At 47.9% G+C, this 252,016-nt stretch overlaps 1 protein-coding gene across 27 annotated transcripts; it reads right to left on the bottom strand.

Moving 5' to 3' along the window:
• Positions 1 to 79,712: 79,712 nt before the first annotated feature.
• On the bottom strand, positions 79,713 to 225,406 carry gyg2 (glycogenin 2). Of its 27 annotated transcripts, none has more exons than XM_085999629.1 (22): positions 225,133 to 225,399; positions 195,443 to 195,543; positions 181,390 to 181,534; positions 178,005 to 178,179; positions 176,164 to 176,326; positions 168,063 to 168,189; positions 161,414 to 161,636; positions 152,270 to 152,386; positions 135,848 to 135,961; positions 121,383 to 121,469; positions 119,390 to 119,434; positions 112,405 to 112,497; positions 107,509 to 107,553; positions 101,552 to 101,644; positions 98,901 to 98,945; positions 94,423 to 94,515; positions 92,051 to 92,143; positions 89,785 to 89,829; positions 86,323 to 86,415; positions 83,881 to 83,925; positions 83,244 to 83,288; positions 79,713 to 80,085 (listed from the first exon to the last, which is right to left on the bottom strand). In XM_085999629.1, the coding sequence occupies exons 2-22, from the start codon at positions 195,468 to 195,470 to the stop codon at positions 79,924 to 79,926; spliced, it is 2,076 nt and encodes a 691-aa protein (XP_085855755.1). In that variant the 5' UTR covers positions 195,471 to 195,543; positions 225,133 to 225,399; the 3' UTR covers positions 79,713 to 79,923. The 27 variants fall into 27 exon arrangements, with proteins under 27 accessions (XP_085855755.1, XP_085855748.1, XP_085855750.1 ...); XM_085999622.1 differs by having other exon boundaries at positions 121,377 to 121,469; positions 225,133 to 225,398; XM_085999624.1 differs by having other exon boundaries at positions 86,329 to 86,415; positions 121,377 to 121,469; positions 225,133 to 225,398.
• Between the last annotated feature and the right edge of the window lie 26,610 nt (positions 225,407 to 252,016).

The raw sequence follows: 252,016 nt of genomic DNA, 5'->3' as shown, positions 1-252,016 counted from the left end.
CCACCCCTGTATAAAAGGCCCTAGCAGGCTTCTGTAGTTTCAGTTTCCAGATTGTCTCCATTCAGTAAAGACTTGTTATAATCAACTCCTGCAGTCCGTGTCTCAATTATACACGGACATAATACTGGCGACGAGTAAGAAACGAACTTACCTGCAACTCGGCAGCACCTCAGACGATGTTATTGAAGGTCGAAGCCAGAAGAAAGAAAAAAAAAGTAATCCAAGGAAACTCGAGAAACGGGCGTCGACCGTGGGCAACCACCCTCCAAATCATCGAATTGAAAAGTGCAGGAGAGACTGTCAATAGCCAGGCTTGATTCTCCAGTCTGTGGTTTCCCAGCTAATCGAGCTGGTGGCAGGTAGTGCACTGATTCTTCCTGGGCTGCGGCGGGCTAGAGCTCGATCGGGTGGCTCTGCAACGGGGCCGGGCAGCGAGTCGGGAAGCAAAGAGAGAGAGAGAGGGTGGAGCACACAGGGCGCGGCCGGTGCTTCGAAGCCGGGCAGTGTTCGGACCTAAGAAGAGGGAGGGAAGTGTCCCAGAGGGTCCGCTCCATGACGGGAACGTTTCTTCAATTAACGGAGCAAATATTGAAGCGTGATAGAAAAATAAAAATACCGCAGAGAGCAGCGGCAGTGGCGGGAAAGCGCGGGAGGCGCCATCTTAACTCGGCGGGGAAGAAGGAAAAGCGCGGGAGGCGCCATTTTGATCCATCGGTGACGGAGGCAAAGCGCGGGAGGCGCCATTTTAGATTTTCAAGATGCCAAAGACTGGCGATATCACTGCCTTCGATAATGCAATAGAAGACTGGACCACGTATGTGGAAAGAGTCGAGGTATATTGCGAGGCAAACGAAATAGCCGATGAGAAAAAGGCATCGGTATTGCTAAATTTAATGGGCGCAAGAACGTACGGCCTATTGCGGGACCTGATTACTCAGGCCAAACCAAAGGCGAAGAGTTTTAACGAAATTGTTGCTATCCTACAGGAACACCTAAATCCTACACCGCTGCTGATAGCAGAAAGATTTAAATTCCACAGGAGAAATCAGCATAAAAATGAGAGCAATGCTGATTACCTTACGGAACTATGCAAGCTATCAAAGCACTGCCAGTTCGGAGCAGGACTGGCAGATACCTTACGGGACAAATTTGTCTGTGGACTCCTGAGTGATGGAACCCAGAAGAGGTTACTCTCAGAGAAAGAGCTGACGCTAGATAAGGCTTTCAGCGTGGCAGTATCGTACGAAGCAGCAGCAAGGGGAGCTGCGGAAATACAACAAAAGCCACAGGAATACGGCACCCACGAAATGACACGGGGATTTGCAAAATGTTATCGCTGCGGCAGAACAAACCATGACCAGAAGGACTGCTGGTCCAAGGACAAAATATGCAGGCAATGCGGAAAGATGGGACACATTGCACGAGTTTGCAGGTCTGGGAAAAAGACCAACGACAACAAAAAGGCTACTAAGGAACCGTACAGGAAAGTACAAAAGATGACGGACAGTAGTTCCGAAGACCAGATGAGCGATAGTGAATCCGGGAACAAGAGTCTAAGCTGTCTCAAACTTCACAACGTAATCGCAAAAGAGGATCACCGAATCATTTGGGTCACCCTCACGATAGCAGGGTCCCAAGTCAAAATGGAATTGGATACAGGATCAGCTCTAACCGTCATGAATCGACGAGACTACGAGCGGCTATTCTCACACATACCCTTGAGAGAGACATCCATTGTCTTGAGGACGTATACGGGGCAAAAAGTATACCCCAGAGGAAAAATAAGGGTGCCTGTCGAATACAACGGCAAGAAAATACGGAAATTGTATCTCTACATTCTGCAAGATGGTGGACCACCGTTATTAGGACGTGAATGGATCAGAAAGATAAGTTTAGACTGGCACTCCATTCAGGCACTGACGGTGGCTGGTAAAAAGGATGACGACGTCACTCCTGGACAATTGTCAACAATCTTAGCTGACGCCAAAGAGGTATTTCAACAAGAACTGGGCACTCTTAAAGGCGTAACTGCCTCGATAAAAATAGAGGAGAATGCAATTCCCAAGTTTTTCAAAGCAAGACCGGTACCATATGCAATTCACCCAGCCGTCGAGGCAGAGCTGGAGAATCTGGAGAATGCAGGCGTGTTATCTAAGGAAGACTGGAGCGAGTGGGCGACACCCATCGTTCCTGTCATGAAGAAAACGTTAAACAATAAGTCTGAGGAGCCAAGGAAGGTTCGCATCTGTGGGGACATCAAGGTGACGGTGAACCCAGTCCTTCACACAGTACAATATCCTCTTCCAAGGATAGAAGATATCTTCGCCTCACTATCTGGAGGGAAGCGTTTTACAAAAATTGACCTAGCACAAGCATATTTGCAGATGGAGGTTGAAGAATCCTCTAGGAAGTATCTCACGATAAACACTCACAAAGGTCTTTACCAGTATAATCGACTGGTATTCGGAGTAGCATCAGCTCCGGCGATATGGCAAAGAGCGATGGAACAAGTCCTGCAAGGGATTCCGGGGACTCAGTGTTACTTGGACGACATCCTAGTGGCAGGTGAAGATGACAGTGAACACCTTGCCAACCTAGAGCAGGTGCTCACTAGACAACGTGAACATGGGCTACGAGCCAATCGCCCCAAGTGCGAGTTTTTTAAGAAACAGATATCGTATTGTGGCCACGTGATTAGTGAAGAGGGGTTGCATAAGTCCCCTGACAAAATTGAAGCGGTAGTTAAGGCTCCAGTGCCTGAAAATGTGTCGCAACTGAGGTCATTCCTCGGATTGGTGAATTACTACCATAAGTTTTAGCCGAATTTGTCCACAATTCTGCATCCACTGAACGCCCTACTACGAACGGGGGTAGCATGGAAATGGAGCGATGAATGTAAGCGGGCCTTTCAGAAGAGTAAGGACCTAATCACTTCAAGAGGAGTATTGGCTCACTACAACCCATCACTACCGATAAGACTGGCGTGTGATGCGTCTCCCTACGGCATTGGGGCGGTACGGTCACATAAATTCCTTGATGGTTCAGAGAGGCCGATAGCTTTTGCGTCACGCTCGTTAACTTCAGCCGAGCGTAACTACGCCCAGATTGACAGAGAGGCCCTCAGCCTGGTGTGGGGGGTGAAGAAGTTCAATCACTACCTGCACGGTCAGAAATTTACTCTACTAACTGGTCATCAACCTCTCGTCTCCATTTTCAACCCTCAGAAGGGCGTACCGATAATGACGGCACAACGGCTGCAGAGGTGGTCCCTTTTCCTAGGGGCACACCAATATGACATCGAGTACAAAGGAACTAAACAGCATGGGAATGCTGATGGATTGTCGCGCCTACCGTTGCCGACGGTGGAAGAAGAACTGGCAGTGGATCCAGTGGAGTTATTCCACTCGACTATAGTCGAATGTCTCCCTGTGACGAATGCAAACATAGAAAAGGAAACACGAAATGACCCGACACTCTCCTGGGTCTATGATTTAACGGTGAAGGGATGGCCAGCACATGGCGAACCACTGCTGCCAGCATTCTCGCCGAGAAGAGAACAGCTGTCAGTGTGCAGAGGAACCTTGATGTGTGGATCCAGAGTAGTAATTCCACCCAAATTGAAGGATAGAGTGCTCAATGAGCTTCATGAGGGTCATCTGGGAGGGGTAAAAATGGAGAACTTAGCCAGAGCGTTTGTGTGGTGGCCGGGAATCGATAGAGAAATCGAAGAGATGACCAAGAGCTGTACCGGATGCCAGAAGGTCCAAAACGCCCCACCACAAGCTCCTCTACATCCATGGGAGTGGCCCTCATCTCCATGGCAAAGGGTGCACATTGATTTTGCTGGTCCCTTTATGGACTCGATGTTTTTAATTGCGGTGGATGCACATTCAAAGTGGCCAGAGGTAATAAAAATGTCCTCAACCACCACAGAAAAAACTATCAGTCTTACGAACCATATTCGCCAGGAATGGGCTGCCTGAACAGATTTGCTCTGACAATGGACCACAGTTTGTGTCTGAAGAGTTCCGGAGGTTCTTAAAGAACAATGGTGTTAAGCATTACACATCTGCCCCATATCATCCAGCCACTAATGGATTGGCCGAGAGGTTTGTCCAAACATTCAAGAAGGCTATCAAGGCAATGTGTAATGAAGATATACCCCTCCAACACAAGGTGGACAACTTCTTGTTTGCCTACCGGAATGCGACACATGCGGTTACCAACCAAACTCCAGCCATGATGTTCTTCAATCGAAGACTACGATGCCGCTTGGATTTGGTTAAGCCAAACGTCAGAAGAGATGTGGAGAACAGGCAGTTTCAGAATATGAATGAAAGGCCGACCAGGAGTTTTAAGATAGGTCAACCAGTTTTGGCCCGTGATGCGCTATCAATTACTCATAAAAGACTGAGAGTTAAGAGAGTAACTAAAGGCTTTTATTAACAAAAGAATGAAGGTCTGCCTCGAGTGGTCGACCGGTCCAGAATACAAAGGGGCTGGGGAGCAGTCACCTTTATACTAGGACTTGTGGGAGGAGTCAGCCGAGGCATGTCCAGGCATGTACACAGTGGAATACAAACAGTGGTTTACCACATTCACCCCTTGTTTAAAATTGAGTCCGGCGGGGTGAAGTGTATTAAAAGTTAGTGTATTGGAGTCTCTCCGGAGGTCTTGTCTGCCGCTGTGATCGGCGTGGCGACGGCAGGGGTAGTGGAGCTTCCGGCGTCGAGTCCCGCGTAGGCTGTGGCACAGGCGTGTCGTCCTCGTAGATGTCGAGCGGGTCGCTGGGCCCAGGCCTGCCGTCTGCTGGGGCTGGATATTGGATCGTGGGGGGTGGTGGTAGTGAGTAGTGGGTTACTGCGGCCCCCGAGGGTGCAAGGTCTCTTATGGAGACTGTGTCCTCCCGCCCGTCCGGGTATGCAATGTAAGCATACTGGGGGTTGGCGTGGAGGAGGTCGACCCTCTCGACCAGGGGGTCCGTTTTATGGGTCCTCACGTGCCTTCTCAGTAGGACCGGCCCTGGGGACGTCAGCCATGGCAGTAGCGATGTCCCCGATGTGGACTTCCTTGGGAAGACAAACATTTTCTCATGAGGGGTGGCGTTAGAGGCAGTGCAGAGCAGTGACCGAATAGAGTGGAGTGCATCGGGGAGCACATCCTGCCAGCGGGAGGTTGGAAGGCCCCTAGACTTTAAGGCTAGCAGGGCGGCCTTCCAAACTGTCGCATTTTCTCTTTCCACCTGTCCGTTCCCCCGGGGGTTGTAACTGGTGGTCCTGCTTGTGGCAATACCCCTAGTTAGCAGGTACTGACGGAGTTCGTCGCTCATAAACGATGAGCCCCGGTCGCTATGGATATAGCTGGGGAAACCGAACAGGGTGAAGAGGTCGTTCAGACATTTAATGACCGTGGCACTGGTCATGTCCGGGCAGGGGATGGCGAACGGGAAACGGGAGTACTCATCAATAATATTGAGGAAGTACACCTTGCGGTCGGAGGAGGGGAGAGGCCCTTTAAAATCAATGCTCAGGCGCTCGAAGGGGCGAGTGGCTTTTATCAGGTGGGCCCTGTCTGGTCTATAAAAGTGCGGTTTGCACTCAGCGCAGACTTGGCAGTTCCTGGTCATGGTCCTGACCTCCTCAATAGAGTAAGGCAGGTTGCGGGCCTTGATGAAGTGGAAGAACCTGGTGACCCCCGGGTGGCAGAGGTCATTGTGGAGGGCCCGCAGTCTATCGATCTGCGCGCTGGCGCAGGTGCCACGCGATAGCGCATCCGGGGGTTCATTGAGCTTCCCGGGCCGGTACAAGATCTCATAATTGTAGGTGGAAAGTTCGATTCTCCACCTCAAGATCTTGTCATTTTTGATTTTGCCCCTCTGCTTGTTGTTAAACATGAAAGCAACTGAACGTTGGTCAGTGAGCAGGGTAAATCGTTTTCCGGCCAGGTAGTGCCTCCAATGACGCACAGCCTCCACAATCGCCTGGGCCTCCTTCTCAACAGCGGAGTGTCTGGTCTCCGGGCCTTGGAGGGTTCGTGAAAAGAAGGCCACGGGTCTCCCCGCCTGATTGAGGGTAGTGGCCAGGGCAAAGTCGGACGCATCGCTTTCCACCTGGAAGGGGATGGATTCGTCCACTGCGTGCATGATGGCTTTGGCAATGTCTTCCTTGATACGGTGGAAGGCTAAGCGGGCCTCTGCCGTCAAGGGAAAAGAGGTGGACTTGATCAGCGGATGGGCCTTGTCCGCATAGTAGGGGACCCACTGGGCATAATAGGAGAAAAACCCTAGGCACCTCTTCAGGGCCTTGAGGCAGTGGGGCAGTGGGAGTTCCATAAGGGGACGCATCCAGTCGGGGTCGGGGCCGATGACTCCGTGTTCCACAACACAGCCAAGGATGGTGAGGCGGTTTGTGCGGAATATGCACTTCTCCTTGTTATATGTCAGGTTCAGGAGTTGGGCGGTGCGGAGGAATTTTTCGAGGTTTGCGTCATGGTCCTGCAAGTCACGGCCGCAGATGGTCACATTGTCCAGATATGGGAAAGTGGCCTGCAACGCATTTTGATCTACCATCCGGTCCATCTCCCTTTGGAAGACGGAGACCCCGTTGGTGACGCCAAAGGGAACCCTAAGGAAGTGATAGAGGCGGCCGTTTGCCTCAAAGGCAGTATACTGGCGGTCCTCAGGGCGGATAGGGAGCTGGTGGTACGCTGATTTCAGGTCAATGGTCGAGAAGACGCGGTACTGCGCGATCTGGTTGACCATATCAGCTATGCGGGGGAGTGGGTAGGCGTCCAGCAGGGTGTAGCGATTTATTGTCTGGCTGTAGTCGATGACCAGGCGCTGCTTCTCGCCGGTCTTAACGACCACAACCTGGGCTCGCCAGGGGCTGGTGCTGCCCTCAATAATCCCTTCCTTCAGGAGCCGCTCCACTTCGGTTTTAATGAAAACCCTGTCCCCGGCACTGTATCGCCTGCTCTTTGTGGCGATGGGCTTACAGTCGGGGTTAAGGTTAGCAAACAGTGGGGGGGGGATGACTCTGAGTGTGGAGAGGTTGCACCTGGTGCGCGGCGGGCAATTTGGGAGCTGCTGGCTGCGGACTGTGAGTGGGGGTAGGGGTCCACCGTACGCCATCGTAACACTTTTAAGGTGGCACTGAAAATCTAACCCCAGCAGGACGGCAGCGCAGAGGTCGGGCAGGACCAGAAGTTTAAAATGATCGTACACGGTCCCGTCTACTACGAGTGTCACTACGCAGTAGCCGCCGATGTCCGCCGACTGGGACTCGGAGGCCATAGAAATCCGCTGGTGCGCAGGCAGGACTGGGAGAGAGCAACGCCGCACCGTGTCGGGGTGGATGAAGCTCTCCGTGCTCCCAGAGTCAAAAAGGCAGATTGTATCGTGGCCATTTACCTTAATGTCCATTGTGGAGCTGGCCAGCTGGTGCGGTCTCGCTTGGTCCAGTGTAACGGATGCCAGCGTAGGGGTCGGTGTGTCGCTGCGGGTATCAGATGAGGCAGTGTTGGGGGCCTGCTGCGTTCCGGCTGTCGTCCAAGATGGCGGCGTCCATGATCCCCATGTGGCTGGAGGCGTCCAAAATGGCTGCTGTACCGGTGGTTCGCACATGGCCGGGGAGGCCCAAGATGGCGGCCCGCATGGCCCACACGCGGCGCTGCTGGGGTTCGGGGTGGCTTTGGCCCTGCAGACGTTAGCGTAGTGTCCCTTCTTCCCGCAGCCCGAGCAGATCGCGTTTTTCGCCGGGCAGCGCGCTCTGGGGTGTTTTGCCTGGCCACAGAAGTAGCATTTCTGGCCTTGGGGCACTGCTGTCTGGCCTTGGGACACTGCTGCGGTAGTTGGGCCGTTGCTGGGGTGTGGCTGGGGTGGCACGGCGCTATGAGGCGGTCCTACCATGTCCCAGGCTGTCATTCCCCGCGGCGTCCACGGTGCAGAGGAGTAGGCATCCATGCCCCGGTAGGCTGCATCCAATGATAGTGCGAGTTCAGAGGCCTTGTTGAGGTCGAGGTCACTCTGCTCCAACAGTCGCTGTCGGGTGTAATTGGATCTGTGGCCCGCTACAAAAGTGTCCCGGATAAGTTCCTCTGTGTACACGGCGGCCTTTACATCCTTACAACCACAGGCCCGGCCTGAAGGTATTCCACGGTCGATTCCCCAGGTTGTTGTTTACGACTCTCCAGAAGGTGCCTGGCGTACACTTCGTTCACTGGGCGCGTGTACTGGCCCTTGAGGAGCTTGATAGCATCCGCGTACGAGGTCGCGTCTTGGATGACCGAGTACACTCGGTGGTTCACTTTGGAGGTCAGGACATCCAGTTTGTCCTCGTCCGATTTGATTGCTGCGGAGGCGGTCAGGAATTTTTCGAAACACTTAAGCCAGTGAGTAAACTTGGTGGACGAGTCCGCCTCCCGATGATCTAAGTCCAGGCATGCTGGTGTGAGGATCTTCTCCATTATAAAAATTTTGTTAATAAAATTGATGCGCTATCAATTACTCATAAAAGACTGAGAGTTAAGAGAGTAACTAAAGGCTTTTATTAACAAAAGAATGAAGGTCTGCCTCGAGTGGTCGACCGGTCCAGAATACAAAGGGGCTGGGGAGCAGTCACCTTTATACTAGGACTTGTGGGAGGAGTCAGCCGAGGCATGTCCAGGCATGTACACAGTGGAATACAAACAGTGGTTTACCACAGCCCGGGACTACCGCACAGAGAAATGGAAGCCAGGAACGATCTGTACACGGCAAGGGCCTCTAATGTATACTGTGGACGTTGGAGAAAGCATTGTAAGACGCCATGCTGACCAGATTCTAGAGTCACTGGAAAACGTCAACTCCACACCACGATCTGATACACCTGGCGATGAAACCGAAGTACCAATTGCATCTACCGCAGAATCGGTGATATTGGAAGCAGACGAACCAAACAACGACATTGATCCCGACTCAACCTTGCCAGAAGAACCTGATATCCCAAAGAGGCGTTATCCAGACAGAATCAGGAAGCCTCCTCAAAGACTGCACTTATAATTGCTTAACTTCAACCAATGTATCTAGCAACCGTAATTGTAATTGTAATTAGTTATTATTTAGTTGTTAAATGAATGTTATGTACTGTTTATCTAAAAGGGGAGGAATTGTTGTGTATGTACCTTTAAGGGAATAACTGGTCTCAGACTACAGTACCGGCAGTGACCACCCCTGTATAAAAGGCCCTAGCAGGCTTCTGTAGTTTCAGTTTCCAGGTTGTCTCCATTCAGTAAAGACTTGTTATAATCAACTCCTGCAGTCCGTGTCTCAATTATACACGGACATAATACTCGCCTTGGAGTCAGAAGGTTGTGGGTTCATAGTCCCATTCCAGGGACTTGAGCACAAAAATCTAGGCTGACACTCGCAGTGCTGAGAGTGCACCGTGCAGTCTTTTGGAGGAGATGTTAAACGGAGGCCCCTGTCTGCTCTCAGGTGGATGTAAAAGATCCCACGGCACTATTTTGAAGAAGAGCAGGGGGAGTTAACCTCAGTGTCCTGGGCCAATATTTATCCCTCAATCACCATCACTAAAGCAGATTTTCTGGTCATTATCACATTGCTGTCTGTGGGATCTTGCTGTGCGCCAATTGGCTGCCGCGTTTCTTACATTATGACAGTGAGTACACTTTCAAAAAAAAGTACTTTATTGGCTGTAAAGCGCTTTGGGACGTCCGGTGGTCGTGAAAGGCGCTATATAATTGCAAGTCTTTCTTTTTCTTTGTTTATTTGAGGCAGATTCAGTTCTTGGTTTGGCACCGACTTACCTGATCTCAGCCAGGGTGTCTGTAGGAGCACTACAATTGGCCTCCCTAAGGGGAAAATGAGCCGGTTCTCCCACTTCTGATTGCCATCCAGCGACCCGTCCTGAAAACTGTACCGTCTGTGTGTGTGTGAATGTTGGTTGAGAAAAGGAGAAAGGCAAAGAGACAGATGGGGCGCCCCAGAGACAGGCAGCAACAGACATTTTAAGGCAAGGAGAGGCAGAGAAGACATAGTTAAGTGGCAGATGGGCACAGACTAATCAATAGGCCGGCTAGACCGCAGAGAGAACAACCAGCCAAGAGTTGCATGGGGCTACTGGTGAGAACAAATCATCGTTAGTAGCTGCCAAGTTGAACAAGAAGTACAATTCAAAGGCCTTGAAATCAAACAATTAGCAGCATAATTTATTCATTACTGTACTTACTTAACTTGTCAGTTTGGCACAGTGCTAGCACTCGGAGAACACCCTCAGCTCCCGGTTCCTCTCCAAGTCACACAACATCCAAAGTTGGACCTATATATAAATATAAGATAGTCACTAATAAATCCAATAAGGAATTCAGGAGAAACTTCTTTACTCAGAGAGTGGTGAGAATGTGGAACTCGCTACCACAGCGAGTGGTTGAAGCGAATAGTATGGATGCATTTAAGGGGAAACTGGATAAGTACGTGAGGGAGAAAGGAATAGAAGGATATGCTGGTAGGGTTAGGTGAAGTAAGCTGTCTCAAAGGTGTCAAACGCTGACAATTCATCTGTCAAAAATTCTTGACAGATGAAACGTCATACGCTGACGTCCTTTGTCACCGGCTTTCCCTTAATTGGCCGGCTAAGCTCGGAGGGCGGGCTTAACAAGGTCAAACAAGGGAAACTGGCGTGGGTTGGCCGGAGGTCATTGGGGGCAGGACTGAAACCCAACAACCAGCAGTCCCACCCGCAACGTGTCCCCAATGAGAAAATCCAGCCCAGAGTGTCATGAGGACACAGCAATTTTAAAGTAAGTGTATTTCAGGCAATTCTTAACTCTTTTTTCTTCTGTTGGACCACAGGACACTGGGAAAAACTCCCGAGCTGTTCCATGGGATCTTTTATGTCCACCTGAGAGGGCAGACGGGACTGCAGTTTAACATTTTATCTGAAAGACGGCACCTCCGACAGTGTCGCACTCCCCTGGAGTGGCAGCCTGGATTTTATGCTCAATTCCCTGGAGTGGGACTTGAACCCACAACCTTCTGACTCAGAGGCGAGAGGGCTACCCACTGAACCACGGCTGACACGCATTAAGCGCAAATATGAAGCACAAATTGATGGAAGAGACAGTGTGTGCATTTCTTCCAATGAGCAGGACTGAGACAGGGTATTTTCACCAGTGAAAGAATATACTTTTGAAATGACAGAGGTAAAAGCACAGCCTACTTCTATTATGTTAGGGTGACCGAATTTTCTAAACCGAATCCGGGGACACACAGGCTGGGAGCACAGCAAAGTAACCAGGACGGAAAATGTAGGTTGCGCAGCTTAGCGAGGCAAAATTTTTTGGCAACCTATATTTTAACAGTTGCACATAAAGACTACAAATGCAAAACAAATGTGCAAATTATTACCATGGATGTGACGTCAGACACCTGACCCCTCCTCCACCCAGTGGTCACACCTGACCCTGACCCGCCCCCCCCCCAGTGACTGAGGTCACACCTGCCCCCTCCAACCCAGTGACTGAGGTCACACCTGACCCACCCCCACAGGTCACACTTGACCCCTCCCCCCAGTGACTGAGGTTACACCTGACCCTCCCCCCCCAGTGACTGAGGTCACACTTGACCCCTCCCCCCCACCCCCCCCCCGTGACTGTGGTCACACCTGAACCCTCCCACCGAGTGACTGAGGTCACACCTGACCCTGAAACCCCCCCACCCAGACTGAGGATACTCACTGCCCTGGGGGGGTACACTCACTGCCCTGGGGGGGTACACTCACTGCCCAGGGGGTACACTCACCGCCCAGGGGGGTACACTCACTGCCCAGGGGGTACACTCACTGCCCGGGGGTACACTCACTGCCCGGGGGTACACTCACTGCCCGGGGGTACACTCACTGCCCAGGGGGTACACTCACTGCCCGGGGGTACACTCACTGCCCGGGGGTACACTCACTGCTCAGGTGGTACACTCACTGCCCGGGGGTACACTCACTGCCCGGGGGGTACACTCACTGCTCAGGGGGTACACTCACTGCCAGGGGGTACACTCACTGCCCAGGGGGGACACTCACTGCCCAGGGGGGACACTCACTGCCCAGGGGTACACTCACTGCCCGGGGGTACACTCACTGCCCATGGGGGTACACTCACTGCCCGGGGGGGTACACTCACTGCTCAGGGGGTACACTCACTGCCCAGGGGGTACACTCACTGCCCGGGGGTACACTCACTGCCCAGGGGGAACAGTCAGTGCCCGGGGGGTACACTCACTGCCCGGGGGGTACACTCACTGCCCAGGGGGGTACACTCACTGCCCAGGGGGGACACTCACTGCCCAGGGGATACACCCACTGCCCAGGGGGGTACACTCACTGCCCAGGGGGGACACTTACTGCCCAGGGGGTACACTTACTGCCCAGGGGGTACACTCACTGCCCAGGGGGGACACTCACTGCCCAGGGGGGTACACTCACTGCCCAGGGGGTACACTTACTGCCAGGGGGTACACTCACTGCCCAGGGGGACACTCACAGCCCAGGGGGACACTCACTGCCCGGGGGGTACACTCACTGCCCGGAGGGTACACTCACTGCCCGGGGGGTACACTCACTGCCCGGGGGGACACTCACTGCCCGGGGGGACTCACACTGACCAGGGGGACTCACACTGACCAGGGGGACTCACACTGCCCGGGGGGACACACACCGCCCAGGGGGACACTCACTGCCCAGGGGGACACTCACTGCCCAGGGGGACACTCACTGCCTAGGGGGTACACTCACTGCCCAGGGGGGGACACTCACTGCCCAGGGGGGGGACACTCACTGCCCAGGGGGTACACTCACTGCCTAGGGGGTACACTCACTGCCCAGGGGGGGATACTCACTGCCCAGGGGGGGGACACTCACTGCCCGGCAGGTACACTCACTGCCCAGGGGGTACACTCACTGCCCGGGGGGACACTCACTGCCCAGGGGGACTCACACTGCCCAGGGCGACACACACCGCCCAGGGGGACACACACCGCCCAGGGGGACACTCACTGCCCAGGGGGACACTCACTGCCCAGGGGGACACTCACTGCCCAGGGGGACACTCACTGTCCGGGATACACTCACTGCCCGGGATACACTCACTGCCCAGGGGGACACTCACTGCCCAGGGGGGTCACTCACTGCCCAGGGGGGTCACTCACTGCCCAGGGGGGTCACTCACTGCCCAGGGGTAAACTCACTGCCCAGGGGGGTCACTCACTGCCCAGGGGGAACACTCACTGCCCGGGGGGTACACTCACTGCCCAGGGGGTACACTCACTGCCCGGGAGGACACTCACTGCCCGGGGGGACACTCACTGCCCGGGGGGACACTCACTGCCCAGGGGGACTCACACTGCCCAGGGGGACACTCACTGCCCAGGGGGGTCACTCACTGCCCAGGGGGAACACTCACTGCCCAGGGGGACACTCACTGCCCAGGGGGTCACTCACTGCCCAGGGGGGTCACTCACTGCCCAGGGGGTTCACTCACTGCCCAGGGGGAACACTCACTGCCCAGGGGGTACACTCACTGCCCAGGGGGGTACACTCACTGCCCAGGGGGTACACTCACTGCCCGGGGGTACACTCACTGCCCGGGGGTACACTCACTGCCCGGGGGTACACTCACTGCCCAGGGGGTACACTCACTGCCCGGGGGTACACTCACTGCCCGGGGGTACACTCACTGCTCAGGGGGTACACTCACTGCCCGGGGGTACACTCACTGCCCGGGGGGTACACTCACTGCTCAGGGGGTACACTCACTGCCAGGGGGTACACTCACTGCCCAGGGGGGACACTCACTGCCCAGGGGGGACACTCACTGCCCAGGGGTACACTCACTGCCCGGGGGTACACTCACTGCCCATGGGGGTACACTCACTGCCCGGGGGGGTACACTCACTGCTCAGGGGGTACACTCACTGCCCAGGGGGTACACTCACTGCCCGGGGGTACACTCACTGCCCAGGGGGAACAGTCAGTGCCCGGGGGGTACACTCACTGCCCGGGGGGTACACTCACTGCCCAGGGGGGTACACTCACTGCCCAGGGGGGACACTCACTGCCCAGGGGATACACCCACTGCCCAGGGGGGTACACTCACTGCCCAGGGGGGACACTTACTGCCCAGGGGGTACACTTACTGCCCAGGGGGTACACTCACTGCCCAGGGGGGACACTCACTGCCCAGGGGGGTACACTCACTGCCCAGGGGGTACACTTACTGCCAGGGGGTACACTCACTGCCCAGGGGGACACTCACAGCCCAGGGGGACACTCACTGCCCGGGGGGTACACTCACTGCCCGGGGGGTACACTCACTGCCCGGGGGGTACACTCACTGCCCGGGGGGACACTCACTGCCCGGGGGGACTCACACTGACCAGGGGGACTCACACTGACCAGGGGGACTCACACTGCCCGGGGGGACACACACCGCCCAGGGGGACACTCACTGCCCAGGGGGACACTCACTGCCCAGGGGGACACTCACTGCCTAGGGGGTACACTCACTGCCCAGGGGGGGACACTCACTGCCCAGGGGGGGGACACTCACTGCCCAGGGGGTACACTCACTGCCTAGGGGGTACACTCACTGCCCAGGGGGGGAAACTCACTGCCCAGGGGGGGGACACTCACTGCCCGGCAGGTACACTCACTGCCCAGGGGGTACACTCACTGCCCGGGGGGACACTCACTGCCCAGGGGGACTCACACTGCCCAGGGCGACACACACCGCCCAGGGGGACACACACCGCCCAGGGGGACACTCACTGCCCAGGGGGACACTCACTGCCCAGGGGGACACTCACTGCCCAGGGGGACACTCACTGTCCGGGATACACTCACTGCCCGGGATACACTCACTGCCCAGGGGGACACTCACTGCCCAGGGGGGTCACTCACTGCCCAGGGGGGTCACTCACTGCCCAGGGGTAAACTCACTGCCCAGGGGGGTCACTCACTGCCCAGGGGGAACACTCACTGCCCGGGGGGTACACTCACTGCCCAGGGGGTACACTCACTGCCCGGGAGGACACTCACTGCCCGGGGGGACACTCACTGCCCGGGGGGACACTCACTGCCCAGGGGGACTCACACTGCCCAGGGGGACACTCACTGCCCAGGGGGAACACTCACTGCCCAGGGGGACACTCACTGCCCAGGGGGTCACTCACTGCCCAGGGGGGTCACTCACTGCCCAGGGGGTTCACTCACTGCCCAGGGGGAACACTCACTGCCCAGGGGGTTCACTCACTGCCCAGGGGGGTGTAAGGATATCAGCAAATAGTGATGATATTTGTCTGTGTTTGATTACTTATGCCTTACAGCATATTTGTCTGTGTTTTTGATTGCTTGTGCCTTAGCAGCAGAGGTCATGTGACCAGACAAGCAGGCTGGCAGTTTTACTTTCAGTTTGATTCTAGCTGCATCACAGCATAGTGTGTTCTGTAAAAAGCTGTAGAAAGTCTTGAACAAGACTTTAGATTAAACAACATTCTCTTTCAGAAATGAGTCTTTATTGAACCCAAAAAGAAATCAAAACAGGGGGTACACTCACTGCCCGGGGGTACACTCACTGCCCGGGGGGACACTCACTGCCCAGGGGGTACACTCACTGCCCAGGGGGTTACACTCACTGCCCAGGGGGGGGACACTCACTGCCCAGGGGTACACACTGCCCAGAGGGGGCACTCACTGCCCAGGGGGTACACTCACTGCCCGGGGGGTACACTCACTGCCTGGGGGTACACTCACTGCCCAGGGGGTACACTCACTGCCCAGGAGGACTCACACTGCCCAGGGGGACACACACTGCCCGGGGAGGTACACTCACTGCCCAGGGGGACACACACCGCCCAGGGGGACACTCACTGCCCAGGGGGGACACTCACTGCCCAGGGGGGACACTCACTGCCCAGGGGGGACACTCACTGCCCGGGGGGGATACTCACTGGCCAGGGAGAACACTCACTGCCCAGGGGGAACACTCACTGCCCGGGGGGGGTACACTCACTGACCGGGGGGTACACTCACTGACCAGGGGGGATATTCACTGCCCGGGGGGGGACACTCACTGACCAGGGGGGATATTCACTGCCCGGGGGGGGACACTCACTGCCCGGGGGGGGACACTCACTGCCCCGGGGATACACTCGCTGCCCCGGGGATACACTCGCTGCCCGGGGGTACACTCGCTGCCCGGGGGGTACACTCGCTGCCCAGGGGGTACACTCACTGCCCAGGGGGGACACTCACTGCCCAGGGGGGACACTCACTGCCCAGGGGGGACACTCACTGCCCAGGGGGGACACTCACTGCCCAGGGGGTACACTCACTGCCTGGGGGGTACACTCACTGCCCGGGGGTACACTCACTGCCCAGGGGGTACACTCACTGCCTGGGGGGTACACTCACTGCCCGGGGGTACACTCACTGCCCAGGGGGGTACACTCACTGCTCAGGGGGAACACTCACTGCCCAGGGGGTACACTCACTGCCCAGGGGGTACACTCACTGCCCAGGGGGTGCACTCACTGCTCAGGGGGAACACTCACTGCCCAGGGGGTACACTCACTGCCCAGGGGGTTACACTCACTGCCCAGGGGGGGGACACTCACTGCCCAGGGGTACACACTGCCCAGAGGGGGCACTCACTGCCCAGGGGGTACACTCACTGCCCGGGGGGTACACTCACTGCCTGGGGGTACACTCACTGCCCAGGGGGTACACTCACTGCCCAGGAGGACTCACACTGCCCAGGGGGACACACACTGCCCGGGGAGGTACACTCACTGCCCAGGGGGACACACACCGCCCAGGGGGACACTCACTGCCCAGGGGGGACACTCACTGCCCAGGGGGGACACTCACTGCCCAGGGGGGACACTCACTGCCCGGGGGGGATACTCACTGGCCAGGGAGAACACTCACTGCCCAGGGGGAACACTCACTGCCCGGGGGGGGTACACTCACTGACCGGGGGGTACACTCACTGACCAGGGGGGATATTCACTGCCCGGGGGGGGACACTCACTGACCAGGGGGGATATTCACTGCCCGGGGGGGGACACTCACTGCCCGGGGGGGGACACTCACTGCCCCGGGGATACACTCGCTGCCCCGGGGATACACTCGCTGCCCGGGGGTACACTCGCTGCCCGGGGGGTACACTCGCTGCCCAGGGGGTACACTCACTGCCCAGGGGGGACACTCACTGCCCAGGGGGGACACTCACTGCCCAGGGGGGACACTCACTGCCCAGGGGGGACACTCACTGCCCAGGGGGTACACTCACTGCCTGGGGGGTACACTCACTGCCCGGGGGTACACTCACTGCCCAGGGGGTACACTCACTGCCTGGGGGGTACACTCACTGCCCGGGGGTACACTCACTGCCCAGGGGGGTACACTCACTGCTCAGGGGGAACACTCACTGCCCAGGGGGTACACTCACTGCCCAGGGGGTACACTCACTGCCCAGGGGGTGCACTCACTGCTCAGGGGGAACACTCACTGCCCAGGGGGTACACTCACCGCCCAGGGGGACACTCACAGCCCAGGGGGACACTCACAGCCCAGGGGGACACTCACTGCCCAGGGGGGACACTCACTGCCCAGGGGGTACACTCACTGCCCAGGGGGGACACTCACTGCCCAGGGGGACACTCACTGCCCAGGGGGACACTCATTGCCCAGGGGGTACACTCACTGCCCAGGGGGTACACTCACTGCCCAGGGGGTACACTCACTGCCCAGGGGGACACTCATTGCCCAGGGGGTACACTCACTGCCCCGGGGGGGTACACTCACTGCCCACGGGGTACACTCACTGCCCGGGGGGGACACTCACTGCCCGGGGGGTACACTCACTGCCCAGGGGGTTCAATCACTGCCCAGGGGTACACTCACTGCCCAGGGGGGCCACTCACTGCCCAGGGGGAACACGCACTGCCCAGGGGGTACACTCACTGCCCAGGGGGATACTCACTGCCCAGAGGGGGCAATCACTGCCCAGGGGGTACACTCACTGCCCGGCGGGTACACTCACTGCCCAGGGGGTACACTCACTGCCCGGGGGGACACTCACTGCCCAGGGGGTACACTCACTGCCCAGGGGGAACACTCACCGCCCAGGGGGACACACACTGCCCAGGGGGACACTCACCGCCCAGGGGGACACTCACTGCCCGGGATACACTCACTGCCCAGGGGGACACTCACTGCCCAGGGGGACACACACTGCCCAGGGGGTACACTCACTGCCCGGGATACACTCACTGCCCAGGGGGAACACTCACCGCCCAGGGGGACACACACTGCCCAGGGGGACACTCACTGCCCAGGGGGACACTCACTGCCCGGGATACACTCACTGCCCAGGGGGACACTCACTGCCCAGGGGTACACTCACTGCCCAGGGGGATACTCACTGCCCAGGGGGACACTCACTGCCCAGGGGGACACTCACTGCCCGGGGGTACACTCACTGCCCGGGGGGACACTCACTGCCCAGGGGGTACACTCACTGCCCAGGGGGGTACACTCACTGCCCAGGGGGGGGGACACTCACTGCCCAGGGGGTACACTCACTGCCCAGGGGTGCACTCACTGCCCAGGGGGATACTCACTGCCCAGAAGGGGCACTCAATACAATACAATACAATACAAATCGCTTTATTGGCATGATAAGGTACATCTTATGTTGCCAAAGCATCAAAATACATTTATGGTTGAATACATAAACGCGGTTCCATTCATACAGTGTATAAACAGGTATATCCCTGAGTTTATAAATATACATTCGCCTTGTTTATATATACTCTTGTCTTAGTTTACTGGTTGTCCCTCTGTTCATGGCAAGCTGTAACATAGTGTGCCGCCAGTGTTACACAGCTTCTCTCCTCCCCCAGTAGGAATGGGAGTTTTTGGTTGTCAGTCAGATTTCTGAATTCAGGGCATATTTGTGAGAATTTTTGATAGAAATTCTCTCTGATGCCCTGATATTTTCCACAGGCTGTGAGGAAGTGCATCTCTGTCTCAACTACTCCCTGACTGCAGTGAGAGCATATCCTGTCTTCTCTTGGCAGCCTGGTCTGCCTGTGTCTGCCTTTTTCGATCGCTCGGCTTTGTTCGCTAAGTCTGTACCTTGTCAAGGTTCTTCTCAGTTTGTTATCCTTTACCATGGTCAGGTAATCAGCTATGTTGTATTGTCTGTTTAGGGCCAAGTAGCAATTGAGTTTGCTTTGGGTTTTTGTTGTTTCTGCCCAATATGACAGATATTTTTCCTTTTGCTTAGCGACGATTGTGTTGGGTCGAATTCTTTGTGTTACCCTGTCACTGTCCTGGGACTGGTTATTGTTAGTATTGTTATTAATTACTTTATTGAGTCCCAGGACTAGTTGACTGAGGGTATTCTTCTTTATGGTCAGCTCTTGGCATTTCAGGGCGTCGTAGTGATAGCATTGGGGGTTGCTCATTTGTAGGTGATTCCAAAATTTGGTGGCTCTTTTTTGGATAGTGATTATTAATGGGTATTGGCCTAGTTCCGCCCTGCATGCGTTGTTTACTGTTTTCCTTTGAGTCCGGAGGATACTTTTACAGAATTCCGCATGTAGGATCTCAATTGGGTGTTTGTCCCATTTTGCAAAATCTTGTTGTGTTAGTGGTCCCCAGACCTCACTGCCATAGAGTGCAATTGGTTCAATTACTGATTTGAAAATTTTGAGCCGAATGCTAATTGGGATTTCTATTTGGATTGATTTTTTGATGGCATAGAAAGCCCTTCTTGCTTTCTCTTTCAGTTCATTCACAGCCAGTTTGAAGTTTCCCGTAGAACTGATTTTTAAGCCCAAGTATGTGTAGTGAGTGGTTTGTTCAATTTTGGTTGTTCCTACTGTGAAATTTATTGTGGGTCCATGTTGTTTGGATCTTTGCTGGAACACACTCACTGCCCAGGGGGTACACTCACTGCCCGGCAGGTACACTCACTGCCCAGGGGGTACACTCACTGCCCAGGGGGTACACTCACTGCCCGGGGGGACACTCACTGCCCAGGGGGTCTCACACTGCCCAGGGGTACACTCACTGCCCAGGGGGGTCACTCACTGCCCAGGGGGACACTCACTGCCCGGGATACACTCACTGCCCGGGATACACTCACTGCCCGGGATACACTCACTGCCCAGGGGGACACTCACTGCCCAGGGGGGTCACTCACTGCCCAGGGGGACACTCACTGCCCAGGGGGGTCACTCACTGCCCAGGGGGGTCACTCACTGCCCAGGGGGGTCACTCACTGCCCAGGGGGAACACTCACTGCCCAGGGGGTTCACTCACTGCCCAGGGGTACACTCACTGCCCAGGGGGGTCACTCACTGCCCAGGGGGAACACTCACTGCCCAGGGGGTACACTCACTGCCCAGGGGGTACACTCACTGCCCAGGGGGTACACTCACTGCCCGGGGGGACACTCACTGCCCGGGGGGACACTCACTGCCCAGGGGGACACACACCGCCCAGGGGGACACACACCGCCCAGGGGGACACTCACTGCCCAGGGGGTCACTCACTGCCCAGGGGGGTCACTCACTGCCCAGGGGGAACACTCACTGCCCAGGGGGTTCACTCACTGCCCAGGGGGGTGTAAGGATATCAGCAAATAGTGATGATATTTGTCTGTGTTTGATTACTTATGCCTTACAGCATATTTGTCTGTGTTTTTGATTGCTTGTGCCTTAGCAGCAGAGGTCATGTGACCAGACAAGCAGGCTGGCAGTTTTACTTTCAGTTTGATTCTAGCTGCATCACAGCATAGTGTGTTCTGTAAAAAGCTGTAGAAAGTCTTGAACAAGACTTTAGATTAAACAACATTCTCTTTCAGAAATGAGTCTTTATTGAACCCAAAAAGAAATCAAAACAGGGGGTACACTCACTGCCCGGGGGTACACTCACTGCCCAGAGGGGGCACTCACTGCCCGGGGGGTACACTCACTGCCCGGGGGGTACACTCACTGCATGGGGGTACACTCACTGCCCAGGGGGGGGACACTCACTGCCCAGGGGTACACTCACTGCCCAGGGAGACTCACACTGCCCAGGGGGACACACACTGCCCAGGGGGGGTACACTCACTGCCCAGGGGGACACACACCGCCCAGGGGGACACTCACTGCCCAGGGGGGACACTCACTGCCCAGGGGGGACACTCACTGCCCAGGGGGGACACTCACTGCCCAGGGGGGACACTCACTGCCCAGGGGACACTCACTGCCCAGGGGGGACACTCACTGCCCAGGGGGTTCACTCACTGCCCAGGGGGTTCACTCACTGCCCGGGGGGGATACTCACTGGCCAGGGAGAACACTCACTGCCCAGGGGGAACACTCACTGCCCGGGGGGGGTACACTCACTGACCGGGGGGTACACTCACTGACCAGGGGGGATATTCACTGCCCGGGGGGGGACACTCACTGCCCGGGGGGGGACACTCGCTGCCCCGGGGATACACTCGCTGCCCCGGGGATACACTCGCTGCCCGGGGGCTACACTCGCTGCCCAGGGGGGACACTCACTGCCCAGGGGGGACACTCACTGCCCAGGGGGGACACTCACTGCCCAGGGGGGACACTCACTGCCCAGGGGGGACACTCACTGCCCAGGAGGGACACTCACTGCCCAGGGGGGACACTCACTGCCCAGGGGGACACTCACTGCCCAGGGGGGGACACTCACTGCCCGGGGGGTACACTCACTGCCCGGGGGGGACACTCCCTGCCCGGGGGGGACACTCCCTGCCCGGGGGGGACACTCACTGCACAGGGGAACACTCACTGCCCAGGGGGACACTCACTGCCCAGGGGGGGACACTCACTGCAGAGTGGTACACACTCACTGCCCCTGGGGGAACACTCACTGCCCAGGGGGGACACTCACTGCCCAGGGGGACACTCACTGCCCGGGGGGGACACTCACTGCCCAGGGGGACACTCACTGCCCAGGGGGGACACTCACTGCCCAGGGGGGACACTCACTGCCCAGGGGGGACACTCACTGCCCCGGGGGGGACACTCACTGCCCAGGGGGACACTCACTGCCCGGGGGGGACACTCACTGCCCAGGGGGAACACTCACTGCCCAGGGGGTACACTCACTGCCCAGGGGGGACACTCACTGCCCAGGGGGGACACTCACTGCCCCGGGGGGGACACTCACTGCCCAGGGGGACACTCACTGCCCGGGGGAACACTCACTGCCCAGGGGGACACCCACTGCCCGGGGGGGACACTCACTGCCCAGGGGGACACTCACTGCCCAGGGGGGACACTCACTGCCCAGGGGATACACTCACTGCCCAGGGGGGACACTCACTGCCCAGGGGGGACACTCACTGCCCAGGGGGACACTCACTGCCCAGGGGGACATTCACTGCCCAGGGGGGTCACTCACTGCCCAGGGGGACACTCACTGCCCAGGGGGCCACTCACTGCCCAGGGGGGACACTCACTGCCCCGGGGGGGACACTCACTGCCCGGGGGGGACACTCACTGCCCAGGGGGGTCACTCACTGCCCAGGGGGACATTCACTGCCCAGGGGGGACACTCACTGCCCCGGGGGGGACACTCACTGCCCGGGGGGGGGACTCACTGCCCGGGGGGGACACTCACTGCCCAGAGGGGACACTCACTGCCCAGGGGGGACACTCACTTCCCAGGGGGGTCACTCACTGCCCAGGGGGACATTCACTGCCCAGGGGGGACACTCACTGCCCCGGGGGGGACACTCACTGCCCGGGGGGGACACTCACTGCCCAGGGGGGTCACTCACTGCCCAGGGGGACACTCACTGCCCAGGGGGGACACTCACTGTCCGGGGGGGACACTCACTGCCCGGGGGGTACACTCACTGCCCAGGGGGGACACTCACTGCCCGGGGGGACACTCACTGCCCGGGGGGACACTCACTGCCCGGGGGGGACACTCACTGCCCGGGGGGACACTCACTGCCCCGGGGGGGACACTCACTGCCCCGGGGGGGACACTCACTGCCCGGGGGGGACACTCACTGCCCCGGGGGTACTCTCACTGCCCGGAGGGGACACTCACTGCCCAGGGGGTACACTCACTGCCCGGGGGGGACACTCACTGCCCCGGGGGGGACACTCACTGCCCCGGGGGGGACACTCACTGCCCGGGGGGGACACTCACTGCCCAGGGGGGACACTCACTGCCCCGGGGGGTCACTCACTGCCCAGGGGGTACACTCACTGCCCAGGGGGGACACTCACTGCCCAGGGGGTACACTCACTGCCCGGGGGGGACATTCACTGCCCAGGGGGACACTCACTGCCCAGGGGGGACACTCACTGCCCAGGGGGGACACTCACTGCCCAGGGGGGACACTCACTGCCCCGGGGGGTCACTCACTGCCCAGGGGGGACACTCACTGCCCGGGGGGTACACTCACTGCCCGGGGGGTACACTCACTGCCCGGGGGGACACACACTGCCCGGGGGGACACTCAGTGCCCAGGGGGTACACTCACTGCCCAGGGGGTACACTCACTGCCCAGGGGGTACACTCACTGCCCGGGGGGTACACTCACTGCCCCGGGGGGACACTCACTGCCCGGGGGGACACTCACTGCCCAGGGGGTACACTCACTGCCCAGGGGGGACACTCACTGCCCGGGGGGACACTCACTGCCCAGGGGGGACACTCACTGCCCGGGGGGACACTCACTGCCCCGGGGGGAACACTCACTGCCCCGGGGGGGACACTCACTGCCCGGGGGGGACACTCACTGCCCGGGGGGGACACTCACTGCCCCGGGGGGTACACTCACTGCCCCGGGGGGTACACTCACTGCCCCGGGGGGTACACTCACTGCCCAGGGGGGACACTCACTGCCCCGGGGGGTACACTCACTGCCCCAGGGGGTACACTCACTGCCCGGGGGGGACACTCACTGCCCGGGGGGGACACTCACTGCCCCGGGGGTTACACTCACTGCCCCGGGGGGTACACTCACTGCCCGGGGGGTACACTCACTGCCCCGGGGGGTACACTCACTGCCCCGGGGGGTACACTCACTGCCCCGGGGGGTACACTCACTGCCCCGGGGGGGACACTCACTGCCCCGGGGGGTACACTCACTGCCCCGGGGGGTACACTCACTGCCCCGGGGGGGACACTCACTGCCCTGGGGGGTACACTCACTGCCCCGGGGGGTACACTCACTGCCCAGGGGGAACACTCACTGCCCAGGGAGACACTCACCGCCCAGGGGGACACTTTGGGGATAAGTTTTGTGAACTGGGGATTCTCCCAGGGACATTGTTTGCCTGGGGGACAAAGTACCTCATCCGGGGATTATCCCCAGAAAACAGTGACGTACGGTCACCCTCTAATACGTCTTTTTAAGCAGCTGCGCAGAAACATGGAGCCTCTTAACACAAACTTAATACACGTGTCAGCTTTGCAAGAAGCAATAAAAAGTGCTTGGACAGCATCTGGTCGCCACGGGGAGTCTGCATCCGGCTCCTTCATAAAACATTGCAAATGAGCTGAACGACACAATAGTGAGAGAGCTGGAAACAAACCAGAGCACTTCCACCAGCACCAACGATACATGCTGCAAGGGGGCTGTTTTGTGCCTATCTCTCTACGACACCGATTCCAATTTTCTTCCACGGTGAGAAAAAAAACCTTTTTTGGGGGGAGGACTGGAGACAAGGAACAAGACATTTCTGAAGTGCAACCATTCAGCTTCAAATAAACAATTCACTTATAGTTCCAAGATTTCCACTCCAGAGCTAATTATATTTCGAAGAGCAGGGGAGCTATCCCCCGGTGTCCTGGCCAATATTTATCCCTCAATCAACATAACAAAATACAGATTATCTGGTCATTATCACATTGCTGTTTGTGGGAGCTTGCTGTGCGTATATTGGCTGCCCCGTTTCCCACATTACAACAGTGACTACACTTCAAAAAGTGCTTCATTGGCTGTAAAGCGCTTTGAGATGTCCGGTGGTCGTGAAAGGCGCTATAGAAATGCAAGTCTTTCTGTCTTTCTAACGACAATCTAACTCCAGTTTAGTTTATTCAAGTTTATTTCTTTTTAATTCTATCGCGAGATGTGGGCGTCGCTGGCAAGGCCAGCATTGATTGCCCATCCCTAGTTGCCCTTGAGAAGGTGGTGTTGAGCCGCCTTCTTGAACCGCTGCAGTCCGTGCGGTCTTCTTTCTCGTGGCTTGCTAGGGAACTTCACAGAGCGGTTAAGTGTCAACCACATTGGTGTGGGACTGGTGTCACATATAGGCCAGATTGGCTAAGTAAACCGATACTTACTGTAACATAATTCAAATAGAATTGTAAAACTTACTTGTCCGAACTGCATGCCAATCTCACCTGTAGAATAGCTTTTCAGCAGTTCTACGCTGCCTGCTGCTTGAGTAAAGTCAGCAGCTTCCAGAACCAGGAGCGGAGAGAATAAAGCAGGAGGCGAGGGTAGAGTTTTTATTAAATCTGTTTGATCTCACCACATCCTGCCTTGTCTTGGAATATATTTGCCTCAGCTTGTTAAACTACTTTGCCTTTATAACAGTGACTGCATGGGAAGCAATTCATCACTGCCTCTGAAATTGCTTTACAAAAAAACTTTTTTTAAATCCTACCCGTCGTCACCACCCCTCATCTGGTGCCCAACACAACCACCACTCAATGCAGTCCCTGCCACTACCAACCAAAGGTATCCAGCCCATAAAAGCTCATCCCTCTGGAACCCTAGCCTGTCCACCCAACTTTAATTTGAACTATAAAAATCAATTAAATCATAGAAATGATAGCAGTGATGGAGACTATTTGCTCCATTGTACCATATTGTGGTGTTAACCTTTCAAATGGAGCTATTCTAATCCCATTTCCTTCACCCATATTGTAATGTATGTACCTTTAAGGGGAGAACTACTTTTTACAGCTCCTGTATACTGTAGTACCGGCAGTGACCACACCTGTATATAAACCCTGAGTAGTGATCTATACAATTAGTTCTAGAGTAACCCTCATTCAGTAAACACCTGTTGATCGTTCCCTGCAGTCTTTTGTCTGATTATTGACGGACACAACATTAAGATACACGGATCTAACACATATGATTAAGCATCCATTCCCTTTCAAACACTTATCCAATTTCCTTCTGAGTGATGTTACAGAGCCTATCTCAATAGCCACTTGTGGTAAAGCACCCAATGTTCCAACAACCCTGTGTGAAAACATTTCGAGCTTTGTCTTTGATACTAATAATTACAATTGTTACCAATTCACCAATCAATCTTTCACTATTTACCCTCTAAAAGACGTTCATAATTTTGAAAACCTTTTATTAGATTCCGCTTTAACCTGGAGCGAGAAAACTTCTCATTTATTTGAAGCTAGCTCAAGGCAGCAGGTTACAGCACCCATGAGTCTGGGCTCCCAGCTCACGGGGCTCAGCACTCAGTGCTGCTGGGGGCCAGGGATTGCCAGTCTCTCCATATCACTGCACTCCTCATAAACCGGATTAATTCAAGGCTTCAATAATTGACTTGGTTCCAAAAAAAAAGATGGGCTCCCATTTTGTCCATAAAATACGTTTCCCGATAGAGTTCTTCTGTTCGACCGACCTCGGCCCCTTCGCTCCCCGCCACCCCAACTTTGTGCTCCAGTCGCGTCGCACTGCCTCTCCGTTACCACGACAGGAGGTGCAAGATATTGCACAATCTCCTGGCAATCGCGAGGAGGCGGCGGAAGGGAAGGAGTCCAAGGTCACAGAGCAAAAATGATGCAACAAGGAAAGCAGCGCTGTCGTCAGCCGGGGCCAGAGGAGAGGAAGCTGAGGGCAGCTGCCTCCACTCGGAGGGAGGAGGAGGAGGTGGATTGCTCAGTCGATCGTTAACCCTGGTTAATCCTGGTCCTCGTCTCTGCCTGTTTATATGTGAGGGTGGCAGGGCCGAACTGAGCCCACGGACTCGGATGTGTTGCGAAGTGAGGAGGAACCCAATGGATGTTATGGAAAGTCCTCTGAACCGGGTGGGGGGTTTTCTGCGCATGCGCAAATTGGCGTATATCCCAAGATTTAGGGATTCCATCACGAGATTGCGCAAGAAAATTTATTTCACTCCAAAATCGCGTGGTTGGCAATACTGGTGCTGCACTGTCGGAGGTGCCGTCTTGCGAATGTGATGTTAAACCGAGGCCCCATCTGCCCTCTCAGGTGGACATAAAAGATCCCATGGCACTATTTCGAAGAAGAGCAGAGGAGTTATCCCCGGTGTCCTGGCCAATATTTATCCATCAACCAAAACCATAAAATAGATTATCTGGTCAATATCACGTTGCTGTTTGTGGGAGCTTGCTGGGCACAAACTGACTTCGGCGTTTCCTACATTACAACAGCGAGCACACTTCAAAAGTACTTCACTGGCTGTAAAGCGCTTTGGGACGTCCTGAGGTCATGAAAGAACATAAGAACATAAGAAATAGGAGCAGGAGTCGGCCATTTGGCCCTTCGAGCCTGCTCCGCCATTCAATAAGATCATGGCTGATCTTCTACCTCATCTACATTTTCCTGCCCGGTCCCTTGATTCCCTTAATATTCAAAAACCTATCGATCTCTGTTTGAATATTCGCAACGACTGAATCTCCACAGCCCTCTGGACTAGAGAATTCCAAAGATTCACCACCCTCTGAGTGAAGAAATTTCTCCTCATCTCAGTCCTAAATGGCCGACTCCTTATTCTGAGACCCCTGATTCTAGACTCCCCAGCCAGGGGAAACATCCTCCCTGCATCTACCCTGTCAAGTCCTGTAAGAATTTTGTATGTTTCAATGAGATCACCTCTCATTCTTCTAAACTCTAGGGAATATAGGCCTAGTCTACTCAATCTCTCCTCATAGGACAATCCCCCCCAATCCCAGGAATCAGTCTGGTGAACCTTCGTTGCACTCCCTCTATGGCAAGTATTTCCTTCCTTAGGTAAGGAGACCAAAACTGTACACAATACTCCAGGTGTGGTCTCACCAGGGCCCTATATAATTGCAGTAAGACATCTTGGCCTAGAAATTCATTATAGCCACTTTTGGGGCGGTAAAGTCGGGCGGCCGCTAAAGTTTGCGCCCGGCGCAAATTCGAGGCCACTTCGCCGATATTCATTAGCTTCGCCTTAAGAGTTTGCTCGAGCGCTAAAACTGGCGATGCACGGCTCTCTTTAGGCGCTAAGCCGGAGGTGCTGAGCGATACCGCCGAGGCCGGGCGCAGCGCAGGTGCGGCCATTTCTTGATTGACAGCAGACACCCTGGCGCCGGCCAGCTCTTAAGGGGGAAGGGTCGACTTGGTCTGCTGCCATGCCCTGCACACTGGAGCCCTCCAGCTAGGCCTGAACACTGCTGCTGGACCCATATAGCGCCTCAAAGTATGGAGAAGGCCCGTGAACGAGCGCAGCGCTTCTCAGAGCTTGATCTGAGGGTGCTGGTTAGCGCTGTGGAGAAGAGACGCCATATTTTGTTCCCAAACAATGGGAGGAAGCCGCCGGCCCGCGTCTACCGGAGAGCCTGGAGGCATGTCGCCACCAGGGTGACATCGAACAGTGAGGTCCCCAGGAGCGCGGTACAATGCCGCAAGAAACTAAATGACCTCGCCAGGATTGTCAGGGTGAGTACCCTTTCCAGTGTCCTCCTCATCCTTGCATGTGCACCTCAGATTATGGGCAAAGGGACCTGAAAGCCCTAATGGCCAGCCCTCATGCAGCAGCTATGGGTCAGTCATGAACATCAATTGCACATTGTACACTTAACACACTGGCCAGGCTATTCGACCATGGGAGGCAGTGCACACAAGATCAGGGCTACACACTGGCCAGGCTATTCGACCATGGGAGGCAGTGCACACAAGATCAGGGCTACACACTGTACTTAGAGGCCGTCCTTTCTCTTGCAGGCCAAGCTGGCCAATAATAAGAGGAGCCGGACTGTGACCGGGGGAGGCGGACCCCAGATCCAGCCGCTCACCGAGCTGCAACAGCGCGTGGAGCGCATCATGGGTGCCCGGGTGATTGGCCCCGTTGCATCTGGAGATGCCGACCCTGTTCTGGGCACCAATGGTAAGGACATCATTTTTTGGACCTCTCTCGTCCCACTTGCGCATCAGATCTACATCCTTTGCCACTGTCCGACCAATGCGCTGAATGCCACCACTCATGCATCCCTCGCTGACGCCCTCTCCTCACTCTAAAGCTACTCTTGTGCCTTCCTGCTTTCAGATGGTGAGGAGGAGGTCCCTGAAGTTGCCAGTGACAGCCCCTCAGAAGAGGAGGAGGAGGAGGAGCAAGAGGAAGGCGGCCCATCAGGGGAACCCTCAGCCGTGGCAAGCCATGCCACTGTAGGGGAGACGTCTTCCCTGGAGGGGAGCGTGGGGGAAGGGTTGGAGGGGAGTCCAATTGCTGGGCCCAGCAGCGTCCAGCAACGCAGGAAGGGTCGGCCAGTTCGGCGGCCTTCTCCCCAGAGGGAGAGTCCGGCCTCCAGTCCGGGGACGGTCAACGCCGAGGAGATGCGCCGCCTCGAGGACATGTCCGCGGACTCGGAGCGCCAGCACACGGAGCTCATGGGGGTAGTGGGACGGATGCCTGAGGCCATGCAGTCCCTGTCTCGGAGTGTCAACGAATTCGGGGCCTCTGTGGCAGCGACTGGCCAGGTGATCAGTGGTGCCGTGCAGTCACTGGCTGCTCTGATGCGGTCACAGAACAGGGCAACACGGGCACTCACTGCTGCCACACTCGCTGTGTCAGCCCGGCATCGCCAGGGCACCCGGCGCGCTGCAGCAGCACAGCGGTCTGTCCCTCGGCAGATTGCTGCGCATGCTGCAGTGCTGGCCCGGCCGAGTGCCAGTGTCTCAGGCGACCAGCGAGCGCCTGCCATCCGCCAGCTTGCCCCCATTGCTCCAGCCGCCACTGCCACTCCCCCAGTGGAGCTGCCACGAGCTGCTGCAGCGACTGATGCTGGCCAGCCACAGCTGCAGCATTCACCAGCCGGCCCCTCGAGGGCCAGACCTCATCTAGGCCGATCCCCAAGGGCATCTGCCGTCATGACATGTGCCCCTCAGGAGCCGTCCCCCAGCCTTGCAGCAGCCACTGGCCTCACTTTGAGGAGGAGCAGCAGGGCGTCCAGGGGCCGGCAAAGTTTGCAGAAGGCATCGCCCTCGCGGGACACAAAGTAGAGGGTGTGTCCAAATGTTGTGTTTTTTGGTATGTTTGTTTTTTGAAGGCCGAGGATGAGGCCATTTTTGTTCACATCTTTTGTTAATCCTCCCCAGGTTGTGGGAGTGAGTCATGTGTGTGAGTGTTTTTTGGGGGTTTCGTGTGTTATTGGTTTTCATGTGGGAAGGGCCCTGAGTTTGTACAATAAACCATTTTATTTATTCACATTGTCCATGTTTGATCTTTGAAGTGTTTGTTGCCTTAACCGGCTGAGGGCTTGCGGAGCGGCTGCAATCATGTTCTTTCATTGGCACAAGCCATTCCCTGACAGGGGGCCTAGAAGTGACGTTCAATAAGCCGCCGACGGGCGGCCCTTTGACCTTCTGCCTCCCTCCTGGGCTGGTACTCCTCGTCCTCCTCCTCCTCATGCTCCTCCTGCTCCTCCTCCTGAGGTGGTGGTCCAATGTGAGGTGGCAGTGCCTGAGTCCTGCGGATAGCCAGGTTGTGCAGCATGCAGCAAACGACGACGAATTGGGAGACTCGCTCCTGCGAATACTGGAGGGCTCCCCCGGAGCGATCCAGACAGCGGAACCGTTGCTTCAGGACGCCGATTGTTTGTTCGATGAGGTTCCTAGTCGCTTGATGGCTCTCGTTGTATGCCTCTTCAGCAGGGGTCGTGGGCGCGTGGAGCGAGGTCATGAGCCAGGTACACAAAGGATAGCCTTTGTCCCCGATAAGCCATCCTCTTAGGTGAGGCTGTGCCTGGAACATGTCAGCCACAGTTGTCTGTCGGAGGATAAAGGCATCATGGCTGCTGCCTGGAAAGCGGGCATTGACAGCTAGGATGCGCTGCCTGTGGTCACACACCAGCTGTACGTTGAGGGAATGGTAGCCCTTCCGGTTGCGGTAATCCTCGGCATGCTCCAGAGGTGCCCGCAAAGCCACATGCGTGCAGTCAATGGCGCCCTGCACCATGGGGAAGCCCGCTATTCTTGCAAACCCCACTGCACGCTGCTGCTGCTTGTCCAGGGTCATGGGGAAGGAGATGAATTGACGTCTCCTTCTGAAAAGGGCATTGGTCACCTGGCGGATGCAGCAATGCACGGCGAACTGGGAGATGTTAGCGATGTCCCCAGCAGCGGATTGGAAGGAGCCGGTGGCATAGAAGTTGTGAGCCACCATCACCTTCACTGCCACCGGCAGAGACGTCCTGCGCATCAGCTGTGGACGCAGATCTCTGTGAAGCAGCTGGCAGATGTCTGCAACCACCTCCCTTCTGAATCGCAGCCTCCTAACACACTGCGCGGCAGACATGTTGAGATAGGAGAACTGCTGGCGGTATACCCTGGGTGGGTAAGGCCTCACTTGGCGACGCCTGTTGCCCCCTCTGCGTCTAGCCAGGGCTGCCACTCTCTCACGGTGTCTGTAAGCCCTTCCGACATAAGGCTGAAACTCAGCATTGGCACCCAATGCAGCCCCCATAATATGCTGGCAAACACTGAGATCTCAATGAAGGCAAAGAGAATTGCACAGCTCTGGCCTGAAGCCAAAAAGACCTGTCCTAGTGTTGGGCCAAAGCAGTAAGCTCTCTTCCTTGGTCTCTCTCCAAAAATCCGTTGCACAAGAGCGAATGCTGCAAAATGGCTGCCCTTTATAGTGCAGGGTAAGTGCCCTTTAATTTGCGCTCCCCGCGGCCCGCCTCGGCTGTGTACCGTTCCACTTCACAGTCGTTAGGGCCGCCCGGCGCACAATGGGGCGGCGCGAGTGAAGTTCCGGTTCCGGGCGCACAAAGGGCGTTGCACGATGAAATGACGTCATGATCTGCGCGCGCAGCTGAGCGCGCGCAAAGACTTTGCGCCGGCGCTAAATGTCTACTGAAGTTGGGGCAAGGCGCAGATCGCGCTGCGCCCGGGCGCTAAGCGCCTAGCGCTCGAGATCTGCTCCTCCTAAGGCGCTAACGCCTGGCGCAGCCAACTGAATTTCTAGGCCCTTTACTCTTATACTCAAATCCTCTTGTAATAAAGGCCAACATACCATTTGCTTTCCTAATTGCTTGCTGTACCTGCATGTTAACTTTCAGTGATTCATGTACAAGGACACCCAGGTCCCTCTGAACACCAACATTTCCCAATCTATCACCATTTAAAAAATACTCTGCTTTTCTATTTTTCCTACCAAAGTGGATAACTTCACATTTCTCCACATTATATTCCATTTGCCATGTACTTGCCCACTCACTTAGCCTGTCTATATCCCGTTGAAGCCTCTTTGCATCCGCCTCACAACTTACAATCCCATCTAGTTTTGTATCATCAGTAAACTTGGATATAATATATTTGGTCCCCTCATCCAAATCATTAATATGGATTGTGAATAGCTGAGGCCCAAGCACTGATCCTTGCGGTACCCCACTAGTTACAGCCAGCCAACCCGAAAATGTCCCATTTATTCCTACTCTCTGTTTTCTGTCCGTTAACCAATCCTCAATCCATGCTAGTATATTACCCCTAATCCCATGAGGCCTAATTTTGTTTAATAACCTCTTGTGTGGCACCTTATCGAATGCCTTCTGAAAATCCAAATACACCACATCCACTGGTTCCCCCTTATCTATTCTGTTAGTTACAACCTCAAAAAACTCCAACAGATTTGTCAAACACAACTTCCCTTTCATAAATCCATGTTGACTCTGCCCAATCCTATTATTATTTTCTAAGTCCATAATAATAGATTCTAGCATTTTCCCTGATACTGATGTCAGGCAAACTGGTCTGTAGTTCCCCATTTTCTCTCTCCCTCCTTTTCTTAAATAGTGGGGTTACATTTGCTACCTTCCAATCTGCAGGAACCATTCTAGAATCTATGGAATTTTGGAAAATGACAACCAATGCATCCACTATCTCTATTGCCATCTCTTTCAAAATCCTAGGATGTAGGCCATCAGGTCCAGGGGATTTATTGGCTTTCAGTCCCATTAATTTCTCCAGTACTGTTTCTTAGCTCCACCCAAACTGATTCTACTCCTTGATTTTCTGCTCCAAGGAACTTTAGCTGGGTAGTGCTTTTTTTTTGTAATACTAATTTCATTCAGTTCCTCAGTCTCGCTAGAGCCTTGGTTCTCCACTATTTCTGGGAAGTTTTTTGCGTCTTCTTCCGTGAAGGCAGACACAAAGGACAGGATTTTCATTGAGCCGTGGAGGCGGGATTGGAGGCGTGTGGGGGGTTAAAATCCCGAAATTGGGGGGCACGACCCATCCCGCCCCCAACCTGCCTGCATGCCAGTTTCAAAGGAGGCGGGTACACGACCCGCACTGGGACCCGCCTCCCCGAGGCGGGAAGGAGATTAGTGCCAATTAACTGCCTGTTAGCAGGTAGTTAACAGGCAGCTTTTAGCCTAATCCCTATTTTCATTGGTGAAATGTGGGATTCCCGACGGCTCCAAACCATGCCAAGTTAGCGAGGCGGGCCGTCGGGCTGAAGGACTTGGAGGGGTCGAGATGTCCAGTGTTCAGGTGAGTGATGGGTGCATGAGTGCAGAGGTAAGTGTGTTTGGTGTATGTAAAATGTTTAAAGAAGTTTTACTTACCTTTACAGCCTTCCTTCCTTCAGGTCTCAGGAGTCCCTCATTTCACCAGCACAGAAAGCAGAATGGCTGCGAGCTGTCAAAAATTGCAGCATTCAGCTTTCTGTTCCGGGGAGATCTCTAAATCATCCTGAGAGGAAGGAATTAACCTGGAGTACAGATTGTCAGTGTTTGACAGCTTCAAACAGCTGTGAAACGCTGATATTTCATCTGTCAAAAGGTCTTGACAGATGAAATATCAATCTGTGACATCACCTGTTGCCGGGTGGCCCTTAATTGGCTTGCTGGGCCCGCTGGGCGGGCTCAAGAAGGTCAATCAAGTCAAAATCACGTGGGTTGGCTAGAACTCGATGGAGGTGGGACTACAATCCCGAAAGTTGTAGTCCCGCCTCCAACCGCCTCCTCAATGAAAATCCAGCCCAAAGTATTTGTTTAATTTCTCTGCCATTTCCTTATTCCCCATTATAATTTCTCCTGTCTCAGCCTGTAAGTGACCCACATTTATTTTCGCTAATCTTTTCCTTTTTACATACCTATTGAAGCTTTTACAGTCTGTTTTTATGTCTCTCGCTAGTTTACTCTCATATTCTATTTTCCCTTTCTTTATCAATTTCTTGGTCCTCCTTTGCTGAATTCTAAAATCTTCCCAAACCTCAGGCTTACCATTCTTTTTAGCAATATTATAAGCCTCTTTCTTTGATCAAAATGTCTTTAACTTCTCTTATTAGCCACGGTTGGACCACTTTTCCTGTGGGATTTTGTGCCTTAAAGGAATGTATATTTGTTGTAAATTATGTATTAATTCTTTAAATGATAGCCATTGCTTGTCTACCGTCATATCTTTTAATGTAGTTTCCCAATCTACCTTAGCCAACTCGCCCCTCATACCTACGTAGTTTGCTTTGTTTAGATTTAAGACCCTAGTTTCGGATTTAATTAAATCACTTTCAAACGCAATATAAAATTCTATCATATTATGGTCACTCTTCCCTAAAGGCCTCTTTACTACAAGGTTATTAATTAACCCTTGCTCATTGCACGATACTAGATCTGAAATAGCCTGTTCCCTAGTTGGTTCCTCAACATACTGATCTAGAAAACTATCTTGTATACATTCCATGAATTTGTCCTCCACACTATTACTGCAAATTTGGTTCGCCCAGTCTATATGTAGATTAAAGTCCCCCATGATTACTGTATTACCCTTGTTACATGTGCCTCTAATTTCCTGATTTATACTCTGCCCTACATTACAACTACTGTTTGTGGGCCTATAAACAACTCCCACCAAAGTTTTCTGCCCCTTGCTGTTTCTTAGCTCCACCCAAACTGATTCTACTCCTTGACTTTCTGCTCCAAGGAACCTTAGTAGTTGGTGCTATTCCACCTCCTTGGTGACTTTTCACTTCCAGTTCCTTGCATTTATATAGTGCCTTTCACGACCACCGGATGTCCCAAATCTCTTTACAGCCAATGAAGTACTTTTGAAGTGTAGGAAATGGGGCAGGCAATTTGCGCACAACAAGCTCCCACAAACAGCAATGTGATAATGACCAGATAACTAGTTTTAGTGATGTTGATTGAGTGATAAATATTGGCTAGGACACTGGGGAGAACTCCCCTACTCTTCTTCAAAATAGTGCCGTGGGATCTTTTATGTCCACCTGAGAGAGCAGACAGGGCCTCGGTTTAACGTCTCATCCAAACGACAGCACCTCTGACAGTGCAGCACTCCCTCAGTACTGCACTGGAGTGTCAGCCTAGATTTTCCATGCACAGGTCTCTGGAGTGGGACTTGAACCCACAACCTTCTGACTCAGAGGCAAGGGTGCAACCAACTTTTAAAAAATTATTTATTCAACATTAAAAACATTTACAACATCGTAATCACTCCATTGTATCATACAAATCCATTCCGCCGCTCTGCACAGCCATTACTCCACCACATATTAACATCAAAACCTGAAGTTTAATTTGACTCCCATAACATTAACTAATCTATTGTACTTTAAAAATTGATCAGTAATCATGGCTATGAATAAAGGAATTGTGCCTTATAATCCCCCCATCATTTAATCTCCGGCCCTTCCCTCCTCTAATGCTCCTTCCCAACTTTTCGGGCAGCTGCTGCTTTCTCCTGCAGCCTCCGGCTCTTTTTCACCTCCTGTTTGAACCTTCCCTGCAGTTTCAGCCTCTTCATTCCATTAGGTTTGGGCTGAGGAGTTGCCCCTTCTCCCTCCTTCTGCCCCTCACTAACCTTTCCCTTTCCAGACGATGCCACCCCACCCCCCACTTCCATGTCTCTGTCCCCCTCTGACTCCTCACTCTCGAGCTCTTCTGTAACCTCCCGTCCCTGCTCCCCGTCAGGTACATAATCTCCCTTAAGAGAGTCTTCCTGCTATCGGGGTTTCTCCAACAGTGCCACTCCCTTCGGCCTCATCTCCACCGCTGACCCTTGCTCCCCGTTTCTTCTCTCTCTGGCACAATGGGCATCTGCACCTATCTTGCTCCCTTCTGGCGTTTTTGTCTCCCCGCTCCTGTCCTGCTGCCCCTTTAAGGCTCCTGCCTCTTGCACCCTCTCTTTGTCTTGCCCCCTCCTGCTCCCTGAGAGGTCTGACTCCCCATCTTTCTTTGGAGTACTTACACTTATTCCGCACCCCTCTCCCGCCTCCTCTCTCCCCGCAGACACCAGATTCTTTAAGGAGAGCCGAGCCGTATATTGGCTCAACTCTGCCCTCGACCCATGCTGCCCGCTGCTGTCTTTGTCCTTTTCCACTGTACTTGATGTGTTTTCCACCATTTCCATCCTGTTCACTTCTCCGCAGTTTTCTGCCTCTTCCTGTGCTCTTTTCTCCTTCCATTCATCAGCTGTGTCCTCCACCTGCTCCGCTCCTCCAGCCACTCCACTCACACCTCCTGCTCCTTCTCCCATCTCCTCGTCACTCAAGGGGCTTCCTTCTGCCTCACACTCACAGCGGGTGGGGCCTTCGTGACACACCCCACAGCTGTCCGCCTTGCGGCTCCGAGCGATGTGTCCAGACTCACCACAGTTATAACAGTACAAGTCTGGACAGCTTCTTAAAAGATGGACATGTCCAAGACAATAATAACAAACCTTCACCTGGTTATCATGCATACCCGGAAATACTGCACTCCTTCCATTGTCTCGAATTTCATGCTATACGGCAATGACTTCACCCCTCTGGGAACCGCACCTTTATATAACGGGTTCCATCTGCTACCTGCGTTCCTGGATACTATCTCTTTATTGCCGAGCAAATTTTAATGTCCCACGACTCCAACATTTTGATTAGCACATCGTCCACAATATAAAATGTCAGGTTTAAGAATGAGACCACCACCTCTTCAGAATATAGCAGAGTTACCTCCAAGAACTTATCTCCAACCTTCATACTCAGTAAAAGGCTTTCCACCTCCTCTCGGCCACTGACCGTCACCTCGAACCCAACATTCGGCTTTGATCGGCAGGCAAAGCAGCTTCCCTCGCCACAGTCCTCATATACCAAGCTCGTATCTCCTTATCCTCGCACTGAACCACCACCATATTTTCTTTTCAGAACCTCCTGGGGTCCGGGCCCAAATCTTTGGGCCTTTTTTTCTCCCTTCCCCCAACATTTTCTCCCCTGATTAAATTCATCCTGAGAACATTGCCCTCTGATGGGCCCGGCACTCCGGACCCCTCAGCAGCCATCTGGCTGCTGTTTAAGGACCAAAAAGCCCCTAAAACCTGAAAAAAGAAACCACCACCAACTTTTTACAAACTCACTCCAACTCCCTGCAGCAATCAAGCACCCAGCAGCACCTGCTCACTCCTAGCCCCTCCCACCGAGAGAGTGCTGCCCACTGAGCCACGACTGACACTAGCCTGCTTTCTCAGCAAGTTTTGGTGCCCAGGATATAGAGAACCCTTTACATCTATTCCAAAAGATTCTTTCTCATCTTCAAAAGTGACAGCACTTGCTTAAATCTTGCTTAAATGGCAAAACAAATTCATTAAAACAGTAGGCAAGTATATTCACAGTAGTTATATTGCCCTCATGAGGAAAATGATTCATAACATCAATGTCAAAGCTGAATTTCTAATTAATATTACGTATACATAGTTATTCTTTAAAAAAAAACACATCATCACCGACTACAGGAAGAGTCTGGTTAACTAATTCTCTATCGAAAAACCAGGAATCCCCACTGGCAGCCCACAGCACAGAGTCCAGTTCAGACGCAAAGCAGCAGGAACAGGAAGTGAAGCGTCACCAAGGAGGTGGAATAGCACCAACTACCCAGCTAAGGTCCCTTGGAGCAGCAAATCCGCTTCTGCATCCCCAACTCTTCACTTGGTATCCCAGGGAAGCTTTGTTATTTTTCTCCCAGGACTGACCTTGGCAACAGTACTGAAAGAATACAAGTTTTATATAGGCACATTCCGCAAGGCAGCTTGATACGGTCCATAATTAAACGGTCAAAAGGAAAAGTTATGCTGGAGGAAGCCAGTTTACTGGAGTGCACTGAATCAGCTGGTTCAGCCCTGGAAATAACGTGCATGAAGAGTGTTCTGGTTGAAATATATTACCTAGTTTCATGTATAGCATCACACTACTAATTAAAAAAACACAGCTTCCTATAATTAGAGATTTTTTAAAAATGCAAATACTGAAAACCTAAATTAAAAGTCAGCTGCTGAGGGAATCCGCTGTGTATTTCTAGCTGGGGTGTGTTTCTGCTGTGTAGTGTTAAATGGGGTTTGTGATCTTTCTGATCTCAAATTTTATAGACACACAAACATACTCACACACACAGACACACTCACCCACAGACAGACACACAAACACACTCACTCACTCACACACACACTCACTCGCTCACTCACACACACTCACCCAGACACACACTCACTCACACTCGCTCACTTACACACACATACACACTCACCCACAGACAGACAATGAAACACACTCACACACTCACTCACACACACTCACTCACACTCACACACACACTCACCCACAGACAGACACACACTCACTCTCGCTCACTTATACACACATACACACTCACAGACACACACGCTCACTCACAGACACACATAAACACACTCACTCACAGACAGACACACACTCACACACACATACTCACTCACAGACACTCACTCACACTCACTCGCACACACACACTCACCCACAGACAGACACACACTCACTCATTCACTTACACACACATACACTCACTGACACACATACTCACTCACAGACACACACACTCAGACACACACACACTCACCCACAGACAGACACACACTCACTCGCTCACTTACACACACATACATACTCACTGACACACACTCACTCAGACACACATAAACACACTCACTCACAGACAGACACACACTCACACACACATACTCACTCACACTCACTCACACTCACTCGCACACACACACTCACCCGCAGACAGACACACACTCACTCATTCACTTACACACACATACACACTCACTGACACACACTCACAGACACACATAAACACACTCACTCGCTGACAGACATACACTCACACACACACACTCACACATACATACACACTCACTCACAGACAGACACACTCACTCACACTCACTCGCTCACTCACACACACATACACACTGACACACACACTCACTCAGACAGACACACACTCACTCACTTACACACACATACACACTCACACACACATACACACTCACTCGCTCACTTACACACATACACACTCACTCACTTACACACTCACTCGCTCACTTACACACACATACACACTCACTCGCTCACTTACACACATACACACTCGCTCACTTACACACTCACTCGCTCACTTACACACACATACACACTCACTGATACACTCACTCAGACACACACACTCAGACACACACACACACACACTCACTCAGATACACACACACTCAGACATGCACACTCACAGACACACACACTCACACTCACAGACACACACACACTCAGAAACACACACACTCATTCACTCACAGGCACACACTCACACTCAGACACATACTCACTTCCGAACATTCCCTCGCTGTTGCCAGTTCTGCCTGTTTGCAGAATAAAGGATGAACTGTTGCAGTGCAGCGAGCCCCGCTATCTGGAGCCATTCGCCGGGTGAAAGCCAATGGGCGATCACTGAGCCGGACACACACACACGCCGCGCTTTGTTCTGCATTTTCCTGTTCCAATGACTTCACCTTGGGAGAATTTTCAGCTGTAACTGGCTGCAGCAAAATTACTTTAAAAAGTGCTCAGTCTGCGATATGGGACAGTGCATGAGATAAACATTCAATGGATAATGTTCTTCCCCCCAGCTTCAGGTTTTCGAGATTCAAAAATATGTGCTTACCTCGGGGGACATTGAATGGATCCAGGATCCGGAAATCACCAGCCGCCACGAGCTGTTGGCAAAATGTTGAGGGGAGGGGAAAAAAGACTGAATGAAGCGCTTGACAGAGTTTGGTCTGTGTACTTTCACAACATGGGTTGGCGAACAGCGGAGAAGCAAGAAGCTTTAAGTCATCTTGTGTAGATTGGGCGCAGGAGGATTTGTACAGTGGCGGGTTGACCGTGTGTCTGTCTCCTGCCGACCTGCAGCTCAGGTGGGCAGTGCCCAAGACAGGTTGGCACCTCCTACCTGCAGCTTGGCACCTCCTACCTGTAGCTCAGGTGAGCAGTGCCCAAGACAGGTTGGCACCTCCTACCTGCAGCTTGGCACCTCCTACCTGTAGCTCAGGTGAGCAGTGCCCAAGACAGGTTGGCACCTCCTACCTGTAGCTCAGGTGGGCCGTGCCCAAGACAGGTTGGCACCTCCTACCTGTAGCTCAGATGGGCAGTGCCCAAGACAGGTTGGCACCTCCTACCTGCAGCTCAGGTGGGCAATGCCCAAGACAGGTTGGCACCTCCTACCTGTAGCTCAGGTGGGCCGTGCCCAAGACAGGTTGGCACCTCCTACCTGTAGCTCAGATGGGCAGTGCCCAAGACAGGTTAGCACCTCCTACCTGCAACTCAGGTGGGCAGTGCCCAAGACAGGTTAGCACCTCCTACCTGCAACTCGGGTGGGCAGTGCCCAAGACAGGTTAGCACCTCCTACCTGTAGCTCAGATGGGCAGTGCCCAAGACAGGTTAGCACCTCCTATCTGTAGCTCAGATGGGCAGTGCCCAAGACAGGTTAGCACCTCCTACCTGCAACTCAGGTTGGCACCTCCTACCTGCAGCTCAGGTGAGCAGCTGGCGAGACAGGCTGGTAGGCGGGTATCATTGGTGTTTTCCATCTAGACAGCAGTAGCAATTTAATGAGATAATAACATATTTAATGTTATTTTGAAAAGTGTAACCTAGTTGATCATTGAGCTTCTATCCTAACCGTGCTATTTATCCAACACTCGGGCATGTCATCTTCTGTAAAATTCCTGGGCATGATAGGATCATGTTTGAATTTACTGTAAAGAAAATTTATATTTAAATTCCTTAATAATTTTAAAAGCATCATAGAAGTAAGTGTAGGGAATGCATTTCTTTATTTTTTTTAAAGTAGGCTTTTGTGGCAGGTTTAGATTTTAGTAAATTCTGAACAAAATAACAAGAGGACACAAGAAATAGGAGCAGGAGGCGGCCATTCGGCCCCTCGATCCTGCTCCGCCATTCAATGAGATCATGGCTGATCTACCTCATCCTTCGACCTCAACTCCACTTTCCCGCACGATTCCCATATCCCTTGATTCCCTTAGTGCCCAAAAATCTATTGATTTCAGTTTTGAATATACTAACAGCCCTCTGGGGCAGAGAATTCCAAAGATTCACAACCCGCTGAGGGAAGAAATTCCTCCTCACCTCGGTCCTAAATGGCCGACCCCTTATCCTGAGACTGTGATCCCTAGTTCTAGACTCTCCAGCCAGGGGGGAAAACAGCCTCCCAGCATCTAGAGGAGGACTTTTAACGTGCCTCTGGGGCGTTACACCGTCGACAATAACAGCAACAACAACTTGCGTCCGTCGCTTCGGATCAGCCGCCTGTTATAGAAACCACCCGATTTTAATAGAAAGGAAAATCCAGGGGGTTCTATAACGGGCGGCCGTTTCCCCGGGCGCGAGTTGAAACTCTACCCACAACTGCCTAGCGCTTTAAGACCCTCCTGAAAAACCCACCTACACATTTGAGGAATGTCGGGATGTTTTTCTATGTTAAAGGTTTTTGTGACATTGTTGCAGGGTGAACTTTGCTCGGGTTGTTTTGAGTTCAACATTTTTATCAGCTTTGACCGATCTCTGTCAGCTTTTCTGTTTGCATGTATGGGAACTATTTGTTTCGTAGGTTTGCATATATGGGAATATCCTTCAATTGAATAAGTACTTGGCCAAAACGAATGATAGGATGATAAGATAGCTATTCCTACTCCCAAAACAAGCGCTCTACTCGGAGCTCCGACACGGCAAGAGGGCCCCAGGTGGGCCGAGGAAACACTTCAAGGACACCCTCAAAGCCTCCTTGGAAAAGTGCAACATCTGCACCGGCACCTGGGAATCCCTGGCCCAAGAGCGCACAAAGTGGAGGAGAAGCATCCGGGAAGGCGCCGAACACCTCGAGTCTCTTCGCCGGGAGCAAGCGGAAGCCAAGCGCAAACAGCGGAAGGCGCGCATGTCAACCCAAGCACCCCACCCACCCGCCCCTTCAACCACCGTCTGCCCCACCTGTGACGGAGACTGTAGGTCCCGCATTGGACTCATCAGTCTCCTGAGAACTCATTTTCAGTGTGGAAGCAAGTCATCCTCGGTTCCGAGGGACTGCCTAAGAAGGAGATTGAGAGCGCCTTTCATGACCTCAGGACATGCCAAAGTGCTTTACAATGAAGTACTTCTGAAGTGTAGTCACTTGTTCTAATGGAAACACAGCAGCCAATTTACACACAGCAAGCTCCCACAAACAGCAATGTGATAATGACCAGATAATCTGTTTTTGTTATGTTGGTTGAGGGATAAATATTGACCAGGGGAGAACTCCCCTGCTTTTCTTCGGAATAATGCTGACGTAATAAAACTCACTACGCACTTGGTTTGAGTATAAAGCAAGGCTTTAATCAACTTGTTTCAGAACATGGAGGTCTAGTTGTACTTCACTAGTTCCTGTCTTACAAAATGTCCCTGGGCAAGCTGGACCCACGCCCGAGTATTTATACTCCTTGGACGGCGCCACCAGCTGGCCGTCCAGCGTTATTTCACGAGTAGTTTCTTGATGAATGATGAGATTTATAACATTCTTCCTGCCTAAAAGATTTGGAAGTCTTACGACTTCCTCTTAACGGATTAGGTGGACCACGAATAGCCGCAGTCTTTTAGATCTTTGTTTATGGCTAGAAGGCACGTCCCCCCGGACCGTGTCTTGGTCCCTGGGCTGCTTGATCCATACCGGTGGATCGACAGGGCCCATGTTGCCCTGATGGACCCAAGGGAGACTGGGGAGATCGTGACTCTGGGTGCGGGTCCCCACAGGCGCAGAGTTGGCCTCGTCCTGTTTGATAGCCGGGTATTGACCGGCGTCCTAGCCTCGGGTGGCCATCCCACGGGGAGCGTGCGGCTCCCTGAGTGGATCCGTTGGGGCAGCCGGCAGATCTCTCGATGTCCCAGGTAGGGCGTCATCTTCGAGGGAGCGCAGAGTGTCGGCATCATCACCGTGGGTCCCTCTATCAGTTGGGTCCATGGAACCAGCTGGACAGGGAGCCAGGTCCCGGAGTGAAACGGTGGACTCCCGGCCATCAGGGTACCGCACGTGCGTGTACGTGGGATTGACGTCCGTGAGTTCTACCTCGTCGACAAGGGGGTCATTGTTAGAAGATCGGACGAATCTTTGGAGCAGCACGGGGCCAGGAGCTGCCAACCATGATGGTAGAGACGTCCCATGGGTGGAGCGACGCTGGAAGCTGAAGAATCGCTCGTGAGGTGTGACATTGGTGGACATAGAAAGAAGAGACCTGATGGAATGCAACACGTCAGGGAGCATAGTTTCCCACTGCTGGTCTGGTAGGTTGCGTGATCTCAGTGCAAGATGAACAGTGTTCCAAATGATAGCGTTGTTTCTCTCAACCTGTCCGTTACTGATGGGATGATACGGTGTTGTTTTACTTGTGGCAATTCACCGTTGGGAGAGCTAACTTTTGAGTTCGCTTGACATGAAGGAGGGACCCCGATCAGAGTGGATGAAATTGGCCGTACCGCAAAGGGAAAAGAGTTGATCAAGGCATTTGATCACTGTGGAAGTAAGCATATTGGGACAGGGGAAAGCAAAAGGAAAGTGTGAATATTCGTCCACCATAGTAAGTAAGTAGGTGTTTCGCGTTGAGGAAGGCAATGACCCTTTAAAGTCAATGCTGAGTCGCTGCATAGCGTGTATGAGCGAGCCATCCGGTGGACGGAAGAATTGCGGTTTTAATTCCACACAAATTCTACAGGAGGAGCACGTTCTTTTCACATTTTCCATAGAAAATGGGAGATTTTTAGATCGCACAAAGTGCAACATACGGGTAACGCCAGGATGGCATAAGTCAGTATGAAGATCCACAAGAGTCGAAGTTGACATAGAAGAGCAGAATGCCCACGTGAGGGTATCCGGGGCCACATTCTCTTTGCCAGGTCGATAATATATGGTGTATCCAAAGGCGGCCAATTCCACCCTCCAGAGTTGTATTTTGTTATTCTTGATCTTTATGCTGGATAACCAGAAATGCACTAAGGCCACAGAATGCTGATCGGTTATAAGTGTGAAATGGCGACGAGCGAGAAAATGACTCCATTTACGTACTGCTTCGATGATAGCCATCACCTCCTTCTCGACAGGAGGATAATGGAGCTCGCTACCCTGCAAAGTTCTGGACAGAAATGCAATGGGGCGACCACCTTGATTCAAGGTAGCAGAGATCACCACCTCCGATGCATTGCACTCGACCACGAAAGGAAGATTTTCATCAATGGAACGAAGCGTGGCTTTTTCCAGTTGTCGTTTGAGGAGATTGAAAGCTGAAATAGCCGTTGCCGCCAATGGAAATGACTTTGCGTGAAGCAGGGGCTGGATCTTGTCGGAGAAGTGGGGTATCCATTTCGCATAATAGGCAAACATGCCGAGTGCCTGATGAAGAGAGCCGAGATTCGTAGGGGGAGGGAGCTCCTGAAGCGGACGAAGTCGCTCCGGATCCGATTTGATGACACCGTTGCCCACCCAGTAGCCAAGGATGTTGACTGATGGTACTGATTTCACAGATTTGGACTCATTTAAGGTTAAGTTGCGACGACGGAGAATGTCAAAAAATTTCTGGAGATTGGCATCATGCTCCTTCTGGTCATGACCAGCAATGGTGATATTATCCAGATATGGAAAAGTGTCCGTTAAGTTCTCCTGTTTGACTAGGCTATCCATTGCCCGTTGAAAGACGGCCACCCCATTGGTGACCCCAAATGGAAGGCGACAAAACTGGTACAGCCGACCATTGGCCTCAAAGGCCGTATACTTTTTGTCAGAGTCCTTTAACGGTACTTGATGATATGCGCTCTTTAAATCAAAAGTTGAAAATACCTTGTAGTTGGCAAGGTTATTGACCATGTCATCGATGCGTGGTAGTGGGTAGGCATCCGGGTCGGTATACTGGTTAATAGTTTGCGAGTAATCGATGCAAAGACATTTCTTGTGTTGCTTCAGAGGATTTTTAACAACGACGACTTGAGCCCGCCAGGAGGATAAACATGGCTCAATGATACCGTCAGCTAGAAGGCGAGAGATTTCTGCCTCGATAAAGGATCGATCATCTTGGCTGAAACTTCATGATTTAGTGACTATGGGCTTACATTGGGAGGAAAGATTGGCAAACAAGGAGGGCTCGTCAAGAGAAGCCACCGAAAGCGTGCAAAACGATGAAGGAGGGACCCCGATCAGAGTGGATGAAATTGGCCGTACCGCAAAGGGAAAAGACTTGATCAAGACATTTGGTCACTGTGGAAGTAAGCATATTGGGACAGGGGAAAGCAAAGGGAAAGCATGAATATTCGTCCACCATGGTAAGTAAGTAGGTGTTTCGCATTGAGGAAGGCAATGGCCCTTTAAAGTCAATGCTAAGTCGCTGCATAGGCTGCATAGTGTGTATGAGCGAGCCATCCGATGGACGGAAGCATTGCGGTTTTAAAACGGTACTTTGGAAATAGTAAGCTCCGGCTTTGACCCTCCAAACTCGAAAGTGAGTCTTTTGTGATGTTTCTGGAAATCCTGTCCCAGGAGCACATCACTGCATAGGTTTTTGAGCACCCCGAGCCGGGTGGAGAAATAAGTGCGGCCATTGAGAATAAGGTCGACAAGAGAAAAGCCAGAAGAATTGGTGGTCAGTGCAATTTCCCTGTCCGAGGGGTAAATACACAGTTTTAACTTACTGATAGCCCGCTCACTAATGAAGCTGTCAGAGCTGCATGAGTCGATTAGTGCACTCAAAATGTGTCCATTTACTGAAACCTTCGTGGCTGCATGGGACAGACTTTGGGGAAAAACAGCTGTGATGGGAGGAGGGGCAGTTTTACCCTTGACAGCTGTAACCTTAGTAGTGGTTCTTGAGGGAGGAGCAGTTTCATAGATAGCAGCTGTAACCTTAGTAGTGGCTCTTAGGGGAGGAGCAGTTTTATAGATAGTAGCTGCAAAACTAACAGGGGCTCTCGACCGGTATACTTTAGAAAAGGGGCCTTTCTTACTAACAGAGGCTCTTGACTGGCATACCTTAGAAAAGTGACCTTTCTTGCTGCAATGATTGCAGGTTGCATTATGAGCCGGACAAAATTTCCTATAATGGAATGCACCTCCACAGAAAAAACACTTCCTTCCAGATTGCCAAGATGCCGCTAGGGCAGGGTCGTCATCTGTGAAGGCTTTTAGGGTAGGGTTGTCATCCGCTAGGTTAGAGTCATCATCAGTGAGGGCTTCCACCCGAGACCTATCGAAGGAGTCATTAAAAGTGATAGCAGCAGCCCGTGCACAAGGTAAAAGATAGGTATCTGCATTCCTCTTTGCTAAGTCCAGGGAACACGCCTAGTCATAGGCAGCCTGTAACTCGAGGGTTTTATTCTCCAACTGGCGTATGAAGGGAGATGTAATTCCATTAATAAAGGAATCGTGAACTAGCTCCTTCTGGTACTGCTCAGCTGTGACAGTTTTCAGGTTACAATCCTTGCTGAGCCTGCGAAGCTTTTGGAGGAATTCGTCAAGTGATTCCCCGGGTTGTTGTCGAGTTGTGCCCAATAGATGCTGAGCAAAAATTTTGTTTGGGGCCTTAACATATAGTCGCTGTAATATTAGGATAGTGGAGTCATAGTCTACACAGTCTTCGATATAGTCAAACACATGAGGAGATACATAATTGGCAAGTATCTCTAATTTATCAGGAACATTCTCACCACACACCCTGAGAAAGTTGCTGAAGGTACGGTACCAGTGTTTCCATACCTTAGCAGTTGTAGGTGAATTTGGGTCCAGGTCAAGATGGGTGGGTCTGAGTAGTTTGTCCATAATGGGTTGATTTCTACGCCGGTGTTCCCTTCTGCAGTTGAAGCCGTAGCTGGCTGTTCCCGAAATCACTCAGAGCGTGGAGTCGATATCAAGTTGATTAAATTGACGTAATTCAATATTCAGAAAAGATAGGCAAAAAAGAAAGGGAGGTGGGGTAGCATTGCTGGTTAAAGACAGGATTAACACAATTGTATGGAAGGATACTAGCTCTGATGATGTGGAATCTGTATGGGTAGAACTGAGAAATACCAAGGGGCAGAAAACGTTAGTGGGAGTGGTATATAGACCTCCAAACAGTAATGTGGAGGTTGGGGATGGCATTAAAAGGGAAATTAGAGAAGCGTGCAATAAGGGCACAGCAGTCATCATGGGTGACTTTAATCTACATATAGATTGGGCTAACAAAATTAGTAACAATACTGTGGAGAAGGAATTCCTGGAGTGTTTACGGGATGGTTTCCTGGACCAATATGTTGAGGAACCAACCAGAGACCAGGCCATCTTAGACTGGGTATTATGAAATGAGAAAGGATTAATTAGCAATCTTGTTGTACGAGGCCCCTTAGGTTGGAGCGATCATAATATGATCGAATTCTTCATTAAGATGGAGAATGAAGTAGTTGACTCAGAGACTAGGGTCCTGAATTTAAATAAATGAAACTACAATGGTCTGAGGCGCGAGTTGGGTAGGATTGATTGGGGAATGTCACTCAAAGGGTTGACGGTGGATATGCAATGGCAAACATTCAAAGACCGCATGGATGAACTACAGAATTTGTTTATCCCAGTTTGGCATAAAAATAAAACAAAAAAGGTGACTCAACCATGGCTAACAAGGGAAATTAGGGATAGCATAAGATCCAAGGAGACGACATATAAATTGGCCAGAAAAAGCAGTAAACCTGAGGATTGGGAGCAGTTTAGTATTCAACAAAGGAGGACAAAGGGATTAATTAAGAAGGGGAAAATTGAATATGAGAGTAAACTTGCATGGAACATAAAAACTGACTGTAAAAGCTTTTATAGATATGTGAAGAGAAAAAGATTGGTGAAGTCAAACGTAGGTCCCGTGCAGTCAGAATCAGGGGAATTTATAATGGGGAACAAAGAAATGGCAGACCAATTAAATACATATTTTGGTTCTGTCTTCACAAAGGAGGACACAAATAACCTCCCAGAGATGTCGGGGAACATAGGGTCTGATGAAAGGGTGGAACTGAAAGAAATCAGTATTTGTAGGGAAATGGTGTTAGGGAAATTGATGGGATTGAAGGCCGATAAACTACATCCTAGGGTACTTAAGGAAGTGGCCCTAGAAATAGTAGATGCATTGCTGATCATCTTCCAACATTCGATGGAATCTGGAACAGTACCCATGGATTGGAGAGTAGCTAATGTTACCCCACTATTCAAAAAAGGTGGTAGAGAGAAAACGAGGAATTACAGACCGGTAAGCCTGACATCGGTAGTGGGGAAAATGCTAGAGTCCATTATAAAAGATATAATAGCAGAGCACTTGGAAAACAGTGACAGGATCGGACAAAGTCAACATGGATTTACAAAAGGTAAATCGTGCTTGACTAATCTACTGGAATTTTTTGAGGATGTAACTGGTAAAATAGATAAGGGAGAACCAGTGGATGTGGTGTATTTGGACTTTCAAAAGGCTTTCGATGAGGTCCCGCATAAGAGATTAGCGTGTAAGGTGAAGGCACATGGGATTGGGGGCAAGGTATTGAATTGGATAGAGAACTGGTTGGCAGACAGAAAGCAAAGAGTTGGAATAAACGGGTCTTTTTCCGAGTGGCAGGTAGTGACTAGTGGGGTACCACAGGGATCGGTCCTTGGACCCCAGCTATTCACAATATATATTAATGATCTAGACAAGGGAACTAAATGGAGTATCTCCAAATTTGCAGACGACACAAAGCTGGGTGGGCGTGTGTGCTGTGAGGACGATGCCGAGAAACTCCAGGATGATTTGGACAGGTTGGGTGATTGGGCAAAAGCATGTCAGATACAATATAACGTGGATAAATGTGAGGTTATCCACTTTGGTGGCAAAAACAGGAAGGCAGATTATTATCTGAATGGCAATAGATTGGGAGAAGGGGAAGTGCAACGAGACCTGGGTGTCCTTGTGCACCAGTCGTTGAAGGTAAGCATGCAGGTGCAGCAGGCTGTTAAGAAGGCAGATGGTATTTTGGCCTTCGTAGCGAGAGGGTTTGAGTACAGGAACAAAGATGTCTTGCTGCAGTTGTACAGGGCCTTGGTGAGACCACATCTTGAGTATTGTGTGCAGTTTTGGTCGCCTTATCTGAGGAAGGATGTTCTTGCCATGGAAGGAGTTCAGCGAAGATTCACCAGGCTGATACCTGGGATGGCAGGAATAACGTATGAGGAGAGATTAGGACGATTGGGCTTGTACTCGCTGGAGTTTAGAAGAATGAGAGGGGATCTCATTGAAACTTATAAAATTCTGACAGGACTGGACAGACTAGATGCAGGAAGGATGTTCCCGATGGTCGGGGAGTCCAGAACCAGGGGTCACAGTCTAAGGATAAGGGGTAGGCCATTTAAGACTGAGATGAGGAGGAATTTCTTCACCCAGAGAGTGGTGAACCTGTGGAATTCTCTACCACAGAAGGCAGTAGAGGCCAATTCATTAAATATATTCAAGAAGGAGTTGGATATATTTCTTAAGGCTAAAGGTATCAAGGGGTATGGGGAGAAAGCAGGGACCGGGTACTGAAATTGGATGATCAGCCATGATCACATTGAATGGCAGAGCAGGCTCGAGGGACCGAATGGCCTACTCCTGCTCCTATCTTCTATGTTTCTATGTAATAAAACTCACTACGCACTTGGTTTGAGTATAAAGCAAGGCTTTAATCAACTTGTTTCAGAACATGGAGGTCTAGTTGTACTTCACTAGTTCCTGTCTTACAAAATGTCCCTGGGCAAGCTGGACCCACGCCCGAGTATTTATGCTCCTTGGACGGCGCCACCAGCTGGCCGTCCAGCGTTATTTCATGAGTAGTTCTTTGTGATGATGAGATTTATAACAAATGCCATGGGATGTTTTACATCCACATGAGAGCAGACGGAGCCTCGGTTTAACGTCTCATCTGAAAGACGGCACCTCCGACAGTGCAGCACTCCCTCAGCACTGCACTGGGAGTGTCAGCCTTGAAATTTTTGTGCTCACGTCTCTGGAGCGGGACTTGAACCCACAACCTTCTGACTCAGTGGCAAGAGCGCTACCCACTGAGCCACGACTGCCAATTATGTCATCGCAACCTACATATGTTAATATTCTGTTGTGTGCTGCACAGTTTCTTTTGCTCGAGACTCCTCCTGGCTTGGTTGGTAAATGCACTGACCAGTGTGGAACTGAGCGATGCTGATCGTGCCCCTTCCCCTCTGTTTAATAGCTTGCCCACAATTTGACTGGGGAATCACACAAGATGATGGGCGGGGTGCCAGGGCCTCTGTTGGTTGGTTCAGGTGGAAGGATTCCTTCCCCCACCTCCCCATATGCCTCCTGCTAATGAATTACACGGTCACTTCAGGGACTAGCCAAATAAATATTTGGCAGCATCTACTGACCTCTGTAAATGTGTCAAATATATATATTGGACTGTCCGCAGATTGCAATGCAACAGCGACTACACTTCAGAAGTACTTCATTGGCTGTAAAGTGTTTTGGGACATCCGTAGGTTGTGAAAGCTGCGATATAAACGCAATTTCTTTCTAGTCATGCATATACTGTTATAATTGTTTTGTGATTTTAACGGCGATTGGGATTTGGAATGCAGTTTATAGGCAAGGGTTTTAAGAATAAGGAAGTGGGATTTTTTTTTTTAATCTCCTGGTGGGTCATCATTATTCAATCGGCAGCAAGAGTTTCCACACTTCCTTCATCATGTAAAGCAGTTGGCGTGCGATGGCCTCTGCGGGAGAGCTGCCAAGTCAGCTTCTAATTCTGATCACTGGGGGTTGATAATTAAAGGGAGCGGGATGATTTCACACAGTACAACCTCAGTCTTGAAGTTTGGGTGCAACGCAGAGGCCCCAGGGTGGACTTTCAACTTGCGGCAGCCAATTTGCGCACAGCAAGGTCCCACAGCCAGGGATGAGATAATGACCAGGTGATTGTGTTAACGCTGCTGGCCGAGGGTTAAATATTAGTCAGGGCAGGTGGATAGGGAAATCGGGCAGGTTGCGTTAACAGGCAGAGAATCCGATATGGCCGTTTTAGATCGCCATTGAAGGTGAAAGATCCACCCGCTGCTGTCTCAGACATTTCTGTTGTTTGAATAGGGGTTGGGACGGGAGGGGGAACAAAGAGAAATTATATGTGTTTTAATGGATTGGGGGGTGGTGGTGGTGGTTGTGCCTCAGATATTCTTGGTGGCCAGGACCCCTCAAGAATTCTTAATCCGGCTCTGTTGGATATAGTAACCCATCTCAATCACAGTAATAGGAATTCAAGCTCGACGGGGTACTTGACTTGTACAAGTTCAACACTTTCCACTTGGCCTTCTGGGCAGAACACTGGAGCTATTCACCGCCACCAAAATTGATCATAGCTCTACTTCACTTCATTAGTTTACCAGAATGCAACACGAAGCAGCTCAGGATAACATTTTCGGACAATGATTCCGGATAATTTTAAATAAGGTCATTTAGCCCATCTTAATCCAGAAAGAACCTAAAGGACCCTCCTCTCCACCTCAACTGCTGCATCCAATTGGTTCTTAAATGATTTCAAGGTTTATCTCGCCGAGGCTTCTTGGGCAGCACCTCCCAAACCCGCGACCTCTTCCACCTGGAAGGACAAGGGCAGCAGGCGCATGGGAACACCACCACCTCCAAGTTCCCCTCCAAGTCGCACACCATCCTAACTTGGAAGTATATCGGCCGATCCTTCATCGTCGCTGGGTCAAAATCCTGGAACTCCCTCCCTAATAGCACTGTGTGGATACCTTCACCACACGGACTGCAGTGGTTCAAGAAGGCGACTCACCACCACCTTCTCAGGGGCAATTAGGGCTGGGCAATAAATGCTGGCCTTGCCAGCGACGCCCACATCCCATAAAAGAATGAAAAAAAAATCTCCACTGCTCCATCTCAGAGTCTAATCCCAGCATCTTAAAATAAACTTCCTGATACCAGTCCTAATTTTACCTTATGCTAGTTTAAACCCATGGGCCTTTGTCCTAAAACAAATTAATTTAAAGTAATTTGCTGGATTTAAAACTTCCCATACCACTTATAACCTACCTATGTTAATCAATGCCTACTGCTAATTGACTTCAGGCGAGGCAGTTGAAAACGCCGCAGGGAGTTTCATTCACCTCAGCAAGTCTACATGGCTGCAAATAGACCATCTCTCCTTGGCCCGAAGCATGGGGAGGTAGATCAAGTTTTTCTTGAATAGGACCAGTAGACCTAGCCCCAAATAGGTTCAGGTATGAACAGTGCAGAGAGAAATGCAATACAAACAGACCAAGTGTTCATACCTGAGATTCTATGATTTATCCCCTTTAATCTTTAGGTTCAAACTAGCTGGACCCCATCCAATTGAACTGTGCCAGGTATGAAGCACCAACATTTTAAGGCAGATTTTCTTAAACTCCTTCCTTCCAGAACTCCTGGCTGGAGAGTCTAGAATTAGGGTGCACAGTCTCAGGATAAGGGGTCGGCCATTTAAGACTGAGATGAAGAGGAATTTCTTCGGAATTCTCTAGCCCAAAGGGCTGCGGCTGCTGAGTCATTGAGCATATTCAAGGCTTAGGTAGATAGATTTTTGGACTCTAGGGGAATCAAGGGATATGGGGATTGGGCAGGAAAGTGGAGTTGAGGTCGAAGATCAGCCATGATCTTATGGAATGGCGGAGCAGGTTCGAGGGGCCGTATGGCCGACTCCTGCTCCCAATTCTTACGTTCCATAGTATTGAAAACTTAGCAGTTCAATTCTTCAAGAATTCATTCAGTTCTAAATATATCAAGTTAAATAAGAAATAACAGTGAACTTGTTTACTTCCAGGCATTTCAAAAGAAGGTTTGACCGATACAGACGATAGAGGCAACATTTAGTTTATTCCTTTAAAACAAATAGTATTGGAGATGAACAGTCTTGTTGAATTAACAGATGTATTGTTACACCACAGTAACAAGTATCCTCTGACTTGGGTTATTAAACTCGGGTCAAATGACCATTGGAGCTACAACAGAAGTGTTACAAATAGCTACCGGTCGCACAATCGATTCTACAACCTTTGACTAATAAGCAAATCTTAAATATGAAATTGGCCAATAACCATTGCACAGGGATTAAAATCTCCAAAAATTGCAAGGATATGGTGAAAGGGCCAGGGAATGGGATTAACTGAATTGCTCTTTGAAAGTGCCGGTGCAGACTAGATGGGCCGAATTGCCTCTTTCTGTGCTGTATGATCCTATGACAACGTACACTTCTGATCTCACAGTGCTTTGTCGTAGAAGACTTTCCCCGAGTGCAAGTAGCAATAATTCAGAGCATCCTGGTTCTATACCGACTGCAATGGTGGGTCTCCGTCTTCTTCAAAGCTCTTTTCAGCAAAAGGCAACAGTCTCCCAGCTGTAATCACCAACATGAGCAGCAAAGTAGCTTCTACTTTTTTTGGCTATCCTTTTCATCGAGAATAGGACAAGAAGATAACATGACAGGCATTGTGGAATCTACTAAAATTGCCATGCAGCGTAGTGGACAGGTCAGCATTGTCTCCTCGTGAAGCTGCTGAAACAATCAGAACTTCTGTTCTTCATAAACAAAAAAAGGTTCTTCTTCAAAAGGTGTTGTTAAAAATAACCAAATATTCAATAACAAACATGGAATCAGATCCAGAAATTCCAATTCTTAGAGTTAGAAAGAAAGACAGACAGACTTGCATTTATATAGTGGACATCTCAAAGTCCTTTACAGCCAATGCCGTACTATTTGAAGTGCAGTCACTGTTGTAATGTGGGAAACGCGACAGCCAATTTGCACACAGCAAGGTCCCACAAACAGCAATGTGATAGTGACCAGATAATCTGTTTTTTGTTATGTTGGTTGAGGGATAAATATTGGCCAGGACACCGGGGATGACTAAAGTTATGACGAAAGGTCTTCGACCTGAAACATTGACTCTGTTTCTCTCTCCATGGATGCTGCCCTGGCCTGCTGAGATTTTCCAGCATTTTCTGTTGTTATTACACCGGGGATAACTCCCCTGCTCTTCTTTGGAATAGTGCCATGGGATCGTTTACGTCCACCTGAGAGAGCAGACGGGGGCCTTGGTTTAACGTCTCAACCGAAAGACGGCACCTCCGACAGTGCAGCACTCCTTCGGTACTGCACTGGGAGTGTCAGCCTAGCTTTATGTGTTCAAGTCTCTGGAGTGGGACTTGAACCCACAACTTTCTGACTCAGAGGCGAGTGTGCTACCAACTGAGCCACAGCTGACACAGGTGCTCCTATGTTCACCTGGGCGGGAAGAGCAGGTGAAGGGGATTTAAATTACATATGGATAATCTACACGCTCTGCAAACAGTACAACTTTTTGTAGTGGAGTGTTTTCGTTTTTACATACAATCGGTTCACTCCATTTTAGTACTTGTGGCAAAATGGCTCGAAATCTGCTAAAATTTTGTTCACTCATTAACCCTTTTACCTCTCCCCTAAACCAGCTTGCAGAAGGAACTTGCAGTTGACACCAGTCACTGTGCAGCAGCTTTGTATGCAACTTCATTAAAACAAAATGGTCTCTAAAATACCCAGTGCTAGGCAACAGTTTGTAGCATCTCACATAGACCCAGGTATTTATTGTATTTCGACCTTGTATTAGATTTTACTGGTTTTGTTACAGATTAACTTAGTCATTAGTCACTAAATAAGCAGGGGGGGGTGGGTGGAGGGTCCCGGTGGAGAGAAATCTAGAATGCTAAAGAGAAAAGACAAGGAAGCAGTTCAGGAAAGTGATTGGGGTAAGGATTGAGGATGTAACTGGTAGAATAGATAAGGGAGAACCAGTGGATGTGGTGTATTTGGATTTTCAGAAGGTCTTTGATAAAGTCCCTCATAAGAGGTTAGTGTGCAAAATTAAAGCACATGGGATTGGGGGTAATATATTGGCATGGATTGAAAATTGGTTAAAAGACAGGAAACAGAGTAACATAGAAACATAGAAGATAGGAGCAGGAGTAGGCCATTCTTCCCCTCGAGCCTGCTCCGTCATTCAATGAGATCATGGCTGATCATCCAAACTCAGTACCCTGTCCCTGCCTTCTCCCCATATCCCTTGATCCTTTTAGCCTTAAGAAATATATCTAACTCCTTCTTGAATATATTTAATGACTTGGCCTCAACTGCCTTCTGTGGTAAAGAATTCCACAGGTTCACCACTCTCTGGGTGAAGAAATTCCTCCTCATCTCAGTCCTAAATGGCTTACCCCTTATCTTTAGACTGTGACCCTGGTTCTGGACTCCCCGACCATCGGGAACATCCTTCCTGCATCTAGTCTGTCTAGTCCTGTTAGAATTTTATGGGGGAAAAATTCAGTTGGTTGCGCCTCCCATTAGTGCCTTAAAAGGGTGCTAAGTGGGGCGCAAAGCAACTAGCGCCCGGGCGCAGTGATATCTGCGCCTCTCGCGAAATTAACTAGGCATTTTGCGGTGGCACTAAACGCTACCGCCACAATCTCCTGCGCCGGCAGTTTGTGACGTCAGTCGAGTGCGCAACGGCCCGGTAGCGCCCCAGACCAGATATTGAGTGGTGGCCCCTGCCGCTAGCAGCAACAGGTTGAGGGCAGCGTTTTGCAGTCAGAAAGGGACTGCGGGAGCGCTATTTAAAGGTGACCACTTCCTGCCTTTTTTTGTTGGTGACATTTTTGCACCACGCATTCTGAGAGAGAGAGAGAGAGAGAGAGAGAGAGACTTCTGGAGAGATTCAACGCTGTGTAAAGGAGTTTTAGGGTACTGATCAGAACTTTGCAGGTTCATTTCGATTTGCCCTTCCTTGTATCGATTTAGAAGAGACTGTGGGGGCTGCACTCTGAGCTCTTTCCCTGGGCCTCTCCATTGTTCTTTCCAGCAGATTTGATGTACAGGTCTCTCCAGGCCGAGATTCAAGGCTGCAATGAGCAGGATACGGATGGAGAGCAAGATCAACCCACCCCTTTAAGAACTGGCCGGTGCCATTGTGTCCGTGTTCCATTGCTGACTGACATCACATGAGCTTCGCCCGCCCTCTGAGGTAGAGGTCGCTCCTTGGCATTAGCACCTTAAGAGAGGTGTGTAGTGCCTGATTTAGCGCTCCAGTCACCTCCAGGGGCGATAAAAGCCAAGTTTGCTGTCGGAGGCGATAATTAGTACCAGGCGCTAAACTTTGCGCACGGCCGATAATGGCGCCGCAAATGGGGCGATACTGAATTTTTCCCCCCATAAGTTTCAATGAGATCCCCTCTCATTCTTCTAAACTCCAGCGAGTATAAGCCCAATCGACCCAATCTCTCCTCATACGGCATTCCTGCCATCCCAGGTATCAGTCTGGTGAATCTTCGCTGCACTCTCTCCATGGCAAGAACATCCTTCCTCAGATAAGACGACCAAAACTGCACACAATACACCAAGGCCCTGTACAACTGCAGCAATACATCCTTGTTCCTTTACTCGAATCCTCTCACTACAAAGGCCAACATACCATTTGCCTTCTTAACCGCCTGCTGCACCTGCATGCTTACCTTCAGCAACTGGTGCACAAGGATATCCAGGTCTCGTTGCACTTCCCCTTCTCCGAATCTATTGCCATTCAGATAATAATCTGCCTTCCTGTTTTTACCACCAAAGTGGATAACCTCGCATTTATCCACATTATACTGCATCTGCCATGCTTCTGCCCAATCACCCAACCTGTCCAAATCATACTGAAGTTTCTCGGCATCCTCCTCACAGCACACACGCCCACCCAGCTTTGCGTCAACTACAAACTTGGTGATATTACACCTAGTTCCCTCGTCTAGATCATTAATATATATTGTGAATAGCTGGGGTCCTAGCACTGATCCCTGCGGTACCCCACTAGTCACTACCTGCCACTCGGAAAAAGACCCGTTTATTCCAACTCTGCTTCCTGTCTGCCAGCCAGTTCTCTATCCAAGTCAGTACCTTGAGCCCAATCCCATGTGCTTGAACTTTACACGCTAATCTCTTATGCGGGACCTTATCGAAAGCCTTCTGAAAGTCCAAATACACCACATCCACTGGTTCTCCCTTATCTATTCTACCAGTTACATCCTCAAAAAATTCCAGTAGATTAGTCAAGCACGATTTACCTTTTGTAAATCCATGTTGACTTTGTCCGATCCTGTCACTGTTTTCCAAGTGCTCAGCTATTACATATTTTATAATGGACTCTAGCATTTTTCCCACTACCGATGTCAGGCATATAATTCCCCATTTTCTCTCTACCACCTTTTTTGAACAGTGGGGTTACATTAGCTACCCTCCAATCCATGGGAACTGTTCCAGAATCTATAGAATTTTGGAAGATGACCAGCAATGCATCTACTATTTCTAGGGCCGCTTCCTTAAGTACCCTAGGATGTAGATTATCAGGCTCTGGGGATTTATCGGCCTTCAATCCCATCAATTTCCTTAACACCATTTCCGTACAAATACTGATTTCATTCAGTTCCTCCCTCTCATTAGGCCCTATGTTCCCCGACATCTCTGGGAGGTTATTTGTGTCCTCCTTTGTGAAGACAGAACCAAAGCATGTATTTAATTGGTCAGCCATTTCTTTGTTCCCCATTATAAATTCCCCTGATTCTGACTGCAAGGGACCTACGCTTGACTTCACCAATCTTTTTCTCTTCCTATATCTATAGAAGCTTTTACAGTCAGTTTTTATGTTCCCCGCAAGCTTACTCTCATACTCTATTTTCCCCCTCTTAATTAATCCCTTTGTCCTCCTTTGCTGAATCCTAAACTGTTCCCAATCCTCAGGTTTGCTGCTTTATCTGGCCTATTTATATGTCCTCTCCTTGGATCTTATGCTATCCCTAATTTCCCTTGTTAGCCATGGTTGAGTCACCTTTTTTGTTTTATTTTTATGCCAAACAGGGATAAACAAATTCTGTACTTCATCCATGTGATCTTTAAATGTTTGTCATTGCATATCCACCGTCAACCCTTTAAGTAACATTCCCCAATCCATCCTACCCAACTCGCGCCTCATACCATCGTAGTTTCCTTTATTTAAATTCAGGACCCTAGTCTCGGAGTCAAATACTTCACTCTCCATCTTAATGAAGGATTTTATCATATTATGATCGCTCCGCCCCAAGGGGCCTCGCACAACAAGATTGCTAATTAATCCTTTCTCATTACATAATACCCAGTCTAAGATGGCCTGATCTCTAGTTGGTTCCTCGACATATTGGTCCAGGAAACGATCCCATATACACTCCAGGAATTCCTCCTCCACAGTATTATTACTAATTTGGTTAGCCCAATCTATATGTAGATTAAAGTCACCCATGATAACTGCTGTGCCCTTATTGCACACGTCTCTAATTTCCCGTTTAATGCCATCCCCAACCTCGGCATTACTGTTTGGGGGTCTGTATACAACTCCCAGTAAAGTTTTCTGCCCCTTGGTATGTTTCAGCTCTACCCATACAGATTCTACATCATCAGAACTAATGGCCCAGAAATTCGGGTCTCCACGGGTGAGAACGCACAGGGTACAATGGAAGTGCCGGTTTCCTACATGCACTGCGCATGTGCGGGAAACCGGCACTTCCGTTCCCCTGAAAGAAGGGGTTCAGAAGTCGAACGCGTGCGCAGGAGAGGTTGCGCAAACGTACTTTTTTTTTGCAGGTTTTCCCGGGAGGGCAAGTCTCCAGAAGTTAGACATGTAAAAAGCAGTCGCAAGGCCCGCTTTTTACAAGGTAAGTGGTGAATTAATTAAAATTAAAACATTTTTCCACAGGTTTATTATTTTTAAATACTTTAAAGAAAGGTAAGTTTATTTTTAGCTCTGTTAGAAAATGTAATTCATTTTTTCAAAAATTTAAATTATTGTTTAAAATAGTTATTTCATGTAATTTATAGTTTATTTTAATAATGTGATTTTTTTTTAAATTTATTTGAAGATTTAGTGATGTTTTGGGGCTTGTAGTATTTATAGGTTTGACAGGTCTTCCTGTCAAACTTATGAATGAAGCATTCCCTGCTACCGTTGGCTCTCCATGGCCCACATGATCCCAGGGGATGCATCGAACTAACTGCGCCCCTGCAGTTGGAGGAGGCCCAGGATCGGAATCCCATGCGGGCCCACAGCTCAACGGCCGGCGTGCAAGGTCAGTGCAGGTCGGGGGCTTGCACCCGCGGGAAGCCCACGACCCGAATTTCTGGGACACTATCCTTCCTTACTATTGTGTTAATCTCCTCTTTAACCAGCAATGCTACCCCACCTCCTTTTCGCCCATCTTTCCTGAATATTGAATACCCCTGGATGTTGAGTTCCCAGCTTTGGTCACCCTGGAGCCATGTTTCTGTAATCACAATCATATCATATCCATTTACATCTATTTGCGCAGCTAATTCATCCACCTTATTCCGAATGTTCCTCGCATAAAAAAAACAAGCCTGAAGGCTTTGTGTATTAAACACTCTTAGACCTTTTAGAACTATTATTTACTGTGGCCATGTTTGATTTAAACCCTTGGCTTCTCTGCCTGCCACTTTTGCTTTTCTCCTTCCTGTGTTTTGCTTCTATCCTCGTTTCCCATTCCTCCGTCTCCCTGCACAGGTTCCCAACCCCTTGCCATTTTAGTTTAAACCCTCAGATTTTCAGAAGGCCTTTGATAAAGTCCCACATAAGAGGTTAGTGTGCAAAATTAAAGCACATGGGATTGGGGGTAATATATTAGCATGGATTGAAAATTGGTTAAAAGACAGGAAACAGAGTAGTAATAAATGGGTCTTTTTCGGAGAGGCAGGTGGTGACTAGTGGGCTACCGCAGGGATCAGTGCTTGGGCCCCAGCTATTCACAATATATATCAATGATTTGGATGAGGGAACCAAAATGTAATATTTCGAAGTTTGCTGATGACCCGAAACTAGGTGGGATTGTGAGTTGTGAGGAGGATGCAAAGAGGCTTCAAGGCAATTTAGACAAGTTGAGTGAGTGGGCAAATACATGGCAGATGCAGTATAATGTGGATAAATGTGAAGTTATCCACTTTGGTAGGAAAACAGAAAGGCAGAGTATATTTAAATATTTGGGAAATGTTGATGTAAAAAGGGACCTGGGTGTCCTTGTACACAAGTCACTGAAAGCAAACATGCAGGTGCAGCAAGCAGTTAGGAAGGCAAATGGTATGTTGGCCTTCATTGCAGAGGATTTGAATACAGAAGCAAGGATGTCTTACTACAGTTATACAGGGCCTTGGTGAGACCACACCTGGAGTACTTTTGTTGTGTATGTAATATGTGTGCTACTTTGAACCTATGGACAGGACTGCACTACTTGTTGGGCGTAGTGATACGCAGTACCACTCCTGGCCATAGGGGTATAAATAGTACTGTGGGTACTGATCCCCCTCAGTTCCCGCCTGTGGGCATGAAGTAAAGACCTATGTGCAGTCCCTACCTCCAACCAGTAAAGGCCTGTTTGAGTTATACGTTTAAGTCTTTGTGTTAATTGTTCAATACAATACACATACTTAACACTGGCGACGAGTCAGGCTCTTACCCTGCGGCAGTTATTCCAGGCGGCTTCGTCCAAAGACAGGACGTTGAAGAGAGGTTTCAATCCTCAACACCCCACTCAAAACTGAAGGGCAGCAGAAATCCTGACAGCTTCCAGCGACTGGAAGTGACAGGCATTAGGACCCTGAAGCCTCCATCAGCTTGTGAACCGGAGTAAAGACAGGACTGGGGAAGAGAGAGAGGTAGGGCGATAGCGATCGGCAGATAAGGGCCGGGCCGCTTTGAAGTGAGGGGCGCAGCCGGGCCAGCGATCGGGACCAAAGATAAGAGCCGCACTCGGACTGAAAGGCGCGGCGGCTGCAGAAGCTCAAGGTGCGAGAGTCGCAGTGCACAGCGCGGGCTATCGATCGCGGCGAAGATAAGGGCCGCACTCGAGGGCTGAAGGGAGACGGCGTCGGGGGACGGGTGAAGACCGCCAAGCGCGGGAAAACCGCCACTTTGTGGGCGGAGGACGACGGCAAGAGCGGGAAGCCGCCATCTTTGATAACAAGTAAAGAAAATAAAATCTGAGAAATTGCAAATCTACAATGCCTAAACACGGGAATATTAGCACCTTTGATAGTGACCTCGAAGATTGGGCCATATATGTTGAAAGAGTAAAAAATTATTGTAAGGCCAATAAAATTCGTGACCAAGATAAAGCTCTAACATTATTAAATTTAATGGGTGCGAAGACGTACGGGCAATTGAAACACCTGTTATCACCAGATGAACCGGCGGATAAGACGTTCGATGAGATTGTTACTGTCCTGAAAGATCATCTAAACCCCACGCCGCTGATGCTAGCGGAACGATTTAAATTTTACAACAGAAGGCAGCTACAGCATGAAAGCAATGCTGAATATTTGCTGGAATTGCGTAAATTAGCGAAATATTGCCAGTTTGGAACGGGATTGACAGATGCACTACGAGACAAATTTGTGTGTGGTTTATTTAAACAGGATACACAAAAGCGACTGCTCGAGGAGAATGAGCTGACGCTTGAGAAGGCGGTCACTATGGCAGCAGCACACGAAGCCGCAGCGAGAGGCACGGCAGTAATGCAGCTACGGTCACCGGAGCTCAGTGCACACAAATTGGGTGTGAGTTCTGGCAAATGTTATCGTTGTGGAAAGACAACGCATGATCAGAACCAGTGTTGGTTTAAAAACCAAGAATGTAGAACTTGTGGTAGGCTTGGACATATAGCTAGAGTATGCAGGTCAGGGAAGAAGACCAGCAACAAGAAGTCACCGCAAGGAAAATACGCAAAGGTACACAAGGTGACCGAACAGGAGTCCGATTCAGACGCTAGCAGTAATGAACTGGCTAGCTTAAGCTGTAATGAACTGGCTAGCTTAAGAGTACTCAACGCTGGTAAGGGTGCAGACCTCCAGACAATTTGGGTCACTCTTCAGATAGAAGGAGTCCAAGTAAAACTGGAATTGGACACTGGATCGGCATTGACGGTCATAAATAAGAAAGATTACGGAAAGTTATTCCAACATATTCCCCTACAGGATACGGGGATTATATTGAAAACATACACGGGGCAAAGAGTGTACCCCATCGGGAAAATAGAGGTTGCAGTGGCCCACAAGGGCGAAGACAGTCAAATAATGGACTTATATGTGATATCTGAAGGAGGTCCTCCACTACTAGGACGGGAGTGGATTAGGAAAATGAATATGGACTGGCATTTCCTACAAACAATAACGAGTGAGAACTCGGTGAAGATAGTCGGCCCAGACTCTGGAACGGATGATGGTAAGCCCAACTCAGGTGCAAAAGACAAAGTTTCAGCACAGAATTCCACTGAGCAACAACAACATAGTTTAACTGTGGATTCTGAGTCTGGCAAGTCTACTGATGTGCCCATTTCTGAGGGACACCGGGCTCGAACTCAACTCCATTTCAAACTACAACAGCAATTAGAACAAATGCTTCGCCGTTTTGAGCAAGAGTTGAATGCAACGAAAGAGTTCTTTGATATAGAGTTGGAGAATCTGGAAAGACAACAGAAGCAGCTGATGGAGAAAATGGAGCAGGAGCACACAAAACGTCTGATGTCAGAGGAGTTAACGGTCAGCCAACTCCTGCATATGCTGAAGGACAGGACTCTGAAATGGGAAAAACTTGAACATGAACTTCAATATTCAAACGAAAGGGGTTCGGAGCTCTCAAAGGTTATTGGAAGAGCTGAGGTGGCAACACAGACTGAGATGACTGCAACAGAGCAGCCCTTGGATGCCAAAAGTACGCTGACTCACGTCAACGTAGAACAACAGACCGCTGAAACAGCTGCTCCGGTAGAGGGATTGCATAGTCCGATCAATCAATCTCCAAAGGAAGTTGAAGTATTAAAATCACAAATGAGGTCACTAGTAAACGACTTGCTGAAAGCCCAGAAAAAGCTGGATGCAGAGGTACACATGAAGAAGTCTCTTCAGGAAAGATGTCTGGATTTGGAACAAGAGCTGGCTAACGTCCAGCTAGGTATGGAGGAAATAGACGACCCTCTCACTGGTCTAGCTCAGGACGACACCGAATATTACGATGTCCTGTCCTGCCCAGCTTGTAACTTCGACTCCCAAAGTGCAGAAATCATGGAGGAGCACCAAAAGTCTACGGAACATCGGGAGAAGCTGGCTCTACGACGGAAACAGGAGGAAGAGAAGGAGGAACTGCGCATGCAGCTGGCAGCTGTGGCAGCTGACAATGGAGCCCAGAGAGTCTCCAAGAAGCAGAAAAGGAAAAGTAAAAACAGAAGATGACCCATCTGAACCATTATCACCTCTACCAAATCACACACGTGGTCCCTCCGAACGGAGCCAATTCAGTTCGGAAGTTCAAACTGTTAAATCCATGGAAGGACTATTGAATGAGTCACTCTAGCAACGTGAACCGACTACACCACAGAGATTGAATCTGTGAACTGTTTTCCGCAGAGACTGAATCTGTGATCTGTTTTTGACATGAAGTTATCTATGTATCTATGTTATTCTGTTATGTAAACCTGAAGTTATATATGTATATATGTTATTACGTTATGTTAAATGGGGAGATGACTGTAAAGCTAGGAAGGGAGGAATGTTGTGTATGTAATATGTGTGCTACTTTGAACCTATGGACAGGACTGCACTACTTGTTGGGCGTAGTGATACGCAGTACCACTCCTGGCCATAGGGGTATAAATAGTACTGTGGGTACTGATCCCCCTCAGTTCCCGCCTGTGGGCATGAAGTAAAGACCTATGTGCAGTCCCTACCTCCAACCAGTAAAGGCCTGTTTGAGTTATACGTTTAAGTCTTTGTGTTAATTGTTCAATACAATACACATACTTAACAACTTTGTGCAGTTTTGTTCTCCTTACCTAAGAAAGGATATACTTGCCATAGAGGGAGTGCAGCAAAGGTTCACCAGACTGATTCCTGGGATGGCAGGACTGTTGTATGAGGAGAGATTGGGTCGACTAGGTCTGTATTCACTAGAGTTTAGAAGAATGAGAGGGGATCTCATTGAAACATATAAAATTCTGACAGGGCTAGACAGACTGGATGCAGGGAGGATGTTTCCCCTGGCTGGGGGGGGGTCAAGAACGAGGGGTCACAGTCTCAGGATACGGGGTAGGACATTTAGGACTGAGATGAGGAAAAATGTCTTCACTCAGAGGGTGGTGAACCTATGGAATTCTCTACCACAGAAGGCTGTGGAGGCCAAGTCACTGAATATATTTAAGAAGGAGATAGATAGATTTCTAGACACAAAAGGCATCATCAAGGGGTATGGGGAGAGAGTGGGAATATGGTATTGAGATAGAGGATTAGCCAGGATCATATTGAATGGCTGAGCAGGCTCGAAGGGCCGAATGCTGCTCCTATTTTTCTATGTTTGTATTAAACTAGCCATCAAAACACACACACACACACAACGAAGGTTCACCAGACTGGTTCCTGGGATGGGGGAATTGTCCTATGAGGACAGATTGAGTAGACTAGGCCTATATTCTCTAGAGTTTAGAAGAATGAGAGGTGATCTCATTGAAACATAGAGAATTCTTACAGGGCTTGACAGGGTAGATGCAGGGAGGATGTTTTCCCTGGCTGGGGAGTCTAGAACCAGGGGTAACAGTCTCAGAATAAGGGGTCGGCCATTTAGGACTGAGATGAGGAGAAATTTCTTCACTCAGAGTGTGATGAAATATTCCATTCACCACTGCCTGTGACTGAGATCGGTTTCAGTGTCATTTCCCTTCCCCCAGACCTCATTGTATTGTGTACTGGAATGTGCTGTATTGTATACTGGAATGTGCTGTGTGTAGGGCTCCGCCCATACCTGGCCCCGTTTGTAAGCTAGCTTCAGTCTGGCCTCAGTCTCCAGAAGGAAGACATCTCTCTCTCTTATGTGTTACTTTCTAAGTTAATAAAAGCCTTGTTTTTGTTCTGCTAACTTCGAGTCTCGGAATTATTGAGGCACATCACAGAGGGTGGTGAATCTTTGGAATTTTCTACCCCAGAGGGCTGTGGAGGCTCAGTCGTTGAGTGTATTCAAGACAGAGATCAATAGATGTTTGAATATTAAGGATATCAAGGGATATGGGGATAGTGCAGGAAATTGGAGGAGATGTGGTAGAAGATCAGCCATGATGTTATTGAATGGCAGAGCAGGCTCGAGGGACCAAATGGCTGACTCCTGCTCCTATTTCTTATGTTCTTATACACTCTAAACAAAAAGGAATTTAACAATAAAATGAGTGTTCAGCTATTCACAGTTGAAGCATATGGCATTTCTTGATTAAAGGTATTGTATTTAGATTTGACACTAGTGGACTGTAGAAGGTCACACAGTTAAATTGATCCTTTAAACCCTTTTCCAAACTGATCCATATATCCACATCCAACTTCTCTTACTTTATTCTCGCCCTGCAATACCACCCGTGTGTGATAATATTAACACAAAACAGGCAATTTTTAAATATTTAGTTCAGCCTACTGTTCCAAGTACATCAACTCCTACAATCTTTCAGGCCTGGTTCACTCATAGCTGGCATGGAACAAGAACTAGACATATAAACAACCAAGAAAGGTATTGGTATGAAGTGTAGCATAGAAACATAGAAGATAGGAGCAGGAGTAGGCCATTCGGCCCTTCGAGCCTGCTCCGCCATTCAATGAGATCATGGCTGATCATCCAAATTCAGTACGATAGCAAAATACTGCAGATGTTGGAAATCCGAAATAACAACAGAAAATGCTGGAAAAACTCAGCAGGTCAGGCAACATCCGTGGAGAGAAATTTGAGTTGACGTTTCGGGTTTGAAGAAGGGTCAAACCCGAAACGTCAACTCAAATTTCTCTCCACGGATGTTGCCTGACCTGCTGAGTTTTTCCAGCATTTTCTGTTGTTAATCCAAATTCAGTACCCTGTCCCTGCCTTCTCCCCATATCCCTTTAGCCTCAAGAAATATATCCAACTCTTTCTTGAATATATTTAATGAACTGGCCTCCACCGCCCTCTGTGGCAGAGAATTCCACAGGTTCACCACTCTCTGGGTGAAGAAATTCCTCCTCATTTCAGTCCTAAATGGCTTACCCCTTATCCTTAGACTATGACCCCTGGTTCTGGACTCCCCGGCCATCAGAAACATCCTTCCTGCATCTAGTCTGTCCAGACTTGACAGAATTTTATAGGTTTCGATGAGATCCCCTCTCAATCTTCTAAACTCCAGTGAGTATAAGCCCAATCGACACAATCTCTCCTCATACGTCATTCCTGCCATCCCAGGTATCAGCCTGGTGAATCTTCGCTGCACTCCCTCCATGGCAAGAACGTCCTTCCTCAGGTAAGGTGACCAAAACTGCACACAATACTCAAGGTGCAGTCTCACCAAGGCCCTGTACAACTGTAGCAAGACATCCTTGTTCCTGTACTCGAACCCTCTTGCTACAAAGGCCAACATACCATTTGCCTTCTTAACCGCCTGCTGCACCTGCATGCTTACCTTCAGCGACTGGTGCACAATAACACCCAGGTCTCTTGGCACTTCCCCTTCTCCCAATCTATTGCCATTCAAATAATAATCTGCCTTCCTGTTTTTGCCACCAAAGTGGATAACCTCACATTTATCCACATTATAGTGCATTTGCCATGTTTCTGCCCAATCACCCAACCTGTCCAAATTGTACTGGAGCTTCCCGACATCCTCCTCACAGCTTACCCTCCCACCCAGCTTTGTGTTGTCTGCAAATTTGGAGATATTACATCCAATTCCCTCGTCCAGATCATTAATATATAGTGAACAGCTGGGGTCCTAGGACCGATCCTTGCGGTACCCCACTAATCTGCCTGCCACTCGGAAAACAACTGTATAACCTAACGAATTACCACTTATGGAGTACCATATAAGCTGAGCTAGACCACCGATGACAGCCAAAGGACCACTTGCGGTCCACATCATTTTCATTTATGCTATTCAGTAAGCCTGTGGGTCCATGAATCTGGAAGTCACTGCTCAGGACTGTATCCAACCTAAGGTTAGGGAAGGCACCTGGACTAGAACAATGGATCACTACATGAACTCAACTTAGGCTGGCATCAATAAAAGTAACACTGCCGCGTCTTTCCATGATGGGCATACAACTGACCCAAAGTTCAAGGCATCAAAATCTACAGTAATTACATGAAGACTACATGAGTTACGGAATACCAGTGCAAGGAGACGTGGCAGGATTGTATGAAATAATAGTCTTATTTTTTTTTAAAGTATGAGGCTGGCGAAAATCCTGAAGCTATGCAAACAGTCTGGCCAAATTGAACTTTGTGGACACAGCAAGCAAGGCAGTTAATCAAGGAACCAGAACACAATGTGAGCTGACCTAAGGGTTTGCTAACCAAATCAGTTCTGAGCAGATCACTGCGTGATCATGCACACAGAGACCCTATAAAAAGTGATGAATTCTGAACTCTGGACACAGACGGGAAACACAGCCAAGAGGAAGACGGGATCCTGCCAGGTGAATCAGACCCATTGACCTACAACCAACTGAGGGTGATTGTGTATATTGGCCAAACGCGTGTAAGGGCACAGATATTGCAAAATAATCCATAGTTAACTGCTTAGTTATTGCAAATATCATTGATCGAATTCAATAAAGTACCGTTTGATCGGACCTTGTTTGACCTTGCAGTATTTCAATAAGTCTCGGGGTCTTGTAGGGTTCTCAAAATTCCTACATTCCCCGAAGGTTATGGATAAAGGGACCCTGTATGGACACGTTATTAAAAAGGGTACCCAAAATGGCTTCTGCAACCTCGTAACCAAAACCTACAGGATTTTAAAAACAAGGCCCTGCAAAAGGCAGGCCCTTTCAAAACTTGAAACAAAACCTAACATGCATGGATCTGTGAAAGGCTTTGTCCTTTTCTAAAGCCAGACAGCTAGGTAAACACAAAATATGCATTCTTTATCTTGGAACAGATCAAGTCAGGATGGACCTAATCTTGAGGCCTGATGTGCCTCAATAATTCCGAGACTCGATGTTAGCGAAACAAAACAAGGCTTTTATTAACTTAGAAAGTAACATGTAAGAGAGAGAGGTGTCTTCCTTCTGGAGACTGAGGCCAGACTGAGCTAGCTTACAAAAGGGGCCAGGTATGGGCGGAGCCCTACACACACAGCACATTCCAATAAACAATACAATGAGGACTGGGGGGAAGGGAAATGACACTGAAACCGACCACAGTCACAGGCAGTGATGAATGGAATATTTCATCACAAGGCCATTAACCTTTTGCATACAACGGCTCAACGCAGCTACAAAGCCAGAAAAGACATAGAAACATAGAAGATAGGAGCAGGAGTAGGCCATTCGGCCCCTTGAGCCTGCTCCGCCATTCAATGAGATCATGGTTGATCATCCAAATTCAGTACCCTGTTCCTGCCTTCTCCCCATATCCCTTGATCCCTTTAGCCTTAAGAAATATATCCAACTCCTTCTTGAATCTATTTAATGAATTGGCCTCTACTGCCTTCCTTGGCAGAGAATTCCACAGGTTCAACACTCTCTGGGTGAAGAAATTCCTCCTCATCTCTGTCCTAAATGGCTTACCCCTTATCCTTAGACTGTGACCCCTGTTTCTCGACTCCCCGACCATCGGGAACATCCTTCCAGCACCTAGTCTGTCTAGTCCTGTTAAAATGTTATAAGTTTCCATGAGATCCCCTCTCATTCTTCTAAACTCCAGCGAGTACAAGCCCAATCGACCCAATCTCCCCTCATACGTCATTCCTGCCATCCCAGGTATCAGCCTGGTGAATCTTCGCTGCACTCCTTCCATGGCAAGAACATCCTTCCTCAGATAAGGCAACCAAAACTGCACACCATACTCAAGATGTGGTCTCACCAAGGCCCTGTACAACTGCAGCAAGACATCCTTGTTCCTGTACTCGAACCCTCTCGCTACGAAGGCCAACATACCATTTGCCTTCTTAACCGCCTGCTGCACCTGCATACTTACTTTCAGCGACTGGTGCACAAGGACGCCCAGGTCTCGTTGCACTTCCCCTTCTCCCAACCTATTGCCATTCAGATAATAATCTGCCTTCCTGTTTTTGACACCAAAGTGGATAACCTCGCATTTATCCATGTTATATTGCATCTGCTATGCTTCTGCCCAATCACACAACCTGTCCAAATCTTACTGGAGTTTCTCGGCATCCTCCTCACAGCACACACGCCCACCCAGCTTTGTGTCGTCTGAAAACTTGGAGATATTACATCTAGTTCCCTCGTCCAGATCATTAATATACATTGTGAATAGCTGGGGTCCAAGGACCGAACCCTGCGGTACCCCACTAGTCACTGCCTGCCACTCGGAAAAAGAGCCGTTTATTCCAACTCTTTGCTTTCTGTCTGCCAACCAGTTCTCCATCCAAGTCAATACCTTGCCCCCAATCGCATGTGCCTTAATTTTACACGCTAGTCTCTTAAGCGGGACCTTATCGAAAGCCTTTTGAAAATCCAAATACACCACATCCACTGGTTCTCCCTTATCTATTTTACCAGTTACATCCTCAAAAAATTCCAGTAGATTAGTCAAGCACGATTTACCTTTTGTAAATCCATGTTGACTTTGTCCGATCCGGTCACTTTTTTCCAAGTGCTCTGCTATTACATCCTTTATAATGGACTCTAGCATTTTCCCCACTACCGATGTCAGGCTTACCGGTCTGTAATTCCCCGTTTTCTCTCTACCACCCTTTTTGAACAGTGGGGTAACATTAGCTACCCGCCAATCCATGGGTACTGTTCCAGAGTCTATTGAATTTTGGAAGATGACCAGCAATGCATCTACTATTTCTAGGGCCACTTCAATAAGTACCTGAGGATGTAGATTATCAGGCCCTGGGGATTTATCGGCCCTCAATCCCATCAATTTCCCTAACACCATTTCCCTACAAATACTGATTTCTATCAGTTCCACCCTTTCATTAGACCCTATGTTCCCTGACATCTTTGGGAGGTTATTTGTGTCCTCCTTTGTGAAGACAGAACCAAAGTATGTATTTAATTGGTCAGCCATTTCTTTGTTCCCCATTATAAATTCCCCTGATTCTGACTGCAAGGGACCTATGCTTGATTTCACCAATCTTCTTCTCTTCACATATCTATAAAAGCTTTTACAGTCAGTTTTTATGTTCGCTGCAAGCTTACTCTCATACTCTATTTTCCCCCTCTTAATTAATCCCTTTGTCCTCCTTTGTTGGATCCTAAATTGCTCCCAATCCTCAGGTGTACTGCTTTTTCTGGCCAATTTATATGTCCTCTCCTTGGATCCTATGCTATCCCTAATTTCCCTTGTTAGCCACGGTTGAGTCACCTTTTTTGTTTTATTTTTATGCCAAACTGGGATGAACAAATTCTGTAGTTCATCCATGCGATCTTTGAATGTTTGCCATTGCCTATCCACCGTCAACCCTTTGAGTGACATTCCCCAATCAATCCTACCCAACTCGCACCTCATACCATCGTAGTCTCCTTTAATTAAATTCAGGACCCTAGTCTCTGAGTCAAATATTTCACTCTCCATCTTAATTAAGAATTCTATCATATTATGATCGCTCCAACCCAAGGGGCCTCGCACAACAAGGTTGCTAATTAATCCTTTCTCATTACATAATACCCAGTCTAAGATGGCCTGATCTCTAGTTGGTTCCTCGACATATTGGTCCAGGAAACCATTCCGTATACACTCCAGGAATTCCTCCTCCACAGTTTTGTTACTAATTTGGTTAGCCCAATCTATAAGACGATTTTCATAAATAACAAACAGCCAGAATATCGAAGCCATTAAACAAGGAGACAACCGCCCCAGTAGCCGTTAAAGTGACTGTAATCACTTTAGATGAGCCCGCCAAAATTTAGACAAAGAACTGACCTGATTTGGCGCGCAGATAAGGGGTGAAGAACCGGGTATAATTGTAGGCCCACCGGTAGCCAAGGTCTCTTGCCTCTTGCCTCTCGCTCTTGCCTCGTCGCGGGCTCTCTTCTCCCTCCCCGCGCTGCTCGACACTGAGGACGCCCATTACCACACCAGGGGCAAAATGCGGGAGGAGAATGGGACCCGAATCGAAAACACACAGGACACACGAGGCCACAAACGGGCAGACGAGACGAGACGAACCGAACGGCAAAGCCGATAAGCAGACGAGAAGAGACGAACGGTAAAAAACGATAAGGCAGCGAAAAAGAAGCGTTGGGGACGAGCAGGTACACACCCCAGCCTAGTTATAAGCTGGCATTTGAAGCATGGGTAGTAAGATCAAAGTGACAATATAAACCGCCAACCAGGCCCCAACCGTAACAAAGCTGTCGGCGACCAAACCGCCACCAGAAGAAAAACCATTCCTGCAAAGTAAAGTACCCAAAGTAAAGACTTTACACCGTATTTCTAACGGAGAAAAAAGGAGGGTACTTTACACAGACGATTCCACCGCCGCGCCCTGTGACCACGTGACGACGGCAGACCCCAAAGGACAACAAAAGCGAACCCCAAAACCACAACCGGCTTGATCAACAGGTTTTGGATTATCAAGGAAACCCCATTGGTGAGTATAAATCCCTGGCCCCTCATAGCTTAATCTAGTTAGGTATTGGGGGTGGGCTAAGGAGAAGGGGATTTTTAATGTGTTTGTTCCCTCAATGTGTCGTGTGTTCCCCATTCCCAAATAAGTGTAATTTTATATGCCTGTAATTATTCTAGTAATTCTCAGTGTTGTGACTTTATTGTGCCTTTAATAAAAATTACGGTTTTCTTGTACCAAACCAGTTGTCTACTCTATTTTCTGTATCGCCGCCTGTACCCAAGTCCGGTGTCTAGAACCCAGGGGTGTGGGAGCGATTCGAACTGCTCAGAAACAGTCAGGGGCAGAGCTGACTGGGCACACACCACCCCCTACAGTCTGAACACAAAAGTGAAGTCTTACACCAGACATGTGTGAACAGTCAGCTTTTTATCGGTCACGTTCCAGAGGCCCGATTGTGGAAGAATGGACAAATTAAATCAATTCATTCCAACTCAACTCAGATTTTTCTTTAAGATTTCTCTACAACCCCTCCCCAGCAAGGACATTTGCATATTAGTTTTGAATAAAAGAAACTGAATTACCGTTAAATAATTTAGATATATCCTTTTCCCTTTCTCATTGGGTTGGGCATATCAATGAGGCCTTCGCCTTTTGCCTGGATGATCACGTTTCTTTAGCTTAAAGTCGCTAAGCTCTCCTTTTTGTAAAGTCTAGACCAGTCATCAACAAACAACTAAGCTGCAGTCGTCTCTGCATTACAGAGCAGTTGCGGTCAAGATGGCAGGAGAGGAGTTGAAAGCCAACACTTCCATCCATGTTGTTGCCTCCATAAAATGTTCAATGACAACGAGGATTCAAGACTTTATCTTAAATAATAGCACAGCTGTGTTTAGCAATACACATGGCTTTAGGTCACTTTCCATCAGTGTGCTTGTAACTTCCTGCTCGAGATATGGGATAGTAACATCGCAATTGATGGACTTTACTCTGGATGTCCTGGGATTTGCAGTTAGTAGATATGCTCGAGTTAAAAGACAACAAGGACCCAATATCGTCTTCCGCTTCTTGCTAGAAGCAACACAAGCTAGAAGCAACACTTGTGTAGAAAGAGTTTTCAATTTGAAAGGCTATTGAATTGCAAAAAAAACATTTTTCATTACAGGTAGTTTCACCAAACTCAGCAGGTTGTACATGGGGGTCTATGTCGGACTGTTTTGGTAGATTTTGTGTTCAAAGTAAGCAATGTCAGTCTTTCACTTTGCATAAAAGGTGTTAGGCTCAGACACTCCAAAGTCAAGTCTAGCCATGTTTTCGGTCCTGCAACTCTACTGTTAATATGCCTTAACCCCAACCTCAGAACACTCCCTACTACACCAGTGTGATCTTTTTGTTCCTTACACTAGTCATCCTCAAGACCTTGGGGAGCGAGAATTACCAATGTTTTAAACAGTTTTGAGTTGTCGATTCCGGTCGCTAGACACAGGGTTGAAACGGCCCGAGTCGCGCCATATGGGACAACCAGCAAGAAGCTGACGACCAGCATCCCATCATCTGGGCTACTTTCAGACTATCGGAAATGTAAGAAGTGGGCCGCACATCACAACACCGAGCCTGGCCTTGCAAGAAGCAGCCATTTTGTCTTTCAAGGGCAGACCCAGAAAAATGTCGATGCCAGAAACATCATTCAGCTGCTAATTCTACAACACACCAATCACCTTGAAGTGAAGTCATCGTGAAACCTTACACACCTCAGAAAATGTACCAGTTACATAGAAAATCAGATAATATTAATGTACACACGATACAGATCAACAAGAAAGAAACTTGATCTGGCAACTCTAAACTAATGTTAAATCTTAATTTGAGGGTAACCACTCAAAACTCATTAATCCCTTGCAAGAATTCAATAATTTTGGAAGAAGAAAAAATCGAGTATGAATGAAATAAGCTGAAGAAATGCCTTGGGCTCAATTTGGAGATGATACGCTTCTGTCACTAGCTCCAGCACAGGACACATTCATGGTTTGCACTCTTTTAAACCAAGTCCACTGGATTTCAGTCATCATCAACAACAACAACTACTTGTATTTATATAGCGCCTTTAACGTAGCATAACGGCCCAAGGCGCGTCACAGGAGTATTATAAGACAAAAATTTTAACACCGAGCCACATAAGGAGAAATTAGGGCAGGTGACCAAAAGCTTGGTCAAAGAGTTAGGTTTTAAGGAGCGTCTTAAAGGAGGAAAGAGAAGTAGTGAGGCGGAGAGATTTAGGCAGGGAATTCCAGAGCTTAGGGCCTAGGCAACAGAAGGCACGGCCACCAATGGTGGAGCGATTATAATCAGGGATGCTCAAGAGGCCAGAATTAGAGAAGCGCAGATATCTCGGGGGGTTGTGGGGCTGAAGGAGATACAGAGATAGGGAGGGGTGAGGCCATGGAGAGATTTGAAAACAAGGATAAGAATTTTGAAATCCAGGCGCTGCTTAACCGGGAGCCAATGTAGGTCAACGAGCACAAGGGTGATGGGCGAACGGGACTTGGTGCGAGTTAGAACATGGGCAGCCAAGTTTTGGATGACCTGAAGTTTACATAGGGTAGAATGTGGGAGGCCAGCCAGGGGTGCGTTGCAATAGTCAAGTCTAGAAGTAACATAGGCATGAATGAGGGCTTCAGCAGCAGATGAGCTGAGGCAAGGGCGGAGACGGGCAACGTTACGGAGGGAAAGCAGTGAGTGAGGAGGACATAAAAAATCCTGCAAAAGTACATAGACAGGCTAAGTGTGGGCAGAAATTTGGCAGATGGAATATAATGTTGGAAAGTGTGAGGTTATGCACTTTGGCAGAAAAAAATCAAAGAGCAAGTTATTATCTAAATGGAAAGAAACTGCAAAGTGCTCCAGTACAAAGGGATAGAAACATAGAAACTAGGAGCAGGAGTAGGCCATTCGGCCCTTCGGGCCTGCTCCACCATTCAACAAGATCATGGCTGATCATCCAAACCCTAGCACCCGGTCCCTACACCGACAGCCATCCCACCCAAGCCCTATCCCCGTAACCCCACATATTTAATCCCCCCTAACACTAAGGGCCAATTTTTATCATGGCCAATCAACCTAACCCGCACATCTTTGGACTGTGGGAGGAAACCGGAGCACCCGGAGGAAACCCACGCAAACACGGGGAGAATGTGCAAACTCCACACAGAGAGTCGCCCGAGGCCGGATTTGAACCCGGGTCCCTGGCGCTGTGAGGCAACAGTGCTAACCACTATGCCACCGTGCTGGGGGTCCTGGTGCATGAAACACAGAAGGTTAGTATGCAGGTACAGCAGGTGATCAGGAAGGCCAATGGAATCTTGGCTTTTATTGCAAGGGGGATGGAGTATAAAAGCAGGGAAGTCTTGCTTCAGTTATACAGGGTACTGGTGAGGCCACACCTGGAATACTGCATACAGTTCTGGTTTCCATATTTAAGAAGATATACTTGCTCTCGAGGCAGTTCAGAGAAGGTTCACTCGGTTGATTCCGGAGATGAGGGAATTGACTTATGAGGAAAGGTTGAGTAGGTTGGGCCTCTACTCATTGGAATTCAGAAGAATGAGAGGCGATCTTATCGAAACATATAAGATTGTGAGGGGGCTTGATTGGGTGGATGCGGTGAGGATGTTTCCACTGATGGGTGGGACTAGAACTAGGGGGCATGATCTTAGAATAAGGGGCTGCTGTTTCAAAACTGAGATGAGGAGAAACTTCTTCACTCAGAGGGTAGTAAATCTATGGAATTTGCTACCTCAGAGAGCTGTGGAAGCTGCAACATTAAATAAATTTAAAAAGGAAATAGACAGTTTCCTAGCTGATAAGGGAATTAAGGGTTATGGGGAGCGGGCAGGGAAGTGGACGTGAATCTAGGTTCGGATCAGCCATGATCCTATTGAATGGTGGAGCAGGCCCGAGGGGCCGTATGGCCTACTCCTGCTCCTACTTCTTATGTTCTTATGGAAGTAGGCGGTCTTTGTTATGCTGCAGATATGTGGTGAGAAGCTCATTTCAGGGTCAAATATAACACCAAGGTTGCGAGCAGTGTGGTTCAGCCTCAGACAGATGTTAGGGAGAGGGATGGAGTCATCGTACAATATCCCTTTAGATGAATAGAACTTTATTTCACCTCTGCCTTGGCCCGCTATCACCTGCATCAGATCAATACTCCCCAAGCATGCAAGTCACATTTCCTGAATGAGCTGGAGGTAGATGGGTCATCTTTTAAAAGGGACAGGAGAGTACATGGAGTGCATTTGTTCGAGATGTTTATGCTGAAAAAGCAAATAATATCCTCAAGTGAAACCAATTCGTTACTGTAGTAATTCAAATACGCAGGCTTTTCAAAAAATAAATTATACATCGAATCTATTCCAGCACGAAATTGGAAAGGAATAGTTTATATTTTCAAACTACTTTCAAGTAATGGTGAAATCCAGTGGGCAAATTTAGTGCGCAGTTTAAAAATGATTACATTTGTATGCGGCAAAACCTCATACAATTCTGTTCCAACTGTACAGGGTGTTGGTGAGACCAACCTGGAGTACTGCGTACAGTTTTGGTCTCCTTATTTAAGGAAGGATATACTTGTATTGGAGGCAGTTCAGAGAAGGTTCACGAGGTTAATTCCTGAGATGAAGGGGTTGTCTTATGAAGAAAGGTTGAGCAGGTTGGGCCTATACTCATTGGAGTTTAGAGGAATGAGAGGTGATCTTATTGAAACATAAGATTCTGAAGGAGCTTGAGAGGGTAGATGCAGAGAGGATGTTTCCCCTCGTGGGGGAATCTAGAACTAGGGGGCATAGTTTCAGAATAAGGGGTCGCCCATTTAAATCGGAAATGAGGAGGAATTTCTTCTCTCAGAGGGTCGTGAATCTTTGGAATTCTCTTCCCCACAGAGCTGTGGAGGCTGGGTCATTGAATATATTTAAGGTGGAGACAGACAGATTTTGAATGGTAAGGGAGTCAAGGGTTAGGGGGAGCGGGCAGGGAAGTGGAGTTGAGGTCAAGATCAGATCAGCCATGATCTTATTGAATGGCAGAACAGGCTCGAGGGGCCAAATGACCGACTCCTGCTCCTACGTCTTATGTTCGTATGTTACAGATTCAACGTCAAGGCACAAAAAACACCGCAGCAATGTAGCGTTAGCCGCTGTGCAGAGCTAGAGCTTTTACAAGGGCCAATACACTACTGCTTTTCCCAAAATGGATGACCATTGAAGTCCCTGATCAACATGGAACCAAAACAGAGAGAAAATCACATACTTTCTAAAGGGCAGCAAATTGTGAATGCATCAAGTTGAGTTTTTCAATTAGACAAGTAATTTTTTTGATTTTAGAAGCGTAGTCTGGGCATCTCACAATCGAGTTAGGGCAGTTTCTTTCTCTCTCGCGCCAAGGCCTGTAACTTAGACTCTACCAGCACAAAGAAAGAAAGACTTGCATTTATATAGTGCCGTTCACTGGAGTGTCAGCGTTGGTTTATGTGCTCAAGACCCTGGAATGGGACTTGAACCCACAACCTTCTGACGCAGAGGCGAGCATGCTACCCACTGAGCCACAGCTGACTCTAACAAAGTTGTATGGGTTATGGTAGCACAGTGGTCAGGTTACTAGACTAGTAATCCAGAGACCTGGACTGATGATCCAGAGAGCTCAAGTTCAAATCCTATTTAAATTTACATTCAGTTAATTTAAAAAATCTGGAATATCAGCAAATATGACCATAAAACTACCGGATTGTCGTAAAAACCTATCTGGTTCACTAATCTCCTTACCTAGTCTGGCCTAGATAAGACTCAATTGTGGGTCTGGAGTCGCAACAGCCCTCTGAAATGGTGGCTCGCCACCACCTTCGAGGGCAATTAGGGATGGCCAATAAATGCTGGCCTTGCCAGCGACGCCCACATCCTGAGCATGAATGAATAAAAAATTATAGTCTTGTGATCAAGAGGCCACTGGTGAGACACCATTTGATAAAACACAGCATCTGAATTGGCTGCAGCTTCAGGCAGAAACAGTGTTTCTGGTTTTTTTTTTTTTGGTTGTTTAGCGACATTTAAGCCTCTCTCGATTTTCTCCTCCCCGCAGCCTTCCACCCAGCTCGTTTGCGAAATATCTCGGGCAGCAAAGTAACGGCCCACATCCCGACCGAGGATGCCGCAAGGCGACTGGTGCAGTGCCACGTGTCCAACAAGGAGCCAGCATCGCAGCACGAGAGAGTTTGCACTGTTCGTCAGTGCATCAATTCTTTCTTTTTTTTTTAAAATAAAGTGTACGTTTAGGTCTGGTTTGAGAAGATCAAACATTACTTACCAGTGCAACGATATGCTCCAACAAACAACACTGCTATAAGAAGCTGCAATGTTGGCCAGTGACAACGTGCATCATGTGATCTAGATTATGGGCACTGCAACTTAAATCAAAACAAAAAAGGAAAGATTTCCTGCCCCCAAAATATTACCCACAAGTCATTGGATTTGTACATGTCCAAATGAAAAAGAGACAATAGAAAATCCACAAACATTTCCGAATTGCCACGTGAGATTCAACACTCAAACGGAAATAGACCTTATGCTAAATGTCTTTTGGAGGCACTGTAGGAGTTTAGTAATAAAATAAAACTACAGGCTATTGATTACTTCAAAACTATTGAACAGGGGAGAATTTTCACCCCCAAAAACGGGTGGGTTTGGGGGGCTCGGGTGTAAAAATGTTTAAAATCTCAAACCCGAACCCAACCCGCCTCGAACCTGTCCGCTTCCGGTTTCAACGGAGGGGGGATGGGGGACGGGCAACCAACCCGCTCCCAGGAGGCGGGTTGCTCACTTAATTATTTTAATGAGGCTGCATGGCTCAGCTTTATCTCCATTTTAAATTTAAACCTGGCCGGCCAGGTTTCCCGGGCCTCGGGAAACCCGGCAGCTAAAGGGAGGTGAGGACTACCGCGGGGAAGAGGCAAGTGCTTTTCTAGCACAGCTGGTGGGCCAGGAGGAGCAGGAGTGCTCCCTCCTGGGCCTCCCGAGCTAACCCCCACCCCACCCCACTCCCCGTGATCACCCACTCCCCGGCCCCATCTCTGCCCCTGATCACCCGCCCCTCGCGAACTCTACCCCAGCAGCACGAACTTACCTGCTCCTGGGCCGTTATCTCTGCTGCCATGTTCCCCCCACGACAGGGAGCCAACCCTGTCAATCAGGTTGGCATCGGGCAGGGATCCTCTTTTAAAATAAAACACACTCTGGGTTTCCCGACCCAAACTCCTCTCCCAGCTTTGAAATCCTGCCCAGTAAATATCGGGGCCAAAATGTCTCGCGCTATATAGGTAAAATGAGTCACTTCCTGTACATTTAATTGCAATCAAATTAAATCAGTAAACACTTTTTAATAGCACTAATGGAAGTAAAAAAAAAAATACACACACGTTCATCCAAAACAAAAATCTATATACAACGCAATATTAAATGGACAGTCAATTTTTTTTCTTCGCCTCAGGATTGAGCTGCCATCCATATTATTATATATAAGCAAAAAAAAAAGTTTGGGTCCAAGAGCGCATGATCAACATCGGACACACTACTTCAGAAACTGGTCCAACTTTTTCTGTATGTTTACAAAAGCATCTTTCCCCAGGTAGTCAACGTTTCCTTCTTCCCATCTACGCCTGTCCTCCTCCTGCATGGGCTGTTTTGGCGTCACCTCAAAGGACAGCTCTGCTAAAGAGGCTGCTATATCCTCCTAGGGTGGTGGAAACAGAGGAGAGAATTCAGGATTTTACCAAACTAAAGGAGGTGCGCATGAAATAAAGAGAGACCGAAAAAGCCAGTAATAGAGTGAGAGGGCGGGCGAGAGGGCGGGCGAGAGGGCGGCAGAGAGCGGGCGAGAGGGCGGCAGAGAGCGGGCGAGAGGGCGGCAGAGAGCGGGCGAGAGGGCGGCAGAGAGCGGGCGAGAGGGCGGCAGAGAGCGGGCGAGAGGGCGGCAGAGAGCGGGCGAGAGGGCGGCAGAGAGCGGGCGAGAGGGCGGCAGAGAGCGGGCGAGAGGGCGGCAGAGAGCGGGCGAGAGGGCGGCAGAGAGCGGGCGAGAGGGCGGCAGAGAGCGGCAGAGAGCGGGCGAGAGGGCGGCAGAGAGCGGGCGAGAGGGCGGCAGAGAGCGCGGCAGAGAGCGGGCGAGAGGGCGGCAGAGAGCGGGCGAGAGGGCGGCAGAGAGCGGGCGAGAGGGCGGCAGAGAGCGGGCGAGAGGGCGGCAGAGAGCGGGCGAGAGGGCGGCAGAGAGCGGGTGAGAGGGCGGCAGAGAGTGAGAGGCAGAGAGCGAGAGAGAGAGAGAGTTCCAGAGTGTAAGAGAGAGGTAGAGAGAGCGCGCGCGAGACACAGACATGGAGAGAGAATTTAGCCAATTGTAGTCATGTGCACTTAGTCCAAATCACTAGTTTATTAAAAAATCAGATTTCTTAATTAGTTAGTTAAAATTAAAATTTAGTAAGAATGAGAATGGAAAATGCACACCAGGTCAACCAGCACTTGAAAGATAAAGACCAAATTTCCCGATGCAACACTCCATCAGCATTCATATCCCCAAAAATCTTCCTCAGGTACTGACCAAGTGCTGGTGCGTTTCCAGCATTTTCTGCTTTTATTTCAGATTTCCAGCGTTGGTATATTTTCAGAATTTACTATTCCGCTTCCACAGATTACAATAATGCAGGGCTCCCAACGCAAGACACATTTACACTGGAGTTTGGAGCAAGTGCTCTGCATCATAATTGGAAAAATGCAGCATTACATTTCCACTTCCCACCGAGATATCCGTCAGGACACTATAAAGAAAGAACTTGCATTTATATAGCGGCCTCAGCATCTTCAGGGCGTCCCAAAGCACTTCACAGATAATGAAAGACCTTTTGAAGTGTAATCCTTGCTGTACTGTAGGCAAACAACAGCTGCCAATTTGCACACAGTAAGCTACTACAAACAGCAACACAAAGTGACCAGTTAAAGTATTTGTGGTATTGGTTGAGAGATGAGTGTTGCCCACAACACCTTGCTCTTCGCAGAACTGTGACGTGGGATCTTTATCTCCTCCTGAACAAGCGGACAGGACTTCACCTGAAGGACGGCACCTCCGATAATGCATCACTGCCTCAATGCCACACTGGAGTGTCAGCCTGGACTGTACTCAAGTGCTGGAGTGTGACTTGAACCCATGGCTTTCTGACACAGGAGAGTGCCACCAAGGAACTAAGCTGACAGCAAAGATCTTCTGAGATGCTGCAGATCCATTTGATCACAAGAGAGTTGAAAAATGATTGCATTACGTCAATGATTGAGTGACACTTTTTCCCCAACTATTATCTATTCGGGCATTCACGTACAGAGAGAGTGTGCTGGAGATTCCTCGATGGCTCAGAAGTCAGCCAAGACACTGGCTTAAAGAGCTCTTCTCTATCTCTGTAAACTCCTCCAGTCCTACAACACTCCGAGATCACCTCCAATTCTGGCCTCTTGTGCGTCCCCGATTTCCATCGCTCCATTAGTGGTCGTGCCTTCAGCTACCTAGTCCCGGAGCTCTAGAATTCCCTCCCTAAACCTCAGCCTCTCTACCTCCCTCTCCTCCTTTAAGACACTCCTTAAAACCTACCTCTTTGACCAAGCTTTTGGTCACCTGTCCTAATATCTCCTTATGTGACTCGGTGTCAAATTTTGTTTGATAACGCTCCTGTGAAGCACCTTGATATTAAAAGGTGCTAGATAAATGCAAGTTGTTGTTGTGTGTAAATTGGGTGCTGACAGGATTGTGCTCAGCTGTGATGCCTGCCATAGTTCAATGACCTGACAATTACTACCTAGGCTCACACATGAAGAGTGGTACTCAGGTGAGGCAACAGAGGTTAACTAGCAGCTATGGGACAATAGGCACAAAGACCTTCAGGAGAGAGGAGTGGGGGGGAAAAAAAGGTTGCTGATCAAAAAAGTTTGTGCCTTTGGTTCTTTTGCTTTTCAGATGCTGACTGGCCCAATGCATTTTTCCAGGCTTTTCAGCTTTTATTGCTAATGGGTATATAACCACAGTGTAACATTGGCATTAAATTGCCAATTTTATAGAGGCCACATGGTCATCCACAAGTTTGACTGGGAACCAAAGTGGGGAGGAGGGCAGAATCATAATGGCATTGTACATGGGTGCTCGTCTACAACCTTGACTTTCCAACCCACGTTCTCTAGGGGCACAAGCTCACTGCTTGGAGTGCCTGATCGCAGATTCACTCCAACGTGCCATCGCCTCTAGTCACTTAAACATTAAAAGGAGCAAGGCTTCACCTCAGAGGTGGCAGTCCCACCTCAGAGTCAGAAGGTGCAGGTTGCGAACCCCACTCCACGCAGTCTCGGCGGGCAGAGACCAGGGCTAGGGCTCCGAATTCTGGGTCGACACCCAGCCCGATACTCGCATCCGGTGGGTGTGGGTGCCAGTGCCCCGCCCCCGCATCGTATGGGTTGCGAGAGCCCGTAAAACCTTTCTGCCGCATAGCACTAATCACCCTATCGGCTGGTGTAACAGATGGTTACAGCTATGGCAGGAGCATTCACAGACTGTTAATCAGACAGCGAATCGTAAGAACATAAGAATTAGGAGCAGGAGTCGGCCATACGGCCCCTCGAGCCTGCTCCGCCATTCAATAAGATCATGGCTGATCATCGACCTCAACTCCACTTTCCCGCCCGATCCCCATATCCCTTGATTCCCCGAGAGTCAAAAGATCTATCGATCTCAGCCTTGAATATAATAATATAATGGAATCGTTCCATTACTTTATGCTATTCTCCAAGGAAAGAATGCAAAGATACCAAAACAATCTAAAAATAAAAAGTGCCTCAGTTTCTCATCGCAAAACATACACTTACTTGTTTAGTCGGCTCGGGTGCGACAAGAGGTATCTTTTCCATTTTCTAAATGAAAGATTGTGCAAATATAAATATATTAATATCCAAGCATTCAAAATAAACTATGATTTATAGTGACTGATTAACTCAAATTCCATTTTTCTTGCAACAGGTTCCATAATTTTAAACTGGTGTTATGGCGATCACATTCTGCCATTGTTATTTTTCCCATGAATATTGCAAACCTATTGAGGTCTTGCCTATGGACTGTGAAGGCTTCAAGTACTTGTTGCCTACTGTCGATCTGGCCTTAGCATGTGCAGTGTCCGAAAACTACTCCAGGACAGAAGGTCTACTGAGTAAAGGCACACTGCCACATAGGAACGTAGGACAGGAGTAGGCCTTTCAGCCCCTCGAGCCTGCTCCACCATTCAATAAGATCATGGCTGATCATCGACCTCAACTCCACTTTCCCGCCCGATCCCCATATCCCTCGATTCCCCGAGTCAAAAAATCTATCGATCTCAGCCTTGAATATAATAATATAATGGAATCGTTCCATTACTTTATGCTATTCTCCAAGGAAAGAATGCAAAGATACCAAAACAATCTAAAAATAAAGTGCGCCTCAGTTTCTCATCGCAAAACATACACTTACTTGTTTAGTCGGCTCGGGTGCGACAAGAGGTATCTTTTCCATTTTCTAAATGAAAGATTGTGCAAATATAAATATATTAATATCCAAGCATTCAAAATAAACTATGATTTATAGTGACTGATTAACTCAAATTCCATTTTTTTTGCAACAGGTTCCATAATTTTAAACTGGTGTTATGGCGATCACATTCTGCCATTCTGTTATTTTTCCCATGAATATTGCAAACCTATTGAGGTCTTGCCTATGGACTGTGAAGGCTTCGAGTACTTGTTGCCTACTGTCGATCTGGCCTTAGCATGTGCAGTGTCCGAAAACTACTCCAGGACAGAAGGTCTACTGAGTAAAGGCACACTGCCACATAGGAACGTAGGACAGGAGTAGGCCTTTCAGCCCCTCGAGCCTGTTCCGCCATTTAATGAGATTGTGGCTGATCTAACTCCCACATCACATGTAGCACCAAGCCATGCAGACCAGAACCAGGATTAGATTGCAGTCCATGCAGAGTTACATTGAAGATAGGAGCAGGAGTAGGCCATTCGGCACCTCGAGCATGTTTCGGCACCTCGAGCATGTTCCGCCATTTAATGAGATCATGGCTGATCATCCAAATTCAGTACCCTGTCCCTGCTTTCTCCCCATATCCCTTCATCCCTTTAGCCTTAAGAAATATTTCCAACTCCTTCTTGAATATATTTAATGAATTGGCCTCCACTGTCTTCTGTGGTACAGAATTCCACAGGTTCACCACTCTCTGGGTGAAGAAATTCCTCCTCATCTCTGTCCCAAATGGCTTACCCCTTATCCTTAGACTGTGACCCCTAGTTCTGGACTCCCCCGCCATCGGGAACATCCTTCCTGCATCTAGTCTGTCTAGTCCTGTAAGAATTTTATAAGTTTCAATGAGATCCCCTCTCATTCTTCTAAACTCTAGCGAATATAAGCCTAATCTCTACCAGGGCAAAGATCAAGCTGCTACAAGTGGCTTCACCATCCCTGGATTTGATAGTGGCAAGGGGGGAAAAAAACCCAGCTACCACAGTAAATCCTCATCCTCAGCAAATGCCCTAACCCTACTGTAAAGGACACTGGTATGAATCTTTGGGGAGGATGAGGATTTACTGTGCGGCCTTCTAAGAAGGATAAGCATCATTAACCATCAAGGCTCACACAAAAAGAATGGACCCTTGAGAGATGTATCAAAAGGCTGTTACCATCTTAGAATCACATCTCAGCAAATAGTTAATATCTTCCTTGGGGGGGGGGAGGGGTGAAAATTAAGAAGATAAAAAAAACTGACCAAAGGTATATTTTTTTAATCCTTAAGTCATTCACCTCCAGTCATTATGTCAAATTTATCCTTTTAAAAGAAAAGAAAAAGTAAGGAAATTCAAAAAGTGACCAAGGAGAAGGAGAGAGACTGGGTCTGAGGGGCTGTGTCGTCAACCATTGGCCAACAGGCTTTGAGTAACGTTTCTGCCTCAAGAGACCACAGTCGCCACAGCAGATTCTGCAGTGATTGTAGCTCAACACTGATTACTTGTGGGGCTATAATCAGTAACAGTTACTGCTGAGGTATCCCCCCAGCCCCCAGCCCACCCCATCCCGCTAAAACAGACACAGGCTACGTCAGAATCAGAACCGTAGAGGATGTGCGGTGGGAAAGATTGCCGAGGCAGGACGGGGCGAGTCACGGATCGCTCTCGCCTTGGTGTCCCACACCCGATTGACAACGACGTGGCACGACTTACACAGAGTTCACAAAGCAATCTTTTGGAAAAAGATTGTGCCCTTTTAAAAAGCAATTATACCTAAAAGGATTCATTAAACTCTTAGTGGGGCGTTGCTAGCTAACATTCCCAAGTATTAGAAAACATAGAAACACAGAAAAATAGGAGCAGGAGTAGGCCATTCGGCCCATCGAGCCTGCTCCGCCATTCAATAAGATCATGGCTGATCCTCTATCTCAATACTATATTCCCGCTCTCTCCCCATACTCCTTGATGCCTTTTGTGTCTAGAAATTTATCCATCTCCTTCTTAAATATATTCAGTGACTTGGCCTCCACACCTTCTGTGGTACAGAATTCCACAGGGAGGATGTGAGGAAAAACTTTTTTTTTTTTTTTTTTTAAAAACACAGCGCGCGGTGATGACCTGGAACTCACTGCCGACAGAAGTGGTGGAAGCGGAGACACTCAATGTTCTCAAGGGGAGACTGGATAGGCACTTGAGGGAAATAAACTTGCAGGGCTATGGGGAGAGTGGGGGAATGGGACTGACTGGATTGCTCTACAGAGAGCCGGCACGGATTCGATGGGCCAAATGTCCTCCTTCTGTGCCGTTGAGACTATGACTATTAGGTTGTAAGTTAGTCTTATTTTTAAAAAGTGGCTGGGTAGTTGAGTGGTTTGATTTACGAGGCTAGTTGCAGTCTGATATTCACATGTACCATCTTCATAGACGACGTACTGGGTTCAGCGGTTAACGGCGCTTTCTGTTGTCTCACATTAGCTGCAGGTTTGTATGCAAATACTGGCTGTGGAAAATAAGGAAAATGATCTGTAAACCTCAATTCTTCACACTAGGCTTAGTCTCTACTGTGCCATAGAATTATTGCTACTGCACATTAAAAAAAGTCATATTTTCCTCTTAAAAAGACATGAATAAACCCAAATGAAGATCACGGATTCAAGCAATGTTGCTGTTAAAGTCTCTGTGCAATCCAAACTCAATGGCAGGAACAAGAGCAAGACCAAGTCTTGACCCAGGGATAGTTTATCAATTAGCCGCCTGGGTGTGAAACTGGCATCGCGGATCAGCCTCCCGTTACAGAAACTGTCAGTTTCACTCCCAGGCAGCCAGTTGAAAATCTACCCCAAGGTTAAAAGAACATAAGAAATAGGAGCAGGAATAGGCTACTTGGACCCTCGAGCCTGCTCCGCCATTCAATAAGATCATGGCTGATCTTGGGCTCAAAGCCACTTCCCTGCCCACTTCCCATAACCCTTCTCTCCCTTATCTTGCAAAAATCTGTCTATCTCCACCTTAAATGTATTTAATGACCCAGCCTCCACGGCTCTCTGGGGCAGAGAATTCCACAGATTTATGACCCTCTGAGAAGAAAGTCCTCCTCATCTCGGTTCTAAAAGGGTCCTTTTAGTCCTTTATTCTGAGACTGTGCCCCCGAGTTCTAAATTTCCCCACGAGAGGAAACATCCTCTCTGCATCTACCCTGTCGAGCCCCCTCAGTATCTTAGATGTTTCAATAAGATCACCTCTCATTCTTCTAAATTCCAATGAATATAGGCCCAACCTGCTCAACCTTTCCTCATAAGTCAACCCCCTCACCTCAGGAATCAACCAAGTGAATCGTCTCTGAACTGCCTCCAATGCAAGTATATCCTTCCTTAAATAAGGAGACCAAAACTGTACGCAGTACTCAAGGTGTGGTCTCCTGGTGTCTCACCTTTAAGAAAATAATCCAATTTGTTTTTTGCTGATCGAAAGTGTACGACCTCACTCATTTGCCATTAAAACAATGGCACACTCAAACTCGCTGGGTCGGGGAACCCCCTGCATTTACTAACACACTTGCAGGGATGTCCTGTAAATATTAACACATGATCCAAGGACCGACTGTTAATAATGACACACTCCCGAGGGCCCCCTTCAAATACTGACACACATCCGGGGACCCTCTACAAATATTGACACGCTACCCAGGCAATGTTCTCGCTAAGGTGCGCGCGCGGCCACGCAGTGATCTGAAAGATCCCGCGCAGGCCACTCACCTGCTTTTACAGTGTAATTATCGCGCATGCACTGAAATTTAAATGGACCACGCATTAAAAGGAACAGGCCACGCAGAACAAAACGCAGCTTACAGAGAACATTGCTGTTAAATCCGTGAATCTTGATGTATGGTGTCCTTCAATAAATAGACAGAGACTGCAGAGGAACAATCAACAGGTGTTTACTGGATGAGGGTTACTCTAAAACTAACAGTACAGATCCCTACTCAGGGTTTATATACAGGTGTGGTCACTGCCGGTACTACAGTATACAGGAGCTGTAAAAAGTAGTTCTCCCCTTAAAGGTACATACACTACAATTGCTACACAGGTACATCCTGTTAATACTGGACAAACTCCTGAAGACCCGCTTCAAACACGGTCACACTCCTGGGGGACCCAGTACAAATATGACACACTCGCAGGAATCTCCTGCAAGTACTGACACGCTCCCAGGGACCTCCCGCTAATACTGACACAGTCACATGGGCTCCCTGCAAATACAGCCCATCAAGATCACTCAATCCGAAGCCTCCTTGCATCCTCTAACGGCGATTTCCCGCTCCTGCCCAAGCAACTGATTCCATACTTTATTTAAGGAATGCTAAGTTCCTTCAAGCATTTCCCAGGTTAATAGACTATTTTACTTTAAAAAGATTTATTAATGTTCATTAAGCCGTACATGAACACTATATTCAACAAGGTCCCAGGGAGGAAAAGCAAAGAAATAACTCCAGTTAACCACAGACAAGTTTTCTTATCACATTACGGTGGGGGAGCAGAAAAAAACACACTCATTGGGGCACTGGATGGAGCAGGGGGTTAACACACTGTCCTTTCACCTCTGCGGCTCACGTTCAAGTCCAGTTGATATAGACCGAATCTACTAACACCTGGCCTTCACTGGGTATCTCTCCCAATAGTTTCACATCAAGACATGTGGAACTCGCTACAAGGAGCGGTTGAGGTGGCTAGCAGAGCTGCATTTCAGGGGAAGCTCGATAAACACAAGAGGCAGAAAGGAATAGAAGGATATGTTGATGGGGTTAAATGAAGAAGGGCGGGAGGAGGCTCGTGTGGAGCATAAAGACCGGCATGGACCTGTTGTGCCCAATGGCCTGTTCCTGTGCGGCAAATACCATGCAAGGATCCTGTGTAAAATGAGCTCAGGGAGATTCAACAGCGGTTCCTGGCGAGAGTGTGATTTTAAAAAAAACCCACAAAAAACAGAAAATGGTGGAAAAAAACACAGCATCGGAGAAGAGAAAATCTTCTGGTTGGAGTAAATGCGTTCTGACAAAGGCTCTCTATCCAACACATTAACTACCTTTTTGTTTTGCAAATGCAAATGCTGATTGAGCTGCAGTGTGTTTCCAGGTTTTTCTGTTTTTATTCCTAAAGGATTAGGCACCCAGTGTAAAATTTCTATGATTCTAAAAGAAAAATTGATAGAGTGTCAAACATAAGAAATAGGAGCAGGAGTAGGTCATTTGGCCCCTCGAGCCTGCTCCGCCATTCAATAAGATCATGGCTGATCTTCTACCTCAACTCCACTTTCCTGCACTATCCTCATATCCCTTGATTTCCTTAATATTCAAAAATCTATCGATCTCTGTCTTGAATATTCTCAATGACTGAGCCTCCACAACCTTCTGGGGTAGAGCACTAAACAGAATTGTGGGTGTTTTTTTTTTTTTTTTTTCTTCGAACATTTTCATTTATTAGTTATAAAGATATTTGAGATGGTAGAGGGAGAAAAGGATTGCTGCACCAACAGTCAAGATGAATCCGATTGGGTAAGAAAGAGCCTGTTCCCTTGCCAAGTGGCCGTGAGAACGCAGCGCGCCCGGAGGATGGACCAATGGCGGGAGAGCGGGGTAGTTTGAGGCTGGGAGGTCATGTGATGAAATCTCCAGGAATACACCCAGCCAGAGTTGGCAACCCTACCAGCCACGCTTGCAGGTAGAGCGGGCCAGGTACAACCCACCTTCCCTGGGGGCAACGGCTCCCTGCTCACAGTACTGGATCAGCAGTTAACCCAAAGTGCCATCACTACTAGTCACTTCACAATCTAAAAAGTGCCTCAGTTTCTCACTGAACAAACATATACTTACTTGTTTAGTCGACACAGATGCGCTGGGGGATATCTTTTCTGTTCTCTAAACAAAAAAATTGGGCAAACAGAAGAGCTCCGTTAATATCCCAGCTTTCAAAGTAAGCAACTTATGATTTACCGTAACTGAACAAGGCAAAGCTCCAGTCATTATGCCAAATGTAACCTTTTTTTTTTTAATCCTTTGAGATGTGGGTGTCCCTGTCCAGGCCGGCATTTATTGCCCATCCCGAGTTATCCTGAGAAAATGGTGCTCGGCCTTCTTGCATACAACGGAACGGCTGGCTAGGCCACGTCAGAGGGCAGTGAGTTAACCAAGTGGGTGCGGGACTGGAGTCACACGTAGGCCAGACCCGGTAAGGAAGCAGATTGCCTTCCCTAAAAGACATTAGTGAAACCAGTTGGGGTTTTTTTTTTTTGGTACGACTATCCGGCAGCTTCATGGTCACCGTGTTACTGATGCCAACTTTTCATCAAATGGAGTTCAAATTCTCAAACTGCCGTGGTGAGATTTTAGCTCCCGTTCTCCGGATTAGCAGTGCAGGCCTCCAGATTACTGGCCCAATAACATAACCACTACACTACCTCGAAAGGCCAGAAACAGCGAGGAGAGCGAGCAGGAAGAGAAAAAAACAGAAGTGCTGTGTAATCAAACATCTAATGCACTGTAACTGTAGTTTGACATTGTATTTATTACCCATCCCACGTTGCCCCAAGTGGCTTGCTTGGCCCCTTCAGAGGGCAGGTAAGAGTCAACCACCTTGGTGCAGGAATGGAGTCACATGTAGGCCAGAGCTGGTAAGGAAGCAGGTTTCCTTCCCTAAAGGACGTTCATGAACCAGTTGGGATTTAGGAGAACCCGACTGCTTCATTGTCACCTTACTGATGCCAGCTTTTGTATTAAAAAAAAAAACTGGTATCAGTAAGTAAAAATAAATATGTTTATAAAAAGCTGGTACTTTTTATAAATTGAATTCAAATATGTGCGGACCTCTGAACTACTCGACCAGCATCATAACTAAACGCACTCCTGTGGGCACTAGTGGGACTCTGATCATTAGATCATCAGTAACAGTTACAGCTGAGGTATGCCGCCCACCCCGTCAAAACAGACACGTACTGCATCAGAATCAGCAACGTAGAGGATTCAGGCTTGGGCTGATAAGTGGCAGGTAACAGTCGCGCCACAGAAGTGCCAGGCAATGACTATCTCCAACAAGCGAGAGTCTAACCACCGCCCCATGACATTCAATGGCATTACCATCGCTGAATCCCCCACCATCAACATCCTGGGGGTTCACCATTGACCAGAAACTTAACTGGACCAGCCACATAAATACTGCGGCAACAAGAGCAGGTCAGAGGCTAGGTATCCTGCAGCGAGTGTCTCACCTCCTGACTCCCCAAAGCCTTTCCACCATCTACAAGGCACAAGTAAGGAGCGTGATGGAATACTCTCCACTTGCCTAGATGAGTGCAGCTCCAATAACACAAGAAGCTCGACACCATCCAGGGCAAAGCAGCCTGCTTGATTGGCACCCCCTCTACCACCTTAAACATTCACTCCCTCCACCACCGGCGCACCGTGTCTGCAGTGTGTACCATCTACAAGATGCACTGCAGCAACTCACCAAGGCTTCTTCGGCAACACCTCCCAAACCCGCGACCTCTTCCACCTAGAAGGACAAGGGCAGCAGGAGCATGGGAACACCACCACCTCCAAGTTCCCCTCCAAGTCACACATCATCCTGACTTAGAAATATATCGCTGACCCTTGATTATCGCGGAGTCAAAATCCTGGAACTCCCTCCCTAACAGCACTGTGGGAGTACCTTCACCACACGGACTGCAGCGGTTCAAGAAGGCGGCTCACCACCACCTTCTCGAGGGCAATTAGGGATGGGTAATAAATGATGGCCTTGCCAGCGACGTCCACATCTCAAAAACAAATTTTTTAAAAGGATGTGCTGTGGGAAGATTGCCGAGGCAGGGCGGGGTGAGTCACGGATCGCTCTCGTGTTGGTGCCCCAAACTCGACTGACACAACGACGCGGCACGACGTACATCGAGTTCACAAAGCAATCTTTTGTAAAAAAGATCGTGGCCTTTTAAAAAGCAATTATACCTAAAAGGATTCATTAAACTCTTAGTGTGGTGTTGCTAGCTAACATTACCAAGTATTAGATTACAAGTTAGTCTTATTTTTAAAAAGTGGCTGGGTAGTTGAGTGGTTTGATTTATGAGGCTAGTTGCAGTCTGATATTCACATGTACCATCTTCATAGACGACGTACTGGGTTCAGCGGTTAACGGCACTTTCTGTTGTCTCACATTAGCTGCAGGTTTATATGCAAATACTGGCTGTGGAAAATAAAGAAAATGATCTGTAAACCTCAATTCTTCACACTAGGCTTAGTCTCTAAACAAAAAAATTGGGCAAACAGAAGAGCTCCGTTAATATCCCAGCTTTCAAAGTAAGCAACTTATGATTTACCGTAACTGAACAAGGCAAAGCTCCAGTCATTATGCCAAATGTAACCTTTTTTTTTTTAATCCTTTGAGATGTGGGTGTCCCTGTCCAGGCCGGCATTTATTGCCCATCCCGAGTTATCCTGAGAAAATGGTGCTCGGCCTTCTTGCATACAACGGAACGGCTGGCTAGGCCACGTCAGAGGGCAGTGAGTTAACCAAGTGGGTGCGGGACTGGAGTCACACGTAGGCCAGACCCGGTAAGGAAGCAGATTGCCTTCCCTAAAAGACATTAGTGAAACCAGTTGGGGTTTTTTTTTTTTGGTACGACTATCCGGCAGCTTCATGGTCACCGTGTTACTGATGCCAACTTTTCATCAAATGGAGTTCAAATTCTCAAACTGCCGTGGTGAGATTTTAGCTCCCGTTCTCCGGATTAGCAGTGCAGGCCTCCAGATTACTGGCCCAATAACATAACCACTACACTACCTCGAAAGGCCAGAAACAGCGAGGAGAGCGAGCAGGAAGAGAAAAAAACAGAAGTGCTGTGTAATCAAACATCTAATGCACTGTAACTGTAGTTTGACATTGTATTTATTACCCATCCCACGTTGCCCCAAGTGGCTTGCTTGGCCCCTTCAGAGGGCAGGTAAGAGTCAACCACCTTGGTGCAGGAATGGAGTCACATGTAGGCCAGAGCTGGTAAGGAAGCAGGTTTCCTTCCCTAAAGGACGTTCATGAACCAGTTGGGATTTAGGAGAACCCGACTGCTTCATTGTCACCTTACTGATGCCAGCTTTTGTATTAAAAAAAAAAACTGGTATCAGTAAGTAAAAATAAATATGTTTATAAAAAGCTGGTACTTTTTATAAATTGAATTCAAATATGTGCGGACCTCTGAACTACTCGACCAGCATCATAACTAAACGCACTCCTGTGGGCACTAGTGGGACTCTGATCATTAGATCATCAGTAACAGTTACAGCTGAGGTATGCCGCCCACCCCGTCAAAACAGACACGTACTGCATCAGAATCAGCAACGTAGAGGATTCAGGCTTGGGCTGATAAGTGGCAGGTAACAGTCGCGCCACAGAAGTGCCAGGCAATGACTATCTCCAACAAGCGAGAGTCTAACCACCGCCCCATGACATTCAATGGCATTACCATCGCTGAATCCCCCACCATCAACATCCTGGGGGTTCACCATTGACCAGAAACTTAACTGGACCAGCCACATAAATACTGCGGCAACAAGAGCAGGTCAGAGGCTAGGTATCCTGCAGCGAGTGTCTCACCTCCTGACTCCCCAAAGCCTTTCCACCATCTACAAGGCACAAGTAAGGAGCGTGATGGAATACTCTCCACTTGCCTAGATGAGTGCAGCTCCAATAACACAAGAAGCTCGACACCATCCAGGGCAAAGCAGCCTGCTTGATTGGCACCCCCTCTACCACCTTAAACATTCACTCCCTCCACCACCGGCGCACCGTGTCTGCAGTGTGTACCATCTACAAGATGCACTGCAGCAACTCACCAAGGCTTCTTCGGCAACACCTCCCAAACCCGCGACCTCTTCCACCTAGAAGGACAAGGGCAGCAGGAGCATGGGAACACCACCACCTCCAAGTTCCCCTCCAAGTCACACATCATCCTGACTTAGAAATATATCGCTGACCCTTGATTATCGCGGAGTCAAAATCCTGGAACTCCCTCCCTAACAGCACTGTGGGAGTACCTTCACCACACAGACTGCAGCGGTTCAAGAAGGCGGCTCACCACCACCTTCTCGAGGGCAATTAGGGATGGGTAATAAATGATGGCCTTGCCAGCGACGTCCACATCTCAAAAACAAATTTTTTAAAAGGATGTGCTGTGGGAAGATTGCCGAGGCAGGGCGGGGTGAGTCACGGATCGCTCTCGTGTTGGTGCCCCAAACTCGACTGACACAACGACGCGGCACGACGTACATCGAGTTCACAAAGCAATCTTTTGTAAAAAAGATCGTGGCCTTTTAAAAAGCAATTATACCTAAAAGGATTCATTAAACTCTTAGTGTGGTGTTGCTAGCTAACATTCCCAAGTATTAGATTACAAGTTAGTCTTATTTTTAAAAAGTGGCTGGGTAGTTGAGTGGTTTGATTTATGAGGCTAGTTGCAGTCTGATATTCACATGTACCATCTTCATAGACGACGTACTGGGTTCAGCGGTTAACGGCACTTTCTGTTGTCTCACATTAGCTGCAGGTTTATATGCAAATACTGGCTGTGGAAAATAAAGAAAATGATCTGTAAACCTCAATTCTTCACACTAGGCTTAGTCTCTACTGTGCCATATAATTATTGCTACTGCACATAAAAAAAGTCATATTTTCCTCTTAAAAAGATATGAATAAACCCAAATGAAGATCACGGATTCATGCAATGTTGTTGCTAAAGTTTCTGTGCAAAGCAAACTCAATGGCGAGAACAAGAACAAGTCTTGACCTAGGGATAGTTTATCAATTAGCCGCCTGGGTGTGAAACTGGCATCACGGATCAGCCTCCCGTTATAGAAACTGTCAGTTTCACTCCCGGGCAGCCAGTTGAAAATCTACCCCAAGATTATAATAAATGTTACTTTCAAACTTCTCCAGCAACTAAATTGCCACTTAACCAGAGTAAATCACAAATTCTTTGTTCATCAAGCTTGGCAAGACAAAGCTTTGGAAAAGCCCCTTTCCCACTGACTGGGATTTGGAGCTCCTTGTAAACAGCACTCTTGAATTGCATTAACATTTCGGGCCAGTGCAGGGGCACAGACCTGGGAGTTTATCTTGAAGATGTTCTCCGTCTTGAAAAAAAGCATACCAAGGATAAGGCAAGGATATCACCAGGTCTCACCAGGCTCTGCCCAACTGCAGCATCCTCTTTCCGAGGATTCCCCTCTACCGTGGTTGTCATGGCCCTTGACCGTGTCGGTTCCATTTCCCGCACTTCTGCTCTCACCCCTTCCCCTCCCTCCCGGAACCAGGATAGGGTTCCCCTTGCCCTCACCTTTCACTCCACCAGCCTCCACATTCAACCATACTAAACACACGCCCAAGGATGTCCTGTAAATATTGGCACACTACACAAGGACCCTCTAGCTAACATTGACACATTCCTGAGGTTCCCCTTCAAACACTGACACACTTCCGGGGACCCCCTATAATATATTGACATGCTACATAGGTACATCCTGCTCCGAGAGACCCCCATGTAAATATTGACACACTACCCAGGTATATCCTGCTCCCAGGGGGCCCCCTGTAAATACGGACATGATACCGAAACTCCTGAAGACCCGCTGCAAACACTGCCTCACTCCCGGGGGACCCAGTACAAATATGACACACTCGCAGGAATTCCCTGAAAATACTGACACACTCCCAGGGACCTCCTGCTAATATTGACACAGTCACATGGACTCCCTGCAAATACAGCCCATCAAGATCATTCAATCCGAAGCCTCCTTGCATCCACTAACGGCGATTTCCTGCTCCTGCCCAAGCAATTGTTTCCATACTTTATTTAAGGAAAGCTAAATTCCTTCAAGCATCTCCCAGGTTAATAGACTATTTTATTTTTAAAAGATTTATTAATGTTCATTAAGCCGTACTTGAACACTATATTCAACAAGGTCGCAGGGGGTAAAAGCAAAGAAATAACTCCAGTTAACCACAGACAAGTTTTCTTATCACATTACGGTGGGGAAGCAGAAAAAAACACACTCATTGGGGCACTGGATGGTGCAGGGGGTTAACACACTGTCCTTTCACCTCTGCGGCTCGTGTTCAAGTCCAGTTGATATAGACCGAATCTACTAACACCCGGCCTTCACTGGGTATCTCTCCCAATAGTTTCACATCAAGACATGTGGAACTCGCTACAAGGAGCGGTTGAGGTGGCTAGCAGAGCTGCATTTCAGGGGAAGCTCGAAAAACACAAGAGGGAGAAAGGAATAGAAGGATATGTTGATGGGGTTAGATGAAGAGGGGCGGGAGGAGGCTCGTGTGGAGCATAAAGACCGGCATGGACCTGTTGGGCTGAATGGCCTGTTATTGTGCGGTAAATACTATGCAAGGATCCTGTGTGAAATGAGCTCAGGGAGATTCAACAGCGGTTCCTGGCGAGAGTGTGATTTAAAAAACCCCACGAAAAACAGAAAATGGTGGAAAAAAATACAGCATCGGAGAAGCGAAAATCTTCTGGTTGGAGTAAATGAGTTCTGACAAAGGCTCTCTATCCAACACATTAACTACCTTTTTGCTTTGCATATGCTGATTGAGCTGCAGTGTGTTTCCAGGATTTTGTTTTTATTCCTAAAGGGTTAGGTACCCAGTGTAAAATTTCTATGATTCTAAAATAAAAATTGATAGAGAGTCATAAAAACATAAGAAATAGGAGCAGGAGTAGGCCATTCGAGCCTGCTCCGCCATTCAATGAGATCATGGCTGATCTTCTACCTCATCTCCACTTTCCTGCACTATCCCCATATCCCTTGATTCCCTTAATATTCAAAAATCTATGGATCTCTGTCTTGAATAGACTCAATGACTGAGCCTCCACAGCCTTCTGGGGTAGAGCATTAAACAAAACTGTGGGTGTTTTTTTTTCATTTTCTTCAAACATTTTCATTTATTAGTTATAAAAATATTTGAGATGGGAGAGGGAGAAAAGGGCTGCTTCACCAACAGTCGAGAGGAATCTGATTGGGTAACAAAGAGTTTGTTCCCTTTCCAATTGGCCATGGGAAGGCAGCGTGCCCAGAGGATGGACCAATGGTGGGAGAGCGGGGGTGGGGTAGTTTGAGGCTGGGAGGTCATGTGATGAAATCTCCAGGAATACACCCAGCCAGAGTTGGCAACCCTACCAGCCATGCTTGCAGGTAGAGCGGGCCAGGTACAACCCACCTTCCCTGGGGGCAACGGCTCCCTGCTCGCAGTACTGGATCAGCAGTTAACCCAAAGTGCCATCACTACTACGATAGCAAAATACTGCAGATGCTGGAAATCCAAAATAAGAACAGAAAAACTCAGCAGGCCAGGCAACATCCGTGGAGAGAAATTAGAGTCAACGTTTCGGGTCAAAACCCTTTATCAAGACTAAAGAGGCACAGGGAATGAAATAGATCAAGAGGCCAGGCTGGGAGAGAACAAGAGAAGGGGAGACATTAAGAGGTATTCAAAACGAGACGAGATGGCGATAGGACTAGTGGAGACAAAAGACGGCTCTAGATTAGGTGTGAAATGCACTGGCAGAATGGGAGACAGCTGCCATGTGGGAGAGAGAAAAAAAAAGGCGGGGGGGGGGGGGAAGCCAAAACAAAGGTGTGGATAAAAAATATAAGTAAAAATGTAATAGGGGCCGAGGTTATGATCTGAAATTGTTGAACTCGATAGTGAGTCCGGAAGGCTGTAAAGTGCCTAATCGGAAGATGAGGTGCTGTTCCTCGAGTTTACGGTGAGCTTCCATGGAACAATGCAAGAGGCCGAGGACGGTGAGGTCCGAGTGGGAATGGGGCAGTGATTTAAAATGACAGGCGACCGGAAGCTCGGGGTCACCCTTATGGACTGAACGGAGGTGTTCCGCAAAGCGGTCGCCCAATCTGCGTTTGGTCTCCCCAATGTAGAGGAGACCACATCGTGAGCAGCGAATACAGTATACTAGATTGCGAGAAGTACAAGTAAATCGCTGTTTCACCTGGAAGGGGTGTTTGGGGCCCTGGACAGTGGGAAGGGGGGAGGTATAAGGGCAGGTGTTACATCTCCTGCGTTTGCACGGGAAGGTGCCAGGCGAAGGGGAAGGGGTGCTGGGGGTGATAGAGGAGTGGACTAGGGTGTCTCGGAGAGAGCGGTCCCTATGGAATGCTGAAAGGGGAGGGGAGGGGAAGATGCGTTTGGTGGTGGGATCACTTTGGAGGTGGTGGAAATGGCGGAGGATGATCCGTTGAATGTGGAGGCTGGCGGGGTGAAAGGCGAGGACAAGGGGAACCCTATCGTGGTTCCGGGAGGGAGGGGCAGGGGTGAGGGCAAAAGTGCGGGAGATAGAACGGACACGGTCGAGGGACGTGTCAACCACGGTAGAGGGGAATCCTCGGTTGAGGAAAAAGGAAGTGGAAGGTGGCATCGTCGGAGCAGATGCGGCGGAGACGGAGAAACTGGGAGAATGGAATAGAGTCCTTACAGGAAGCGGGGTGGGAGGAAGTGTAGTCCAGGTAGGTGTGGGAGTCAGTGGGCTTGTAGTGAATGTTGGTCAATAACCTATCCCCACAGGTGGAGACGGAAAAGTCGAGGAAGGGAAGAGTCAGAGGTAGACCATGTGAAGGTGAGGGAAGGGTGGAAATTGGAACTAGTCGTATCACCATCTCGCCTCGTTTTGAATACCTCTTAATGTCTCCTCTTCTCTTTTGTTCTCTCCCAGCCTGGCCTCTTGATCTATTTCATTCCCTGTGCCTCTTTAGTCTTGATAAAGGGTTTTGACCCGAAACGTCGACTCTAATTTCTCCCCACGGATGTTGCCTGGCCTGCTGAGTTTTTCCAGCATTTTCTGTTGTTATTTGCCATCACTACTAGTCACTTCAAAATCTAAAAAGTGCCTCAGTTTCTCACTGAACAAACATATACTTACTTGTTTAGTCGACACAGATGCGCTGGGGGATATCTTTTCTGTTCTCTAAACAAAAAAATTGGGCAAACATAAGAACTCCATTAATATCCCAGCTTTCAAAGTAAGCAACTTATGATTTACAGTAACTGAACAAGGCAAAGCTCCAGTCATTACGCCAAATGTAACCTTTTTTTTTAATCCTTTGAGATGTGGGTGTCCCTGTCCAGGCCGGCATTTATTGCCCATCCCGAGTTATCCTGAGAAAATGGTGCTCGGCCTTCTTGCATACAACGGAACGGCTGGCTCAGTCACGTCAGAGGGCAGTGAGTTAACCAAGTGGGTGTGGGACTGGAGTCACATGTCGGCCAGACCCGGTAAGGAAGCAGATTGCCTTCTCTAAAGGACGTTCGTGAACCAGTTGGGTTTTTATGACAATCCGACTGCTTCATTTGTCACCTTACCGATACCAGTATTTCTTTTTAATACAAAAGCTGGTATCAGTAAGTAAAAATAAATATGTTTATAAAAAGCTGGTACTTTTTATAAACTGAATTCAAATATGTGCGGACCTCTGAACTACTCAACCAGCATCATAACTAACGCACTCCTGTGGGCACTAGTGGGACTCTAATCATTCGATCATCGGTAACAGTTACTGCTGAGGTATCCCGCCCACCCCTTCAAAACACAGGTACTGCATCAGACTCAGAAATGTAGAGGATTCAGGCTTGGGCTGATAAGTGGCAGGTAACATTCGCGCCACAGCAGTGACAGGCAATGACTATCTCCAACAAGCGAGAGTCTAACCACCGCCTCTTGACATTCAATGGCATTACCATCGCTGAATCCCCCACCATCAACATCCTGGGGGTCACCATTGACCAGAAACTTAACTGGACCAGCCACATAAATACTGTGGCAGCAAGAGCAGGTCAGAGGCTGGGTATTCTGCAGCGAGTGTCTCACCTCCTGACTCCCCAAAGCCTTTCCACCATCTACAAGGCACAAGTAAGGAGCGTGATGGAATACTCTCCACTTGCCTGGATGAGTGCAGCTCCAACAACACAAAGCTCGACACCATCCAGGGCAAAGCAGCCCGCTTGATTGGCACCCCCTCTACCACCTTAAACATCCACTCCCTCCACCACCGGCTTACCGTGGCTGCAGTGTGTACCATCTACAAGATGCACTGCAGCAACACGCCAAGGCTTCTTCGGCAGCACCTCCCAAACCCGCAACCTCTTCCACCTAGAAGGACAAGGGCAGCAGGTGCATGGGAACACCACCACCTCCAAGTCACACATCATCCTGACTTAGAAATATAATCGCCGATCCTTCATCATCGCGGAGTCAAAATCCTGGAACTCCCTCCCTAACAGCACTGTGGGAGTTCCTTCACCACACGGACTGCAGCGGTTCAAGAAAGCGGCTCGCCACCTTCTCGAGCGCAATTAGGGATGGGTAATAAATGCTGGCCTTGCCAGCGACGCCCACATCATATAAAAACGAATTTTAAAAAGGATGTGCGGTGGGAAAGATTGCCGAGACAGGACGTGGCAAGTCATGATCGCTCTCGTGTTGGTGCCCCAAACTCGACTGACACAACAACGCGGCACGATTTACATCGAGTTCACAAAGTAATCTTTTGTAAAAAAGATCATGGCCTTTTAAAAAGCAATTATACCTAAAAGGATTCATTAAACTCTTAGGGGTAGATTTTCCTGGCGCCGTCAGGCAGGGTTTCATGCGTGTGGGGGGGGGGGAAATCCCGAATTAGGGGGTCCCAACACCATCCCGCCCAAAACCCGCCTCCACGTAAGTTTCACAAGAAGTGGGTACCCGCCCCGCACTGGGACCCGCCGACCCGAGGCGGGAAGGGATTAGTGCCAATTAACTGCCTGTTAACAGGTAGTGAAGAGGCAGTTTTTAGCCTAATCCCTATTTTGAAGGTTGTCGTGTGGGATTCCCGACGGCTCCAAACCACGCCAGGTTAGAGCAGTCGGGCCGTCGGGTTGAAGGACTTGGAGGGGTCGCGATGTCGGTGTTCAGGTGAGTGATGGGTGCATAAGTGCAAAGGTAAGTGTGTTTGGTGTGTCTAAAGTGTGTAAAGAAGTTTAAATTACCTGTACTTACCTTAACAGCCTTTCTTCCTCTAGGTTTCAGGAGTCCATCACTCAGCCGGCACTGAAAGCAAAATGGCTGCGAACTGTCAAAAGTGACAGCCTTCAGCTTTCATTGCCGGTGAGATTTCTAACTGAGTCTGTGTAGAAGGACTCAGGTTAGAAGTCAGACTGTCAGTGTTTGACAGCTTCAAACAGCTGTGAAACACTGATATTTCATCTGTCAAGAACTCTTGACAGACAAAATGTCAATCTGTGACATCACCTGTTGCCGGGTGGCCCTTAATTGGCCTGCTGAGCCCGCTGGGCGGGCTCAACCAGGTCAAGCAAGGGAAAATCGCGTGGATTGGCCGGACGTCAATGTAGGCAGGACTAAAACCCGAAAGTTGTAGTCCCGCCTCGTTCCCGACAGCTTAAGGAAAATCAACCCCTAAGTATGGCGTTGCTAGCTAACATTCCCAAGTATTAGATTGTAAATTAGTCTTATTTTTAAAAAGTGGCTGGGTAGTTGAAAGGTTTAATTTACGAAGCTAGTTGCAGTCTGATATTCACATGTACCATCTTCATAGGCGACGTACTGGGTTCAGCGGTTAACGGCACATTCTGTTGTCTCACATTAGCTGCAGGTTTATATGCAAATACTGGCTGTGGAAAATAAAGAAAATGATCTGTAAACCTTAATTCTTCACACTAGGCTTAGTCTCTACTGTGCCATATAATTATTGCTACTGCACATACAAAAAGTCATATTTTCCTCTTAAAAAGATATGAATAAACCCAAATTAAGATCACGGATTCATGCAATGTTGTTGCTAAAGTTTCTGCGCAAAGCAAACTCAATGGCGAGAACAAGAGCAAGACCAAGTCTTGACCTAGGGATAGTTTATCAATTAGCCGCCTGGGTGTGAAACTGGCATCGCGGATCAGCCTCCCGTTATAGAAACTGTCAGTTTCACTCCCGGGCAGCCAGTTGAAAATCTACCCCAAGATTATAATAAATGTTACTTTCAAACTTCTCCAGCAACTAAATTGCCACTTAACCAGAGTAAATCACAAATTCTTTGTTCATCCAGCTTGGCACGACAAAGCTTTGGAAAAGCCCCTTTCCCACTGACTGGGATTTGGAGCTTCTTCTAAACAGCACTCTTGAAACTCATTAACATTTCGGGCCAGTGCAGGGGCACAGATTTGGGAGTTTGTCTTGAAGATGTTCTCCGTCTTGAAAAAAAGCATACCAAGGATAAGGCAAGGATATCGCCAGGTCTCACCAGGCTCTGCCCAACTGCAGCATCCTCTTTCCGAGGATTCCCCTCTACCGTGGTTGTCACGGCCTTTGACCGTGTCAGTTCCATTTCCCGCACTTCTGCTCTCACCCCTTCCCCTCCCTCCCGGAACCAGGATAGGGTTCCCCTTGTCCTCACCTTTCACCCCACCAGCCTCCACATTCAACCATACTAACACACTCCCAAGGATGTCCTGTAAATATTGGCTCACTGCACAAGGACCCTCTAGCTAACATTGACACACTCCAGAGGTCCCCCTTCAAACACTGACACACTTCCGGGGACCCCCTATAAATATGGACATGCTACGCAGATACATCCTGCTCCCAGAGAGCCCCATGTAAATATTGACACACCACCCAGGTATATCCTACTCCCAGGGGGGCCCTGTAATAATTGACATGCTACCCAGGTACATCCTGCTCCCGGGGGTCCCCCTGTAAATACTGACATGCTACCCAGGTACATCCTACTGATACTGAAACTCCCGAAGACCCGCTGCAAACACTGTCTCACTCCCGGGGGACCCAGTACAAATATGGCACTCTCGCAGGAATTCCCTGAAAACACTGACACACTCCCAGGGACCTCCTGCTAATATTGACACAGTCACATGGACTCCCTGCAAATACAGCCCATCATGATCATTCAATCCGAAGCCTCCTTGCATCCACTGACTGTGATTTCCCGCTCCTGCCCAAGCAATTGATTCCATACTTTATTTAAGGAACGCTAAATTCCTTCAAGCATCTCCCAGGTTAATAGACTATTTTATTTTTAAAAGATTTATTAATGTTCATTAAGCCGTACATGAACACTGTATTCAACAAGGTCCCAGGGAGTAAAAGCAAAGAAATAACTCCAGTTAACCCATTGGGGCATTGGATGGAGCAGGGGGTTAACACACTGTCCTTTCACCTCTGCGGCTCGCGTTCAAGTCCAGTTGATATAGACCGAATCTACTAACACCCAGCCTTCACTGGGTATCTCTCCCAATAGTTTCACATCAAGACATGTGGAACTTGCTACCACAAGGAGCGGTTGAGGTGGCTAGCAGAGATGTATTTCAGGGGAAGCTCGATAAACACAAGAGGCAGAAAGGAATAGAAGGATATGTTGATGGGGTTAGATGAAGAAGGGTGGGAGGAGGCTCGTGTGGAGCATAAACACCGGCATGGACATGTTGTGCCCAATGGCCTGTTATTGTGCAGTAAATACCATGCAAGAATCTTGTGTGAAATGAGCGCAGGGAGATTCAACAGTGGCTCCTGGTGAGAGTGTGATTTTACAAAAACACGAAAAACAGAAAATGAAAAAAAACACAGCATCGGAGAAGCGAAAATCTTCTGGTTGGAGCAGTAAATGCGTTCTGACAAAGGCTCTCTATCCAACACATTAACTATCTGTTTGCTTTGCAGATGCTGATTGAGCTGCAGTGCGTTTCCACGATTTTCTGTTTTTATTCCTAAAGGGTTAGGCACCCAGTGTAAAACGTATGAATCTACTAATTATAATTAGAGAGGCCACAGGGGCATCCAAAAGTATGACTAAAGTAGAGGGGAGCGGAACATTGGCACAGGGGGTGGAGGTTGGGTGGAGCAGAGAGAGCTTGAAACCAACACTATGGCCAGAATTTTCCGGGGTGGTAGCGGGCGCGATCGGAGGTGGGAAAGTTGGGTTTTTTGGGAGTGGGTCAGGAACCCGCTGTCATCCCGCTCCCACGCGCCTTTTCCCCAGGCGCGTCTGTCATCGCGGACCCAACTGGCAGAGGCGGGCGGCCCAGTTTAAATTATTAGTAGTTAGTTGTCAGACCTTACCTTTTAAATTTAACTGCATGGCCACGGGATTCACGTAGCTCGGGAACCATGCCTGTCAACCTGAGGCGGGAGTTCAGTGGCCATTGCTCCAGCTGATTAGTTGACAGCATCAAATGTACAGTAAAAGCTCCCAGCTGACAGGTGATCACTTTCCACAGGCAGAAGCTGTTGCTCACTGCATTCCCAGCACAGATTCTGCAGGCTGCAGTCTTTCCAGCAAAGTTTCCATCCAGTGTTACCTCATTAGAACAACTCTCTCACCATTGACAGATTGCTTCTGTCATCAGTACTTCACCTGCCATCTATTCCATCAGCATGGGTGCCGTTTATACCCTCTCACCTTGGTCCTCAGAATCGGAACTCAATGAGCCCCAACACCAGCAACAACACCATCCTTCTCCGCAATTACTTGATGCTGCACAGGACAGAGGGCATTAGCACTCGAGCACATTTCTGCCCGGGAAGCCAGGGATGACCTCACAAAGGCCAGATTTACTTCACTTGACGCTGTACACCCTGGCTGCCACACGATGCGCCAGGTTGGCACCACCCCACATCAACACTACAAAGCATCCCTACAATGCCCAAGCCATTCCTTTCACACTCATCACCATTGCGGGGGGGGTACCGTTATGTCTCACCATTCACTGCAACTCACTAAGCCACTTGGACAGATTTGTGTGAACCTTTTCTGAGACAGGAAAGTGCTGAAAATAAAGATTTTTATGTTTTGACACCATATTTACAGAAACTTTACATAAACATTGGATAAAACACCCAAGTGGCCTCGTTGTGTGTTGTTAGTTGGTATGATTGCACTAGGATGAGGGTGAGTGTGAGGGGTGGCTAGTGAGATGGGGATGTGATAATGTAGAGAGAGGATGGATGGGTGGAGGTGCAAGGTAAGTTGGTGTGAGTAATGATGTGCAGGAGTAGGGTAGGGAAGGCAGAGTGATGGGGATGTGATGAGAGGGACAGCAGGATGAAGGAGAGTGTGGCTTTGTACTAACGTTTCGTGATCTAATGAGATCATTGAAACATTTACAGCACTGCGCCCAGGTGCTCCTGACCACATCCCTGCTGGTGACCTCCTCTGCAATCTCCAACCAGGCTGCTTTGGTGTCCTGGGGAGGTCTCTTCTGCCCATTGGAAGAGATAGGACCTCCCACATGCTCCAACTCCCTCCATAAGCATATCTAGGGAGTCATGGGAGAACCTGGGTGCAGCCCTCTGCCTCTGTGCAGTCATTGTCAGTGTTTGCAGCACTCCAATGCTATAGTGCACTGACAGCACTTTGTTACATTGACTTTTAAATCCTATGGGCCATGGCCCCTTTAAAGATCCATCATCAATGACGTCACCAAACCCACACCATTTAATTGGGCCGGGTAATGCACTGGGTGGGCTGAACAGACCCTATTAAGGGAAAGTAATTTTCAGCAGCAGAATAGAGCCAGCAACGGGGTCGCGACCCGCCATGGCCACCACCCACGCCGGACCCGCCCAGGTAGGCAAAATTCCGGCCTATGTAACAAAAGTGACTAAAAAGTGTTCCAATTCCTAGCATTGACAGCCATCACCTTGATTAGAGGAGAGATTAGGAGAAATGTTTTCACCCAGAGGGTGGTGGGGGTCTGGAACTCACTGCCTGAAGGGGTGGTAGAGGCAGAGACCCTCATCGCATTTAAAAAGTACTTGGATATGCACTTGAAGTGCTGCAACCTGCAAGGCTACGGACCAAGAACTGAAAAGTGGGATTAGGTTGGATAGCTCTTTGTCGGCCGGCACTGACACGATGGGCCGAATGGCCTATTTCTGTGTCATAAGTTTCAATGATTCTAAAAGAAAAATTTAAAGAGTCATAAGAACATAAGAAATAGAAGCAGTAGGCGGCCATTTGACACTTCGAGGCTGCTCTGCCATTCAATAAAATCATGGCTGATATTCTACCTCCCTGCACTATCTCCATATCCCTTAATATTCAAAAATCTATCGATCTCTGTCTTGAATATACTCAATGACTGAGCCTCCACAGCCCTCTGGGGTAGAAAATTCCAAAGATTCACCATCCTCAGTGAAGAAATTTCTCCTCATCTCAGTCCTAAATGGCCAACCCCTTATTCTGAGACTGTGACCCCTGGTTCTAGACTCCCCAGCCAGGGGAAACATCCTCCCTACATCTACCCTGTCAAGCCCTGTAAGAATTTTGTATGTTTCAATGAGATCACCTCGCATTCTTCTAAACTCCAGAGAATACAGGCCTAGCCTGCTCAATCTCTCCTCATAGGACAATCCCCCGCATCCCAGGAACCAGTCTGGTGAACCTTTGCTGCACTCCCTCTATGGCAAGTATTTCCTTCCTTAGGTAAGGAGAACAAAACTGTACACAATACTCCAGGTGTGGTCGCACCAGGGCCCTATATAATTGTAGTAAGATGTCTTTACTCTAATACTCAAATCCTCTTGTAATAAAGGCCAACATACCATTTGATTTCCTAATTGCTTGCTGTACCTGCATGTTAACTTTCAGTGATTCGTGTACTAGGACACCCAGGTCCCTCTGAACACCAACATTTCCCAATCTCTCTCCATTTAAAAAATATTCTGCTTTTCTATTTTTCCTACCAAAGTGGATAACTTCACATTTCCCCACATTATATTCCATTTGCCATATCAATAGAGTCAATAGAGAATATTTGTGATAAATTATCTTCAAGGTTTCAGAATTTCTTTTTATATACACACACAAGATAAACATGGGTTACAACAGTGCTGGAGATGTTCACAGGACTTTGGCCCACATACAAGGGGTAACTCCACAATTCTGCACTCCCAGCCACTTGGGTTGCCAACCTTCCAGGATGATCCTGGAGTCTCCAGGAATTGAAGATTAGTCTCCAGGACACTGCTGCAGGCAACCCAGGAGAAAAATTATCGGAGCATTAAACAAAATTGAGTGTTTTTTTTAAATTTTCTTCAAACATTTTCATTTATTAGTTATAAAATTACTTGCGATTGGGGTGGGGGGGGGGGGAGGGAGGGAGAAAAGGGCTGCTTCACGAACAGTCGAGAGGAATCCGATTGGGTAACAAAGAGTCTGTTCCCTTGCCAATTGGCCGTGGGAACGCAGCGCGCCCGGAGGATGGACCAATGGCGGGAGAGCGGGGGTGGGGTAGTTTGAGGCTGGGAGGTCATGTGATGAAATCTCCAGGAATACACCCAGCCAGAGTTGGCAACCCTACCAGCCACGCTTGCAGGTAGAGCGGGCCAGGTACAACCCACCTTCCCTGGGGGCAACGGCTCCCTGCTCGCAGTACTGGATCAGGAGTTAACCCAAAGTGCCATCACTACTAGTCACTTCACAATCTAAAAAGTGCCTCAGTTTCTCACTGAACAAACATATACTTACTTGTTTAGTCGACACAGATGCACTGGGGGATATCTTTTCTGTTTTCTAAACAAAAAAATTGGGCAAACATAAGAACTCCATTAATATCCCAGCTTTCAAAGTAAGCAACTTATGATTTACAGTAACTAGAGTCATAGAGTTTTACAGCACAGAAAGAGGCCCTTCGGCCCATCGTGTCTGCGCCGCCCATCCATCCCTGTCCAGTCTAATCCCATTTTCCAGCATTTGGTCCATAGCCTTGTATGCAATGGCATTTCAAGTGCTCATCCAAATGCTTCTTGAATGTTGTGAGGGTTCCTGCCTCTACCACCCTTTCAGGCATTGAGTTCCACATTCCAACCACCCTCTGGGTGAAAAAGTTCCTCCTCAAATCCCCTCTAAATCTCCTGCCCCTTACCCTGAATCTATGCCCCCTTGTTATTGACCCCCCTACTAAGGGGAAAAGTTCCTCTTTGTCTACCCTATCTATGCCCCTCATCATTTTGTACACCTCAATCAGGTCCCCCCTCAGCCTTCTTTGCTCCAAGGAAAACAACCCCAGCCTGTCCAGCCTCTCTTCATAGCTGAGGCGCTCCATCCCAGGTAACATCCTGGTGAATCTTCTCTGCACCCTCTCCAAAGCAATCACATCCTTCCTATAGTGAGGCGACCAGAACTGCACACAGTACTCCAGCTGTGGCCTCACCAGCGTTTTGTACAGTTCCATCATAACCTCCCTGCTCTTATATTCTATGCCTCGGCTAATGAAGGCAAGTATCCCATATGCCTTTTTAACCACCTTATCTACCTGTTCCGCTGCCTTCAGGGATCTATGTACATGTACACCAAGGTCCCTCTGACCCTCTGTACTTCCTAGGGTCCTACCACTCATTGTGTATTCCCTTGCCTTATTTGTCCGTCCAAAATGCATCACCTCGCACTTTTCAGGGTTAAATTCCATTTGCCACTTTTCCGCCCATCTGACCAACCCGTTTATATCGTCCTGTAGCCTGAGGCTTTCCTCCTCACAATTTACCACCCCACCAATTTTCGTGTCATCTGCGAACTTACTGATCATACCTTTTACATTCTCATCCAAATCATTTATGTAGATCACAAACAACAAGGGACCCAGCACCGATCCCTGAGGTACCCCACTGGACACAGGCTTCCAGTCACAAAAGCAACCTTCGACCATCACCCTCTGCCTCCTGCCACTCAGCCAGTTTAGGATCCAACGCGCCAAGGCACCCTGGATCCCATGGGCTCTTACCTTCTTGACCAGTCTCCTATGCGGGACTTTGTCAAAAGCTTTACTGAAGTCCATGTAAACCACATCCACAGCATTTCCCTCATCCACCCCCCTAGTCACCCCCTCGAAAAATTCAATCAGATTTGTCAGACATGATTTACCCTTGACAAAGCCATGCTGACTATCCCCGATTAATCCTTGCCTCTCCAAGTGGAGACTAATTTTGTCCCTCAGAATTTTTTCCAATAATTTCCCTACCACAGATGTTAGGCTCACTGGCCTGTAATTCCCTGGTTTATCCCTGCTACCCTTCTTGAATAATGGTACTACGTTAGCTGTTCTCCAGTCCTCTGGTACATCCCCTGTGGCCAGAGAGGTTCTGAAAATTTGTGTCAGAGCCCCTGCAATCTCCTCCTTTGCCTCCCACAGCAGCCTGGGATACATCTCGTCTGGGCCTGGGGATTTATCCACTTTTTGGCCTGCTAAAACCGCTAGCACCTCCTCCCTCTCGATGCTAATATGTTCAAGTATGTCACAGCCCCCTTGCCCGATTTCTATGTCTGCATCGTCTTTCTCCATAGTGAACACAGATGCAAAAAATTCATTTAAAACCCCGCCTACATCATCTGGCTCTACACACAGATTGCCACTTTGGTCCCTAATGGGCCCTACCCTTTCCCTGGTTATCCTCTTGCCCTTAATATACTTATAAAACATCTTAGGATTTTCCTTTATTTTGCTCGCCAGTGTTATTTCATGGCCCCTCCTCGCCCTCCTAATTTCTTTTTTAAGTATGCCCCTGCATTTTTTATACTCCTCTAGGGCTTCTTCCGTCTTTAGTCTTTTGTAACTGCCAAAAGCCCCCCTTTTATTTCTAATGCATTTTTGTATATCCCTTGTCATCCAAGGTTCCCTTTGCTTGTTGGTCCCACCCTTGACCTTTACAGGAACATGTTGGCGTTGTACTCTCTCTATTTCCCTTCTGAAAGTCTCCCACTGTTTTGATGCGGATTTTCCTATAAGTAGCTGCTCCCAGTCCAATTTGGCCAGATCCTGCCTTATCATATTAAAATCGGCCTTCCCCCAATTTAGAACCCTTATTTCCGGGCCGTCTTTGTCTTTTTCCATGACCACCTTAAATCTCACCGAACAAGGCAAAGCTCCAAATTATGCCAAATGTAACCTTTTTAAAAAAAAACAAATTCTTTGAGATGTGAGTGTCCCGGTCCTGGGTTATCCTGAGAATATGGTGCTCGGCCTTCTTTCATACAACGGAATGACTTGCTAGGCCACGTCAGAGGGCAGTGAGTTAACCAAGTGGGTGCGGGACTGGAGTCACACGTAGGCCAGACCCGGTAAGGAAGCAGATTGCCTTCTCTGAAAGACATTAGTGAAACCAGTTGGTTTTTTTTTTGTACGACTATCCGGCAGCTTCAATGGTCACCGTGTTACTGATGCCAACTTTTCATCAAATGGAGTTCAAATTCTCAAACTACCGTGGTGAGATTTTAGCTCCCGTTCTCCGGATTAGCAGTGCAGGCCTCCAGATTACTGGCCCAGTAACATAACCACTACACTACCTCGAAAGGCCAGAAACAGCGAGGAGAGCGAGCAGGAAGGGGACAAACACAGAAGTGCTGTGTAATCAAACATCTAATGCACTGTAATTGTAGCTTGACATTGTATTTATTACCCATCCCTAGTTGCCCCGAGTGGCTTGCTAGGCCCCTTCAGAGGGCAGGTAAGAGTCAACCAGTTCTGATGAAGGGTCATCGACCTGAAATGTTAACTCTGTTTCTCTCTCCACAGACGCTGCCTGACCTGCTGAGTATTTCCAGCACTTTCTGTTTTTATTTCAGATTTCCAGCATCTGCAGTATTTTGCTTTTGTAAAAGTCAACCACCTTGGTGCAGGAATGGAGTCACATATAGGCCCGACCCGGTAAGGAAGCATGTTTCCTTCCTTAAAGGACGTTCATGAACCAGTTGGGTTTTTATGACAATCCGACTGCTTCATTGTCACCTTATTGATGCCAGCTTTTGTATTACAAAGAAATACTGGTATCAGTAAGTAAAAAATAAATATCTTTATAAAACGCTAGTACTTTTTATAAACTGAATTGAAATTCTCAAACAGCCACGTTGGGATTTAGAGCTCCCATTCTCTGGATTATGTGCGGACCTCTGGACTACTCGTCCAGCATCATAACTAACACACTCCTGTGGGTACTAGTGGGACTCCGATCATTAGATCATTGGTAACAGTTATTGCTGAGGTATCACCCCCCACCCTGCCAAAACAGACACGTACTGCATTACAATCAGAACCGTAGAGGACATGCGGTGGGAAGATTGCAGAGACAGGACAGGGCAAGTCACTGATCGCTCGCGTCTTGGTGCCCCAAACTCGACTGACACAATGACGCGGCACGACTTGCATCGAGTTCACAAAGCAACCTTTTGTAAAAAAAAGATCGTGCCCTTTGAAAAAGCAATTATACCTAAAATAATTCATTAAACTCTTAGGGAGAAAAATTCGGTTGGTTAGCACCTCCAGTTAGCGTCTCCGGGGGCGCTAGGAACTTAGCGTCCGAGCGCGGCGATTTTAGCGCCGCTCGCGAAATTGACCAGTCGTTTTGCGGTGGCGCTAAACACTACCGCCACGATCTCCTGCACCCGCAGATCGTGATGTCAGTCAAGCGTGCAATGCCATGGACCTGCTATTAAGTCGCGCCCCCTGCCTTAGCGCCTGCCGCTGGGAACAAAAGGTAGAGGGGAACATTTTCAAGTCGGGAAGGGGCTGGGGGAGCACGATTTAAAGGCGGGCGCTTCCTGCCTTTTCTTGTCGGCAAAATTTTTGGTTTTAATGCTGTCCTAAGGAGTTTTGGCCCTCAGCACTGTGGTAAACCACTGTTTGTATTCCTGTTTGTCCTGTTTGTATTCCACTGTGTACATGCCTGGACATGCCTCGGCTGACTCCTCCCACAGGTCCTAGTATAAAGGTGACTGCTCCCCAGCCCTTAGTATCATGGACCGGTCGACCACGCGAGGCAGACCTCCATTCTGTTGTTAATAAAAGCCTTTAGTTACTCTTCTAACTCTCAGTCTTTTATGAGTAATTGATAGCGCATCAAGCACCACTTTTGAGGTTCCTAAGCGCCGAACTCTTTCCCTGGGCCTATCCATTAGTGCTTCCAACACAATTGATTTTGAGGTCTCTCCAGGCCAAGTTTCGAGGCAGCAGTGAGCAGGGAGTGGCTGACCAGCCAAGATGGCCCCTCCCTTTTGAGAACTGGATGGCGCCAGTCTGTCTGGCTTCCATGGTAACGGAGATCGCCTGAGCTTCGGTAGCATTCTGAGGTAGCGCCTCGCTCCCTGACGTTTGCACCTTGGAGGTGTGTAGCGCCTGATTTAGCGCTCAAATCACCTCCAGGGGCGATAGAGGCAAATTTTGCAGTCGGAGGCGATAATTAGCACCGGGCGCTAAACTTTGCACCCGGCCGATATTAGTGCCCCAAAATGGGCGATACTGAATTTTTCTCCCTTAGTGTGGCGTTGCTAGCTAACATTCCCAAGTATTAGATTGCAAGTTCGTTTTTTTTTTTTTAAAGTGGCTGGGTAGTTGGGAGGTTTGATTTACGAGGCTAGTTGCAGTCTGATATTCACATGTACCATCTTCATAGACGACTTTCTGGGTTCAGTGATTAACGGCACATTCTGTTGTCTTACATTAGCTGCAGGTTTATATGCAAATACTGGCTGTGGAAAATAAGGGAAATGATCTGTAAACTGCAATTCTTCACACTAGGCTTAGTCTCTACTGTGCCATATAATTAATGCTACTGCACACAGCAAAAAAAAGTCATATCTTCCTCTTAAAAAGATATGAATTAACCCAAATGAAGATCATGGATTCATGCAATGTTGTTGCTAAAGTCTCTGTGCAATCCAAACTCAATGGCGGGAACAAGAACAAGTCTTGACCTAGGGATAGTTTATCAATTAGCCGCCTGGGTGTGAAACTGGCATCACAGATCAGCCTCCCGTTACAGAAACTATCAGTTTCATTCCCGGGCAGCCAGTTGAAAATCTACCCCAAAATTATAATAAATGTTACTTTCAAACTTCTCCAGCAACTAAACTGCCAATTGACCAGAGTAAATCATAAATTCTTTGTTCATCAAGCTTGGTTAAGATAGCACGACAAAGTTTTGGAAAAAGCCCCTTTCCCACTGACTGGGATTTGGAGCTCTTTCTAAACAGCACTCTTGAAATGCATTAACATTTTGGGCCAGCGCAGGGGCACAGACCTGGGAGGTCATCCATGTTGGACCTAAAAAGGATAGAACAGGGTACTATGATGAAAAGCTAAAAACAGTGGCGACCAGAGAGACTTGGGGGTCCAGTTACATAGATTAAAATGTCATGAACAGGTATAAAAAATAATCAAAATGGCTAATGGAATGCTGGCCTATATTTTATATATATAGGACTAGAATACAAGGGGGTAGAAGTTATGCTGTAGCTATACAAAGCCCTGGTTAGACCACACCTGGAGCACTGTGAGCAGTTCTGGGCACCACACCTTAGGAAGGATATATTGGCCTTGGAGGGAGTGCAGCGTAGGTTTACCAGAATGATACCCAGACTCCAAGGGTTAAATTACAAGGAGAGATTACACAAATTAGGGTTGTATTCCCTAGAATTTAGAAGGTTGAGGGGTGATTTGAACAAAGTTTTCAGGATATTAAGGGGAACAGATAGGGTAGATAGAGAGAAACTATTTCCGCTGGTTGGGGATTCTAGGACTAGGGGGCATAGTCTAAAAATTAGAGCCAGACCTTTCAGGAGTGAAATTAGGAAACACTTCTACACACAAAGGGTGGTAGAAGTTTGGAACTCTCTTCCGCAAACGGCAATTGATGCTAGATCAATTGTTAATTTTAAATCGGAGTTTGACAGATTTATGTTAACCAAAGGTATTAAGGGTTATGAGCCAAAGGCAGGTACTGTATATGGAGTTAGATGGCAGATCAGCCATGATCTCATTGAATGGCGGAACAGGCTCGAGGGGCTGAATGGCCTCCTCCTGTTCCTATGTTTGTCTTGAAGTTCTAGGACTTGGGGAAAAAAAAGCACAGCAAGGAGAAGGTAAGGATATCGCCAGGTCTCACCAGGCTCTGCACAACTACAGCATCACTTCCTCACTTTTGGATTCCAATCCCGTTGAGACAAAGTCCAACATTAGTCTTTGGGATTACTTTTTGTATCGGTGCACTAGCTTTTGATGAGTGTACAGGGATACGTAAATCCCTTTGCTGCTCCACAGCTCCTGGTCTCTCACCGTTAAGAAAATACTTCAGTTTGTTTTTTGCGGATCGAAAGTGTACGACCTCACTCATTTGGCATTAGAACAATGGCACTCTCAAACTCGCTGGGTCGGGGAACCCCCTGCATATACTAACACACTCCCAAGGATGTCCTGTAAATATTGGCACACTGCACAAGGATTCTCTAGCTAATAATGACACACTCCTGAGGACCCCCTTCAAACACTGACACTTCCGGGGACCCCCTATAAATATTGACATGCTACGCAGGTACATCCCACTCCCAGAGACCCCCATGTAAATATTGACTTGCTACCTGGGCACATCCTGCTCCCAGGGCCTCTTGCAAATATTGACTTGCTACCCAGGTATATCCTGTGCTGTAAATTTCTATGATTCTTGATGATGTGTGTACAGGGATACGTAAATCCCTTCGCTGCTCCACAGCTCCCGGTCTCTCACCGTTAAGAAAATAATTCAGTTTGTCTTTTGCGAATTGAAAGTGTACAATCTCACTCATTTGGCATTAGAGCAATGGCACTCTCAAACTCGCTGGGTCAGGGAACCCCCTGCATATAACTGAGATGAGGAGAAATTTCTTCACTCAGAGGGTGGTGAACCTGTGGAATTCTCTACCACAGAAGGCTGTGGAGGCCAAGTCACTGAATATATTTAAGGAGGAAAGAGATAGATTTCTAGACACAAAAGACATCAAGGGGTATGGGGAGAGAGCGGGATATGGTGTTGAGATAGTGGATCAGCCATGATTATATTGAATGGCGGAGCAGGCTCGAAGGGCCAAATGGCCTACTCCTGCTCCTATTTTGCTATGTTTCTATGTTGCTATACACTAACACACTCCCAAGGATGTCCTGTAAATATTAGCACACTACTCAAGAACCCTCTAGCTAACAATGACACATCCCTCAAACACGGACACACTTCTGGGGACCCCCTATAAATACTGACACACTACCCAGGTATATCCTGCTCCTGGGGACCCCCTGTAAATTCTGACATGCTACCCAGGTACATCCTACTGATACTGAAACTCCTGAAGACCCGCTGCAAACACTGTCTCACTCCCGGGGGACCCAGTACATATATAACACACTCGCAGGAATTCCCTGAAAATACTGACACACTCCCAGGGACCTCCCGCTAATATTGACACAGTCACATGGATTCCCTGCAAATACAGCCCATCAAGATCACCATCACAAAGTCCCCATGCATCCCCTAATGGGGATTTCCAGCTCCTTCCCAACCAATTGATCTCATACTTTAATGAAGGAACACTAAATTCCTTCCAACATCTCCCAGGTTAACCATACACCAATTGAAAGACTATTTTACTTGAAAAAGAGGTGATTTAGCCAAAGTGGACTGGAGACAGAAACTTGAAGGTGAATCAGTGTCAGAGCAGTGGGAGGCATTCAAGGAGGGTTCAGAGCAAGTATGTTCCCTTAAAGACACAAATCTAGAGCTCCCTGGATGTCAAGGAGCACACAGGTTAGGATAAAGAAAAAAAGGGAAGCTTATGACAGGTACTGAGGACTCAATACTGCAGAAAGCCGAGAGGAGTATAGAAAATGCAGGGGTGAAATTAAAAAGGAAATTAGGAAAGCAAAGAGGGCATGACAAAATATTGGCAAGTAAAATGAAGGAAAATCCAAAGATGTTTTATAAATACATTAAGAGGATAACTAAAGTAAGAGCAGGGCCTATTAGGGACCATAAAGGTAACCTGTGTGTGGAAGCGGAAGACATGGGTATGGTTCTTAATGAATACTTTGCGTCTATTTTCACAAAAGAGAGGGACGATGCAGAAATTGCGATCAGGGAGGAGGAGTGTGAAATATTAGATGAAATATACATAGGGAAAGAGGAAGTATTAAGGGGTTTAGCATCTTTGAAAGTGGATAAATCCCCAGGCCCAGATGAAATGTATTCCAAACTGTTAAGAGAAGTAAGAGAGGAAATAGCAGAGGCTCTGACCATAATTTTCCAATCCTCTCAGGCTACAGGTGTGGTGCCAGAGGACTGGAGGACTACTAATGTGGTACCGTTGTTTAAAAAGGGAGAAAGGGATAGACTGAGTAATTACAGACCAGTCAGCCTAACCTCGGTGGTGGGAAAATTATTGGAAAAAATTCTGAGGGACAGGATAAATCTTCATTTAGAAAGACATGGATTAATCAGGGATTTGTTAAGGGAAGGTCGTGTCTGACTAACTTGATTGAATTTTTTGAGGTGGTAACAAGGAGGGTCGACGAGGGTAGTGCGTTTGATGTAGTCCATATGGATTTCAGCAAGGCTTTTGATAAGGTCCCACATGGCAGACTGGTCATGAAAGTAAAAGCCCATGGGATCCAGGGCAAAGTGTCAAGTTGGATCCAAAATTGGCTCAGAGGCAGGAAACAAAGAGCAATGGTCGAAGGGTGTTTTTGTGACTGGAAGGCCGTTTCCAGTGGGGTTCCGCAGGGCTCAGTACTGGGTCCTTTGCTTTTTGTGGTATATATCAATGATTTGGACTTGAATATAGGAAGTATGATTAAGAAGTTTGCAGATGATACAAAAATTGGCCGTGTGGTTGATAATGAAGAAGAAAGTTGCAGACTGCAGGAAGATATCAATGGACTGGTCAGGTAGGCAGAACAGTGGCAACTGGAATTCAATCTGGAGAAGTGTGAGTTAATGCATTTGGGGAGGGCTAACAAGGCAAGGGAATACACTATAAATGGTAGGACACCGAGAAGTGCAGAAGATCAGAGGGACCTTGGAGTGCAGGTCCACAGATCCCTGAAGGTAGCAGGACACGTAGATAAGATGGTTAAGGAGGCATACGGGATACTTGCCTTTATTAGCCGAGGCATAGAATAGAAGAGCAGGGAGGTTATGCTTGAACTGTATAAAACACTAGTTAGGCCACAGCTAGAGTACTGCGTGCAGTTCTGGTCACCACATTACAGGAAGGATGTGATTGCACTAGAGGGGGTGCAGAGGAGATTTACGAGGATGTTGCCTGGGCTGGGGAATTTTAGCTATGAGGAAAGATTGGGTAGGCTGGGGTTGTTTTCTTTGGAAGAGGAGGCTGAGGGGAGACCTAATTGAGGTGAATAAAATTATGAGGGGCCTGGATAGAGTGAATAGGAAGGACCTATTTCCCTTAGCAGAGAGGTCAATAACCAGGGGGCATAGATTTAAAGTAATTGGTCAGAAGTTTAGAGGGGATTTGAGGAGAAATGTTTTCACCCAGAGGGTGGTGGGGGTCTGGAACTCACTGCCTGAAAGGGTGGTAGAGGCAGAGACCCTCATCATTTTTAAAAAGTACTTGGATATGCTCTTGAAGCGCTGTAACCTACAAGGCTATGGACCAAGAGCTGGAAAGTGGGAGTAGGGTGGACAGCCCTTTGTCAGCCGGCACAGACAAGATGGACCAAATGGCTTCCTCCTTCTGTGCTGTAAATTTCTATGATTACGGTGGGGAAGCAGAAGGTTGATCAAAAGTTGTGTCTTTTCAAAAAACTCTCATTGGGGCATTGGATGGAGCAGGGGGGGTTAACACGCTGCCCTTTCACCTCTGGGGCTCGTGCTCAGATCCAGCGGATCTTGAAATGGATGCCAGTCTAATTGACCTAGACGGCATCTACTAGCTCCCAGTCTTCACTGGGTGTCTCTCCAAATAGTTTCACATCAAACATGTTGAAGCGACTAGCAGAGCTGCATTTCAGGGGAAGCTCAATAAACACAAGAGGGAGAAAGGAATAGAAGGATATGTTGATGGGGTTAGATGAAGAGGGGCGGGAGGAGGCTCGTGTGGAGCATAAACACCGGCATGGACCTGTTGGGCCCAATGGCCTGTTCTTGTGCGGTAAATACTATGCAGGAATCCAGTGTGAAATGAGCTCAGGGAGATTCAACAGTGGTTCCTGGCGAGAGTGCGATTTAAAAAAAAAAAGCGAAAAACAGAAAATGGTGGAAAATACACAGCATCGGAGAAGAGAAAATCTTCTGGTTGGAGTAAATGCATTCTGACAAAGGCTCTCTATCCAACACATTAACTACCTTTTTGCTTTGCAGATGCTGATTGAGCGGCAGTGTGTTTCCAGGATTTTCTGTTTTTATTCCTAAAGGGTTACCCACCCAGTGTTAATTGTATTAATCTATCAATTATAATTAGAGAGGCCACATGGACATTCACAAGTATGACCAAAGTAGAGGGGAGTAGAATCACATTGGTACAGGGGCGCTTGCCCGAGATTGGGTGGAGCAAAGGGAGCTTGAAGCCAACACTATACGACAAAATGCAGACAAAACGTTTTCCAATTTCCAGCATTGACAGCATCACCTTGACTGGAGGAGAATTGAGGAGAATTTGTTTTGACACCCAGAGGGTGGTGGGGGTCAAGAACTCACTGCCTGAATGGGTAGGAGAGGCAGAAACCCTCAATCATATTTAAAAAGTACTTGGATATGCACTTGAAGTGCCGTAACCCACAGGGCAACGGACCAAGAGCTGGAAAGTGGGATTAGGCTGGATAGCTCCTTTTCGGCCGGCACAGACACGATGGGCCATAAGTTTCTATGATTCTAAAAGAAAAATTTAGAGAGTCAAGAGAATGTGATAACTTATGTTCAAAGTTTCAGAATTTCCTTTTATATACGCACGCAAGGTAAATGTGGATTACTACAGTGTTGGAGATGTCCACAGGACTTTGGCCCACATACAAGGGGTAACTCCACAATTCTACACTCCCAGCCACATGTGTTCCCAACCCTCCTGGATACTCCTGGAGTCTCCAGGAATTGAAGATTAGTCTCCAGGACATGACTGCAGGTAACCCAGGAGAAAAATCAATCGGAGCATTAAACAAAATTGTATTTTTTTTAAATCATTTTCTTCAAACATTTTCATTTATTAGTTATAAAAATATTTGAGATGGGGGAAGGGAGAAAAGGGCTACTTCACCAACAGTCGAGAGGAATCCGATTGGGTAACAAAGAGTCTGTTCCCTTTCCAATTGGCCGTGGGAAGGCAGCGCGCCCGGAGGATGGACCAATGGCGGGAGAGCGGGGGTGGGGTAGTTTGAGGCTGGGAGGTCATGTGATGAAATCTCCAGGAATACACCCAGCCAGAGTTGGCAACCCTACCAGCCACGCTTGCAGGTAGAGCGGGCCAGGTACAACCCACCTTCCCTGGGGGCAACGGCTCCCTGCTCGCAGTACTGGATCAGCAGTTAACCCAAAGTGCCATCACTACTAGTCACTTCACAATCTAAAAAGTGCCTCAGTTTCTCACTGAACAAACATATACTTACTTGTTTAGTCGACACAGATGCGCTGGGGGATATCTTTTCTGTTCTCTAAACAAAAAAATTGGGCAAACATAAGAGCTCCGTTAATATCCCAGTTTTAAAAGTAAGCAACTTATGATTTACAGTAACTGAACAAGGCAAATTCTATTTTTATTGATTTTAGCTGGTGCTGAGATTCATCGCTTTCTGCCAACTTGCTTCATTTTTCCCGTTAAAATTGAAAACCAGTGGTCTTGGCCTATGGTACATTCCACCTACTGCCAATCTGGCTCTGCAGGTGCAGTGCCCAACACCTAACCCAGGACCGAAGGCCGAGTGGGTAAAGGCACTGCCACGTACAGCGCCAAGCCGCGCAGACCATGCTGCGTTGCCCTGACTGCTGCCCTCACCAAGGTCAGCTGTTACGACTGACCGCAGCCTCCCTGTGCTAGAGAGGGGCAACAAAAAATTACAGCATGTGCCAGGGTTGCTGTTCCTGATCAAAATCCAGCCAGCCCTGCTGGAAGGTGCACACGTGTGAACGTTACACCAGGACAGGGTTAACATTCACTGTGCTACTCCCCCAGACTGAATAGTCTGTCCACATTCACCATCAAGGCTCACACAGCTGATACAGCGTGAGGCTGTTACCGCCTTAGAACCATACCTCAGTAAATAGTCAATATAGAGGCCAGGGGAGAATATTGACAAGACATAAAAATACTGACCTAATTCACTATTTGGGAAAAAAACTTGAGTCATTCCGCTCCAGTCATTGTGCAAATTTATCTTTTTTTCTTGCGACGTGAGCATCACTGTCCAGGCTGGCATTTATTGCCCATCCCTCGTTAACCTGAGAAAGTGGTGCTGGGCCTTCTTTCACGCAATGGAGTGGCTTGCTAGGCCACGTCAGAGAGCAGTGGCCTAGTTGGTGCAGGAATGGAGTTGCACGTAGGCCAGAGCTGGTAAGGAAGCAGGTTTCCTTCCCTAAAGGACATTAGTGAACCAGTTGGGTTTTTACGACAGTCCGACAGCATCAGTGCAACCTTACTGATGCCAGCTTTTGTATTAAAAAAATACTGGCATCAGCAAGTAAAACAAATAAATAAAAAGCTGGTACTTTTTATAAACTGAATTGAAATTCTCAAACTGCCACATTGGGATTTAGAACTCACATTCTCTGGATTATGTGCGGATCTCTGGACTACTCGTCCAGCATCATAACGAACGCACTCCTGTGGGTACTAGTGGGACTGATCATTAGATCATCGGTAACAGTTACTGCTGAGGAATCCCCCCCTACCCCGCCAAAACAGACACGTACTGCATTACAATCAGAACCGTAGAGGATGTGCGGTGGGAAAGATTGCCGAGGCAGGACATGGCAAGTCACGGATCGCTATCGTCTTGGTGCCCCAAACTGGACTGACACAACAACGCGGCACGACTTACATAGAGTTCACAAAGCAATCTTTTGTAAAAAGATCGTGCCCTTTTAAAAAGCAATTATACCTAACAGGATTCATTTGTGGCATTGCTAGCTAACATTACGGGGCACGGTGGCATAGTGGTTAGCACTGTTGCCTCACAGCGCCAGGGACCCGGGTTCAAATCTGGCCTCGGGCGACTGTCTGTGTGGAGTTTGCACATTCTCCCTGTGTCTGCGTGGGTTTCCTCCGGGTGCTCCGGTTTCCTCCCACAGTCCAAAGATGTGCGGGTTAGGTTGATTTGGCTATGATAAATTGACCCTTAGTGTTGGGGGATTAAATGTGCGGGGTTACGGGGATAGGGTGGGATATGTGTCGGTGCAGACTCGATGGGCCGAAATGGCCTCTATCTGCACTGTAGATTCTGTGATTCTGTGATTCCCAAGTATTAGATTGCAAGTTAGTTTTATTTTTTATTTTTATTTTTATTTTATTTTTATTTATTTTTTTTTATTTTATTTTTTTTAAGTGGCTGGGTAGTTGAGAGGTTTGATTTATGAGGCTAGTTGCAGTTTGATATTCACTTGTACCATCTTCAGAGACGACTTTCTGGGTTCGACAGTTAATGGCACATTCTGCTTTCTTACATTAGCTGCAGGTTTAGATGGAAATAATAGCTGTTGAAAATAAGGGAAATGATCTGTAAATCTCAATTCTTCACACACTAGGCTTAGTCTCTACTGTGCCATATAATTATTGCTACTGCACACAGCAAAAAAAGGTCATGCAGTCCGGAAATGAATAAACCTAAATTAAGATCACAGATTCATGCAATGTTGCTGCTGAAGGTTCTGTGCAGTCCAAGTTCAATGGCAGGAACTAAAGAAAACTATGACTTGACGTAGAGCTAGTTTTGCAATTTGCCGCCCGGGTATAAAGCTGGTATTGCGGAGCAGCTGCCCGTTACAGCCCCATTGCCCAGGCAGCAAGTTGCAAAGTCTACCCCAAGATTATAATTTAAGAAAGTTATACAGCGCCTTTCTCATCCACCGGATGTCCCAAAAGCACTTTACAGCCAACGAAGTACTTTTGAAGTGTGGTAACTGTTGTTAATGTAGGAAGCACAGCAGCCAATTTGCGCACAGCAAGCTCTCACAAACAGCAATATGATAATGACCATCTGTTTTTTAGTGATGTTGATTGAGGGATAGATAGACATTGGCCAGGACACCGGGGAGAACGTCAAGACAAACTCCCAGGTCTTCTTCAAAATGGGATCTTTTACGTCCACCTGAGAGCGCAGACAGGGTCTCAGTTTGACATCTCATCTGAAAGACGGCACCTCCGACAGTGCGGCACTCCCTCAGTACTGCACTGGGAGTGTCAGCCTAGATCTTTTGTGCTCAAATCTCTGGAGTGGGGACTTGAACCCACAACCTTCTGACTCAGAGGTGAGAGTGCTACCCACTGCGCCACAGCCGACACTGGGAAATGCTACTTTCAAACTTCTCAAGCAACTACATCCGTCACTTAAGCAGAGTAAATCTCAAATACATTGTTCATCCAGCTTGGTTAAGATAGCAAAACCAAGCTTTTGGGGGGGGGGGGGGGGTGCGGGGGGAAATACCCTTTGCCACTTACTAGGATCTGGAGTTCCTTATGAACAGCATTCTTGAAATGCATTAACAATTTGGGCCAGCGCAGGTGAACGGACTTCCACCAGCATGCAACTACATATTACCAATTGGGTCAACTATGGGTTGACCAGTATAAAGACCTGGGAGTTTGTCTTGAAGTTCTAGGACTTGAAAAAACATACAAAAGGATAAGGCTAGGATATCACCATTGTCTTACCAGACTCTGTACAACTAAAGCATCACTTCCTCACTTTTGTCTTCCAATCTCGTTGAGATAAAGCCCAACATTAGTCTTTTTGATTACATTTTGTACGTGTGCATGAGCTTTTATTGATTAATGCACCTGGACACCTAAATCTCGTTGCTCTTCCCACAGTTCACAGTCTCGCAACGTTAAGAAAAAAACGTTTCAATTTGCCTTTCTCTGATCCAAAGTGGACGGTCTCACACTTCCCTGCATTTGGTTTCAGAGCAATGGCACTCAAAACTCGGTGGGTCGGGGAACCCCTGCAAGTACGAACACACTCCCAAGGGTGTCCTGTAAATATTGACACACTACACAAGGACCCGCTAGCTAATACTGGCACACTCCCAGAGACCCTGTGCAAATACGATGCACGCGCAGATGCCCCTTTAAAATACTGCCACCTTCCCCCCAAGTCCCCCTAAAAATATTGACACTCCCAGGGACCCTCTGCTAATATTGACACACTCGCTGAGGCCCCCCTACAAATACCAACACACTCCTGGGGATATCCTGCAAATACAACCCTGGGGGCCCCCTTGCAAATATAGCCCATGAAAAATACTCAATCCAAAGTCCCCATGCCTCAATGCTCGAATGGGGATTTCCCGCTTCTTCCCAACCAATTGATCTCGTACTTTAATGAAGGAACACTAAGTTCCTTCCAGCATCTCCCAGGTTAATCGCAGGCTAATTGCAAGGCTATTTGACTTGAAAGAAAATCTTCGGCTAACATTACGATTGGATTAAATCCGTTCCGACAAAGGCTCTCTATCCAACACATTTTTGCTTTTCAGATGCTGACTGGTTTCCAGGCTTGTCCAAAATTATTCTTGAAGGGTTGTGCGGCCACAGAGCAAAACGTATTAAACTGCCAATTTTAATCAGAGAAGCCAGATGGACATCCATGAGTCCGCCCCACTAACTGACAGGGGACCATTTCTACGCCGTGTTTAGATACAAAAAGAGGGAAGAAATTACTTCAAACCTCTACAGCGAGTGGCACCGTGACAAACAGCAAGGCGACCCAAGCTATTTTGCCAGGCGGAATTCTGGCCCATGTACCGGGGGGGGGTTCCACAATGCTGTGCTCCCGGCCATACTTGCAGGTAGAGCGGGCCAGATACAACCCACCGTCCCTAAGGGCACGGCTCCCTGCTCGCAGTACTGGATCACAGAGTTGCCCCCAAAGTGCCTTCACTTCTAGTCACCTAAAAATAAAAAGTGCCTCAGTTTCCTCACTGCCAAACATATGCTTGTTAAATCTGTGAGTTATCTAGTTAATTAAGACACAGACTAATTAATAACAATCAAAAACAGGTCTTTACTGGTTGGAGGTAGGGACTATTCTGAATACAAGATTACTGCACAGTGCTTATATACCGGTGTGTTCACCCCCGGTATTACGTCTACAGCAGCCTGAGAAAGTAGTACATCTCTTAAGGTGGAACAGGCTTAAGCTCTCTTAAGGTGGAACAGGTTACATACACAACACTCCTCCCTTCTTAGCTTTATAGTCACCCCCCCATTTAACATAACGTAATAACATATATACATATATAACTTCATGTTTAACGTAACAGATCACAGATTCAGTCTCTGCGGAAAACAGTTCACAGATTCAATCTCTGTGGTGTAGTCGGTTCACGTTACTCATTCAATAGTCCTTTCATGGATTTAACAGCTTGAACTTCCGAACTGATTTGGCTCCGTTCGGAGGGACCACGTGTGTGATCTGGTAGAGGTGATAATGGTTCAGATGGGTCATCTTCTGTTTCGACTTTTCCTTTTCTGCTTCTTGGATCCTCTCTGGGCTCCCTTCTCTTCCTCCTTTTTCAGTAGTAGCGCCACCATCTCCCGGTGTTTCTGAGACTTTTTGTGATTCATCATGGTTTCTGCACTTTGGGAGTTTTCATCACAAGCTGGGCAGACCAGGTCACTATAATATTCAGTGTCACTCAATAGGTCATGGTAATATTCGGTGTCGTCCTGATCTAGGCCAGCGAGAGGGTCTTCTATTTCCTCCATACCCAGCTGGGCGTTAGCCAGCTTTTGTTCCAAGTCCAGACATCTTTCCTGAAGAGACTTCTTCATGCGTACCTCTTCATCCAGCTTTTTCTGGGCTTTCAGCAAGTCGTTTACTAATGACCTCATTTGAGATTTTACTACTTCAACTTCTTTTGGAGATTGATTGATCGGACTATTCAATCCCTCTACCGGAGCAGCTGTTTCAGCGGTCTGTTGTTCTACGTTGACGTGAGTCAGCGTACTTTTGGCATCCAAGGGCTGCTCTGTTGCAGTCATCTCAGTCTGTGTTGCCACCTCAGCTCTTCCAATAACCTTTGAGAGCTCCGAACCCCTTTCGTTTGAATATTGAAGTTCGTGTTCAAGTTTTTCCCATTTCAGAGTCCTGTCCTTCAGCATATGCAGGAGTTGGCTGACCGTTAACTCCTCTGACATCAGACGTTTTGTGTGCTCCTGCTCCATTTTCTCCATCAGCTGCTTCTGTTGTCTTTCCAGATTCTCCAACTCTATATCAAAGAACTCTTTCGTTGCATTCAACTCTTGCTCAAAACGGCGAAGCATTTGTTCTAATTGCTGTTGTAGTTTGAAATGGAGTTGAGTTCGAGCCCGGTGTCCCTCAGAAATGGGCACATCAGTAGACTTGCCAGACTCAGAATCCACAGTTAAACTATGTTGTTGTTGCTCAGTGGAATTCTGTGCTGAAACTTTGTCTTTTGCACCTGAGTTGGGCTTACCATCATCCGTTCCAGAGTCTGGGCCGACTATCTTCACCGAGTTCTCACTCGTTATTGTTTGTAGGAAATGCCAGTCCATATTCATTTTCCTAATCCACTCCCGTCCTAGTAGTGGAGGACCTCCTTCAGATATCACATATAAGTCCATTATTTGACTGTCTTCGCCCTTGTGGACCACTGCAACCTCTATTTTCCCGATGGGGTACACTCTTTGCCCCGTGTATGTTTTCAATATAATCCCCGTATCCTGTAGGGGAATATGTTGGAATAACTTTCCGTAATCTTTCTTATTTATGACCGTCAATGCCGATCCAGTGTCCAATTCCAGTTTTACTTGGACTCCTTCTATCTGAAGAGTGACCCAAATTGTCTGGAGGTCTGCACCCTTACCAGCATTGAGTACTCTTAAGCTAGCCAGTTCATTACAGCTTAAGCTAGCCAGTTCATTACTGCTAGCGTCTGAATCGGACTCCTGTTCGGTCACCTTGTGTACCTTTGCGTATTTTCCTTGCGGTGGCTTCTTGTTGCTGGTCTTCTTCCCTGACCTGCATACTCTAGCTATATGTCCAAGCCTACCACATGTTCTACATGCTTGGTTTTTAAACCAACACTGGTTCTGATCATGCGTTGTCTTTCCACAACGATAACATTTGACAGAACTCCACTCCAATTTGTTTGCACTGAGCTCCGGTGACCGTAGCTGCATTACTGCCGTGCCTCTCGCTGCGGCTTCGTGTGCTGCTGCCATAGTGACCGCCTTCTCAAGCGTCAGCTCATTCTCCTCGAGCAGTCGCTTTTGTGTATCTTGTTTAAATAAACCACACACAAATTTGTCTCGTAGTGCATCTGTCAGTCCCGTTCCAAACTGACAATATTTCGCTAATTTACGCAATTCCAGCAAATATTCAGCATTGCTTTCATTCTGTAGTTGCCTTCTGTCATAAAATTTAAATCGTTCCGCTAGCATCAGCGGCGTGGGGTTTAGATGATCTTTCAGGACAGTAACAATCTCATCGAACGTCTTATCCGCCGGTTCATCTGGTGATAACAGGTGTTTCAATTGCCCGTATGTCTTTGCACCCATTAAATTTAATAATGTTAGAGCTTTATCTTGGTCACGAATTTTATTGGCCTTACAATAATTTTTTACTCTTTCAACATATATGGCCCAATCTTCGATGTCACTATCAAAGGTGCTAATATTCCCGTGTTTAGGCATTGTAGTACTTTATCAGATTTGTAATTCCTCAGATGTTTTTTTTTTACAATCAAAGATGGTGGCTTCCCGCTCTTGCTGTCGTCCTCCGCCCCCAAAATGGCGGTTTTCCCGCGCTTAGCGGTCTCCACCCGTCCCCCGACGCTGTCAGCCCGAGTGCGGCCCTTATCTGAAGATGCGATCGCTCTCGCGGCTCCCGGCCCTTATCTGGAGATGCGATCGCTCTCGCGGCTCTCGGCCCTTATCAGGAGATGCGATCGCTCTGTTGAAACGCCTCCCGCTCGAAGCTGCTCTCGCGCCCTATTCCTCCGACTCCCCCAGCCCCGTTCGTGCAGCCAACGCGGTCGACTGCCTGTCGCGTCGCTGCCCGGCTCAGACAACGGCTTACCCACCACCAAGCTGGAGAAGAAGCGGACGGTCGCCGATGGAGGCTCCGAGGTCAGGATGTCTTCCAGTGGGGTGGAGAGGGTAGAAACCTCTCTGCAACATCCTGGCTGTGGACGAAGCTGCCGTGGAGTGACTGCCGCAGGGTCCGAATCAGACTCGTCGCCAGTGTTAAATCTGTGAGTTATCTAGTTAATTAAGACACAGACTAATTAATAACAATCAAAAACAGGTCTTTACTGGTTGGAGGTAGGGACTATTCTGAATACAAGATTACTGCACAGTGCTTATATACCGGTGTGTTCACCCCCGGTATTACGTCTACAGCAGCCAGAGAAAGTAGTACATCTCTTAAGGTGGAACAGGCTTAAGCTCTCTTAAGGTGGAACAGGTTACATACACAACAATGCTTACTTCTTTAGACGACAAAGATGCGCTGGGGAACAGCTTTCCTTTTCTCTAAATGAAAGATTGTGCAAGCATAAAAGTCTATTAATATCCCAGTATTGAAAGTAACTCATGACTTACAGTAACCGAATAAGCCGAATGCCATTTTTATTGCACATGATTTTAACTGGTGCCATGATGATCACCTTCTGCCACTCATCTTACCCTTTAAATCTGAAAACCAAATGGTCTTGCCTATGGTCAGCGAATGATTCGCCTACTGCCAGTCTGGCTCTGCAGGTGACCCAGTTGGGCATTTACGACAATCCGGCAGCTTCATGCTCCCGTTTACCGATACCAGCTTTCTATTTCCATTATTTTTTTTAAAATACAAAATGAATTGAAATTCTCAAACTGCTACGGTGGGATTTGAACTCCGGGACTATTGGATTATTAGCCCAGGCCTCTGGATTACTGGTCCAGGAACATAACCACTACAATTAGCTTTAAAAGGAAAGAAAAAAAAGTGAGGAAACTGAGCACAAAGAATAAGAGGCCCGACCAGTCCCCATCCACCCTCCTCCGCCTGGCTGAACAACTTCTCACATTGAACAACTTCTCCTTTGACTCCACTCATTTCCTCCAAATCAAAGGTGTTGCTATGGGTACCCGCATGGGTCCTAGCTATGCCTGCCTTTTCGTGGGATATGTGGAACACTATTTGTTCCAGTCCTACTCGGGTCCCCTCCCTCACCTCTTTTTCTGGTACATTGATGACTGTATCGGTGCCGTTTCCTGCTCTCACTCTGAACTTGACAATTTCATTCACTTTGCCTCCAATTTCCACCCTTCCCTCACCTTCACATGGTCCATCTCCGACTCTTCACTTCCCTTCCTCGACTTCTCCGTCTCCATCTCTGGGGATAAGTTATTGACCAACATTCACTGCAAGCCCACTGACTCCCACAGCTACCTGGACGACACTTCCTCCCACCCCGCCTCCTGCAAGGACTCTATTCCATTCTCCCAGTTTCTCCGTCTCCACCTTCCACACCAGTGCTTCCGACATGTCTTCCTTTTTCCTCAACCGAGGATTCCCCTCTACTGTGGTTGACACGGCCCTCGACCGTGTCCATTCTATCTCCCGCACTTCTGCCCTCACCCCTGCCCCTCCCTCCCGGAACCACGATAGGGTTCCCCTTGTCCTCACCTTTCACCCCACCAGCCTCCACATTCACCGGATCATCCTCCACCACTTCCGCCACCTCCAAAGTGATCCCACCACCAAACTCATCTTCCCCTCCCCTTTCAGCATTCTGTAGGGACCGCTCCCTCCGAGACACCCTAGTCCACTCCTCTATCACCCCTTCCCCTTCGCCTGGCACCTTCCCGTGCAAGCGCAGGAGATGCAGCACATGCCCTTATACCTCCCCACTTCCCACTGTCCAGGGCCCCAAACACCCCTTCCAGGCGAAACAGCGATTTACTTGTACTTCTTGCAATCTAGTATACTGTATTCGCTGCTCACGATGTGGTCTCCTCTACATTGGGGAGACCAAACGCAGATTGTGTGACTGCTTTGCAGAACACCTCCATTCAGTCCGTAAGGATGACCCTGAGCTTCCGGTCGCCTGTCATTTTAATTCACCGCACCATTCCCACTCAGACCTCACTGTCTGCAGCCTCTTGCATTGTTCCACGGAAGCTCAGCGTAAGCTCGAGGAACAGCACCTCATCTTCCGATTAGGCACTTTACAGCCTTCCGGACTCAATATCGAGTTCAACAATTTCAGATCATAACCTCAGCCCCCATTACATTTTTACTTATTTTTTATCCACACCTTTGTTTTGGCCTTTCCCCCCCCCCCCCCTTTTTTTTCTCTCCCATTCTGCCAGCGCACTTCACACCTAATCTAGAGCCGTCTTTTGTCTCCACTAGTCCCATCACCATCTCGTCTCGTTTTGAATACCTCTTAATGTCTCTTCACTTCTCTTTTGTTCTCTCCCAGCCTGGCCTCTTAATCTATTTCATTTCCTGTGCTTATTCAGTCTTGACAAAGGGTTTGACCCGAAACGTTGACTCTATTTTCTCTCCACGGATTTTGCCTGGCCTGCTGAGTTTTTCCAGCATTTTCTGTTGTTATTTGCAGAAAGAATAATGACTGGTTCTGAAGTTCTGTGCAGTCAACCACTGGCCACCAGGCCCAGAGACCGCAGGCACCATACCTCATTTCCCAGTGATTGTAGCTTAATATTGGTTATGTGTGGGACTAAGATCATTACAACATCAGTAACACTTACTGCCGAGGTATCCCCTCCACCCCCAAAACTGTGCAGAGTGTGAGAATACAGCTGCAATTTGGCTTGGGTTCTAGTCCAAACAGGTAAACCCACATTACAAAATTGCATAGCCAGGAGAACCAGGGGACACAGATTTAAGGCGACTGGCAAAAGAACCAAAGGCGGCATGAGGAAAAACTCTTTTACGCAGCGAGTGTTTAGGATCTGTCTGAAAGGGTGGTGGAGGCAGACTCAATCGTGGCTTTCGAAAGGGAGTTGTAGAAGTAAGCACCTGAAGGAAAAAAAATCTGTAGGGCTACGGGGAAAGGGCGGGGGAGTGGGACTAGCTGAAGTGCTCTTGCAGAGAGCCGGCACGGGCTCGACGGGCCGAATGGCCGCCTTCTGCGCTGTAACCATTCGATGGTTCTATGATTCATTCAATCAATCACCAAATGCAGGAATTACAATCAGCCCTCGTCTCGTACAAACGCTAAACACATTCACATCAAATTCCTATCGTGTGCTATTTCAACGCAGTATTAACCCACACCTCGTACAGGATCGGCATTAACCATGATTCCTATCCTGAAATCTCACCCAAGTGAAGCAATATGACGACCAGTGTAGGAAATGGAAACTTCTCACTGGCACCGGGTTGGGTGAGCGGGGAAGCAATTCGAATAGAGGGAGCTTTCCTCTACGTGGCACAGGGTGGGCAGAGATTACAGCAACTCGCCCAGATGTGAAATGCTACAAATGAAAAAAGGCGCTCCAATACCGCGGGAGCAGAAAACGTACAATAGTCAGAGGTCTTTACTGCTGGGGACTTTCCAGTTGCGGACCTGTCTCATCATCAAGATAGGGAGCAGGCAGTGTCCAGAGCAACCAGAAAGCTACGAGACTTTTTTTTTAAAACTCAAATGTTATTTGATATTATATTAGGGATTACAGTTACGTGGGTAGACTGGAGAAGCTGGGGTTGTTCTCCTTGGAGCAGAGAAGGCTAAGAGGAGATTTGATAAGAGGTGTTTAAAATCATGAAGGATTTAGAGAGAGTAAATAATGAGGAACAACTTTTTTACACAACAAGTGGTTAGGTTTCGGAATCCATTGCCTGATAGGGCGGTGGAAACAGATTCAATAGTAGCCTTCAAAAGGGAATTGGATAAATACTTGCAGGAAAAAAGCAGGGATTTAATTAAGGAACACTAACTTCTTTCCCGGCAACCCCCCCCCTCAGCTAATCATGCACCAATGCAGAGACTATTTTACTTTTATAAAACTGAACACACATGATATCGTACATGAACACTACTATTCGCCAATATCTGAGCAGGTGAAACTGAACAAAGAAACACAACATCGGGGGGGTAGAGTCCCCACTTTGACAAGTTCATCACAAAACGGTTTTAGGAATGCGGCATAAAAACAGAAAATGCTGGAGATACTCAGCAGGTCAGGCAGCATCTGTGAAGAGAGAAACAGAGTTACACGTTTCAGGTCGATGGCCTTTCATCAGACCTTCAAGGCCATCGGCCTGAAACGTTAACTCTGTTTCTCTCTTCACAGCTGCTGCCTGACCTGCTGAGTATCTCCAGCATTTTTCTTTTTTTATTTCAGATTTCCAGCATCCGCAGTATTTTTCTTTTTGCACTAGGAATGCGGCACTTGGTCAAAGCAGAGAGAACTTTGAGTGGCCTAATCTGGGTGACCGATCCGAGAGCACATTCTGCATTACTGACAACAATGAGTGGCTGTCACAGTTTTTCCAGTCACTGCTTTCCCCGCCCTGGGAGCGCTTGATGAGAGCGGGGGGTAGAGGGAGGCTTGGTCTGCATCCAACCCGTGCTGATCACCCCCTCAATTTCACTGCAGTCTCTCATTTTCTAAAGCTTTCTGTAATTGCGACGGGTGGGCGGGCGCGGCGAGTGCATCCGGGGGTCGCTCCGATAGAACCCAGCACGCGCCGTGCCGCGCGGCTCAATCTGGGGTCGGAAATCGTAAGGAGTTCAAATTTAATTTAACTTGCCATAGAGGGAGTGCAGCGAAGGTTCACCAGACTGATTCCTGGGATGGCAGGACTGTCGTATGAGGAGAGATTGGGTCGACTAGGCCTGTATTCACTAGAGTTTAGAAGAATGAGGGGATCTCATTGAAACGTATAAAATTCTGACAGGGCTAGACAGACTGGATGCAGGGAGGCTGTTTCCCCTGGCTGGGGGGGGGTCTAGAACGAGGGGTCAGTCTCAGGATACGGGGTAGGACATTTAGGACTGAGATGAGGAGAAATTTCTTCACTTAGAGGGTGGTGAACCTGTGGAATTCTCTACCCGAGAAGGCTGTGGAGGCCAAGGCACTGAATATAGTTAAGAAGGAGATAGATTTCTAGACGCAAAAGGCGTCAAGGGGCATGGGGAAAGAGCGGGAATATGGTATTGAGATAGAGGATCAGCCATGATCATATTTAATGGCCTACTCCTGCTCTTCCATGTTTCTATGTTAACGTAGAGATAATACACCAATCCAGTACAAGAGTTCAAAGGAATTAACAGCACTATATCTTCAGATCCTATCAAAAGACAAAATAAAATCATGGAATGGTAAAGCAAAGAAACAGGCCATTCAGCCCATCAAGTCTATACAAGTGGTTGTCTCCACATGACCACATCTTTTTTTTTTTTTATTCGTTCCTGGGATGTGGGCATCACTGGCAATGCCAGCATTTATTGCCCACCTCTAATTGCCCTCGAGAAGGTGGTGGTGAGCCGCCTTCTTGAACCTCAACTGGGTCAACTATGGGTTGACCAATGCAAAGACCTGGGATAATAGCAAAACACTGCAGATGCTGGAAAATCAGAAATAACAACAGAAAATGCTGGAAACACTCAGGAGGTCAGGCAGTATCCATGGAGAGAGAGAGAGAGAGTCAACGATTCAGGACGATGACCCTTCGTCAGAACCTGGGAGTTTGTCTCTTAAAATGTTCTAGGGCTTGGAGAAAAAAAAGCAGACTAAGGTTAAGGTAAGGATATCGCCATGTCTTAATATAGGAGGAGGATGTTAAAGTTGAGATCAGTGAAGTCCTTCACTAGCACTGCTAATGCAATGCAGAGCGTGGGACTGTCCCTGCAGGTCTCATTCGCTCAGATAATAGATCTACTTTGATCCCAAGCTTACTCATGCACTGCTCAGTCATGGTCATGCCCTGCTCTACCATTTTTAGAAAAATCTTTCTCCCGCTGTACCGCAATATCTGGCAACGGTTGCTACATCCATGCTCTTAAACAGAAAGCATAGTGGTACAACTTGCTTCCATCACTGTTGTGGTTAATACAGGAAACTTTGTTATATCCGGCACCGACGGGACCGAGCTGTTGCCGATCTATCAAAACTGCCGGACATACAAAGTTAATGTTGAAGCATACGGAGGTTTTCATCTCCGTATCTGACAACAAACACTGTTGCTTAGCAACAGCTTGTAAACAGTCGGCCCATACCTTGGAAGCATCGCTGTAGCTTAGCAACAGCTTCAGAGAGACTTTCCAGAGCCCGACTGTTGAAAACAAAGCCACGAGAAGAAAAAAAAACTAACAAAATGGCTCCTGATTTCTGCCGGTAGATCGAGGTTTCCGGACATACAACCTCCAGATAAACCAAAGTTTCCTGTACTCTGAAACCTTAGACTTTATTTAAGCTCGCCAACTCTTGGTCGAACCGGGAGTGAAATTCTCCCTTTCTGTTTTCTCCCAACCTGCGTAATTTTGTGACGGTTTTGCAGAAGGAGCCTTTAAAGGAAGGCTTTAACAAGGGAAAAGAAGCCATTTTCCTCTTGCTTTTTAATTTTCGTAACCTATTTTTCCAATGGGAGCAATCCGCATTAAGCATGGGCGATGGCCCACTGACACTTTCTGCCAGACGTGTTTCACAGTTTAGGTCTAAAATTATTTAAGAGGAAAATATGACCCTTAGTAATCCCGTCACATACTACAGGAAACTCTCTTTTTACCAGCACCTAAATAACCGGAAATCTCTCTTAACCGGCAAAATGCAGGAGTAGGTTCAGGTAAGTTTTACTTCATATTAGTGGCCGTGTAACCGGGGTTCCTGGATCTGTGGCCGTGTAACCGGGGTTCCTGCACCTGTTGCCATGCAACAGGGACGCCTGGATCTGTGGCCGTGTACGGGGCTCTCATACCTTGGTAAGTATACCTCTCTGTAATCTGGACTTTTTGATCAACCGGCACCACGCCAGTCCCGTTGGGGCCGGATTAAAAAAAGAGTTTCCTGTACATTCAATGCCAGCTCATTCCCCCACCAATAAAAGGAACAGTTTCTTTCTCATAAAAGCTCAAAACACGCTCCTCGATCCCATCTCTTCACGGTGTTGAAATCAAGACAGTGCACGATCTTCTACTCTAACTAAGGTTTCCCCAGGGCCATAAGACTACTGGATTTTTTGGCACCCTTCCATACCGCTGGGCCTGTATCATGATCAGAGTGTTGAACGTGCGGGTCAGTGACTGGGGTGGAAGTGTTGGTTTCTGCAGCAGCAGATCGGCTCACGAGGATGGCTCGCGAGTCTGGCAGGCCACGGTTGCTGTTCCCCCCAATGGCGCAATCCATCTCCGGGACGTCCCGACTAAACAGTTGTTGAGGGGCCCCCCCCCCCCTTCCCCGGTCTTCCCTTGTTGGAGTGGGAGGGACGGGTTGGATTGGGGTGCAGGGCAGTCTTCACAACGCCAACCATGATTAGATTTACTGTATTAAAATTTACAGGGCTATGGGAAAAGAGCATGGGAGTGGGATTAATTGGATAGCTCTACCAAAGAGCCAGCATAGACACAATGGGCCAAATGGCCTCCTTCTGTGCTGCATCATTCTAGGTTTAGTTTTTTTTTTTTAAAAAGCCCAGTGGGGCATTACTACTTCCTGGGATTTATCTTGCCTTCTCTGCTACTCTTCAACAGTAACGTGTCCTGCGGTATGGGCCTTCCATCAAGGTGCAATGGCCCCAAAACTGAGATTTCCAGTTTGTTTTTTGGGGGGAAAACACAGACACACGCACACACAGAAACAAAAGTTTCCACATTTTGGCAATTGAAAGTTTCCATGGTGTAATGGGATTTTAGTCTGATCCACACTTGGAATTTAAGGCGAGATTTTTTTTTCTCCCTGGGATAAACATACTCCACTAGGTGTCTAACTTAATATTATTCAAGTAAAAGTGATAGACCAAGTTATTAGCATTAATGCAAGATTTAAAACTACCTTTCACACAAAAAACATCAAATCCTATCTGTTATAAATCTCATCATTCATCAAGAAACTACTCGTGACACAACGCTGGACGGCCAGCTGGTGGCGCCGTCAAAGGAGTATAAATACTCAGGCGTCGGCCCCAGCTTTCCAGGGACATTTTGTAAGACAAGGAACTAGTGAAGTACAACTAGACCTCCATGTTCTGAAACAAGTTGATTAAAGCCTTGCTTTATACTCAAACCAAGTGTGTAGTGAGTTTTATTACGTCACTATTAGTTTAACCACTCACGTTCTGAAGGCACCAAAACAACATAAAAAATGCCTTGTCCAAAATTAAAGTAGGGCACGTCAACCCGTGACAAGTATTTTTTTTTTAAATTAATTCTCGGGATATGGTTGCCTCTGGCAAGGCCGACATTCATTGCCCATCCCTTGTTGCCCTGGTGGTGGGCCTGCTTCTTGAACTGCTGGTAGCAATCTGATGTAACCGAGTGGCTTGCTAGGCCCAGAGAGGCCAGTCAAGAGGCAGCCACATTGGCATGGGACTGGAGTCACACATAGGCTGGCAGGTTTCTTTCCCTGAAGGATGTCTGGTCTTCAACGACAATCCGACAGCTTCCTGGTCACTTTTACCGATCTTCATTTCCAGATTTTTTCTATTTTTTAAATGAACTCAATTAAAATTCTTAAACTACCATGGTGGGTTTTGAATTCACCTTCTCTGGACTATTAGTCCAAGCCTCAGGATTACGAGGCCAGTAACATAACCACTACACTACCGTACCTGGATCTTAAAATTAGAACGCAGATCTAATTAAACCAACGACTGGTGCATTGTTAGATATTATCTATGCAACAAGCGGTTAGTTGCAGAGTAAAGATGATATACCGGATGAACAACCGGAGCCAAATCTGGAGGATGAGTAAATATTTTTGAAATTGGTGATGCAATTGGTTCAGGTCCTTGGACATAGAAAAATCCATGTTGTCTCCCAATTACTGGCTGTTAAAAAAAAAAAAAAAAATTAAAAAGCAACATCAGGGGCAAACACCAATTCAAATCGATCGGCAATTCTCAGCCCTCCCGAATTATTTACTCTACCCGGCACAAAGGCTCGGAAACTCTAGCCTGACGAAACCTCGGCAAATGTTGTGCAATACACACGATAGGCGCTTCTTATAGAGTCAGAGTTATACAGCACAGAAAGAGGCCCTTCGGCCCATCGTGTCTGTGCTGGCCATCAAGCCCTGTCTATTCTAATCCCATTTTCCAGCACTTGGTCCGTAGCCTTGTATGCTGTGGCGTTTCAAGTGCTCATCTAAATGCTTCTTGAATGTTGTGAGGGTTCCTGCCTCTACCACCCTTTCAAGCAGTGAGTTCCAGATTCCAACCACCCTCTGGGTGAAAAAGTTTTTCCTCAAATCCCCCTCTAAACCTCCTGCCCCTTACCTTGAAACTATGCCCCCTGGTTATTGACCCCTCTACTGAAGGGGAAAAGTTCCTTTCTATCTACCCTATCTATGCCCCTCATAATTTTGTACACCTCAATCAGGTCCCCCCTCAGCCTTCTCTACTCAAAGGAAAACAACCCCAGCCTGTCCAGTCTTTCTTCATAGCTGAAGCGTCCAGCCCATGTAACATCCTGGTGAATCTCCTCTGCACCCTCTCCAATGCAATCACATCCTTCCTATAGTGCGGCAACCAGAACTGCACACAGTATTCCAGCTGTGGCCTAACTAGCGTTTTGTACAGCTCCATCATAACCTCCCTGCTCTTATTTTTCCCTTGTTGCACAAAGCATCAAACAACAGGGCGGCTGCTGTGGTACAAATGGGAAGGAGATCCATGGTGCCAATTTCCACCCCACGCAGTGGGAGTTTTTACATTGTTGCCTGAAGTGCCCGTAAGTTTGCAGTTAGCAAAATTTGGTCCAATCGTATGATTTAGCTGTCCGCACGTTTCCCCAGGTATCGATGCTAGTCTCGCACTCCCATCATCTACCGACCCATGTAAAATGGGATATCCAAGGCCTCCCATTTACAGAAAAGCATTTAAAGAAATCTCAACGTCAAATTGCATTAAAGACAGGCTGCGCCCATCTGCCGGTATCCCTACCATCCTAGCCTGCAGGCAAAAGCTCATCTACCCGGCAACGACCACGCCAAGCTGGTCGCGTGGTCTGCAGCCAGCCACCAGGTGCTGTGCCATCTACACCACGGATACTTGTAAGTTAACGTGGACCACGGGGATGGCACTGCCACTGGCAGCAATGGTCAGCAGTCCCGTCGAGTCGAATCCCTCCAACTCCTCCCAGATATGCCGCGCTGCGGTGTCGTGCGGAGCATGGCTTAGTGTGGCAAGCAGGGCAACCCTCTTCCTTACCATCTCATCCCGGACCGCCTCGACTTCGTCAGCCGTCGAACGACAGGGAACCGCCGAGCTGAGCTGCTCCATCATCAAGCGGCCGCAAACGCCTTTCACGCCAGACACTCACCTTTAAGTGGCCACATCCCTTTAAATTTACCCATCACCCTTGTATTGCAGTCCGTACACAATTTCCTGCTCCCTCTTCCCCCTCCACCCGTACTCAACAGCAAGCTGCCAATACCAGGATCAATATAGGCTAGGAACCCACCCCCTCCCAAAAAAGTGAAGCTGACCCCCGCAAAAACCTGGCAGTCTGGAAGAAAGGGTTAATCCGCTCGAAAGCTTGGCGATAGCATTTATGGCTAGCTAGCTAAAGAACAACTGCAGGAACCAACAGCGAGCAGCTATTTTGTAGGGAAGCATCCGGGAAGGCGCCGAACACCTCGAGTCTCTTCACCGGGAGCAAGCGGAAGCCAAGCGCAAACAGCGCAAGGAGCGCACGTCAACCCAAGCACCCCACCCACCCCTTCAGCCACCGTCTGCCCCACCTGTGACAGAGACTGTAGGTCCCACATTGGACTCATCAGTCACCTGAGAACTCATTTTTAATGTGGAAGCAAGTCATTCTCGGTTCCGAGGGACTGCCTAAGAAGAAGTTTATTTTGTAGAGAACAGCGAGTCAGCAAACCGTATCCGGTTAGTGAAACCGGAACAAACCTCGGTGACAATGCTTGGAAGACTGGACAGCATCAGGCATCTGATTGGTGCAGGCAGGTATGCACCGTGGTGGTATGATCAAGAGCTGGGACATTAAAGGGGACAAGGGAAGCAAGTGTGGAACGTGCTGATTGGATTAGGCGGTGTGCCATGTTCCCTTTAAGCTGCACAGCCATGCAGCGCTCTAGGGAACTCACGCGGCCGGCTTTTCAATGCAGAAACCGCGCATGCGTGGTATCTTAAAGGGGCCGCTTGGTGCCAAAAAACTACAGGGAACATTGGCTGTGTGTGGTTCCGTTTTCTGGTGTGTAAAGGACGAGCGCTCAGGCTGTTTAGCGTAGAAGAATTCAGAGGCGAGAGACGAAACACCCAGAAACAAGGGAACAGAGCCATCGCGTAACATCTAGGATGCACATCTCTATCCAGGACGGAACAGGGGATATTAGGCCCGGATTTTCCGGGGCCTATGATCACGTATGAGGTGCATACGCAGCCGTAAGTGCCCCGCAAGTTCTGGGTACACACATGCGCGAAAACCCAGAACTTGCAGTCCGTCAAGAATCTTCTCAACAGATCCCCCGTATCCCCGGGGAAATGGACATACGCTGGCGGGAGAGTCGGGCGATTTGCCCAACTACTGCCCAGCGAATGCCCGTGAAACTCTTACGCCTGGTAAAAGTAGGCGTAGGGCCTTCATTTACCAGCGTACGGGTGAAAATAAATATTAAAATAATTTTTTTAAATCATTTTAACATTCAAAAACTTGTAAGTTTGTTATTTTTGGCCCCTTGAAAAAGAATTACATTTATTTTTCAAAAAAATAAAAATTTGTTTTAAATGTTTAATTAAATTGTATTTTAATTAATTTTAAACATGTAATGATTTTTTTTTATTTTTTTTATTTCAGTGCTGTAAAAGTGTATTTTTTGGGTGATTTCTATTTGCGTAACTGGAATCCCCCATAAGCCTGATAGGAATCCCCCTTTCTGATTGGTTGAGCCAGCCCACGTGATCCCAGGGGCGCTTGCGAACCGCCTGCGCCCCGGGATACGTGGGCCTCCACACAGGCCTAAGCCTAGAGGCCCAGGAGCGCGAGTCTCCGTGGATCCGGGACCATCAGGTAGGTGGGCACTTTTATCGCGGTTTAGAGGCATCCGACTGGAGTGCCAACTGGAGTCGAGTCGAATTCCGTACCGTCAGCACACCGGAAGTCAGACGGGCGCCGATGCCGGATGGGAAAGCCACTCAAACGCTACTCCAGAGATTACCAAAAAGACAGAACACATAGAAACATAGAAGATAGGAGCAGGAGTAGGCCGTTCGGCCCCTCGAGCCTGCTCCGCCAATCAACGCGCTGAAATATTACAAGGTAGAAAATAAAAACAAAACAGAGAAAGGTTAAATTAATTATACATGGACTTGACTTGAATGGCTCCCTTGGGTCTCGGTGACCAGAACTGGGCACGGTGCTCGATACCTGGTCCGACTAGTGCAGTATGGATGCAATGTTGGCTTGTACTGCACTGTTTTGCTACTTTGTTCAAGTTGTCTGCTTCATTGATTGCTTTACTGCAGTAGTGAAGAATGTTGAATCTACCACTATTTCAACATCATTCATGGAGTACATGTGGCGCCCACTTTCTTGTCCTACGGGCAGGAAGTTTATGGCCCGTATTTTCCAACCCCCAGATCGGAAGAGCCGGTTTTCAGCGCATGCGCAATGTATGCCTGAAATCGGCACTTGCGAAGCCCCTACGGATGTGTACACAGCTCGCACACACCCGTGGGGGTCGGAAAATATGGGCCATAAACTTCCTGCCCGTAGGACAAGAAAGTGGGTGCCACCCAATATTACAGTTAGAAAGATTACCTGTAATCATCTGGCAGTTTTCTCTGACTATATATGCTGTGCCTGTATGCTTCTCTTCACTTCACCTGACGAAGGAGCAGCGCTCCGAAAGCTTGTGATTTCAAATAAAGCTGTTGGATTATAACCTGGTGTTGTGTGACTTCCTACATTTGCCCACCCCAGTCCAACACCGGCATCGCCACATCATGACTATTCCAACGCACTCCTGGCTGGCCTCCCACATTCTACCCGACGTAAACTTGAAGTCATCCAAAACTCGGCTGCTCGTTCACCCATCGCCCCTGTGCTCACTGACCAGAGGTCATAGATTGAAAATCATTGGCAAACGAACTAGAGGGGAAATGAGAAGAAATTATTTCACACGGGGATTGTTATGATCTGGAACACACGAGCTGAAAGGACGGTGGAATCAGATTCCATAGGGACTTTCAAAAGGTAACTGGGCATGTACTTTGAGAACTAATTTGCAAGGCTATGGGCTAAAAGCTGGGGTGTGGGACTAAATTGGGCATCTCTTTCAAAGAGCCAGCGCAGGCACGACGGGCCAAATGGCCCCCTTCTGTGCTGTAAGATTCTGTGATTCTATACTAGGTGTGGTGTTGAACTGTTACCGACCGATGAAATGCCCGAGCTTGGTTGGTGCTGCGAGGTTAGTGTTCTCTCCCTGCTTCCACACATCGGCTTAGCCACAACTCCATTCAAATCATTCCCAAAACGGAACCTCTGCAGCACGAATTCAGAAACTTTCATTATTTTCACACATGTCCGCACCAGATATTCGAGCCAAACTTTGACCAGGAGGACACTTACTGACCCCCGAAATAGCATCAATGCCAGTAACACTGCCCTTTACCGACTGATCAGTCCACGGTGAGTACAGCTGTACCAACGTCAGACCACACCCCAACGTCATTGGGCAGAAAGCGTCTAGTCATGACGCTCCAGCCGTCATGAGTGTGGGGCAGCTTGATGGACCAGCTAGTCTTTTCCCACCCGTCATTTTTCGTATGTTCATACTCTTTCGCCGTGACTGGGCACAGCACAAACTACAGTCTCCTGTCTCAGTGGCGTTCAGGACTCCCAACAAAGACCCAGGACCTTTTTTAGGATCGGCAGCTGGTTGTTCTGTGCCCCACCATATTGCATCCACGATACTCGAGTTCCTCAGCACTGCTCATAAGAACATAGGACCAGGAGTAGGCCATTCGGCCCCTCGAGCCTGCCCCGCCATTCAATAAGATCATGGCTGCTCTGATCTTGGCCTCAACTCCACTTTCCCGCCCGCTCCCCATAACCCTCGACTCCCCTGTAGCTCAAATATCTGTCTATCCCCGCCTTGAATATACTCACTGACCCAGCCTCCACACCTCTCTGGGGTAGAGAATTCCAAAGATTCACGACCCTCAGAAGAAATTCCTCCTCATCTTTGTTTTAAATGGGCGACCCCTTATTCTGAAACTATACCCCCTAGTTCTAGATTCCCCCACGAGGGGAAACATCCTCCCTGCATCTACCCTGTCGAGCCCCCTCAGAATCTTATGTTTCGATAAGATCCCCTCTCATTCCTCTAAACTCCAATGAGTATAGGCCCAACCTGCTCAACCTTTCTTCATAAGACAACCCCTTCATCTCAGGAATTAACCTCGTGAACCTTCTCTGAACTGCCTCCAATACAAGTATATCCCTCCTTATAAATAAGGAGACCAAAACTGTACGCAGTACTCCAGGTGTGGTCTCACCAGCGCCCTGTACAGTTGTAGCAAGACTTCCCTACTTTTATACTCCATCCCCCTTCCAATAAAGGCCAACATTCCATTTGCCTTCCTAATTACTTGCTGTACCTGCATGCTAACTCATTAGTAACCGGCTCAGCTGTACTGACATACAGGCTCACAGGGCGCAATGAGTTGCCTGCCAGTTCGTCAGTACGAAATAGCCGCCGTCCTACCAGCCAGACAGCTTTCCTGTGCTCGTCCAGTGACCAAAATGATCGTGCTCGTCCAGTGACCAAAATGATCGTGCTCGTCCAGTGACCAAAATGATCACCCTGCTAAGCCGGCCAACACAGGGTCGTGCGCTCTTGGTCAACCAACCACGTCCTTCAAGTTGTCTGAATCCACTGCCAGAAAGCAATACCGTAACCATAATCAACATCTTGCGCTTATATAGTACCTTTAATGTAGTAAAAAATCCCAAGGCGCTTCACACCAGGCCACATAGATGGCAGATGGCCAAAAGCTTGGTCAAAGCGGTAGGTTTTAAGGAGAGCCTCAAAAGGAGGACAGGGGTGTAGAGAAGCGGAGAGGTTTAGGGAGGGAATTACAGAGTTTAAGGTCCAGACAGCTGAAGGCACGACCGCCAATGGTGAGGCGAAGGAATATGGGGATTCGCAAAAGGCCAGCATTGGAGGAATGTAGGGTTCGCGGAGGGATGAAGGGCTGGAGGAGGTTAGAGAGATAGGACTTACTTCCTTAACGACCACACCCCCAAACCACAATTTTGATTGCCAGTTCTCCATAAGTTGGATACAAGTCATAATCAGTGGGAATCGCTCATTTTACAATCAAAATTGGCACTGCGAGTTGGAGCTACACGTGGAAACGCAGCCCACGCTTTACCGCTGACTGAGAAGGTGCCAGCCTCCACCCAAATCTCTCTATCCCACTTGTGGTGGTTTAATAAAAATTCAACTGTCCTCGACAATCTGTCTGTAATTAAAGCTAGGCTTAGTAAGACGACTCTGGACAGGAGCGTCATGGGCTGAATCAACTGAAACCCCTGCTCAGTGGGCGTTGCAGGAACTTCTCCTTCTCCCCAGTTTGAATGTTGTGTGCAGCCTCCTTGTGTTGGCAGCAACGTCCGTCGTCTTCAGCCCCGCGTCAGCGCCAGGTGAATTCTGCCACTTCCTTTGTTTCAGGTATTAAGGGGAACTGATAGGGGAGAGAGGAGAGAGAGAGAGAGAGAGAGAGAGAGAGAGAGAGAGAGAGAGAGGGTAGAGAGAGAGAGAGGGGAGAGAGAGAGAGAGAGAGAGAGAGAGAGAGAGAGAGAGAGAGAGAGAGAGGAGAGAGAGAGAGGGTAGAGAGAGAGAGAGTGGGGAGAGAGAGAGTAGAGAGTAGAGAGTAGAGAGTAGAGAGAGAAAAACTATTTCCGCTGGTTGGGGAGTCTAGGACTAGGGGACATGGCTTAAAAGTTAGAGCCAGGCTCTTTAGGAGTGAAGTCAGAAAACACTGCTACACGCAAAAGGCGCTAGAAGTTTGGAACGCTTCCGCAAATAGCAGTTGATGCTGGGTCATAGAAAGAAAGAAACATAGAAAAAATAGGAGTGGGAGTAGGCCATTCGGCCCTTCGAGCCTGCTCCGCCATTCAATATGATCATGGCTGATCCTCTAATTCTAACAGGACTAGACAGACTACATGCAGGAAGGATATTCCCGATGGCGGGGGAGTCCAGAACCAGGGGTCACAGTCTAAAGATAAAGGGGTAAGCCATTTAGGACTGAGATGAGGAGGAATTTCTTCACCCAGAGAGTGGTGAACCTGTGGAATTCTCTACCACAGAAGGCAGTTGAGGCCAATTCATTAAATATATTCAAGAAGGAGTTAGATACATTTCTTAAGGCTAAAGGGATCAAGGGATATGGGGAGAAGGCAGGGACCGGGTACTGAATTTGGATGATCAGCCATGATCTCATTGAATGGCGGAGCAGGCTCGAGGGGCCGAATGGCCTACTCCTGCTCCTATCTTCTATGCTTTCTATCTCAATACCATATTCCCACTCTCTCCCCATACCCCTTGATGCCTTTTGTGTCTAGAAATCTATCTATCTTCTTCTTAAATATATTCAGTGACTTGGCCTCCACAGCCTTCAGTGGTAGAGAATTCCACAGGTTCACCACCCTCTGAGTGAAGAAATTTCTCCTCATCTCAGTCCTAAATGTCCCGAGACTGTGACCCCTCGTTCTAGACCCCCCCCAGCCAGGGGAAACATCCTCCCTACAGCCAGTCTGTCTAGCCCTGTCAGAATTTTATACGTTTCAATGAGATCGCCTCTCATTCTTCTAAACTCTAGTGAATCTTCTAAACTCTAGTGAATCTCATTAATTTTAAATCTGAAATTTTTATTAACCAAAAGGTATTAAGAAATATGAGGCAATATGGAGTTAGGTTACAGATCAGCCACGATCTTATTGAATGGCAGAAGAGGATCGAAGGGGCTAAATGGTATCTCCTTTTCCCATGTTCCTTCCTGTGCTGGCACTGAAGCTTGTATTTCCGCCGATCCTTTAGCTCCACGTGCTTGCACTGCTGTTTTGCAGCCTCGAGTTTAAGCACCAACTCACATTGATCTAGCACCTTTTATGTAGTAAAACGTCCCAGGGCGCTTCACAGAGTGTGATCAAACAAAATTTGATACAGAGCCACGTAAGGAGAAATCAGGGCAGGTGACCAAAAGCTTGGTCAAAGAGGTAGGTTTTAAGGAGCCTCTTAAAAGGAGGAAAGAGAGGTGGAGAGGCGGAAAGGTTTAGGGAGGGAATTCCAGAGCTTAGGGCCTAGGCAACAGAAGGCACGGCCGCCAATGGTTGAACAATTGTAATCAAGGATGCTCAAGAGGGCAGAATTATAAGAGCGCAGATATCTTGGGGGGGGGGGGGGGGGTTGTAGGGATGGAGGATGTAAAGTCTGTGGGTTGTATAGCGAAGTAATACACAGACTACAAGAGTAACTTAAACAGGACTTTACTATTCGAAGGTCAGGGCGAATCTGCCCAATAAATTCTGCCACAGCACTTATATACCGGTGTGGTCACCGTCGGTATTACAGTATACAGCAGCCAGGATAAAGTAGTGCCACACCTAAAATAGTTCTCTTAAAGGTGGACGGTTACATACAATAGTTCTCTTAAAGGTAGAACAGTTACATACACTACAATCCTCCCTTTTTAGCTTACAACATACTTATTCCCCATTAACATAACATCATAGCATATCCAACTTCATGTTACAAGAGTTCACAGAGGCAGTCTCTGCGGAAACAGTTCACAGATTCAGTCTCTGCGGGAAACAGTTCACAGATTCAGTCTCTGATCTTCTTGACTCGGTCCGGACCACGCCTCTGTGGTGTAGTCGGGTCACCTTGCTAGAGGGACTCATCCCATAGTCCTTCCCTAGACTTAACAGCTTTACTTCCATCACTTCTGAACCAGCATTGCGGACTTTTTAAAACAAACAAAAAACAGTTGGATTGCCTTGGGAAATTTTCCTACTTTCCAACTGATTTGGCTCCGTTCGGGGGACCACGTGTGTGATCGGGTAGAGGTAATAATGGTTCAGATGGTTATCATCTTCTGCTTCGTCTTTTCCTTTTTTGCTTCTTGGAGACTCTCGGGGCTCCATTGTCAGCTGCCAGCTGTAATGCCACCATCTCCCTATGTTCCTTAGACTTTAAGTGATTCATCCTGATTTCGGCACTTTGGGAGTTCTCGGCACAAGCTGGGCAGACCAGGTCCTCGTAATATTCAGCGTCACTCAACAGATCATGGTAATATTCGGTGTCGTCCTGAGCTAGGCCCGCGAGAGGGTCTTCTATTTCCTCCTTACCCAGCTGGACGTTAGCCGACTTTTGTTCCCAATCCCGACATCTGTCCTGAAGAGACTTCATCATGCGTTCAGATTCATCCCGCTTTTTCTGGGCTTCCTGCAAGTCTTTTACTAATGACCTCATTTGTGATTTCAATACTTCAACTTCATTCGGAGATTGATTGATCGGACTATTCAATCCCTCTACTGAAGTAGCTGTTTCAGTATTCTGTTGTTCTACATTGCCGTGCGTCAGCGTACTTTTGGCATCCAAGGGCTGTTCTGCTGCAGACTGCTCAGTCTGGGATGCCACCTCAGCTCTTCCAATGACTTTTGAGAGCTCCCTTCCCTTTGAAGATTGAGGCTCGTATTTAAGTTTTTCCCATTTTAGAGTTTTATCCCTCAGCATATGAATGAGTTGGCTGACTGTTAACTCTTCTGCCATCATCCCTTTTCCATTAACTACAGGGCTGTTTATAACCTTGCCCTGGAGGAGTTGGCTGACTGTTAACTCTCCTGTCCTCATCCCTTTTCCATTAGCTGCAGGGCTGTTTAGAACCTTGTCCTGGGGCTCCTTTGCTGCTTCTACTTCGCCATCATCCGCAGCCCCCATCATTCGAATTTCCACAAATGAATCGTCCGGTGATGCTGCACCCAACTTCAGTAGGAGCTCGGAAGTCATGTCGACCAACTCAGATTTTTCTGCCTGCAACCTGCTAACCAGCGCCTTCAGTTGCGGCACATCTTGTTCCACCGGATTGGAGCACGCCCCTTCAGAAGCCGAATCAGCTTTGATTCGTTTGGCCTCCTCGTGCAGACGGTTTGTGTGCTCCTGCTCCCTTTTCTTCCCCAGCTGCTTCTGTTGTCTTTCCAGATTCTCCCATTCGGTATCATAGAACTTTTTCATTGCTTTCATCTCTTGCTCGAGACGGCAATTCAATTGTTCTAATTGCTGTCGTAATCTGAAATAAGTTTGCGTTCAAGCTCGATGTTCCTCAGTAATATATATGTCTGTAACTTGAACAGACTCAGAATTCTCTGTCAAGCTATGTTGTTGTTGTTCAGAGGAATTCTGTTCTGAAACTTTGTTCTCCTCTGGAGCATAAGCCTTTATGCCCACATTCGTTCTACCAACCTTAGTCAGCAAGTTCATTTTAGACTTGTCTTTCATGCTTGGGCTGGTCTTATCGTCATCCGTTTCAGAGTCTGAGCTGATTGTCTGCCCCGAGTCCTCACTCGTTATTGCTTTGAGGTAGTGCCATTCCATGTCTATTTTCTTGATCCACTCCCATCCTAGAAGTGGTGGTCCTCCCTCAGGTAGTACGTATAAGTCCATTCTGGGGTGTTCTTTGCCCCGTCTCTCACCTTGACTCTTATCTTTCCCATGGGGTATACTTTATGCCCCGTGTATGTCTGCAATACGAACTTGGTATCTCTCAAGGGTATATGTGAGAATAGCCGGTTGTAATCCCTTCGATTTATGACTGATAGGGCTGATCCAGTGTCCAATTCCATTCTCACTTGGACTCCGGCTATTTTTAGCATGACCCAGATAGTTTGTAGGTCAGCTTCCTTACTCACATTATGAATTCTCAGACTACCCAGTTCCTGGCCGCTTGGGTCTGAATCCGAATTCTGTTCATCTGAACTCTTCTCAACCACCTTGTGTACTTTGTTGTACTTTTCCTGTGATGGCTTTTTTTTTTGGTTGTTGGTCTTCTTCCCTGACCGGCATACTTTGGCTATGTGACCCAGTTTGCCACATTTCCTACAGTCCTGGTTTTTAAACCAGCATTGGTTCTGGTCGTGTGTTGTCTTCCCACAACGATAACATTTCGTTGCACCCGAAGTAATTTGATCCACACTGAGGACCGCTGCCTTCAGCTGCATTTCCGCAGTTCCTTTCGCTGCGGCTTCGTGTGATGCTGCAATAAGGACAGCCCTATCCAGTGTAAGGTCGTTCTCTTCGAGCAGTCGCTTTTGCGTTCCTTCCTTCGACAACCCGCACACGAACTTGTCTCGCAATGCCTCTGTCAGATTTCCTCCAAACTGGCAGTATTTCGCTAGCCTACGCAGTTCGACCAAGTATTTCGCGTTGCTTTCCTCTTTCCGTTGCGTTCTTGCATAAAATTTGAATCGTTCCGCCAACATCAGCGGTGTGGGGTTCAAGTGATCCTTCAGAACAGCAACAATATTATCGAAGGTTTGATCCACCGGTTTAACTGGTGCTAGAAGATGCTTCAATAGCCCGTATGTCTTCGCCCCCATCGAGTTTAGCAAGGTTATAGCTTTATCATCCTCCTCTATTTTATTGGCCTCACAATATATCTCAATGCGTTCTACATACGTGGCCCAATCTTCTACCTCGGAATCGAAATCGTTGTTACCACGCTTAGGCATCTTGACCTCCCTGATAAACAACAACGAAATATTTCTTTAACTTTTTTTTTTTTTTTAATTTTTTTTTTTCAAGATGGCGGTTTCCCCGCGCTTATCTTCTTTCCCCGCCCCTTTCAAAATGGCGGTTCCCGCTTCTGTCTTTTTCCCCGCCTACTGGCGGCTTCCTGCGGTTTCCCGCGCTTCTCTTCTTTCCCCGCCCACTTTCAAGATGGCGGTTCCCGCTTTTCTTCCCCTGGCGGGAGGGGTAAGCTTTTCCCTCGGGCGACGGCCGCTGGCTTTCGGGGTTCGCAGCCTGCGCTTCGGCTTCAGCGCGTTCCCTTCTCTCGGCCGGGCAACCGGCTCTGGGTACAACCCGTTGACGGCGAACGGTCTCAGCCGCTGGCTGGATCTCGCTCAGTCTCCCTCGCTCGGGCTCTGTCTCTCCGGTGCTGGGTACAACCCGTTGACAGCGAACAGTTTCAGCCGCTGGGCTGGATCTCGCTCAGTCTTCCTCGGGCTCTGTCTCTCCCGCGGCTCTCGCTTGCTCTCTCTCGGGCTCTGTCTCTCCCGTTCGCGCGGCTCTCGCTCGGGCTCTGTCTCTCCCGCGGCTCTCAATCGCGCCTCCCAGCCCTCTCGCAGTCCGGTGCTTCCTCCCCAGCTGCGGCTGCGTTCTCCGCGGTTTATTTATTTTTATCTCTTCCCGCGCCTTACGATCCGGTCGCAGCGCTTCGTGGCCTCAGTCACTGTCTGGCCTTTTTCACCCCAATCGCGCCTCCCAGCTTCTCACAGTCCGGTGCTTTCCTCCCCGGCTGTGGCTGAGTTCTCCGTGGCTTATTTATGTTTATATCTTCCCGCGCCTTACGATCCCGGTCGCAGCGCCTCGTGGTCGCGGTATTTGTCCGGCCTTTTTCGCCGTCGCGGTCTAGTCGTCTCCCGACGCTCCCCAGCCCGCTTGTACCGCGGCTTCTGCTCCACGCTGCCCCAGTCTCAGCGTCTCTGGGCCCGACTTCTGTCCGGCTCCTTTCCCCCTCGACCGTGGTCAAGTGCACCGCCCTTATCCTCCGTTTATTTGTTTCTATTTTCCCTTTACTCACAGTCACCGTGGCCGACTTGCTTCTCGTGTTGATCGGCTCACTCACCACCGTGGCAGAAGGGACAATCCGTGCCTGTTGCTGATGGAAGACTTCGTGTTTGAAATCTTCCTCCTTTCTTGGTCTGCAGACTCGAGTTTTCTCTCAGCAAAACGACGAGGGCGGGTGCCTCTTCTCGACGCTCGTTTACTTCTTCAGAAGTATTGTTGCCGCAGGGTAAGATCGAACTCGTCGCCACTGTAAAGTCTGTGGGTTGTATAGCGAAGTAATACACAGACTACAAGAGTAACTTAAACAGGACTTTACTATTCGAAGGTCAGGGCGAATCTGCCCAATAAATTCTGCCACAGCACTTATATACCGGTGTGGTCACCGTCGGTATTACAGTATACAGCAGCCAGGATAAAGTAGTGCCACACCTAAAATAGTTCTCTTAAAGGTGGACGGTTACATACAATAGTTCTCTTAAAGGTAGAACAGTTACATACACTACAGAGGAGGTTAGAGATAGGGAGGGGGGGGTGAGGCCATGGAGGGGTTTGAAAACAAGGATGAGAATTTTAAAATCAAGGCATTACTGTACCGGGAGCCAGTGTAGGTCAGCGAGCACAGTGGTAATGGGTGAACAGGACTTGGTGCGAGTTAGGACACGGGCAGCAAAGTTTTGGATGAGCTCAAGTTTGCGTAGGGTGGAATGTGGGAGGCCAGCCAGGAGTGCATTGGAATAATCAAGTCTAGAGGTAACAAAGGCATGGATCAGGGTTTCAGCAGCAGATGAGCTGAGGTTGGGCAGAGTCGGGCGATGTTACGGAGGTAGAAGCAGGCGGTCTTGGTGATAGCGCGTGTATGTGGTCGGAAGCTCAACGCGTGTATGTGGTCGGAAGCTCAACTCGGGGTCAAACACGACACCAAGGCTGCAAACGGTCTGGTTAAGCCTCAGACAGTTGCCAGGTTGAGGGATGGAGTCGGGGGCTCGGGGAACAGAGTTTGCAGCGGGGACTGAAGACGCTGGCGTCGGTCTTTCCAATAGTTAGTTGGAGGAAATTTCTGCTCACCCAGTACTGGATGTCGGGACAAGCAGTGACACAAAATAGAGACAGTGGAGGGGTTGAGAGAGGCGCAGCAGTAGAGCTGCCAAATGGCCATCCACAGTACTGTCCTCATCCTAACTCACGATCCCAGTCTTTCTCGGCCCACTATTCTGCTTCTACTAATTTACTTTTAGAAATTTGCCCACGGGCAGTTTTGCTCTGCAGGCAACACCTGTCCTACCGCTGCCCCTAACGGTTACAATTTGGGCTGCCTCCCAATGCTCTTTACTCTCAATTTCTGCAAAAGTCAGCCTCCATGAGCAAGATCGCACTATTCTATACACAGGACCAGCCAGAACATTGCTTTAAGTATAACTTTTTCTGAAATCAAGGGTTTGACTCATTCTTCATTAGTCGAGAGCACTTAGCGTCGCACCTGACCTACTCACCTAACACTTGTACTGGTTCTCAGAACGCTGGGAGGAACTTAGTAGCTGCTACAACTAGCTGATCTGACAATCAATGGCACTTTAAACACATTTTGAATGGACAGTTCCAGCATCTATTAACATACGAGGGCAGAAAAAATCATTACTTTAGGCGTGAAGTCCCTCCAGGCCAGGTCAGTTGATCTTTAAGGCGGCGAGGAATCCCCTTAACCGATTTAGTTTTAGGCTTTTTCCAGTGGTAAAATAGGAAAAGAAAGTTTGTCTGCGACAAAGGTTGCGGCTACAAGGGATTGAATGATGAGCGATTTCTGCTGTATAATAAAAGTAAAATGCCAGTAAAAGGGGTAAGCCATTTAGGACAGAAATGAGGAGGAATTTCTTCACCCAGAGAGTGGTGAACCTGTGGAATTCTCTACCACAGAAGGCAGCAGAGGCCAATTCTTTAAATATATTCAAGAAGGAGTTGGATATATTTCTTAAGGCTAAAGGGATCGAGGGGTATGGGGAGAAAGCAGGGACAGCGTACTGAATTTGGATGATCAGCCATGATCGCATTGAATGGTGGAGCAGGCTCATATCTTCTATGTTTCTATGCCCCCCACCACCAGAGGAAGGCCTTGCAATACAATTCACTGCCACGGCAGCTACTAACTTCCTCCAGGGTTTCCAGACCCAGGCAGGTGTAGACGTGTCCGGTGGGTGGGTCAGAGACAACGCAAACTGCACTCAACTAATGAAAGACGAGGCAAACCCAATTTCGGAATGTCCCAAAGCACTTTACAGCCAAAGAAGAACAGTGGTGGGTGGGCGAAGAGGAAGACTTTCCTTTCTGCATACCATTTCGTTATATTCAGCAAACAGAAAAATAGAGATTTGGGTTCTTAAAGAAAAGCACTGTTATCGGGAAATGTATAAGAGATTATAGGGAACTGTGGAGCAAAAGAATAGGGACATATCCAGCATCACAAAGTAGAATAGGGGGGGATATGGGGAATCACGGAATATAATGTGGATAAATGTGAAGTTATCCACTTTGGTAGAAAAAACAGAAAGGCAGAGTATTTCCTAAATGGTGAAAGATTGGGGAATGCAGATGCTCAAAGGGACCTGGGTGTCCTTGTACATGAATCACTGAAAGTGAACGTGCAGGTGCAGCAAGCCATTAGGAAGGCAAATGGTATGCTGGTCTTCATTACAAGAGGATTTGAGTACAGGAATAAAGACGTCTTACTCCAATTATATAGGGCCTTGGCGAGACCACACCTGGAGTACTGTAAATCACAGCTAGCCTATCCTATCCTCACCGCATGATGTCCCGATAGCAAACAGGTCACCCTGGCTGATTTACACCAACCCGAACCCCCCAATAGGGGCTCATCGGAGGCAACGCTGACTGAGATCCGCTAACTCAGCACAAACCAGGCTCGCACTTTAGATCCCCCCCTAGTCCGTATGGCAAGGTAATCGCTGGATAAACTCGCCGAGCTCCAGTTCCAAAGAGCGTGGCATTTAAATTTTAATTCATCAATCCGAAGCCAATCAAACGTTCCGTCGAGATCTCAATGAAGAGGATATGCTGTTTCAACAATATCTGGTCTTGCTATCACAGCGCCTTCGCGGGTTAAAAGAAAAAGCAAAATTAGCCTTAACTAGCGTCGGCATTCCTCGTTTACTCTTCTCCTCTCCCCTCGCCCCCAACCCAGGCCCTCAACAAAAAGCACTCCTGGTGGATTTCCCTGAAGGACCGCCGCTCATTCAACAAGTGGGGGAGAAACCTCATGACCTACAATGGAGCAGAAGGCAAGTGAAAAAGAAGCACAAAACCTTACTTCAGCACTGTGCGGAGGTGCCGCTGGCTCCAGAGGCTTGGTTTCCGCGAGGTGGTTCTCGTGCGCAGCAGGCTCTTCCTGACGTCTCATGTTGACCTGGGGATCTCCCGCCTGAAGCTGCGAAAAACAATCAATCCATCAGCGTTTAAATTTGCAAAAAATGAGAAATGGGGACACAGATATTTGCAGCACGGTAAACAGTTATAAATTAAACCGTAACACGATAGCAAAATACTGCGGATGCTGGAAATCCGAAATAACAACAGAAAACGCTGGAAAAACTCAGCAGGCCAGGCAGCATCGAGAAGAGAGAAACCGAGTCAACGTTTGGGGTCGAAACCCTTCTACAGAACTGCCTTGTAGAAGGGTTCTGTAGTTCTGTCGAAGGGTTTCGACCAGAAACGTTGACTCGGTTTCTCTCTCCCACGGATGTTGCCTGGCCTGCTGAGTTTTTCCAGCGTTTTCTGTTATTATAAACAAAACCGTATGGTCAGCTGTGACATCACTCTCGCCCGAGTCAGAAGAACGTGGGTTCACGTCCCACTCCAGAGACCAGAGCACATAACCTGGGCTGACACTCTCCAGTGCAGTGCTGAGGGAGTGCTGCATTGTCGGAGGTGCCGTCTTTCGGATGAGACGTTAAACCGAGGCCCCGTCTGCCCCCTCAGGTGGATCCCACGGCAGAAGAGCGGGGGAGTTCTCTCCCCAGTATCGTGGCCAATATTTATCCCTCAATCAACATCACTAAAACAGATTATCTGGTCATTATCACATTGCTGTTTGTGGGAGCTTGCTGTGCGCAAATTGGCTGCCGCGTTTCCTACATTACAACAGTGACTACACTTCAAAAGTACTTCACTGGCTGTAAAGCGCATCCTGAGGTCGTGAAAGTTGCTATATAGAAGTGTTTTGGGTTTTTTTTAATATCTCAATGATACATTGAAAATCAGGGCATTTTACCACAGACAACATGGCTGAGAAAAACGGCAGCAGCATTTAAGCCTCAGCTGGTAACACTCTCGCCTCGGAGTGAGTGCCAGCCTGCGATTTCAAGGCCCACCTGAACATATATAATCAGGCCCACACGTTAGAGCAGCACTGAGGGGGTGATGCCTTGTCAGCGATGAGATTTTAAACACAAGTCGCGTCTACCTGTTCTGGTGAACGTTAAGAGATCTCAAGGCACTATTCAAAGACAAGGAGGCTCACATCCCTCTCTGAACTAGTACTAGGATTGGCGGAGGGGGCAGAGTGCTTGGATTTTTCCATATAATCCTGGTTCAGATTTTGCACCTTGAAAACAGCTTTAGGTCACTTTAAATGCAGGAGAGGGAGCGATTTCCACCCCCCCCCCCCCCGACTCTTCAATAATCTATTGTTGACTAATTACCCCAAAAGAAAAACAAACACAGTTTTAGTGAAGGCCAACAGCAACAGTAAATAAAATAAAAGGTGATGGATACTTAAAAGGGTGTGCACAATGGTGTGATTGTTTATGCCTAGTGCAGATCACACTTAGAAACATAGAAGATAGGAGCAGGAGTCGGCCATTCGGCCCCATGAGCCTGCTCCGCCATTCAATGAGATCATGGCTGATCATCCAAATTCAGTACCCTGTCCCTGCCTTCTCCCCATATCCCTTGATCCCTTTAGCCTTAAGAAATATATCTAACTCCTTCTTGAATATATTTAATGAATTGGCCTCCACTGCCTTTTGTGGTAGAGAATTCCACAGGTTCACCACTCTCTGGGTGAAGAAATTCCTCCTCATCTCTGTCCTAAATGGCTTACCCCTTATCCTTAGACTGTGACCCCTGGTTCTGGACTCCCCTGCCCTCGGGAACAGCCTTCCTGCATCTAGTCTGTCTAGTCCTGTTAGAGTTTTATACATTTCAATGAAATCCCCTCTCATTCTTCTAAACTCTGGCGAATATAAGCCTAATCGACCCAATCTCTCTTCATACGTCATTCCTGCCATCCCAGGTATCAGTCTGGTGAATCTTCACTGCACTCCCTCCGTGGCAAGAACATCCTTCCTCAGATAAGGTGCAACATGTATGCATACCTGAACAGGGTGCAAGGGTTAACGCACCTGAACAAACTACTACGCTTGCACACTGAACTCCAGAAGCATCTCAATACATTCATAGAATCATAGAAATTTACAGCACAGAAGGAGGCCATTCGGCCCATCGTGTCCGTGCCGGCCAAAAACCCACATTCCAGCTCTTGGTCCGGAGCCCTGTAGGTTACGGCACTTCAACGACATATCCAAGTACTTTTTAAATGTGAAGAGGGTCTCTGCCTCTACCACCCTTTCAGGCAGTGAGTTCCAGACCCCCACCACCCTCTGGGTGAAAAAAGTTCTCAACTCCCCGCTAATCCATCTACCCATTACTTTAAATCTATGCCCCCTGGTTATTGACCTCTCTGCTAAGGGAAATAGGTCCTTCCTGTCCACTCTATCCAGGCCCCTCATAATTTTATACACCTCAATTAAATCTCCCCTCAGCGTCCTCTGTTCCAAAGAAAACAACCCCAGCCTATCCAATCTTTCCTCACAGCTAAAATTCTCCAGTCCTGGCAACATCCTCGTAAATCTCCTCTGTACCCTCTCCAGTGCAATCACATCTTTCCTGTAATGTGGTGACCAGAACTGCACGCAGTACTCTAGCTGTGGCCTAACTAGTGTTTTACACAGTTCAAGCTGTACAGTGGGGCTCGACGAGAACCTCCATAGCATAGCTACACCTCAACCGGCAGGGAGGAACTGGCAAAGGTGAAAAGTGGAAGAAATTGAGCCAGAAGGTGTAGCCAGGTCGTTAGGGTGGGACTGAAATCACTCAATCCTCCAATGCAAGAAGTCGATGGAGAATTAGTCTCTGGATGCCACTCCTGAAGGAATGAAGATTAATAAGGGATGACGGGAACCATGGCTCCAAGGGACATGGTTCCAGCAGAAGGGCCAGTGAACATGTAAAGGGACAGGTGGCGAGTGGGAGACTCGAGTGATCAAGGGGATGGGCAGGTAAGGCTGCGGCAGAGACTTGGAGTGCAAAACCATATGCTCCCTCTCTGGTGCACCGATAGAGTTCATCCTGGAGCATGCACACTTTGAGAGTTAGGGGAGCAGTCGGTGGTCATGGGAACAAATAGTGGTAGAGCTGATGAGGTCTTAAACAGGGAATACGAAGGGAGCTAAAAGCAAGACCTCAAGTCAGCATTGCAGAGATTACTGCCTGTGCCAGAGCAAGATTAAGCAACAAAAAGCACTAATGGAAAAAGGTCAGAGCAAATGCTAGTAGGGCACTGGGAACAGATGACCTTACACAAGAGTGCACTTAAAAAAATCGAGGAGAGCGAGAGGAGCGCGCGAGAGACTGGGGGGGGATGGGGGAGGAGAGCGAGCGCGCGAGACGGGGGGGTGGGGGAGGAGAGCGAGCGCGCGAGAGAGACGGGGGTTGCGGGAGGAGGAGAGCGAGCGCGAGAGGCGGGGGAGGAGAAGAGAGCAAGAGCGAGAGACCGGGGTGGGGGAGAAGAGAGCGAGAGACGGGGGTTTGGGGAGGAGAGCGAACGCGTGAGAGAGACGGGGGTTTGGGGAGGAGGAGAGCGAGCGCAAGAGACGTGGGTTGGGGAGGAGGAGAGCATGAGTCGGGGTTGGGGGAGGAGAAGAGAGCGAGAGAGTCAGCAAGAGAAATTTAAAGACAGGTGTTCTGGGTCTACATAGCGTGAGTGTGTGTTTGTGTGTGAGCGCGCGTGTGTCTCGGGGTGTTGATCGTCAAATCTATTTGGTCATCACTGAAAAACAAAACCCATGTGACCATCTGTCCTGGCGATAAACATTACCAACACATGAATGCAAGGTCAGAGACAAGTGCACAGCGTAAACATTAAATGCTGTAAATGCTCAGCAGGTCAAGGCAGCGTCGTTGGAGAGAGAAACAGAGCTAACATTTCAGGTCTGTGACCCTTTGCCAGAAGTGGAAAACGTTACAGATGTAACAGATTTCAAGCAAGTCCTGTTCTGACGAAAGGTTACAGACCTGAAACAATCTTTCTCTTTCTCTCTCTCTCTACAGATGCTGAGTATTGCCAGCATTTTCTGATTTATATTACAAAATGTTGCCTTTTGTACACAAGCCGACCCTTTTAACCCAGCGACTGGGGCTGTTATTAGGAGGCTTGATTGAGGTGTATAAAATTATGAGGGGCCTGGATAGAGTGGACAGGAAGGACCTATTTCCCCTAGCAGAGAGGTCAATAACCAGGGGGCACAGATTTAAAGTAATTGGTGGAAGGATTAGAGGGGAGTTGAGGAGAACTTAATCACCCAGAGGGTGGTGGGGGTGTGGAACTCACTGCCTGAAAGGGTGGTAGAGGCAGAAACCCTCATCACATTTAAAAAGTACTTGGATATGCACTTGAAGTGCTGTAACCTGCAGGGCTACGGACCAAGAGCTGGAAAGTGAGATTAGGCTGGAAGGCTCTTTTTAGTCGGCCGGTGCAGACACGAAGGGCCGAATGGCCTCCTCCGTAAACTTCAAGGACTCCCACCCTCGCCTCACCCGTAGCCCCGGCATTCAAAACCCCCCCCCGGCACATTTTACAGCGCACGCCGTCGATTTAGACAAACAGTTACCTGGGAGACGGCTAAGGACGCGCGGTCGGTTGAGTCACGGGGGGGGGGGGGGGGGGGGGGGGGAGAAAAGGAGAGAGGAAGGTGCTGCCGGCCAACAAAACCCGAAACCGTCCGCTGTGGTCCTGCCGCCCCGCAACCCTGGCCTCATGCCATCCGCCGGCTGCTCTTTGCCCCGGGACAGGGTGCCGTCTCTCGCCCAGCGGGCCGATCTTTGGCGCAGGAGGTGTGCCACTGGTCCTCCAGCTGCTCCCTAGCCCCGCCCCCTTTCAGTGTGGCACTCTGCAGCAAGTTTGCAGCAAGACCCTTTCTCAGCAAGTCACTTTGCAAAACACATCAGCAAAAGCAGACGATTGTTGATGATCCAAAACAAAAATGACCCGCGGCATTTAATAAATACTTTGCGTCGTCTTCACTAAAAAGAGAAGGAATAATAATGGGGGGAAAAAAACTAAAAAAGATAATGAGAAAATAAGAAAAAGAGCGGGATAAGGAAAGCCAAGAGGGAATCTGATGAAAAAAGTTCCAAAAAAGTCAAATGGGATAACATTTTACAAATGTATCAATTAAATGAGAATTGTTCAAAGTGAGGTGGGACCGCTGAGAGGAGGGGATGGTCAATTTTTAGAAGATGATTAAATGCCTCTGCTAATTTTTTTTTTTTTTTTAAGAATGTTGCATCGCCCTTTACTAAAGAACATTAAAAACATAAGAAATAGGAGCAGGAGTAGGTCAATCAGCCCCTCGAGCCTGCTCCACCATTCAATAAGATCATGGCTGATCTGATCCTAACCTCAAATCTACTATCATTCTACATCCCGCCCGAACCCATGTGATCTCCTGGGAGAGGCGAAAAACCAGATAAAAACCCAATGGCCAATTTGGGAGAAAAAAATCTGGGAAATTCCTCTCCGACCCATCTAGGCGATCGAAACTCGTCCAGGAGATCACTCTGTCCCTATATTTTCACAGTACTTACCTTCTGTAAAAGGTGATCTCCACCCCAGCCAGGAACAGGAATAGAACCATCTCCTGAATTCTAACAAAGAAGTAGGAGCAGAACCAGGCTACACGGCCCCTGGGCCCGCTCCGCTACCCACAGGGCCATGACCATTCCGAACCTAGACTCATGTCCAATTTCCTGCCCGCTCCCCATAACCCCTAATTTCCTTTACTTCTAGGAAACTGTCTATTTCTGTTTTAAATTTATTTAATGATGTAGCTTCCACAGCTTTCTGGGGCAGCAAATTCCACAGACCTACTACCCTCTGAGTGAAGAAGTTTTTCCTCATCTCCGTTTTGAAAGAGCAGCCCCTTATTCTAAGATTATGCCCCCTAGTTCTAGTTTCACCCATCATTGGGAACATCCTCACCGCATCCACCCGATCCAACCCCTTCACAATCTTATATGTTTCAATAAGATCGCCTCTCATTCTTCTGAACTCCAATGAGTAGAGTCCCAATCTACTCAACCTCTCCTCATATGTCCATCCCCTCATCCCCGGGATTAACCGAGTGAACCTTCTTTGTACTGACTCGCGAGCAAGTATGTCTTTTCTTAAGTATGGACACCAAAACTGTACGCAGTATTCCAGGTGCGGTCTCACCAAAACCTTGTACAACTGCAACAATACCTCCCTGTTTTTATATTCTATCCCCCTAGCAATAAAAGCCAACATTCCATTGGCCTTCTTGATCACTTGCTGCACCTGCATACTAACTTTTTGAGTTTCTTGCACCAGGACCCCCAGATCCCTTTGTACTGCAGTACTTTCCAGTTTCTTGCCATTAAGATAATAACTTGCTCTATGATTTTTCCTGCCAAAGTGCATAATCTCACACTTTCCAGTATTGTATTCCATCTGCCAAGTCTCTGCCCACTTACTTAGGATATCGGAGAGGTTGCAAGCAAGATGAGGGATACTCCTTGTGGTATAACAACAGAAAATGCAGGAAAAACTCAGCAGGCCAGGCAACATCCGTGGAGAGAGAAATAGAGTCAACGTTTCAGGTCGAAACCCTTCGTCAGGACGTGGCGGATGTAGCATACACTGACTTCGGGAAAGCCTTTAACAAATTACCGCATGGGAGGCTACTAGAGAAGATTAAGGAGTGTGGAATTAGGGGGGAGGATAGCAAACTGGATTAAAAAATAATATTTAGAAAGGACAAAACAGAGGAGGAAGAGTTAAGGGGAGTTTTTCCAGAGTGGTTGGAAGTGGGGAGTGATATCCCTCAGGGTTCAGTTCTGGGCCACTTCTGTTCACGGTGTATATCAATGTTTAGATATAGGCCTAGAAGTAAGAGTGGGGTCCAAAAATGCAGATGATAGGAGGTATAGTTCATTCTTTAGATCAAATGAAATTGCAAAAGGGATATTAATAAGATGGGGGAATAGGCTAATAAATGGTGCATGGAGTTCAATGTCAGCAAGTGCGAGGCAATGCATTTTTGTTAACAATAACTGCAATAAGTATATTCTGAATGGAAGTAGGCTTGGTGCTGTGAAAGAGCAGTGGGATTTGGGAATATAGGTTCACAGGACTTTAAAGGCAGCAGCTCAGGCTGATATCAGAATTCTAGGTTTTATCGAAAGATGGATAGCGTGTAAAAGTCGAAACGGTAATGATGAACTTGCATAAAGCCTCAATAAGCCCTCAGTTGGAATACTGTGTGCAGCCGAGCACTGTAGGAAGGATACTGAGATTTTAGACAGGACACAAACACAGAATCCCTAGGAATAACAGAAAACACTGGAAAAACACAGCAGGCCAGGGCAGCATCTGTGGACAGAGAAACAGAGTTAACGTTTCAGGTCGATGACTTTTCATCAGAACTGGAAAAAAGCAGGAAAAGGAATAGATTGTGAAGCAAGTTTAGGGGCTGGGAAAAGGGGGAGGGGATGAAAGAGCAAAAGGGAAGGTCTGTGATAGGATAGAAAGCAGGAGAGATTAAGAGACATTAACAGATATTCAAGGCAAGAGGAGATGGTAATGGGACAGGTTAAGGAACAAAGGATAGCTATAGAATCCCTAGGATTCTGCCTGGTACAAGGAAATACAAATACAAAGAAAGACTTCAAAAATGGGATCTACGGTAAACAGCACGAGAGGGTGGAACACAGACGGTTTCTAGTAGGTGATGGCTCAAGGATGAAGAACCGTAGATGCAAGACTAAATGCGAGTTCTTTAGAACGGAGAAACGTCTTCACACACAGAGCGGTCAGGTTGTGGAATTCACTCCAGGGTTAATGGTGGAGGCAGAAACAATGTCAACATTCAAGATTAGATTGGATAGGTGGAGGAAGGAATAGGGGGTTGAAGGGATATGGAGACAAGGTGGGTAAATGATGGGCCACTGGCCTATTTCCATGTGATAACTTCTACGCACTTCCCATTAGTACAAATGTCTATTGTTCACGTGATTTGGCAGGTTAAAGTGAAATAACAACTCTAGATAATGTTCTCCCATAACATTTGTACAAATCAATTAAAGAACTTAATATTCAGCTCGAGTGGCAGTTTGCTTCAGTTGGATGCACTTTATTGGAGTCAGAAGGCCGAGTGTTCATGTCGTACTGCAGGACTTGAGCACATTATCTCAGTTGGCACTACCACTTAGTACTGAGAAGGCACAGAACTGTCAGAGGTGCTGTCTTTTGGATGAGTTGTTATGGTGGAAAAGATTAGGGTTTAAAGCACAGTGTATTCACACTAGTTTTTTTTCCAACAAAAAAAAGCCCGAGACGATGGAGATTGTAGTGAAAGACATGTGTGAAAGACATATCCCGTTCAAAGCACAGTGGAAAATCTTGGTATATGTTATTAAAACAAAGAAAAGAACGACATGCATTTATTTAGCGCCTTTCACGCCCACCATACATCCTAAAAAGCACTTTACAGCCAATTAAGTAACTTTTGAAATGGAGTCACTGCTGTAATGTAGGAAACGTGGCAGCCAATTTGTGCACAGCAAGCTCCCACAAACAACAATGTGATAATGACCAGATAATCTGTTTTAGTGATGTTGATTGAAGGATAAATATTGGCCAGGACACTGGGGAAATCTCCACTGCTCTTCCTCAAAATAGTGCCATGGGCTCTTTTACGTCCACCTGAGAGGGCCTCAGTTCAACATCTCAATTCAAAAGACGGCACCTCCGACAGTGCAGCACTCACTCAGTACTACACTCGAGCGTCAGCCTAGATTTATGCGCTCAAGACCCTGGAGTGGGACTTAAACCCACAACCTTCTGACTCAGAAGCGAGGGTGCTGCCCACTGAGCCACGGCCGACACTGGTTAGTTAACTAATGATAGTTAAATATTAGGCAGCACAGGCAAATCCCTAAACATAAAAAAAAGGTGCTCACACTGCTTACAGGACTAACTGGTACCACTGTGCACAAGAAAATATCTAAAAGACAAAATGTTAAACTTGCAACCAATTCTAAAGCACTTTGGGATTTACCAAGGATGCGAAATGCAAGTTCTCTCTGCCTAGCTTACCATCTGATGATCGACACTCTTTTCCTCTACCTCCTCACGTGGTGCCAACAACGGCAAAATGCAAGTGATGTAGATGCCCCACCATGAATTCAGGAAGTCTATAAACATCGAGTCGGTGGGGGACATAGTTTCCTGTAGAACGCTCTTTGTCTCAGCACTGTACTCGTGATGCCATGGCTTTGTTGGCCCCAGAAAATGAACCACTTTCGCAGTGGAGCCAAACCTACAAAAGGTCGCATAGAAAACACAGATTTTAAGACTTTAAAAAAAAAAGTAAACATTTCACATAAAAGCACAACAGGAAGTTACAGTGGCCTCCAGAGGATCAAGGACGAGTGCATCATGAAGAATGTAGCCTTCTGTCGGCCCAAAGGGGCACCGACGACATTTACAATGGCAGATAATAAAATGCCGATATTTAAACATCAGTCGCAATTCTTAATATTGAATATAAAGCGCAGAGCTGATGGGAGGATGCGGGGGGAGGATCCTTTGAAGTATTTTGCTGTTTGTTATGTATAAAAATACATGGTGAACAACTAGGTATTATTGGCTACATCAACAACTTGCATTTATATAGCGCCTTTAACCCAGTAACACGTCCCAAGGCGCTTCGCAGGAGCGATTAGCCAACAAAATTTGACATCGAGCCACACAAGGAGATGGCCACGGACAGATAACCAAAAAACTTGGTCAAGGAGGTAGGTTTTAAGGAGCGTCTTAAAGGAGGAGAGAGAGAGGTGGGGAGGTTTTGGGAGGGAATTCCAGAGCTTGGGGCCCAGGCAGCTGAAAGCACGGCCGCCAATGGTGCAACGATTAAAATCGGGTTTGCGCGAGAGGTCAGAATTGGAGGAGCGCAGAGATCTTGGTGGGTTGTAGGGCTAGAGGAGGTTACAGAGACATAAGAACATAAGAAATGGGAGCAGGAATAGGCCACTTGGCCCCTCGAGCCTGCTCCGCCATTCAATAGGATCATGGCTGATCTAGGGCATGACGGGGTGGGGGCGAGGGCATGGATGGATTTGAAAACAAGGCTAAAGGATTTTATAATCAAGGCTGTTTCCAGACGGGGAGCCAATGTAGGTCACCCATCACAGGGGTGATGGATGAACAGGACTTGGTGCAAGTTAGGACACGGGCAGTAGAGTTTTGGATGAGCTCCAGTTTATGTAAGGTAGAATGTGGGCGGCCAGCCATGAGAGTGTTGGAATAGTCAAGTCTAGAGGTAATGAAGGCAGGGGTGAGGGTTTCAGCAGCAGGTGGGCTGAGGCAGGGGCAGAGATGGGCGATTTTACGGCGGACTTGGTGATGGAGTGGCTATGTGGTCGGAAGCTCATCTCGGGGTCAAATAGGACGCCAAGGTTGCGAACAGTCTGGTTCACCCTCAGATAGTGGCCAGGGAGAGGAATGGAGTTGGTGGCAGTGACCAAAGACAATGGTTTTGGTTTTGCCAAGATTTAGTTGGAGGAAATTTCTGCTCATCCAGGACTGTCGGACAAGCATCGTGACAAATCAGAGACAGTGGAGCGGTTGAGAGAGGTGGTGGTGAGGTAGAGCCGAGTGTCGTCAGCATGCATGTGGAACCCGACGTGTTTTCAGATGATGTCACCAAGGGGCAGCATGTAGATGAGAAATAGGAGGGGAGCGAAGGATAGATCCTTGGGGAACACCAGAGGTAATGGTGCGGGAACAGGAAGAGAAGCCATTGCAGATGATTCTCTGGCTATGATTGGATAGAGAAGAATGGAACAAGGTGAGGGCAGTCCCACCCAGCTGGACGACTGAGGAGAGGTGTTGGAGGAGGATGGTGTGGTCAACCATGTCAAAGGCTACAGACAGGTCAAGAAGGATGAGGAGGGATAGTTTACTGTGGTCAGTCACATAGGATGTCATTTGTGACTTTGAGAAGGTCCGTTTCAGTGCAGAAACCTTTTTTAAAGGAAGGGGGAGATGATGGCAGATTTGAAAGGGAGGGGAACAGTACCCAAGGAGAGGGAACCGTTAATAAGATCAACTAACATGGGGGCCAGGAAGGGATGTTGGGTGGTCAGCAGTTTAGTGGGAATAGGGTCAAGGGAGCAGGTGGTGAGTCTCATCAACAAGATGAGCTCAGAGAGGGCATGAGGGGAGATAGGAGAGAAACTAGAGAAAGATGAGAGTTCAGGGCTAGGGCAGGAGGGATCCTTAGGTGATGTTTGGCCCGGTGGGCTCAAGGAAGGGAGGGAAGCAGCTGAATGTCACTAAGATTGTGACCATCCAAAGAAGCCCAAGAGCTCCTCGCACTTGGAGGCGAGGGTGGAGGAGGCATGGGAGAGGGGTTTCAGAAGACTGCTTGTAGTGAAGAGGAGAAGCCGGGGGTTACCTTTGCATTGCAGAATGACCCTGGAATAGCGATGAATGGCTAAACTAGTTGTCCACTATAAATGTTCAAGTCTGTGTTCCTTGGACCTAAGGGAGTGAAGATGAAGGCCATACTAGGGGGAACTACCAGTGAGAGAGAGCGATTAATGGATTTAGTGGGGACAAGGGCATTAAAGGTGGGGGAAGAGGGTGTGATTCAGCAGATCAGTAGCTGCAGAAAGGTCATGGTGAATGGAAGGCCAAAGGCTAGACAGTTGGGGAATTGAAAGTGCTGCTGTAAGTGGCACGGAGGAAGTGTTTTTTTCCCAGGGCAGACACAGAAGGAAGTGGGCTTGGGAAGGGGAAGGGGGATGCGAGTGGAGGGGGATATAAGGAAGCAATCAGAGACGACCTTATCTGTGATTGACTCGATGGGAAAAGAGAGGCCATGTAAGATGGCAAGGTCGAGGAGGTAGCCTTGAATATGGGATGGGGAGTTTATATGGAGGAAGTGATTAAGGGAGGATAGGGGATGCAGTGAACTCAGAGGAGAGTGGGCATGAGTACTGAGGGAGTGCTGCACTGTCGGAGGTGCTGTCTTTCAGATGAGATATTAAACTAAGAGTCTGTCCTCTCAGATGGACGTAAAAGATTTCATGGCGCTATTTCGAATAAGAGCAGGGGTGTTCTCCCCAGTGTCTTGGCCAATATTTATCCCTCAAGCAACGTCACCGAAACAGATTATGGGACCTTGCTGTGCGCAAATTGGTTGCCACGTTTCCTACATTGCAAGAGCTTTGGGATGTCCCGAGGTTGTGAAAGGCGAAGGCGCTATACAAATTAAGTCTTTCCTCGAATTGACCTAGTAGGGACTTATGGTCCCAGTTATATTATGTTGCTGATATCAGCTCAGATTCAGGATTTTTAAGGGTTAATTCCATCAAGGTGATAAAGTTAGCATCACTGAAACAAAAAGGGTTTTGGCATTAGCCCACCTGGGAGTTAATGGGTTTGCCATTGAAACTGTTATCCATGCTAATCTGGGACAATGGGCAACTTGTTATCTCATTTCAGCATGCCATGTAAGGGTAGGAAGAAACTGTGTTCTTGCATAAAAGCAGCATGGGATCGGCCATTGGGAATCCACTTGTGGGAGGGGCAGTGGCTGATTTAATTGGCAGCTCTACTGTCCAACCCCCACAGAGGGGAGGAGTCCAAGATCACAGCGCCAAATTGCCTGTCCAGGGGGGCCACCAAAGAACAAAAGCCTACAGGTTTGTCTGTTGATAAGGTCTGCTGAGAAATGCAGGAGAAGCTTGGCCCAGTCTTCAATAGATTTGTTCAAGATGTTGGCAAGGCCACATTTATTGCCCATCCCCTCGTTGCCCTGAGGGCATTAACAGTCAACCATGTAGTGTGGGACCGGAGTCTCATGTAGACCAGACTGGGGTTGGGGGTGGCAGTTTCCCTTCCCTGAAGGACATTAGCGAACCAGTTGCGTTTTTAACGACAATCGGGTAGTTTTGATGGTTATTTCTTAATCTGGTGCCAGCCCACAAACCACCAGATTTTAATGAATTCAATTTCCCAACCGAGTACAAATACATAAGTTGCGACACAAGCCATAAAAAAAAGCAAACCAAGCACTAGGGTTTATTTCTAGAAGTACAGAATTAAAAAGTAGGGAAGTTATGCTAAACCTGTACCGAACCCTGGTTAGACCACACTTGGAGTACTGCGTACAGTTCTGGTCGCCATATTATAAAAAGGATATTGAGGCACTGGAGAGGGTGCAGAGAAGATTTACAAGGACGATACCAGAAATGCGAGGGTATACATATCAGGAAAGGATGAACAGGCTGGGTCTTTTTTCTCTTGAAAAAAGGGTGAGGGGGGACCTAATAGAGGTCCATAAAATTCTGAAAGGTTTTGATAAGAGTGGATACAGAGAGAGTGTTTCCACGTGAGGGGAAGAGCAAAACTAGAGGCCATCAATATAAGATAGTCACCAAGAAATCCAATAGGAAATTCAGAAGAAACTTCTTTACCCAAAGAGTGGTGAGAATGTGGAACTCGCTACCACAGGGAGTGGTTGAAGCGAATAGTATAGATGCATTTAAGGGGAGGTTAGACAAGCATATGAGGGAGAAGGGAATAGAGGGTTATGCCAATAGATTTAGATGAGGAAAGACGGGAGGAGGCTCGAGTGGAGCATAAACGCCGGCATGGACTGGTTGGGCCGAATGGCCTGTTTCTGTGCCGTATATACTATGTAACTTGCCACGGTAGGATTTGAACACTCAACCTCCGGATTGTTAGTCCCCTACCATGACCACAATCTTCATTCATCAACAGGAGCAGATGGTTTCTCGAGACTCATAACCCTAGTGGGGGAGGGGGATAGTGACAGGGAAAGGACAAGGGGGTTAAAAAAAGAAAGCGGTAGCCTGTGATTGATGGGTCTGTTGGCGAATCACTGAATGGGGAAGATGTTAGAGGGGCAGTTCTCCCACTGCCTGGAAATGCAGAGAAAAGAATAAAAGGGACTCGTGTGAAGGTCAGTCAGTCAGTCTGGTTACTTCTCGGGGAGGGAGTCAAGTCTAGGGAAGGAAAGCCTCCTCATCTCATGTTTACGAGAATCTGGAGGCTAACCAGGAAAAATTAAGTGCCCCTATGTGATGTTTTATTATTTTTCTTGTTCACAAGAGAGATCTGAATCTAGTTGGATTTCCCTTAGCAGAGAGGTCAATAACCAGGGGGCATAGATTTAAAGAAATTGGTAGAACGATCAGAGGGGAGTTGTAAGCAGTTGGCTCAGACCCCATGGGTTTTTAACCCTTATTAAAAACTGGACAGGCTGTTTAGGGGGGGGCGGGGGAAGCAGTGAAAACCCACTCAAACTGGAGATGACTCATTCTTATGGAAACGAACTGTCCTTGGGAACAATGGCCCGAAAGGCCCACTCCCAAGTCTTGATTAACAAGGCTGACGACTCATTGTTCTAGTCAAGATGAACTCATCAAGTTAATCGGCAGGAAGGTCGAAAAGAGATCAAAAACCATTCCCCCAGGCCATGTGTCCATTAATACCACAGGCTGCAGTTTGTGTATTGGAGGGGTATATTAGAGAGCAGTTTGGATAGCTCTCTCTCTCTCTCTCTCTCTCCTGCCCTCCACACAACGGAACATCAAGGGGAGCAGAGCCTTGCTCTTCCAACCGAGACGGACTTCGACTGAGGCTGGGACTCGCATGCTGCAAGGCCGGTACGGAACCAGGTGGCCGAGATGTACGGGAGAAAGCTGCGAGCAAGAGCAAAAGGGGCAATCTAGGTGAGCATTGCCAAGCCTACACACCCACAGGATCACTTAGCTGTGTGAGGGGGGTGCCTGTATGTTCCTACCAAACCAGAGGGGGTTTAGCGTTGGAAGGGTCCTGTGACAGTTTAGTCCACGGGAGGGTGTTTTTAGGTCGTGGTAAGTCAGCACGGCAGGGGCTTGTTGGACAAGTCAGGGTTGTACTGTTTTAAACTGTACTGTTGTGTTCACACCACTCGTACTGTATGCGAGTGGAGTGGTTTTTGTTAACCTTAATAAACACTGTACGGGTGAGCCCAAAAATGCTGTCCGTGTTCAAATCTGTCCTCAGTAATCCCTATCGTCCAGAACTTGTAGTAAGGGGGTTTGCGCGCTCGCTACGGGCGGGGCGAAACCACTTACAATAATTGGCGATTGCGGCAGGGGCCGTAGGAAATTGGCCACCACAAAAAACGGTTACACAGTTGAGGAGAACTTTTTCACCCAGAGGGTGGTGGGGGTCTGGAACTCACTGCCTGAAAGAGTGGGAGAGGCAGAAACCCTCATCACATTTAAAACGTACTTGGATATGCACTTGAAGTGCCGTAACCTATAAGGCTATGGACCAAGAGCTGGAAAGTGGGATTAGGCTGCTTAGCTCTTTTTCGGCCGGCACAGACACAGTGGGCCAAATGGCCCCCTTCTGTGCTGTAAATTTCTATGATTCTAAAGGTGATTATAAACACTACTCTAGACATCAATTTTCTGTCTGTAAAATAAAGCAGCTTAAATGATGCATATCTGGCCTCATCTCACTAGTGCTGTCACAGTACAGATGACAAGGGGGCATTATTGTTACGGCCCCAGGGTACGCAATCATACGGTCAGATATTGAAGCCTGATTGTTTGCAGCTTCCGGCATACGTTATGAAGCTGTGCAAGACCACCACTGCAAACAAGGATTTCACAGTAAAAACGTTGCCTAGCTTAACATAATAAGATAAAACCATGCTTACTGCTTGAAGGCAGGGAGGTAGCTATATGTGGCAAAGCCGCAGAGGTTGTAGATAAACGGTAGGTGTTTGTGGATATCCTTTGTAGACCAGCCACTAAAGAAACTATTCAACAGGCCTTGGTCTCCTCCTAATGTACAGAACAAAAAAACGTGTGAAGATTGCCACAATAGCAATTAATAATAGTCATAAAGAAATACATTACTTGAATCTTTATTATTAATGGAGAACAAAATAAGATCAAAAACTATTGGACCAGTGAGGTGTTTTGGTTTTTTTAATCCCCCTTGTCCCTTTTATACTATTCCCCAGCCAAAATGGACAGGCAATCAACTTGTTCCCAGGGCCATTGCTTGCAGCGGAGCCAGCTCCCAGTAGGTAAACCAAAGAGCAGCCAAAAAGGTGACTAAGTCCCCATATTTTCTTCCCGTCTCAAAAAAAAGGTGGAGGGGAAGGAGTAGGGATTGAGAGTGCAACTTTCCACTAGTATCTCTTAGTCAAGAATCAAAGAATCATAGAATAGTACAGCACAGAAAGAGGCCATTCAGCCCATCGAGTCTGTGCCAGCTCTTTCGAAGAGCAATCCAGTTAGACCCACTCCCGCGCTCTTTCCCCATATCCCTGCAATATTTTCTCCTTCAAGTATTTATCCAATTCCCTTTTGAGGGTTACTATTGAATCTGTTTCCACCGCCCTATCAGGCAGCGCATTCCAAATCCTAACCACTCCTTGCGTAGAAAATGTTTTCCTCATAGAAACATAATAGGAGCAGGAGTAGGCCATTCGGCCCTTCAAGCCTGCTCCACCATTCAATGAGATCATGGCTGATCATCCAAATTCAGTACCCTGTCCCTGCCTTCTCCCCATATCCCTTGATCAATTTAGCCTTAAGAAATATATCCAACTCCTTCTCGAATATAACTCCTTCATGTCGCCTCTGGTTCTTTTGCCGAGAATGGAACTGGCGTATCAATAAAATACTTCAAGTTTGTGCAACAGCTCATCGTGTTAGCCAACCGTCTCAACACGGTTCATACAAGAGAGTGAAGTAAGGTAGATAGACACGCATGCAGCCATATCATGCCAGAAACAGAGGCAATGGGTTGATTGACCAGTTCATTTGTGTTTTAGTTGTTACGGGAATATTGCCCCGGGCGTTATGAGAATGGTATTCTACTCTACCAATAATATAAAAAGATCTTAACCTTCATCTGAAACAGGCTGATGGGACCTTCCTTTAACATCGCATCCAAAGGATGGCACCTCTGGCAATGCAGCACTTCTTCAGTACTGTACAGAAGTGGCAGCCTGCATAGTGAGCTCAAGGCCACAGTCTTTCAACTCTGATCTGGCCACCCCTCCTGGTCGAAGTGGTTTGGAGCAACAATGTACTGTCTTGTGGCGGAACCACCAGAGGATTACAGACACTTGTATATAATTCCTTTTACAGCAACGTAGTACAGCTGGGGGCTGCACCTTTAATGTATCTGTTAACTGTACTAGGGCTTCTTCCCTGTACTCCGCATGATGACGTCATGCCGTCCGTCACGTGATCTCTCAACGGCAGGAAGAACGTGATGACGTCAGAGCTCGGAACCTGTTAGCAGTTGAGCTCGGAACCTTCCAGCAGTTCCAGAGAGGCTTTCAAGCAGACCAGACCTATTTGCATTGTATCCTACAGTTTCCTGTACAGCTTCGTTTGTTCATTAAATGTTATTGTTTTTGATTTTCTGAGTCGATCTCAATTCTTCGGCTAGGAACCCCAGTTCCTACAGTCTCATCATTATTTGAGGAAAGCAGTTGCATTTTCTCCAGAATCCACCAGCTAACAATCGAAGTTCTCCCTGTCCTTCAAAGGGGCCAGCCAGTTATGATTTTCAGGAACAAAACAACATATCTACTAGCATAAACTTATTTTAAATATATCATTTCCTAGCTGTTTAGCAATAATAAATACAGCACAAATCACTTCAAACTAAACAATCCGGCTGACTTTACATGGGCTTACAGCATTGAAACGTGCCATTTGGTGTTGCACCTCCACAGCAGTAGTCCTAATCCCATGTGCCCGCTCTGTTCCCATATCCCTTTACCTTCAACCACCTAACCAACCTATTCTTAAATGCTGACATGGTGTCCCAAGCTAACCCAGGTAGTTACCAGGCCAAAATAACAACAGAAAATGCTGGAAGCACTCAGCAGGCCAGGCAGCATCCGTGGAGAGAGAAACAGAGTTAACGTTTCAGGTCTGGGACCCTTCATCAGAACTGGAAAAAGCTGGAGATGTAACAGATATTAAGCAGGTGCAGAGACAGGGGGTGGGGGGGGGGGGGGGGAGCGGGTAGGAGGGGAGGAAGGAATTGAAGAACATACTGTGCTTAGGGAAGAGGCAGGAAAGATAAAATGTTGCAAATGGGAGTGGCAAAAATCATACAGCATGAAAAATTACCAGGCCAGTTGGTTTAGCATCTGTGGTAGGGATAAAATTGGAATCATTAAAGATGAAATTATTAAAATATCTAGATGATGAAGAAAAGAAAATATTTGGAAGCAGCCGACACAGATTTCAGAAAGGAAGATCATGTTTGACAAACCCGATAGTTCTCTGAGGAATGCAAGAGTAGGAGGAGGCCATTCAGCCCCTCGAGCCTGCTCCACCATGGATAGACTGGATGGGGAAAATGCAGTGGATGTGCTGTATATGGACTTTGAGAAAGCCTTTGGACAAGGTACCACGCTGCATTTTAGAAGCAAGATAGTACACATGGTATAACACATCCTTATAGAGCAGCGCATGTTCTGACTTACTATGAGCAATGCCATGGGAAAACTGCTAGTATTCAAATAAAGAGGAGAGTTAGAAATAACCAGGTGCTACGAAAGGCTACATGATAAAAGAAGAACTTGCATTTATATAGCGCCTTTCACAGCCTCAGGACATCCTAAAACGCTTTACAGCCAATTAAGTACTTTTGAAGTGTAGTCACTGTTGTATTGTACAAAACCCTGTGGCCATGATACACACAGCAAGGTCCCACAAACAGCAATTAAATAATTGACTGGGTAATCAGTTTAAGATGCTGGTTGAGGGAAAAATGTTGGCCAGGACATCGGGGAGAATGCTCCTGCTCTTCTTTAAATAGTGTCATTGAATCTTTTACGTCCACCGAGTGCGCAGACTGGGCCTCGGTTTAATGTCTCATCTGAAAGACGATACCACTTGACAGTGCAGCACTCCCTCAGCACTGCACTGAAATATCAGCCTGGATTATGTGATCAAGTCTTTGCAGTGGGACTTTAACCCACAACCTTCTGACTTAGGAGGCAAGAGTGCTGCCAACGAGCCAAGGCTGATAATTTAATTTCACCTATGGGTCCCAGACCCAAACCTTGTCTGAACTTCTAAATCAAGTCTCAATCCAACTCTTGGATAACACTAATGGCACTATGCATCGTAGCAACAGTGTGGTAAAGTTGGCTTTCTGATCTCGGTCTTGCCATCAGGCAAAGTTCCCAGAAGAAGCCCTTGAACCAAAAAAAATTCTGGACAGATTCAAAAATCAGGTTTCTAGGCAAGCCTAAAGCCATTGCAAAGTCAATAAATTAGCATTAAACTGGCCGTCTCTCTCAGACCAGTGGTGGAAGTGAGAAATGGAAGGGCCACAATAGTGGGCACTTCAGACAGAAGCAGTGTAGGGGGAGTTTTGTCCTGTATACAGCAGAATCTAATGACTGTGCCAAAAGAGAGACTAGGCTGTGCCATTCCTCACCCCAATGAGCATAACAATTCAACAAATAAATCTGAATAGCCAAAGATTGTTACTGAATTGTTAACACTTGTCTTAATTTTATGACAAAAAGCAACTTGAAGTTCCATTAGTGAAAACAGCCAGAAACACAAGTCAACTTACAAAGTGTCACCGTAGCCCTGCAATGAAAACAGAGCACCGATAGACTGCTTCTAGTGGAGCAGACCTGCGATATAAACACATTGGCCCAGATTTTGCGGTAAGTGGTGAAGGAACGGCGCTTGCCCTGCACCTCGCTGACAGAAACGTGCTCCAATCCTGCGTCTGATCTAGCGCACCGCCCTCTACAGGGCATCTGTGGTGTCAGTGAACAGGACAAGAAAAATCGAGGCTCTTCAACCAATCAGACTGAAGAATCTTCACTGTGACACGCAGAGTCCAAACCAGGAAGTATAAAGCAGGAAATAGAAATTCGATTCACATAAGAACATAAGAAATAGGAGCAGGAGTAGGCCATTTGGCTCTTTGAGCCTGCTCCGCCATTCAATAAGATCATGGCTGATCTTCTACCCCAACTCCACTTTCCTGCACGATCTCCATAGCCCTCGACTTCCATAATATCCAAAAATCTATCATCTCTGTCTTGAATATACCAACGACTGAGCTTCCACAGCCCTCTGGGGTAGAGAATTCCAAAGATTCACAACCCTCTGAGTGAAGAAATTTCTCCTCATCTCAGTCCTAAATGGCCAACCCCTTATTCTGCGATTGTGGCCATTGGTTCTAGACTCCCCAGCAAGCGGAAACATCCTCCCTGCATCTACCCTGTCAAGCCCTGCAAGAATTTTGTTTGTATCAATGAGATCACCTCTCATTCTTCTAAACTCTAGAGAATATAGGCCTCGTCTCCTCAATCTGTCCTCTTACGACAATTCCCCATCCCAAGAATCAGTCTGGTGAACCTTTGTTCACTCCCTCTATAGTAAGTATATCCTTCCTTAGGTAAGGAGACCAAAACTGTACACAATACTCCAGGTGTGGTCTCACCAGAGCCCTATATAATGGCAGCAAGACATCTTTATTCTTATACTCAAAAAAGGCCAACATAACATTTGCTTTCTTAATTGCTTGCTGTACCTGCATGTTAACTTTCAGTGATTCATGTACAAGGACACCCAGGTCCCTCTGAACACCGACATTTCCCAATCTCTCACCATTTAAAAAAAACCTCGGCTTTTCTATTTTTCCTACCAAAGTGGATAACTTCACATTTCTCCACATTATATTCCATTTGCCATGTTCTTGCCCACTCACTTAGCCTGTCTCTATCCCCTTGAAGCCTCTTTGCATCCTCCTCACAACTTACATTCCCACCCAGTTTTGTATCATCAGCAAACTTGGATATATTACATTTGGTCCCCTCATCCAAATCATTGATATAGATTGTGAATAGCTGAGGCCCATGCACTGATCCTTGTGGTACCCCACTAGTTACAGCCTGCCAACCCGAAAATGAACAGTTTATTCCTACTCTCTGTTTTCTGTCAGTTAATCAATCCTCAATCCATGCTAGTATATTACCCCCAATCCTATGAGCCCTAATTTTGTTTAATAACCTCGTGTGGCACCTTATCGAATGCCTTCTGAAAATCCAAATACACCACATTCATTGGTTCCCCCTTATCTATTCTGCTAGTTACAACTTCAAAAAACTAACAGATGTCAAACATGATTTCCCTTTCACAAATCCGTGTTGACTCTGCCCAATCCTATTATTATTTTTCTAAGTGCCCCGTTATCATGTCCTTAATAACAGATTCTAGCATTTTCCCTACTATCGATGTCAGGCTAACTGGTCTGTACATCCCCGTTTTCTCTCTTCCCTCCTTTCTTAAATAGTGGGGTTACATTTGTTACCTTCCAATCCGTGGGAACCATTCTAGAATCAATGGAATTTTGGAAGAATTAAACCATTGTATCCACTATCTCTATAGCCAACTCTTTCAAAACCCTAGGATATAGGCCATCAGGTCCAGGGGATGTATCGGCTATCAGTCCCATTAATTTTTCCAGTACTATTTTTTACTAATAATGTACAGAAAGTGATACAAAGATTGGGAAAGACAGATGGGATTAAGGGGGAAGAGATAAGAGAGACAGAAAAAGTAAAGTGGCAGAAGGTGGGTAGTGGTGTTCCACAAGTATCAGTGCTGGGGCCACTGTTGTTCACAATTTATATTACAGTAATGATTTAGACCTTGGAATCAAAAAGATAGTTTCTAAGTTTGCGGATGATACCAAATTTGGGGGGGGGGAGATAGCCAATACTGAGGAGGACTGCAACAAATTACAAGAAGACATTAATAAACTTGCAGAATGGGCATATAATTGGCAAATGAAATTCAACACAAATAAATGTGAGGTATTATATTTTGGTAAGAAAAACAGGGTAACATATTACTTGGAAAATAAGAATCTATAATGGGGTAGAGGTACAAAGGGACCTAGGAGTACAAATACACAAATCACAAAGTATCGACACAGGTTAACAAGGCCATAAAAAAAGGAAACCAAGCACTAGGGTTTATTTCTGGAGGGATAGAATTGAAAAGTAGTGAACTTATGCTAAACTTGGACCACACTTGGGAGTACTGTGTGCAATTCTAGTCGCCATATTATAAAAAAGGATATAGAGGCTCTGGAGAGGGTGCACAGAAGATTTACAAGGATGATTCCAGAAATGCGAGGGTATACCGATCAGGAAAGGATGAATGGGCAACTTCTGGCTCTTTTCTCTTGAAAAGAGAAGGCTGAGGGGTGACCTAATAGAGGTCTTAAAAATCATGAAAGGTTTTGATAGAGTAGACACAGAGTGTGTTTCCACTTGTGAGGAAAAGCAAAACTAGAGGCCATCAATATAAGACAGTCACCAAGAAATCCAATAGGGAATTCAGAAGAAACTTCTTTGCCCAGAGAGTGGTGAGAATGTGGAACTTGCTCCCACAGGGAGTGGTTGAAGTGAATAGTATAGATGCATTTAAGGGGCAGTTAGATAAGCATATGAGGGAGAAGGGAATAGAGGGTTATGCTGATAGATTTAGATGAGGAAAGACAGGAGGAGGCTGGAGTGGAGCATAAACATCGGCATGGACTGGCTGGGCCGAATGGCCTGTTTCTGTGCCGTATATCCGATGTAAAAAAGTGTTTTTAAATCTCCAACATTAATTTTCTTCTGCGGGAATGAGACAGCACATTTATAAAATTAAATTTTCAGGGCCACAGAGGTTGTACGGCAGTAATTATCACTTACAATGCCATTAAAAACTCACTTACTTTTGAATGCACCAGTCCTAACTTTTTCAGCCTTTTTTTTTTAAGTGCAGAACTCGTGGGCAAGCAATGTTCTCTTTAAACTCCGTGACCCCTCTGCCGGTGGGCCAGCTTTTAAATAGAAAAACCGCGCCACGTGGAATTCTGAATGGCCCGGCAGCCCGTTAAAGGGGTCGCGCGGGCCAAAAAAAAAGTTAGAGGGAATATTTGTGGGCAAGTGTCCCGAGTTCACACCGTTGCATTCATTTCAGTGCAGAGTTTTATCAGCGAAGACTGCAACAGCGCATCCTGTGGAGGAACGGGGGTCTCTCTGATAACAACTTCCAGATTTCCACTTTTAAATGGGCATGTGCGGATGCCAGAATTTGCTGTCCGATTTACCCAGTTATAACGGTGAGCAAGGTTAGCCCCACCGTTATTCTTAACCCAAAAATCCAGCCCATTACTTCCAGGACTGCTTCGGACCAGCTAGACTGAAAGAAAAAAAAGACTTGCATTTCTATAGCGCCTTTCACGACCACAGGACGTCTCAAAGCGCTTTACAGCCAATGAAGTACTTTTGAAGTATAGTCACTGTTGTAATGTAGGAAACACGGCAGCCAACTTGCGCACAGCAAGGTCCCACAAACGGCAATGTGATAATGACCAGATAATCTGTTTTTGTTATGTGGATTGAGGGGTTAATATTGGCCAGGACACCGGGGAGAACTCCGCTGCTCTTCTTCAAAATAGTGCCATGGGATCTTTTACGTCCACCCGAGAGTAGACGGCGCCTCGGTTTAATGTCTCATCCAAAAGACGGCACCTCCGACAGTGCAGCACTCCCTCAGTACTGCACTGGGAGCGTCAGCCTAGTTTTGTGTGCTCAAGTCCATGGAGCGGGACTTGAACCCACAACCTTCGGACTCCCGAGGCGAGTGTGCTACCCACTGAGCCACGGCTGGAGTCATCCCATCACGTTCGGTCCCTTTAACAGCAATAAAGTCTGGATGAGCGAGCCTGAACTGGACTGGAATTAGACCTACCATCAAAACTACCGTTCTCAGTTGCAAACTGTAGTAACTGATTGTAGGTTTCAATGGAAGGCCTGTATACGAACACCCCAGTGTTGAAGCAATCTGGCCAGCCAGGATCTGGGGCAGCAGAGAGCTCTTCTCTTTCAAAGAGATCATCAATGTTACTACACACCTGTAAAATGACATTTAAAAAAAAGGCTCTGAGGTTGACATTCCAACTTAGATCGTTAAAAGTGACTAACTTGTAACTGTGCAGTGCAATTATCCCAGTGGTTTAAACATTTTCTGGTAAAATACGTGCAACGGATTAAAATAATTCACGCCTTCACTTGAAAGACCAAGAAAATTTAGTTGCAAGTGGAACAATCAAACAGTTAGAGGACCCCACATCTCTGCTGTATTTCCCAGGACCTCAAGACTTGGACCCCTTACCTCCTTCGGATTTCCGAAAGCAGATTTTCCTCTGTTCTGTGCCTGGAGAATAAAATTCGATGATTCCCGCATGTCGGGCAAAGGAAAAAAAGGGCAGAGACCCGCTAGCTCACGACTCCGCCCCATTGCGTCCCGCCAGCATTTCCGAGGGTTTCCCCATGAGAGTCGACGATGTTTTTTAGTGAATGCCAGCCCAGCTTAGCTATTTTAATGAGGTGAGGGGGCCACTCCCATAGCAGCACCCCTCCCCTCCCCGATTCAACTTCCTTTAGCAACACTCGCTTAGACTCCAGTCAAACATGGGAGCTAAGACCTTGCAGGGCTACGGGGATAGAGCGGGGGAATGGGACTGACTGGATTGCTCTACAGAGAGCTGGCACGGACTCGATGGGCCGATTGGCCTCCTTCTGTGCCGTTATGACTCGAAGACCTGTCCCTGGGACCTACCCCTCAACGACAGAGAAAGGCCAAAAGACATCTGGGCAAATGTGAGATCTTCGATTCAAATTCCACAACCTCTATAAAAGAATATTTTGCAAAGCAATCAGGGCCATCCGACTGCCGATCTCCAGCAGCAGCCAGAAGGACCCAAATCTCAGAGGGCTACAGCTGTGCTCAAATCTATTCTCATTCTCCATCTACGAGGCCTGCATCTGGATTTCCCCAGAGCCATTGGAAGAGGCTATTGAAACTTATAAAATTCTAACAGGACTGGACAGACTAGATGCAGGAAGGATGTTCCCGATGGTGGGGGAGTCCAGAACCAGGGGTCACAGTCTAAGGATAAGGGGTAAGCCATTTAGGACAGAGATGAGGAGGAATTTCTTCACCCAGAGTGGTGAACCTGTGGAATTGTCTACCACAGAAGGCAGTTGAGGCCAATTCATTAAATATATTCAAGAAGGAGTTAGATATATTTCTTAAGGCTAAAGGGATCAAGGGATATGGGGAGAAAGCAGGGACAGGGTACTGAATTTGGATGATCAGCCATGATCTCATTGAATGGCGGAGCAGGCTCGAGGGGCCAAATGGCCTACTCCTGCTCCTATCTTCTATGTTTCTATGCTAACCTCAGGTGCACTGCACCTGGGGAATGTGGAGAAGGAAGGAACATAAGAATTAATTTTTCTCTCGTGACCCACAGTCCCTTAAAACCCAACTTGGTATCACTTGACCATTCACTCCATCTCAATTTATTGGGGTTTCTCTCCTTTTCTCATCAGCATTGGTGATGTCCTGCATGGTGGGCCTTGGCTTTACACCCCAGCTGCTCAATTTTAGACATTAACCCCAACGCAGAGTGCACATCTCGTGTATATTTTAATTTCTTCTTCATTACTGCCCCCTCCATGATCATGAATTCTTTCGCATCTCACCTGGTGCAGCTGTGCTTCGTACAAAGCGAGAACCAAACTCACCAGGGTGTCGGCATCCATGAACACACACTTTGAATACTGAACGAGGCACCAGCAGTGTATTTTGGTAAACGTTACACCGAGTTCCGGTCTGGTCAACAGGGCCAAGTGGGCAGAGTCGCCGCTGTCCAGTACATTAACCTGTACAACCTCGTCAAATAAATGCTCAAGGGCACACCTGGATTTTGTACAAGGAAAAAGCAAAGCAAGTCAGTGAGCGTTCGCATGGCAGTTGATCGTTGGAAGCAAATACGGACTTGGAATTGGGATAAGCAAGCGGGGGGGGGGGGGGGGGGGGGCGGTCAAAGGTAAAAATGGAACAACTTCAGAGCAGAACGTTAGCATTCAGGGCTGGGCAATCCTTTCAGTATAGAGTGCGACTCCTTTCAATATAGTGCGCTACCCCTTTCGTCTGCCATAGAGTGCTACTCCAGGAAACAAACATAAGCTCTCCTACCTGGTAGTAGAGAAAGTTTGTCCCTTACTGTGGAAGCCCACCATTTCCTCACACTGGGGCCACTACGCAGAGATGCTCCAATAATCTAGTTTACACGTGCAACTGGAAGCAGGTCTGTAGGGCGACATAGAAGTTAGTGCTTCAAACTGGGCTGGGTTCCAATCGGGGGGTGCCCAGCCTGAAGAATTAGAATTTATTACACAACGCTCCTGCTGACTCATGGCACTTCTGGATCAGCATCTGGGAGTCTAAAACTTTCATTTAAAATGAGGAAGACTTGAGAAGTTGAGGGCAAGAAGTCCACACAAAATAGCTGAAACCAAGGTTCATGCATTGAAGCCCCTGCCTATGGGGGACTCTCTCAGACCATGTCAGCACCTAGAAACCTGCCCCTTGTGGGCAGAGTTAAACTGCCACTTGTTCACCCAGGTTTTCTGGAGTGTGCATTAGGCTGTGAAAAATCAGACTTGTCCTTTTGTATCCAGTAAAGTCTCCACCAAACCCCACCTAAGTCATCTGAGGTTCCAAAGTTTTCTCCTGCTCCACCTCATTATTTAATGAAATACAACAGTTTCCTCAAATAAGGATTGTCTTCACACCTGTGGAGGGAGACTGACTAATCATTTGCTGCAATTATATTTTTGGATGGAAATTATGCAATCTCTTAATAATTGGAGAACTTCCTTTCACCACCCCAATATCCTCCCCAACCCTCCTAAAGACACCAACATTTGTTGGAATAAAGGTGCATGGATGTTGGCAACCCTCTAGTACCTCACTCAAGGTGAACAATCTTTATGGATGAGCAAGTCAACAGGCTACTTGACCACAGAGGGCTTAAAAACAAGGACTGATCCTACCCTCATCCAACAACCACAAGCACATGCACTTTGTAACAGGGTTTAGTGAACAGTGATCACTAATGCTGGCCATTTTTTACTAGCATCCCCCTCCTGTCCCTAGCCCAGAGGAAGTAACTACAGAATCCCAACAGTTGCCTCTGTGGAGATCAACTTACTCAACACGGAGGAAGAATTGAACAAGGAGTTCGACCCTCTGAGCTATGATCTAGTACTGTGGGTAATGCAGCAGCTTTACCCACTTGGCCTTCAAGGACATTGATAGCACTTCAATATAAGCAAAGTCTAACCAGTCTCTTGAAAATTAGTACAAGTTTAATTTGGTTCCAGGGATGAGGGACATCAGTTACGTGGATAGACTGGAGGAGCTGGGGTTGTTCTCTTTGGAACAGAGAAGGTTGAGATGAGATTTGATAGAGATGTTCAAAATCATGATGGTGTTCAAAATCTTGAGTAGGTAGTGAGAAACTGTTCCCGTTGGCGGAAGGGTCGAGAACCAGAGGACACACATTTAAGGTGATTGACAAAAGAACCAAAAGGTCACCCGAGGAAAAACTTATTTACGCAGCGAATGGTTAGGATCTGGAATGCACTGCCCGAAAGGGTGGTGGAGGCAGATTCAATCGTGACTTTCAAAAGGGAATTGGATAACTACCTGAAGGAAAAAATTTTGCAGGGCTACAGGGAAAGGGCGGGGGAGTGGGACTAGTTGAAGTGCTCTTGTAGAGAGCTGGCACGGGCTCGACGGGCCGACTGGCCTCCTGGTGTGCTGTAACCATTTTATGATTCTATTTTGAAATAGTATTCTAGATTTACTTTTTCTGCACCATTTATTATCTTTTATGCCTCTATGAAGTTCCCCATCTCAGTCAGCCCCCTGCAAGAATGAATGGGATCATAGGAACAGGAGTAGGCCATTCAGCCCCTCGAGTCTGTTTCTCCATTCAATGAGATCATGGCTGATCTGTGACCTAACTCCCGCCTTTGCCCCATATCCCTCAATACTTTTGGCTAACAAAAATCTATCAATCTCTGATTTAAAATGTAACAAATGATCTAGCATCAACTGCTGCTTGCAGAAGAGAGTTCCAAACTTCTACCACCCTGTGTGTGTGAAGAAGTGTTTCCTAATTTCACTCCTGAAAGGTCTGGCTCTAATTTTTTGACTATGCCCCATAGTCCTAGAATCTCCAACCAGCGGAAATAGTTTCTCTATCTACCCTATCTGTTCCCCTTAATATCTTGAAAACTTCGGTCAGATCACCCCTTAACCTTCTAAATTCCAGGGACACAACCCTAGTTTGTGTAATCTCTCCTCGTAATTTAATCCTTGGAGTCCAAGTTGTGCTAAATCGAAGCGCAGTTTTGTGCTGTGGCCCATTTACACTAGGAATCGGGCCGAGTGCCCAAATTCATCTCACGTAGATCCTTTAGATCAGAGAGTGGAGATGTTCATCCCATCAATCAGGGCTGCATTCAAAGCAAAGAATTTTTCTCTGGAAGTAGTAGCTCCAATTAATGTCAGAAGTTAACACATTATAGCAGGCCGTGCATGGCTTGAGATTCAACCATTTGTTAGCAGAAGCAAGATGGAGGCAATTTAAGAATTAAGTCGGTTGGGATCACTTGCTGTAGTAATAGAGTACTTGAATTATCTTTCAAAATAAAGGTTATCCCTCTCCTCGAAGTTGAGAAATTTGGTTTCAGTTGTCGTCTGCCCTCTCCAGAGAGCCCTCAACTAATTTCTCCTAGGATGTTAACCAGTCTCTCTAGATGGACTTTGCATTCAATTCATGATGCTCCAATTACACACACTGGACGGGTGTTGCAAGAGAGAAGATTTAACAAAAACCACAGGTGTATACGCACAAACCAGGAAATCAAGAAACGAGAAGCAGTTCAGGTGGTGTTCACATTCAAACTGCTTCTGCAATCAAAAAGACAACCTGAATTACAAGGAAACAAACTCTCTAAGCAAGGGCGCTAAACCCAACGATGGTAAAATGATTGACAAAGTGAAAATTGGTCGCACTTCTGTTTAACATTTAAAACAAATAAAATGGAGTCTTACCTCATATTGCTGGAGACTTGCGGTGTAAATAGAACCACTAGCCGTCTGGAGGTCCGGTGATGTCTCAGAGATTGGCAGAGTACCAGAGCGCCCTGGCAGTAAAGATCATTGGTAGCCAGAGTCACAAATGCCTGGTCTGTCACTGCTGGAATAGAGAGAGAGAGCAAAGACAAACTAAATACCCTCCCTTCACAAGATACATCCAATAGCAGGTCTAGGTTAGGAAGTGGGGGGTTCGGGGGTAGCGGGTGGGAACAAAAACTCCAGCTTCAAATTCTGACGAAGGGTCTCGCCAGTTAACATACCTTTCACTTATTCAAGAAAAAAAAACTACAAATGCAATAAATACACAGAAGGTTCATCAGCATCTAAAAGAGAGGTAGGTTGACATACATTCTAATGCAAGGTCTTCAAGCAAAGCATTAACTCGTCTTTCCTTAACCAAATGTGGACAAACCTGGTGGGTATTTCCAGCAATCTCCCTTTTTTTTTTTAATTTTAAGAGTTCCACCATTTACAATTTACTTACCAAGAGCTAGGATAGAATCCATTTAAGAAAAATTGTGCAACTGCTCATAAAACAGCTCTTCCGATCATAAAGTTCTCACGCGGATGATTGAGGCATCTTATATCAGCTTCATCAGACACTTACACACCACTCTTAGGGTGAAGTTATGTTGCACTCAGAGGTTTGCCACCTGCATGTGTTCAAACGCGCAATAATTAAGTAGACCCATCAATCTCGCCCCGTAGGACAATACGCCCCCCCATCCTAGGAATCAGTCTGGTGAACCTTTGTTGCACTCCCTCTATGGCAAGTATATCCTTCCTTAGGTAAGGAGACCAGGGTTGAAAATCTGTTTCCTTTTGCAGAGAAAGCAGTGGATTAGAGCAAAACAAATGGTCTCCATGGGGAAACAAACCGTAAATTGCTTCTGGTGCTCCTGATGTCAACCATCCTGTTCTCCAACAAGCTCTAGCAGACTAATTTATACAATGCCCAAGCACTGGAAAACACTAAACAATTGGGAATAAAAACAGATAATGCTGGAAACATTCATCTGGTGAGGCAGCATCTGTGGAGAAAGGGGGTGGGGGGGAAAAGAACAAAAAAAGGTTAATGTTTCAGATATAACCCTTCATCAGAACTGGACATCAGAAGGGTTATACCTGAAATGTTAACTTCTGTTACAAAAGCAAAATACTGCGGATGCTGGAAATCTGAAATAAAAACAGAAAATGCTAGAAATATTCAGCTGGTCAGGCAGCATCTGTAGAGAGAGAAACAGAGTTAACCTTTCAGGTCGGTGGTCATCGCACAGTTGTTGCCTCATTTGCTGAGCATTTCCAGCATGTTCTGTTCTCGATTTCCACCATTTGTTGGGGTTGATGTGCCTCAATGAATCCGAGACTCGACGTTAACGGAGCAAAGCAAGGCTTTTATTAACTCAGAAAGTAATACACATTGGAGAAGTGTCTCTCATCCAGAGATCTGCTGTACTGCTGTGAGACACGCTGGGGCTTGCTTAAGTAGGGGCCAGGTATGGGCGGAGCCCTACACACAATACAATACAGGTAAGGAAATGAAACTGAAACTAAACTAAACACAGGGAATACAGTGCCTGATGAATGGCATATTTCATCACAGGGGTTTTTTAAAACCGAACTATAGGGTTTCACACAGGGCTACGGTTGCGTAGTGGTTATGTTACTGGACTGGTAATCCAGAGGCCTGGACTAATAATCCAGTAGAACACGAGTTCAAATCCCACCCTGGCAGTTTGTGAATTTGAATTCAGTTTACAAAAAAAAAATTAACCGGGAAATAAAAAGCAGCAAGTGACTGTGAAGCTGTCGGGTTGTCGTAAAAGCCCAAATTGTTCACTAATGTACTTTAGGGAAGGAAACCTGCCGTCCTTACCCGGTCTGGCCTGTATATGACTCTCAACTGCCCTCCGAAGTGGCCCAGTCAGTTGTACTAAATTGCTACCAGTTGTTCAAGAAGCAAGCTCGCCGCCACCTTACCACCTTCTCAGAGCAACGAGGGATGGGCAATAAATGACCACCTTGCCAGTGACGCCCACATCCCAACAATTAATTTTTTTTTTTTTTTTTTTTTAATTCTTGCATTAATGCAGGGTAACACTAGCTATTGCATCAGTGCAAGAATAAACTACTGCACATTGACATTGTGTGCAGCTCCGACAACACTCAAGAAGCTCGACACCATCCAGGACAAAGCAGCCCACTTGATTGGCACCCCATCCACCACCGTAAACCTTCACTCCCTCCACCATCAGCGCACCGTGGCTGCATTGTGTACCATCTACAAGATGCACTGCAGCAACTCGCCAAGGCTTCTTCAGCAGCACCTCTCAAACCCGCAACCTCTACTGCCTAGGACAAGGGCAGCAGGTGCATGGGAACACCACCACCGCCAAGTTACCCTCCAAGTCACACACCATCCCGACTTGGAAATATATCGCCGCTCCTTCATCGTCGCTGGGTCAAAATCCTGGAACTCCCTCCCTAACAGCACTATGGGAGTACCTTCACCACACGGACTGCAGCGGTTCAAGAAGGCGGCTCACCACCACCTTCTCAAGGGCAACTAGGGATGGGTAATAAATGCCGGCCTTGCCAGCGATGCCCACATCCCGTGAACAAATATAAAAAAAGACAGTAGAAGCACAACCTTAAAAGACCTTCTCCGATAGGGGAAGGTCACAACCACTTAGCAATTTAATCCAAGTCAAAAGTTTATGCGGCTAGTTAAAGATTTTATTCCATTATAGCCCAGATTTTTGAAGTGCTGGAGAGGTTCAGTGCTGTTTAAAATTAACAGAGGGGTTGATGCCTTGAATACTTGTGACACTTAAAGCGCAGATTGTCTTAAGCTTCTGCAGGCAAACTGCAACCAGTCAACCGCTTAATATAAAAAAACCTCAAATGACAGCAATAACTTACATGTTTATAATACTTTTACTCTAATAAAACTTTTCAAAGTGTGAATAAAAGAAAGTGTGGAAAAAAGAGCATTTATATAACACCTTTCATCACCTCATGATATCCCAAAGCACATCACAGCCAATGAATTACTTTAGTTCCAAATGTAGTTAATGTTATAATGTAGGGAAACATGGAACCAATTTGCACACAAGCTCCCGTAAAACAGCAATGAGATAAATGACAAATTAAACTCTTTAGCAGTGTAGGTTGAGGGATAAATGGCGGCCAAGACACGAGGAGAACTCCCCCTGCTCTTGATGCCACCTGAGCGGGCAGACAGGTTCTATTTAACGTCTCATCCAAAAGACGGCACCTCAGACAGTGCCGCACTCCCTCAGCACTGCAATGAAGTGTCAACCTAGATCGTGTACGCAAGTTCTCGCGTGGACAGACAGACACGGTGAAGCGAGTAAGGCCAAGGCAGCTGAAGGCTCTGCCAATGATGGAGAAGCACCAGGAACGAGTGGTGGAAAAACGCACAGGAGATTCGAATCGTAGGACTGAAAGGTACATGCAGAAATGTCGAATTGAAAGAGTTTCTAAAAGTTGGGTGGGGTAAAGCTACGGAGAGATTTAAAGAGGACAATTTTTTTTTTTTTTAATTCTGTGCAGTGTGGGAAGCAGTACCAATAGAAGTCGGCGAGGACATGGGAAACAGAGACAAGAGGTGCTGGCTGCAAGGGTCCTTGTGAAGCAAAATTGTGCAGTCTCACTCCAGTTCCTCGTGGGTATGGAAGGGCCCACAGCACAGAACTGTCCCTAATCTGCCAATCTCACTGCAGAAAATTTCACACTGATGCACCAGGGGTTCCACTGAGGTTAGAGTTTTGCTGGGACGCTTTGCATCTAACTGCGCTACAATTGACCCCTGCACCTTCACTACATTTTCTGAGAGTTACAACATCAGTTCCTCACTGGCTTGTAAGCACTTCAGTCAGCCAAGACCTGGTTACAGATTGACCAGGAGCTGTAGATATATTGGCAACACAAGAAAAACCGCAGGGCTGTGTTTTAAAAGTCAATGTTTGGGGAAGGAGGATAAAAACAGCAAGGTCCAACAATGATTAAAATCCCCACCCCCTTCTCCTGCTCCTCCTCCTCGCCCCCTCTTCCCTTCCCCTTCCCACCGTGCCTGCAATGCACAACTAGTCTGTTCACTCTTTTAAACATGATCTGTCTTTCAGATGAGACGTTAAACTGAGGCCCCGTCTGCTCTCTCTCAGGTGGATGTAAAAGATCCCATGGCATTATTGCGAAGAACAGCAGGGGAGTTCTCCCCGGTGTCCTGGCCAATATTTATCCCTCAACCAACAACACTAAAACAGATTATCTGGTCATTATCACATTGCTGTTTGTGGGAGCTTGCTGTGCGTAAACTGGCTGCCGCGTTTCCCCCATTACAACAGTGACTAAACGTCAAAAAATTCTTCATTGGCTGTCAGGCACTTTGGGATGTCTCGTGGTCGTGAAAGGTGCTATATAAATGCAAGTATTTCTTCCTTTTACAGCCAAAGTGGCCCAATTTTTATCTTCTCTGATTAAACTGTATCATGTGCCACATTCTTTCCTTCCTCTTGCTCCTTTCAAATGTCCTGGCTGTATGACTGCAGGTCCTATACATCTTAAAAATACATAGAAACCTAGAATCTTACAGCAGAGGCCATTTGGCCCATCGTGCCAGTGTTTTGAAAGAGCTATCCATTTAGTCCATTGATGCAACTTTACAGGGTGCTGGCAAGACCGCACCTGGAGTACTGCGTACAGTTTTGGTCTCCATATTTAAGGAAGGATATACTTGCATTGGAGGCAGTGCAGAGAAGGTTCACGAGGTTGATTCCTGGGATGAAGGGGTTGACGTATGACGAAAGGTTGAGCAGGTTGCACCTATACTCATTGGAGTTTAGAAGAATGAGAGGTGATCTTATTGAAACATAGAAGATTCTGAGGGGGATTGACAGGGTGGATGCCGAGAGGATGTTTCCCCTAGTGGGGGTATCTAGAACTAGGGGGCATAGTTTCAGAATAAGGGGTCGTCCATTTAAGACGGAGAGGAGGAGGAATTTCTTCTCGGAGGGTCATGAATCTTTGGAATTCTCTACCCCAGAGCGCTGTGGAGGCGGAGTCATTGAATATATTCAAGGCGGAGATTGATAGACATTTGAACTACAAGGGAGTCAAGTAGTATGGGAGAGAGCGGGAAAATGGTGTTGAGGCCAAGATTGGATCAGCCATGATCTTATTGAATGGCGGAGCAGGCTCGAGGGGCCGACTGGCCAACTCCTGCTCCTGTTTCTTATGTTCTTATGTCCCACTTGCCCGTTCTTTCCCCCATAGCCCTGCAATTTAAAGTATTTTCCAATTCCCTATTGAAAGTTACTATTGAATCTGCTCCCACCACCCTTTCAGGCAGCGCATTCCGGATCACAACAACTGGCTGCGTAAAACAAATTCTCATCTCTCCCTGGTTCTTCTACCATTGACGTTATATCTGTCCCCTCTGGTTGCTGACCCTTCATGATTTTGAATGCCTCTATTAAATCTCCCCTTAACCTTCTCTGCGCGAAGGAGAACAATCCCCGCTTCTCCAGTCTTTCCACGTGACTGAAGTTGGTCATCGCTGCCACCATTCTAACAAATCTGCTCGGCACATGACTCATAGAAACATAGAAGATAGGAGCAGGAGTAGGCCATTCGGCCCCTCTAGCCTGCTCCGCCATTCAATGTGATCATGGCTGATCATCCAAGTTCAGTACCCGGTCCCTGCTTTCTCCCCATACCCCTTGATCCCTTTAGCCTTGAGAAATATATCCAACTCCTTCTTGAATATATTTAATGAATTGGCCTCTATTGCCTTCTGTGGTAGAGATCTCCACAGGTTCAGACTCGAGCCTGGTAGTATAAATTTGGAGTCAGAGATTGCTGTAACATAAATAAAAAAATCGGTCTGCAAGAGGAATGTAGAATCCAGCTGTGATCAATGAAAGTTAATATTTCGCGAACACACAATAGAAACATCGGAGAGGTTAAAATGTAACTGCCGTGATCGGTGTTCCAGTTGAGTCCTGCGCGGCCGGGCAGTGCGCGAGGTCCTGCGTAGGCTGCTTGCCGGCTTCACACTGGAAAAACCGCGCATGTTTTTTAAAAATTCATTTTTATGGGATGTGGGTGTCGCTGGCCAGGCTGGCATTTATTGCCCATCCCTAGTTGCCCTCGAGAAGGTGGTAGTGAGCCGCCTTCTTAAACCGCTGCAGTCCGTGTGGTGAAGGTACTCCCACAGTGCTGTTAGGGAGGGAGTTCCAGGATTTTGGGCCAGCGACGATGAAGGATCGGCAGATATACTTCCAAGTCAGGCTGGTGTGTGACTTGGAGGGGAACTTGGAGGTGGTGGTGTCCCCATGCGCCTGCTGCCTTTGTCCTTCTAGGTGGAAGAGGTCGCGAGTTTGGGAGGTGCTGCCGAAGAAGCCTTGGCGAGTTGCTGCAGTGCATCTTGTAGATGGTACACACTGCGGCCACGGTGCGCTGGTGGTGGAGGGAGTGAATGTTTAAGGTGGTGGATGGGGTGCCAATCAAGCAGGCTGCTTTGTCCTGGATGGTGTCGAGCTTCTTGAATGTTGTTGGAGCTGCACTCATCCAGGCAAGTGGAGAGTATTCCATCACACTCCCGACTTGTGCCTTGTAGATGTGTGGAAATTCGAAGGGCCCGTTAAAAAACCCGCACACCAAGAACAAAATTACAGGGAACATGACCATTGGAGCCAGTCAGGGTAAATGTGCAGCACTTGTTTTGAATTTTTCCCTGCCTGTGTGTGGGTTGGGGGAGGGGGGGGGGGGGGGAAACGGGAGAGCACATCACCTGCAGGCCCACAGCCAAGGGCAGAACTCAGGGAGTGACTCTGGCTATTGTAAGTGGACAACACTTGCACATGCAGAGTGTGCCTCGGTGCACCCAATGTTTCTAAAAACAGTGCAAGGAATCATAGAAACACCTTGGGCCCACTCGTGTCTCGTTTGGCACTTGTCCAGTTACTGCTTTTGTAATAATTTGAAGCAGGAGTGATGAATCTGTACCGGCTACAAGATGCGCTGCAGAAACTCGCCAAGGCTTCTTCAACAGCAGCTCTCAAACCCGTGACCCTCTGCCACCCAGAAGGACAAGGGCAGCAGGCACATGGGAACACCACCACCTCCAAGTCACACACCATCTTGACTTTGAAGGATTGGTGAAATATTTCCATGGCGCTGGATCAAACTCCTGGAACTCCCTCCCCAACAGCACTGTGGCACTACCTTCACCACACGGACTGCAGCAGTTCAAGAAGGAGGCTCAAGGGCAATTAGGGATGGGCAATAAATGCCAGCCTTGCCAGCGAGACCCACATCCCAGGATCGAATAAAAAGAGAGATCTGACCTTTTTTAATGATGCTGTTAAAAACAGATTTTGAAATCCTTGAACAAAGGCAACAATTTTAATACCAAAATTGCTTAGAAAATTATTCAGATTGAAGATAACAATTGAACAATATTTGTACCAAAAAGTTTATTTATTTTTTTAAGAAGTGGGGAAAATAACTTTGGTCAGGATTAAATCACAAATAAGATCACAGGAACCTATTCTGAAATGCGATATTGTTAATGGAATGCCTGCAGCCAATCACAATGTACCTGCAATAATGATCCTTCAAAGACTTCACAAGCAGCTAGCCAGCCACTGAACTGGTCTAAAACATGAGCAAGTTCGTTAATCCACCTGTGCAATGCACAATTAAGTATAGAATGGCATAATGTCAAAACAGGAACTCCTGATTTAAAGACTAGGGCCTAGAAATTCAGTTGCGTTCGCCAGCCGTTAACGCCATAAGAGGGGTATATTTCCAGCGCTAGGCACTTAGCGCCCGGGCGCAGACCGATCTGCGCCTACGCCCAAATTCAGTTGACATTTAGCGCCGGCGCAAAGTGTTTGCGCCCGCTCAGCTGCGCGCGCAGCTTATGACGTCATTTCGTCGTGCAACGCTGTTTGTGCGCCCCAAACCGGAAATTCGGTGGCGCCCGCCCAATGTGGGCGTGGCGCTGTTAAGAACTGTGAAGTGGAACGCAACAGAGGCCCTGTGGGCCTCGGAGAGCGCTAATTAAAGGGCACTTACACTGACCTATAAAGCCCAGCCATTTTGCTGCAATGACTTTACTGCTTTGGATTTCTGGACAGAGACCAAGGAACAGAGCTTACTGATTTGGGACAACATAGGAGAGGTATTTTTGGCTTCTGGCCAGAGCTTTGACATTTGAATCATTGTGATTTCACTGTTTGCAAGTTTATTATGGGGGCTGTATGGGGTTCCAACCCTCAGTTGCAGCATTATGTGCGAAGGGCTCGCAGACGCTGTGTGAGAGGGCCAGCCATGCCTAGACGCAGAGGGGCCATCAGGCGTCGGCAACGTAGGCCTTACCCACTCAGGGAATACCGGCAGCAGGTGTCCTATCTCACCATGACTGCGGCGCATTGTGTTAAGAGGCTGCGCTTCAGAAGGGAGGTGGTTGCAGAGATCTGCCAGCTGCTTCACAGAGATCTGCGTCCACAGCTGATGTGCAGGACGTCTCTCTCGGTGGAAGTGAAGGTCACGGTGGCTCTGAACTTTTATGCAAGCGGCTCCTTCCAAGCCGCTGCTGGGGACATAGCGAACATCTCCCAGTTCGCCACGCATCGCTGCATCCGGCAGGTCACCGATGCACATTTCGTGAGGAGACACCAATTCATCTCCTTCCCCATGACCCTAGAGAGGCAGGAGCAGCGTGCAGTCGGATTTGGCAGGATCGCGGACTTCCCCATGGTGCAGGGCGCCATTGACTGCACGCATGTGGCTATGCGGGCACCTATCAACAATGCCGAGGATTACTGCAACCGGAAGGGCTACCATTCCCTCAATGTACAGCTGGTGTGTGACCACAGGCAGCGCATCCTAGCTGTCAATGCCCGCTTTCCAGGAAGCAGCCACGATGCATTTATCCTGCGCCAGACTACTGTGGCTGACATGTTCGAGGCACAGCCTCCACCAAGGGGATGGCTTATTGGGGACAAGGGCTACCCTTTGTGTACATGGCTCATGACCCCGCTCCGCGCGCCCAGGACCCCAGCGGAGGAGGCATACAACGAAAGCCATCAAGCCACAAGGAACATCATAGAGCAAACGATTGGCGTCCTCAAGCAACGGTTCCGCTGCCTGGATCGTTCTGGCGGATCTCTACAGTATTCGCCGGATAGAGTCTCCCAGTTCGTCGTCGTGTGCTGCATGCTGCACAACCTGGCTATCCGCAGGACTCAGGCACCACCACCTCAGGAGGACCATGAGGAGGAGGAGGAGGAGGAGGAGTACCAGCCCAGGAGGGAGCCACAAGGTCCAAGGGCCGTCCGCCGGCGGCTTATTGAACGCCACTTCTAGGCCCCCTGTCAGGGAATGGCCTGTGGCAATGAACGCACCTGAATGCAGCCGCTCCGCAAGCCCTCAGCCGGTTAACGCAACAACCACTTGAAACATGACACCTGGACATGCTGAATAAATAAAAAGCTTTATTTTACAAACTCAGGGCCCTTCCCACATGAAACAGAAAAACAGACAAGACCCCCAAAAAAGTCAAAAACATCTGTCACTCCCACAACCTGGGGAGGAATAACAAAACTTGCCCATCCAATTGGCCTTCATCATCGGCCTTACAAAAATAAGCCTCTCCCTCCACAACACGAACACCCCCATAAAAACAAAAAATGCCTTCATCTTCGGCCTTACCAAAATAAGCCCCCCCCCAGAACACAAACACCCCCATATAAAAAAAACCGCTATCACCACACTCTACTGGGTGTGCCGAGAGGGCGAGTCCTTATGGGGGCTTCTCCGGCCCCTGCCCGACCTGTTGCTCCGCCTCAACCTGGGCCCTGTGGGTGTGGCAAGGCTGGGGGAAGGCTCATGAGGGCCACAATGCGTGACGGCAGATGCCCTTGGGGGTCGGCCTAGACGAGGCCCGGCCCGGGAGGGGCCGGCTGCTGACTGCTGCAGCTGTGGCTGGCCAGCATCAGTCTCAGCAGCAGCTCGTCGCACCTTGGCTGGGGGAGTGGCAGTGTCGGCTGCACCAATGGGGGCAAGCTGGCTGATGCCAGGCGCGCGCTGTTCGCCAGAGACACTGGCACTCGGCCGGGCTGGCAGTGCAGCAAGCGCAGCAATCTGGTGGAGGCCAGACCGCTGTGCTGCAGCAGGGCGGCGGGTGCCCTGGCGATGCTTCCGCGCCACAGCGAGTGTGGCAGAAGTGAGTGCCCGAACTGCTCTGGTATGTGCCCGCATCAGATCTGCCAGTGTCTGGACGGCACCACTCATGGACTCGCGACTCGCGTCCTGCGCTGCCGCGAGTTGCTGGACACCCCTGTCCTGCGCTGCCGCGAGTTGCTGGACACCCCTGTCCTGCGCTGCCACGAGTTGCTGGACACCCCTGTCCTGCGCTGCCGCGAGTTGCTGGACACCCCTGTCGTGTGCTGCCGCGAGTTGCTCGACCCCCCTGGTCTGTGATTCCCCGAAAGCGACCACACTATGAGCCAGGGACTCAATGGCCTGAGGCAACTGTCCCACAACCCCCATGAACTCCTTGTGGCGCCGCTCCGACGCCGCGGACATCTCATCAAGGAGGCGCACCTCCTGGGCGAGGACCGTCTCCGGACTGGAGGGCGGACTCTCCTTCTGAGGAGAAGGCCGCCGAGCTGCCCGACCCTTCCCACGTGCCTCGACCCCACTGGGCCCAGGAACTGCCCTCCCCTGCAACACTTCCCCCCTCTGGGGAGAAGGCCGCCGTGCTGCCCGACCCTTCCCGCGTGCCTCGACCCCACTGGGCCCAGGAGCTACACCCCCCTGCAACACTTCCCCCTGGCTCTCCTCCAGGCCAGACGTCTCCCCTCCATTGCCATCCCCTGGCGCAGATGAGGGTTCCCCCGATGTGCCGCCTTCCTCCTGGTCCTCGTCGTCCTCCTCCTCCAAGGGCCTGGCACTCTGAGCTTCAGGGACCACCTCCTCCTCACCAGCTGAAAGCAGGAAGGCACAAGAGTAGCTTTAGAGTGAGGACAGGGCGTCAGCGAGGGAGGCATGAGTGGTGGCATTATGCGCATTGGTCGGACAGTGGAAAAGGATGTAGATCTGAAGCGCAAGGGCAACGAGAGGGGTCCAACCGGTCATGTCCTTACCAGTGGGTCCCAGTACAGGGTCCGCATCTCCAATGGCAACAGGGCCAGTCACCCGGCCACGCATGAGTCGAGCCACGCTCTCCTCCAGCTCACTGAGCGCCTGGTACTGGGGCGGCCTCCCCCGGTGGCAGACTGGCTCCTCAAATTCCGCGCCAGCTTGGCCTGCAAGAGAAAGGACGGCCTCTAAGTACAGTGTGGTGCCCTGCTGCTGTGTGCACTGCCTCCCATGGTCGAATAGCTTGGCCAGTGTGGTGCCCTGTTGCTGTGTGCACTGCCTCCCATGGTCGAATAGCTTGGCCAGTGTGGTGCCCTGTTGTTGTGTGCACTGCCTCCCATGGTCGAATAGCTTGGCCAGTGTGGTGCCCTGTTGCTGTGTGCACTGCCTCCCATGGTCGAATAGCTTGGCCAGTGTGTTAAGTGCAGAAAGTGCTATTGAGGATCATGCCAGTGCCATAGCTGCGGGAGGAGGGCTGCCCATTAGGCCTTTGAGGTCCCTTTGCCCATAATGTGAGGTGCACATGCAAGGATGAGGAGGACACTGGAAAGGGTACTCACCTTCACCATCCGAGTGAGGTCGTTGTACTTCTTGCGGCATTGGTCCGCACTCCTGGGGACATCGCTGGTGGATGACACCCTGTGGGCGATTTTCTTCCAGGCTCTCCTGTACTGCCTCCTGGGAGCCTTCTTGCCACTGTCCGGGCACAAGATCTCTCTTTTCTTTTCCACACCATTAACCAGCACCCTCAAAGCATGCTCTGAGAAGCGCTGCGCTCGTTCACGGGCCTTCTCCATGGCTTCAGGCGCTATTTGGGTCCACCAGCAGTGTTGAGGCCTAGCTGCAGGGCTCCACTATGCAGGGCGTGGCAGCAGTCAAAGTCGACCCTTCCCCCTTTAAGAGCTGGCCGGCGTCAGGGTGTCTGCTGTCAATCAAAACATGACCGCACCTGCGCTGCGCCCGGCGTTATCAGACCGCATCGCCGGCTTAGCGCCTGAAGATAGCAGTGCAACGCCAGTTTCAGCGCTCGCCCAAACTCTTGGCCAAATCTACTGAATTTCGGCGAAGTGGCCTACACTTTCCGGCGGGCGCTAACTTTACCGCCCCAAAAGTGGCCAGACTGAATTTCTAGGCCTAGGTATTATAAGCCCTTGTGATCGCTGAGAGAATATCAAAAATATTTTTAGTTGGAATAGATCCCCAAATATTCAAAAGGGAAGATGCGAGCTTGGTGTACATCATAGAGAGGAAAAAGGAAGAAAGAACTTGCATTCACATAACACCTTTCACAATCTCAGGATGCCCCAAAGCGCTTTACAGCCAATCAAGTACTTTTGAAGTGGAGTCACTGTTGTAATGTATGAAACGTGGCAGCCAACTTGCGCACAGCAAGGTCCCACAAACAGCAATGTGATAATTACCAGGTAATCTGTTTTAGTGGATGTAGGTTGAGGGATAAATATTGACCAGGACACCAGGGATATCCCCCCTGCTCTTCTTCAAAATAGTGCCATGGGATCTTTTACATCCACCCGAGAGGGCAGACGGGGCCTCGGTTTAATGCCTCATCTGAAAGACGGCACCTCCGACCGTGCAGCACTCCCTCAGTACCACACTAGAATGTCAGCCTAGATTTTCATGCTCAAGTCCCTGGAGTAGGACTTGAACCCACCACCTTCTGACTCAGAGGCGAGGGAGATACCCACCGAGCCACGGCTGACACGGTGAATAACCGTCAAGAAACTAAGGACCTCGACAGAAGGGAGAAAACAAAGTTTCGCAACTTGAAGGGCACCAAAGGCAAGTGCAAATCTCACTGTAAAATCTCAGACAGGACACAAAGCAGGTGATTGAAAGCTGCAAGAAAGTAAAAAAGCCAAACAAAAGACTGAGCTGACATAGAAAAATGTTACAATTATACAAGTGAATTGTTGGAAGTTAGAATTAGGGTATACAAATCATGGGCAAGATAATATACTGCAGGGAGACATTACCACAGGCTAACCACCATCAATCCCCGCCGCTCATGTTTAAATACAAAACTGCCACATCAGAGGGTGGAGCTCTAACCACTGACCCCACAGGCCAGCTATTTCCCAGTGTCAGCCATTGGTTAAGTGACAATGAAGCTGCTCGAGAAGTTTGAAAGTAGCATTTACAGTGTCAGCTGTGGCTCAGTGGGTAGCACTCTCACCTGAGTCAGAAGGCTGTGGGTTCAAGTCCCACTCCAGAGAGTTCAGCACAACAATCTAGTCCGACACTCCAGTGCCGGAGGTGCTGTTCTTTGGATGAGATGAGACGTTAAGCCGAGGCCCAGTTTAAAAGATCCTATGGCACTATTTCACAGAAGAGCAAGGGAATTATCCCCGGTGTCCTGGCCAACATTTATTCCTCAAATCAACATTATTTTAAAAAAAGATTATCTGGTCCTTAGCACACTGCTGTTTGTGGGAGCTTGCTGTGCACAAATTGGCTGCTGCGTTTCCCATATTACAACAGCGACTACACTTCAAAAAGTACTTCATTGGCTGAAAAGCGCTTTGGGACGTCTGGTGGTCGTGAAAGGCGCGATACAAATGCAAGTCTTTCTTTTTCAAGCTGCTTGGGAATAAGTTCTCATAAGCACATCAGTAAAGGCTGGAGAACAGTGCAGGACATGTTTTCCAGATAGTCCAAGGTTTGCATGATGTTCCGTGAAAGTGCCCACACAGTGACTGCTCTCAGAAGTAACAAATGACAATGTAGGCCCCTTACCAATAAGTGACTCTTAATTCGTAAAACGCACGACAATCTTTTCACGGAAGACGACAATCAATTGTTCTCCAGCACTGACCTGCTTTGTAACTATTTTCACTTTGCATGGTTTCACAGCAGCTCCAGTAAGATGACCTTGTCCTCTGTGATCCAGAAGCTGCCCTTTTTAAGTATTCTGTCCTTGTAGAGTAAAATGACCCACACGAATCAACAATCACCCTACTTTCAGTAAACAATCTACTGGATTTAATGTAATATTGTAGGAATGGCTAGATTCCTAACTAAAGGACTGAGATCGAGTCAGTCTATTAAACAAATGATGTTTAATACTAATAAACAGAGTTTAACACTAAAACAATGGAAAGCTGGATAACAGGTCTGTACTGGTTGCTAGCTCCACGAGGACTGACCAGAGCCCCTCCCTGGTCGGACATCATGTTTTCCCGCCGCTGGAGGATCAAGTGATCAACGTGATTGATGTCATCGCATTGGGTCTCAGTCTTAAAGGGACCGCGCTATGTACATGTGATAATATGAACAGAGATACAGATTCATTCTGTAGCTAACAATTAGTTAAAGATAATTATGTACATAAGATCAGAGTCCCCTTGGTGGCTCTGCCACAATATTACACTACACTGCACACTCTCCTCAGAAGTTGCAGAATATTAAACGAGTGCTAGTTTTCACAGACTAAAGAAACTAAAATATTTATTCAACTTCACAAGATCCATTAACCCCATTCAACCTCCTCTTTCCAAAGCAACAAGCCATCTTCCAAAACAGCATTTAGCCTTTACTTTAATATGTCCTGTTCTGGCCTCAAGCATCCTTCAGGAGAAATCTATTCCTGATCAACGGCAATACGACGCAATAAAACGGTCCAGATACCAATCACAAATATTAACCATAAATACAATGAACAAAGTCCACAATGAGTTAATTGCAACTTTGAGAAATGTCTTTAGATTGGCAAATTCTGCCCATCATTGCCTTCTTTTACAGTCTCATGCCAATTGGAATTGCATTGTGACGGGCATAACTCAAGCCGGAGGTTATGTAATGTGCTGGCGGAGCAACTCTCAAAAGAGCAGAATGAACTGATGAGCTGGGAAATTTTGTACCTTGGAGCTTTTCATCCTGGGAAATTTCAAGCAAATGCTTCCTTTGCCAGGAAGAGCAAATAATGACTCATTCTGCGCAGTTAGTACGAGACATCTTCTTGGATTCTTGTAGATGGCTTACCGGGTAAATCAGGGCAGCAGTGAATACAAATACACTTCAACAATGCAACAATCTGCTTCCTAGGTCATACCACTATCCTAAAAAAGCCATGTTACATTTTTAGATGTATAGTCTGATGCGCTATCAATTACTCATAAAAGACTGAGAGTTAAGAGAGTAACTAAAGGCTTTTATTAGCAAAGAACAGAGCATGCCTCTCGTGGTTGACTGGGTTCCAAGAAGGCAGGGGGCTGCAGGTCAATCACCTTTATACCTGGGCCTGTGTGGGTGGAGCCAGCCGAGACATGTTGAGGCATGCATAGGTACAACAGTGTGTAGTAGTAGTAGTAGCAGTAGCAGCAGCAACAACAACAACAGTGGTTTACCACATTCACCCCTTGTTTAAAATCGAGTCCGGCGGGGTGAAGTGTACTAAAGGTTCGTGTAAGTAAGTCTATCAGGTGGCCTTGTATGCCGTCCTGATCGTCGTGGTGGCGGCGGTGATGGTGCAGCATCCAACGTTGAGTCTGGCGTCTCATTGAGTGGTTGGGTGGTCAATGACGGGTCCTGGGGCTGCGGCATGCCGTCTAGCGGGGTTGGGTTGTGGGTAGTGGTGGATGGCAATGGTAGTGTTTCAGGGACACCCAAAGGTGCGAGATCTCGTGTGGGGGCTGTGTCCTCCCACCCGTCCGGGTACGCTACGTAAGCGTACTGGGGGTAGGCGTGGGTAGTGGTGGATGGCGAGGGGGGTGTTTCGGGAGCACCCGAAGGTGCGAGGTCTCGTATGGAGACTGTGTCCTCCCGCCCGTCCGGGTACACCACGTAAGCATACTGAGGGTTGGCATGGAGGAGGCTCACCCTCTCGACCAGGGGGTCCGTCTTATGGGACCTCACGTGCTTCCGCAGTAGGACGGGCCCTGGAGAAGTCAGCCATGTCGGTAACGAGGTCCCCGATGTGGACTTCCTGGGGAAGGAGAACATTCTCTTGTGAGGGGTAGCATTGGTGGCTGTACAGAGCAGTGACCGAATGGAATGGAGCGCTGCAGGGAGGACTTCCTGCCAGCGAGAGGTCGGGAGGCCCTTAGATTTCAAGTTTAAAAGGACTGCCTTCCAGACCGTCGCATTCTCCCTTTCCACCTGGCCATTCCCCCAGGGGTTGTAGCTGGTGGTCCTGCTTGTAGCGATACCTCTCGAGAGCAGGTACTGCCGGAGTTCGTCGCTCATAAAGGATGAGCCCCTGTCGCTATGAATATAGCTAGGGAAACCGAACAAGGCGAAGAGGTCATTCAGACATTTAATGACCGTGGTACTGGTCATGTCTGAGCAAGGGATGGCAAACGGGAAACGGGAGTACTCATCAATTATGTTGAGGAAGTACACATTGCGGTCGGAGGAGGGGAGGGGCCCTTTAAAATCGCCGCTCAGCCGCTCAAAGGGGCGCGTGGCTTTGATCAGGCTTGCTCTGTCTGGCCTATAAAAATGCGGTTTGCACTCGGCACAGATTTGGCAGTTCCTGGTCATGGTCCTGACCTCCTCGATGGAGTAGGGCAGGTTACGGGATTTGATGAAGTGAAAAAACCTGGTGACCCCCGGGTGGCAGAGGTCATTGTGGAGGGTCTTCAGTCTATCGACCTGCGCGTTGGCGCATGTACCACGTGATAGGGCATCTGGGGGCTCATTGAGTTTCCCGGGCCGGTACAAGATATCGTAATTGTAGGTGGAGAGTTCGATTCTCCACCTCAAGATCTTGTCGTTCTTGATTTTGCCCCTCTGCTTATTATTAAACATAAAAGCTACTGAACGCTGGTCAGTGAGCAGGGTAAATCGTTTTCCGGCCAGGTAATGCCTCCAATGTCGCACAGCTTCCACAATGGCCTGGGCCTCCTTTTCGACAGAGGAGTGTCGAATCTCAGGGCCCTGGAGGGTCCTTGAGAAAAAGGCCACAGGTCTCCCCGCCTGGTTAAGGGTTGCAGCTAGGGCAAAGTCGGAAGCGTCGCTCTCCACTTGGAAAGGGATGGACTCATCCACTGCGTGCATTGTGGCCTTCGCAATATCTCCTTTTATGAGAGTGAAGGCTGCACAGGCCTCTGCTGTCAGGGGGGAAGGAGGTGGACTTGATGAGGGGTCTGGCTTTGTCCGCATAGTTCGGCACCCACTGAGCATAGTACGAGAAAAACCCTAGGCATCTCTTCAGTGCTTTTTGGCAGTGGGGGAGGGGGAGCTCCATAAGGGGGCGCATCCTGTCGGGGTCGGGGCCGATGACTCCGTTCTCCACTACACAGCCAAGAATGGCAAGGCGCTTGGTACGAAACATACATTTGTCCTTGTTGTATGTTAGGTTCAGCCGCTGGGCCGTACAGAGGAATTTCTCTAGATTAACATCATGGTCCTGCTGGTCGCGGCCGCAGATGGTGACGTTGTCTAGATAGGGGAAAGTGGCCTGGAGCGCGTTCTGGTCGACCATCCGGTCCATCTCCCGTTGGAAGACTGAAACCCCGTTGGTGACGCCGAAGGGAACTCTGAGGAAGTGGTAGAGACGACCGTCAGCTTCAAAAGCTGTGTACTGGCGGTCCTCAGCCCTGATGGGGAGCTGGTGGTATGCCGACTTCAGATCAATCGTCGAGAACACCCGGTATTGGGCTATCTGATTGACCATGTCCGATATGCGGGGGAGTGGGTATGCATCTAGCTGGGTGTAGCGATTGATCGTCTGGCTGTAGTCAATAACTAGGCGCTGTTTTTCGCCAGTCTTCACTACCACCACTTGTGCTCGCCATGGGCTGGTGCTACTTTCAATAATCCCTTCCTTCAGGAGTCTTGCTACCTCGGATTTAATGAAGCTCCTATCCCCGGCACTGTAACGCCTGCTTTTGGTAGCGATGGGCTTACAGTCGCGGGTGAGGTTAGCGAACAAGGAGGGGGGGGACTTTAAGGGTGGAGAGGCTGCAAATGGTGCGCGGCGGGCGATTTAAAAGCTGCTGGCTGCAGACTGTGAGTGGGGGGAGGGGTCCGTTGTACGCTAATGTGACACTGAAAATCCAACCCCAGTAGAACGGCAGCGCAAAGATGGGGCAGGACCAGGAGTTTAAAATTTTTGTATTCTGTGCCCCTTACTGAAAGGGTCACTACACAGTAGCCACCGACGTCCGCTGACTGGGCTTTGGAAGCCAAAGAGATCCGATGTCGCGTCGGCAGGACCGGGAGAGAGTAACTCCGCACCGTGTCGGGGTGGATAAAGCTTTCCGTGCTCCCGGTCAAAAAGGCAGGTAGTGGCGCGGCCGTTTACCTTAATGTCCATCATGGACCTGGACAGTTGATGAGGGAGAGATTGGTCCAGCGTCACGGAGGCCAGCGTATGGTCGAGCGAGTCGATGTGGTCGTCAGATGAGGCGGTGGTTGAGTCCGGGTCCCCCGTGGTTGAAATTGGAGACGTCCGAGATGGCGGATAAAATGGCGGCGCCCATTGTCCCGATCCCCACGCGGCTGGGGGAGCCCAAGATGGCGGACAAGATGGCTGCCCCCACGGTTCGCACGCGGCGCTGCTGGCGTTAGCGGTTTTACCTTTGCAGGCGCTGACATAGTGTCCTTTCTTCCCGCAGCCGGAGCAGGTAGCGTTTCTCGCCGGGCAGCGTGCTCTGGGGTGTTTTGTTGCCTGGCCACAAAAATAACATTTCTGTGCCTTGGACATCGCAGCAGCAGAAGGTGGTGGTCCCATGACCCAAGGTTGTGGCGTCCACGTTGCGGAGCGGTTAGGGGAGAAGGCGTCCATATTCCTGTGGGCCGCGTCGAGCGAGAGCGCGAGGGACACTGCCTTTCTCAGGTCCATTTCTCCCTTTTCCAACAGTCTCTGCCGGGAGTAGTCGGACCTTAGACCCGCAACGAAAGCATCTCGGATCAGTCCCTCCGTGTGTGCTGCGGCTGATGCTTCTTTGCAGTCGCAGTCTCGGCCGAGTATCCGTAGTGCCCGTAGGAAGGCCTCCACCGATTCCCCGGGCTGCTGTCTGCGGGATCTTAAGAGGTGCCGGGCATAGACCGTATTTACCGGGCGTGCGTATTGCCCTTTTAGCAGGCCGATAGCCGCCGCGTAGGTCGTCGCGTCCTGGATTATTGTATAAACTTGGTGGCTCACCTTTGAGGCCAGGATTTCCAACTTGTTTTCGTCCAGGGTCACAGTTGAGGCTTGCAGGTAGGCCTCGAAGCAACGCAGCCAATGCGCGAATTTGCTAGCCGAACCCGCCTCTTGGGGGTCTAGGTCCAGGCATGTTGGTCTGAGGGCTCGCAGCAGCTCCTGTTGCTCAGCATTTGGTGCAGCAGTCTGCTGTTCAGCGTTTGGTGCAGCAGCCTGCTGTTCAGCAAATGTCGACATTTTGTTTTTGCTAATAAAATTGATGCGCTATCAATTACTCATAAAAGACAGAGTTAAGAGAGTAACTAAAGGCTTTTATTAGCAAAGAACAGAGCATGCCTCTCGTAGTTGACTGGGTTCCAAGAAGGCAGGGGGCTGCAGGTCAATCACCTTTATACCTGGGCCTGTGTGGGTGGAGCCAGCCGAGACATGTTGAGGCATGCATAGGTACAACAGTGTGTAGTAACAACAACAACAAAACAACAACAACAAAACAACCAACAACAAAAACCAACAACACAACAAACACAACAACAAACAAACACAACAAACAAACACAACAACAAACAAACACAACAACAAACAAACAACAAACAAACACAACAACAACAACAACAACCACAACAACAACCACAACAACAACCACAACAACAACCACAACAACAACCACAACAACAACCACAACAACAACCACAACAACAACCACAACAACAACCACAACAACAACCACAACAACAACCACAACAACAACCACAACAACAACCACAACAACAACCACAACAACAACCACAACAACAACCACAACAACAACCACAACAACAACCACAACAACAACAACAACCACAACAACAACCACAATGGTTTACCACATAGTCCTACTCCGTTTATGTGTTAACAGAGAATTACCATTGCCACAAGCTGGAAACAGGAAATTCTGCTACTTCCATCAATGCAGCCATTGGTAATTAAAACCAGCAACCATTCAAAAAGCATATCTTTTGTTACGCTGAACACGACTGTCATCTTTGCAATTGATGGGTTTGGTCAAAGGTTAAGTGTAGTTTTAAGCCAAATCTCAAAAATGAGATGCAACATAAACAACCTTCATATGTGGGCAGTTTGGCAAAGAAAAAAAAGCTAGGAGGTGAATCAAAGCAAAAAAGGTCATCTGCTGCCATGTTTATAGCAAGTTGCCGATTCCAAGAGAATTCCAACCAAATGTTCAGACGATAAACTTGCCATAATTGTGTAATTGGCAAATGTACTTCAATATAGAGAAGTGTGAGGTGGTACATTTTGGTAGGAAGAATAAAGAGGCCATATACTTATTGGAAAATAAATGTCTAAATGGGGTAGAGGGATCTGGGGGTACAGATACACAAATCACTAAAAAGTAACGACACAGGTTAATAAAGCCATTTTTTTAAAACGCAGATACGATAGCAAAATACTGCAGATGCTGGAAATCCAAAACAACAACAGAAAACGCTGGAAAAACTCAGGCCAGGCAACATCCGCGGAGAGAGAAACAGAGTCAACATTTCAGGTCGAAACCCTTCGTCAGAACTGAGAAAAAAAAAAGCAGGAAATGAGACAGATTAAAAGGCCAGTTTGGGGGCTGGGAAATGGGGGAGGGGATGAAAGAACAAAAGGGAAGGTCCGAGAGGTGAAGAGACATTGAGATATTCAAGGCGAGACGAGATGGTAATAGGACAAGTAAAGAGACAAAGGACGGCTCGGGATGAAGTGTGAAATGCGCTGGCAGAATGAAAGGCAGCGGCCATGTGGGAGAGAAAAAAAAGGCACAAACTAAAGGTGTGGATAAAAAATATATAAAAATATAATAGGGGCCAAGGTTATGATCTGAAATTGTTGAACTCGATATTGAGTCCAGAGGGCTGTAAAGTGCCTAATCGGAAGATGAGGTGCTGTTCCTCGAGCTTACGCTGAGCTTCCGTGGAACAACACAAGAGGCTGCGGACAGTGAGGTCTGAGTGGGAATGGTGCGGTGAATTGAAATGACAAGCGACCGGAAGCTCGGGGTCACCCTTACAGACTAAATGGAGGTGTTCCGCAAAGCGGTCACACAATCTGCATTTGGTCTCCCCAATGTAGAGGAGTCCACATCGTGAGCAGCGAATACAGTATACCAGATTGCAAGAAGTACAAGTAAATCGCTGTTTCACCTGGAAGGGGTGTTTGGGGCCCTGGATAGTGGGAAGGGGGGCAGGTATAAGGGCAGGTGTTGCATCTCCTGCGCTTGCACGGGAAGGTGCCGGGCGAAGAAGGGGTGCTGGGGGTGATAAAGGAGTGGACTAGGGTGTCTCGGAGGGAGCGGTCCCTACGGAATGCTGAAAGGGGAGGGGAGGGGAAGATGCGTTTGGTGGTGGGATCACGTTGGAGGTGGCGGAAATGGCAGAGGATGATCCGTTGAATGTGGAGGCTGGTGGGGTGAAAGGTGGGGACAAGGGGAACCCTATCATGGTTCCGGGAGGGAGGGACAGGGGTGAGGGCAGAAGTGCGGGAGATAGAACGGACCCGGTCGAGGGCCGTGTCAACCACGGTAGAGGTGAATCCTTGGTTGAGGAAAAAGGAAGACATGTCGGAAGCACTGGTATGGAAGGTGGCATCGTCAGAGCAGATGCGGCGGAGACGGAGAAACTGGGAGAATGGAATAGAGTCCTTACAGGAAGCGGGGTGGGTGGAATAGAGTCCTTACAGGAGACGGGGTGGGAGGAAGTGTAGTCCAGGCAGCTGTGGGAGTCAGTGGGCTTGTAGTGAATGTTGGTCAATAATCTATCCCCAGAGATGGAGACGGAGAAGTCGAGGAAGGGAAGGGTCGGAGATGGACCATGTGAAGGTGAGGGAAGGGTGGAAATTGGAGGCAAAGTGAATGAAATTGTCTAGTTCAGGGCGAGAGCAGGAAACGCCACCGATAGTCATCAATGTACTGGAAAAAGGTGAGGGAGGGGACCCGAGTAGGACTGGAAAAAAAAACACGGGTTAATTTCTAGAAGGATAGAATTGAAAAGCAGAGAAATTATGTTAAACTTGTACAGAACCTTGGTTAGACCACACTTGGAATACTGTGAACAATTCTGGTCTACATATTAGAAAAAGGATATAGAGGCACTGGAGAAAGTGGAAAAAAGATTTACTAGAATGATACCAGAACGTGGATAACGAGGGAAATTAGGGACAGCATAAAATCAAAAAAAAGGGCATATCAACTGGCAAAAAAAAGCACCAGACCGGAAGATTGGGGGCAGTACAAGATACAGCAAAAGAGGACAAAGGGATTAATCAGGAAGGGGAAAATAGAATACGAAAGTAAACTTGCAGCAAACATAAAGACAGACTGCAAAAGCTTTTATCGGTATATCAGGAGGAAAAGACTGGTAAAATCCCAAGTCGGTCCCTTGCAGTCCGATTCGGGAGAATATATAATGGAGAATAAGGAAATGGCAGACCAATTAAACTCATACTTTGGTTCTGTATTCACAAAGGAGGACACAAATAACCTCCCAGGAATATCGGCAAACATAGGGACTAATGAGAGGGAGGAGCTGACAGAAATTAGTATCTCTAGGGATATGGTGCTGGGTAAGTTGAGGGGACTGAAGGCCGACAAATCCCCGGGGCCTGATAAACTACATCCTAGGGTACTTAAGGAGGTGGCCCTGGAGATAGCAGATGCTCTAAGGATCATCTTCCGGAACTCCATTGACTCGGGAACAGTACCCGTGGATTGGAGGGTAGCTAATGTTACCCCAATATTTAAAAAGGGGGGTAGAGAGAAAGCAGGGAATTATAGACCAGTAAGCCTTACATCGGTTGTGGGCAGAATGCTAGAGTCCATTATTAAGGATAAAATAGCGGAGCACTTGACAAATGGGGAAAGGATCGGACAGAGTCAACATGGATTTACAAAGGGTAAATCGTGTTTGACTAATCTGCTGGAATTTTTTGAGGAAGTAACTGGTAAAATAGATGGGGGAGAGCCAGTGGATGTGGTGTACCTTGACTTCCAGAAAGCCTTCGATAAGGTTCCACACAAAAGATTATCATGCAAAATTAAGGCTCATGGGATTGGGGGCAAAGTATTAACGTGGATAGAGAACTGGCTGGCGGATAGAAAACAGAGAGTTGGAATAAACGGCTCATTTTCGGAGTGGCAGGCAGTGACCAGCGGGGTGCCGCAAGGATCTGTCCTGGGACCCCAGCTGTTCACAATATATATATAAATGATCTGGATCAGGGAATTGGATGCAATATTTCCAAATTCGCTGACGACACTAAACTAGGAGGAGGGGTGGGCTCTGATGAGGATGTCAGGAGGCTACAGTGCGATTTGGACAGGTTGGGGGAATGGGCGGATACGTGGCAGATGCACTATAATGTGGATAAATGCGAGGTTATCCACTTTGGGGGTAAAAACAGGAGGGTAGATTATTATCTAAACGGCAATAGATTGGGAGATGGGGAAGTGCAGAGGGACCTGGGTGTTCTTGTGCACCAGTCACTGAAGGAGAGCATGCAGGTGCAACAGGCGATTAAGAAGGCAAATGGTATGTTGGCCTTCATATCAAGGGGGTTCGAGTATAGGAATAGGGATACCTTACTACAGCTGTACAAGGTGCTGGTGAGACCGCATCTGGAGTATTGTGTACAGTTTTGGTCGCCCCATCTGCGGAAGGATGTTCTTGCCATGGAAAGAGTGCAACGGCGATTCACCAGGCTGATACCTGGAATGGCGGGAATGACCTACGAAGAGAGATTAAATAGTTTGGGCTTGTACTCACTGGAGTTTAGAAGATTGAGAGGTGATCTCATCGAAACATATAAAATTATGGCAGGCCTGGACAGGCTGAATTCAGAGAGAATGTTTCCAATGGCCGGGGAGCACAGAACCAGGGGCCACAGTCTAAAAATAGCGGGCAAATCATTTAAAACAGAGATGAGGAAGAATTTCTTCACTCAAAGAGTGGTGAGCCTGTGGAATTCCCTGCCACAGAAGGCTGCGAAGGCTAATTCAATAAATATTTTCAAGAGAGAATTGGATATATTTCTGAAGGCTAAGGGGATTAAGGGTTACGGAGAAAAGGCGGGGACGGGGTACTGAACTGGTAAGATCAGCTATGATCTCAGACGAAGATCAGCCATGATCTCATTGAATGGCGGAGCAGGCTCGAAGGGCCGAATGGCCTACTCCTGTTCCTATCTCTATGTTGCTATGTTACCCATCAGGAAAGATTGAACCGGCTGAGGCTCTCTTCTCTAGAAAAAAGACCGAGGGATGACCTGATAAAGGTCTTCAAGATTATAAAAAGATTTGATAGGATAGATGTAGAGAAGATGTTTCCACTTGCGGGCGAGACTAGAACTAGGGGTCAGAAATATAAGATAGTCACTAATAAATCCAATAGGGAATTCAGGAGAAACTTCTTTACCCAGAGAGTGGTTAGAATGTGGAACGCGCTACCACAAGGTGTAGTTGAGGTGAACAGCACAGATGCATTTAAGGGGAAGCTAGGTAAACACACGAGGGAATGTGAAAATAGAACCATTAATTACAATTGTTGCCCAAGTTTTTTCCCCCTCTTCCTGGAAGTGTGTGTCTGGCCTCCACTTAGCAACTGGCCAGAGTGGCAGGATGCCAATCAGCTTACTATGCAGAGAGCTGTAGGTGCAGAACAACTCCGTGGGACTGCCATTTCTGACGGTGACACTTGAGCAAGGCATTGACTGGGGCAGCACCTCAATAAAAAAATGTTACTGAATTATGTCAATGTTCGATGTTTAATGATCTGCGAAAAGAAAAAACTACAAATGCTTTAAATCAAATAGAAAATGTCAGAACACACAGGTGTGTCAGCATCTAAGCAAGATAACAGCTAGGTTGAAGTGTCATCAACGTGCATTTATATAGCACTGCTAATGTAGAAAAAGTTCCAAGGTGCTTTAGAGGCATTCGAAAAATGGAAAAACCAAAAAGGAGGAAAGATTAGTAATGGCGAGTGGTTTCAAAGGAGGGCCTTGTAGGAAGAGAGGGAAGAGAGAGGGGTTTAGGGAGGAAATTCAAGAGCATGGGTCCCAGGCAGCTGAAAGTGCTACCATCAAAGGTGGAGTGAAAGAGGAGAGATTCACAAGAAGCCAGAGTCAGAAGAACGATGAGCTTGGGATGGTGCTTATAGAGCTGAAGACTGATAGAGATACCAGTGCAGGATGATAGAAATAGGGAAGGTGAGGCCATGGAGGGATTTGAACACAAGGACGAGAATTTTACATTTCAGGTACAAACCCCCATGTCAGAACTTGGTAATCTGATCAAAGATTTTCACCCAAGAGGTTAACCAGTCTCCCACGGATGTAAATATATTTCCAGTTATTTGTTTCAGCCAGACTGTTGCACAGCTCGTGAAGCACCTCATTATGCAATAGTGTTGCTGAGCTGCATTTACAGTCAATGCCGAGTGTGTCTGGAACACTGCAGGACGCCGTCCCTCCTGCGGTCATGACTGATTATCTCAGAGATTGCAGCAACAAGGGCAGACGTCTCACAAACACGGAGCCTTGTGGGTCCTGAAAGTACAGGAATTATTGCCAAAATTGTACGAAAACCACCAAGCAACAGATTTCAGATTGCTTGGGGCACCTTTAGGCAACTCGGATTCAACAAACCAAGGCAACTCTGGATTTAAATCCCTATGTACTAGGGTCAGAACTTAACTAACGATATCTTCTGGTGGGGGTGCGGGGGGAGAAAAAGAAGTGGTTTAAATAGAAATTATGCATCATTGGTAAGTTCTGGGTTCGATCCCTGCTCTGCACAGAGTTCTGATCACCTAATACAATTGGTATCGTGATCCGCCTGGTTATGGGCAGCGGGGCTACAGGAGACCAATATTCATATTCCTAACTGGTATCCAGCAACCCTTGTTGGGAGTATTTGTGGGTTGATTGGGGCTTGGTTGCAATACTTCCTACCGTTGAATAGCATGTTGACATTCAAAGAATGGCCACATGGGCAGCTGTTGCCCAGCACCATAGAGGTTTACGGCACAGAAGGAGGCCATTCGGCCCATCGTGTCTGTGCTGACCCAGCCTAATCCCACTTTCCAGCTCTTGCTCCATAGCCTTGCAGGTTATGGCACTTCAAGTGCATATTTAAGTACCTTTTAAATGTGATGAGGGTTTCTGTAGGTGCTTCCTATCCACTCTATCTAGGCCCCTCCTAATTTTATACACCTCAATTAAATCTTCCCTCAGCCTCCTCTGATCCACCAGTGGAACTGTACCCAGGAAGAAGTCAACATTTTCAGGAGAGGAAAGGGAAAAGGAAATAAAGACTTAGATTGGGGGGGGGGGGGGGGGGGAGCTGCAGTAGCTCTCTTGTTCCGGTATAAACATGAAAGCTTGGCTTAAGTGCTCGTGACTCCGATCCCATTCTTGAAGTGGAATGACAGCCAGGACAGATCTCGTCATTGCTAGAGAAGAAGGGATGGCGTTAGGAGTGTCCAACTCACTGCCTGCAGGTCAAAATGAGCCCAATCTTGCTTGCTCTGTGGAGCCCAATCCTTTGATTCCTTCCAACAGTAGATGCAGCTGATTTGCCGATGAGAATTTTGAAAGGGGGGGGGGGGGGGGCGGAAATCACAGTCCTACCAGTTCAGACGAAAAGGTCATCGACCTGAAGCTTAGCCCGGTTTCTCACTCCACAGCTGTTGCCTGACCTGCCGAGTACTTCCAACATTTTCTGCTTTTATTACAGGCCGGCCAGCTTTGGTGGGCAGTGCACTGGATTGACTCACAGACCCTACTGCTGGTAGCACCGCTCGTCTCTTTCAGCCGCCGTCTGATTCAGGATATTCACAACACTGTCAGTCCTGACTGCAGCAGAGTGGTGCTGGTGGGATTGCGAGCTGCACAACCATCCAGACCAGTCCTGCTGACCAAAGCTGGTAGCACCAAACCCAACGACAGGTCAGGGGTTTCTATAGGCAGGCTTTTACCAGAGAAGAGGACCTTTCAATGATGGCATTCAGCTCAACTCCCTTACTCATGACTCCATACTGGCTGTGGCAGTGCGAGGAGGAGTGCCCACCTTGGAGCAGCTGACTGACCCAGACTCACGGGTCGAGCCAGAGGATGCCAGTAGCTCAGTCCCCTACAGCAAGCTACCAGCCAAGAGACAATCAGACCCCACCACCAGCATCTCTACCCACCGCATCTTAGACGCAGTAGCCACCTCCAACCTGCCCACCCCAGTCCCTGCCTACTGTTGCTTCGACCCACCGCCCAAGTCCCTGCCTGCTGCCGACTCTAATTCGGCCTCTCGCCCAAGTCCCGATGCCTTTCACCAGGCACAGACACATGGTACAGTAGCATAGTGGTTTTGTTACTGGACTAGTAATGCAGAGGCCTGGACTAATGATCCGGAGACGCGAGTTCAAATCCCACCACGGCAGCTGGGGAATTTAAATTCATTTAATTGAATAAATCTGGAATAAGAGGCTAGTATCAGTGATGGTGACCATGAAACTACCGGATTGTCATAAAAACCCATCTGGTTCACTAATGTCCTGCAGGGAAGGAAATCTGCCGTCCTACATGTGACTCCAACAATGTGGTTGACTCTTTACTGCCCTCTGAAATGGCCTAGCAAGCCACTCAGTTGTATAAAGCGGCTCACCACCACCTTCTCAAGGGTAATTAGGGATGGGCAATAAATGCTGGCCCAAATGGGGCCACCCTCAACTCCATTGGTTTGCCTGACTTGGGACTGTACGGAGTCCAGGAGCAAGAGGTGGATTTCCCCCCCACCCCCCCCACAGCCTGCCAAAACAGGACAGCAGTCCTTCTCCTCAGCTCCTAAGTTTGATATCCAGTCTGATCTAAGTTAACAAATTTCAGTCAGAGAAGTAGTGGGGGCTGCAATTCACCTCAGCGCATCCAAACCAATGCCCTGTACCTGACCAATTGCATCTGATAAAAGTACACAAGTGGATACCAGGTAATGCAAGTTCAGGATCAGCTGTTCTAATCCGACTGTCGAATGCCCAATCAGCATTCAATGTGTTCAGCATCACTCATGGGTGAGGTAATGAAAAGAAGCCACCATCCAGGGGGCAGCATTTTTAATTTACACAGATGCAGTTCATTTGAATAATTTCTCAAGCTTACAATTGCTAGGATACAGTTACATACATCGGATATACGGCACAGAAACAGGCCATTCGGTTTATGCTCCACGCGAGCCTCCTCCCATCTTTCCGTTCAGTTCAGTTCAGTTCAAATGCTTTATTGGCATGAAAGTTTACAGAGAACCATATTGCCAAAGCTTACATAGCAAAAAGGTACAGTTTTCCAACATTCTGTAGGTGTCAATCGATTTGACATTTGTTGGGTATATACAATATTACTTTTAAACAATATTAATTTTAAACAGTCTTTCTACTTCATTTGGTACGTTCAATATTAATTTTAAACAGTCTTACTTTTAAACAGTCCTCAGGTTGTGACATGTTGTTACATATTTAGCCCCAAGGTATGGTCTGTCTCCTTCTCCTAGGACTAATCTCAATTTTGACAGATCATCCAATTCCTTGAAATCTGGGGTTGTTTGGCTTAGCTTGTTGAATAATATGTTTCTTGATGTGTTGAATTTTTCGCATTTTAGGAGGAAATGCATTTCTGTTTCAACCTCGCCAGCCAGACATTGATCGCATATTCTATTCTCTCTAGGCTGCCAGGATTTCTTGTATCTGCCTTTTTCAATTTCCAGTTGGTGGTCGCTTAGTCTGTACCTGGTGAGGGTCTGTCTCTGTTTTGTGTCTCTGATGGTCGTGAGGTAGTCTGCCAGTTTATATTCTCTTTTTAGGGCCCGGTAACATTCTAATCTGCTTTGGTTTTCGGTTATTTTGTTCCAATGTTCCAGGTAGGTTTCTTTGCATTGTTTAATGATTTGGTTCACTCGGATTGGTGTTTGGACGGCTGTGTTGGTCTGGGGCTGGTCAGGGTCCGGCTGAGTACTTAGTTTCAGTAGCAGCTGACTCAGGGGACTCTTTTCTGGGTTTAGCTCTTGGGTCTGAAAGGCTTTGAAATGAAGGGTGTCTGGGGAGCTAGATTTGAGGTGATTTAGGAAGTTTAGTGCTCGTTTTTGGATGTTTATTATCAGTGGGTATCTGCCTAGTTCGGCTCTGCATGCATTTGTTGGCGTTTTTCTTTGGGTGCGAAGGATGCTTCGGCAGAATTCTGCATGTAGGGCTTCTATTGTGTGTTTTTCCCATTTAGTGTAGCTTTGGTGATTTAGCGGGCCCCATACTTCACTACTGTACAGTGCAATGGGCAGGATTATGCTGTCAAAAATTTTGAGCCAGATTTTGATTGGGATTTGGATGTTGTAGAATTTTCTTTTTATTGCATATAGGGCTCTTCGGGCTTTTTCTTTTAGTGCATTCACTGCTATGCTGAAGCTCCCTGATGCTGTAATAGTTAGACCAAGGTAGGTGTAGCTCATAGTGTGTCCTATAGTGGTATCACTGAGGGTAAACTGGTATTTGTTTTCCTGACATCTGGGTCTTTTCTGAAAAATCATGATGTTGGTTTTCTTTAGATTTACTGTTAGAGCCCAATTTTGGCAGTATTTGTCGAGTAGGTCTAGTTGTCTCATCTAACTCTTCAAAATTATGAAAGGTTTTGATAGAGTGGTTACAGAGAGAAGGTTTCCACTTCTGGGGGAGAACATAACTAGAGGTCATCACTAAAAGATAGTCACCAAGAAATCAAATAGGGAATTCAGAAAAAACTTCTTTACCCAGAGAGTGGTGAGAATGTGGAACTCGCTACAAGGAGTGGCCGAGGTGAATTGTATAGATGCATTTAAGGGGAGGCTAGATTAGCATACGAGGGAGAAGGGAGTAGAGGGTTACGTCGATAGAGTTAGATGAGGAAAGATGGGAGGAGGCTCGAGTGGAGCATAAACGCCGGCATGGACTGGTTGGGCCGAATGGCCTGTTTCTGTGTCGTATATCCTATGTAATCTCGAGCAAAGACAGGATTGACCTTGGCTCCCATGGGCAAAAAGACTTGCCAACACACGCTGTCTGAGCTCAGACGCGAACTGCCATTGAAAGCGCAGCCAACACTTGGGAACATGTACCCCAGGCGGAGTCAGTGATTATATGAAAGTAGCGGAGAAAATGAAAACAAGACACACAGAAATGTTCAGCAAGTTCGCAGGCAAAAGGGCATATAAACTATAGTAGAGAATGTCAGTGTGTCGCCCTGCACATTGCGTACTCTGCTCAAAGCATGTCAGCCAATTCTACTAGGGAATGTTCAGCGCTTGCTCTTTTTCACAGTAATACACAATGCAATTAATATTTGAAGACCTGTCTCTATACCTTGAACAAACCCCCGTTGAGAGTGTAATTCAGTGACTGCTCCCTGCTCCCATGCCAAGACCATACAATGGTGTGAAGCTTTAATTAAATAAATTCCACAGGTCAGCAAGATTACACTGCTGTACGTACTATAAATCTCAAGGCCATGCAAAAATGCAATGATTGGAACTGGGACACAGAAAGCGTTGTTAGAAATGCTGGAGCGAGGCCTGAATATTTTGGAGCTCCAAAACAAGTAAAATAACTGAAAATGGTCACAATAAAAGTATCCCAATTGTCTTTCGGATGAGATGTTAAACCGAGGCCCCATCTGGACGATATTTATCCCTCAACTAACATCGCTGAAACAGATTATCTGGTCATTATCACATTGCTGTTTGTGGGAGCTTGCTGTGTGCAAATTGGCTGCCGTGTTTCCTACATTACAACAGTAACTCCACTTCAAAAAAAAATAAAGCACTTTGGAATGTCCGGAGATCGTGAAAGGCGCTATAGAAATACAAGCATTTCATTCTTTTATATACTTCAATAAAAGATGCCCGGTGAGATTTTTCTCTCCAAAGCTGAAAAGTCTTTCCGAGACCAGAGATGAATCTTGTTGCTCTCCTGTGCTCGGTCTCGAGTGTTGCTATCGTGCGACAACCAGAATTCATGCAATACCGCAGGTGCAGCTTGCCCAGACCAACACTGCACGACTAACTCTTATCTCGCGGGGGAAACGATTGCGTTTTCATAAACTAATGACGTCCAACATTTTCCTCTGACCCCGCTCTGCGATCTCAGGCATAGTCATTCAAAAATTGAGAATTTTCTCCCCCCCCCCCGCTTAATGTACAAAAACGCAAGTCACGTCACGTCACTCCCTCATGAATCATTTTGACCCACGATTAACTACTTAGAGAATCTTTGTTGTAGGTCACAGCACACAAAAGTTTAAAACTGGTGACTGCTAGCTGTTTCTGCAGACAATACACAGATCAAACCGTCTGATAATGACACACCGCAGAACAAGTCAGAGATGCAGCTTATTTTAGGGGGGAGCTTGAGAATTGTGGGTAGGTTGCTGCCATTGTTCTTGGTAGGTGACCCATTTCACAGGTCATTCTAAGTATTTGGATCAACCCATTACGTTTAGTCACGTGAATCCTCCACGTGAGGCCATTTACAGCACTCTTTCAAAGCATGAACCTGCATGATAAGCGTGAACAGCTTACCTGTTCGTAGAATCATACAGCACAGAAGGAGGCCATTCGGCCCATCGTGCCTTAGCTGGCTCTTCGAAAGAGCTATCCGATTAGTCCCACTCACCCCTGCTCTTTCCCCCACAGCCCTGCAAATTCTCATCTGCCCTCTGGTTCATTTGCCAATCACTTTAAATCTGTGTCCTCTGGTTAACGACTTTTCTGCCACTGGAAACAGTTCCGCCCTATCTACTCTTATCAAAATCCCTAGTCATCTTGAGTATCTCGATTAAATCTCCCCTTAACCTTCTCTGCTCCAAGAACAACAATTCCAGCTTCTCTAGTCTCTCCACGTAACTGAAGTCCCTCATCCCTGGTACCATTCTAGTAAATCTTCTCTGCACCCTCCTCAAGGCTATTTTTTTTTAAATATTCGTTTGTGGGATATGGGCGTTGCTGGCAAGGTCAGCATTTATTGCCCATCCCTAATTGCCCTTGAGAAGGTGGTGGTGAGCCACCTTCTTGAACCACTGCAGTCTGTGTGGTGAAGGTACTCCCAACAGTGCCGTTAGGTAGGGAGTTCCAGGATTTTGACCCAGTGACGATAAAGGAACTGCGATATACTTCTAAGTCAGGATGGTGTGTGACTTGGAGGGGAACTTGGAAGTGATGGGTGTTCCTGTTAAGTATGTGTATTGTATTGAACAATTAACACAAAGACTTAAACGTATAACTCAAACAGGTCTTTACTGGTTGGAGGTAGGGACTATACATAGGTCTTTACTTCATGCCCACAGGCGGGAACTGAGGGGAGATCAGTACCCACAGTACTATTTATACCCCTATGGCCAGGAGTGGTACTGCGTATCACTACGCCCAACAAGTAGTGCAGTCCTGTCCATAGGTTCAAAGTAGCACACATATTACATACACAACATTCCTCCCTTCCTAGCTTTACAGTCATCTCCCCATTTAACATAACGTAATAACATATATACATATATAACTTCATGTCAAAACAGATCACAGATTCAGTCTCTGCGGAAAACAGTTCACAGATTCAATCTCTGTGGTGGAGTCGGTTCACGTTGCTGGAGTGACTCATTCAATAGTCCTTCCATGGATTTAACAGTTTGAACTTCCGAACTGAATTGGCTCCGTTCGGAGGGACCACGTGTGTGATCTGGTAGAGGTAATAATGGTTCAGATGGGTCATCTTCTGTTTCGACTTTTCCTTTTCTGCTTCTTGGAGACTCTCTGGGCTCCACTGTCAGCTGCCAGCTGCATGCGCAGTTCCTCCTTCTCTCCCTCCTTTTTCCGTAGTAGAGCCACCTTCTCCCGATGTTCCGTAGACTTTCGGTGCTCCTCCATGATTTCTGTATGGTGGGAGTCGAAGTTACAAGTTGGGCAGGACAGGACATAGTAATATTCGGTGTCGTCCTGATCTAGGCCAGCAAGAGGGTCTTCTATTTCCTCCATACCCAGCTGGGCGTTAGCCAGCTTTTGTTCCAAGTCCAGACATCTTTCCTGAAGAGACTTCTTCATGCGTACCTCTTCATCCAGCTTTTTCTGGGCTTTCAGCAAGTCGTTTACTAATGACCTCATTTGAGATTTTACTACTTCAACTTCTTTTGGAGATTGATTGATCGGACTATTCAATCCCTCTACCGGAGCAGCTGTTTCAGCGGTCTGTTGTTCTACGTTGACGTGAGTCAGCGTACTTTTGGCATCCAAGGGCTGCTCTGTTGCAGTCATCTCAGTCTGTGTTGCCACCTCAGCTCTTCCAATAACCTTTGAGAGCTCCGAACCCCTTTCGTTTGAATATTGAAGTTCGTGTTCAAGTTTTTCCCATTTCAGAGTCCTGTCCTTCAGCATATGCAGGAGTTGGCTGACCGTTAACTCCTCTGACATCAGACGTTTTGTGTGCTCCTGCTCCATTTTCTCCATCAGCTGCTTCTGTTGTCTTTCCAGATTCTCCAACTCTATATCAAAGAACTCTTTCGTTGCATTCAACTCTTGCTCACAACGGCGAAGCATTTGTTCTAATTGCTGTTGTAGTTTGAAATGGAGTTGAGTTCGAGCCCGGTGTCCCTCAGAAATGGGCACATCAGTAGACTTGCCAGACTCAGAATCCACAGTTAAACTATGTTGTTGTTGCTCAGTGGAATTCTGTGCTGAAACTTTGTCTTTTGCACCTGAGTTGGGCTTACCATCATCCGTTCCAGAGTCTGGGCCGACTATCTTCACCGAGTTCTCACTCGTTATTGTTTGTAGGAAATGCCAGTCCATATTCATTTTCCTAATCCACTCCCGTCCTAGTAGTGGAGAGCCTCCTTCAGATATCACATATAAGTCCATTATTTGACTGTCTTCGCCCTTGTGGACCACTGCAACCTCTATTTTCCCGATGGGGTACACTCTTTGCCCCGTGTATGTTTTCAATATAATCCCCGTATCCTGTAGGGGAATATGTTGGAATAACTTTCCGTAATCTTTCTTATTTATGACCGTCAATGCCGATCCAGTGTCCAATTCCAGTTTTACTTGGACTCCTTCTATCTGAAGAGTGACCCAAATTGTCTGGAGGTCTGCACCCTTACCAGCGTTGAGTACTCTTAAGCTAGCCAGTTCATTACAGCTTAAGCTAGCCAGTTCATTACTGCTAGCGTCTGAATCGGACTCCTGTTCAGTCACCTTGTGTACCTTTGCGTATTTTCCTTGCGGTGACTTCTTGTTGCTGGTCTTCTTCCCTGACCTGCATACTCTAGCTATATGTCCAAGCCTACCACAAGTTCTACATTCTTGGTTTTTAAACCAACACTGGTTCTGATCATGCGTTGTCTTTCCACAACGATAACATTTGCCAGAACTCACACCCAATTTGTGTGCACTGAGCTCCGGTGACCGTAGCTGCATTACTGCCGTGCCTCTCGCTGCGGCTTCGTGTGCTGCTGCCATAGTGACCGCCTTCTCAAGCGTCAGCTCATTCTCCTCGAGCAGTCGCTTTTGTGTATCCTGTTTAAATAAACCACACACAAATTTGTCTCGAAGTGCCTCTGTCAGTCCCGTTCCAAACTGGCAATATTTCGCTAATTTACGCAATTCCAGCAAATAATCAGCATTGCTTTCATGCTGTAGCTGCCTTCTGTCGTAAAATTTAAATCGTTCCGCTAGCATCAGCGGCGTGGGGTTTAGATGATCTTTCAGGACAGTAACAATCTCATCGAACGTCTTATCCGCCGGTTCATCTGGTGATAACAGGTGTTTCAATTGCCCGTATGTCTTCGCACCCATTAAATTTAATAATGTTAGAGCTTTATCTTGGTCATGAATTTTATTGGCCTTACAATAATTTTTTACTCTTTCAACATATATGGCCCAATCTTCGAGGTCACTATCAAAGGTGCTAATATTCCCGTGTTTAGGCATTGTAGATTTGCAATTTCTCAGATTTTATTTTGTTTACTTGTTATCAAAGATGGCGGCTTCCCGCTCTTGCCGTCGTCCTCCGCCCACAAAATGGCGGTTTTCCCGCGCTTGGCGGTCTTCACCCGTCCCCCGACGCCGTCTCCCTTCAGCCCCCGAGTGCGGCCCTTATCTTTGGTTCCGATCGCTGGCCCGCGCTGCGCCTCGCACTTGAAGCGGCTCCCGGCCTCTGACTCACCCGCTCGCGCGGCTCTTGCTCGCTCCCTCCCGGGCTCTGGCTTACCCGCTCGCGCGTTTCACCGCGGCTCTTATTAGGGATTGCGATCGCCCTTATCTTCTCCAACTTCCCCAGCCCTGTCTTTGCAGCCAACACTGCACGGCTTACCCCACCACCTAGGTTGAACAAGGAAACTGCAGAAAGACTTCTGTCAGTCGCTGGAAGCTGTCAGGATGTTTGCTGCACTCCAGTGCTCAGTCGCTGATGGAGGCTTCAGAGTCCTAAAGCCTGTCGCTTCTAGTGGGGTGGTGATGTTTGAAACCTCTCTTCAACTGCCGCAGGGTAAGAACCTGACTCGTCGCCAGTGTTAAGTATGTGTATTGTATTGAACAATTAACACAAAGACTTAAACGTATAACTCAAACAGGTCTTTACTGGTTGGAGGTAGGGACTATACATAGGTCTTTACTTCATGCCCACAGGCAGGAACTGAGGGGAGATCAGTACCCACAGTACTATTTATACCCCTATGGCCAGGAGTGGTACTGCGTATCACTACGCCCAACAAGTAGTGCAGTCCTGTCCATAGGTTCAAAGTAGCACACATATTACATACACAACAGTTCCCATGCGCCTGCTGCACTTGTCCTTCTAGGTGGAAGAGGTCGTGGGTTTGGGAGGTGCTGCCGAAGAAGCCTTGGCGAGTTGCTACATTGCATCTTAAAGATGGTACACACTCAGCCACGGTACGCTGGTGGTACAGGGAGTGAATGTTTAAGGTGGTGGATGGGGAGACAATCAAGCGGGCTGCTTTGTCCTGGATGGTGTCGAGCTTCTCGAATGTTGTTGGAGCTACACTCATCCAGGCAAGTGGAGTATTCCATCACACTCCTTACTTGTGCCTTGTAGATGGTGGAAAGGCTTTGGGGAGTCAGGAGGTGAGACACTCGCTGCAGAATACCCAGCCTCTGACCTGCTCTTGTTGCCACAGTATTTATGTGGTTGGTCCAGTTAAGTTTCTGGTCAATGGTGACCCCAGGATGTTGATGGTGGGGGATTCGGCACAAAGGCAGTAAAAGTGCAATGAGGCAGTGGCTTCTGATGTGGTGGCAATGTGACCCCAGGATTATTAGAAGCACGAGGCATTATTTACGGTGGATAAAAGGGAAGGAAACAAACACCACTACTGCTTTATATTCAAATAGGGCAAGCGGCTCTTGAGGCTCATTTACCTGGAATTAAGTTTTTTGCTGAAAAAAATGCAAAATTCCCTTTAGAAATACTGCACTTGCAATACTATTGCACAGGAATTTAAAAAGAACAGAGTAGTTGAATCTCATGACTAAACCGAAAAGGGAATTCAGGAGAAACTTCTTTACCTAGAGTGTGGAACTCGCTACCACAAGGAGTAGTTGAGGCAAATAGCATAGATGCATTTAAGGGGAAGCCAGATAAACACACGAGGGAGAATGGAATAGAAGATTATGCTGATGGAGTTAGATGAAGAGGGGTGGGAGGAGGCTCGTGTGGAGCATAAACACTGGCATAGACCTGTTGGGCACAATGCCTGTTTCTGTGCTGTGGACTTTATTTATTTCTATGAAACAGTAGAGTTATTTGTTACACCAGAGTTCGAGCTTATACTGATCTCTCGTGGGTGTTGCTCACTGGGGTCTAGAGCATGGTTATAATGTTTACCTAAGAATTTGGCCTGTCCCTGCCATCATCACTGTTCAGGCTAGCTCCTGTAGGAATGTCTAGCCTAAGGTCCACTTGGCTACACTCCTCCATGAGTTACCTCAAGGTCAGAAAAGAATAAGAGGCTTTCTCTTTCTTTGTGTATATATTAGCTACGAGTAAAGATTGGCTAGGCTGGGATTGTTTTCTTTGGAATAGAGGCGGCTGAGGGGAGACTTGATTGAGGTGTATAAAATTATGAGGGGCCTAGATAGATAGGAAGGACCTATTTCCCTTAGCAAAAGAGGTCAATAACCAGGGGGCATAGATTTAAAGTAATTGGTAGAAGGATTAGAGGGGAGTTGAGGAGAACTTTTTTCACCCAGAGGGTGGTGGGGGTCTGGAACTCACTGCCTGAAAGGGTGGTAGAGGCAGAAACCCTCATCACATTTAAAAAGTACTTGGATATGCACGTGAAGTGCCGTAACCTACAAGGCTACAGACCAAGAGTTGGAAAGTGGGATTAGGCTGGATAGCTCTTTTTCAGCCGGCACGATGGGCCGAATGGCCTCCTTCTCTGCCACAAATTTTTTAAGAGAATGTTCTGTTGTGATTTGTTGGTGTTTTGTACAACATGTGACTGATGTACTATACCTGAAAACACACAATACATCTACACATTATTAAAAATCTTGCACAAGTCATGCACTTCTGCTGTCCAGCTTTGGTTACATGCATGTGCCAACATTTCCTATTCAACTATGCTACGTCAACTGTCACGGTATTATTTCAGGCTCTGGCCAGAAGGTTTCTAGAGTTTTTTCCCCCAGCTCCGTCACAATCCAGGACAAAGCAGTCTGATTGATCGGCACCCCATCCAGCTTAAACATCCGGAACCTCCACCACTGGCGTGCTGTGGCTGCGGGGTATATTATTTACAAGAAAGGTTCTGAAGATGGGTTTCAACCCGAAACGTTAACTGTTTCTCTCTCCACGGATGTTGCCTGGCCTGCTGAGTTTTTCCAGCTTTTTCTGTTGTTATTTCAGATTTCGAGCATCCGCAGTATTTTGCTATTGTATTATTTACAGGATGCACTGCAGCAACTCACCAGGACTTCTTCGGCAGCACCTCCCAAACCCACCACCTAGAAGGACAAGAGCAGCAGGTACATGGGAACACCATCACCGCCAAGTTCCCCTCCAAGTCACACAATATTCCAACACCGTTCCTTCGTCATCGCTAGGTCAAAATCCTGAAACTCCCAACAGCACTGTGGGAGTACCTTAATACCATGGACTGCATCGGTTAAAGGTGGCGGCTCACCAGCGCATTCTCAAGGGCAACTAGGGATGGCCAATAAATGTTGGCCTTGCCTCCGACTGAATATTTATAGTCTCAAAAGAAAATCGCCTCTGCTCCCAGCTGTTATTTCAGCTATTAAGATTTGTCTAAACCTTAATTATAGTAGTTTGTGTTTTAGATGGGGGTGGAAAACAGATGAGAAACCTTTATCTATTTACAAGTTAGCATGCACAACACCCAGATAAATAAAACCTCAAGGGGCCAGCTCTTTCTAATGCAGCCACGTTGTCGTATTTATAGACAATTCCTTTGCATCCAGACTTTTACCAAAATCACTGCCATCGTAGGAACATAAGAAATGCTAGACGAAAAAAGACCAAGGTCCATTTGTTCACCTTCTACTGTCCTGGTCGTCACGAGACAATATCAATCAATCTCTATCAATTATTCTCATCAATTAATCTACAACTGACCCAGAGAGTAAACCTCAGTGGTGGAGAGCTTTGGGAACCACAGATCCAAACTCACCTGTTCCCTCCCCCAAGCACGCTACGCTTACCACCCGCCATGTCCCAAATTACTCATATACTGTATCACATTGTTATTTTCTGAAAGAAATCTAAATTTGCATTTGATTGAATCAAAACTAACTGCACCCACCATCTCCCTAGGGAGTCTGTTCTATAGATTGACCACTAAGTGAATTGTTTCTGCAGATTAGTTTGAAATGTAGCCCTCTTCAAGCACGGGCCGTGTCCTCTTGTTCTACTGTTCTAGACAAGGTGAAATAGCTCGTCATAGTCTACATTGTCCAGTCCCTTTAGAATCCTAAAAACAGCAATCATATCACCTCTTGACCTTCTATTTTCCTGTGAGAACATGCCCAGTTTACACAATTGTTCCTCATAATCCAAAACTTCCATCCCCTCAATCATTCTGGTTGCTCTTTTCTGTATCTTTTCAACAGATGCAAGATCCTTTCTGCACTGGTGGGGACCAGAACTGTACATAGAAACATAGAAGATAGGAGCAGGAGTAGGCCATTCGGCCCCTCGAGCCTGCTCCGCCATTCAGTGCGATCATGGCTGATCATCCAAATTCAGTACCCTGTCCCTGCCTTCTCCCCATATCCCTTGATCCCCTTAGCCTTAAGAAATATATCCAACTCCTTCTTGAATATATTTAATGAATTGGCCACAACTGCCTTTTGTGGTAGAGAATTCCACAGGTTCACCACTCTCTGGGTGAAGAAATTCCTCCTCATCTCTGTCCTAAATGGCTTACCCCTTATCCTTAGACTGTGACCCCTGGTTCTGGACTCCCCGGCCATCTGGCACATCCTTCCTGCATCTAGTCTGTCTAGTCCTGTTAGAATTTTATAAGTTCCAATGAGATCCCCTCTCATTCTTCTAAACTCCAGCGAATATAAGCCTAATCGACCCAATCTCTCCTCATACGTCATTCCTGCCATCCCAGGTATCAGTCTGGTGAATCTTCGCTGCATTTCTTTCATGGCAAGAACATCCTTCTTCAGATAAGGCGACCAAAACTGCACACAATACTCAAGATGTGGTCTCACCAAGGCCCTGTACAACTGCAGCAAGACATCCTTGCTCCTGTACTCAAATCCTCTCGCTATGAAGGCCAAAATACCATTTGCCTTAACCGCCTGCTGCACCTGCATGCTTACCTTCAGCGACTGGTGCACAAGGACACCCAGGTCTCGTTGCACTTCCCCTTCTCCCAATCTATTGCCGTTCAGATAATAATCTGCCTTCCTGTTTCTGCCACCAAAGTGGATAACCTCGCATTTATCCACATTATACTGCATCTGCCCAATCACCCAACCTGTCCAAATCATACTGGAGTTTCTCGGCATCCTCCTCACAGCACACACGCCCACCCAGCTTTGTGTCGTCTGCAAACTTGGAGATATTACATCTAGTTCCCTCATCTAGATCATTAATATATATTGTGAATAGCTGGGGTCCTAGCATCGATCCCTGCGGTACCCCACGAGTCACTGCCTGCCACTCGGAAAAAGACCCATTTATTCCAACTCTTTGCTTCCTGTTTGCCAACCAGTTGTCTATCCAAGTCAGTATCTTACCCCCCAATCCCATGTGCTTTAACTTTACACGCTAATCTCTTACGTGGGACCTTATCGAAAGCCTTCTGAAATTCCAAATACACCACATCCACTGGTTCTCCCTTATCTATTCTACCAGTTACAGCCTCAAAAAATTCCAGTAGATTAGTCAAGCACGATTTACCTTTTGTAAATCTATGTTGACTTTGTCCGATCCTGTCACTGTTTGCCAAGTGCTCTGCTATCACATCTTTTATAATGGACTCTAGCAGTATTCTAAGTGCAATCACACTAATGATGTATAAAGTGGCAGGATTACCTCACTATTTCGGCTTAATATTGATCTTTTAATGCATCCCAACATCTGATTTACTTTACGCATTGCTATCATTATTGAGATAGCTTCAATTTATTGCAAATCACGTTCATTTTCCATGCACATTATTTTCTTTACACTTCAGTAATAGTCCCTTGCTGTTGTTTTTTTGTTCCTGTGTGAAGCACTTTACAATCCTCTACATTAAATTCCATCTGCCACTCGTCGGCCCAATTCCCAGGTATATTCGCATCCTCCTGTAGCTTGTCCTGTTCAGTTTTGGAGTCTACCGCCTTCACTAGCTCTGTATCATCTGCAAATTTAGCCACTGTGCTTGTGATCCTCACTCCAGATGATTTATAAAAATATATTAAAACAATGTAGATCCAGAAACAGACCCCCGAAGGACCCCACTGGTCTCACACTAAGCAGAAATCATCAAGAGCTTTAAACTTCTCAGATACTTCAGAATGGTCACCAATACAAAAGGCACTGGAGAACCAAGAACCTATTTTGGAGGGGAGGGGATGGAATATTTCATTATAAACAGTTTCCCCACATTTAAAAAAAGCTATTTTCCACTGCAAGAACACAATTTAAAAGAAAAATACAAGAGGAATAATTTTCACTGAAGTGAATTTGACTTCTTTTTCCTCATTTACAAAACACACAAAATGCAAAATCACCATCACACAGCAAAAGCAACTCTTCCTCCTTGTTCCCCCATCCCACAAATTTGCCAAAACACTTTTTTTTTAACAATAGCATTGTCTTCATCCACTGTCCTATCATCCAATGTCCTATTACATCGAGATGGGTCATACTTTTTCCAGCACAAACCATTAACTCAGCAGATCATGGCACAGCATGTTTTAAATGTAGCAGCCATGGATTGGGGACGGGGAACAGGCGGGTCAAAAAATAATTTACAAGAGGGGAAGGCAAGAGGACCGTTTAATAGGTACACAATCTGATCAGTTGCAATTTGTCTGTGATCTTATGTAGAAATAAAACCACAAAACAACAACAGGACATGAGATGAAACTCAGGAGAGGGAAGGTGAATGGGCTTTCTAGCATGAGGGAAGGATTCTCATCCTGGTTTTCAAATCCCTCCATGGCCTCGCCCCTCCCCATCTCTGTAACCTCCGCCAGTCCTACAACCCTCCGAGATCTCTGCGCTCCTTCAATTCTGACCTCTTGCGCATCTCCAATTTTCTTCACTCAGCCACTAGCAGCCGTGTCTTCAGTTGTCGAGGTCCTAAGCTCTGGAATTCGCTCCCTAAACCTCTGCACCTCCTTTAAGACACTCCTTAAAACCTACCTCTTTGGCCAAGCTTTGGATCACCTGCCCAAATATCTGTGACTAGGTGTCAAATTTTGTTTGATAACGCTCCTGTGAAGCGCCTTGGGACCTTTTACTACATTAAAGGTGCTATATAAATACAAGTTGTTGTTGACTGCCTCATTACTGGGCGGTCATTCCAAACATTCACCACATGCGCGCACACTCTCTCTCTCTCTCTCTCTCTCTCTCAGAAGGAAGCAATCAAGATTGGCAACATAAGTAATCTTGAGGGAGTCTGACAGGAATTGGCAAGAGAATCAATTGAGGGATATAGGTAAAACTGTGTCTTCTGTTTTTAAACTGAACAGCCAGCCAGATGGACCAAAAGGCTCACTGGGGGACCAATTGGTGTTGACTTGAAGCCGAGCTGGAGGGAGAAGCAGAGACTGAGGGCTCGCTTGTGGCTTGTGGAGGTCACTTGGCGAGAAGGCAACAGGGGGAAGAGGGGGGAGAGAGAGAAAAAGATTAAAACAAAATGCAAAAACTCACCTGACATGATAATAACTGTTCTTGCAGTGGAAGTTCTTTTGGGAGGAAAGGAGAAGTGGAGAAAGAATCCTTGGCTTTGCCTAATCCAGATTAGAAGGTGACTCTGGTCCTACATATCATAGAATCACAGAATAGTACAGTACAGAAGGAGGCCATTCGGCCCATCGAGTCTGCGCAGCTCTTTCGAAGAGCAATCCAGTTATCCCACTCCCTCGCTCTTTCCCCATAGCCCTGTAACTTTTACTCCTTCAATTATTTATCCACTTCCCTTTTGAAGGCTACTAATGAATGTGTATCCACCACCCTATCAGGCAGTGCATTCCAAATCCTAACCACTCATTGCGCAAAATAGTTTTTCCTCATGTCACCTCTGGTTCTTTTGCCAATCACCTTAAATCTGTGAATACATCACCTACCTATAATAGGGAGGGAGGGATAAAGGGCAGAGACAGAAAGAGAAAAGAGGGAAATGAAATATTGTCCATCTCCCCCAAAGATATGTAACAGTTATGTAAAAGCCTGATCTAGATTTTTTTACCTAGTGACTTACAACCACTCACTGTACGGAATGTTTAACCCAATAGAGAAAAAGAGTTTTAAAACACACGCAAGCACAACCGGATGAGTGATGACTTTAGTGCTACGGTTAGTTACAAAGCCACACCGTTACTGAAAGATCTGGGGTGGTTGGACAATCGCTCGCCCTCTCTGTGTGTTGGAACCAGTGCTTCCCCCGGGGTGGCCTGTTGGCTCACTGGGGGCCCGGTTGGGGTTGACCTGAAGCCGAGCTGCGGGGAGAAGGTAACGGAGCAGAGGAGAGGTGGTGGGTGGGGGAGAGCTGGTGGTGGGTGGGGGAGATCTCCAAGACCAGTAAACCTGACCAGAGCACTGCAAACAACCGCTTGGAAAACCTTTACCAGTCCACGCGTATAAGCCTCAAGGTTAAATCAAAATGCAAAAAAAACTCACCTGACATGATAATAACTGTTCTTGCGGTGGAAGTTATTCTGGGGGAAGGGAGAAGTAGAGGTAAAGACCTTGGTTTTGCCTAATCCAGATCAGAAGGTGAGTCAAGGGACTGCAAGAAATCCAGGTTATCCTCCCTCCGGGCTGGAGGACAAGGCGCGGGGAGATACGGTGTGGTTTAAAGGGAAAGAGCCTATTCAGGATCCACTTTCCCATCCCCGCCCCTCAACTCCCGTTCACACAGGGCTATCTCTGTACACTGTACCATCCAATCAGCCTCCTGGGGCGGGATAAACTCCCCCGTAACTCCCCCCAAAAATTTAAATTAAAAAAAAAACCGCCCCACTTCCCAATCTCCTCCTTTTGCAATAACTAACTACTCCTGTTGTTGCTGGGACTCTGGACTTATTTCCAGTGTTTCTCTCGTACACGGCGCTGCTATCTCCCATTCCCCCTCCCTCTGACATTGCACAATGTCACCCAAAGTGTTTAAAGAGCCTTAAACCGTTTTACAGCTAACTAAATGCTTTTTTGAAGTGTAGTCACTGTTGTGATGTAGGAAACGCGGCAGCCAATTTGCGCACAGCAAGCTCTCACAAACAGCAATGCCATAATGACCAGATCATTTGTTTTTTTTAGTGATGTTGGTTCAAGGATAACTCCCCTGCTCTTCTTCGAAATAGTGGCCGTGGGATCTTTCACATCCACCTGAGAAGGCAGACGGGGCCTCGGTTTAACGTCTCATCCGAAAGACATTAAGGTGTTAAGACGTTTAACTGGTCAGTATGTGGCCAACTGCAGATCAGGGACACCTGCCTTCAGTCGCACCAACAGACCCGGGAACCTTGTTTACCGGCTTGTAATTACACCAACAATTAGTTTACACTGTAAATTAAAAGTACATTTCCAAAAGCGGGGGGGGGAGTGGTGGTGGGGACTGAAAAAGTCAGCTTTAGGTTTCCTGCCCAGATATTAAAGGAATATTTGTCCCCCTGAAATATTATTATTTGCCCAAAAATGTCATCTGTGCTATTCCTGGCTGGAAAGAGGGTTAATCTTCTCACTAGCCTCTCTCTGCCAAAGTTGTTGGCAAACCAAACAAAGTGCACCGGCAACTCCTGACAGCACACAAAAAAAACAGATACAGTATAATCAAAATATCCCATTAACACTGCAGCATTTTTTTTTTAATTAATTAATTTATGGGATGTGGGCATCACCAGTAAGGCCAGCATTTATTGCCCATCCCTAATTGCCCTCGAGAAGGTGGTGGTGAGCCGCCTTCTTGAACCGCTGCAGTCCGTGTGGTGAAGGTACTCCCACAGTGCTGTTAGGGAGGGAGTTCCAGGATTTTGACCCCAGCGGCGTATACGCACGGGAGCAATAGCTCGTGGCATTAATCTAATCTCAGGTTTCTCATGATAGTGGCAAACTAAACAAACTTCAGTTTCATCATCTATAGTGCTGTGAGAGGCTTGACTTTAATGCGTGAAAGGGAAAAAGAATACGGCACAGAAACAGGCCATTCGGCCCAACCAGTCCATGCCGGCGTTTATGCTCCACTCGAGCCTCCTCCCGTCTTTCCTCATCTAAATCTATCAGCGTAACCCTCTATTCCCTTCTCCCTCATACGCTTGTCCGGCCTCGCCTTAAAAAGATGATTTAGAGAGTATGTCTAATTTGAACCTTTGCTCTCCCCCCCCCCCCCCCCACTTTATTGGATTGAGAGGGATTCAGGATCGTAGAGAAATGGTGCCTAAATTAGGAAAATCTGCTGGGAAAATGTTGGGGTCACAGTTCCAGCCAGTGGCTGCATGTTGAAGGATTCCATATGCAAAAGGCATGATGTGCGGAGGTGCACGACTGGTATTCGATGGATACTCTTTGGAATGGTACAGAATGTAGACATTTGGATACAGAGGCTATTGTGCTCTGGACGTAAAAGGGGTCATTTCAACCTAGCACGCCGGGCAGGTAACTGGTGGGTTCAGGTCGGCTGCCCATTTTACACCGCACCCGATTTTTACTCTCCATTAAGGCTCTATTATGTAAAATCGGGTGAAGTGTAAAACGGGCAACCTGCCCGAACCCGCCCATTTCCCAGGGTTAGGTTACAACTACCTCCAAACGTTTCAGCCAGAGCTAGTCTGTTCGCAACCGTGGCATCCTACTCGCCCTCGCACTGCGCTTCCAACCATATCCTCTCCATCGTCAAGAATGCCGACTTCCACCTTCAGTGTGTCAGCCATGGCTCAGTTGGTGGCACCCTCGTCTCTGAGTCAGAAGGTCATGGGTTTGAGCCCCACTCCAGAGTTTTGAGCACGAATCCAGGCTGACACTCCAGTGCAGTGCTGAGGGAGTGCTGCACTGTCGGAGGTGCCGTCTTTCGGATGGGACGTTAAACAGAGGCCCCCGTCTGCCCTCTCAGGTGGACGTAAAAGATCCCACTATTTCGAAAAGGAGCAGCGGAGTTCTCCCGGTGTCCTGACCAACATTTACCCCTCAACTAATATCACTAAAACAGATTATCTGGTCATTATCACATTGCTGTTTGTGGGAGCTTGCTGTGCGCAAATTGGGCTGCTGGGTTTCCTACATTACAACAGTGACTACACTTCAAAAGCACTTCATTGGTTGTAAAGAGCTTTGGGACGTTCTGAAGGCATGAAAGGTGCTATATTAAGGCAAGTCTTTCTTTTTTTTTCATAATATCGATGATTTCCACCCCATCTCAGTCCATCTGCTGCTGAAACCCTCTTCCAGCCATTGGTCGCTCTTTGACTTGACTATTCCAATGCTCTCCTTGTTGACCTCCTATCCTCCACCCTCCATAAACCACAGCTCATCCAGAACTCTGCTGCCTGTATTTTATCCTGCACCAAGTCCCGTTCTCCTATCATCCCTGTCCTTGCTAACCTATGTAAGAAGTCACACAACACCAGGTTATAGTCCAACAGCTTTATTTGAAATCACAAGCTTTCGGAGCGCTGCTCCTTCATCAGGTAAAGTGGAGAGATGCATATAGGCACAGCATAAATAGTCAGCGAATACTGCCAGAAGATTACAGGTAATCTTTCTAACTGCCCTTTATCACACCTCGGCAGAGAGATAATCACAGCAATCAAAGGTGTGAATGGTGTCCAAACAGGTCAGTCAGGAAAACATTACATCAAAGAACAATGAGGTGGGGTCACAGGGGGTCAAATGTTGCAGATGCTGGGGTCTGCATGAAAAACAAAAAACAAACAAAAAACTTTTTTTGCTGGAAATCACAGCAGGTCCGGCCGCATCTGTGTAGAGAGAACAAGCCAACGACGACTCGAGTCTGGATGACTCTACGTCAGGTGGGGTTACATGTAGCGTGACATGAACCCAAGATCCCGGTTGAGGCTGTCCTCATGAGTGCGGAACTTGGCTATCAGTTTCTGCTCGACGATTTTGCGTTGTCATGTGTCTCGAAGGCCGCCTTGGAGAATGCTTACCCGAAGATCGGAGGCTGAATGTCCTTGACTGCTGAAGTGTTCCCCAACTGGGAGGGAACACTCCTGCCTGCCGATTGTTGCACGGTGTCCGTTCATCCGTTGTCGCAGTGTCTGCATGGTTTCGCTGATGTACCATGCTCCGGGGCATCCTTCCCTGCAATGTATGAGGTAGACAACGTTGGCCGAGTCACATGAGTATGTACCATGTACCTGGTGGGTGGTGTCCTCATGTGTGATGATGGTATCTGTGTTGATGATCTGGCATGTCTTGCAGAGGTTGCTGTGGCAGGGTTGTGTGGTGTCGTGGTCGCTGTTTGAAGGCGAGTAGTGGAGGCGTGGGGATGGCTTTAGCGAGGGGTTCGTCGTCATCGATGACATGTTGAAGGCTGCGAAGAACATGGCGTAGTTTCTCCGCTCCGGGGAAGTACTGGACGACGAAGGGTACTCTGTTGGTTGTGTCCCGTGTTTGTCTTCTGAGGAGGTCTATGCGATTTTTCGCTGTGGCCCGTCGGAACTGTCGATCGACGAGTCGAGCATCATATCCCATTCTTACGAGGGCGTCTTTCAGCGTCTGTAGGTGTCCATCGCGCTCCTCCTCATCTGAGCAGATCCTGTGTATTCGCAGGGCTTGTCCATAGGAGATGGCTTCTTTAACATGGTTAGGGTGGAAGCTGGAGAAGTGGAGCAACGTGAGGTTGTCCGTGGGCTTGCGGTAGAGTGAAGTGCTGAGGTGTCCGTCTTTGATGGAGATTCGTGTGTCCAAGAATGAAACCGATTCTGAGGAGTAGTCCATGGTGAGTTTGATGGTGGGATGGAACTTGTTGATGTTATCGTGTAGTCTTTTCAGTGATTCTTCGCCGTGGGTCCATAGGAACAAAATGTCATCGATGTATCTGGTGTATAGTGTTGGTTGGAGGTCCTGTGCAGTGAAGAAGTCTTGCTCGAACTTGTGCATGAAGATGTTGGCGTATTGGGGTGCGAATTTGGTCCCCATGGCTGTTCCGTGTGTTTGGGTAAAGAACTGGTTGTTGAAGGTGAAGACATTGTGGTCAAGGATGAAGCGGATGAGTTGCAGGATGGCGTCTGGAGATTGGCTGTTGTTGGTGTTGAGTACTGAGGCTGTCGCAGCGATGCCGTCATCGTAGGGGATACTGGTGTAGAGTGCCGAGACGTCCATCGTGGCGAGGAGTGTTCCTGGTTCAACTGGTCCGTGGGTCCTGAGTTTCTTTAAGAAGTCTGTAGTGTCGCGACAGAAGCTGGGGGTTCCCTGTATGATGGGTTTCAGGATGCCCTCGATGTATCCAGAGAGGTTGTCACACAGGGTTCCGTTGCCTGATACGATAGGACGTCTGGGTGTGTTGGCTTTGTGTATCTTTGGGAAGCAGTAGAAGTCTCCCACGCGGGGAGTACGTGGGATGAGAGCACGTAGGATGCTTTGAAGGTCTGGATCGAAGGTCTTGATCAGTCTGTTGAGTTGGCGGGTGTGTTCTTTGGTCGGATCTGCGGGTAACTGTCTGTAGTGTTCCTGGTTGTCCAGTTGTCGGTATGCTTCTTTGCAATAGTCTGTTCTGTTCTGTGTGACGATGGCTCCTCCTTTGTCTGCTGGTTTGATGACGATGTTGCGGCTGGTCTTGAGAGCGTGGATGGGATTGTGTTGTGCTCGGGTGACATTCTGGACTGTCTTGTGAGTGCGGCTGATGAATCTGGCGTTGATGCATCTCCTGACAGCTTGAGCATACATGTCAAGCTTAGGGCAGTGACCCTCCGAAGGGGTCCAATTTGACTCTTTCTTCTTCGGTTGCTGCACTGCGGATCCCTCTGTCTGCTGTTCTGGATCATTGATTGTCTCATTGAGTTTGCTGCTGACATCTTGGGATTTGTGGAAGAATTCCCGGAGCCTCATTCTCCTTGCTAACCTACGTTGACTTCCAGACCCCCCAATTACCCCCGACATTAAAATTTTCATCCACATGTTTAAATCCCTTCATAGGCTCACCACTCCCTATCTCTGCAACCAGCGGTACAATATATTAATGACCTGGACGAGGGAACTAGATGTAATATCTCCAAGTTTGCAGATGACACAAAGCTGGGTGAGCGTGTGTGCTGTGAGGAGGATGCCGAGAAACTCCAGTATGATTTGGACAGGTTGGGTTATTGGGCAGATGCATGGCAGGTGCAATATAATGTGGATAAATGCGAGGTTATCCACTTTGGTGTCAAAAACAGGAAGGCAGATTATTATCTGAATGGCAATAGATTGGGAGAAGGGGAAGTGCAACGAGACCTGGGCGTCCTTGTGCACCAGTCGCTGAAAGTAAGCATGCAGGTGCAGCAGGCGGTTAAGAAGGCAAATGGCATGTTGGCCTTCGTAGTGAGAGGGATTGAGTACAGGAACAAGGATGTCTTGCTGCAGTTGTACAAGGCCTTGGTGAGACCACATCTTGAGTATTGTGTGCAGTTTTGGTCGCCTTATCTGAGGAAGGATGTTCTTGCCATGGAGAGAGTGCAGCGAAGAGTCACCAGACTGATACCTGGGATGGCAGGAATGACGTATGAGGAGAGATTGGGTTGATTGGGCTTGTACTCGCTGGAGTTTAGAAGAATGAGAGGGGATCTCATCGAAACTTATAAAATTCTAACAGGACTAGACAGACTAGATGCTGGAAGGATGTTCCCGATGGTCGGGGAGTCCAGAACCAGGGGTCACAGTCTAAGGATAAGGGGTAAGCCATTTAGGACAGAGATGAGGAGGAATTTCTTCACCCAGAGAGTGGTGAACCTGTGGAATTCTCTAACACAGAAGGCAGTGGAGGCCTATTCATTAAATATATTCAAGAAGGAGTTGGATATATTTCTTAAGGCTAAAGGGATCAAGGGATATGGAGAGAAGGCAGGAACAGGGTACTGAATTTGGATGATCAGCCATGATCTTAATGAGTGGCGGAGCAGGCTCGAGGGGCCGAATGGCCTACTCCTGCTCCTATCTTCTATGTTTCTATTTTTCTATGTTACAACCTGCCGACAAACTCACGGTTCCTCAAACTCTGGCCTTTTGAGCATCACATCCCCTTTACCCCACCATTGGCAGTCGTGCATTCAGCCACCTGGGCCCCACTCTCTTGAATTCCCTGCCCATGCTGCCATGCCTCTGCACCTCCAAGATTTGGTCACCCCTCCTAATATCTCCTTCTTTGGCTCGGCACCCATTTATTTCAGTTTACACCTCTGTGGAGCATCTTGGGACATTTTTCTACATCAAAGACACTATCTAAATGCAAGTTGTCGATGTCCTATAGTAGTGAAAGGGTCAACTTCATGAAGTCTGCTGCTCTGCATGGATTTAGACTGAACAGGTATAGCAGATCTCGGCTGCACGCGTAGGTGTGTTGCAAATCTTGGTCTGCCGTAGATATTCTCTTGAGCTCGGTGCAGCCGTTGAGGCCAATTAAAGTCAAGCCTCTCACAGCACTATAAATGATGAGACTGAAGTTTGTTTAGTTTGTCACTATCATGAGAAACCTGAGATTAGATTAATGCCATGAAATATTGCTCCCGTGCATATATGCCGCTGGCTCAAAATCCTGGAACTCCCTCCCTAACAGCACTGTGGGAGTAACTTCACCACACGGACTGCAGCGGTTCAAGAAGGCGGTTCACCACCACCTTCTCAAGGGCAACTAGGGATGGGCAGTAGATGCTGGCCTTGTCAGCAACACCCATATCCCACAAACCAATTAAAAAATAATTCGTGTTTCTGGTCCATTGTTGAACCCCAAACCTATTGTGAACAAGACCGAGTGGGTAGGAAAAACTAGGAAGAGCTCAATATAAGGAAGGATGGGGGAAGAGGGGCAGGGGGAATTCTGCCCTGCAAAATCCATGACAACAATTAAAACCATAAGGGGTTACGTGGAACAGGTAGTGGAAATCCGGAACACTCTCCCCCAAAAAGCTGTTGAGGCTGAGGGTCAATTGAAAATTTCAAAACTGAGATCAATAGATTTTTGTATGGTAAGGATATTAAGGGATTTGGAACCAAGGCAAGTAGATGGAGTTAATATACAGATTAGCCATGATCTCATTGAATGGTGGAACAGGCTCGAGGGCCTGAATGGCCTCCTCCAGTTCCTATGCTCCTTCTTCTTGGGTATACTGCTAATGAAGTATAATCTGTGGCTGCTGCCATTATATAATGACACAAGGTACATTATCCTAGTAGGGGTAAAATTCTCATTAGTAGAAAAATGCAGGAAGGAATAAAATAACATTTTTTTCAAACGAACAGTAATGGTGAGTTTTTAAAAGCGTAATATAATTTAGGAGTAATGGTAGCTTTGGAAGGAGGCAGCCTAGATCCAGTTTTCCTTCTGTACCAAGACCCAGAATAAATTGTAAATGTTTACCTGAGTTATCTGTGAATATAAAACTAGTAGTTGAAACTAGTAACATAGTAGGGAGGGAGTGCTTGCCAAGTCCTCACATGAACCAACAATGGGAGGAGCATCGCAATCAAGGACAAGTCTCCTGTCATCGCCAGTTGGGAACACAGAGATTAAGTACAGAGGGATTCTCCAGCTACTGACCAGATATAAACATACATACAGCATTATTATGCATAACCAAAGAAAGATTTCTCTTCGGTGTTATGGCGGCAGTTACTGTTGCCTCAGATTTATTTAATTAAATACAATTGAAATGGGCATAGGTGCAATTTGCAAATCCACCCAGACAGATTAATTGCACTATGAGGTTAAATCATTAGAATAACCCTCAGTAGAAATAAAATCGGATTTCTTTGACTTAGTTCGATGCTACTGTCGTTTGTTTTTGTGAATTTCCTTGTATTATTGCTTTCTGCCTCACTCAACTCAAACTCTGGCGCTGAATGAACTGGCAGCCAGCAGAAGCCTAGCGTTGCTCCAAGGTGAGGAGACTGGCAGAAACCAAGTCATCAGCGTCCCTGCAATGTGCAAAAGATGTTGCTATCATAGAATCATAGAATAGTACCGCACAGAAGGAGGCCATTCGGCCCATCGAGTCTGTGCCGGCTCTTTCGAAGAGCAATCCAGTTAGTCCCACTCCCTCGCTCTTTCCCCATATCCCTGCAGTTTTTTCTCCTTCAAGTATTTATCTAATTCCCTTTTGAAGGCTACTACTGAATTTTCCTCCACCACCCTATCAGGCAGTGAGTTCCAAATCCTAACCACTCGTTACCTAAAAAATTGTTTTTCCTCATGTCGCCTCTGGTTCTTTTGCCAATCACCTTAAATCTGTGCCCTCTGATGAAGAACAATCCCAGCTTCTCTAGTCTCTCCACATAGGGGCCAATCCTGGGGCCATTCTAATAAATCTTCTCTGCAACCTCCCCAAGGCGATAAAGGCCGTAATAGTGCAACGTGGCACTGCCTTCTGATGTGGTGGCAATGTGACCCCGGGGTTATTAGTAGCAGGAGACAGAAAGAAATGGTGAATTGTAACTGTAAGGGTCAGAGCTCTGCTGACTCTGATTCTGTGCCTTCGATGTCATGTTGAATCCTTGAATTCGTTTCTTGTCTTTGGGGTAGCGCAAGATGGGCAGCATCGCCTCGACTGCCCGTAATACGTCTTGCAATATTCACTTCCATTGACTTCAATGTAAGTGCATAGTGGGTGGGGCGTATAATGGGCAGTCGACGCGATGCCACCCACTCTGTGCTGCCCCCCCCCCAGGTGAATTCCTACCCCATTATTTCCAATTTTCTCCTCTTTTGCACAAAAATCTAGCCTAACACTCCAGTGCAGTGCTGAGGGAGCGCAGCATTGTCGGAGGTGCCGTCTTTCAGATGAGACGTTAAACCCAGGCCTCGTCTGCCCTCTCAAGTGGACGTAAAAGGTCCCACGGCGTTATTTTAAAGACAAGAGCGGGGGGGGGGGGGTTACCCCCGGTGTCCTGGCCAATATTTATCCCTCAGTCAACATCAATGAAACAGATGATCTGGTCATGATCACATTGGAGTGTGTGGGAGCTTGCCGAGCACAAAGTGGCTGCTGTATTTCCCACATTACAATAGTGACTCCACTTCAAAAAGTACCTCATTGGCTGTAAAATGCTTTGGGAGGTATGGTGGTCGTGGAAGGCGCTATAGAAATGCAAGTCTTTTCTTTCTTTTGAAGGGACTGACTCATGCTCCTATAAGCGAGAATACGATGGTTCTCTCAGATCCTGGAAGTCTTACCACACATCACCCAAGTGACCATTCATCAAATGTAGCCTTGACAGTGAGTGTCGGCAGGCTACTTGTAGTTGACGAGGGCTCACAGCTGAAATCGATCCCATCCTTCCTCCCAATATTCACATGGGCTGATTTTCCAGCATTAGTAGATAGCAATTAAGAGTGAGAACCCTGGATTTTCCTTCTCTCGCTCGGCTCTGGGCTCTGTGGTCAATCGTCCTGCCCTTACTGCCAGGCCAGCTGAGATCAACTAAAGTCAATGGGTCTGTATGCCTCAGTACCACCCCAGGCAGTGTACCGAGTCACCAGGAGAGCTGGCTTCACAATATTAATAAAAATATCAAATAAACTGGGGCATTATAGTGTCAGCTGTGGCTCAGTGGGTAGCACACTCCTTTCTGAGTCAGAAGGTTGTGGGTTCAAGTCCCACTCCAGGGACTTGAGCACAAAAATCTAGGCTGACACTCCAGTGCAGTGCTGAGGGAGTGCTGCACTGCCAGAGGTGCCGTCTTTCAGATGTGACGTTAAACCGAGGCCCCATCTGCCCACTCAGGTGGATGTAAAAGATCCCATGGCACTATTTTGAAGAGGAGCAGGGGAGTTCTCCCCGGTGTCCTGGGCCAATGTTTATCCCTCAATCAACATCACTAAAACAGATTATCTGGTCATTATCACATTGTTGTTTGTGGGAGCTTGCTGTGCGCAAATTGGCTGCCGCGTTTCCCACATTACAGCAGTGACTACACTTCAAAAGTACTTCATTGGCTGTAAAGCGCTTTGAGACGTCCGGTGGTCGTGAAAGGCGCTACAGAAATGCAAGACTTTCTTTTTTTATTATTATATACGGAGAGCACAGTCCTTTTTAATCTGTAGCATAGCTACTGCAGATTGAATTCCTACAATCTTCCATTGATTTACATTTTAAATGGAGCTATCACAACAGAAAGGTTTTGAATAACATAATGGGCGGGAGTTATTCATCTGATCCCAGAGTTCAGATGACATGTATCAAAATGTGTACGACGTTGTCAACAACGTGGATAACAATTAATAATCTTTATAATAATTTTACGACAGCACGAAAAGGCACAGTACTGGTGCCCTCATGAGACTCCCTCTGGTAGCAACTTCGCTAAAAACGGAGCCTGTATTGCTGACTGTAACGGTCAGAATTTTGTCTTCTCTTCGCTCTTTCGTTCCCTTCCTCCTCCAAATATTCCTCCCTCTTCCTTACAACCTCTTCCCGGAAGCGGTGGCTTATGTCGAGTTGTGATTTTATAGGTTTCGGGAGCCTTATGGGGCCTCGTCTAAACGGCCACTGTTTACGGCACACGCCTTTTAACCATCCCATTTCAATCAGTACGTCCTGAAGAAAAGCGAGCTGTGGGGGCCCAAAACTGACAACCCAACAAAATCATCTGACTGTAATACAAAAACAAAATACTGCGGATGCTGGAAATCTGAAATAAAAATAGAAAATGCTGGAAATACTCAGCAGGTCAGGCAGCATCTGTGCAGTTGTGATGAAGGGTCATCGACCTGAAACATTGGGCTGGATTTTCATTGGGCCGTGGAGGCGGGATTGGAGGCGTGTGGGGGGTTAAAATCCCGAAATCGGGGGGCACGAACCCATCCCGCCCCCAACCCGCCTCCATGCCAGTTTCAAAGGAGGCGGGTACCCGACCCGCACTGGGACCCGTCTCCCCGAGGCGGGAAGGGGATTAGTGCCAATTAACTGCCTGTTAACAGGTAGTTAACTGGCAGTTTTTAGCCTAATCCCTATTTTTAATGTTGAAGTGTGGGATTCCCGACGGCTCCAAACCACGCCAAGTTAGGATGAAGGGCTTGGAGGGGGGGTCGAGATGTCTGGTGTTCAGGTGAGTGATGGGTGCATGAGTGCAAAGGTAAGTGTGTTTGGTCTGTGTAAAGTGTTTAAAGAAGTTTTACATACCTTTACAGCCTTCCTTCCTTCAGGTCTCAGGAATCCCTCATCTCACTGGCACAGAAAGCAGAACGGCTGCGATCTGTCAAAAATTGCAGCATTCAGCTTTCTGTTCCGGGGCGATCTCTAAATCATCCTGAGAGGAAGGAATTAACTTAGAATACAGATTGTCAGTGTTTGACAGCTTCAAACAGCTGTGAAATGCTGATATTTCATCTGTCAAAAGGTCTTGACAGATGAAATATCAATCTGTGACGTCACCTGTTGCCGGGTGGCCCTTAATTGGCCTGCTGAGCCCGCTGGGCGGACTCAACAAGGTCAATCAAGTGAAAATCACGTGGGTTGGCTAGAACTCGATGGAGGCGGGACTACAACCCCGAAAGTTGTAGTCCCACCTCCTACCCGACTCCTCAATGAAAATCTAGCCCATTAACTCTGTTTCTCCCTCCACAGATGCTGCCTGACCTGCTGAGTGTTTCCAGCATTTTCTGTTTTTATTTAAAATCATCTGACTTGCTGATTGTAAAGAACACTGCTCTCTTGCCCCGAGGACTGAGTTAGATTTCACCCATTTGATAGGATAGGCTCGCTTTACATGTTACGTGTGAATAGTGAGTGCCAGGAGGCCACTTATTTAATCGCCAGGGCCCTCACAGCTGAGGCTGAGGTTGCTCCCTGTCCTTGCTCCCCTGACTGGCCTCCCGTCGTCCACCCTCCGTACACATATGCTGACCCAAAACTCTGTATCCTAACTCGCACCAAGTCCCGTTCACCCATCGCCCCTGTGCTCGCTGACCTACATTGGCGCTTGGTCCGGCAACGCCTTGAATTTAAAATTCTCACCCATGTGTTCAAATCCCTCCGTGGCCTTGCCCCTCTGCAGTATCTCTGTAACCCCCTCCAGCCCTACAGCACTCCGAGATCTCGGCGATCATCCAATTCTGGCCTCTTGCACATCCCCAATTTCCTTCGTCCCACCATTGGCAGCCGTGCTTTCAGCTGCCGAGGCCCTAAGCTCTGGAATTCCCTCCCTAAACCTCTGTGCCTCTCTACCTCTCTACTCCTTTAAGACGCTCCTTAAAACCTACCTCTGACCAAGCTGTTGATCACCTGCCCTAATATCTCCTGATGTGGCTCGGTGTCAAGTTTTGTTTGATAACGATCCTGTGAAGCGCTTTGGGACGTTTTACTACATTAAAGGCGCTATATAAATGCAAGTTGTTGTGGAGTGGCTAAATAGTGATCAGGGGCTTCTATGCTGCACGATTTCTCCACTCCCCCCTCCCCTCTCTAGACCTGTGATGCTGAGACCAGCTGTAGTACCCCTCTTAGAGCTCCATCTGTAATAGGCTATTTTCAGCAGAGGCCAGTGGTCAAACTTGGGACCTTCCCGGGCTATATGACTTCACTAGCGCGTGGCACTTGTGATGGGCGACCAGGCAGCGCTCCGATTTTTAATCAGCGAGCATTCGAATTTCCCTACTAAAATCGACACACGTGACATTAAACAGATGGGGGGCCACTTACACATCACGCAATCCTTTCAATTTGAAACGAAGTGCTCTTTGTCAGTGCCTTGCATTTCTTCAGTGCTTCCGGCTGGCTGCACGACATCGTCAACACTTAGACCTCCAGCCTTTGTTAGAATGGAAACCTTCCTGTCGGTGTAGATCTCATTGGGTGGGTGTATGGCTTTTGGGACCCTTTAAGATCCAAAGGCAATGCGTTTTTTTTTTAAACAGACCTTTCCCTTTAAGTAAAAACCTATTCAAGGCACCATCAATGGGTTGCAATATGAAACCAGCCGTTTGCGAATGACACTAGCATTTGTGACCAAACAAATTCCCTTCCATCAGGCACGACGGTGGAAACACCAGCTGTAGTTAGAGTTTAAACCTAAGCAGCTGATGCCAGAACATTCTATCACTATGGTAATTAAAGAGAAATCACATTCCAATGAAAGGTCAAGGACGAATGTGAAACAGGTATAATTAGCAGCTCAAAAGCTTTGAAAAGTGTCCTGAGGTGATAGATAGCTCAACACTTTGGTCAATCCCCCCAATTAAAGAAGAGACTTGTGGGGGGTGGGGCCGGTTTTTGCAATTAGTCATTGAATTTTTTTATGTATGATGGTGGGTTACCTCTGAGGTAAACAAATCAGTTGGATGCAGTTTAAAATTAAACATGTCGAAAAGAAAGAAGGGTCAGACGTACAGTGACTGAAAGGGAGATGATTGTGATGTCAGATAACACATGTCAGAATTATGATGTCATAAATCCACGTGGAAATGGGAACAATTCACATTTTGTGTGAGCTGGAGCTTAGAATTGCAATACCTCATAGTCAAATTGGCATCACAATAGACAAATCATCGTCTATGGAAGCTCATTCATTCTGGAAATCTAGGGGGAGAAATTCGGTATCGCACCGTTTGGGGCGCAATTATCAGCCGTGCGCAAAGTTTAGCGCCTGGCGCTAATTATTGCCTCCGACTGCAAACTTGGCTTCTATCGCCCCCGGAGGTGGTTGGAGCGCTAACTCAAGCATTACACACCTCTCTTAAGGCGCTAACGCCGAGGAGCGAGGCACTACCTCAGAACGCTAACGAAGCTCAGGTGATGTCAGTCAGCAATGGGACACAGACACACTGGCGCCGGCCAGTTCTTAAAGGGGAGAGTCGATCATGCGGGTGCAGGAGACCGTGGCGGTAGTGTTTAGCGCCACCGCAAAATGTCTGGTCAATTTCGCAAGCGGCGCAAACATCACCGCGCCCGGGCGCTAGTTGCTTTGTGCCCCATTAGTGCCCTTTTAGGAGGTGCAAAGCAACCGAATTTCCCCACCCCCCCTAGATTCTTAATAAAGACTTGCATTTATATAGCACCTTTCACGGCCTCAGGACATCCCAAAACACTTCACAGCCACTGAAGTATCTTTGAAGTGCAGTTGTAATGTAGGAAACACGGCAGCCAATTTGCGCACATCAAGGTTCCACTAATAGCAGTTAGATAATGACCAGATAATCTGTTTTAGTGATGTTGGTTGAGGGAGATCACCCCTGTTCTTCTTCAAAATAGTTCATGGGGATTTTTACACCCATCTGAGAGGGCAGAAGGGGACTCAGTTTAACGTCTCATCCGAAAGACGGCACCTCCGACAGTGCAGAAGAGGCTCCCTCAATACTGCACTGGAGCGCCAGCCTAGATTTTGTGATCAAATTTCTGGAGTGGGGATTGAACCCATGACCTTCTGACTCTGAGGCGAGAGTGCTACTGACTGAGCCACGGCTAATGGGAAATGTGTTTTTAAAAATGTTTTCCCCCTCCTCTCCTGGTACAATGGGATACGGTCCCACAGGATCTGTCTGCCTTCAGTTCCTTATCCAACTGACCAGTCTTCGTGTGCGAGCCCAGGCAATGAGTCTCAGCCGGCACTGCGACCATGGAGGCCCTCATGGATGAGTTTGCTGTTGTCTTCGTCCAATGCCCACACACACTTTCCAGTATTGCCACTGGAGAGCATTCAGCAACAGATACACTTGTTATTCTTCCCCCTCCGTCACCCCCATGGGCGCAATGACCAACTGTACTGTTTGCACAGATGCCCCAGCTAACTTGGCACAAACCAAAGATGAAACATGGGACAGTTCAGATCTCGTCAGTCTCCATTATCCTTTACACAGGCCATTTAAGACTGAGATGAGGAGAAATTTCTTCACTCAGAGGGTTGTGAATCTTTGGAATTCTCTACCCCAGAGGGCTGTGGATGCTCAGTCGTTGAGTATATTCAAGGCTGAGATCGATAGATTTTTGGACTCTAGGGGAACCAAGGGATATGGAGATCGGGCGGGAAAGTGGAGTTGAGGTCGAAGATCAGTCATGATCTTATTGAATGGCGGAGCAGGCTCGAGGAGCCGTATGGCCGACTCCTGCTCCTAATTCTTATGTTCTTATTGACACACTGATCCTAAGTTGAGCCCTGAGAGAATTTATAAAACAAAACTATTTTAAGGAAATTTAGAATTAGATTTGGATCAAGATTAAATCAGTTCCAAATGGCAGCAAGAAAGAAAATCCTACAATCTTATTTTTAAAACACTGAAGGTAGCTAAAACTAAGCTGCGATAACAAGGCACACAATCCTCAGCAAGTTCTGCCCAGAGCGAGGTTTAATAATAGAAATACTCTGGTGTCGAAGTAGCCTAGCAGAGTAAAAACAGCTTAAACCAACCAATTCCAAGCCTCGTCTTTTGGAGATTTGACTCATCATTATCTCAAGGTCAGTTGTCAAAGAATGAAAAAGAAAAGAAAGACTTGCATTTATACAGTGCCGTATCAAATTACTCAGAAACATCTCAGAGTGCTTTATGTACAATGGGGCTGCTTTGAAATGCAGTGATGGTTTCAATGTAGGCATTGCACAGCAAGATTCCACAAGCAGCAACGAAACTAATGACCACTGTGCTGCAAATAGCAACACACTTTTAAACAGGCGGAAAAAATAAAATCTCATGTGAAAGGACAGCATGTTTGATAGTGCCACACTCCCTCTATTATATTAGACTAATTGTACTTCAGTGCAGTACTGAGGGAGTGCTGCACTGTCAGAGGTGCCATCTTTCTGATGAGACGTTAAACCAAGGCCTCCTCCACCCTCTCAAGAGGACATAAAAGATCCCATGGCCACTATTTCAAAGAAGAGCCGGGGCGTTCTTCCTGGTTTCCTGGCCAATATTTATCCCTCAACCAACATCACTAAAACAGATTATCTGGTCATTACCTCAATTGCTGTTTGCGGAACTTTGCTGTGTGCAAATTGGCTGCCGCGTTTCCTACATTACAATAGTGACTACGCTACAAAAATATTTAATTGGCTGTAAAGCACTTTGGGGCGTCCTGAGGTCGTGAAAGGTGCTATATAAATGCAAGACTTTTTTTCTTTTAGTGTGTTAGCCTAGATTATGTACTCAAGTATTAGAATGGAGCTTGAACCTACAATTGCCTTGATAGATGGCTTTTATGCAGGAAAGTGGGTTAAAAATAACTTCAGGGCTTTCTGCTATCCAAAGTTTGGTATTTGATCTATTTTCCACTTGAACCTTGTTAGCCCTTCAGTGGATTTTGTTACTAAACATTACATAATCATTACAGTGATAATGAGGTCCCTTTAGATTAAATCATGTCAAGGGTTAGGGCTGTGAGCAGAAGAGTAAACACATTGATTGTTTTTATTCTGTGGCACAGTAGAAATAGTCCATTCATCATTCTTAACATGCATCAGGCAAAAGCTGTCTAGGAAAGCGGGACAATGGACTAGGTTGTACTCTAGTTAGATTTAGTTAACTCTGTTTCTCTCTCCACGGATGTTGCCTGGCCTGCTGAGTTTTTCCAGCATTTTCTGTTGTTATTTCGGATTTCCAGCACCCGCAGTATTTTGCTATTGTATTAGTGTTTGGTTCACTGCCACCCCTCTTCTAGGAATGCCCACCTTGAAGAAGTTCTGCTCTTCTCTTCGACGGAATCTCCGTTTGGCTCTTCAACCTTGTTCATCTTCATTGCTTTCAGTTTCCCGTCTCGTGTTTGCTCTTAATGTCTCTCAATGTCTCTCAATCTCTCCTGCTTTCTATCCTATCACTGACCTTCCCTTTTGTTCTTTCATCCCCTCCCCCTTTTCCCAGCCCCTAACTTGCTTTAAAATCTGTTCCATTTCCTGCTTTTTTTCCAGTTCTGACGAAGGGTCCCCGACTGAAACGTTAACTCTGTTTCTCTCTCCATGGATGTTGCCTGGCCTGCTGAGTTTTTCCAGCGTTTTCTGTTGTTATTTTAGATTTCGTTTCCCATGCCTTATCTTGGAATCCCAATTAGAATCCCTGAATGTTTTGTGAAGCATCACAGAGCCATAGAATTAAACAGAAACTAGAGTTGAGTGCTATGCGCTTCCTTATTGTGAAGGTCCTGCAGATGCATTGATCTTGACCAAAGCTCCAGAACTAGCCCAACTTCTGATGGTTGTAGTTCATTCGATTTTATGTGGATCTAGATGCCGCAAAAGATTAGTGGGACAATGGAACCTCCAAATTATGCTTGGCATGACTACTTTGTGGTTTATCTCATGCATCTTTCTCTTATTTTGGCAGTATCATGCACTCTGAGCCTTAGCCATTGTAACATTTTGGATTTTTACCACTATAGGTTTTTAATAAAATGTTCTGATATTGCCAGAATACTCCTCAGGTATTGTTCCCCCTCCCCTTCAAATCTGCCATCATCATCCCCCTCAAAAATCCACCCTCTGTCCTTGCAAACTACCGCCCCCATCTCCAACCTCCCTTTCCTCTCCAAATTCCTTGAACGTGTTGTCGTCTCCCAAATCCGTGCCCATCTTTCCAGCCTTGCCATGTTTGAATCCCGACAATCGGGTTTCCGCTCCTGCCACAGCACTGAAAATGCCCTCATCAAAGTCACAAATAGCATCCTATGTGACTGTGACTATGGCAAACTACTCCTGCTCATCCTTCTCGATCTGTCTGCAGCCTTTGACACGGTTGACCACACCATCCTACTCCAACGCTTCTCCTCCATCGTTCAGCTGGGTGAGACTGCCAATCGCCTGGTTCCATTTTTATCTGTCTAGTCATAGCCAGAGAATCACCTGCAATGGCTTTCTTCCCACTCCCGCACTGTTACCTCTGGAGTCCCCCAAGGATCTAGTCATGGCCCCCTGCTATTTCTCATCTACATGCTGCCCCTCGGCGACATCACCCGAAAACGTTAGGTTCCACGTGTACACTGTCGACACTCAGCTCTACCTCACCACCACCTCCCTCGAGTCAACCCCTTCACTGTCTCTGATTTGTTGCACTGGTTGTCAGACATCCAGTACTGGATCAGCAGTAATTTCTTCCAACTAAATATTGGGAGTACTGAAACCATTGTCTTCGGTCCCCGCCACAAACTCCGTTCCCTAGCCCCCGACTCCATCCCTCTCCCTGGCCACTGTCTGAGGGCGAACCAGAGCATTTGCAACCTTGGCGTCCTATTTGACCCTGAGATGAGATTCCGACCCCATATCTGCTCCATCACTAAGACCGCCTACTTTCACCTCCGTAACATTGCAAATCTCTGACCCTTGCCTCAGCTCATCCACTAATGAAACCCTCATCCATGCCTTTGTTACCTCTGGACCTGACTATTCCAACGCTCTCCTGGCCGGCCTCCCATTTTCCACCCTCCATAAACTTGAGCTCATCCAAAACGCTACTGCCCATGTCCTAACTCGCACCAAGCCTCGTTCACCCATCACCCCTGTGCTCACTGATCTGCACTGGCTCCCCATCCGGCAACGCCTCGATTTTAAAATTCTCATCCTTGTTTTCAAATCCTTCTGTGGCCTCGCCTTTCTCTATCTCTGTAACCTCATCCAGCCCTACAACCTTCTGTGATCTCTGCGCTCCTCCAATTCTGGCCTCTTGCACTACCCTGATTTTAATCGCTCCAGCATTGGCGGCCGCACCTTCAGCTGCCCAGGCCTTAAGCTCCGGAATTCCCTCCCTAAACCTCATCGCCTCTCTCTCCTCCTTCAAGTGGCTCCTTAAAACCTACCTCTTTTACCATGCTGTTTGGTCAGCTGTCCTAATATCCCCTTATGTAGCCCAGTGTCAACTTTTGTTTGATACTCGCTCCTGTGAAGCATCTTGGGACATTTTACTACGTTAAAGGTGCTATATAAATGCAAGTTGTTGTTGTCAATTTCCCTCCACGCACCAGCTTAATGAAAACTGCAATGTTCATATTCTTCACACAATGTTCATTAGCCTCATCCCTCAGACTATCCGACAGTCGTCATATTGTTCCAGACAACCTTTTCCAATGTCATCTTTTCCCATGAGATAGCAGGCAGCTCTCATCCGAGATGAAACTTCTGGACTTTGAAATACTGTCCTCCACAGAAGTAAAGTGATAGGACTTCTTTTCAATAAAAATTCACAAATCGGACAGCTTCCAAGACCATGCATTGCACAGCCCATCGAGGAGATTATCGAGCAAATGTTTAAAGCACTCGCTTTATATCCCACTCTGCTGTTTTAATGGAGATATTAAAAATAAACAGGTTAATTCTCCATTAAAATGGCAGCGAGGGATTTGGTACGAGTATGGTAAACTGTTGCCGATAGCAACCGTTACCGTCTAGTCTCTGCGCCGTGCCCCATGTTGCTGTTTAGTGTAAAGGCCACCTTTCACAGATCTTGAAAGAAAAGTTAGACTTGCATTTACATAACACAATTGCACGACCTCAGGATGCGCCAAAGGGCTTCACAGCCAATGTAATGTACTTTTGTAATGTAGGAAACGCAGCAGCCAATTTGCACACAGCAAGATCCCACAGAGAGCACTGAAATAAATGACCAGATAATCTCTTTTTTAGGTGTTGGTTGAGGGATAAATGTTGCACCAGACTACAGTCATACACCAGGTGTGAAGCAGAAGGTGTGTGAGTCTACCTCAGCGGTGGTGTCACACCACTTTACTAAATTTAATTTGGGCAACTTGCATAGAAATGACATGTTTTCAAACTCTCCATGGCCTCGCCCCTTCCCATCTCTGTAACCTCTTCCAGCCCTACAACCCTCCGAGATCTCTGTGCTCCACCAATGCTGGCCTCTTGCGCATCCCCGATTTTCATCGTTTCACCATTGGCGGCCGTGCCTTCAGCTGCCTAGGCCCCAACCTCTAGAATTCCCTCCCTAAGCCTCTCAATCTCCTTTTTTAAGATGCGCCTGAAAGCCTAGTTCTTCGACCAAGTTTAGTGTCAGCTGTGGCTCAGTTGGTAGCATCCTCACCTCTGAGTCAGAATAGTTGTGGGTTCAAGTCCCACTCCAGCAACTTGAGCACAAAATTCTAGGCTGACACTCCAGTGCAGTGCTGCGGGAGTGCTGCATTGTTGGCGATGCCATCTTTCGGATGAGATGTTAAACTGAAGCCCCGCCTGCTCTCTCGGGTGGATGTAAAAAGATCCCATGGCACTATTTCAAAGAAGAGCAGGGGAGTTATCCCCGGTGTCCTGGCCAATATTTTACCTCAGTCAGCATAACTAAAGCAGATTATCTGGTCATTATCACATTGGCTGCCACGTTTCCCACATTACAACAGTGACTACACTTCAAAAAAGTACTTCATTGGCTGTAAAGCGCTTTAGGACATCCAGTGTTCGTGAAAGGCGCTATATAAATGCAAGACTTTCTTTTTTTCTTATGTGGCTCGGTGTCAAATTTTGTTCGATAACACTCCTGTGAAGCGCCTTGGGACGTTTTACTACGTTAAAGGCAATATATTAATGCAAGTTGTTGTTGTTACAAGGGGTTAAATCCTGCAGCTGTGCCATGTTGTTATTATAACATTAAACCAGCTGACACGGACTCCAGACTGTAGCCATAGTAATTGGTAATGTTAATTAGGAGATAATGGGAGTCATTGTGTCTAATTTTAAGCTATTACTTGTCATCATGTTGGAATGGGCTCAGCACACCATTTAAACAGACAGCAGAGGGCTTGGCTGAACATTCAGACTCGGGCTGACAAGTGACAAGTAACATTCGCACCACACAAGTGCCAGGCAATGACCATCTCCAACAAGCGAGACTCTAACCATCTCCCCTCGACATTCAATGGCATTACCATCGCTGAATCCCCCACTATCAACATCCTGGGGGTTACCATTGATCAGAAACTGAACTGGACCAGCCATATAAATACTGTGGCTACAAGAGCAGGCCAGAGGCTGGGAATTCTGCGGCGAGTGTCTCACTTCCTGACTCCCCAAAGCCTTTCCACCATCTACAAGGCACAAGTCAGGAGTGTGATGGAATACTCTCCACTTGCCTGGATGAGTGCAGCTCACACAACACTCAAGAAGCTCGACACCATTCAGGATAAAGCAGCCCGCTTGATTGGCACTCCATCCACCACAGAATCACAGAAACCCCACAGTGCAGATAGAGGCCATTTCGGCCCATCGAGCCTGCACCGACACATATCCCACCCGATCCCCGTAACCCCTACACCAACACATATCCCACCCTATCCCCGTAACCCCACGTATTTAATCCCCCTAACACTAAGGGTCAATTTATCATAGCCAATCAACCTAACCCGCACATCTTTGGACTGTGGGAGGAAACCGGAGCACCCGGAGGAAACCCACGCAAACACGGGGAGAATGTGCAAACTCCACACAGACAGTCGCCCGAGGCCGGATTCGAACCCGGGTCCCTGGCGCCACCTTCAACATTCACTCCCTCCACCACCGGCGCACTGTGGCTGCAGTGTGTACCATCTACAAGATGCACTGCAGCAACTCGCCAAAGCTCCTTCAACAGCACCTTCCAAACCCGCGACCTCTACCACTTAGAAGGACAAGGGCAGCAGACGCATGGGAACATCACCACCGACAAGTTCCCCTCCAAACCACACACCATCCTGACTTGGACCTGTATCGCCGTTCCTTCACTGTCGCTGGGCCAAAATCCTGGAACTCCCTTCCTAACAGCATTGTGGGTGTACCTACACCATATGGACTGCAGCGGTTCAAGAAGGCGGCTCACCCCCATCTTCTCAAGGGCAATTAGGGATGGGCACTAAATGCAGGCCTAGCCAGCAACACCCACATCCCATCAATGAATTTAAAAAAAAGACATCCCGGTGCTTCGGGCTCCCAAATCAAAGAGGAGGTATTTCAATCAGAGTGGAAACTTCGATTGACAGCTCGGCAGGCTGAACCTTCTCTCTGACGTAGAGTTAATGGAAGGTGCAGAGGATTCTTTTTTCTCTCAAAGATAGACCAGACTGGGCATGCAAACCCATCCAGTTTGTAATTAAGACAGTGGCAGTTAATTTGGGATTAGCTAGTTTGAAAGTGGCTTTCCTTCAAAGCATTAATACAGTTGGTGCTTTTATTATTTTCTTAGAACGAGGCGTGGTAGAAACAGATCTCATTGTGGGAGAACTATTCAGTTCATTTCATTTATGTATTTATATATAAAATAAGCCAGTTTTGCTGGTTTACAATTATGCCTTGTCTTGCAAGAGTGTTTTTCACTCCACCTTCTATAAGTGCGAGAGAAGCAACATGGTGCCATTAAGTAGGATTACAGTAGCTTGCATAGTCATAACGGCACAGGAGGCCATTCAGCCCATCGAGCCTGTGCCAGCTCTCTGTGGAGTAATCCAGTCAGTCCCATTCCCCCGCTCTATCCCCGTAGCCCTGCAAGATTATTTCCCTCAAGTGCCTATCCAGTCTCCCCTTGAAAACATTGAGTGTCTCCGCTTCCACCACTTCCATCGGCAGCCAATTCCAGGTCAATACCACTCGCTGCGCAAAACAGTTTTTCTTCACGTCCCCCCTGTATCTCTTGCCCAAAACCTTAAATCTGTGTCCCCTAGTCCTTGTACCATTAACGAGTGGGAACAGCCTTTCCCTGTCTAGCCTATCCAAACCCGTCATAATCTTGTACACCTCTATCAAATCACCCCTCAACCTCCTTTGCTCTAATGAAAATGAGTCCAGCTTCTCCAACCTGTCCTTGTAGCCAAGATTCCCCCATCCCTGGAACCATTTTGGTAAATCTCCTCTGCACCCTCTCAAGGGTCTTCATATCCTTCCTAAAGTGTGGTGACCAGAACTGTTACATATGTGATAAGTATTCAATGTTACAAATCCTGCATCACACTATTATTTAATTAGATATTGGGTAGTAAAAGGTGCACTCCAGTGCGCACGGGATGGGAGGTCCACTTAAGAGAGAGTGACCAGTGATGATGAGCCTGAAAATAATGATCTAGTGCAAAACTTGAAATTTGTAACTTTTTAGCGGAGTTCCTCTATTTTAATATGCAATTAGAGATTAACAGTCTTACGTTCACGTAACTTTTGATAGATAAAAGGTTTATGCTGAAGAGGGGACCAGCCCACATACAAAACCAGACTCCTAGGAAATGAATCGCCACTTGCTTCATCCCATCAACAAAAAAAGTGTACCACACAGCCCACCAGATGATGGAACGCTCCAAACCAAGCTGGTTGTCTCCCCAAGAAACTATTGCAAAGCTACATGACCTGTAGCACTGTCGTTCCTAAAGGTTTAATTGGGAAAAAAAGAGAAAAAAGGTTTAATTGGAAGGTCATCACTGTTGAAACTCCCCCCATTCAAGGCAAGTGACCTAGGATAGGAAATACTGCATACTACATACAATTATAGTTAGCTGAACCATAGAAGATCTGCTAGGGTCAAGGTAGAGCGAGGTAGATGGGCAGAAAGTGAGAGCCAAATAATCCAGGCTCGAGTGACTTTTTCACCACCATCTTGCATGGCAGATTAATCCAAATATTTATTAGTACTGATTTCCAACCAGGATGGGCAAGGAAATTCAGGATGCATATAATCTTCCAAGGCTCACTGGATTCAGGACTAGGATCAGAAGTTTGTAACAAAGGTTTATTCAGTAGGAGGAGGGGGCAGGCCAAGTAACTACAGGACAAGCAGGTAGTGAGAAAATTGCTTTAATCCATCCTATCTGTAGGGGGTGGTGTGTGCGTGCACCCAGTCAGCTTCGCCTCTGACTGTCCCTTTTGAGCGGTTCGAATCACTCCCACACCCCTGGGTTCTAGACACCGGAATTAGGTACAGGCGGCGATACAGAAAACGAGTAGACAAGTGGTTTGGTGTAAGAAAACCAAGATTTTATTACAACAGAAATACAACAATCTTATGAAGAATTACTGGTATAAAAATTACAGGCATAAAACAATTACACTTATACAGGAATGGGGAACACACGGCACATCGAGGGAAAACAATTACATTAACAATCCCCTTATCCTTAATCCCACCCTCTATACCTAACTAGATTAAGCTATGAGGGGCCAGAATTCATGCTCACCAATCCAAAACCTGTTGTTTTAAAATGGTTGTGAGTTTTGAGGTCTGCTCCCGCTGTCCCTTGGGGTACCCCGTCGCCACGTGGTCTCAGGGCGCGGCGCTGAAGTTGTTGATGCAAGCAACAACTTCCCTCAGCCACCGTCGTCGTCTCATCGCGATGGGTTTTCTTCTTTTCCCTCGGGCAGTTGTTGGCGGTCCTTATCGCTTAGATTTTACTACTTATGCTTGGAACGTCAACTTAATTCAGTGAGACGCCCATACAGTGTTCCAACAAGTTGCTTGCCTGCCAGCTTATAACTAGGCGTTTCTTTTATTTCTACGTCTTTCGCTGCCCTTCTCTGCCTTTTACCGAATTACCACCTTCTCGTCTGCCCGTTTGTGGCCTGTGTAGTATTTAAACTCGGGTCTCGTTCTCCTCCCGCGCTTGGCCTCAGTTTAATGGGCGTCCTTGGTTGTTGAGTAATGCGGGGAGCGAGAAGAGAGCCCGCCACGAGAACGAGGCCAAAAGCCAAACGATGAGACGGCAGGGCAAGAGCCAAGAGCGATTGCTACCGCTGGGCCTACAATTATACCCGTTGTTCAACTCCTGACCTGCGCACCAAATCAGGTCAGTCCATTGTTTAACTTTTGGCGGGCTTGTTTAAATGATTACAACCATTTAACTTAACGACTTTTGGAGTGGTTGTCTCCGGGTCTAAATGGCCCCGATGTCCTGGTTGTTTGTCATGGATAAGACTTGATTGTTCCCATCCTGACTTGATGGCTACTGTGAACTGTTACCCATTAAAATATGCAGAAAACCTGACAATGCATATTCTGTGTTTGCTTTGTCTGGCCTCTCAGGCCTATGCATTTTAAGTTTCGTTTCAGGTTTGAAAAGGTGCCTGCCCTTTTCCGGAGAGCCTGTCTTTTAAAATCCTGTCCTTTTGATCACGAGGTTACGGAAGCCATTTTGGGCACCTTGTTTTTAATAACATGTCCAAACAGGGTCCCTTGATCCAAAATTTAGGGAGTGCGGGAATTTTGAGAAACCTGGAACTTACATATCCGCAATAGTATTCAAAGTACATAGAAATTACAACATGGAAACAGGCCATTCGACCCTACCAGTCTGTCAGTTATTTACCCTTCACGTGAACAAATAGTTCTACAACATTTACCTACCCCGTTCCCATATCCTTTCACCACACCCCCTCCCTTTCCTTGCATCCACCTATCCAATCTAACCAAGGACTGAGATGAGGAAAAATTTCCTCAGAGGGCTGTGAATCTTTGGAATTCGCTACCCCAGAGAGCCATGGATGCTCAGTCGTTGAGTATATTCAAAGCCGAGACCGAGTGTGTTTTGGATACTAAGGGAATCAAAAGGATAGTGTAGGAAGGTGGAATAGAGTTGGAAGATCAGCCATCTTATTGAAATGGTGGGGCAGGCTCAAAAGGCCTATTTATGTTCAATATTGACAGTTTCTGCCTCAATCACTAACCCTGGAAATGAATGCCACAGCCTCACAATTCACTGTGCAAAGTTTTTCCATGTAGCTTGTAGTTTACCGAGTACCTAATCAGCACGGTTATCCTAATTCAAGCTCTTTGACAGGTTACTAAGTGGTGAAGACAGTAGAGAAGTGTGAATTGATGTCATGCAGAGATTTTCAGAAGGCACTTAAGATTTCATACAAGAGATTACCAGCTAAAGTAGAGATATATGGATGTCACCTTGCTGAATTTTTTGACCATTTTGCCACACAAAGGAGTTAGAAAAAGGGTACTTTTAACGCAGGGTTTTTAGAAGCAAGGTGTGCTTTCAAGTTAAACAAAAAAGGCACCTAAACAAAAAGTTGATTTTCCTAGAAACTATGAGCAATGTGTTAGTTTGGCTATTCCGAAGACACCTCTCACTACTTTGTTGGCAACTCCTTTGATTGCCTGCAAGGGTAGACATTTTGACAAACTCAGAGACTTAACAGAAGAGACCAAAAAATGCAGTCTGTGCCCAGGACTGCCAGAAAGAATGCAGAGGGAGGATTGTAAGACAGAACAGAGGGGGTTTTCTGAAGAGGGATAGGATTGCACATTAAAAAACATACCATTAATGATGCCAAGTTAATTGAACAAATCTCATCACAACTATTTCTCTGTAGGTTTGCCTTACAGTAGGTTAATGATTCAAACCAAGCTTTGCATCACCTAGTTTACGTGGGTCCTCCTTTAGATAGATTGAACAGTTGTACGTGCAAAGGAACAGGAGGATCTGGTCCTGATTGCCAGGGGATGCTATTATGTACGTGGGTTATGCTACTATGCAAGTCGATATAG

The sequence above is a fragment of the Somniosus microcephalus genome, chromosome 10 (genome assembly GCF_052327205.1).
Source record: "Somniosus microcephalus isolate GS21.2 chromosome 10, FLI_Smic_1.0, whole genome shotgun sequence".
NCBI lineage: Eukaryota > Metazoa > Chordata > Chondrichthyes > Squaliformes > Somniosidae > Somniosus > Somniosus microcephalus.
The sequence above is the reverse complement of the archived record's forward strand: the minus strand, read 5'-3'. Positions and strand labels throughout refer to the sequence as shown.

What these genes read in the sequence shown, in the direction of transcription:
- gyg2 (XM_085999622.1), bottom strand. Translation starts at nt 195,470, where the DNA reads ATGCAAAGTGAAAATAGTTACAAAGCAG. An exon ending in TGAAAATAGTTACAAAGCAG is followed by an intron (nt 181,535 to 195,442) that starts GTCAGTGCTGGA and finishes TCTCTATTCCAG; the next exon opens with CAGTGACAGACCAGGCATTT. An exon ending in TGAGAACGGTAGTTTTGATG is followed by an intron (nt 168,190 to 176,163) that starts GTAGGTCTAATT and finishes TCTGTACATTAG; the next exon opens with GAGGAGACCAAGGCCTGTTG.